Consider the following 288,358-nt stretch of genomic DNA (forward strand, 5'->3'; position numbering starts at 1 on the left):
CGGAACTTGTCTCACATTAAAGCAGCGTCTCCACTGCAGCTCCTGTCTCTACACTGTGGCCACAACACGTGTGAAGCAGCTCGTTGGAAACATTTGCAATTCAGCTCACACCTTCGATACAAATAAATAAGATGAAGGTTTCCCAGAGAGTCAGTGAATCAAATCCTGGGCCTCGTCTTCGTCCGTGGGACGACGGTGAACAGAGGGGACGGCGTGTCGGCCATGTTAATAACGTCCTCCAATCAATCACTTCAGGAGGTGTAGAGATGGCGGCTTGTGTGGCGTCACATGGGAGGAGATTAAACGTGCGCCGTGACCTTTCCTGGATTACAGGCAGACCCGGTAATCTGCTGAGACTGAGGGTGGGGGGGGGGGGGTGGGTGCTGCATCTTAAAACATTCCTGGGGCGTCTCTGCTCGACCAGAGAGACGGAGACATGAGATATTACACCGCTGACATTTATCAGCTCAGTCTGAACGAGGGCTCAGAGGCCCGTCGCCCAATTTCAGCTCCACTTTGTTTGTTGACAATTTTCATCAACTCAGAAAAAGACAAACGTGGACGAGCTGTAAATCGTCTGAGATGTTCGCTCCCTCTCTCTCTCCCTCTCTCCCTCTCTCTCTCCCTCTCTCTCTCAGGAAAGAGAGGAGAATTGTCTCCTTGTCTAGACAGGCTGAGACCTTGGAGGGACATTTGTCCTCTGGAGCGTGACACAGGCCCACCAGCTGTCAAACACTGCCCCCCTGTGGACAAAGGGCTCCATTGTGCAGCAGAATATTCTCTGTCAGGGGAAGTTTGTTCAGATGAAGGACAAATAAATGACATGAGTATAAATAAGTAAATGAAAAAATAACTATGAAATATATGGTAAATAAATAGATATTATTTGGTGATTTAAAAATACTATTTCTATATTTCTACAGTTATTTCTAAAGTTTGTTTATTTATTTATTTATGTCTGTATTTCTACAATCATCTATTTAATAGTTATATTTTCGTCCATGTATTTAGATATTTATTTAAAATAGATAATTCTACGTCTTTTATTACATATTTGTGTTAACATATTATTAACCTTGTTTATTTATGTATCTATCTATACATGTATTCGTTTATTTCTGTTATTCTCTATATTTCCATTTTAGCAATATTCTGCTTTCCATTAAAGAAGTTATTTGATGTTTAAAATAATGTGAAATATTCAAATGTTTTTTTGTTAACTAATGGATGAAACTGTCAGATGGATTATTGGGGATGTTTCACATATTTTTAAACACATTTCTCCAAATTTAATCTAAAATTTGAATGAATGAATAAAAAATGAATTTCTGTTTGTTTTGGAACATTTCAGTGGTAAAATGTGTGAAGCACCTGAAGACACCCATGTGATAGCATGTGCACTACACAACACATGTGCTCCATCTGTTGCAACATGTGGTTACATGTGAAAAACATGTGTCCACGTGTGACACTCATGTGAAATTCATGCGATTTCCATTTCGATTTGAAACTGAGTTCTGTGGTTTCTAACCATGTTGAGATGAACACGACTGATCGAGAAGATACAAACAGATTAAAAACAGATCATATGTGTTTTCGCTGCCACGAAACAAAAGAAAACAGATCCTGACAAAGTCTGGATTCAAGAGAAATGAAGTGAAATTCGGTTCCAGTTATGAATGAAGAGCAGAAATATCCCAAAGCAGCGTCAAAGCAACAGAACAACTGAACATACTGACAGCACAGTTGTGATCTGTGTTTAAAGCATGTGGTGATAATGTAACTGGATATATTTTAATTTAAAATGATTTAGTTTTTTTTTTACATATAATGTGAAGCAAAAGAACCTAAAGTGTTTATTGTACGTACATTTAATTGAGGATCATTTTGAATAGCAGAAAGATTTAACCTTGTATCAAATGTTACCACCAGGGGGCAATAACATGCAAAGTGAATTACCAGCAGCTACATTTTAAACTCCATCAGGAGAAGTGAGAGAATATCACTGTTTCTATTCTATCTTATTTTATTGAATGATTGAAGGAATGTATTAGAAACTGTTATATTACATTTAATCGTATCTTCTTTTTCTGTATTTTCTTTTTCCTCTTTATTTCTTTATTTGTTTTGGGATCAGCTCAAAGGATTTTATACATTTCTGTTATTATTTTTGTTCGTGTTACTGCTTCTGAGGCTTCTGTTAACAGTAATAATAATATATTGATAATGTATTTTATTTAAAGACACTTCAAAGGTTAAAAATGCAAATTAAATAAAAAGGAAATAACTAGAAATATAAAATCCACATAATTTCAGACCGTTAGTTAAATGTGTGTTTTCGTGTATGAAAAAATCACAACAATTTAAATTTTTTCGTTTATATAAGTGTTTGTGACTGAATTATGAATAAATTCTCAGCACTGGGTCGGTAATTTCTTTCCCTAAATTCATAAATGAACATTTTCCTTCTTTTACACAGCAGCACTTTCCCTGTTGTTCTACATTAAATAAAGATAAAATGAAATTAAACTCAGGATTTATTTCTGATGCTTCATTCTCTGTGAGAACTTGTGTTTGACGAGGACGGTTTCCTGAGCCTCATGGAGCCGTCAGTCACATGTTCTAACTCTGACAGGTGACCTTCCCTTTATGGATTAAACATCTTTCACTGTGCTGCAGACTGGAAAACCTTTATTTATAACTGTGGCGTTTTCCTCCTGTTAAATATCAGAGAAATGTTTCACCTGTAAAAACCTATTAAACCAAAAAACTTGTTTCTGTTGATCACGTTTCTGTAAAATCTAGTTTTAAGACCTTAAATGTTGAACACATTTCTTACTAAGTTGTGTTTTATAATCATTTACGAGTTGTGTCTTAATGTTTCACTGTGTGAAGTTATTCCATCACGGCAGTCATGCAAGACTGCACACACGGATTGTTTTTATTATATCTGTAGACCAGGCAATTATTTTATGTCGCTGATTAAAGTTGAAGCGAAGGGAAAAACAGGAATAAGAATAAAAGGGAAAAATGCTTATTTCCTAAAGTTGATTCAGATTTTTTTTTTTAAATCTGACCAACAAAACCCTGAAAGTTAATGATCATGGAAAACTGGAATCACATATATATATTTAGAAGTTATTTGGTTTAATTCGATTTCTATCCAAAGTGACTGCCGGTTGAGGGACGACACAAAGGTTCAGGTCAGTCGACGACACTGAGGTTAAACATTGAGGAGATCAGGTGAGGAAATGAAGAATCAACCAAATATTCACATTTGAGAAACTGAACCAGTTAAGTTTTGTGTTTTCTTTGCTTCAGATAATAGATGCTTGTGTCCCCTCACATCCTCTCTCCCCCTCTCTCCCCCTTTCTCCTCCCTCTCTTGGCTCCATCTTTATCCTCTCACCAGTCCTGAGTCTGGTTTATTGGAGGTTTCTTCCTGAGATGTTTTCTTTTCTCTACTCTTTTATTTCTTCCCGTCATATTGTCTCGTCTCCACGTCACCATGTAAATTCCCTTTACAAATAAAACTGAATTGAAATAAAACCATCTCACACAACTGGGGGTCACTAGAGGCTGAGGAATGTTTTAGTCTCCCAGGTCCAAACTGATGTGTGACATCTTCTCAGATCCAGTTTCTTTATATATGTTAAATCACTTAACATCATCAGTTTCCCTGTGTGGAGAGTTTCTCCTCATGTGAACTGCAGGTATGAGAACAGAGAGCGTTCAGACTGTGACGTCCTGTGCAACTAATCTAGGTCACATCAATAAAATTGACTTGACCTGATAACGTGACGACAGAGAACACGAGACACGGTGCAACGCTGCGTGTCTACCACTAGATGGTGAACAAGAGCCACACTTTTATAAAGCAGGTCAAAATGTCTTTGAATAAACATTCTTTTAAGATAATGAAAGTTTTTTTCCCAGACAAAATAAAACAATGCTCATCTATTTGAAGTGAGACTTGTGTATGGAGCTCAGGAGGTGGTGTGGTTTCAGGGCCTCAGAAGTGACACAGATGCCCCCCCCCCCCCCCCCCCCACCCTGTCCTCTCCGAGCCGCTGAGTCTCGCCTCCATGTTCTTCGCCCTCCTGCTGCTGGAGGCAGAGTCGGAGCTCGGGCCCTAAAACCCACCGAGAGTGTTTTTTTTCTTCGCTGAGAAACGGGGGAGAGATCCGCCCAACGCGATGTGGCATCTGTGGCTTGTGTAACTCAAGTGGAAGGGAATTAAGCAGAGAGAGTGGTGGAGGGACTCTAAAAGCAGTCACCCAGAGTTCACGTCTCTTTGTGTTGCAGCGAAGAAGAAAAACAATCTTCAACTTTGATGTGCCGCCACTTTTCCCTCTGACGACGTCACAGTATTTATCGTGAGGGGAAGCGGACATGTGGAGCACAAAATGGAGTCGTTTCGTTCTCCGTGGCCTGGGCAGGTTATTTCTGCACGTTAGTATCGTCTCACACGTGAATATTCATTTTAATCACGTTTCTCTCTGGACGTTTTTGTCAGCGAAAAAAAAAAAGAAGTAAAAACTTGGCCATTTCACGTCATTAACGAGAACAAGAAATACGTCCGTCCTTGAAAAAATGGCTCCCGTTTAAAAAGTTGCTTCGATTTTTTTTCCCAGCCCGAGCCAACAATGTGCGCAACGTGGAATCAAACGTGGCTTTTATTTACAGCCAAGGGCCCCGCGAGCTCCACATCAGGTCCCGGCCTCGCTCTCCGTACCTGCTGGGCCGTATTAACCGGAGCCTGAGTCCAGTTAGACTTGGATGTAATTCTCCCAAAACCTCCAGCCCATGTCCACATTTCTTGGACGCATTAATTCATCAATCCAGACAAAAGGTCTTTTAGCCGTCTGTGCTGCATTAGCCACTGTCTCGTAACTCTCCTCGAATCTGGCTCCCAGGGTCCAACTCCTGAGCTTCTTGCCAATTAAGGGCAGTTGTATGGTAAGCAGATCCATTCCTCCTGTGCCTGGAGGAGTCACTATGTCTTATTTCATTCTAACTCCGCTCTCCATCATGTGTCAGGACCGGGACATGACGGCAATGGCTTGTGACACTTCTGACCCATTTCGGGGGGTTCGAGTCGGTGAACTCTTCTTCACTCGCTCGCACCAGGACATAATGTCCTCGTGGGTTGTTTTTTTTTTGTCTCGTCTCACAGTCGCCATTATAAGGGAGATTTGCAGTGACCTCCCCGTGTCCCGGACTGTGAGACGGCCAGAGACGCAGCGGACAACCTGATGGACACAACCTGGAAAACAAGCTGGAGGCCCGACGTGCTTCATATGACCTGATGTGTAAAGGTTCAGTTTATGATCATATTTTAACGTTTTTATTAGTTTCTTCTTACGTCAGGAAACATTTCTAAAGACATATTTCATCGCCAGGTTACAATAAAAATATCTAACTTCTCTTCATCTGGAACCAAATCCATTCATTAACAACTTATTAACATTTGCATCCGCTGACTTGATGTTTTATTAGAGTGAAAAACCCTATAACTCGTCATTATTATTATTGAATTACTCATTTTCTCAGTTTGTTTGGTCCAGATTTAGCTCCAGCTGCTCTGCATCTGGTTTTCAGCCGCAGTAAAACTGGAAGTAAATGAGTGACTGGTTTACCATTAATTACTGCTACTTCACTTCAAACAATTTTTTATTACGGTGCTAAAGTATTTCAGAAAACTCAGTCTATACCAATTTAATGTGCTTTAAAAGATCTTGTCGCTGTTTATGCACAGACGGGAGGATTTTCCCACAGTCTTTGGGTTTTCACAAATCTCTTCAGAATAACTCAAAAAGAAGAGTTCGATTTTTTAAGAAATTTTAGTTGCGATTGCACACTGTAAAATTGTTTTATATTAAACCTTAAAACAAAAACAAAGAAATAATTAAATTGTCATTTATCTGGCGTCAATTCAACAGAAATGTCCTGATGGTGACATTTGATTTTTTAATGAAACTATACAATTCAACCATAAATGAATCTCTAGTTTATAGTGCATCAGAAAACATGCTACATTCATACATACGAGGATCTTTTCTCCAAATCCATATTATTCCAAGCAGCTGCAACTCAGTTAGTTTCCACTAAAGTGACCTAATCCATAAATAACCTCTGACGGTAACACCAGGGTCAGAGCGTGTTTACCACCGATTCTTCTTCCTGTATTTGTTTCAACACACATCAGGTTCGACGGGAGCTGAGACGGACACTCGGGACCATACAGCTGTGATTTATGGCTCATACGCAGAGGAGCGGTCGACACAGATCCCTCCGACGCTCGCTCCGGCGTCGCTCAGGCCCGTGAAGTGTTTGTCCACCTGCCTGCGACTCCGACATGTCGTGAAATAACGCGTTTCCAGCTCCGGTAGCTGCACAAACATCACCTGGAACTATGGCTACTGTTTGATATGTAATCAATCACATCACACTCTGTAATCGGCGCTCACACCCTACTCCCCTCCTCCCCCCCTCCCCCACGTCGTACATCATGACCCTCAGGCCTCCCTCTCTCTCCCCCTCTCTCTCTCTCTCAGGCTTTGTTCCCAGCCGTGGAGGCCCAGAGAGTCGAGAAGGTGTAAGAAGGTGCAGGGACTCGCGGGTGGTCGAGACAAGCAGCAGAAAAGGCTTTTGGCATACCAGCAGAGTCCCCCCCCCCACCCCACCCTATCCCACCCGCTGAACTCCTGAACCCCCTCCTCTCCTGTTGGCGGGTAAACCTTTTAACACACGCGCCATTCTCCGCCGGGTCAGTCTGGGGTCCCCAGCCTTTCACACGTCGGCCGCTAATGAGGTTTCAAAATCTCGGGGCAAGGTGAAGGGAGCCTGACCCCCCGCTCGAGAAGCCGGGTTGTCGGAGAGGCGGCGGCACCGTCGGTCAAATCACTTCTGACATAAACCCACAGAACAATGTGCAGCGGTCTGGCTCTGGGGAAACACTGAGAAGTGCCGTGAGCTCACAGTGTTTCTTTCCACCTCAGACGTCCACTACACACACGCTTTCTTTTTTTTTTTAACGGCGGCTCTTTGGTAAGTTCCAACGTGCTGATTTGAAATGTGGCTTTTGTGGATTCTGAGAAAAATTCTGCATTTTAATTACTTTCTCACGAAAAACATTTTCAACTAAAGCCAACTTTTTTAGCACTGGTCAGCTAAAGTGAAAATCAACACTGTGGTTGTTTTTGGTGCGAAATCCAAAGAGCTGCAGCATCTTCCAGTTGTTTTTTAATGATGTGTGTGAACAGTGGTTTGAACTTGAGTTTGTAAGTTGCAATCACAGACTGAAATGAATGTTTGTTAGAAAACACTGGAAACTTAAACTTTCTAAAACTCAAAACGTTCAAAACAATAAGAAGCTTTTTTTAAGTTTTGAGACTGGACAGATAGAAATGTTGTTTAACTGTTATTTTTATACTTTTAAAACGTGTGATTCTACTTGAAAATCACCACCATACTTGGTGTAGAAAATGTGGAATAAATAAATATTTATTTCAATACAACATATTAACATTTATTTGAGGAAAAAAACATCTTTGCTTGCTTCATATGAATATCAATTTAATACATTATAATATGCCGCACGAAGGAACGTTTACCTCATTAGAAAGCATAAATTCTAAAGCTAAGATGGAAGCTGAGCTAGTTAGTTTTAGCAGATTAGATTTAGCCATTAGCTTCATTCACTTACAAACTGAATTACTGACATGCCAGTTCAATAAGTTTTATTTAGACAAACGGAGGGGGAAGAGTTTAATTTAACAATTATTGAAAATCTGATAAACTTTTAATCACCAGCAGCATTTAAATTAAATTAAATAATTTAAAATATGTTGCAAAATGTAGCCTCTGTCTCATATTCTGACCAGTTCAGGTTTTGCTTTGTCAGCTTCCTTAAACAATTTAATATTAAAATATCAGGTCCTATAGTTGTTGGTTCACATGTTTTGATTCTTATCCAATCAACTTGAGAAATAAAAATAACACTAAGAATTAAAACACTGAGAATTAATATACAAATTAATATAATGTTTCAATTCCTAATAAAACACTAAATTAAATAAATAAACAATAAATAACTCTGCACTTGTTTTAATAACAGATCTTATTTTTATTGAGGAGAGTCAAGTTGGGCTTTCCATTTTTAGAAAATAAACCAATGACAATATTACAAATAATGAAATTGTTACATCATTCACAGGGTTACAGTCAATATACATTTATACAGAAATACAGGATGTCCCACATCAGTCACAGTGGTCTGAACCGGCACTGGTCTATAACGTGGGCTTCAACAAACCAGGGGGACGTGTGGAGCTCCCCCGCCTGCACTAACCAACGGCCGGAGTGGTGGTGGTGGGCTGGAGGCAGGGACGGGTAAACAGAGTGGGAACACTGGGACGTACGGGGGGGGGGGACACGTGGCAGTGGCAGGGTGCTGTAGTGGTACGAGTCTGTCTGAGCATGTGTCCCCAACACTGGAGCTCTGCCGGCTGCAGCACTCACAGACCACCTGGACCTGAGGTCGGGCCAACGTGCTACATGTGACCACCACAGCAGTAGAGGGCGCTCTGGTGCTTCGCGCAGCAGCCGTGGCACAGGGAGCCATTTTCTGTCTGCTACAACAGGAGGCCTCTTGCTCCGACCATGCTGTCGTTGGGTGGCGTTCAAACGAAGCCCAGTGGGTACGAGCTGGCACAGTTTCTGTTTACGCACACTATCATGTAGCCGTAACACTGAGACTTAACGGTTTTTCTCCGTCCTTCAAATATTGGCACGCGGCGAGGACAGGGCTGACTGGTTTTTACTTTTGCTTCACAGATGTAAGAGGAGAACGTACAGAATGTTTGGCTGAAAAGTTGCAGTATAGGCAGACGTTATGTGAAACCGTCACGAGTGTCAGAACCGTATTGCGTCTACTTCCATTTCCAGAGGAGAACTCTAAAAAAAAAAAGTCTTGAAACTAAAGAAACTGGAGTCTGAATGTGTAGATGACGTAGTTTTGGTGCTATAAAACTATGAAATTTTGCAATAAAACTACATCTGTAAAGTTAAATACATATTTTTTTTTCTTCTGGGAAGTGAAAAAGCTGTAAAGAAATGTTTTGGAAGGGAAACAAGCCACTGAACTAAAAAGGTGAAAACACCTTTCTGTACACAAAACATATTGATTTGAGATAAAGCAGATTTTAATCTGTCAGTGATCCAAAATTCATATACATATATATATTTATATATATATATGTGACTGCAGTTTTGCACTGTAAAAACATTTACAGTTATGGATAAAAATGTCCCTTGAATGAAATATTCAGTCTGATCTCAGGGAGGCGATTAAAGAATAATCACCACATCAAGTAAAAAACCCTTTGAGAGATTTGCCCACCATATTTTTTTAGGAATTGTACCAGATGAATTAGTTACTGGGTTTGTTTAACACCGGAGTTTTTCACAGCTTGGGCTTTGGTGTAAAATGAGTAGCCAGGGAAACCAGAATCTGTTGAAACATGAAGAGGACAGACGTGATTTCGTCTCCCTCTGATCACTGCTCAGCCCTGAGCTGCGACAATACGTCTCTTTTTGTGACATCAAAATAATACGATACATAAATACTTCATGCAGTGCTTCCAAAACACTCCACATTCAATTCAAGCTCCTTCAGATTCAACTGGAAACAACAAAGTAACCCTTCAGCCGGGACTGGAAGTCTCTTAGCTGCAAGAAAAGAAAGAAACATCTTCTTCAGCATTATTTTATGTCTGCCCACCCAGTTGAGGGTGGTTCCTTGAAGCACAGTTCAAGGATAATTGCTTGATTAATAACTCTGCGTCTTGGCAGTGTCCATGGACAAGCATCTGAATGAGCTGTAATAGGCCTGGAGCAGAAAATCTCTGGTCCTGCGCGGACTTCAGATTAATTTCTTGAACAACATTAAGTGTTTTTCCTGCAGACGGAATATTTGCTGCACCACGAGAAGACGTACAGCCTCAGCCTCGCTAAATAAAACTGATGAGCTGTTAAGTGTGGCGACATGGAAAAGGAAGACAGTCTGAAGCTCTGTAAAAAAAAAAAAAAAAAAATGCATGTTGGCATCAGTGGCATTTAGGTCACAGCATCACTTTTCTCCGGCTTCGCTGCTATGACTAACAGCTCATGATTCTCCTCCTCCACTTTTATACGTTATAAAAGCTTCCAGGAAAAGATTCCTTCGTATGTGTTGCACTGCATATGAAAATATAAAAAGGGAGGATTATGGGGCACAAAGAGAATTAAAAAAAAATTTCAGCCAGGGACCGTGGAAGGTGGGACGACAAGGCTGCAGCAACTGAGGTTTCTCTCTTTCTTTAACCGGGGCTTTGGTGCTCAAGCTGTCTGTAGTGAAACCAGAAGAAGTCGGTCCAGATCAGAGGATTTGGTGAGCCCGAACCTGGAAGCATTGTTTTATCAGGACAACACAAGATCCAACCGCCTCACTGATGGGCGTCAGCGACGATGCTCTCAAACTCGCACAGACACGACCAGACAACTGCCGAAAGCCGACAGCGAGGAGATCAGTGGGGGCGGCGGACAGGTGGTCCGACAAGCATGGATGTGATCAAGGGGGGAGAGAGAGAGAGGGAATCAGTGCCTGGACAGAGCGGCTGTGATCGGGGTGGGGCCGCCCCGCTGCGACCGGGCACATCTGACCGATGACTCACAGCTGGACGTCCGTGTCTGGCTGTCAGGTCTCAGAGCAGGGCCCAGTAGGAGCTCTGCTCGGCCGGTATCATTTACCGGCTGCATACATAACCCCCACCCCCACCCCCCTCCTGATTTAGCATCTCCGGGGAATCGTTGCATTGCTACGAACTCCATCTTTCACCCCCGTGACCCTTACACCAGGTTAGCGACGACAACACAAACAATAACTGACAGTTCTGTACTCGTGCGACAGCTTCGTTCACAGGAAACCAAACAATAAATGCATACACTGTCTCCGAAATGAAATCAAAACCTGTTACAGGGGGAAAAAAAGCTGTTTTATCTACACGTTTCTTTTTTTGTCTTTTTTTTGTGTGCACCAACATGATTCATTTTCCCAAAAAAATGAGTTCAAAAGCATTTGTGGAGGATCCAGAGTGTTTGTTCGGAGTCAAACAGGAGACTCAGTGCAGAAAAAAAAAAAAAATCTAAAAAGTCATAATAATAATAACAATAATAACAATCCAATAATATCCATACAGAAATTGCAATAAAATAACACGTTGCATTTTTTGTGTGTAATTCAACAAACGCCTGATTGTAAAAAGTCTACCTGTGACCGTGTGGGTAAAATAACCACGTGTGCTATTAAAACTTTAATACTTTAAAACATTAAAAAAAAAAGTCTTTTCAAAAAGGAAAAAAATTGGAAGAAGCAGAAAGAGTGAATATAATGCAGCCACACTGTATTCTGTAAAGTGTGTCAAATCCAAGCTCTTAACCAAACAGAGAGTTTTCTAGTAATTGAATCAAATCAAAGCACTGTGAAATTAACCACTCACTCAGCATGCGATCAAACACGAGTCCCGACTCTCCCGGAGCCACCGCTGCCTTGAGCACGTGGTGCGCATGTGCTGAAGCGTGTGCACAGACAACGCTGCAGATGAGGGAGGACGCTGGAACAGGACATCCTGTACGCACGTGGACGTCGATGTATTCATGTTTTGTTGTTTTGTTTTTTTTTCTCCTCACAAACTACTTTTTTTCACACAATCGGGACAGAAACCGACGATGACGGACATAAATCCTCCCGGCAGTCGGCTCGTCTGCTTCCTGTACTGATCAGCTCCAACGTCTCTGAGTCGTCACGTTCCGACAGGTTTCAAGTGCATCTGATATTTACAGTACAGGACCATGTTGGGGGGGGGGGGGGGGGGGCGGGGGTGGGGGTGCAAAGACAGGGAAGAGTTCTATTTGGCAGGCTGTGAATATTTCACCGTGAAAGAAAAACAAATGAAAACAAAAGAAACTCGTCTATCGTGAGAAGGAAGCATGGTGAGAGGGAAAATCTCCGTCACAAAATTTCACACAATATAGAAAAATTACTTGCAATGAGAGAAATTGTTTGTTTTTTTTAAGTGTTTTTTTCTTTTTTCATGATTGTTGATCAGTCTGAATGAAGGTTGTTTTGACATCAGTCTATGTCAAAAAGTTGTCCGTTTCTTTTTATTGTATTTTCTCTCCTGGGGAAACAGTTGGAAGTGCACGTTGGGTCCCTCGCTCTCCTCCGCGTCACAGAGAACTCCGTTTCCTCACGATGTCCCAAAAACTAAAAACGACAAAGACCGTCTCCTCGCCTCCTCGAGGACGTTTTCCTCAACTCTTCCTTGTTTCTTTTTTTTTTTTTTTTTTTTGCCCTTTTAAAGGGTAGCTTTCCTACTCAGTTCATCTAGTGTAACAACCTTATATCATCTATAAATGTAGATAAACTCCTTGTTGCCTTTTCATCAGTTTTTTTTTTCTTTAAAAAAAATTCTTTACAAAATTAGCAGGAAAAAACAAAAACAAAACCAAAACAATAAAATGTTCAACATCAAATGAAAATTGGTGGAAGATTGAAAAAAAAAAAAAAAAAAAAGAAAAAAGGTGGTGTAGCTGGTCACTTCTAACCTCCCGTGTTTCTGGCTCCAGAGGTGGGTCGGCCGTCTGACGCCTCATCACATGGAGTTCCAATTCCAAGGATGGAGGGAGAGTCAGGGTGAGGGGATAAGAGGAGGAGGAGGGAGGGAGGTGGAGAGGGGAACGAGGGATGAATGGTAGTCTGGTGGGAGGACCAGACGCACTGTCACGCGAAATAAAAAAAGAGAAAAAACATCCACTCCACCCTCTGCACCCAGAACCCTGCATCCCGACCGCCTTCTCCCTCCCTCCCCCCCCCCCCCCCCCCCCCCCCCCCACCGCCTCCACTCTGCTCGGAAGGGTCAAACCTCCACCGACTGGATCTGGTTCATCTGTGCCCGCATCATCTGGACGCTGTTGAGGATCTTCTTTTGATGGCCTGCTAATGTCACACCGACCCTCAGGATGTCCCTGTGATGAGAGACAGAAGCCAATGTTACCACACACTCTAAACAGTCCTCCATCCATCTATCATCTATCTGTCCGTCTTCATTCATATCAAAAGGTCTCTGGGGGGGGGGGGGGGGACGACCCAACAACTTAACACAACAATGAGAAAACAAAAAGATAATATGAGAGCAAAACATATGGAGGAGTGACAGGAGGTCCAGCAGAATAACATCACGGCAGAGATGACACGAGACGCTGCCATTTTGCTGAGAAACAGCTGCTGGGTTCCTCCATCTTTTGAAGCCAGGAAGCTTATATAACCAGAAAATATGACCGTGAATGATTGAATGTGAGTTTAGTGCGTTTTGAAGAGAGAAACGTCCTGACTGATGTGGTGAAAGCCCTCCAACATCGCTTTGACCCGAGTCGTTCATAAACACAACAGACAGATACCTTAATAAAAAGCAAGTTCCACTTTGCATCTGCTTCATCATCATCATCACAAACTCACTGTTTGTTGGACACTTTCTCCCTAAAGCTCCTGTTGCTCCAGATGAAACGTCCACAAACACCCACCAACATCTGGTTTTTCTCTTTACAGGTTCAACTGGCATTCAGCTGTAGTCACAGGTATTTATTGGTGCAGAAGCCAATTGGCAGTGGCACCTGGTTGGACACACTAGTTTTCCCTATTCCGCACTTAGACGTCTCTCTTTCTAACACTGTGACGCACCTGTCACCAGCTGCCCACGCTGCCGTTAAACCAGAAACTATATATTATTTTAATATAGTCTATGAGCTACACACAGGACCACAGATGCCTGAGTTGTGGTCACTGTTCGTCTGGTTGCTTGCACTGCGTGAGGCGCAGGTTGATCCGAGCTCTACTTTTCACATGGCGGCAGAGGCGACCACCAATCAAATCGTTTTTTAAAACAAACATCCAAGAGGAGGCAGAAGCAGCTGGTGAACCTGGTGAGTGCTACTGGTGTGTGACACTTCTCTTTAGTGTCGCGTTGACAGGTAACATGGCACGTTGTGTGTGTCCCGAGCATGAAACTGGGATCGTTGTCGTTATGGCAATGGCACCAGCACCAAGTGTGGGACATGCCCCCCCCTCCAGGCGTTATCGAAACTGATACGCGGGTCATGAGAGTTTGTTGCACTTTTTGCAAGAGTGAGGAGAGCCTCAAAACACATTTACTGACAAAAGCGTCTCACACGGATTCTCAGATATTATGTGCATTCTTATATATTTCGTTCCGTATATTTTACAGAGTTTCAGTGGAGTATGTTCTTATACTTTTTATATCGTGTCCGATACGTTAACAAGAATTCTCCCAGGCTGGGATCAATACATCGATCGATCCATTCATCAACTGATGGACGAGATGAGACTTTACCCATCTGTTCAGCAGCGAGCAGAAAACTCATCTGCACACAACTCATTCTGGTGTAAAAAGGTACGAGACAATACAATTCATTTCACCTGAATCTCAACAGTAATCGTGCTTATTGGATAAATCCATTACCATCTGTTTTGTTCAGAGAACAGAGGCTCAACATCTCTGTGGGTTCATCTCTGGCTCGTGATACTGTTTCATGGACAGGAAATGATTTTTATCTGTTTCTCCACAGGTGGCATTCTTAATACGATTACATCTTGTGTTTTTGAAGGAGTTTTCTGAACACATGGCACAGAAGAAAGGGCCACATTGATGACTTCCAGCTCTCGAGCCCACTGTTCAGCCTTGAAACGGAAATATTACGATCTGCTAATTACATGCAGAGCAGCTAGTGTGTTTTACAACGGGCCAGAGGCAGAGTCTGGTGCTCGTTCAGGTTTTTAAGAATAGAAGAGACGCAGCAAATCCACCTCTTCAGACTTCTGCACAGACACAGAACAGCAGGATTCATCAACACTTACTCCATGGTCATCTGAGACACCACATCAAATGTAGAGAAGTCTGCACTGGCGAAATTGTCTTTGTACTGGCCCATCTTGATGGCGTCCAGCCACTCGTCCACAGTGCTGAAGCTGGAGAAGTCGGGGATGCTGCGGTCCAGGAGAGGCAGATGAACACTGAGGGGGGGGGATACAAGCAGAAGTTATTAAGAGTCGTGATAATACAAAGTGGCAGGTCTAACATCACAGGCAATCCAGACCACCTGTGTATGATTCAGACCTTAATTATTACATTACAGTTTCAAAAGACGAGGCAGAACTCAGAGAATCCCGTGAACCATGAGCCAATGTTTTCCAAACTGATTCTTCATAAAAGTATATTTTCCAAATGAAGTGATAGGCTTCAGGGAGCCAATATATCCACTCAGCGTCTGTGGAAAATCTGGCCCTCGGTCCTGCACTCCACCACAAATGAAAGTACAGACGGGGGCATAATGGAAATCAGTAAACCCTGGCTCTCAAAGGAAACTAACACCCAGAGCAGAAATGCTTCAAACTGTTTTGTTTTGAAAATGGCAAAAACTGCTTCTATCCCGGATTCGCCCGAAGCGTTCGTGGGAAGGATTTGATCTATCAAACCAAAAGGCTTTAATTTACATAACCGCTCGGCGCCAGGAGAAACAAGAGACACAGTGTACGGCAAAAAGTGAACCGTGCCGTGGATGCCACTGTCGCAGGAGCATGAATTTCCTGTTGGGAAGAGGAAAGCCTTTGCGTCAGGAGAAATTCACATGCGTGATATTGCTGTAGATGTTATCCACATCAATGTGAAGTGATGCTAAAACCAGCAGCCCGTCCTGTGGGACGTCCACAGAGACGAGATGAAACACACATGCCAATACCGCACAGAGAGCGAGGAAAAGAGAAAAGAAAACACATTTAACAGTGGACAACGCCATGTGTAATGACGAGTGTTGCAGACGTAAGTAAATCCAATAAATCACAGTGAATCGAGAGTCTTCCTGCCGCTCACCCAGAAGATAGCGGAGTCATGGCCTTTAGCGTGTTGGGGTTGCGGATCATCTTGTCGAGGTTGTTGACGATCTGGCTGAACTTGGGCCGGTTGTTTCGGTCTTTCTGCCAACAGTCCAACATGAGCTGGTGGAGCGCGCTGGGACAGTCCATGGGCGGGGGCAGTCGGTAGTCCTGCTCTATGGCGTTGATTACCTGCAGGGGGAGACACAGATCTCTAAGGGTTGCTATGAGGCTCTACAAAGGAGAGGTGGAGTGATGGGGAAAGGGAGCGTACAATCCAGTGATGGAAGAAGTACTCAGATCCTTCAACTTAGGTAAATAAAACTGCAAAAATGCTTCATTACAAGTAAAAATGCTGCATTCAAAATCAAGAAGTGTTTGCAAAAGAAAATGTGACCTATCACATAAAAAAAAAATCTTTCTGCCCTTATAATATCATATTTTACTTTATTAATTACTTTGTTTTATATTTGTTTTGTAAAGTTTGTAATTTACCTCATGTCCGTTTATTTTTTTTGCTTAAACGAATCGTAATTTTTTGTTTGTCTTCTGCTTATTTGTCTCTATGTTTTGCTTTTACTTAATTGATGTTGTCTACATCATGATAACTGTTTAAAACATGTAGTTTGTTGTTTATTGTTAAATGATTTTGGACTATTTATAAGCACCAAAAATACAGCCTTTCATTGTCACAGCTGGTCGAGGCGGAGTTACTTAGGTGGAGCTATAATTTGAACCTTTATATACAGTTGTTCAGGTCACTCCAGAAGTTTGGGTTCCCTCTAAAGGATCATGGGATAAATCTGAAGGGGTCATATGAAGGTCTGGGATTTCTCAAAGTTCTTTATGAAATACCGAATTTTTTTAAAATAAAATCATGTGAAAGGTTTAGAGGGTAAATAACTTGACAGAACCGCTGTCAACTCATATAAATGTCAGAAACTTGACAAGTGGCCATGAGACACTGCTTTTTTTTTTCTTTCTGCATAGACTGAAGAGATTGGAAACCATTGGTTTAATCTTTCACAGGGTTCACTGACTGTGAACAGTAGCTGTTTCTCTGTGAAATGTTTTGGAGAAGATGGAAACACTCAAGTAAAGAACAAGTACCTTAAAACTGTATTTGAGTAAAAATTACTCTTCACCACAGATATGATCCAACTGGAAAACATCTGTATAAATATCATCAGCTTATAACAAATATTTTTTATGAGGGTTCGTGAATAAAATCCCTGATTCAAGTGACGTTCACAACAATCGTTATTCATCTCATGTGAAGTGAATGTCGGCGCCAACGCTTTTTCTTCTCATGAACACACAACAAGAGCATCTGTGCTTCTCACCATGAGTGAAAACAACTGCTGTGTTGCTGCAACAGTCAAAACTGTTAATGATAAAAACATGAATACATGAAATCATTATAAATAGATATAAACTAACATGTATTTGAGCAAACAACCACGGCATCGCTTCTGCACGTGAAGACTTGTTAAACACCAGTTAGGTCGTTAAGAACATAAATCGTATTCTGGCGACTTCACATTTCCACTTGAACTCCGCCAGCAGTGACCTCATCCGTGGCCCTTACATCGTATTTAACGCTCTCTCTCCACAAAGCCACATTAAAGATATTTCTGACTCGGGCCGGGGATGTTGCTGGTCAGGGGCCACACAGAGGTGGTGGGCGGTTAACAGAGCGAAACAACCTGGAGGACACTTGTGATGAGGACTCGAATCCCTTGCTCATTATCAGGGCCATTAAAGAAGCTCCATTCAGACCCGGATTAATTTCATTCATGAGACCTCCAAACGAGGACCCCGACGGAGCAGAAACACTATCTGAAGCTACTAATAAGATAACCGTTGAGGTCCTCTGTCCCTCTTAGCACATTAGCGTTCTCACTTTCAATTTGAAACTATTTTCATTATCTCTCTCCCCATAATGTGCTTTCTCCTCGGCTACCCAGAGGGAGATAGGAAATGGAGGCTCCAGTCAAGAGCAGAAATTGTCCACTGCGCACTGCTGTGCATTTCAAATGATCTGATTATGGCTCTGTGGTGAGAGCGGGGGAATTTTCATATGAAAGCCATGTGTAAAACCCGCTGTTTGACTAAGGGAAAGCAGATAAATGACAAAATGTATCTCTGAGGAGTTTGAAGCTTAGATGAAACTCTGAAGTAATAAATGTGTGCATGTGGTGAAGCATTGTTTAAAGAAATTGCTAATAAATTGGACCTTAGAATCAGCAGCAACTTTAAAAATGAGTACAGTCAGGTACGATACATACATCTTGATTGGTCATGTCCCAGTAAGGCCTCTCTCCGTAGGACATGACTTCCCACATGACGATCCCGTAGCTCCACACATCACTAGCGGAGGTGAACTTCCTGTACTGGATGGCTTCAGGTGCAGTCCATCGGATCGGGATCTTCCCACCCTGCGAACACAAAGGGCACAACCTGAGCAAAGAAAAGCCAGAACGAAACCCGACTGTCCCGACGTCTTGTCTCTGGAAGGAGACACCGTTCAGGGCAACTCTGCCGACGGTAACCCACACTGGGAAGTGGATATGACAAAACCCCTGGGAGTCAAGTATGGTACTTGAACTCCTGGAGAGGAGGGAGGGAAGAACACGTGAAGGAGTGATGTTTGTCTGGATGGGGAGAGCAGTGAGGGAGTGAAGTGCACTGTGCACATCAGACTGGATTAAATGAAACCGTCTGGCAGCAACGGATGAGTGAGATTATCAATCAGAGAAGTTCAGATAGTGCCAGACGCATATTAAACTGATCTTAGAAAAAAACAATTCAACCCAAGCTTAGAGAGTCTGTATCTTATTGTGAAGGGGATATTTCTTACCAAAGCACTGGTGTAGGTAGGGTCTGACGTATCGTCCTCCAGGAAGCGCGAGAGACCGAAGTCCGACACCTTGCACACAAGGTTGCTGTTGACCAGGATGTTTCGGGCAGCGAGGTCACGGTGCACGTAGTTCATGTCGGCGAGGTACTTCATGCCCGAGGCGATTCCGCGCAGCATACCAACGAGCTGGATCACAGTAAACTGACCGTCGTTTTGCTGAAAATAAAGATAAATATTGTTTTACATACCATACACAACTTCCCCCTGGGATCAATAAAGTATTTCTGATTCTCATACTGCACGGTGTGGTTCACGAGGGGGAGAAGCTACTGGGGATTCTGGGTCGTCTCATAACGATTGTATAAAGCACGGACCATCAGAATGAATTTTAATGTTCCTCTTTCATTTGAAGATACAAAAAGATAGTGAACCTGCACCAAACTCCAGTCAAAAAGATTTTTGTTAATATTTTATGTTTCAAATAAACCCTGCTCTGCCTTGACCTTCTTCTTCTGGCAGCATTTCTTATTAAGTTAGTGTGCTGCATATTATCCAGATGCAAAACAGACTGCTGCTGAAAATAAAGGGGCTTTATAATAATATCCAAAATATATTTTTTTGTTTCACTAAAGAAATTTGAAGGCAACTTTTTTCCTTTTATAATTTTGTAAACTTTTTTTTTTTAACATCTTGGCATCAATTTATTAATATTATTCAGTTGTCTTATTCTTTAGACTCTTATTTCATTTTACTTTCTATGTTTTATTTTATTTTGTTTTTATCTTCATTGTATATCTTCATTCAACATTTAGTATTATTAATTCCTCTCTTGTAATTATTCATTTGCAAATCATTATCTTTGCTCTCCGTGTTGACAAACCCTGCCATTAATATTACAAATCGGTTCCCACTTAAATCCTTTTAAATAAATAATAATGTTGACAGATCTGTAGGTGGCAAAAAGTTTTCTCGAAGTATTAAGTCAGGCCCTGCAGGACGCTGAAGGTTTGGGTTGGGCTCCGCCGGCCTCGTCACGGCTGGGCAGGACTAAGCCGAGGCTGGCTGGCTGTCTACAGCTGTTCCCCTCTATGGTTTGGTGAGGGCTTTACCCCATGCATGGGGAGCGTCTGGAGCGGCGCTGCAGCTGTGCCTCCAACTGCGCACACCTGCACTCTCCCCACCACCCACCACGACGCCTGGAGAACAGAGGATTTCAGAGGAGGGATCATGGGAGCTCAGGGCCGGGTGTGGACGGACGGAAAAGGCTAAGAGAGAGGAATTGGCGGGGCAGGCGGTGGGCAGGGCTGTGAGCAGGGCTGTGAGCACGGCCATATTAAGAGTCTGCATGACCGCTCCACTGGCCTATTTCCCTTTCAAACGTTTTGCTGCTCATTAGCCCAGCGGATGCTTCTTCTCACGTCTAGCTGCTCCTCTTCTTGTACCAGAGCAATTAAGCAGAATGCATTATTCATGAAGGCTTTCACACAAATACACATTGCCATCTAATCGGAGTGCTGTGTTTGCATTTACTTTAATTGGAAAGATTCCTCCAAAGTCTTTGGGGTCAGGTTAGCTGGGAGAAAATAACCACGTATTCGTACAACTGTGCAAACCAAGATGTAGTGCAATTTATTCATATTCATTTATTTATTTAAGATAATGTTTAATATGTAAGACCAGCTTTCATCTTTTGACTTCGTCAGCTCATGCTTGGCTATGGACAGCAGCCAGGCTCGGATCAATCCATCCTGCAGGGGGTTTTCTGCAGGAGGCGGCAGGGGAGACAATCCTTCAGCAGGCTCAGCAGCTCAGTATAGAACCAGTTTAGTAGAGAGCATTCTAAACAACGGCCCACCAATCACCTCAGAGCTAACACAGGCCGTGTTCAGAGGCTTTGACACTGTCAGCAGTTGTTGTCATAAACTGTCACGCTGAGGTGCTGCAGAGGTTCCCCCGTTGTTTTGAATAGAATGTGCTGTCAAATGTGTTTGGCAAACATCTACATATACACAGACACCCTTCACCGCTAGATCAAATTCCAAAAAGAGCTGATGCTTTGTGCCTCGGAGGTCGCAGGCGGAATGCAAATAGAGACTCTGACGCTGGTGTAAACGGCTGCTGACAGCCGCTTGCATGTGCGTTTCTGGAGGATGGTTCTCATGTCGTCTTGAGACGCTTAAACTGATGATCGGGGGGGGGGGGGGGGGGGGGGGGGTTTGGAGGAAACTGAACATAAAGCATTAGAGTGCGTTTCAAACTTAATCGAGCTGTCAGTTGCTGTAATTCAAATGAAACAACGTGGGTCTTATTGATGTTGTGCATAATTTACTGTATATTCTTCACATCTGTATCCACAAAATAACAGAAACATCTTTTGTTCAGTAAAGAAAATGATGGAGCTTATGGTAATTTAAAATGCAGCATTCCTACTGTACTTAATCTCTGTGTTGCATTAAAGAGAGAGCTCCCATTAAATTATTTGAAATTTAACCAAAAATGCTAATGTTTCTTGGCAAATATCATAAATCCACAATTTCTTTGGTGGATGAAAGCATATGAAAAAGTCACATCAGCCCCAAAGATTTGTCTCTCTTTCACTAACATCCCTCGACAGATGGGGAAGGGCTGTGTGACATCTCATAGCCGGCTTCATTTTAAAATTCTGACATCTCATTTTAAGCCTCGCAAAGTGTTTGAATTATTTATTCAGGTCGTAACTGGGAGAGCACGGCCGGTTCGCTGTAACATCCTTCTGTGGTGAGGAGGTTATGAAAGTTACAAAAAATCTCAAGAAGCGCTGCATATTTCTTATCATGACTCCTGTCCCTGTCTCCACAGACAGTGCTGCATGAACAGAAAAACCAAGACTCTAACGAGCAAGATCCCGGTGTTCGTCAACATAAACAGAGAAAATACTGGAGAGAAAACACATCAGGAATCGATACCGGAAGTAAACAGATAATCAGCGAGTCTTAATTGTGGAGCACGACTGCACAGAGACGAGAGCAGCTCTAAAGGGAAGCGGTGATTGACACTATTCTAGCAGGAGAGATTCTGTGAATAATAATATTTACTTGAAGATTGCGGCGCATGAGAGTATAAACCCTGTCAAATGATTGGACTAATGTGTGTGCGCATGCAAGAGAAGGTGAGTGTGTGTTACTGTGCAACAAGGATTTAAACCCTTGTCAGGTGTCTGAATAACTTAAGTGAAGTAATCCTGGGACCGAAGGATTAATCTGTTTTTATATAAAAATTGCAATTTGACAGAGTGCAATTTGCAAAATAGCAAGAGCCACGATCTCAAGTATAATCTACCGTAATTAACAGTCTAACATAATCTGTAGGTCAGAGTTTGCACTCTCAAGTGTTGAGTTCAACACAATGACAACTGACTTTACTCAGATGTAGTTAATTAATTCTGCGAGTTGGCGAAACGGAAGAATAATGATAATATTCTGCCTGCAGGGCAAAGGGTGAGAGCCTCCGGTTGCATTTTGACAGGTAGTTAGCAGGTGGCTCAGCAGCAACAGACACTGGTGGATGGAGTTGTCAGAAACTCCCGTTAAGCTTTTAAGGTCATCGCCTGATTTTTTTTTTTTCTCGAAAGCTTATCACAATAAAAGCCCTGAATTGAGACCTCCAGGATTGGAGGCGGTGAAGCAGCTTTGTCCTGTCAGCCTGTGAAACTCACATTAACCGAAGCTCAAGCAGTTACACTGCAGAGCTGTCAGCAGTTTCATTAGCTGCTGTCAGTCTGGTATCAAACACCGTCGGGTTGGATTTAGCAGTTTTTTCATTATTGCTATATGGCCAACTATGCAACTATTATCATTGAATAGAACACATCTTTACAATTTCACTAATATTTGCTTAAATATTGTTGAGCAAAGACCATATAACAGTCATTTGAATTCTTAATAAAAGAGCTAAATTGGTCTGTTTTCTATAGAAGTTTACTTAGAAGTGAACTTTCTCCGACTGGCTGGTTTAAGAGTCAGGCGAGGACAATTAAATTAATTAACACACAGTATCAGATTCCACTGAAGAAACCAAATACGTTTGGGATTCTAATTATAACCGTGACTGTTTAATACTGCTCAGACCACCAGCTGTGATTTTAAATTTGAAGAGAAGAAATTAAAATCACATTCACAGTATTTGTTGTTCCTCATATCTGGAACACAGATTCAACACAAACAACACAAACAATCAGGGTGTCTTACTCTGAGGAAGGAGTCCAGAGATCCGTTCTCCATGAACTCGGTGATGATCATGACGGGACTGCTCTTGGTGACCACTCCCTCCAGGTGGATGACGTTGGGATGGTCGAACTGGCCCATGATGCTGGCCTCGCTCAGGAAGTCCCGCCTTTGCTTTTCCGTGTAGCCCGACTTCAGTGTTTTAATGGCCACGAACATTTCCCTTTTACCCGGCAGCTTTAGATTTCCACTGCACACCTCCCCGAACTCTCCTGTGTGGAGGTAGGTTTATATTAATGTCAGGGAGCAAAATTAAGCACCGGCTTGTATTTAGAAATCATTTTACACGGGCAGTATTCCATCCACGTGTCAGTCAGATTTTTCCATTACCTGCACCAATGACTTGTTCAATCTTCACGCAGGATATATCAATCTCCTTGGCAAACTCCCTCACAGCCTCGTTGGGGTCCTCATATGTGAACGGATCAATATAAATCTTCATTCCTGGAGTCACTTGGAAAAAACGGAGGAGAGCTATAATATTCAAGTCTCGTGGTCATGCTTACACTCCTACAGGCTCTGACAGTCAAATGCATTCGGGGACATTAACGACCACTTCACCTTGCATTCACACACACTCCACGGCAATTATGCGATTTCTTGTTTTACATCCAGCCGCTGAAGGTTGACAGATGGGGGAGGTAGTGCAGGTACAAATGGTGGTTATGACTAGTGCCTGGTGGCTAATGCGTGGAGCTGTTCAGCCAGCAAGGACATGCTACCTCCAGTCCTCTTAGTTGTGATACGGTGGGTTAATATATATATAAATATCACCTCCTATGAGTCATAGTGCCATTAACGCTGAAGAGAGAAACCTGGGCCCTATATCAGCATCGCTCAGCTTTACTCCAAGAAATAAATTGGCTCTCCTAAGCCCTGATGCCAGGTAAATTGGCTTAAGGTGGCCTTTAAGTGTTCAGGGACTTAAGTGTCCCGAGTTTTAAATCCGATTATTCGTCTCTCTCACCTCCACATCAGGCCTGAGGCTATTTGAATGGATACTGAACTTACGCCTGGCTGCTGCAGTGCTAGAAGAGCATGCACACACACCACCTCCCAAAAACCTGGCGCACTGCTCTGAAGAAACGTGCTGCAGAGATGAACAGATGGAGAGGATCTTACCACGAGAACCCCCACCCCCCTCTTCTTGCTAAAGCCCTACAATCTCTTCTCAAGCTGAAGCTCTGTTCGACAGACCACCCTCCTACAAATGGCTGAGACCACCAAACAACAGGGGCATGAGCCTGAACTGTGACTGGGTTGGAGGACAGGAAGCACACGGGACACGTTCGCTTTGGCTGTAAATAGCCATGAAATATCAAAAGCTTTTCACTGGCACACTACACTCGATCACAAATTTGACTCTTTCACACAGCGCGATCAGATCAGCGACAGAAAAAGGATGAAGCCGTGTGTTTAGTTCCACAACAGAATATACAAATGAAGATCGGTGTCAGAAACGTGTGATGGAAATAGATCTGCGTTTTTTTTTTCAGTCAGGCCAGAGAATGATGGATTAGTTTTAACGTCTTAAGATGGAGCCACAGTGGAATTACTTCTCACCAGATTCATTTCAACATTATTGTCATTTAAAGCTCTTTGCTACTGTACAAAGACAGGAAATCATGGAGAAATTCCACTCATTCACCAAGTCCTTTGAATCTTTCCACAATGGCAAATGATCGTGTGGCATTAGCATGCAAATGGCCTTAATGTGGGTGAAGATTGACCTATTTCCACCACAATGGATTTGGTTAACAACGGAGTGTGATGATGCACACGCTCAAAACACTGGTTCTGATGTGGTTAAATCCGGGGCTCCGAGTGAGCAGTCGAACAACAGGCGGGATTATTTGCAAGTGGGGGGGGGGGAGGCAGACAAATGAAGTGGCGCTGTGCTGGTTTGTAGCCAAGGACGCCAGCATGCAAGGTGGTAGCCATGGAGACAGGTGTGTGAGGCAGCGGAGGGCTGAATGATAGCCATGGAGATGACTGTGTGAGGTGGTAGTCATGGAGACAGGTGTGGTCGGTGCCGACGGAGGAGCCAGCGGTGAACGCGGGCGGAGGGGAGGAGAGTTGGTTTACTCACTGTGGCCGCTGGTGTAGTGCTGCAGTTTGTCCGTGTACTCCGAATCGGCCCTGTCAAAGCCACGCCTCCTGGGGGAAAACACAAAGAACTCTAGCTCCGGTTCAAAGACAGAGAGAGGGCAGGGAGGGGCAGGTGCACAGATCAAACAGCCCCGGGTCTACCTGCACTGAGGAAACCACCGACTGAGATCTCATGAGGAGCCTGGACTCAGTAGATGGAAAAAGTATAGAGTACTGTAGACAGCCATGTTTTCCTATTGACAAATCCACACGAAGGATGTCCTTGATGAGCACGTAAACATCACCGAAACATGGATATGAGGGGGGGAGTTTTAAACTGGACAATAGAGCGAGATAAAAATGTCTCTATTTAATGAAAATAAGATCAAATATCAAGTGCATATTAGGGATGCACTTATCCCATCCGATCCTGTCTCAGGGCTCATATCGTCTTTATTAAACAGACTGGATACATTAAACACTGCTGCTTTGTCACTGTCTGTATGAAACTCAGTTTGTGCTGCAGTGCCTCATTAGGCCCTGACCTCATGTTATCGTCCATGAAATTGATCCCAAAGAGTTCCAATAATAACACAATCATATATAATCGTGACGTTTATCAGGAGAGAACAATACAGGTCAAAACCATGCAAACATATCAAATTAAACAAAGATTAATGAGTGATATACAGCACTTTATTATTGTATGGTTTTGGCCGTATGGCAATGCAGAAAAGAAGTGCATTTATGGGAAAATTGGTCGAAAAATCTAAGTTTTCGTGGATAAAGATTGATATTCTATGATGAGACAGGATTTTTTCAACACTAGCTTCACTATACTTTGTTTTATTTTACTTTGTGTTTTGCTTGCCAGTTTTCGTTGGCCAGCATCTTGACAAAGACATTAAAGTATCATTTTTAAGGTCTGCAGTAGGGCCACCACAGTGCATTTGAACCTATTTATTTCTTTGACTGTCTGACCACAGCCTCCCGTTCTGTGCTGGCGATGTTCCCAAACTAAACCACAAGGCAGCGCACAACCAATGTCATTAACCCGTCATAATCCATGATGGGAATATATTGTATGCAAAATGTTCTGTCCAAGATCCAAGATTAATGAGGGGGATCTAAAAGCAGAATGCAAACTCGGAAATTCTTGTTGTTCATTCTTGTGTGAATCAAAACATGGTCCTGCTACACTGTTAACCGAAGAGGCCCTGGTGGGAACTGAAATCCTAAACTTGATCCCCACAGAGGGTTTTGATGGCGACATTGACCTTTAAACATTATTTCTTCATTTGAAGGAGTGGAATTTACAAAGAATCTACATCTTTGCACTTGTATGTTATATATTTACAACTCACATTTATAAGGCCAAGAAACCTGATGCTACTTCATTGAGTAAAAAAAAAAAAAAAACACAACATGAAGAAAGTTAAAGCTGCCACTTTGTGAGCTTGTGCAGATGTCTTTTACAGGCAGCGAGCTTACAGGCGGTTTTATAAAGACTGCGACAGGACTGACTCACCGATTGCAGACGATGATGATGACGACCACAGCGATGAGGAAAACCAAACCAGCAGCTGCCGATCCAATGATGAGAGGAAGCTTCTCCTGAATGCTGGTGTTGTATTCCTCTATAGGAAGAAGGACAACATACATAAACACAGTGCTATGCATGCACACACTCACACTCACACATGCAGAGTCACATGCTGAAACATATGGGCAAGCATCTGAGCCCCTGCATACGGAGGGAGCAGTGGGTGACAGACAGACATACGGCTGGCTGAACCAATGAGCGTCTTGGCATCTTGACTGGCTGCGTGGCCCATTTTCCGAGGCACACTGAATGTGCTCAGATGCCGCGGATACGGACAAATCATCTGGCAGAAAGTGTGTGAAGTGAGGAGAGAGAGAGCATGTTTGGGTGAGACCCAGGCCCATCAGGCAGCCAAGAGCGGGGATCCAGCTACTGAATGGGCGAACTGAGGCAGAGCCAGATCCTTCTCTTGAGGCGCCGCGAACGACACATGACTTCACAGTTTTAGCCAAACGCACGAGTTAGGGAGTTCCCTGGAGCGCTTCCTAATTTTGGACAGCATGAATTTTACATTTTATATTGTAGAAGTTAACCTAGCTAACATTTTATTGCGACTCTACCTATTTGTTATTTATAGGCACTGTATAAACATTTAATAAATGGTTTATAATGCATTATAATGTTGTGTTTTTTTAAATAAAACTTTTATATCAGTCTCCACTAAAAGGTGCTCACAGTAGGAGTCATAGTTGTAGACAATCACATTATAAATGTTTAAATTAGAGCTTGATCTATTTATCTCCTGGCTGAAAAAAAATTGTTTGGTATGAGCCTTTCACCTATCTGACATATTATTATGATATTTTTTTTATGTTTGCCAATATGAAAACTTAGATTTTTACAAAATATAAATGTAAAAAAAATATTTTCTTAGTTCAAGTTTTATATCTTTGGTTATTTTGTGTTTTTTGTAATTTATAGTTATTTGTTTAATAAATTTATTGGTTAAACTGTAAAATATCGATCCTCAATTTCATTCCTTTCTCATAAGCGTTTAATAACAACATCTTGGAAATCCCATTTTTTTAAAGATAGTTTATTAAATATTTATATAGTGCTAAATCCTAACTGGAGGGGCGAGGGCTTGTTGGAAAAATTGGCTGTAAATCTAAAACAACTAAACTGTTACTCTCTGTTTACTTTTCACTTCACTTTCGATTACCAGAAGCATTTTAAGAGTTGTACTTATCACAAAGCTATTTTTTACTTTATGCTATAATGTTTCCTGCAGCAGAAAACAAAACTTTTCACTAAATGTAAAGGCTGATGAAATTCACTTAGAATGAATTATCAAGGATGTTTTTTTTATTGAAAAACTGTCAACAATGATCCCTACACATCCTTAGTTTACTCAATATTTACTGTTATGAGTCAGTTTGACGAACGTTAAGTGCTGGGATCCGTGCGTGTGGCAGCATCAGGGTTGTTTGTTTGAGAGTTCAGGCTAATGATGGCCCTGGGCACGGCAGGCTGAAGGAAATGAGATGTTCGGAGGGGAAAACCCAGGCCTTGGCTGGAACATTAACCTACATGACTGATGTTTACCGAATGTTCCTTCTTCTCTGAGTTGTGTCATTGTACAAAGATAAGACAACTCCGACCTCAACCTTGACTCGAAGGCTTGTGGTGGCAAATGGAAATAACACGACATCGGCAAAACATATTGTTTGAATAGAGATTTGTGTACCACATAAAAGAAAGGAACTTAAAAAAAAAAAAAAATGAATAATGGAATATTTATACTCGCATAATTTGAGGGATGTTTACGAATACTGTAAAAGTAGGAATATAGTTTCAAGCCACACTAATCTTAAGGCACTTGTGTTGTTTACTCCACAACATTCCCACAGCTGTCTGGATCCATCCTATGTTACGTGGCGGGTCCATAGGCCGAGCGTGAGAGGTGATAACAGCTCTTCGTGCTTTGGTGAACGACGGCGGAATTCTCACCCTCAGTCATGGTCTGGAAGTACAGTTTGCCGCTGTAGCGTCCAAACCCGGCCACGGTGCGGGCCCGGACCTGGAATACGTAGATGCTTCCTGGCTTGAGGCCACGGATGACCACTGTGTTGGTCTGGCTCCTGATAGTGGAAGAGTTATATTCTGACTGGTCCTAAGAGAGGAAAAACACCATGTTAAATGTGCGCACATTAGTAATTACAGCCCGATTGCAGAGGCGAACATGAAGAAATTACATACTCGGTTATGACCTTGGACAAATGATACGTCAGTGTCAGCAGACGCAGGACGGACTTTTAGTGCCGGGATTTTAAAACGTTAGAAGATGCAGAAATGAACTCAACGAAAGCTCGGAGGTTTTGATGTTGACGGAGATCTTCTGTCTCCGTATTCCACAAATCTCCGTCTATCTGTCTGTCCCTCACATATCTGGAGATCCACTAATCTTGACAATGCACGTGTTCACGACAACGGCAACGGATTCTCCACTTTCTGCTACTGACTCGAGCTTCACTGAACTTTTAATAAACAAGTGAACAGCTCTTTGTGCAGCAGCCGTGGCAAAGCTTCAGGATTCTGCAGTCTGAGTCCTGCAGATGGTTTTACCTCAATTACTGTCACTTTTTACAGTTTCAGAAAGAAAGCTGCAAATAGCCCATTCCAAACAGGCAGGTTTATAATGAGCACTAACTAATTGAAGACATTAAATGTGATGAATTTATAAGCACATTCCATTAGGATTGTCTTGTTAATAAGCACGAGATACATCAGACAGCAAAACCGTATCCTGAAAACCTTGTGTTGATTTATAGTCTTTGTGAGCAGAAATGTGAGGGAAAGAAAAAGCAGATCCCGACATTTATTTATACAGATATCTAACGTAAGCACAAAGGAACATATCTGAATAATTTGTGAGCCGAAAAAGGAAATTGTTTGATCGAGCAGCAGGACTCAGAGAGGCAGACATCCACCAGCTGCAGTGCAGTTAGGAAGGTACATTCAGTGGCAGTTTCAGGTCAGGCGGCTTTTCTGAGCCCTGCCTTCTGATGATCAGAGCTGTGTTCACTGGCACACAACGCTGACAGGTCTGAGAGCACAGACTGAGACTGTTTTAGCTTGCTCCCTTCAAGCTACTGCTCAGCACACACCTCTGAGCCACAGCAGGGGCTGAGACAATTGTTTTGACAGCTCTCTCCAGCAGTGTCAGTGATGGGAATTATATTTTTAAAAGTGCAATGGCTCAGCATGCAGATGAAGGCTTCAAAAAATGCTGTGCATTTTGTGTGTGTGCATTCGTGTACATGTGTGTGATTGTGCACATGCGTCTATGAATGCTTGTATGCATTTAAAGTGATCCCTGCGCTTGAGTCGACGCACTGGGAGTTTTCTTGTGAGAAAGTATGCAGATTCAGAGCAGCTCTCCCCTTGAATACTATTTTTACAGCAGGCACTGCACCATTGTTTCAACCACAAGTCTCTGCGCATCAATCCTCAGCGGCCCTACTGCAGGGCTGAGCGTGGTTTCCTTTCCCAGTGACTGACTGTGATTATAATTGAAAGAGAATGAGCATAAGTTCTGAGCAATGTTCAGGAGCTCCGTCTACATGCCTCCTAGGATGGGCTGTTATGCAAACGAGCATGAGGAGATATTCTGAATTTAAATATACAACTAAACCAAAGAGTCAGTTTCTGCCATTAGCACATGATTTATTTAGCTGGATGGGGGGAGGGAGGGAGGAAATGGAACTTATGTTTATATGGATCAGTGTAGGCTTGGAGGAAGAATGTGTCACTGCATCAACGGTACCTTTTCATAATACTGCAGCTCGTAGTCCAGGATGACGCCGTTGGGCTGGTCAGGCTGGGACCAGGAGAGGGTGATGCTGTCCACAGTGCGACTAACCTGGTGCATTATTGATACAGTAGATGGAGCTGTGAAGAAACAAAGACAAGGATGAGGCTAAAATCATTCACCACCCACTTCACACAGTCACGCACACAGAGTTTTACAGTGTCTTTAATCTCACAGCTAAACACCAGGTTCTACAAACGTGTAATGCCATAAAATTTACCTGATGCACTGCAGTGTCTTTTTAGAGTCTCGCAAACTGCACGTGCATCTGAGTTTGGCAAGTCACAACACATGGGAAAACCACAGAGGGAGGCAGCCTCATGGGACTTCCCAGCACGAACTGAGATTTTCACATAATTCATTTGCTCTTGTCATTCAACTAATAACAGCTTCTGCAAATGAATCACTGTCAAATCATCCGACCGGCACGTATTACTGTTCGTTTTGTCGACATCATAAACTTAACAAAGAAAAAGTGAGAATCACACGAGCCACAAAAATGATACAACATCCTTTTTTATGAAGGTACATCATTCTGATTTAATTGAGTTTAGGCAAGATGACAGCTCGAGTTACTTATGAATTATTATTATTTAATTATCAAGTTAACTATTGCCGGTGAGTTTTGCTGTATTTGTAGGCCAACACAAAGATTAATTCATAACTCTTATGTATTTCCGCAAATGACAATATCATGGACTTTTTCTTTTGTTGTGAAAACCTTTAAGGTTAGAGAGGCAACATGAACAGTAACAATTTTAATGCAGAACATGTGCAGTCAACTATTTAAGACATATTTGCTCATTTGCCTTCAAGGCTGAATTTAAAAAGCAAGATACTTTGCAGTATCTCATTATCATCATTTGAAGTTTGCCGCATCCTAAATGACATCCCTCGCTCTTACCAGCAACAGAAGTACCACATACTAATAATAATAATTAAACTTAAAACATTCATTACTTTATTCTGGTTGTACACTTTATTAAAACATGTGAAAATATCTTCTTTTTTAAAGTGTTCTTAAAACAGTCAAACAGTTTTTTGCCTAAATTAGAACTATTCTCGATTAGAATCAAAAAACTTCACTCCACTTTTAAGTAAACAACTTGTAGTGGATTTAATGACTCTTGACATCATGGGTGGCCCACTAGTTTTGCAAAGCCCAGTGACCTACAACTTTGCACATTCTTTTTAGCGCAGCCATGAGGTCAGAGGGGCGTGATCACCTCACGTCCTCCAACAACCATTACGATTAGTTCAGGGTGCCGTGGGTTAGTGTAAAGCTAAGAGAAGCTGAAGATAAAAAGCTCTGTCTGGGGAGCATGGCACAGCCTGCGGGCCTCCGAGCTGGAGCCTCTCTGTGTGAGTGTGAAAGGGTAGGCCGGGTAGGGGAGTCAGTGAAGGAGGGGTGCTGGCCAAGATTTATGGACACTGAGCCCCACGCTCATCCCCTACAGGGCCCATGCTACGCACACATGCAGCCCTCAGCCAGCAGCATAGTGGCTCTCTGGAGTGTGAGCAATAAAGACACATGTCTCTCCACCGGCACGCGTTCTCTATGGAAAACCAACTGACTGGAAAACTGCAACGCCTCTATTATCAAAGATTCTCAAGCTGCATGTGTGCTGCAGTGGAGGGACCATGCATGAGCTGCGATCCATCCAAAAGTTTACGTTTAAGTGTAAAACACAATTTTACAGTTGCTGTTCCTTTTTAAAGTAATAATTGCTTAGATTTCTGAGAGGCAGTAAACAGTCGGAGAAAGAGAATTTCGAAGGTGCGTGAAAACTGCAATTAATGCAAAAGGCGGGTACAAGCAGATGAAACTATGATGTTTGACCGTCTGCGTGAACGGTAAAAACTTTATAGACTCAAATGTGCGAGAGGAAAAGACAGAGAGAGCATGAGGCAATTGTGGCAACTACAACTAATCAACGGAGCAAAACACAAACTTAGAGAACTCCTATGTAATGATGAGAAGCCCCTCAGTTTACCTGCACTCCAGGCAAAGAAACTTGGCAGATAATATAGTGTCTGTAAGTGACCATGGTGACTCAGCCATCGATAAAAAAGTCCTGTTTATAACCCGACTCATTCTCATCAGCTAATCAGCTAAGCCTTGCGTGCCCTCCGACCCAAACAGAAGCATCCATCGGAGGCAACAAATTACGATGTCTCATATAAGCCGTGATGGTCAAGGGTCTGAGTACGTCCTCATGTGCTGCTGCCAGCGGATAATAAATGGATGTTCGGTATTTCATCTCAGCGAAGCACTTACACCGTGATGGCCTGTGACTCTGCAGCTCACATACATCACGCCTCTTTTCCCGGAGCCGGAGGTACAACTATGTATACAGTAAGCAGTCAGGCCACCCGTCTGAGGAATCTCCGCCATCGCACTGTACTCGCTAGTTTGTTTGCAGTCGCAGGACGACAGCCTAATAAGGCAAACAGTTACTCTAAGGGGAACTCACGAGTATCCCATTACGGATGTACATATATTCAAGACTGCCACATGGCCTGTTCCTGCATAGCATTTCCATTAAACACACAGCGCAGCCTTGCCTAGTAACCCGATACAGGGCCGGAGAAACAAAGGCAGTTCATGGATTCATGTACAGAGGATGGACACATGCCAGCATGGAAAAGCTGTTGGAGGAGAAACACTGTGGTGGACAACTTCCAGACAGTCGGGTGGCAGTCGCCATGTCTGAGCTGGAGATAACGTGTGGTGTGTGTAAGAAAAGACAAAGTGAAATCACGTTAAAGAGGAAGACATGACTTTAAGTTCTCGGTAATTAAAGTGTCGAAACCTTTGGCCAGAGGAGAAAAATAACAATTGAGCTGTGTTCTGCGTATTTCAAGTCAATTCAGTCCAACGAGTTTGACGTTCACCCAATTGACTGTGGAATGCGGTGGTATACACCGAGGGAACGTTTCATTGCAGTCAGGCCTACAGCACTGAACCACACATGAAAACCATTTTCGTACATCTAATTTATGAACCCCGAATCTACAAGTCTCCTTTGTGCTCCGAATCTTTAAGTGTACCTACATGTTCTTTTTGCTCCCTCAACTTAATCTATAATTTAAGGGGTTGAGTAAACACTTGGTTTTCACTGCGTCAACATCGTTCACCGAGTTATGCCACTAAATGCATGTTGTACTCGTTTCCAGCCTTTTGCTTTGTTGTTACAATAATTATTTTTAAATCATGTGGATTGCACCTCATTTAAGATGATTAGAAATTAAAAACAAAGATGTAAGGAGGTTTCCTGGTTGTTTATACAATGCGAGGCCAACTCAACTCACGCTCGCAATGTATGTCAAGACAGTTTTCACTTTCTCTAGATGTTTTATTTATAGGTTTTTCCCGATGAACGCTCTTATTCATGTTCTTAAAACTAATGAAGCGGTTGTAATGACAAAGACAGGGATTGTACGTTTGTGTAATTAGATTATATGGCTGAATTGGAAAGATAAATGGCCTTGATGAATATGTTTCTAACAGCAGTATTTATTGAGTTTCCCATATGGCACAGAGGAGTGTGAGAGCAGACAGAGAAGTCTCAACCATGAGGAGGGCTAATGATATTCACAGCAGATAAACTCTATCTACTAATTCCACAAACGTCTGTCTGTCTGTTTGTGAAACGCAGATCTCAAGGACCGTTCATCTAATCGGCTCCACACTTGGTCTGTGTGTTCTTAAGGGCCAAGGGAAGTGGAGTATTCAATTTGGTGCGATTTTGACAAGCGATACTTTAAATATTAATATTATTTGAATAAGCAGTCAGTGGGGGAGGAGCAGCGGTCCACAACTTGGTGATACTGGTCAAAATTCTGATAATTTTGATGATTCGATTATTTTTATTTCACACAGACATTGACAGGTGTCGCGGGTACTGATCTCTGTCATGGCAGCAACATTCAGTTATTTTGAAAAGTTGTGAACTTGGGTATGAAGGTTGTGTCAGTTGCTTAACCTCTGAAATAGTGACATGCAACGTTTGAAAAAATTAACACCAGTTAATAAATCATTTAAACTTATATAAAAGCCACAAATAATGAAATAATAAAAGCCAGAAAATTCTGTTAAATTTGATTAAAAACGTTGACTACAAAATCTAAATTTTAGATAAACCAGATAGGATGAACACAATTCTAAAAAGCTCTGCCCACAACGTCCAGCACGCAAACAATGAAAACGTGACAGTATATTATAGGTTTGTGTGAGAAGAAATAATTGTGAAGTGGGTCCAGGGCATTACCAGACCAAGCACACACACAGACATGTTTAGAACAGGCACTGCACAGGCACCTTTAATCACCAGAGCATCTCTCATGTCCAAACCAAAGCTTGAAAGGCATCAGTGACAATGATCATTAACGGTGAGGTCTTCAATTTCTCTGATGCAATTTGCCACGTTGGAATTTACTCTTTTTCTTTGCATCACTTCCAACAGTTGTGAACAGATTGGGGTTTTGAATGTTTTGATCTCAGATATATACCCGGGCCTGCACATCGCTCAAGGATAACCAGAGTGGCAATCAAATTAAATAGTGAATACGCTGGGCCCTTGGGGAGGAGTCCGCTTATAACTTTCAAGGTTGTATATCACATTGCTTAATTGTGTGAGGATGGGAGTCCCCAGCTGTTGTCAAAGAATTAGGTTTCAGATCCCATATTATTTCTAAGCCTGGGATCTGATATGAAAGACGGTGCTTTGGAGTCTATTCCAGCGTGAAGCTCTGGCCTTGGCCCAATAACGCAGAATACAAAGACTCAATATCTCTAATAGATGGTTTACGGCCATGTTTGAACACCTACTGACTTCCCTAATCAATTAAAGACGGACTTAACAAGGATATTTCCACTCATTTAAATCCAAGATGATTTAATGGGCCTCGCTTTTGCTAACACACACACACACACACACATATAAGTGAGGCTTTAATTCATCCCATCATTTTATATATGTGTTGTCTTTTATTATACTGCACTCAGGGGCTGCTCTACTCTCTCTTGAACCATTTACCTGCTATGAATGCTTGATTCCTGACGTTGCTCTCCATTACCGAGCTCAGGACATGATGGGTGTTTTTTTATTAAGCAAGGCTCGTGAATTGTGAATGGGTGGAAGCAGAGTGGGCTCAGAATCTTTATGTGCAAAAACACCCTCGTCGGACGGATGTCTCCGGGTCCCTGAGGAAACCCACAGTAAACGGTTTTCACACATGAGATGAAAGGGAAATTAAAAATTTTCCGAAACTGAGGCGAAAAAAGAAATGTGTGGAACACTCAGGTGCGTAGAGCACGCAGGAGGAGGCAGGACATGACGTACCGCTGCAGCAATCGTGATTTTATTTACAACGGCATTAACAACTCTTAAATGTCGTTAACTTTCCAAGTTGACATCTTTGACGTCTACTTCTACATGTGTGGCTCCTTTTTTTCCATCCTGAGAGGTTTGTATTTTTTGGGGGGCTTTTTTGTTTTCGCATCCGTTGGGTGTTAGAAACATCATCAACCCGCCCACTCGCTCGCTGTGAAATTTTCCTGCTGTTTTCTCACATGGCCTCCCCTCGTGTACTTTTTGTGTGTCCGGAATTCATCTTAAATGTTATATAGAGCCATTTTTGAAGAAGCAGAACCGGCAATGATTGAAAAAACCCAGAAAACCCTGTAACTTCTTACATCTCACTTCTTTTATTGAAAGCAAGAAATAATACCACCACCTGGTTTGAAACGTTTTGGTTTAGTTCTGCTTTGGTCAGTGCAGCTTAGAAAAAAGGAAAAAAGTCTCTCTGACATTTGCTGGCACATGAATCATGCTTCTGAGAAAGTATACGTTTAGTGCCTTTTTATCTGCATCTTTCTAACATCCCAATGTGTCTACAACCATGTGGCTCTGATCTGATTAGAAGTTCTGGTGCACAGAGCAGAGCTATGATTTGGGGGAGGATGGGGGAGGTAGCAAGAACAGGTCAGGGCTCGTAAATCCCTTTTCCTTTTCATTGTAAAAATCAGTTTCTCCACAGCACAATCTCTCCCAAAGGGCCCGAAACAGCTGGTCCTCTACTAGGCAGCCTCCCAAACAGGCTGCCACCGCTCCACTCTCTCAGTCTGCCGTCCATTTATGAGCGCCGCATCGAGCCGTCTTAAAGGAAGAGGCCCATATTTGCACGTACTTTCAGCCCGCTGGCAGTCTGCCCTGTTTCCCCAGCTGCAAAGGATTGTGGGTTTTACATCAATAAAGACTTTCCAGTGTAGTAAAGCAACGAAAGTGAGATTTCAGTTCATCAAGCTTTAAACCATCTGCACTGGAAAAGATTGGCGGACTATAATACACCCATATACACACCATAAGCTAATTCTAAAATAGGCACTTCGGGGGCTTGAGGAGTTTTCACTTGCTTGCAGGGGTTAGGCTTTAAATCTGAGCCAGTCCAGCAAATCTGCCGACAGGGAAGATACAAGCCAGATAAGTATGTGTAGAGACAGTGCTGCAGAGGAAATGAGAGACCTGTCTTTTGTAACCGCTGAGCAAACTGTCATACCATCGGAAAACAGAATGGTACTTCACAGATTCTCTGCTGGCGGGTGGTACTGACAACCCTCATTATCTGAACACTGGAGCCACATGAAGCTTTGAATGATATTTGAACAGTTCTACTTCTTCACTGCAGTTGTTAGAAATGTTAAGGATATTTGGACTTTGGTTTTCAGCGGTGTTTAATGATATTGCTTTGAATATCCTGAAATTAGCTGGTTGGTCCTGAAGCAGCCAAAGAACATCTTAACGACCCTTCTCCGTCTTGATAAAAGTTAACAATGAAAACAGCCGGGAGAACAATGAAAATGTGTCTAGATGTTTATCATCTTATCCAAAATCTCCTATTTTTAGTATTTGATTTTTAAAATGTAGTTTAAATTACAATGTCGATAAAATAAACCAAAAAACTGTCGTGAACAGTGTGGAACATGGTGACAAATTACAATCGTTCTTGAGAGGGTTCTTTAAATACACAAAACATAAATAATTTTACAAATCACAAACTCAAAAAAGCCATTTTTAAATGAATCCCTAACTTGTTTCCCCCCCAAAGCTAAAAATGGACTAAAGAAACATTTCTGGTTCCTCAAAATACATTTAATAAAGAATGTAACATTAAAGTTCAATTTAAAAACTCTGCGAAGACACGCAGCTCTTCCGCGGTCATTTATTCTCTGGAGACCGATTTGGGATAAACAGACAATGTTTGAGCTGTTGGCCACAAGGATGTGGAATGAGGGTTTTAACTCACACAGTTTTGGGGGGGGAAACTGGACTCTGTTTAATCAGCAAGCTGCTTTTCAGCATTTAAACAACTTCCAAACTGGCATCTGTGAGGAGAAAATTTCCACAAACCACAGAATGCATGTCAATATGCTACAATGCTGGAACAGCGAGTGTGGGCGGCAGTCTTCTTTTTCCCTGATTTGGTCGAATGCACACAAATATTTTGTTTTCTTGAGTTAAAAGGTTCGTTGGTAGTGCAACAACAGTAGAATGCTGACATGAGCTGAACAGAGCGGCGTTTTATTTTACCAACGTGGCCGTGTGTGTTAATGTGCCAAGAGCCATTGGCTACACAATTAACAGGAAAATAGGAAACTATAAGGCACATTTACATTAAACAGTTTATATACGGTGTACATTGTACCTCTGGCACAATCATCCCATTATTTAACTATTATTTTTAAGCATTCATGGTTATTCATATCCAACAAATATCCCTAATTCCTCTTACCTAACAGCTGCATCGGACATGTTTACAAGCTACATGATGTACAAATTGCATGCATCACATCCCCTCCGGTTCTATTCTGACACATGGCAATGACGTTTGGCTTAACATTGGAATCACGCTCATCTAAATAGGTACGAGGTTTGCCGCAATGAGTGGCACACAAAAGCAAGGATTATAAAAGATCATCTCTGCTTATAAAGTTCCTGACCCCAATTTACACGTAAAACCTTCGAGGGGATGAAGCTGGATGAAGATCGCATGATTGCAGTGATCTATGCGAGTGAATCGAGGCTACGTAAAAAAAAAAAAAAAAACGAGGCATTAGTGACATCCGAGTAGGAGCAGGAGGAAGGCAGCATGGTGGGTGCAAACCAGAAACTCCAGACAGTGGCAAGACGGTCGCTCAGACAATGACAACTCTGTTTTTCAGCTGCCTTAAAAGGAATAATAAATATTTAAGTCACCGCAGGAATTTGAAGTACGGAGGGTGTTTGGTATCATGTTTGGCAAAGAAGACGGGGGAGAAAAGACAGGCTGAAATATACATAAAGGGGTCGGGCCATTGTTTTATCACAGATCCATTTTCTTAATTAGCCAAGTTAACTCCATAAAGTTTATAGAAATAATAATAAATTCAGTTCTTATCGGCTCATGACCCCTTTTTGCGTCATCACCTTTATTTATGATCTTTTATTGCGTTATCCCCGTCGTCGTGATCTTGCATGTAAAGAGTAAATAAATGACTTCATTAAAGCACAGTAAATTATTCAAGCTCTCCAGTATATGCAGCTAATGCACTCAAAAATAATTAATTGTCTGTTCGCATGATGTTCTCTTTTACAGCCCACTGGGCCAAGAGATTATGGCCTTTTAACCTACATTCATATTCAGGTGACGTGCGTACACTCTATTCCCCCCCCCCTCCTCTGCACAGACTTAAAGCTGCACGTCTGAGATCCACAAAATGTCCGCAGACAAAAAAAAAAAAATCCAATGTTACTGAATGATTTATGGACAAAAATCAATTAGTTAACTAATTTTGACATTCCATATGCTTAAACCCCTCAGGGGGGGGTCATAAAAAAAAATTCATATTGCATGCATAGGTTATGTAAAGTCATCTGATGAAGCTCACTGTCACGGCTGAAAGCTACTTACAGCTCACTTTATCGCCAAGCTTTCTATGTCGCACTATATCTCACTCTGTCCCTGCATGTATTGCTCGTCTTGGTCGGTCTCTGTAAGCAGGCTGTGCCGTATCAACAGGAGCATGAACGCGGTGCACGCGTGTGGTTGGCTGGCTGTCGACCAGAGCAGCCCTCTCTCAAGGCTCTGTCAGTGCCGGGCTCCAGGTGCACGCTGAGGCCTCCTGTCTGTCTGCCCGGCTGACCTACACTGGCAACCACCATATGTGCCCTTCTTAACACCTTCTGTCACTGTCACGCCGCACGTCATGTACACTGGTGGTCCCTGTCTGACTCTCTGTCCGTCAGCCTCTTTCAGCCCACATCTCTTATCGCTCTAATGTAATAAGAGTTGTGCCGATAGTGTAGCAGGCGGAATTTTCCCCTGTGTAACTTTATTGGAAAAGAAATTCCAGTTAACATTGACACTCACACAATCTATTTTAGGTTTAGTCATTTTCAACATTATGATAACTTTGGCTGCCGGGCGTCACTATATCAAAACAATAACAGAAGACCTAGTTTGATGAGGTCGATGGGATCATGGGAGTTGTTTCCTTCACTACCATTTCTCTTCCTATATTCTTCTTGGTTCGCTTGTTTCCTCTGTGTGTTTGTGCTTTATACAAAGAGCTTCGGCGACAGAACATGCAGCAAACAGAAATGAATAACTGTGATTCATTGTGAGAGACAATACAAAACAGAAGAAGGAGAAAACAGCCGACTGGCTAACAGCGTGTTTTTTCATTTGCCCTGGAAGTTAAAGCAGTAGACACAGGTAAAGTGGATATGATGCAATCAAAAGGCGACCAAAACGAGCTTGAATGAAACTTGGTATTTCTCTGGATATGAAGATTATTGTAAACATTTTGGGGGATGCAAGTACGCAAATAAAAATTTGTATAATGTCTCTTTTTAGACATGTTAATGAATTATATTGTATAAACTTGCTATTGTATCTTTTAATGTAAGATTCAAGAAGTGGGTTTTCCTGTTCTATTATTTACCTCAACTGCACCTACATTTAATATCTACAGTTCTGTGAAACTGTACAAATAATTCTGCTGTTTGAATTAGGAGCACAATGCCATCCATTGTGTACGAACCGTCTCCAAACCAGTTCTGTTGCATAGATTAAAATGACTCTCGATGAGACAGGCAGATAATAAACCACCAAAGCCATGTCTTCGCCATGAATGAGTCACTGAATATGTTCTCCTTTTTTTTTTACTGGTGTCACTGTCCTAAAGTCAACAGTGTGGTAGTAGGCACGTTTGGCTGGCTGGTGTGTTGACACATTCTGGCAGTCCTACCTGGCGCTGCACCAGTGCTTTTCACACCACGGCCCAGTGGAGCAGCAGAGTCCCTGGTAGCCTGGTTACAGTAGACCCGGGGCAATTTGGACAATAATTAAGTCATAAATCTTCCCTCGACCATATGAAAAGGCTGCACCCGATTACACCCCCCCCCCCCCTCCAAGTAATGTGGTTCCCTGCCACAATCAGCTAGTTCACCTGATAAGAAACCAATCCAGGGCCTCTGCTTCTCCATGGCATTAGTCGCAGATGCCACGGCTCACCTTGAGTTAATGAAATGCCTAAACAAATATGTCCTCTGGAATCTACCAACCACTATGGAGTGCAATATAGCTTACACACACACACGCGGTATATGGAGATGAGTTTTATTTGTTGTGCAATGCTGGATTCTCTCAGAATACTGATGGCTTGCATTTAGCGAGGAGATAATCTCTCTTCTATGCACTAAAGTTGATGATGCAGCTGCTCCACAGTAAACTATAGAATAACTGACAGTCACATTACAAGTTAGCTTATTGGTTTGTGGCCTCATAATTTCAACCAACAGCCTCATCTGTATACAATAACTGTGCATTAGTTGTATGATAAAAAAGATTCTGCTGGCTTCATGCCACACGAGTGACATATGGTGATGACTATAATTTCCACCAAAGCCCTTGGTTAATCAGAACCATGCCATTTTAATATGAATGGCTGCTTCAGCACAGGCTTGAGGGGTCTCACCTGACATCAGACGCATGCTGACGTGTGTGCAATGTGTGGGTACATATGTACACTATGTGTGTGTTTGCAGTCTGTCGATCCAGACATGTCTCAGGCTGCGTGAAGACAAAATGGCAGAATGTAGTGCTGAGAATCTATTAAAAGAAAAAGCTGTGAGAAAACACTTGATTAAAACATTGTGGTGGGAATGTGGTTTGAGCAGCAGATGCTGAGCCGGTCCCAGACTCACACGTGGCTACCTCGAATGACAGTAACACAGAGAAGCCCTCATTTCCTGAATGAGAAGTCAGTCCCACTCCCTCTCTCAAACCAATTTCATAAACAAACACATTAAGAATAAGTATATGTCTTAAGTCCATATGTTTAAAATATTGGCCTCAAAAAAATAATGTTAATAATACTAATAATGTTTTTTCTATACCTTTCTACTGTTCTCATCACTTCTCAATGTCAAAACCAGAAGTTTAGTCGGTCTCTGAACACTTTCTCCCCTTCGCTGTCTGTGGCTCTCAGGGCCCAGGCCCCATTCACTCATACTGAAGGAGTAAATCTTCACAAGCAGGTCACAAACACAGAGTAATTTCCCCAGGAGCTTTCTAAAACAGTTGGGCACTGTAATTTTGGTGAATGTCAGCCAAACACAATTAGCTTGGGACTCTTTTCAGTGGCGAAAAAAAATAATCCACATCTCGTGCCCCATAATGAGTATTTACAGCAGCGGAATGATGTATGCGGAGGTGACTTAAAATAAACTACAGCACCTATGGTCGTGGCAATGAGTCAACATGTCAGAGTGAGGTGATGTATGTGCTTTTAATAGGTTTGGACAAAGATGGAGCTCTGTGGCACAGAGGAATGAGCTAATGAACGTCAGGCTTCTGGTTTACATTGAAAGCTTGTTAATTCACTGTTGGTTTGGGTCATTAAGTCACGCAGAGCATTACCATCCATCACCATCTTTACTTCAGCTGCTGCATTGGTAAATGCTTTCAAATCTTAAGGATGACTACAAATGCCACTTTGCTTGCATCTGTTTTTTTAAGAAGGTGACAATATAAGTACTGCAATACATATTATATTTGCCCCCCCCCCCCCCCTCTTGGTGTTACTGTATGTGAGACCTTTCACCACTCTCTCACCTGTCAGACCCAGTTAAATCACTGGATCACCAGACACACAATGGTTTCCACCATCAGTCCCCGACAGAAGGCGTCCAGCTTGCAACTCTCTGTCTTGCTCCCTCTGCTCATTTAATGTCGCACAGAGAGCAACACTTTATAGGCAAAGCAAAGCCAGAGTAGATTGCTTACTTGTGACTCATTATTATTAAAAAAAAGGGCTTGGAAGCGCATTTCAAGGCCTTTGAATATCCTACACAATACAAGTTTTGGGGGAATTAGTCATATGCTTATAAAATGAGCTTAAATGCCATTCAGCACGCCATCTCCTTTTGTGTGGCATTACAGTGTGTAATCAAGCGCCGCACTTTCCAGGGCAATCACGTCCTTTATCACAGAGGAACTGTCGCCAACCACCTACAGGGTGGGAGGATAAGCCCTGTGGGTAATAGAGTGTGGTGGGTGCTTGATTGGATATGGAGAGTGAGAAGTTTTGCTCCCATCTCACACCATTCTCTGCCTCTGCCCCCACCCTCCATACCAACAAGTCACAGCCGAGGATGGCAGCGCTCCACACAAGAAATGAAACACTTTCACGCCGCTCACTTCCAATTTACTTATTTATCTGTTGCTTTCATGGAAGGCCTCTGAGCCAGTGCGAGCTCACCCAGAGTGCTGATTGAGACACATATCTGTACACAAATATTTCAAACGCAGGTTTTTGTTCTTCTCCATCTCACGCTCTCATTCTCGGTGTAAGAGGGAGGCGCAGAGCTGCCTGAGGTAATTAGGGGTGACATGATGTTTATGTAACCTCCAAGCCTCACAAACCAGATGCAATTATGGGCTCCTGGTCCCTGTGACCCCGGCCCTGTTGCGTGGCACCGCAAAACTGCAATCCCATGTCCCAAGAGTGAGCCTGGTTTTCCAGGGTGACGGGTGGGGGTGGGAATGGGGGGAATGGGCCAAACAAGAGTTGAGTTCTTTTCACAGCTCCATCTGACAGGAGCTCTCGCCGCCTAATCCAATGTGACGGGCACTTCAGTCGAGAGGGCGCAGAGTCCCCCAATTTCCGCCAGGACCCCTCGGCAGGGGAAGCAGAGAAGCCAAAGGGTTGGGGTGGCGTACTTATTGTGGCCCAGTGAGAAAGAGTGGGGCAGGGGCCTCATTACAACGCTTAACTGCACTCACAGGCCCTCATTAACCCACCACACCAGTGACTCAAATCAAAACAGACAATAAAAAGGGGTCGCCGTTTGAATAAAGGCCTCCATTTTAGCGTGACTTGGAGTTCCAGCATTGTAACCACGGTCTTTATGGAACTTTTACACAAACAGAATTTCTGTAAACACAGACAATTGTTACAGTGGCTGAATTTAAGTGAATGAAACTCCTCTTAAATGTGTTCATCCAACTTTTACACACTTCCTGCTTCAATGCCGACATCTGGACATCTGGGAATTCCAGGGGAAAGTAATGAGAGAGTGAGAGGGTAGCTGAGAAAATACAATGTCCTCTGTAATAAAAGCACAGTTCTTTAGGTAGCTCTGTCACAGAAGACTGCCCTCAGGTGGAGTAGTCTACTTGGAGAGTTTTCAGGCTTAAAGTCATTTCGGGAGGGGGGAGGGTGGATGATGAGACGTGACAGGCACATACATATGTTGTGAATGGGATGCAAAGCCCGGTGCAGAGATAAAGCCAGGCCTGTATTCCCCGCCCCCCCCACTCATCAGTGCTCGGGGAGCAAAGCTTGGCACGCCAAATGATGCCTTTCATAAAGACAATTAAAGAGCAAATCAATGCTGCAGCCTCAGTGAAATAATTAGAGATGCGGCCGACTTCAACTGCAATCAAGTAGTGAAAAGAACGCAAAGCTCCAGTGGCTTCAGAGGAGAGAGGCTGAAGGAGATTCTTAAGTATATTTACAGAAAAGTCATGAAGGTTACAAGGGCACTTTTGTCATAACGCCTCCAAACACACAAGAATAGAGACCTAAAATCTTTAAAGCGAACATTTGAATTCACAAAGTATCTCACATAAACTATACACTCTGCCTAATACCTTGCTGTTTTCTAACTCTTCAAACGTAACACCACAACCAGGTGGGTGGAGGAGAATAGAGCCGTAACCACTGAACAGTGGATGAAGTGGAGAGACAGCAGCTAGCCTCAGCGAGCTCTCAGCTCCACAGTCTGAAAAACACAGTGATGAGGTCACACTGTAAAGACCAGCGGGCCATCACATTCTGTCTGTCGCATTGTCGACGGCACTCTCCGTCCCATTTTAGAGCCCTTAATCTGCATACATCACCACACAGGAGAGCGAGAGAGACGCCGAGTTAGTGCAGGTCTGTGCACCGTGCATTATGTGCTTGTAGAGGAGTGAGTGTGATGAAGAGGTACTGTACACGACAGAAATAGACGGAGGAGAGGAAAGAGGAGAGGAGAGAAGTGGAGAGGAGAGAAGAGAAAAGCACATGGGCAATATATAAAGTGGAGGGAAAGACAGATGGGCCCACTTACCAGCCTGGTTAGTGGTAATGTTGACAGAGGCATACTGGGGGGAGAGGGGGCTCTGATCTGACACCCCGTTGACAGCCTGCACCTCAAACGTGTACTGCGTGTGGGCCAGCAGGTCACTGATGTAGACCCGGGGTTCTGTCAGGCCCAGCTGACGGGGCAAAAACTGAACATTGTCCCCGCAGCGGGTGCAGCCTCCACGGCCTCCGCCGCAGCTCTTGCAGATGATGTTGAACACCACGTCCTCGCGGCCCCCGGAGTCCCTGGGAGGCATCCACTCCAGCATCACAGAGGTTTCATTGACAATGGAGATAACGGTCTGAGGAGATGAAGGGACAGCTGGAAAACACAAGAGAGATTTGCTAGTTAAAAGAGGAGCAAATTTGGATCTGATAGATTAAAACCTAAACCTAAACAAAAAAGAAGGAAAGACAAGTTAAGGCGGACTGGGTGTGGTCTTAGGTCCTAAATGTGTCTTGAAACCGCAAATTAGGAGCAAATAAAAATAAGTCAACCCCTCTCAGTGCATTTGTTTGGAGCCAAATGTGATTTGCAGCTAGAATGGCCCTCAATAGAGAGCATACCTCCACCAAGGCCCAACAGTCCCTTCAAATGCCTGATTCTTTTCATCAACATCCATTAATAATTCTCTGAAATCAAGATAAATTTTGAAAAATGCCAAATATCAACCAAAAGTATGATCTCTTTGGTGAAAGTGATGCAAATTTGAATTTGAGATTATATTAATTGTATTCCATAGCCTTTAATGTAATCTATACAGCACAAACACTCCTATGAGTCACAGTTTAAATGATGCAATACCTCTGCATGAACTACATAACATCGCATTGTTCTAATTTAATGATGGAAGCTGCGTCCTTGATAACTGAAATAACCTCTACACAGGGGGAGAGAAAATCCACAAGTTCACTCGCTTCTTTGAGGACTGAGCTGACTGCGATGTGAGCTGGCAGCGCCTCTTCCCTCGGGACGTCCATTTACACTCTCACTCTCTCTCTCTCGGTTTCCATGCTGGTGTCCACTTTGTCAAGTGTTTTCTTAACATGTATTCTCGACAATTTTCTCATGCAGCTTCGTATAGAGTTTCTGCAGCAGAGAGAAACCCACTGTTTCTCCTACCGAGGCATTCTGAGCAGCTCGGCCTTGAGGGGTGGAAACTTTCCACATGGTGCTGCACGGTGAGTGACAGGCCAAACAAACAAACAATGAGAGTTGTTTATCTTCATGTGCACCTAATTATGGAAGACGTATCCCTCCAGGAGTAATGAGATAAACAGTTCCACTCCGCCCACAACATCCTAAATTCCAATTGATAACTTCGTATTTAACCTCCTTTTAATTGGAAGCAATTAACACACATCCGGCTCTGGAAGGAAGCCCATTGGAGCGCCCTTCTTGGTGTCTCATACATTGGAAACATAACTCCTCCTTGGCATCTCCTTCATTGGAAGGAGGACTGATACACCCCCCACCATTAGCTGTCGGGAAGCTCTGATGGGCCCATTCCCTTGCTTTAATCAGGCCGGGCCCTGCTACGCTTAATACGGGTGACGTGACGCCGCCGCTTTCTCATTCACAACAGCTGCTCGACTCCCAGAGCCGGGCTTATGCAAATCTCCTTTGTTGGAAACCATCAAATCTTTTCCCTCCTCTCTCCCTTTCAACACGTAGAGAGAGAGAGGAGAGCGAGGGAAAAACACGAAGCGAAACGTTGAAAGGCGCTCCTTTTCTCACTCACCCCCCGTTTTGTTTTAGTAAGACCACACTCTATGCACCGACCCTCTCTCGCTTCACACACACACACACACACACACACACACACACAACGCCTCTCCCTCGCTCTCAAATTCCCTCTCCTTCATTTCCATCTATGTGTCTTTCTATCACACTTTACCCCTCCCGCGCTCACTTCTGCTTTAGCCTATCCTTCTGTCTCTCGCTCTCTGTCTCTCAACCTCGGTGTCAGCCTCAAATTCAAATTCTAATTCAAACAGCTTCATTGGCATGACAAGAGCGAGTCTCGCCCGGGCCCATTCTCCGTCCCTGCCGCATCACAAAGCGCCCGCGCCCCGGCCCAGTAACCTCTGCACTGGCCTGGAGTACGGGCTGTGTGATGTTGAGGAGGGGCGGCCGAGCCTTGTGTGTTGGGTCAGATCTGGGGACAACCACACTATGGGCATGTCAGCGTTGTGTTCATACGTGGGACGGCTCTGACAGGGTTTTTCTGTTTGGTATAACACAGACTACGACTGCACTTTGCTCCCAGGGTCTCATCTGCTGCGTTGTGTGAAATGCGTTTGTGTCAAAGTGTTCATATTTGAAATTAAAGACTTTCTGACAGGCACTGAACTCCAGACATTTTCATGAACTTTGCTAGAGGGGCTGTATGTGAGAAAACAAACACAATAGAGTCAGTTGCTTTGGATATTTTCTGGAACTTTTCCTGTTAGCACCCTATGAAAGGGTAGGGAAACTGAGCCCATGAGAATACAGCATGAAAATGTAAATTCACAGCGAGCGAGTGGGCGTGTTGGTTGCATTTCTAAATGCGACAGAAATGTAACTGGAAGAATACAAACATCTCAGGATGAAAAAGAGGTTCCATACAGGTTGGAGACTTGAAAAGACGAGAGAGCTTTTGGCGATAAAGGCCGACACCCTTTCAATACATGTTCATGTCTGAAAGCAACTTTTGTGAGTGTGTGTTCATGTCTGTGTCCTTGTGCGAAAGCTAGAAGTCTAATGTAACAAGCTTAGTACGATACATACTTGTGCACGGCATCTGGAGCGGGTCGGAGTCGGTGCGATAGTATCCGCTGCGGCAAACGCAGTTAGTGGCGCCTTCGCTGGTGGTGCGGCTGTTGATGGGACACTGCAAACAGGGCTCGTCTCCTTGAGTCGGCTTGAAGAAGTTTGACGGACAAGCTGAAAGATAGAGGATAAAAAAAATCGGGATGAATAAATAAACACAAAAAGAACAGTGAAGAAAAAATCTTTGCAGGAAAGACTTTCACGATTTAACAGCAGGAAAATTCAACCCTTAGGTAATACAATAAAGGGAATAAGGCTACAACTAACAACAATTTTGCTTGATTAATTACTTTTATTTGATTAATAACACATTTCAGTTATTAATCACTTTTATTTCCCTTTTGAGATGTGGTAACAAGAGAAGCAATCACGTGAGAATGAAAACAACACCAAAAACACAGCCGAGTCCAGCATGTAAATATATATCAGAGCAGCTAGACATATAAATACACGGCAGTAAAGCCTTGCATGTGAGGCAGCCCTCTCTGCAGATACGGCAACATGGAAACAAGTTGTAAGTTTGCTTTGAATTATTCAACACGCTCTAGTTGCCTGAGAAATCTCTGAAGTGCCCTGCTTTCTGTTAAGAGCCCTTTTAAGGGGGTTGTCTCTGGAAACCTGGGAGGAAAAGTAGCATTCACGATAAAGACAAAGATGAACACATGCCGCAGCTGCCATCAAAGTCTGTATATGTGCATCATCTGTGAGTTTGGGTGGATAACAGATTGTACATCAGTCGTTGTGGTGATGAACAAACTCACTTAGCTGTGTGTGAAATCCCCTTATGCTCTCCTGAGTCACATTCCACCTAAACTTTCACTGCTGAATTTTTATTTTACCCTTTTTCCAGCATTTGCTCCTGCACCACGTTTCAAGAGCTTTTTTTTCTATCTTGGGTCAAACCAGCTACAATTTTGCTTCAGGTAATCCAGCTCCCACCTGCTCCCTTGATACAAGGGGGAAATGCAGCTGTGTGGAGACAGAGGTGTTGGAAGCTGAGTAACATGAAAAATTCACACACGGGATGCACAGCGTCTCTGAAGCTCCAAACCCTCAGGTCTGTCTGCGCTGTTGTTTTTAGTAATGGTATAAAAAGCATCATAATCTTGTTGAGGCCGGTGAAAGACAAAAACAAAGCTTCTCCATCCATTTCTTGTTCTTGTATATTTTTTATTATGTTTGAATTTAATGTGGTGGCTTCATGGGAATGTTTTCTTTTATTAAATCCACTGTAAAAGCTGATTTGGATTATTATTACATCCTGTGCTTGTATTATTTAAAGCAACTCGTCTCACTCATTATTGGAACAGCCTCTCCCTAGGTTCCTAAAAACGTACTTATGACACAACTGCAGTTTTCCGCACTATAAAGCAATAAATACAATTAAAAAAAAAATTCAGCCATTATTGCACTCTGAGGCTGTTTCTGCAATTACAGCTCAGCATCTGGAATATGGAAACATCTGCAGCTGAGACTCCCATTTAAAAGAGGGCAAATCGCAAAGCAGAAATAATCCGCGTCCAGTCCCAGTGTTTATATTAGACAGACGCATCGCTGAACTCAGAGACCCCACAGGCCAGGGGCTAATGCTCTTTTCCTCTTGTAACTCAAAGTACATTACTCAGAGCGTTCACCTTCTAAATCTGCCCATTGAAGAATGATCCTGCAGTCGGGACGAAAAAAATACTGGATAAAAAAACGAGAGGCGACGCGTGCGCAGACGAGCGAGTAGGTTTAAGATGTGATGAAACATTGCTGTCCGAGGCAAAATGCCTATGACAATATAAAATATATTTAATGTCAATCACGACTGTGATACCTGGAAAAAGATGACTCAAGCTGTATCCCCTGTTAGAGAGGAAAGTTAAAGTGGTCAGCAAGAGTTAGAGAGTTGAGAGTGGGCATAAAAAAGTTTTCATTACAGGCATCACATATCAACTAGTTCTGACTCCAGCAAAAGGAGATAAACTATAACAGTAATTTCTATCTTATTTTTTATGCTAAAGTGTGTCAGAAGCGGTGCAAGTTTGCAAGGCAGCATAATTGTGTTTCTATAGTTTTATTTTCATCATCACAAATACCAGTGGCAATGAGGGTTACTGCAGGAAAGAAAAAAGGAATCTCATATATCTCCTCGCTAAGTATTCGCTTTGACATGTTTTTCTTTCTCCATGATTGATGCGGGAAAAGGTTCTGGGTACGGGGCGAAACATGAGGCCTGGACATTCACACTGCCAGTCAACAGCCTCTGTGAATGAGGCCCAGGCAACAGCTATGTGGGGAATTGGGATTGAACCTCTGCGGCACAGTGCGGTCTATGGGAGTGCGGCGCTCCGAGGAGCAACTCCAAAGGAGGCAGCATAAAGAGGGAGCGACGAGGGGGGGGGGGGAGAGAAGTGTAAAGATGGAAACAAAAGAGACGTGAGGGAGAGAGGTGGGGAATGGCTGCGATTGGGAGTTTTTCAGCGCGTTACTGTGCCCACAGTGAATGTACGTGCTGCAACAGTATGAGGACTGCGCATTAACAATCAGAACAATGGCTTCAAAGTCTGCATGGGGAGGAAAATAAAAAATAAAAGTTATTGATAAAGCTGCACGATGTCTCGGTGCCAGAGTGGTTGTACAATAATAATCAGATGTTGGATAGTCCACCGGTGGGTAATGCAAATTCCCCCGCCAAGTACCACAAACATCCACAGACACGTTTCTCTTGGCTACTGTAGATCTGCTCTACTCAGTGTGAAAATATTCAAGACACGTTTTAGCCAAAGTCTGTGTATAAAGATGGATGATGCGTTGCCACTTCCTCCTGAAATAAAGCAAAAATATCCCTGATACAAACGCTGCCATCTTGCGCAGTTGGAGCCAACGGAGCTCCATCCGCGAGGTCCCGTCTACACATGCACCCGAACAATCACGAGTCAGTCGCAGCTGTCAATCATAATGTGTATCCCTATTTTTAAAGCATCAAATAACTAATTGAAACCAAACTTGAAAAATGTTAAGTATGATAAGAACTTTACCTAAAATGACAGAAACTATATTTGAGAAAAATTGCACTTGTATAACCTGACCTGTAGCTAGATAATTAAAACTTACAGATGAGTTAAATAAAAACAAAATTCATTGCAAAAAGAAAAATCTAATCAAACCAATATTAAGGTATTTAACAGACGGGAATGGAAATCACTTCCTTTCTCTCTATAACAAAGCTGGCACCTGAAGAAACTTAATAAGTCCATGAAAAGAAGTATCCTCTCCCGTTCAAGAGGAAACAGTATTACAGTATAGGTCTTGGCTTGCCGCTGTGTCGTGCCACAGCCATTATTTTGGGGAAATATTTGGGGAATTTCCACTTCATACTCAGATGACAGATTTTAAGAGTTGCGAAGTCGTCTGGTGTCAGATGTAGGGAGGCAAAGACGTGGAAGGCTGTGATTAAAAAACAGATCAGAGCCTTAATTCCCTACCTCCCTGCCTGCCCAGATTGCTGCTGTTGAGCTGTTTGATCACCATCCTGGCAGGCTCGCACAACATACGAAAGCTAAAGGCTGTTTTTTTGGATGTTTCCTCCAACTTCAGATACCCTCCTGGCAAGAAGAGTTAATTAATGTAAGAATATTCATTGACAACAGCTCCTCTGTTGTTCCTGCTTCCTATACTCCAAAAAAATAAAAAATAACCCTGCCACTATTAATATCATTAACATCATCAAGCAGTCGTGCTGCGTTTCGCTATCAGATCTCTGGGGACGGCAGCCGCGGACTCTGGAAGTGGGACAAACAATGAAATGCAGTAAAAGTTAAGAACAAAAGCTGCACAGAAAAAGCTTTAAAGGGAATTTATAAACACTTCAAACTCAATTTAGTGGAAGCTGTGTCAAAAAGGTCCAGATCACCTCAAATTGGTTCCAGAGACACGAAAGGCATGCGCGCTCACTAAATCTTCCATTTGAGAAGAAAAAACTAAAAGTTAAAGACCAAGTATTAGATTAACCATTGCTGAATAATACCCCCTCAAACACACACACATACCAAACCTCCAACTGCTTGTGACTGTCTTGTTTATGACGTTTAATAACATATGCTGACATAAAGGCTTTAATTAGGGTTTTTTGCTCGACACGCGGCATAAAAACAGGACGGTATGAGATATGAGGGGTAAGTCTCTACGAGGGTGCTAGTCAGGGTTTTACAGCAGGTAATTTGCAGGTTGTTTCAAAGGTTTCCTGAATATTACAGCTCAGGAGATTTATGGCACACGGAAGGTGAGACCTGCAGCTAAAAACCACCTGAATCCGACAACGTCTGCGGCTCCGTGCGTGAGTGTTTATGTGTTTGAGAGAGTAAAGACAGATGCGCTGATAGAAAGAAAGACACAAGTAGAGAGAAAGACAGAGGAAGGCAGGGGGGTGGGGGGGATTGTTTTCAGAAGCAATGCCAGTGTGAGCATGCAGACGTACTGGAAATACTCCCTGTGAATCTGGCTCAGAATCAACACACGAGCACACAAACAGCACATAGAGAGCGGCCAAACAAAGAGCTGGGTTTGACATTTCCATCGTGGCTACCTGGGTGCTGCGCGATCACAGCCACACAATCAGGTAATCCAGCCAAAAGCCACACCTTTTGTGAAAAAAAAAACAACGACAACAACCGCACCACCTCTCTTTTTTTTCACCCACCACCACCTCTCATCCCCACCAGCCAACACAGAGACTCTTTGTCCAGTGCACCCCTCGTGTCCCCCCTCCACCCTGTTCCTCCTTTTCAGCATCCAGTCCACCCTCCCCCCCCCCCCCCGCCATCGCAAAACCTGCTTTATTTAATGAACACACCATTAAAGAACAAAGACCTGAGACAAAGAGAGGCAAGGTGTGTGCACGTGTGCGGTGGTCGGGTGTGAATGAGAAAAGGCTGCGGAGGTAAACGAGGGAGAAAAAAAAACTGAATCGGAGGTGAGGTGCGAGGTTTTGTGAGCACAGCAGGAAAAAGTGCTGAAAGCAGTGAAAATGGCCAGCGTCAGAGGGAGTGTGTGTGTGTGTGTGTGTGTGTGTGTGTGTGTGTGTGTGTGTGTGTGTGTGTGTGTGTGTTGGGTATTTCCTTGTATTCCATTGTGACCAAAGAGGCTGCTACAGTTAGGGCCTCTGTTTGCTTTGGTGCAGCCTGTAAAAACTATTCATATGAATCATTGCCGGGACAGATCAGAGCCTATCGTAAAGAGGTTCCTTTTTACAAGACAGACCGCTGTTTTCTCAGAGAGGAGAAAATTAGATTAAGACAAGCTGTGAACTTTTGCAGTAGTTTTCTCATAAAACCCACCGTCCTGCACCCACAACTACAGACCGTCACATCCAAGTGAAGCTTAACCTTGTGAAACGACACACCAGGCCACAGTTCAACCAGGGAGAGCAGCCACGAGTTGTCTGTCTGTTCCTGGTAGTGGGGACATGCCAGCCTGTCCCCCCCCCCCCCCGTCTGCCTCAGCACTTCCATAGGGAACACTAGCTAGCACTGTTTTGCAACACAGGGTCCCCGCAATTCAATTAGGAACACAGTCCTCCTCGCCGTCTAATTCAATCAGGCTTGTGTGAAAGCTATTAGACAACTGGCATTCGCTTCACCCCACACACACACACACACAAATGAGATATTCATTTCTCCCTCTGGGTTTCCATGTCTTGTGCAATTAACAGGTCTGGGACTCTGCGTGGCTCCTCACACTGTAAGCCAGGACAATGCCAGCATGTGAGGATGACCACTGATGAACTACAAGGTGTAAATCAGGCTCCTCTCAAACTCAAGGTCGTGGGAGTTTGAGCCCGTTTCTAAGAAACTCCTTTCTGATGGTAAGAAACACAACGCTTTCAGCTTTTGAGCAAACAGGGCTGTACCCCTGCATTACCGAGCCACTAAAAATAACTTTAAAAGGGACGCAGGAACTTTCATGGGCTCAGCCAATGAAAGAAAAAAATAAAACATTACAGCCACTCATTTTAATGATTAGGTGCCGCTTTTAACTCTATTAACTTTAGTAGTAAATCCCACCCTTCAAGCTTTGGAAGAAACCCAGTGACTTACGAAGTCAACATTTTCACAAATACGTGATATATACGCTGAAATGTCGCAAATACGTCAAACTAATGTCTGCTGATCCGAACATGGTACATACATGTAAAGCATGTGTCTCTGTGTGAGGACAGCCGGTTGATTGGGAGGTGATTTGTCCCCTCTCTGTCCCTGCAACAATTTTGCTCTAAGCTGCATCTCCTCTACAGTTGTCACAGAGATCATACCCCTCCACCACAATCACCACCGCGCCCCCCCACCCCCGCCCCCCAGCAGGCTCCTCTGAGACAGATTAGGAGCCAACGTGAGCAGCAGATTAGCTGGAAATGTGGGACACCTGGGGAATGAGCTCTGAGGGCACAGGCACCTCGGGAGGGCCCAGGCTCAAAGAACACACACAAACAACACATGTACTGTACACACTTAGGGGAAACATTAAAAAAAACGCAGACACAAACACACACATGCACACACACACACACACACACAGACCTCATTTAATTCCATTTTCTTCCAATGCACATGCATCAACACATAAATAAGAAAAGGCCATAAAGAGGAAGGCAGCTAATAAACCCCATCTGGCCACTGACCAGAGGACAATTTCAGCTCGCACTGCAGAGGCTTAACCTCATATATGTGGCACATATACAAGGCTCACCATCACACGGTTTGGTATTTACAAGGACAAAAAGAAGTGTGGAGCCCTGGCCAGAATGTCAGTGGCAGCTAAAAATACTCCATAGGGGAAATATTAGACACGTAGCAACTGGTGTAAATGAATTTCCCACAAACTGACCTTATTTCTCATTATCTCCTTAATGTAGGCCATGAATAAAACATGGGTGTGACATGGCATAGATATACTGAGAAATGTATTTGCACATTTTCCACTTCACTGTCAATTAATCAGATTAGAGATGTTCCAATATAATTATTTCCTTCCCAGTACAGATTCTGGATTCTGTACACACCCAACCCAGCATTTTCAGCAGTATCGGGCACATTTCCAATGGTATCAGAACATCTCTCAATCTGATAATGTCAGTAAAAGGTGATAAATCAATCGCTTCAGTCATATTTCAACACTGTGGTGTGTTACAGAAGAGCGCGCACACACCCATGATACCACCTCAGCTCCCAAACCGTACAAACTTTCTACAGTTAGTGCGTCATTCCCATGTGGTAAACGTTAGTTTCTTGATTCAAACAACGCTGGCAGAGGGACTCTGTTTAAGACCACAATGCTCTCATGGTGATCATCAGGTCATAAATACCAAAGGAGCAAAAAAAAAAAAAAAAAAATCAGTGAAAACTATCTTAACCACAGTATTTCCATACTGTCTGATAACTACCATCTGTCAATAGAGGAGGAAGCTGAGATGAAAGGGGAGTATCACTGGAGCCATGAATGCAGCACAGTAATAACGTCTGGAATTTTCACTGCTCCCCCCATTTTCTTTCTTCTTCTTTTTTCCCCCTTTTCCTTCAGCACGGGGGGAAGAAAAGAGGAACAAATGCAGAATGGTGAAATTACAAGCATCTGAGCCAGCACATATACGCTTTGGGGCAAGAATATGAACGACGCTGGAGGGTGGGCGGTTGTGGGGAATAAAGCGGAAAGGGTCATTTCATGCAGGCAGATCACTTGACAGCTTGCTCTGCAGAGGATGCAGGGGTCCAATCGGGCTGCTGGTGGACCCCTTCGGTACACTGGACTGCAGATGGCCGGGGTGTGGCAGGAGGCAGGCCCCTTTGTCGGCATTAATCTCCATTTAAGACGGCTCGTCAACCTTCGGGGTCCACATCGCGCTGGAACCGGCTACCTCGTGTTCCATTATTAATAATGACAGATCATTACCCGACCTGGAAAAATGTCACTCAAGGCAGATAACAGCAGATAATGTGAAATTATGGTGTGGTGCTCCACCAATTGAGCCTCTGTGCTCAAATGGGGGTAATTAATTCAGTCAAAGTCTGTGGCTTATTGCATATGGAGGGGAATTAGCAAATGTATTGTTCAGTGGTTACAAAATAGTCTAATTCAAATTAATTCAGCTCAATAATTTTGTACAACGATTAGGAATTAATTGCTTTGCAGCCCTAATTTAGCTTGGCATGGTTAGAGCCCATCATAACACATTTGTGTTTTAATTTTTCTTTTTTTTTTTGGATCTATTTGCACAACAGCGGACTTGGCTTGTCTTGACCTATCACCATCCAGCCCAACCCAGAGATGTCTCTTATTGTTGTAAGTTAATACCGTTGCATAAAGTTCTCTCCCAAACAAAAGCAGTCTGGCCTTACTTAACATGGCATGCAAGCTGAAAGTGGAGACGCAGAACTTTCACTGTCATGTGACACCGAGGGTAAGTTACTGTGCTTCTAGTGCTACCATATTCCTGATGGTGAAAAGATGAAGAAAAGTGGGTGGACACTGTTTCAAATTTGAGACAGGTAGAAAAATGAGGAGACTTAGAGGCGCTCAGATGTCAGATTGTTAAACTGTCATTGTCGAGGCAAACAAAAGAATGTGGGCCGCTTCCACCCGCCCCTTTTCCTCATGGGAACAGATCACCTGCTGCACCACAGGATGCACTGAATAGCGCCGCATCCCCTGGAAACAACCGTCTCTGACAGGACTGTACAGTGGGTGCATTGATGAGAAAAACATCCCTTTTCCCCTGTGGACAGTCACTCACAGATTCCACACCATTCACGCTCTATACCACAGCTCAATACGCAGACGATTCATATATCCATTGTTCGGCTGTTTCGGCAGCGGACTGTGTTTACTGTACACACAGATCAATGTGTCGGAACTCTATATGTGATTTGATTGGGTGTGTCGGCGTCTCGGCCTCCCAAACCCCCCAAACGCGCCCTTTGCTCAAGGACAGCTAGTTGCTAGGGTAACAGGAGCCATTTCCATGTAAGGCAGCTTCTTCGCTCCGTTCCACAGGCTGCACCCGGACCTTACAGCCCCGTTCACAGCCTCAGACTGCTGATGACAGAGGCACTGGATGGAGGAAGCAGAGTGAGTGGAGGTAGAGGAAGGAGAGAAGCGGGATGAATGTCGGATGAACAACCTCAGTGACCTGCCGGAGACTTATGGCAGGCTGTCCTAGAATTCACATTAATGTCTTGGCAGAGATAAGAAGCAATATAGAATGAATTTACGCTGACCGGTCCGTGAAATAAACAACCCAATAAAGTTGCCGCACTATTCTGGAGCTTGGAGGAGTTGGTAAGATATCCCCAGGTTCATGGGGATCTCAATCTATCCTATCTGGTTCAACAGCCCGTTTCTTCGGCATCCTGGACAATATAGGTGAGAGGCAAGAAGAGAGAGGGGGCGGTGGTGGTGGCAGTAGCTGCTGTGATGGTGTCCTTTGTGCCTGGAGGCAGATGTAGGAAATAGCTGACAGAGGCAATCACTAGTCTGTATATGCGTGTCTATCTGTGTGTCTGTGTTTGAAAAGGACAGCGCAGAGAGCAAAAGCAAGCAAGACAGAGTGTGAGAGAAAGCGTGAGGAGAGACTGGGGTGACGAGGGAGGGGGAGACTTCACCAGAATCCAAACAAAGGCAGCGAGCAGCAGATCCGAGCTCGGTGACAGAGGCTCCCCAAGGTGCAGTCTCAGTGATGGACAGGTGGCATAAAGGGGCTGCATGTTGTCCAGTCAGTGGGGACAAGGAGAAGGGGGTGTCACAGGGTGGGAGGAGGGTGGGGGTAAGACGGACGGGAGAGAGAAGGGAGGGCGGGTGGTTCGGTGGGTGGGGGTAGCATTGTAAGGAGCAGCTGGTGCCGAGTCCTGTCACTGTCCCAGTGTAACCCTCTAATGCACACATACAAACACGCAGAGAACACACACATTCAACACACAAACACACTTCAAACAAATCACAGAAGACAAACAGTGCCCTGAGCCGCTCTGCAAGTATCATGTTCAGAGTCTGGATTTCATATCTCCAGCCATCTCTCCCCGGAGTGTATTTATTAAAGATTATATCAATTCTTCTGACCACAAGCATTTAGCGAGGCAGCAGGGAGTCTGAGTGAGTTCTTATCCATCTCATCTACAAGAGCAAAAAAAACAGCAGCGGTAATGTGACTATTTGACATGCATGGCTGTATCCATGTATGTAAGTATGAATCGTCTTCAGAAGCACAGAACTCTGGAATATGAAAATCCAAGGGGCTATATGTGAGAATGCAAATGTCCAAATCAGTTGCTCATTTCACAGAACTTTTACTGCCTGCCCTCCAGAGTAAAATGTCCAGAAAAATGTCAGACTGAGCCCATGTGGGAATACAGCAGGGAACTGTCTGGGAAATTTAGAGCAAACAAATGGGCGCTATGATGACATTTCTGCCACATGACAGAAGCAAAACTGGAATAATGAAAAGATCACAGGATGAAAAAGAGGAGTCATACACAAGGAAGACGCTGACAAAAAACCCTTGATTTACTCTGCGGCATTTATACATCATGTCCTGCCTCCCACATGCTCTACCCAGGGGCCAGCCCTAACCCTAACCCTGAATGTTCCGGACATTTTGCTGTTGTCGTGAACCTTCTTCTGCTGCGGTCTTCATAAGGCAAACAAAGAGGGATCATACAAAATCTCCAAAACAACCAATTTTACTTTAAAAAATACTTACTTTAAAAGTCAGTAAGTAGAAAGAATTTTTTTTTTATAAATTTTTATATTTTACCTCACCGCAAACTTAAGTTTTTCATTCTTTCATTTCAATTTCATGGTGTGAATGAAAAAAGCTGGTATTGTTGGGAGGAGATTCATTTAAAAGCTTTAATGGCAGCTCTTTAGGGGTGGAACACATTAAATAGCCGCAGAGTGAGGTGGTGGCCCCAGCAAATGTATACAGAGTGAATAGATCGACTAATTAGCCTTTAAATATGTCATTGATTCATCTAAGACAAGGTATCCCTGAGCTATTCATCTGCCTGCTCGGAGTCTTCTCCCCCTCTATGACTACATCCTTAACCCTGATAAAGGAGGGGCTTGGCTGGATGGTCTCCCTCTCATTTGTCCTAATCAATGGAGGCTGTTCAGCACAGATCCAGGGGGTCAGTAAAATTAAGTACCCAGCTCACACAGAGGGGGATCGGGCCAATGCTGGGTAGGGGGCTGGTGGGGGTGGTCAAGTCCTCTGTTTCCTTGGCAACTTTGCCGCTGATGAGTTCCTCCCCACTTTATTCCTTTATCGAACTCCTCTCCCCTTGTTAGGGTTTGCACCAAAATGGCTGCTCTTCATAAGTAGCTGTACGAAACTGTGAGAATACAAATATCTCGGGATGAAAAAGAGATGTCATACTTTCGGTGATGATACACGATATTTTGGTTTGAGATTTTGATTAAAGGGCTGAGGCCGTTGTAAGTGTGCAGTAAAGAAATATTCTGTGCTTTCAGCAGCAGAGCGTTTACATCATATCCTGGCTCCCGCATGCTCTACCCAGGCACCACCCCTCGTCTGAATGGTCCTGAAATTCTCTCCTTCTGCATTTTTCATATATGGAAGAAACTGTGGGTAGAATTTTCATGTTTTTTTTAAACCATAAACATGTTTTTATACTTATGACATGCAACCACTTTGTATTTAGAGATTTGTATGTTCATGGTAAAAAAATTGGCCCAAATGAACATCATCAGAAAAGGCATTAAAAACAATGCAAACATGTCTGCACCTGCTTTGTGTGCAGTGCAGTCATTTCTCACTACAGACACTCCCTTACAACGAAATGAAAAAAAAATATCAGACTATTGATTTAGATATACACAGCGCTGAGGTGAGTGATGAATGATTCTACGCTGCTGCGGATTCTTCAGTGTTGCTCTATAGACTCACAATTAAATCGTTTTTCATTCAGCTTCTAACTTGTAACTGTATTTTCACAGAATAACAAAACAAGAGAAGCGAGAGGGTGAGTGCTTAGTTATACTTTTCAAACAATAATGTAAAGGTGAATAAGTTGTGTTACATGTTTTCTCATCACCAAGCTAAAGGGAACTACCCAAGGAAAAACACCATGCATTCATTAATTCGGCATGTCTGTTGGTTATGTAATATGTCCTTATGCCTACTAAATTTTGGATCTGTTGGATCTTTATTTAGAATTTATTCAAGTGCATTTTCAGTTTTTTTCTGATTTCTAGTAGTTGGTTTCTTCAGGTTCCACTCTCTCTCTCTCAGGAATGTTCCATCACTCGACCAGGTGCTGGCAATCTGCACCTCGACGACTGGGATTTGAGGAAGGGAGGAAGCAGTGGTTTCTTTGAATGTGTGTTTTGGATTTTGTTTTTCCTGCATGGCTCATAAAACGATTAACTTGTGATGCTGTGAAGTTGTTCCACAGCGAAAAAGCACAAATGCATAACTTCATGTAGTTAACCGCCTTGACAGTTTTATGGGTGGGCGTTCTGATGGTTTTATATTGTGATCGCTCCTGGAGACGTCCACAATCTACTTTCCCAGAGAATCGTTTCTATCATTGTACCAAGTGGATACTGTCTACATTAATAACGTGTATCAACATCAAATTTCCAAACCAATGGAATGATTGCCTAGTTGATGGCTGTGCTGATGGCCAAATTATACCGTGCATGTCTATCATGTCCCTTTCACACATGACGTAATTCAAACATATCTGTAAATTTGCTCTGCACAGTATTCAGAAGTTTCAAGGTAAAACAATATATCTCTTCAGTAACTTGTCAAGAGTGTTCCAGTCAGGTCAGTACAACCCCATTCATCTGTATCTCACAAGGTCTCGAAACATATACAGTCACTGACTGATGCATTGGAAAAAAAGTAATTAAAAGCAGCAAATGATGAAAAGAGGTAACAGCTAGAGATGGTTTATATAAATACGGATTATTAAAGCTGAATCTAGTAAAGGACATGTCGTTCAAAGTTGTGGATAACTGCACTGATGCACTGAAGCACTTGACCCTTTTGAAAACCGCATCTTTAATGGCATATTCTGTTGAAAATGGTGCAAACAGGTAATTGACTTGAAAAGATAGAACTTACAAAGGATTTTTTGGTAAGGTCGTCCACCCTTACCTTTAATTCTTTGTTTTGATCATAATAAATCTAAAGCTCCTGTTTCATTTACAGTTGTAAAGAAGCTTCTCTTAATCTATTGATGGCTCACATCCTTCCCTATTGCAATTTAGGATGCAGACCTCACCCATTGTGGAGAGTCTCCGGTGGGGCGTACATGTCAGTCATCCTCAGTCAGGCTAGATTAGCCGTATAATTAAAATTCAGGAGTCATACACTTCACACACATACGCATATAACCTCAACGCAACCAACCTAGCCCGGAGGCGCACAGCTTTCCCCTCGGCACGGCACGGCACATTCCAGCACCGCGTATCTGACATAGTCATACAGGCCGGCACATATCATCCTTGACGTTAATGCTAAGGTGCTGAGAAGGTCATTGTAAAAACATATTGGTTGAGTAGATGCTTCTACCTTCTGGCAGAAAGCTACTGTATTTACTCATAAGATGACAGTCATGTGAGTCATCAAAACTACATCTGTTTGTGCCTCTGTAGACCAGCAACATACAACAGAGGAGGACGGATGTGAACTATTCAATACACAGATCTGTGTATCGATACTGTGAATACACACAAAATGGCGTTTTGTGACCGAGGTGGTCACCAAATGTTAGCAAAGGTGTTAGAGAAGTCGAGGCGGCTTGGAATTAGTGAGGTCCTGCAAAAAGGGAGACTGGCAGATTAGTCTTGGGTTCCTAGAGGCAGCCGGATTATCCTAGTGGGGGTCATGTCAGTTGCACTCAGACTAAAATCCCCATCCATAGCAGACATGCATGAAATGCCATGCGTAAGAAATTCTTTACACATGTTTTAAACTGGCTGGAATACCAGACACCCAAAGAGTGCCAGAAAGGGCTCAAACTAATTTGTGTAACATGTGTGGGTTAATAGCTGAGGTTTCCTAAACCCTGATCACCTCCTGTTTAAAATACTTTAAAAACAAATGAGGTGAAAATCATGTGCAAGAACAATTTCAGCACGTCTGGCAGAGAGAGTAAGAAAAGAGGAGCGGCTCGGTCTCACTGTGCTACATAAAGGTTTGATGAGGGCATCCATCCAAGACCGTTGATTTGTGGACTTCGTCGACTTCCTTAGGCAGAAGCATAAGCAATAGATTGAAGACTATAAGGAATGTCTTTCACCAGCTTCTGGGTGGTGATTTTTATGATGTCTTTCTTTAGAATTTATCAACAGCCTTTTATAAGTTCATCAGAAGGCCGATGTCTGATCCACTGGTATGATAATCTGCCTTACCCGTCACTTGCATTCAGTGTCACTGTGGTTACTGTACATGGGAAGAACGTTTAACTCGTATTCCCATTGCTGCAACTGCATTGACATTATACAAATCAAGGATAGAAAGGTATTTTGTTTTTGGGTAATACGCTTTGGCTGAATCCACGGGGCACCACCAGGGGCCTCTCCTAAGAGGTCAAATACCTTCTTATCAGCACACTAACAGGTTCTGGCTGGACAAGCTCAATTAGCCAGCACTTAGTGCAGTGTATGAGGAGACCACGCTCTCAGCACGAGGCCCATATCAACAGAACCAGGGAGATGACAGACAAGGTGGGCCGACAAAAGCCCGATTGTGGTCGCTACTGGAAGGTCGCTGCATGGCTAAAGAGGGAGGAAGGACTTATGTTCTCAGGGGTTTTGTGATGTGGCCGATAACAATCTTGCATCTGAATGACAATGCCACTGTAGAAAGTCTCCTGGATAAATTACATCCACTGCGGTCAAAATCCCTTAATGAGCATAATAGACGAGAGAGAGTGCCGATAAATGAGTTTTAAATGAAAGATTGCTCCGCTGAAATTGAGCCTGTGGTGCATCTAATACATTGTTTCCTTTCGCATACTTTAGCATTAACTGGCAAGGCCAAACAGCTTGCCGCACATCTTTGACAGGACACCTGTGTTTTCTGGAAGATTACTAAGATAAATATTGAGATGTTTGGGCATGTCATCGAACTGTTTTGATAAAACAATGGCAGCGTTTCTGGATCTGAACCACCTCCAACAGCAAAACAGCGATCCTGTTGATGCCCATCCCTATGGCAGCTCTATTCTGACAGATAACGAAGCCATGACGTGAGCCATGATTTAAATCATAGACTGTCATTCAGTAATGGGAAGTCTGCCTGCTGGCATGGTGTACACGCAGATGGAATTTAAGCCATCATTTGCCAAGCTTTCATTGGCCCCTTTCCCCATTGCCACACTTTAAACACTGTGAATGATCCATACTTAATCAGGCTGCTTACAGGCCCAGTAGATTCCCATAATCTCACAACTTTGCACCGTGTCGTGATAAAACAAGCCCTGATGGCCTTGAAACCATACATAAACATTCGATGCCCACATAAAAATTTCATAAAATCTACGCTTTAATATGCAGTCTTACAGTGTTACTGCATAGAAGATACACATGTACTCGTGTTTCCGAGAAGCCATCATGAATACATGATGGCTCCTTGACCTACTGGATGAAACAGAACCGAGACACGTTTTGTCAGCCTCTGCTCAGAACACCTAGCCGAGTCCTCTTCCTCCTGCAGCCCAGAGACAAAGAGTGCTAAGGGAAAAAAAAAACCTTAACCACAAGCAATCTGTTGAAATAGGTCATTATGTTGGAGGCATACTGTGAATGCACCACATCCCCAAATCAATACATGAATTGCTATACTTAGTAAGAAGGTCGAAAGGAGGAGTTTTAAAGACTCTGCAAGGAATGAGTGACATCAATATATCAGCGCCTAGTTTGAGGGGGGGCCTGCTTCTTTTAGATGGAAATGGCTCAGAAAATGTCTTCTCCAGTGCGGCTTTCTCTCTGTGGAGAATTGAGATATTAATCACGATGGCTGAAAATGTCACATGCAACTCTGTGTTAATGCCATAATGTTAACCTTCACAGTGCTACTGGGAGATTATGTACTGACATATCTGTGTTTTGTGCACAATTATTGTTATTATCCTGCTGCACAACAGCACCGTCGCATGAGCAAGGTATTGTTTTCACTCCTGTCTGGGGCTTTTGTAAAATAACCCTCCAATGCATGGACAGGTTTTCCTCAAACTTGGTGGGAATATTGCTTGGGGGGGTATTTACAGTTCGACAAAAATGTGATCTGTCAATCATGTCACATAGAAGTCAGGAAGTGGCGTGACGACGGTTCGAGAATTCATTTTGTAAGGTATCTCGGCATCCTATCAGAGTACATACATGGCATTATTACAATAAGAAGAAGTAAGTGTTGCCCATTTGGGGAATGCATGGCACGGACATACATACCACTCCTCATTGTAACTGATTTAATGGTATAGTTAAAAGCATTAATTAAATGAGTATAAGAGGCGTATACTCTCAAAGATTTACGACAAATAGCTCTCAGTAACGTTCTGTACTTCAGCACTGACAAATGAAATCCATAATGTGAAGTAACACAAGTCATTTACAGCCCTAAACTGCAGCAATTCATTCTTAATGTAGGGGAGAGGAATCCCCTTCCTTGCCAAGTGCATAACATCATGTAGTGTGGTTAGCACAGACATGGTATGGGTCTATATTGTATCTTGATTTTTCCTCCTTTCCTTTCACTTCTTTCCATTGAACAGCTTCTCTGTCCCCCTGCGTGCCGACAAGGTCTGTCTTCTTGTTTCAGCCCAAATCCTCAGCATCTTCATGACTTTGCTCGGTGGAGGAAAAAAAAAAAAAACTAAGACAAGGGGGGGAGCAGATTCAAAACAACCTCATTAATAACTATGACTAATGTATTCCAGACGGCTCTTTAAGCCTGTTACTTCACAGAGAAGAGACGCCCGCATTGTGAGGGGAGGCAGTGGTGGTCCTGGTGTGTGTCGAGACGGTGCCACACTGAGGCATTTGGCAGCGTGGAATGAAAACACCCCGCATATGAAAATGCGGCGATCCCCCCCCCCCCCCCCCCCCCCCCCACCCCCCCACCCCCCCACCCCACCTAAACCACCAGAAAATAAATTCTGTAGAGACCACACAGCCTTGAGATGACCATAATAAAGCAGAACACTGGTCCCAGCACAAAGTGAGCATTTCCCAGGCATCAGTGCACTTAGAGGCCAATCAAGGCTTTGTAGTAAATACTGCTGGGCGGTTAATGTCCGATGGAGAGGAATTGGGTATAAGATTTTTCGGTTTGGCCTCAACGTTTTAGTGCCTGTCTTTCTCCACTCAGCTTCCCTTTGAATCACATACATTTAATGTACAGAGCTTTGCAGCTCAGTGAGTCCATGTTTTTAGAAAATAGGAAATCAAATCCTGACCTAAAGTACCTCATATTTCCTTTTTAATGCCAATACTTAAAACCCAATTGAGGAAATGGATCTTCCACAACCTATGTCATCAGTTTTGTAGGGATCTATAATCTGAACTTGAATAAAGAAATATAAAAAAAAAAATACTGTGTAGATAGGTAGAGCAATTATCCTATTGAAAAAATAATTAAAGATACTGATCTATTTCTTGTAGTAGCCATGTCCTCTCTTGGAAATAATTATATTTTTTGCTCATGACCAATTCAATTCTTATTCATCAATACCATAAATTTCAGTGCCTAGAATTAGCAAAACCATATGTAGAAAAGAATAGCATGGCAATAGTACAGCCTAATAAAACTAAATTAAACTGTAATTACTGTCTAATTTTCAAACATGATGGGGACATAAAAACATTATGATATCCCGGCACTGTGCTTTCACTCGTGCTTTGAGGTGCACAGGAAGCGATTGTTATTTTTTCCACACAAGGCAAAACAGAGCGGGCTTCTCATTAGGTTGTTGTTTACAGTTTCACCTCCTCCTCCATATAAATTCAGTATAAACAGAAAATCCCTAAGGTTTTACAGAATAAACGGTGGGAAAATAGCACTAATCACAACGCAAAGACCTAGAGGTGGTGCAGAAGAAGAAGAGGGAGGAGAGGGGGAACATGGGGAGATTATTCTCACCCACAGACAATTGGTACAGGGTATAATGTACTGGTAGGAATATTTTAACTAGATAAGGATTAGCCTGGCAGATTATGCTATGGCTTTCATCTTCCAAAGCATGGCTGTAAAAAAAAAAAAAAAAAAGGTATCCTCTCCATGAACCCGGTTCTTTACAAGACTTATAAGAATGAAAAAAAAAAATAACAGCGTGTCGAACGGTACCTTTTGGCTGAAAGCTCGGGAATTCCACAGGAGAGGGCGAACAGCTCATTATATTGAAGTAATTTATTTGCTTAGCAGCTGCCCATGGGGAAGTAAAAAAGTTTTAACATCCAGAAAATTCTGTAAGTAGTCCATTTACAAAGCTGAGCTGTCCCCCGCAGCAACGGAAGACTATCCCCCTTCAACAGGGCTGCAACAATTAAACCAGGCCAATGACGCCGAGGTTGTTTTCCTGCTCAGCCTCAAGTACACTCGTCCCGCGCAATTACAGGCTTAATTGAGAGGTGTGACAAACAAGCAAACGTAGGGAGGGGACATATTAAATACCACAAACAATTACAGTGTGCGACAGAAAAAGCAGAAAAGTATCCATGGAAAATTTAATTGAACAGCATCAGGAAAATGGAGCACTCAAAGTATTGTTGTTTACCAGATGTTGTTTATGTTGACAACTGCTCCAGGCTTTGTCAACGTATATATTGGCATCAAAACACGACGGGTCTAAAGAATTTGTACCATTTGTCATGATTGCTATGGTTGTCGATTACGTTCGTACAGCGTTATTGGTCACGATAATCCCGCCCCCCCAACCACTGACGTAAGCAGCTCTTTCTTCCAGACCAGCCGTTTTGTGCCGGAAGTCAGCAAACTAACTAAAATAACTTTGTCTGTTTAAATTATTTTGTGGTCGTTGTGCGAGTGTTACTGTTTTATCAATATATCTTGGGTCTTGACACTTGATATAGTGACGGACATCGGCCGTCTATCTTCTGAACAAAATGTTACTCACCTGGATTCACTCAGCACTAACCTGGCAAAGAAAACAAAGTGCAATCCTGCAGGGGTGGCACTTGAGAGCTTAACTCAACATTGACGGGGCTTTAGTGGCATGTGTTCAATTTCAAACTCAATAACCACTCGGAAACCTCCCAAGAAGGGTGACGGCAGGATCCTTGGCTACGCCGCTCCGACTTTCTGAGTTGACATTAGCCGGTGGATTTCTAAACATTTTGGAATTAAATCCCATAGTAAAATAAATCTCAATATAAACTGCTTGATTTTGTTGTTGATTTTACTCAAACAGTGCAGAGGCCCCAGTGGCTAGATAAGACGTGTGCAGACACAACCACCTCCAAGGATTCACAGAGTTTAACAGAGATTTTTGTCCTTTAATCCAGAGATTCGTTCTGTGTCTGTTGGTTTTTCTTATTTGGTCTCCAGCACTGGAGTGAGCTGTTAATTAAACACAGCCTTTTTTGTTTTCCATCGGGAGCAGCATGGTGTACTGTCTGAATCTAAATCACTTTGATTGCCAAGTAATTAAATGCACAGGAATTTGTCTTAATGACAGTGACAGAGAGACATATCAACGACGAGGGAGATTTACAGAGTACGCTGACTCATTGTACAAAGCAAAGTGGACATTGCAGTCTCTCATTAGAGACTTTGGATTTATACATCTTAACTGTGTATTCGCTCAAAAGTTTTCCACTGTGTGTCATTATTTACAAGTGGAAGATGAAATACAGACTTTTGTTTCAAAAAGGTCGAAAAATGTTTCCTTGTTTCTAGGTTGACATCCACAAACAAGGATGCAGAATTCATATAGTGATTCAAAAGGAACCGTGTCCAGAAATCTTCTCAGTGCAGACAACCAAGTAATCCCTGAGCTGAAGTCAAAACATCACTCACAACACACTGCAAGTTTATAGCCTGGATATTCTCTCCCTGTGATATCTTCCTTCTCCGACGCTCAAAGGGGAGATCTCTCGCGGTTGTTACTGCAGTATGTTGATGAGTGGGGTGAGAATTAAAACACATAGGAGGAGAAGAAGAGGCAGTACCCTTGTTAATATTTCTCTCCCCCCTTTTCCTTTCCATTCTGATCCATCTCTACCCTCTCATCTCCCGGCCTCACCCGTGTAGCCGTTTAATCTTTAATCACCTGAAGTTTAACAGGGGAGACGTCTTTGTTGGTGGTTGATGTTACTTATTTTAGAATCCATTATAGTTCTGGAGCGTATCCTCCGTACAGGATGAAATGCCGTCTTTACTGTACTAGGACTAAGTGAAAGTCAAAGTGAGGGCCATTACAGACTGCAGTCAAACAGTTACATAAGTCGCTGTCGTCGATGTTCTTCTCAAAAGGAACCAACAGTCGAGCAATTCAAATAAACTGAAGAGCAAAACAAAGACTGGCTGGTGAAATATATAATAAACAGATGCTTCTGTAATTCCACTCAACATCGCGGGGCACATGTTTAAGCTGAGCACACGTCACAACATCAAGCACCTTTGTGTGCAGGGTAACACTATCTTGCTGCATCTGTGTGATGTTCCGCGGGATTGAATGACCATCCTGTGTGAAGCAGAATATAGACTCAACAGTTCCAAGTGCATTAATGAGTGACCAAGAGGTTAACTGTGTGAGAGCAACTGTACTCATCTCTTGGATACGACAAAATACAGATGGCCTGTAGATGTCATCGGAATGGATAAACTTTCTCTCCACTCTCACTTTTCGAACAGCTCTTATGTAGGTCAGCGGCATGCAACACAAGACGCCGCAATCTTCTCTCAATGTTGCCCGAGTTCTAATACATCATTGGAAAACAAGGTCACCTATACTCAAGAGGGATTTCTGTCTTTAACAGTGAGCGCGATTGCTTCTCATCTTTTTATCCAGACAGATGCTTGATCCATCAGTCTACCGTAGCCGAGAGAGCAACTTGAATCCTCTAACAGGACACGAGGCGAGGACATCTGAGCGAGAGCACATGGGGATGTTTTGACAAAGCCGTGGCCTTGTCCCTGATGAGAAAACAGAGGCACATATGGAAGGATCACTATATAGTACACAGATCTCATTTCCACTGTGTCAGTACAGCCTGTCCAAAACAAAATTTAAAAAAAGAAGAAATATAAAGGTCTCAGGGTTGTCACCCAACTCCACTTTCATGGAGAAACACCAGAGAACTGTCTGTGGTCATCAGGGACTCTGGTATCTCTGGACTCAGGGAAAAGACAGGAAGAGGTGTCGGAGGCAAGAAGCAGATCTGCCGCAAGCCTCTACAGTCCATGAGATGACCAAATATTGTAAACAGAAAAGGAGAGGCACTGGGATTATGAAAGGTCAGACTGTCTGAATGTGCGATTCAAAAGATGATGTGGGATAATAAGGAGGTTGACGGAGGGGCATATGGAGCAGAGGCTGACATGCGCAAAAACATATGGAAAACGTTTACAGGCTTAGCAGGCCATGATCTTTGAGTTCAGGGAGATTCGCAGGGATCGGAGGTCACGTTATCACATCCACATATGATGAATGGGCTGTGAACAAAGGCTGATAAAGTGCTTGTGTGTGGCTGTGTGTTCCTAAGGGTACACATGACTGCCTACTGTAAATTGATTTGTGCACTCACTATGCGGTAATGTATATTGGAAGGGCTGTATGTGTGTTTAATATCGAGTTTTCTCTCATTAGAACTCTGTTCCTCATTAAAGGCTCCCCTGCACTTTTTTTTTGCTTTCTCCCCTGCTGTATGGATGTGTGCAGCGTGCAGAACACAGAGAAAAAAGAAGACTGGCTGACAGAAAAAAAGCACCTGGCCATACTGAAACCCCATCTCAGTGGGTAAGAGGGAATAAAGGCTTCTGGATGTTCCCTGGGGCCTCTGCGGACAGAATGACACGTCTTGGAGCTCTGCCTGTTCCCCTCCTGCTGTTAGAACATCCGACACTGTGTACAGACCAAAGAAGCTACATCTATCGAATATACATCACAGACTCTTTATTGGGACTAAATGAAAAGATCAGTAATGGAAATTAAGTCATGTTGTCTAAGATGCCATTTAACAGGCAAATGCCGCAGTAATGAACATCTGTTCAGGCGCTAATTTGTAGTCCTTGTGCTTAACTAAACAGCTCGTATCAGCAAACGAAGCAGCCATGAATCTGAGAGAAGAAGTGCGGCTTTCATATCAACATCATTTTGCATGAATGCAGATTGTGTAGGCAGACTGTTGACATTTTGGTCCCTCTCTCCATTTCTTATTCTTTCCCCCCCTCTCCTCGTTGGCTCTCTTCACTGCGGCCCAATGCAAACCTCCCTTCATCTTTGTTTGCACAATGCACAATGCAGCAAGAGCCTTGAGGGGGTGTGTTTGTTTTGTTTTGCTTTGTGCCTTGTTCCAGCGCAGAGGACAGTCAAACAGTCATCGGCGTGGCTGTTCCCCCACGTGCGCTGTTAGTCAATTAGAGCTGCCATTAAAGACAGAGGCACCCAGGGAAATAAAAAGGCAGCAGCGTGGATTTGTCTGTGCTACGCTGATTTCCAACCCTTAAACCCTCTCCAGACGAAGAGGCTGCAATAATTGGGATTCTGACAGTGGGTTAGGGGGACTCATTTCCTGCTTTCACCTCCTCCCCTCCGCTTTTCCATGCAATCATGTCTATCCAATCATGTCTGCCCGGCACCTACCTTTGCACTCGATCCCCCTAACTCTCTTTATCTACAACCACATTTAGCTGGAGAATTACCGAAGCCTTTCCCTCCTTAATCTAATTCCAAGCAGCTACTAGCCACTACTGATGCCGACCTCACGAAGACACTGACATTAAAACAGGTCCTAGCGTGGTTGCGAATTCTGCACACAGCTACTTCAAATGCTTATCATTCATGTGACTTAGTGACTCTCCAAGGAGTCTGTCGTGCATGTGCAGCAGAATTTGCTATGCCCTTTATAAAGTACATCTGAATCTTGGAAGGGAGCCACTTCCTGTGAGTTAAGAGGTATGTTTGCGTGTGCATCAGTAAAACAGATGGAGGTCTGGCTGTTGTTAATTATAAACAATGTCACTATCTATTTTTAGGATTTTACTCTACAGGCTGGAATGTATTTTTGAAACCCTACAAGGACAAAATTGTCGAAAAAATTACCATATGCAAAATATGTGATATATTCAAATGTCTCTCACTTCTTTCCACTATCCAAGAATTCAAAGAATTTCTCTTTCTCAGACAACAGACTTGGTTTGGGCATCAAAATCATTTCTTACACCGTTGGTTTCACTACATGAGTGGACAAGCAGAATATGAAACACTTGCACTCCTCTGTCACATTGTGTGATGTGATACGTTGACTTTTCTAGCTTCAAATCTGGGCCACTGGGCCACACAATCTGCGCTGCTTGATTTATGATGGGGTTTTTTGTCTTCCTAAATACAGTAATTTACAAAAACATAACCAGGGCACGAATCATGCTGTTGTTATTGCTGTGACAGATTGTCTCCATGTGAATCTTCGCTGCTCCATAACACGAGCCACACTCCCACAGTCGAGACCCTTGAACTCCCAATAGCATGGGGTTAGATGATCAGATTATAGTGGAAAAACACACATGGGCATTGTTGAGGGAGTTTGCAATTCCACCCATGAACATGGCTTTCTTTGTGCCCCACTGAAGGGAATTCTTTTCATTCTGAAGTGAACAGCAAGGGCAAACAGGACCTCATGTGTCTGTGTGGTGCACCATCTCCTCAAGGCTCTGAAGGGAAATCAGATCTCTCTTTTCAGGGCCGTCTCTGCTGAAAGGCCCCGGTGTGGTTCCTTCACTCCCATCACTTCTTAGAGAAGAAACTTAATCTCACTTGTAAGACAATCGCAGAGGAAAGGGCCTCCGCAATTTGATGTAAGCACCCCCTTATACCGTCAATATTTTGACAGATTTCATGACAGCATAATTATTTGCCGGGATCCCTGCCAAGGATTTAATTGTTACATGCGTAATTACACGTTTAGTTGCGGAGATGTTGGAACAAAGCATTGGTTGTGTTATTAATATTCCAGTACAAATCGTCTCTTTCATTTTGGTAGCTTTATACTGTCTGTGGCTCCATAATCTAGCTATGAAAGGGGATATCTTACAAACCCACTGAGGGCACCTCTCCCTAATCAATTCATTACCCAATAATATCAGCAGGCAAAGGCGCATCTTTTATAGATCAATTCCATATCCCTCTACTGGCACTTGAAATGAAGAGACTGACCACAGTTCCAAGCACCGATATCAGCTTTCGCTGTTCAGGAAGATGAGTCGAGTGCAGACCAACTGGTGGCAGCTTTCCATCAAGAGGGGCTTCCGAACAATGGAGGGACCGCAGACTAATATCTCCTTTATCTAATGGTTTTACTTTCTTTCCTTTGTTTGCACTGGAGCAACTATTGGAGCCTTTTGCATTTTGCTAAATTCCAAAGTTGCATTCTCAGACAATGGCTCCTTCTCGCAAAGCTTTTATATTCAGACACTCAATCACATGAGAAGGGAGGGGAGATGCTGCGTCTGTTCAAGGGCTGCATGCTTCCAAAGCTGCACTTGAGGATGGATTGCATCACAGCGGCGTGACTAGGACGTTCCCATTTCCAATGCTCCTTCGAACGCAGGCACCAAATGCATCCTTCCATTCCCGGTAAATGTAGTGGCTCAAAGTAGCTAATAATGCACCATTAAGGGAGGGAGGGGGAAACCTGGTGACGCAAAAAGGAAATCCTCCAAGGACCGGGCGGTCTCATTTCAATTCAGCCTTTACGGGCCCTGAAGACCTCATCCTCTGAAGGAGGTGGCCTCTGAATTAATGCACATCTACAGTGATGGTAAGAATGTTGGAAATCGACCTCCACATATGTGCTTCTGTCAGGAACCCTTCAGTCTGTCTGTGAACTCTGCAGTGCTCTGACCTACAGTCTTCACGACAGCAGTAGAGCTGATGAAGAGCATGGGCTGAGTGAAGATAGTTAGAAAGCCTGTGCTCTGCAGGTAAGGAAAAGTGAACAGGCAGCATGTTCCCGAAATGGTAGCTACATATTTTTCCAGGCTGAAAAAGTCCCATGCCCAGCTCTGCAAGGAGATAAAATGGCTCAACATGATTTCCCCGTTGAGCGGCTAGCATGTAATGTATAATCCCGTTTAGCACAAAAGAAACACCATGACTGAGGACACCCCTGAGATGTTCATATCCAGCACCAGCAGTGAATTACATGTAGGTCAGAAAACAAGCAGATTTGTGTAATTATGCATGGATGTGGATTCAGAGTGGTTTGCTCCAGCAGGGTAGCTGTCGTCATGTGCCCCTCATTGGTCTGTATACCTTCAGAAGGAGCCTGGTGCTTGTCCTCATTAGCAGTCACTGAAGGGCCTGGCAGTGTATTTGTTTGTGAATGTGTGTGTAAGAGAGAGAGAGAGAGAGAGGCGGCACCCATCCCATTTCCCCTCCCAGAACACAGTGACTGGGGGGATGCTTGTGATTTGTGGCTGGACACCTGGGATGAGGTTTTTATGGGAGCTCAGAAGAACATAACTGAACATGCTCTGTAGACAAATCCAATAAAAAACCTTTGGTTTGCCAAATTTCACTGTGTATGTCTGTTGAAAAACAGCAGGAGGTCATGTTCATTTTCATGGAAATATGTTGATGGCTTCAGTTTATACCTCGTACATTATTTGACCATTATTTGATCATCAACTGATTTGGAATGAAGAGCTCCCTGGAGCAGCGTACAGTGGAGAGTGCACTACCTAACATAAATGTATGGATTGTATCATTAGCAGATATGATGAAAATGTATTTAAGAAAACAAAACATACCTCGACAAACTGTCCCGTTCTCCACAGCTTCGTTCCCAGACTTGCACATGCAGCGCCCGATGGGCACCATCCACTCTCCATCTCCGTTGCAGTACAGTTTAATTGGCACATCCACCTCCTCTGCGTTAGGGATACAAACACCTCTTGCAGCAACAAGGGAGGTGCTCTCTGCCCCCGAGAGTGTCTCCCCGAACAACGCCCCGTTCGTGATGATTCGGGGACATTTCCGGTAGAAGACACGCACAGCGATGAGGGACATGCAGCCACCATAGTCCTGAAAGGCCAGGTAGAAGCCATTTCGTGACACCGGGCCGAAGCTCCGGACCTCTGTGTTGATCTTCATCACTCTGCCTCCCAGGTCCACCTGGGAGAAGCTCTCATCTGCTGCAATGGTGTCCACCTTGATCCAGGGGTTCTCCATCCAAGCTGGTGAAGTCCGGGTGGCCGTGTCGGAATCAGATTCATAGTAATAGAGATTAAAGGTCTCTTTGCAGGAGCCTGGCACGTTGGGGATGCTACTGCAGTCCCTGACAGAGAACTTCATCTCTACGTGGATCCGCTGTGCGCCCCGACGCCGGATATACTTTGTCCGTACCCAATTGTTCTGATTGTTGTCAAAAACATTGCAGACCTGGTACGTCCGGATGGTGTTCATGTTTTCATCGTAACCACTCACCTCCTCCCACTGTTGGAAGAAAACAGACAAAAACAGTGAATTAATAGTTTTTCCTTCTCATTCCTCTGCAAAAGACATTTAAGGATTAACAATGTGGCAACTGAGGCTTATAGTTAAACTGATTCATTCAATTAAGTGCAATTCAGCTGTCAAGCATTAAATGCTCCTTATGTTTCCGATTAATATAAAGTGTCGTAAAATGCCCAGAGATTCTTATTTAACCACAATAAAAAGACTGTTTTCACATCCATGTAATTCTTTGATCTCTGTAACGATTAAGGCACAACTTTAATTAAACTGATTACATAGTGCAAATGCGAGACAACCTTTCACGCATGTCATCCATTTTCTTGAGGTAATATAGGTTAATCAAATTTAGTTAAGTAAATTAAATGGTTTCACATAACAATAGCCCAAGGTTTGAATTATATTAGAAAGAAACAACACATTAGAGTTTCATTACTATTTTTGGGTGAGTGTTAAATAACCAAGATATCCTAGAGATGCATCTTTTATGTTTATGTGAAAAGCTGCTGAGTTTCAGTTTTAGGGCACTGACAGTGTAGCAGCCGGATGTCATCTGTTACCTGGCGCTTAGATAAACAGCTAACTAATCATTCCTGTCACTGAATGTAAGAGATTTTAAACATTAACTAGAACGACAGTCAGTAGAGTGCATACCTCCAGTGAGGGCCAACACATTGACCTCATAAAACCATATTTAAATTTGACTAGAAATTCACTAAATTGCACAAACTGAGAAATATCAGTCGACTAAACATGCCTGATTTTTTAATCGTGATCCATGAATTATTCTCTGAGAAATCTCTCCATCTTCAGTAGTTTGTGCGTAATCCAGATAACAAGCAAACAAGCAAATACAGACAAAAACGTGCTTCCTTGGCAAATAAAGTGACCAACAACTCTCTAAAAAAAAATATATACATATATATAATCTTCAGATCAATTTACTTTCATTTGATCTTATCAAAATGACAAAGTGCAATTAATGATTTTACATATAATTTGTATTTAACTATTCTAAAAACTCAAAGGAGGTTCAGGCAGCAGGAACTATTTGAATTTTGGAAAGTGTTAAATATGTAAGCTCTACTTTGTAGAGGCAGAGAGCTTTGATGTTCTCTCTCCTTTCCTGTCCTGCATTGAAATAATCATTCACATGCTGTAATGCTTAAAAAGAAACTGGAGACGTGACGTTAAGTCACTTGAACAGTGCAGAGAGGCTCTGGTTTATATGACGGCGTGTCCCATTTTTTTATTGTACTGTATCTTAATAGGACACATTCATAGCACATACCTTAATAGGTTATTGACATTGTAGTGAAAGGTTCTTTCACTACAGTGAAGCATTGAGGAAACATGACATTAAATTTCCACAATCAAAGTCACACTGAACTGGCATAATCATATTACACAGGTAATCATAGAAAGAATAATCAAGGGGTAAATTTCACCGCAGGTTTTCTGGGTATGCTGCTCTACTTCAAAGCTCACACACACTGCACAGCCATTCAAGTCCTGGCTCTGACTGTACAGACTCCAGATGCAACCTCTGTGGTTTCCTTCCCATTGGCCAAGGATCAAACACGCTTTTAAACACCATGCACCCTAACTACTGAGCAGGTCCTGACCTTGACCTCAGCATCTCAGCCAAGAAAAAAAAACAAAAAACTGTTCTCAAACCCCAAGAGCCACTTTGCATCAGCTGCACCCTCTGCTGCTTCTGCTCTGCCCTAACCCTGCCTCCCCCCCCTTCACTCTTCACTTCACAGCTGATATAATTTCTCAAATTAGAGCCCTCTTAGTGAGGATTTTGACAGATTTTGATGGGGTTGGGAGAAGAAAGTCAACCCTCTTGTTGTAAAAGCAGCATTTTATCAAACATCCTCCGACTAATTAGAAGAGCTTTGGTTCTTAATTCTCGTGTCCTAATTAAACACAGCGAGTGTGAGGCTTAGCTCAGCCCAAACCATCAACACGAGCCAATCCAATAGAGGAGTGATGTGCGGCCAAAAATATGAAATCCCTTTCCCAAACTTGAGCAATGAGTAAAATCAAAGTACACCTCATGATACACAAATGTGGTTCAGTGTGGTCAGTTTTCTCTGTACTAACTTCAAACAAAGCAATTGTGGCTTGTGTTGTTATACAAGCTACCGGTTGTTGGCGGGTTAAGGATACATCTGTCTCTTGGCCCGTGCTGACAGACATCATGGTCCCAGGTCATGAGCAGCCATTGACCTTCCCACTTGTTGATTGGCAGTGGGGAGGCTGTGGGCCAATTAAACAAGAGCGGACAGGCCGCAGAGAGCAGAGGATTGGACAAACACAGTTTAATAAAATTCATGTGGAAACAGGTGGGGGTTGCTGCTAATGAGCGACGCGGACAGGGGATACTGCAGGGGATAGTGATGCGGGGGGAAGGGTTAAGCCAGGCTAAAAAAGACCCCAAACAAAATGTGTTTTGATGGAGGGCCCCTTTTTGTCCTGTCATGGCCTCTTTGGCCCTCTTTCATCACAGCCAGTGGAGGGAAGCAAATGAGGCATAATAAGAGCCTAACGATCAAGCGCCGAGTGTGAAATTAGAAGAAACGTCTTCATTTTCACAGCTTTTCCCCCTGGCCCTTTACCGAGAGTGCTGTAAAAGGGTGGTCATGTGTTTTAAGTACAGAAGGTGGAGGTAACACTGGTGCTGCATGTCAGGACGGATTAGTTAGAGGGGATGAGCTGCCCTCATATGACGATGGAAACAAAAACTCCAGCTTATTCTAACGTTTGGCAAAATGTTGTTTTTCTGGTTTCCCCGAGTGTGCAAGTCAACAGCCAGAGGGCTAACTGCACTGAACAGTTCTTTATTATATCATATAAAGCTGCTTAAGACCAAAATTATTTGCTTAACAACCAAAGGCATAAAACATCTTTGAGACCTCATTTATTATATTCTGGGCATTTATCAATGTTATTAAATGTAATGCTATTAACTTCAAGGTAAACAGGAAGCGGGTGTTGATGTTTTATTGTTGTACACTGGATGTGCTTCCCTCCTCTAAGAAAGCCCTCACACAAAAAAACACACCCATAGTGATGAAAAAGCATTGGTGTGAAACAGAACGCACGACTGGCTCCAAACAAAAGCACAATGTTTTATGTTTTAATTGCTCTCGTCTGGCTCTAATAATTCCGGGACGAACAGTGTCTGTAAACAAGTTTCAGTGTTTGGTTTAACCTGCTGGGTGTTACCCATCCATTACTCCAAGCAGACTAAAACAAACGCCAGGAATCCTCCCGTGCGATATTTGAAGCTTTGAGTATATAAAGTAATTTTCACTGAACTGTCAACAGACCCCGAAAACATTCTGTTGTATTATCACGTGAATGTGTGTTGTTTGAAAGTCATTATAAAGTCTTTGTCACTACCAGCATTTATTACATACTTACTATTAAAAGAACAGAATGCTGCATTTGCACTTTTACATTCACATTTTACAGTCACATGCACACAGCCTCTTCCTGCACTGGAGCTGGGCATTATGGACAAAATCATATTCATACTAAACAATTCAGTAAATAGTGATAATTATCATGATTCATGAGTCATATTCTTTTTTTATTTTTATTTAGACAAAAGACTCAATTGTTGCTCCCAAATAAAGGTTGTGGTTTTTTGCTCTTCATTTATGAGCAGAGAATGACAAACTCTTGACAAACAGTAAAACAATAAACTAATTTAAGGTGAATCAAGTATGTGTTTCACCTCCTAACTGTGCTTCTCTTGATCTATCACTTTCAGTTTTCTCAGGGAATAATTCATGGATCTTGATAAAAAGAATAAGACACATTTAGGAAATAGATGTGTAGGAGTGTGTATAGTTTGGTGCAAATTGATTTAGAGAGACTGTCGGCTCTCTGCAGAGGTACGTTTTATGCTCCAGCTCTGTCCATCAACTGTTTCAGAAGTGTTCACATCATCTTTATTTTGTTCAGAAAACTTTTTTCCCAAAACAGGTTTGGGTTCATGAACTGGTAACCTGTAGAGGCTGTAACTTTTCACAATGCTAGCAGCAATATTGAGAGACCGACGCCGTGCACAGAAAACTTATGTGAGGAGTAAATATACAGCAGACAGTGGTGGTTAGGCTGTGGCAGGTCTACTCTGTGTCAGCCGCTCCTCTGTTCCTCTGGAGTTATATGAGCTGTTACAGTCCAGTGACGTTCGGCGAGAATGAGGCTGAGAATCAATATCTCTGCCACTCGAAGAGTGAGAGGAGAGAGAGAAAAGTTCAGCTGACCTGCAATCCATACGTCTCCATGACAGTAGGTCGCTGCTTTATCTGTAAAGCCAAGCGGAAAGACCAGTCAAGGCTGAATTATAGACTGGAGTTACCACTACAGCTGAGACGATTCAACGAAGAGAGCTCTTTGCTTCGCTCAACAACCCAAACGATAACATTAGTCCAGGGTCTCGTAACTCCTCAGACCTCTTTGTAGCAGCTAATTACCAAACCCTTCTGCAAACACACATAATGCAGGAGCTGCTGCACACTGCTGCGGATTTATATTTGCTTCTGACGTTTTAAACAAACCTGGTTTGCAGTGACCGAGCGTTGAAGGGTTCAGTGTAGCACTCAAGGCAAAACACGTCAGGTGTTTGTATAAAGACCTTAATCACGGCCACAGCCTCGAAGGGATTAACAACAGTCACAAAAGATAACTTCCAAATGTTAATCCTAAATGAAAAACAGAGGAAGAATCAAGCATCAGCAGCCAACAGCCTGCAGGGAGACTCATGGTTGTCAATGTGTCGCTCCTTATATTACCCTGCTGGGACTATATACTCTACTCTTATGCATTCATACCGAAAGCAACACAGTCAGGTTGTCAGATTTCTCAATTTCCTGTACATCTGTGCTACGGGGAAAACATGCCAGCACACACACGGTCAACAAGTTTGTTGGCTGCAAGGAGATGACCACAGCTACACTCCTCACGAACTAGTTGTCAACAGCAAGTCAGAAAATTGTGATAAATACATAGATCTGTCTGGCAAGTGCAAGTGGAGGAGTCGTTGATCGTCGGTGCAGACACTCAAAGCTGTCTGACGGACTGTAAAACTGTTATTTGGAGGACTAAAGGAAGAATGGACCCATTACTGCACATACCACAAGTGCCAATTGAAATTTAAGATGTTATTTTGTAGCTTATTTCCGCTTCTTCAGTAACTAAAGGACAGTGACAACGCAGCCGTGTATACCTGCAAAAGGCAACAACACTAAGAAACAGCCTGTTGTACAAGCTACAGCTGGTCAGAATAAAGTGTCACATCAGTCACGTTGCAGTGTGAACGAACTGTCAAAATATTGAATGGATTCAGTGTTTTGACATAACGTGAACAGCGTATTTATCACATCCTGTCATTCCAGCGTTTGAATTAACCTGAACTAGCTTCTCCGTCCACAGGCACATTACATATCACTGCTCTATCACTGACAGAAGTAAATAAATTATTCACACAAAAGCAGGGAGAGAGACGGAGAGAGAAGGAGCCGGTGGAAAACTCCCGGGGAACAGTCGCCCTATTTGCAGTGGTGGGAAATCTGTCAGAGCAGGAGTGGCTTCCCTAGAGGGACAGCGGACAAATGACACCCACTCTCTGCATTCAATTACTACGAGAGGCCATGGGAGCCAAATCTTGCAGGAGACTGGGCTTCATAGAGCGCACACACACACACACACACACACACACACACACACACACACACACACACACACACACACACACACACACACACACACACACACACACTTAAGTAGAACTGTCTGCTGCAGTCAACTCCAATTACCACTGTCCACTACGTAATGCACAACATGTGAAGCTGGAGGAACAATTCCACCTTTTACCCCCTTACTCCTGCTTTATTCTTAAAACATAATTTCACAGACTTTAATTGTGAATCACAGCAAATTAGTGGTCACTTTAAAGATCCAGCAACTCCAATACAGTGAAACAACTTCAACAAATTGCTTATAAAGAAAAAGAAAGGCTATGTGGAAACAGAAATATGCCATGTTGGTCTGCCACACATGCCCACAATTAAATGTAAACAGTCTAAATCTTATTCCAGAGGAATTCTAATACAATATGCAGCATCTTTGATGACTCACAAGGAAATTATTTGTTATACAAACATTCTGCAGCATGCGCTGCTCCTTGCCGTCCTGCAAACCTCTCCCTGCTGTGTCCCCGGGTGACACCGGACATATCCCGGTACGGGGACATTATGACACATCCATAATGATAACCTAAGCCACGCACACTACCTCATTATGTTCTCCGCCAATGCAGGAGACATCAGTTTTCCTTCCACAGTCGCCCTGTGTGCTCCCCGCAGCCGGACGTCTATTTCTAAATGTCAGTAGTTCGGCAGAGTGGTGGCCAGCAGGTCAGGAGATCTGACCTGATGTTCGCACATCTCTCAGCTCCACTCCAGAAAAGAAAACAGTGACCACTTAACCCTGCTCCGCTGGTCGGCTATACATTACCTCAATGTCACGGCAGATTCTCAGAGGGTCAAGATCTCGGAGCAAGTTTACAAAGAGAGTAGTTGATGGAGTTTGAGTGAGAAGCAGTTCATTGTATTCTGATGGTCTATACATACACATACACACACACATATATATATATATATAAATAAATGTAAAGTTGCTGTTAAGCTGTGCCAGATATTTATATGCATTGCCATTGTTATATCATAATCGTGTTATGACATTCTGTGTATGTGTGCACTTGGGGTTAAGTCTTCACAAAGTTCCCCGGCTCAGACACATATCGACATGATATTCCAACTGTACAGACGGCCCCAGTGTGGGCGGAGTGACTGTTGTATTGATATAATCTCAGAACATAAGTTAGAGGACACCAAACTTCCTAAATTGCTCCAGGATAAAGTCTGGTTTGGTAAATACTGCACTAGTTCTGAATGTTTTTGGTTTTGCTATGAATAATGAAGACGTCATGCTTGTCTGGCTCAGGGACAGCACAAGTTTGGCTGTCACTTTACATAATTAAAAGGAGGGACTGCCAAGCCATGCACAGAGAGGGTTATAATATTTGGCTTACATAAATCTCAAGTGTTTGTTTTCCTCAAATCGCTTTTAAAAAACCTCACGGAGGAAGTTGATTTTATTGCTGTAATTCAAGACATTTCTTATACTAATAATTTGACAGGAGTTATTCAGATATCCCGTAAAATAAATGCGTGGAACCACACCAACTGCGATAACATTTCTGACTTAATATCACACTGTTACTTGTTTGCGTTTCCTTTGTGTGGCAAAGTATCACGTGTCAAGTTAGGATATATTTCATGAAGCCGCATAGAGTAGTGAAAGCCAACTGCTGGTGCGGCGCTCTGCTGGATGTTACTGATCCACCGACTAAGCCCGTGAAGCCATGCATATATGTGTGTAAGACAATAGCTTCTGTAAAGCACCTCTCGCTGTTATACGGAGCGGGACAGCCAGCTCTGTTTCCACACCTGTTGCCCTGGGCCATAAGGGACAAGCTATCTTCATCGCCCTCGCTCTTCACTTTCCAGTGGACTGTGCGTTTGACAAGCTCAGCCATATCATCATTAAACTTCAGTGCCCACGCTGATAAGGCCAACCTATACCTGACTAAAGCCCGGGGGCTTAGGGAGTTGTTCGCATTTCACTGCACTCCGAGAGAGGGATATATCATAATTGCGTGTGGAGGTTTCCGGAAAGGAGCACGGGGACTATCTGAAGTTTAAAGCAGAGAATGAGTGCACACAGATAAGCGCTTCAGGAAGTCTAACTGTGAAGATATTTGATTTGGACGACAACACTACCACAAAAATCAGGCAGTACACCACATGTTTCTGCACCAGAGATGATGCTTGAAGAGTTTGGACGGCTTTTGTCGTATGTTTGGACGCTAATTTTACTTCAGTTTGACCCGTATGACACAACAGTTAAAGTTTTCAGGTCTGAAGTTTAAAGCAGAAAATAAGTGCACACGTAGATAAGTGTTCCAGGACGACTAAATGTGAAGATATTTGATTTGGATGACAAAGCCACCACAGAATCAGGGGTTTCATCACATGTTACTGGACCAGAGGTGATTCTTGAAGAATTTAGAGGTCTTTAGTTTTTATGTTGAGACTCTAATTAGACCTATCTACTTATCAGAAATGCCTGTGGTTTATGAGGCCCCTCAGATCCTCTGGTTATTCTCTCTGAGCTGTTCCACTAAACAGAACCAAAACGTTTGGGGATGCTGCTTTCAGCCATTTACACTCAGAGTCGCTTTAACAACCTTCCAGAGGAGCTGAAGATGTTGAAAATTCGAAATGTAATTGAAAATCTACTGTTAATTACATATTTTATGCTCACTGTAGTCTTTTCTATTATTGATTTAGCTTTTGAAAACAAAACTCCACTAAAATCAGACAGTAAGCCACAAGTTACCGCACCACAGATGATTACTTTATAGCGTAGAGTTCTTTAGTTGGATGTTCAGACACTAAATTCACCTCATTTTGGCCGGCACAACACAGATGAGTTCCCAACAGTGACCTTTTTCTTCAAGTCTGAAGTTTCCACTTCGTATTAAACCTGATTACGAAATATGGGTCGAGTGAATGTTTTGCTGAATCTACCAGTTTGCAAAGATGAAAGCGAGATGTGAAGTAAACTGTCTTTGGAGCTGGTATGCATGTGCGTAAGCACGCTCTAAGAAGATTGGATCCAGAGCTGGCGAGGGAAAAAGAAAGCAGGCGTCTTTCTGCTTTGCTATTGATTGTAGGAATTAGCAGGGAGGAGACAACGTGCCCTCAGGTTGAGAGAGATGAAGTTGTACTAAATTATTGCTGAAGAACTTTGAAGTTGTATCATGGAACTCTTGAAGGCCAGCTCGCTCCATGCAGCCATATTTTGCTTATTTTATAGTGCAAAAAGACACAGCATGATAATTCAAACCATCTTTAATACAAACCACAGAAGCATAAATAATTGAATAAAATCGGCAGTGGTTTTTAGAAATGCACCAGCAAATAAGTCTACAACATTTTTTTCTCTCTCTTGGACCCAGTCTGAGAAGTTTAAATCTTGTGGTGGGGAAAGAAGTGCAGGAGACTGAGACTCTGTTTTTGGCTGGCTTTAAGTGGGCCTGGCTTGCATGTGGCTGGGAGAAAACCAATGCCTTGGCAAACCATGTGGAAATACTGTGCATCAAACACCAACAGGGCCGTTATAACACAGCCCCTTCTAGTCTGGCACACGAGTACACATATTTAGGTTAAAGTCTGATTGTTCATTCATACAGTGCTTGTCATGATTCAGTGAATTCAGATCATGTACAAAATCTGGATCATTTATGGACGGATAACTCAATAGAAAGTGTGTGTGTGGGGGGGGTTGAAAATTCAAACATAGGAGAAAAACACGGATGAGTCTAAAGGTTTCTTTTTCAAACGTCTACATATGGTGCCAAATATCACGTTGCATGGTTTTTTTTCTCGGGGGAATGATTTAACTCACTCTGAGAGGCAGGCGAGCTCATTAATTGATCTCTGACCTTAAAGTGAGAAACCAAAACACGGGCTACCAGCAGAACAGAGCAATTTTAGATATTAGAAGAAGGTCACTAACCATACACCTCTGTCTCAAGGAAAATGCCCTAAAAATAACATTCAATTATATGATTGCTTAAATAATATAATTTAATTAAACCTTTATTATTGGAAGTAAAACATATTATGACGAAGGGCATGTGACTTACGCTGTTGTCACTCGACCCTGACACGGGATAGACCGTCCAGCCGAGCTCTGCTGTGGCAGTGGTGGAGTCCATGAGTGTCTCTGTGGAGAGAATCAAAGAAAGGAGGAGGTCAGATCATCTCATAACAACCAGCAGGAAATGGTATGATAGTATAAAAGAGTATTAGAAATGCATTGAGAGGCAAAATAGTCTAAACAATGTCATTAAATAGTGGACAAATGTCCATTGAAAGTTCCCAAAAAGTTTGGCCTTCATCAAAACCTAAAAACTCTAAATAATATTTAAAAAAAGCAACAAAGAAATACATTTTTTGGAAAAGCAGAATATAAGTGGAAAGGCGAACATGTAACTGAATATTATGAATAGGATATTTACAGGCTATTTAAAGTCTAATTAGTGAATGTATGTAAAGGTTATTATCTGCATTGTCCTCATAGTGAATAAGACAATTAACTGGTCACTGGATAATGACATTATTTACTATTCATTATTATTTAAAATAATCCGATTCATTGTGAGAAGTTGCTCCTCATCATTAGCTGTATAGGCCCTGCTATGGAGACCCACACACCACATGTGTTAAGATACAGAGATTCCCAGTAGTTTCACAACAGCTCAGACACATTCTGGGAGAACTATGCCATCATCCATACAACTCTGAAGAGTAAACAGGAGGCTGGGAAAGCAAATCTCCGTGGAAAGGAGCACCTCTGGTAATTGGGGTCAAAGAGAAGGTGCCTCTTGTCTGTCATGAGATCCTCACCAGCGCAGCCTCCACCAGCCTGACCCGCGTGTCCGTCATATGCTCACTGACCCACTCACAATGTCACCTTCGTTCCCTCTTTTCTTTTTTTTTTCATACTCTCTGTGCCCGTAGCCCTCGTGCCCTCTTTTTTCCATCCCCGACATCTTCTGATCTACGTAACCGAGGGGCAGGTCTAATGAATTTCCCCTGCTGATTAGGCCTGTGTCAGTCTTGTGCTCTAGTGTTGAGCTGCAGCAGATGGAGAGAGCATTCATTAGGTTGGAGGCGTCAGCTGCCACCCCAACATGCCACAGAGGGATTTAGAAACCCCCTCTCTACAAACATGGCTACTAAGCTTAGCATTTAAGTCCCAGCGAGCGACTGTAAAACAGGTCTGGTGAACAACTGCATGCTGCAGAGGCTCGTCATTGATATTGTGCTATGAGCTGATTGAATTAGCGTTAATATTGTGAGTTAATTTAAAGTAAATCCCAGTGAAGATATAAAACTGAGCCCCTGAAATCAGATAAAGATCTTCCTACAGGTAATAACTGAATGGAGGAAATCAAAGACGGAGGATCTGAAGTTACATCTCACTGGATTGTATTTAACGCTCGCTGCGCACTGCAGCTCCGCACCATCGTGCAGGATATTTCAGAGACTTCCAGTTGTTTCGTCTGATTTATATTCCAGCCAAAGCCACAGCTTTTAATTAACAGGCTCCACACGCATCGGTTTATTTCAGGCCCTTCTGCTGACTTTCTGCGTCTCCGCTGCACACACAAGGCATAATGCTAGATTTCACTTCCTATTTAGTTATCACAAAGCCCAAATCGTATAATTAGGCAGATGAGACTGCAATTGAGCAGCTATTGATAACCTTGTGTGTGACTCAGAGCCGAGTAGCCTACATGGGTGTTAGGCAGTGAAATGGTAATTATCTCCAATAATGATAACGATAATTAGTGGAGGAGTAAAGTGAGAATAATGAACCCCCTGCGTGGTTGGCGTAGGGAGTGTTGTGGGGGAACAGGGAGCAAATTTCCCCAGGACTCGGGGACTCCCCCACTCCTTCCAGCATCCTCTGCAGACACACATTTATCCTGCTTCAACCCACTTCCACTCACTGATTCTCTCTTCACTCCTTCTCCCGTCTCTCTCTCCTCCTCACTTCTTCTTCTTCTTCCCCTCTCTTTCATGCTCTGTCTCTCTCTCCGGCCCGCACGCCGTACAAGAAGTCCCTCACCCACAAAAAAAGACTGATCACTTGTCTTCCTCCTGCTGTCTACACTTCAGTCCTGGCAGCCGCACCGATTCATTACCTCCCGTGTAGCAGAGCAGCACATAGCTCACCACTGTCAGCCCCTGCCTTGTTCTGAGTCTGAGCCCCAGCCGTGGCAGAGCGTGGCTGCTCAGCAAGACCAGTCGGCTATTAATCAGGAGGAGGACAGGGTGCAGAGATTCTCGTCTGAATACAACCACAGGAATCACTTTTTTTCTTCTTTTCTTTTCTTGTGGTCACTTGTTTACGAGGCGATCATATGAATCTTGCCGCTCGTTGGACAGGCAGTGATGTCCCCTGTGAGAGACGGTTTGAGTGTAAAGACAAGCTGTCCCACTGCTCTCCTCTACATTGTTTATGGGTTGGTCACAATCATCACCACTATGTGGAAAAAAAAAAGATTTGCAGCCCTAAGAGGACTGTCAACAGGACGGTACTCGCCAAAAAAAAGATCACGGAAAAGCAAACATTCTTCAGGAACACTCAGACAGAGGGAGGAGGAGAAACGTAATATTTAAAACTTTTAATAGGTTGAGGAATATAATGATTTAAAGGTTTGGACCTCACAAGATCTCCATCAGGGCAGAAACAGCAAAAACAGATTTATTACACCTGGTGGTGTTTATGTATAAATTGGTATTCAAAGTAGAAAACCAGGTGTAATCCATGTTTCAACCAGATCATTTAAGACAAGTTCCACATCACCTGAAGGTGAACTTTCATGGTGTGTCAAACTGATTACTTTCTTCTAAGGAGCCATTATTTTAAGTGTTTAATAGAAAAAAATAATACAGCAAAAAACTGTTCATTATAAATTAAACTGAAAATCACTTTAAAGACCTAAACATACAATATGTAACTTTGGCAGATGAAGAATTATTTTATATTAATCCAACAGTGTAAAGTCTAATACTGGATGCTGTACCAAATTATACTTGCACCAAATTATACTGTAGTATAATGGATTTTGTCGCCATTACAATGTAACGTCCGGGGGGGGGGACACATCCCGTGCTCTCAGATCTGGTGACAAATTGGAGCCTCTCAATTTCCCCACTTAAAGTCCTAGTGTTTTTGCATTATTTGTGTGGCAATGAAGAGGGATGCATAAGTGTTTGAACAGTTTAACTGAGCTCATGGGAAAATGACCTCAACCGTAGCAGCCAAAGTCATCAGCAACACTTCACTGACAACAAAGAAATGTATAAAAACATCGAGTGGAAAACCTTTATATTTCTTTCACATACAAACAGATAATATTTAAAAATATAACCGTAAAAAATTGAAGCGTGGACGTGTTTTTGTTTTTTCTTTCTTCTGTCTTTTTTAAAACTTGATACCCTCGACTGTAGAGGGGGCTATGAATATGCAATGAGACCTAGGAGTCTAAGAAAAGCCTGCTAGGCGGAGAGTGCTTCTTCCAACACTTCCTGAGACTAAGGAGAGAGTTTAGTGCTGATCTGAGAGAGAGCTCTCCAGTGAGAGGCTTTCTGAAGTGACAGGCGGGGGGAGAGAGGAGTGGAGAGAAGAGGAGAGAGAAGGGGGAGGACGCAGTACAACGACAGCACTCCTCTTCTCTAAGAGGGGTCAATGCCGCATTCTAAAGAAAGCAAGAGAATTTTCAATGAGAGAAACAGAAGCAAACTGTTCACAGAAAAGACGCTTCAGCTCAAACAAGCACAGCGAGTAAGAAAACATATACACATGCAAACACAAAGACTCCAGAGTCAAAGTTATCTACAAGCTATTGTGGTTCAGCATTAATAAATGAGAGCCACTATATAATATTAAAATGCGGTGCACGCTGGATTTCACATCACTCACCGAGTAAAGAGTATTCACCCATTTACTTCCTCTACACCCGGCACTGTTTTCTCTAGGTTATTTTTTATTTATTTATTTTTCTGCAGCAGCTCAACCTTTGCCGTTGGTTTATGATGGTGACTGACCAGTCATGCTTTGTCCAAAGGGCAAGGAAATCCGGGGTTGACAGATGGATGGCCAATTAGTTACAGGGAACAGACAGATTCCTGCAGTCTGAGTGATGGATGGAAACTTCTCTCTGCTGCCACGAGTAATCCCTCAACTAAAGTACACCTTCCAACTCTCAGTGCTTTTCCCCCGGGCGGAGAAAACACAAGTGCAGCTTTCCAAGCAAATTGACATTTCTCGTCTTTCTAACACAAGTACATACATGTTGATACATGCCTGCGCGTAAGTATATTGTTACATGGCCGACTCCAGATATTTCTCCTTGTCTCTCTGTTTTTCTCAGCATGAAGAGCCCAATTTGACAAATTGCTTTGCAACGTATTGCATCACCGCTGCAGAAAACCCTGCATATAAATGACTTTGGAAGAATCAAAAGGAAAAAAATATAGTGATTTTCTAACAAAGTAGCATACATTTAGGGCCTACGGTTTAATGGGGTTATTTTGAAGAAGCAATTGACCTCCAAAAGAGTGTGAAGCAGCTTGGAGGCAAGGCTTCTTTTTATCTTTTTCTCGCCTGCAGAACTACAGCCTCTCCTCTCCACGGAAACAAATCTCTCAACATCGATATAAACCACATATGGTGCTTTCTGTTGCTGTGATAATTTCTGCCAGCAGGGTTAAAAAGCAGCTAAACATCCTCACCATAAAAGCCATGCTATTTAGTTATGTATAACCACTGCTGAAGGGCTGCATTTACTTGTATTTCTCTAAACACCTGAAACCACAGTATTCGATGGCAAATGTGGGAAGATTGTGGTATGCACTGCAGTTGCAGAGTAACATGAGCAAGCTGCTCATTGTGCTAAAAACAGAACCCTATATAGTGGACCTAGCACGGAAATCTGCCCAGATTAAGGGGCAGAGCAATGATATACCCCTGAGGGAGCCCATGCAACTGCAGAGACGTGATTCATAGCTTTAATGATGGACAGGGCTACTGTATGGCTTGTTGGAAAGAATAACAGTCTGTTTCATTTAGAGCTAAGAAGTGGACAGAGCCCCTGGTCCGGAGAAACTCAGCTCAACTTATCTGTCAGCACAAGCTGGGCGCATTAGGTACAGTAGAGCTCCCAGCACTGTCACATAACAGCATATCCCAGTGTGTTAAATGAATTTTTAATCCCACTTTTACAATGAAACAGGGGCTTTGTGGACCATGTGGCACAGGTCCAAACCTCAGAAACACAGCTCAGAGTTGGACTGGCACGCAGCCCTGGGTATGCAGGGCCCTTCCTGGTGTGTCACTCGTGAGACATCGCTCTGTCAGGGAGATTTATCTTATGTGGAGGTGACTGTTGAAGAGGCAGGTTTGGAGTTTGGGCGATGATGAAGGTGTTTTTGGGGAAAACGATGAGGTGGGGCTCAAAGTTCAGCCCCACCTCATCAGAGTGCTGCTGCTGGGGTGGTGAGTAATCCATGGCAAGGAAAGATGAGGGAGGAAGCCGGGAAGTTGATTTTGGCAGAGGACAGTGAAGTCTGAAATACGGTACCACACACAGGGAGCGTAGGACTCTCAGAGCACCAACTGATGACAGAATGATACAGCATGGTGTTCCCAGGGGCCTCGAGCAGAATGTTCAACAGTAATCCCGACACAGCCGTGCTGGGTTATCAGACAGTGTAACTTAACTCGTCTGCAAGGCCAAGGGGCATTCACCAAAAAACAAATGTAGAGTAGCAAAAAGTTTTTTGACGGATGACTGAATACCTGTCAGGTCTTCATTTTAGATTGTGAGGTGTGTTTATGTATTTCAAGGATTTACTTTATTTTTCTGATGATTCAATACAGTGAAATAAAATGGCATATAGGGCAATTTTAGGTAAAAGAAAATTACTGGGGAAATTCTGAGATTAAAATCACAAATCTACTAAAAAAAGACTTGTTTCTGACACTAAACCACCTGCAGTGTTTGACCAAATCAAATAAGTCAACTTTGCAATCAGATTTAGCAAATCAGGAAATTATCTTGGGGGTTTTTGGGGGGTTAGGATTCCAACAGGCAAAGGCTGAGGGCAAGGAGGGATTGGCAGTTTCCAGGACAAAGCCAAAGAAGGTTGAGCTGTGATTAATCAGTTGGCAGGGGACTGAGCTTGGGAGCTGAGCGACAATCAGTTGAGAAGAGTGTAGAGTGAAGTGGAGACCAGTGGAGATGAGCTGGTAGGGAGAGGTATGTTGCGTGCTCGAGTAGATAAAGGTTACACACAGCAAATTGCAAATCCTACTTGAACTGTCCGTAGATGTAACAACTGGTAGACTAGCATTTGTCCATTTGTTGTATTTCCCGATGAGATCTCATAAATCTATAAATTGATAACTTAAAGTTCTGTAGAATACAACAATTAAATGTCAACAATCTGCTATTCTGTGGAAGACAACAATCCCATTGTATGAGTATATCTTTTCTTTCCCTGTATTAAGATGTTTTTGCTATCAACTACACCTGTAGGGGGCATCATTAGTGTAGTTTCTCCATTAAAACCTCTGAGTGACACCTTATTTCATGGTAGAGAGACATCAATCTAAGCAATAAATTGAGAGTGGGAACAGTCACCTGGCCAATCACGAGCCGTGTGAAAGAAACCTGGCAAATAACACCAGCCGGAGGATTTATAAGTACGCTTTCTATATTTCCCAAATCCCTCACAACCCATAGAGACCTGTTAAACAAATCATTACATTTTAAATTCTGCAGCGGAAAAATTCTGTAAAAGTGGGTCCCTCATTTTTATATGCAGCCACTGAAGTGAACGAGCATATGATTAAAAAAAAAAGAGGCCATACAATTGACATTCAACCATCCATCCAATCATTTTAAGTGCTGTATGAGCACTGTGATGTTCATCTACGAGTGCGGCGGAAATACCTGCAGCAAAGTTGGACAGGGACGGACAAATCACTTTTCATCACAGTGACAGCTTTTCAGACACCACTACTAATTGACTTGATGGAAGTAATCATCACCGACCCTCCCACGCCTTGCCTACGAGCCATTAGTTAAAAGTGGAAGATTAAAAACTGTACATAGCTCATGTAAGAGCGTGAAGGAATCCTTTATTTCACGGATGTGCGGTCTCGGGCTTCACGTGAGGGATTTCATTGTCTCTATCGTTTTCCTTTTTTGGAGTCTCTTTCTCTCCCTCTCCCTGTTTTTTGATTAGGTTTGGTAATAATGGAGCTAGGGGCCCTGCAGGAGCAGTATGACCATGATACGCTTGTATTAGTCCAAAGACAAGACATTCCCCCCAGCTTAAAATATACTCAACTGGAGAAGTGGGAGCAAAGGGACCAATTTCCCCTCCTAATTTGTCCTACATGAGATGATGTCTGCGGTAGTCAAGGGAGCAGCTATCTCCATGCCAACAGTTTTGATTGGCAGCTGGGGCAAAATGTGGGTTATATAGTAAAGGTGGTGGGGGACACCGATTGAAAAGTGTGACGGAGATACGATGCAAGATAGAGATCTTCTGAGTGGCGAGTGATAGGTATCTCAGCGTCCTGAGAGTTCAGCTGTAGTTTAACAAGAAAGCGTAAACAGTGTGCAGTGGTACGTGTGTGCATGTTAGTGTGACAAGATGGGAGCTCGTTTTACTGTGATGGCCTGTCCTTGTTTGGCTGATAAGAAATTCACCCTCTATTTGATATTTACTCAAACTGCATCCTCCTACATAATGTGCCAAGGCAAGTCATTAAAGTCAATTTTATGACCTAGTCTATATCCTTTTAAAGAGCCTTTCATCCTCGGGAAGAGCCTTTAAAACGCTGCAGTAAATTCCTGTGCAGAGGCTCTGTGTCCTTATCACGTGAACTTTGGTGATAGGGTTGAACTGTTGACCTGTCCTAGGTAGACACTAAATCACAAAATGTCCCTCTGTGTTTAAGTTAGACAGAGAATCCCCACCTGCTCATGTCAACAGGACCTAAAACAATAAAGGGATAGAACAGGGCTGTGCGTCGTGTACTGTTTTAGACAGTAGATCTTGACATGCAGCATTTTGAATCATCAGCTAGGAAAGAACTGTAGCCCATCAAGTGAGTTTGTCAATGTGGTTTCGATATTTTACAAAGAAAAATCACAAATACAAATTGAAGATAGTTACAACCAGAAATAGCCAAGATATACTGTGTTTTTTTCTTCTTTTAAATCAAAAGGTCTGGTAAATGGTGAATTGGGAATGTCGAACAATTTTTATTGAAACACGCAATGTGACCAGCCAGCCTTCAAAGAGACATTTGTGAAGCCCAATGTGTCCAGACGAATCAGTGGTCCCGTAAACTGCACCAGTTGGGCTCCTTCAAAAAGACAATAAACTTTCAAAAAAAAAAAAAAAATTGTTTTACAGCGTCCAGCTCCAACGTCCCACAGCTGTCTGCTTGACCGAGGAAATCCACCAGACGGAAATGACAAGACAGCTTTTTCCACTTTGGTTATCATGTTAGTCACAGGGAAATGTTTTCTTTCCATTACCAATTCAATGTCTCTAAAATGTAGTGCATCAAAAATTAAAATACCAAAAGTAGTAGAAGAGCAAAAATCATCTGCCAAGGTTACTGATACACTCAAAGATATTAGTCCCCTAAATATGCCAGATTTTTTTTTCCATCAAGATCCATGAATTTTTCCATGAGTTCTATAGAACAAAATGAATGGGTACCTCCAAGGCTCATGTCCCATCCTAGTGGAGCTGTCTCACAATAACGTAGCTGTATTTAAACCCTTATCTTAAAAGTTGAACTTTCTGTTACTCTACTTGAACGAGACTTATACATTTAGCTGTGTTAAAGCCATTAAAGCTTGAATGTCGGTGCTCTATTCGAGACATATCAACACTGCTCCAAGATTTACCAACACCCCGCTGCTGCAACTGACAACTGACGCCTGCTGTTTGAGCTTGACAAATTAGTTTTGCATGTCATCATATATCAAACGAATCTGCCTCAAAAATGACTTACGCACTTGGCTTTCCTTTTTTCCTCGGGTTTGGTTTCTGGGTCAAGTATAGGGGAGAGAGTAAAGAGATCCTTGTGTGCAATGATAAATGCGACTCATCTGGAGCTGTAAATGTTTCACGCAATCAAAACAAATGAGTTGGCGCTGCTTGTTGCAAAAGCCGTGTGTGTTTGTCACAGGCTAAGTTATGATTACAAGCAATCACGAGTACAAACAAGGGACCTTTGCAGAACATTTTGTTCTAAAATAATCAGCTTTCAGAAAATCCATCCGTAATAAAATGTAAAACAACTTCTGTTATATAGTGAGAGAAAAATGCCAAAACTTTCTAACTGCATCAGTAAAACATCAGGTTTCTTGTCTGTCCTTTTTGATAGCTCATTTATCGTGTGCTACGTAATTAATGAACCAATTTGTTCAATCTTTAGAATATATTTTTGGGCGTCTTGGTTTTATTGGACAGTCACAGCGAGACGTGCAATTTGGATCCTGCTTGCTGCTTATGGCATGTGGTATGCATCCTAACCACTCAGCCATCGGGTCGCCCTGACCAACTGCTTGTTGACCATGCTCCATACAAATAGACACTCGTTTCATCACCACGATGATGGTATGACTTTGGTGTATTGGCAGGCAATAACAAAGTGCATATTTTAAACTGTGTGAAAAGGCAAGCCAGTTTGTGTTTCAAGCACCAATCAGGAACAAGGCAATTCAAAGTGCTTTGCAGAGACATAAAATACATAAAATAAAAAAGGCATTCAAAAGACATGCTTTTGGAAAAAAGACATGGAAATAGACTTGACTATGTCTATGTGTTGTCTGCAAACTAAATTTACTTGGTTCTTAGTGTTTGCCCAGAAGCAAAAATAAAAAATACAATATTGTTTACCAGTGATTTTATTTTGGTCCAGAGAATAGTAGAATATCGAACACACCATATGTGGTTTTTGTTGTGGACCTGGGAATGAATGAATGATGAATAAACTGTGTGATACAATATGTTGTGGAAGAAATTGTTGTACCTGCTGCATCACTTCTGTCAACACCACAGACGGAGGAAGATTGAAAGCAGTTATTGGCTTAAGATGACTTATTTCTATGTGGGTTGTTTTGTGGCTTATGGTTGGAGTGTAAAAATTTACTGCACTTCAAACTGCAGATGTGCTCCTTTATAGTAACATGCCAATTTTAAATTTTATCTCAGTTATGATAAAGGCATATAGTATGATTAACTGAAGTCTTGTGATTGTAATTTGTGATGCCTGCAAATGTGGAAAACATATTCTCAGTTTCTTTTCCTTTCAGGAGGAAGAAAAACAATTATCTGCATTTGCAATCATATGCCTTTATCGTAACTGAGATAAAATTGAAAATTGACAAGTTACTATAAAGGAGCACATCTGCAGTTTGAAGTGGCAGTAACTGTCCTTATCTGTTCCAAGATCTCCTCATTACTGTCATGTGAGCTAAGAAAAACAACCTTGGAATGCATTCTGTTAAATTAAACTGGCAACGTTCGATTGGTAATGCCTCCACAAAAACACTCGCTGGAATCGACACAGAAATCAAATGGACTCCCAAGTTGAGGAACTGACAACCCGTAAAATAATTTAAATTATATTTGACCGTAGTTGCCGATAAGTCTCTTTTATAATGAGTAGTTTACTGCTCTATTTTCAGGTGCAACACATCCTGCCTGTTTGTCAAGCAGAGGAATTTGAACAGCGTTATTGATGTGTGAGAGCATCACAGGGTCAAGCTAGGGGAGCTGATCTCTTGCCAGTCGATACAGCACGTCTGCCAAGAAAGTCAGCAGATCAGAGTTGTTTCTCTGTCTGGGCTGATATGGCAGCCCCCCGCCCCTCCTTCTCACTCACACACTCACACAATCCAGGCATCCACCTTCCAGACCACCTGCTAGTTAATCAATGGCGAGGTGTACTTAGCCAACATATTTTCTCACTTCTTTCGTCGCTTGATGTTAGGGGCAGAGTAATACTAAAGACAAGAGGCTTTAAATTATGCATGCGCATTACAAAGCAATGAGGTGGGCACAGAAAAGGGAAGATGCTCTACGCGGTTGAGCAACTAGCAGTAAAATTGTGTCGTTACAGATGATACGGTACTCTTATCTGAAGGGAGGGAGGCTAGATGTAAGGGTATAATAATGTGTATTAATGGGTATCTTTACGTGTGTTTTACAACGCCTGAAGTCATGTAGGAATACTAAAAAAGAATTTGTGATTTATTCTCTGTCAGCACCATGCCAAAGACACTGGACTCCTCTTCTACTCTCCTCTGTTCTCTCCCAAACCTGCCTCTCCTCTCCATTCTTCCCTCTCTCCTGCCTCTCTCTTACCTCCATGACGCCGTTTTATTACATCAACAAGGCTCTCAATTTTCAGCTCTCATCCCCAGTGCTCTTTGACCCGCGGAGGAGGCGAGTGTACCTCCAAACAACCATGACTATTTAACTATCACTACCACTGTCCGTTCCCACTATGTCTCGCCTAATGGGGACCACACATTCTATGGCAGAACACGGTGATGGTGGTTCTAGGAATCACATGGGAGGTAATGCACATTGGTGGATTCCAGGCCTGTGAGCAAGCTCCTCTCCCTCTGGATTTGGAAGAATTATGGTGGGGTCACGACCCCCTAGAGGTCTATAAAGCAGAGAATGGGAGGCAGTGGAAGGCAGTACTCTCAGCCATATGCCTGCCTGGCTGCTGAACTGCTGGGACCATTACTGCATCCAATCACACAGACATGCAGCAACAACAGGCCTCAGAGTAACCCAAATATCACTTACAGTACAGGCACCCCTAAAGCCCCGGTAATCAACATCCTCTTAATCACTGCCTGCACAACACAATGGAAATTGTGTTGGCCAACCATTAAGGCACCTTAAGGACCCTGTGTTAGTCAAACTAACATTCACTGGGAGATATTGGATACCAGTGGAGCAAAAACACAGAGCTAATGGTTTCATGGTGGTCAACTGAGAGAGTGGAGGAGAAAATGGGGTGGAGAGTGGAGAGAAATGATAGAAGGGAGAGCTTTGCCTCGCACTCATCGCCGTGACCCGCGTCTGTCCTCACAGAGTTACAGGCTGTAACCTTCAACTCATATCAGGTCTAGAGCACATTGTTCAAAGTTGGTTTTTAAAGTAAAAGTCTCCAAGGACAAAATGAGGTCATTTAATATTTTATAAAAGTGACAACTTAAATTACGGCCTGCAAAGAACACAATGTTACATTTCATGAATGGTTTTAAATTATAATAATTAACTTGAGTACTTGGTTAACAAAATCCTAACATCTTTCCAAGCAGACTCGTATTATATTGTATTTTATGGATTGGGCACTCTGAGACTTTTAGAGTATATCAGACACAAATCTAGGTTTCCTTCGTTTGGGGTTAGAGCACAGATTGACAACAGCTCCCCAAAAGTGAGGCAGAATCATCTTGATCGACCCCTGGTGGCTGGCTGCACTATAGATCATGAACTATCCATGTTAGTGGCTGGGACATGGACCAAACAAAAAAAGGTGGTTTATTTAATTCTAGGTAGTGCTTGTTATACAGATATGTTTACTTTTCCAGTATGGTTGGTTTGAATTTATTATTTGATGCTATAAAAACTTAATACCAAGAATGACTCGTGATTGGTCGAGCACATTTACCTGTGGGGTCTCAGTAACACGGGTCCACACCACGAGAATGAGGAAGACACACAGCAAAGGACCAGGTCGGAAACAAACCCATAGCTACAGACTCCACCCTCCGTATGTCCATATCTGGGACATTTTAGCTTCATTTTTGTCCAACAGGAGGAAGTGGAGTTGCGTCGTCCATCTTTATATATGGTCTACCGTTCAGCAGCAGCAGTCCGAGTGGTAATGAGCTTCAGTGTGCTTGTCAAACTTTAGTACCTTGTCTAAATGTAAGGTCAACGTGGACTCAGAATCAGACATTGGGAGGAAAGTGAATAAGAACTGAAGGATTCTTGGTTCTAGCCGTTAGGTCTTGAAAGCAAAATATAATCTTACACAATAAATGTCTGAGCTAGGCCAGCTCCCAGTAAATTAAAGACAAAAACATGTATTTCCCCTCTTAGGCTGCTGACCTGTGCAGTAGGGGGTACAACAAGTTACCTTATGGTCTATCCATCATGTGGCATTAGGTCGGAAACAGAAAGGTGTAGACCAGACTTCTTTCTCCCATAAACTCAGAAAAATGTTTGCATTGCAACCTGCAAGGTAAACAAACAGTGTCTGGCTCAAGTTAAGTCCAGAGATGCTTTGTGGTTCTCTGTGGAATGCAAAGTCCTTCTTTGCTCTGAAGCAGCAAGCCCACGGTCTGTTTGCTTTGTAGCCATTACGACCACTTAGCCTGACAGAGCACTTTGTTTCCCTTATCTAGCGCGCAGCTAAAACGTATAAGCGTTTTCAGCGTCTGTGCGACCTTGGGTTTAACTCCCATCACAGTGTTTACTGGTGACACAGATCAAAGACAGATTGCTTTAGAGCAAGCAGTCGTGAAAGAGATGGCAAAACTTGTGTCTGAGAGCGACTTTATGGTTTCATTCCAGAAGGGAAAAGACAAAAGGCTCATTTCAGCACACGCTCTGACAGGTGACCACAGGAGTAAGATGTCCAAAACAGAGCGAGCGGTGAGTAATAGCAGCAGAAAAAATGCTGCCAAGGAGAGGGAGGAGGGATAGGAGTATTTGTCTGTTTGAGTGATTTGCCTGCGTGGCGTGGCTCAAAGTCAAGAAGCAAAAAACCCTGTCAACGTCCCGGAGCAGCTGTTTGCTGCTATGGTAACTGGTCAGCAGCGTGCTACGGTGATACGGGCAGCATGTCATTAACGACCAGGAATGATTCCATGACTCCCCAAGTCAAGATAACGTTGTCCTGTAGGAGCAAGGAGGGAGCCATAAAGGAGCTGGTTATCAGACAGGAGATAAAGCTTTTGAGCTGCATGGTCACAAACGATGCTGTCTCACCATCCAGGTATTCAAGGCTCCGTTACGCCGCAGTAAACTTGCATTTCTCTTCTAAACAATCCCATCTGGGTTGCATTGCAGCAGAAAGCCTGGTTTTGTTTTGGCTGTAGTGATAAAAATAAAATAAAATCTCATTCAGCTGTTCAAAATCAAAAAAAAATCCTCAAACTGACTCTATTCTTTTCCTAAAGCAAGGATAGTTTATTGAACCTCATCTGACAAACTTGTTTTGCTCTTGGTCACAAGAAACTAATTGTATCTGAAAACGGCTTATTTCATCTATTTAGCCAATAAAGTTATTCTATAACAGTTTCACATAAAAACACATTTTTATGAAATGACGACACATTATCGAGTGGATTTCTGTGAGGCCTATGAATCTGATGAAACTCAGATGGTGTCAAGTCAGTACATCAGCTATCAATAGAAGTTCGTTTTCAAGGCCTTTAAAGGTAAAGAGATCTTAAAAGGTTGGCACTGCCTCCACGCCAGACATACCCGTTAATGTAGTGGATGACACAGGTATGAGCAAAGTGGTGTGTTACTAAGCTTCAAGGTTATTATAAACTAGCTGTTTAAACCATAGAATGGACAGAAAGATGGACGACGCTAAGTTAATTAGGGACGGAAACATGATTGTTTAAACTTATCGACAAACAATTGTGTTTGATACTGTGGGTCTGCAGAGACAGTTACTTTGTGGCTCTTGAATGGAGTTTTGAATGCCATTTGTGTGTAAAGAGCAAGGGACAGGATGTGTGTACGCACCCATGTCTTTTCACTCTGAAATCTTCTTTGATGGGATCTAACAAAGCCGCCTGATAGAAAGGCATCAACAGGTGGCAGAGAGGAACACTGAGGACAGGCACAAAAGTGAAACAATAATGCTGCCAGGGCAAGTCTTGAAAACCCCAAAAGAACGAGTGCAGACATGGGAACTGAGGAAAAAAAAAAAAAAGAAGATAGATAAACAGACAGACAGATAGACAGAGTGAAGGATTGAGCCAGCTGAGGCACAGAGGGACCGATTCACAGGCATGGTGAGCGGTTGGCATGCTAATCAAGCCTGTATGTGGTCGCAGGCAGGGTGAGAAGCGGGTGCATGAAGGGGCTTCACAGGCAGTCATTTGCCAGCATTCAGCTCCCATCAATATCAGGACCGATTAATGAGGGACTAGAGGGGAGAGCAGGGAGAGGGCAGAGAGGACGGGGGGGTGGAGGGGGGGCAATAGCCAGGTGTCGGAGGAGGCACAGAATGGGAATAAAGAGGGCGCGGGCAGTGATCCGCGAGGAATTCCAGCCGAGCGGCAACAAGAGTGGTGGGGGGTAGCTGCTCGTCCGGCACTGCTAAAAAAAAAATGGTCATTAAAAAGTTGCGCTTGGTTCTTTTTTTTTTCTTTTTTTTATCTATAACTGTCATCTTATCAGCTCTAATCACAAAGGGAAGCTTTAACACAAAAAAAGCACACCAAGACATTAATTGAGACAACAAAGAGCTTACTCTCCTGAATACAATGTTATGTTATGCATGTACAGATTTACAATGAACCTTCCTTCTGCTTAACAGTGGTGAGTGAGACGTCATCGGATAAAAGAAATCACAGACTCGCTGGGTTGGCTGGATTATTTCACTCTGACGTCATGTTACATGATAGCTGGGGATTGAAGTTGGAATAGTGGAAGACCGTGAGCCTGTTTTAACAAGTCAATTAACAGGGAACTTTCACATTTTTATAGTGCTTGAAAAATAAATATTGAAGCATATTTTTGTAACAACATACATGTTTTACATGTTTGTGTATTTTCATAATCTCTACCGCAGAATTCTTTGGATGAAATGAAAACTCAAGAGCGAGTTTTTCCACTTGTTCTACAAAACATATAGATTTCTTGACTTTTTTTGGTGCAGTGTGTAAGATAAAAAGGCAAACGGAATATAAAAGAGGGGGAAGTGAGGCTCAACGTGCAGGTTGGTCTGTGTGAGGCCCTTACGTTTCGCGTTTAGTGCTCCTCCCCCGAGGAAAAGGTCCCAGTATGGATGACAAAGGGTCGTGTTCTTTTGGGCATATGTCGGCCCAGGGTTGTGTTTTATTGTCGGTCATGCCTGTTGTGCATGTGGGTGGCCATGCATGTAAGTGTGCGCTTGGAGTTATGGGTGGAGTGTCTATACGTGTTTACACGTATGGGTGTATGCATGAGTGAGTGTGTATGTAGGTTCAGTGCATCGGTACATGTGTGTGTTTGTGCCTGAGTAGACTTGTATGTGTGTTGGCACAACAGTCAGGCATTAGCACAAAGTGGTTTAGCATGTGTGTGTATGTGAGTGCGTGCGTGTGTGTGAGAGAGAACTGTGGGCCCATGAGAGCAGGGATTTCGGGGGGAACACAAGAGGGGGGGGCAGACAGGACATGTGACCACTGGTTCTCACAGGGGACGCTGGGCAGTCGGAAACAAGAGGGCAGCGTGTTAGGGCCGATGCCTGTTTTCATTGTTTGTGTGGGGTGCCTCTCTGCTGAATACAGACAAATCAATCCTGAAACATCAGCATCAACCCACAAACACAAACCGGGCTGGACGAGTGGCAGGACAGAGGCAGCACTGTGCCGGCTTGTCTCTGGGAACTGAGTCAATGGCAGCGGAGAGTATTTCCTCCTCGTTTATCTGTCTCTATGCCTCCTCTGTCCCTGTCTCTTCATTTGTCTGTTTTCTCATGGCAGAGGGAGAGAAAGTAAAGTATGTCTCCCTCTTTCTCTCTCGGTGTTTTTTCAACACTTCTGCATTTGCTCAGAGCAGGTTGTAAATCCAGCGTCTAAAAAAGGTACCACAGCAGATGTAAAAATGTGGTGGTAGGAATCCTAAGTGCTAATTTGATATCTTCCAGTGACATCTCTGGTCTGACGCCCAGCACTTGCATTACTTCTATGACAAAGTGCAAGAAAGTCAGAGAGTAGTATATCAACGCATGCGGTATTGCCACGGGTAGCATAAAAACTGTGTGATATGTTATTTAAGGTAAATGTTAACCAAGCAAACTGACTGGCTAAACAGTCTGATTTAAAAGCCACCAGCCAGGAGAGCAGCAATCCTCAGAGTTTGTTAGCTATGACCAAATTGGCAAACGGAGGAAAGTGTGTCTACTGGCTTTTACTATGTTTCAGAATAATTATAAAATGAAGAGACACGCTCAACCAGGCAAGTCGATGACAGAAAAGTCTTTGGATATTTTCAAAAACCACGATGATACACATTAATCTAGATTGGCCTTGCAAGTCCCCGAAGCTGACTTCTGATTTCTCCCGAGAGTCGCCACGTTCTGTTGGTGGTTATCACAAGGTCAGCTTCAACCGGCAGCTAAATTAAACAAAATAAATTGGGGTGGGGGGGGATTCTGGCACAACTCCTTTGGAAGTAAATGCCTTCGCAGCTGTGAGAAAACCGCAAGACACAAAGGTCGCCTTGATTTCCAGACAGCTCAGTGATTCCCAAGGGTGGGGACTGGGCCTGGTGAGGACAGTGTCGGAGGTGTGGGAGTGATGGGAGGGACTGACTGACTGTGCGTCCTCTGACAAGTCTTCTGTGGCACCCGGTGCTTCTCTCTCTCTCTCTCCCCGGTGACCTGAGAAAGTGTCAGGGCCTGCACAGAATAACCGGCCCCATTCTGCACGTTTAGATGAGGGCTAAAAGGTTAATTGAACCTCTGTGCTGTGCCTTCCTCTGTGTAATTTACTGTGATTAATGCTTGGAGGTTACTGTCAGACTCATTTACTAATTGTCCAAAGCAGTAAGTAATTAACCACATCTGCAAAAGTGTGTCTGAAACAGTAGAGGCTCGGCAGAACACCGAGGTTGTGTCCGGACGGCAATGTGACATCGGCTCGGTCAGAACACAACTATTTCAAAACATCAGCTTTCTCCTTGCACTGTCAGCGCGACAGAAGAAACTAATAACTGATGAGCTCCTCGGTAAAAATCTGCCGTAGCGTATTTATTCTTTCAAACTGCTTTACTTGAAATTTTTTTTTTAGGGCAAAGGATCTTTTTTAGCAACGAATGAAGAATCAGTACTTCAGAGAATTAACACCTCATCACTCCCAGGCCTTCTCATACAAGTTCCCTCCTGAAACTACTGACACGCAAAACTTTTCATCGGGAGAACAAGAGAAGTCAAAGGGATCACAGTGTACTCTTTTAACGTGTTCCTGTCTAACAATGTGATATCCAGGGTAAACTTTTCAAGTTTTCTCCCCCCCCACCCTGTCAAACTCAGCCCGTCTGGCTCTGTTCCCTGTGTCAATTATTTCTGGAAATCCTTTTAGTCAGACTGCCAGACACCTCTTGTATGCAAAGTATGCAACTCTCTAAAGTCAGAGTGCCATGTAAGTGCTGCTTGCAAGGAAAGTTAAAGAGAGCATTTTTTGGGGGGGGACTGCTTTCCTTGAGATAGCTGCAAATACAGTAAATACCAGAAATTACAAATATAACAGCATAGTCTATAAGCTGCAGCTCTTGAGGGGCTTAAAATTTAATGGAGCCTTCTTTTTTGGATGATATGGATGGTCAAATTCCCCTGACGCCGTCCTGCCACAGCTCATCTCTTAGAGAGTGTGTGTGTGTGTGCATTAATTTCCGTGTGTATTCTTTGTGCTGGGGTGTGCGCCTGCATACGTTGAGCACATTCTGCCAGCCCAGTGCTGTGACCTCGTGTCCCCGTGTGTGTGACTGTGTGTGTACTCAGCACTCGGGGTGCCTGGCCTATTCTCTCGCTCTTTCTTGATAATAGGTGTATATACATTTTAATCTTGGATTACTTGGCCAACTCAGCGGAGAGCTTGCTGTCAGCCTGGTGCATGCAGACGGCCGTTACAATGCCCCGAAGCCAAGTAACAGAATCATTATTGTATGCTTTCGTTGATTAACTTAAGTCACCAACAAGTACAAAACCAGCAGAACAGAACTAAGGGGTAAGAGATATATTTTATCCTCTCTGTGCACAAAACCCATATAGAAAATAAGGTTTTCAACCTAATTCACAGTGGTTCCTTTGCATAGTGAATGACATGCTGCCTCTCATTCCCTCAAACACCATCCAATTTTCCCTGATGAGTTCACAAGCTGACAATGGCCACATTTACATCAATTAAATCCCACTTTCCCCTCTTAAGCTTTAATAAGATTTCCAATGTCACGTTTGAACAACAGACTCCATATTTTCTAAGGGCACTGTTTAGAACTAATTACAGCAAAGTCAAACTCGCCTGCCATTAATTGTTATTTATGAGTGTGAATACATTTTCAGAAAGAAGCTGTGGCTACTTTGAAATGTACTCTGACCTTGGCAGAAGGACACCACACAGTAATGCATTCACACCTTTGGCAGATTTTATGCAAACGAAACAGCAAACTGAATATTTGATCAGGTTTTTTCCTCACCAAGGTTACATGGATGAAGGTTTTCCCTGGATTTTTTTATTCCGTCTTCTTTCCTACTGCGCAGTATGACCAATCAAGACTGAGTCACTGCCTCTATATAGCGAAATGTATCGTATAACATTTTAAATGTTCTGTAACTAGCCAAAGTCTTAACACTGAAGCTGTTTTCCATGTTCATGCTTGTCGCTGACATCCAGCCCGTTTGAATGAAAGTGCAAATGTGGTCAGCTCCTGGGGGAGTACAGAGGGGAATGAGGGATTGTGGGTTGTAATTAATTTACTGCAAGATTACACTGGATAATGCCCGTATCATTACAAAATTAGGTTGGCAGTGCTATTGGTGTAGATAGTGTCAGGCACATGTCAATAGACACAGGAATGTGTGTCTGTGTGTTTGTGGCGGATACTGTGGCCCCTGAGACGTCCCTACGTGAGAAATGGTGTTTAATTATACACAAGCAGATGTACACATGGGCAAATAGCCTGCATAACTCACTGAGACACAACAGCTTGAGCGTAATGCTGCAGACCTGTTGTCGGAGTGCAAGCGAGTCAAGTAAGAATTATGAGCGCCACCAGCATGAAAATTAAACTCGTGAAAAAGTTCATTGTAAGTTTTGAGGTTTACAGAACACTGCCCGATTGTTGCAAATTCTGAATCAATTATTCACCCCTTGTAACCTGGAATGCTGGACAAATATATTTGTGTTTGTATAAATGTACGGTCAGTGGAGACAAGTCATTTTGGATAAAATGAGTGGAGACCTGAAAACAAAAACATAATTTTTTGGTTATCAAAGATTTGTCTGACAACTAGTACAACATTTAGAAAAGCAACTTCTCTTCAGGCTCAATGTGACCTGAACAAAAAAAAGAAATATTTCATTTTTAATCTAAATTCAGTCTGTTTTAAACTTCTGAAAGTTTGCAGTCGAGCAGGAAAGAATAACCAGGCTTTCTATCATTATGGCAGTTTGAACTGTTTTTCCATTTTTTTTTATAGGCACAATGAAGCGGAAACATGCTCTGATGGATTCATCCTTCAGGAACATTTGCACATTGCTTGGTCTGCAACATCACAGCTCGTCCATTCTGACAGAAAAGGTTTCAAACAAAAAAAAAAACATCGCCATTCTGTTCTTTTGATTTGCACTTGCACAAAGGCGGTCAAAATGCAAAAATGCTTGACCATTCCACAGGCGTTCTCCCTCTGCATAAACTTCTCGGTTGCCCCTTTGTCTGATTAATACCTTCATGTCTTTCAGGCTTCCCCTCACCCCCCCCCAGTCCCCAGCCCCAACCCCACATCACCATCCCAGACAAGCCTTAGTCCTCATTATACACAGCTTCCACTCTAGTTCCCAAGATTAGGCAAATGAGGTCCAAAGCGCAGTCTATACGCAGCACCGGACCCCACTCCCCTTTCAATCCTGACATTCACCGGGAAAAAAAATAAGCGCTTAGTACTATTTTACTTTTTTTTTTATACAACCTAAATCTGTAGTTCAACAGAATATGAGCGGCTTTCACGGCAAGTAGCTATGAAAATATGGTTCTTTTCTCTTTTATATTTCAAATCCACCATGATTCATTCAGGAAGAGCATCCCCGTCCACAACAATAGCACATTCTTGAGCAGTGGGGCAAATCTCTTCACAGAGCACCAGATGAAGCCTCTTGAACAAAACCCATCACATGCAACACAAACATAATTCAGCACCAATTGAATCACTTCCTGTCATTTCAAAAGCGACGCGCAGCAATACATTACTGCTCACTTATTCCTGAATGAACTCCAGCACTTACTGTAGGAAAGAGGCAGTGCATTGACAGAAAATTACAGAGGGAGACGGGAGAGGTTTTTCACTGTTGATCTATTAACAATTTCATGCTGTGACGAAGGCTGTACTTAGGGTAGTTTGTGTATAAAAATGTCTGAAACATTACCATGGGTTCGCAACAATCGTATTTTCGTCGCCCTACTCTTAGGACCATATTCTCTAAGGACCATATTTTCTTTTCCTGTCACTATCCGTGAATGAATACCTATACAGATCCCATTTTGTAACAATACTTACAAATAGAACACTGTGAATGAAAAGAAACTAGACATGACTGTTTTGAATGACTACTGCAGTTGGCAGCGGTCGAAAGAAAAGAAGAGAAATATGATACGATTGACCACATTTCAAATTGTGATTTAATTTACTGTGGTGGAGGTTGTGAGCACACTATTTCCAATTTACTTCCTGAGCACAATAAATACATTTGCTGGGAAAGTCCAATCTTTACTTATCAGATAATGAAATCTCATATTGGGGAGTCCCATATCCCAGCTTGGACTGTATCCCACATATGAGCATTTTCCACCAAACTACAACACAACAGAGGAGGACGCTGTATGGTATTGAGTGATTCGGAGCCGATAATAGCTTCCCACCTCCTACTGCTCTCTGGGTCATCAAACGGTCTTTACCCTCTTCCAACTTCCATTCCCACCAGTCATGACGAGAGGGACCAGGGTTAGGCCAAGAGAGGGTAAACACATCAGAACCGAAACCAGAGTACATCAATCGGAATGGAGATGACTGGGACTCGTCCAATTTGATTTTGTTCCATTAAGGTCACAATTTGATTCAAAATCAATAGCTTCGACCACTCATTTATGCAACTGTGTTTATGTGTTGTGGGTTGAGGGGGTTACCATTTGCCTTCAGAGCTGTACTGTTCAAATTAGTGGAGGGCTTTCTGCCATTCATTTTCCAATGAGTATATTGGTTGAAAAAGAAAAAAACAAACATTGCCTGAACACAATGTTCCTAAAAGCAGCAGATTTTATGAATTATGTCAGGTTATGATTTTATCCATTTTCTTGGAAAGTCAAGAAGTGCATCAGACCATTGGAAGTACTTTGCTTTGTAAACCAAGGGGAGGTTCCTCACAATTTACATATATTTGAACAAATTGTCTAATTTGTTTAAACTTTATTTTTGGTTAACTGATTAATGACTCTGTTGTCTTTGCTATCAGCATGTTGTGTCGTTAAGCTCTGCATTTTACAATATTACAACTGCTTCCATGAGGCTAGCTCGTTCTGCAACTGCAAAAGGGATTAAAAACTGATATGGAGCCAAAACGTTAGGGTGGACGTTGATTGTAAACGTTTTAAAATGAAAACGTAGTTTTAATATTGCTTTAGATATTAAGAAGGACAATTCAGTACATCACTCCTTGCAAGGACATAAAAAATGCAGTCCTGAAGTTGATAAAACAACCATCTTCCTCTTTAAGCTTCTGCTTGTGTGAGCTAATCTGTAAAAAAAAAGGGGGGAAGGAATTCACCGTCTTGCTGGACATTACTTTTCTAAAGGCGTGCATTAAAAGAGAGATGGAGGCTTGGGGAAGTAAGGATGGGATGTGTATACTCTGTCCATTAAATCCACAGCTCGAGCACCATTTGTTTGGTTTATATTTGTCTGGTTTCATCCCTGTAGACTAAGACATGAAATATAGTTGGCAGGTAAAACTTTACTTAAATCCGCTTCACTGCTGCTTAATGCAGGAAGATACTGCAGCCCTTTCAAACTTGGAGAGAAGTGTGAATCCTAAGCAGCCAGCCAAGATAATAACAATTCATCATACCTAGCTATTGGTCCCGATCTAAGCTGGACGACGGCCAAAACAGCACTTTCAAGAGAGAAAAGACACCTTTGCCTTTTAAAGCAGCCATAAATCCCATTGATTGGAGTTAAATGCTTTCATTCTGTGGATACTGGCTATTACACAGAGCAGCGTGTAAAAGGGGGGAGAGATCATTCAGAAACAGCAAGGTACTCAACTAATGTTCATTTTAGATGAAGTCAATATTAGACTAAATGTGTAGAACAGTACTGCAGGTCAGATGGTTTAAGAAACCTCTGGAAACATGACTGTGCATATTTTTACTGAGCCGCAGGCATCTCGGGGGAAACTGATCTTAAAAGACGAAGCCCAAAACATGGCGTCACCTCTGCTCTCCCTAGTCACACTGGTTAGTCTGATCAAGTCACTCCCAATTTGAAACACACTGGGGCAGAAACACTGCTCCTAACCTGGCATAGTACACTTTGCATCAGCTTTACAGTGAGGAATTTAAAGTGGCTGGCAAATGTCAGCATGTGGGAACATAAACACCAGCCTTGTCCTTGCATCTGCTACCTGCGCTGTGGTTCCTAATAGGGAAAGGAAGAACAAAGAAGTTGACGGAGCATGTTGCATCCAAGGTTCTCTCCCTGGAGGGAAACAAAATTTCTTGGCTGAACCACTGAGGCTATTTTTATCCGACTTCTTGCAGGACTCCATCACAGCTTTAACCCAAAATGTTTTTTTGCAAAGCTCTTGACACAAAGACTCATCAAACCCTTGATTGCGACGTCTTTACTGTCAGAAAACTCTGAGTCACTGAGCTAACAGTGATTTGTGGTACAGGCGGCGATGATCATTAACTCACCACTAGCATCAAACTTTTAATTATAATTACTTTGATAATTAACAGCAGAAAATGTGCAGGAATTAGTATTGCAATGCAGATGCCAAGGCATATTAGCTCCAGCTCTCCATGACCCCTTCCCCAGGACACTGAGAACAACTCTCTTTATTGTGTATACATTGCTTTGCACATTAGGTAGCTTGTGTTTCAAGTGTGCCACTAAGCCAAATCACACTCTGAACAATCCCTGTTTATTAACTGGTGCTAGTTTTCCTGTAGCATTTGAGTAACAATCAGACTTGAGTGGGGTCAGAACACCACTTCCCACAGGTCTCTTTTAGGGTCTGTGTTTATTTCACAATACAGACATAATGTAATCAAGGAGTTTAGCAGTCGCTGAAACCAGGTTTAATGGGCAAATTGTCTGTAAAAGCATGACTGCCCTCAATTAGATGGATACCAGCAATTCACATTCATTTCGGTCAGTCATTTAATAGGAAAAAGGGGACTATTACTGAGCTGTGATAGGATGGGATAAAATAAATGTCTGTAACAGATTTTTTTTGCTCTTTGCATGAATGGACATTTAATAAAAATTTTGCAGATGTGTAATTATAACCATTAGTCCCTGACCGGATCATTCACCTTTTGGAAAATAGGTACGTTGATATTGCTGATTAATTATATGGTTGTTAGCCATTTTTTTGCCAGAGAGCCGAGTTGCTGTTTATCAGAATAACTTGTCTCCTGACTTCAGCCATTACAGATGATCTCTCCCATCCCCGAACAGTATGAAAATCATCTCTGCCCTCACTAGGAACAAGATATCGGCCTTTTCCGTGGATGCTGTGGCTTATAGATTCAATCTCTGCAGTAATCTGTACATTTATTTCAGGGAATCATAAATGTGTCCGTCTGAAGTGTGCATATCTGCTCCGAGAAGTGCATGATGCGAGGCAATGATTAAGCAGAGCTGGCCAAATCCCTCTGCCGATCTCCTCGTAGCTGACATGAAAGCAGCTCTGCGCTAGAAAAACAGGGGCAGAGTTCCTTACGTTAACGCGAGCAGACACTACACTTACTGTACTAAACAGAAAGAACAAAAGAAGAAAAAAAATAATGTTGAGGAGAATTTATAGAGCTGCAGCTTCCCTTGTGGTTTCTGTGCTATTGCCGAGGGATATTACACCACTGAATGCTAATCTACCCCTTTGTCTTTCTCCATCTATCTATATCAATCTAATGTGGATCAGCTCAAAGTGGAGCAATCAAAAAAATAACAACTCTTCCACATATAGTCTTAAAGGCCAGACAGGCTTTACGGGCTCAAGAATGAAGCTACCCTCACAACCACTTTTTCCCCCTCTGGCCTAAAACGTAAGCCGCCCCATACACTTACATCGCCAAGGCAAATAAAAATGCAAATTACTACTACTTAGTTATTCTCCATTGAGGGTGCTGAATGTTTAAACTTGCTCAGCTGTGTAATACTTGGAGATAATCTGCTTACGCCTCACAAATAATTGAAGGAGAGGAGGAGATGATGTGCTGATCATGACAAAGTGTGATGAGCACACATGTAAGAAATGCACACGCACATCTGCTTCCATGTGTCCACAAAACAACCTATAGGCTCACCCAGCTGAGCCCCGTCTCCTGATTAGGTAACAAAGGAAGCACACACACACACATAATGACAGAAAATTACATGCTGACTTCTGCATTCTTAATTAGGAGATTAGGTACGATTTTCCTCGCTACGGTTCTTGTACAAAACTTCATCATGTCTGGATAATGTATTGCCCCGGACTCCATCCTGCCAGGCCTGGCTTCAATAATCAGCACATTAAATACTGCTGCTGACAAGGAAAAGGCAGTTGGTCGCAGTCAATTCAGAATCTCGCAGTCCAACAAAAATATGTGATTATTGTTTGCAGTAAGTCCCTCAGCAATCCCAGACCCTAGTCAAGTATATCCAATCTGCTTGAGTCTACTGGCCAGGGAGCTAAAAGGAACTAATGACTCATTCTCTACTGATAGATCCTCTGTGTGTGTGTGTGTGTGTGTGCGTGTGTGTGTGTTTTAAGGAGGACAAGGGAGGGTGGGGGGGCTTTAAGAGTTAACCCCTCACTGTCAGATAGTCCAGACCAAGATGGAGGATAACAGGGAGCTTGTCACGGCAGGTTAATTCACTCAGGGAACAAGCGTGTTTACCAGCCCAGTTATCTACATACTGGGGCATATGCTGCTTGCACGAGCGAGAGATCCTCTGTGCAGATGGTCTTCGTAGAAAATCACATGCGACTCTTACTCAGCCGTGTAAACTCCGGTTGGCATGGACTAAGGGGCTGTAAAGCCTCATCAGTAGGGGGACAGAAATGAGCAACAGTGTCACTGCTCTTTCCGTCGACTGAATTAAAAAAAGAAACACCAAGTGAAGGTTCATAAAAAATAAAATAAAAAACATGTGCTGTGGTCGCTTCCTTGCAAGTATGACCCCCTTATGCTCCACTAAGACAAACTACTGCTGGCAGAGGTGCTGCTCTAAAAGCATGAGTGCAGAATAAAGTACCTCTGGCCAGTTAAATCATGTTTATTCCAACTTACTTATGATATATTATGAAATCGTAATAAAATAACGTAATATCAGATGATAACTAAATGGCACTCAGTAGAGCACATACCTCCACCGAGGGTCCTATCTCGCAATGTCAAAGACGGTGATGTAATATTCCTGGATCTGCCCCTTTATCCTGATCTGCACCTAAATACATCAGCTGAAAAAAGGCTTCCAATGAAAATAGATTTAAATCTGCTAGATCCAGACTTTTTGTTGGATCTGCACTAAATTGCACACATTCATAGATCAGTATCCCAAAATATGTCATCAAGATCCATGAATTTCTTCCTGGGAAAATAAATAAATAAATTGAAACATACCATCTCCCAAAGTTAAAGAAGGTGATTTGCACATTAATCTGTGTTACCACCAAAATGTATCACTGTACAGCCGCTGAAAATAGTCGACCCCCTTTGAAACCACATTCAAATCTGCTAGATTTACACACTTATACGTATCAGCCTTATAAGTATGTCAGATTTTCAAGATCTATGCATTATTCCTTCGGAAAAAAATGTCAAATAACACCCACGCAATGTTAAAGAAAGTGATTTATAAAAGATTCCTGGATGTGTGCCAAAATATAATGGGTTGTTTCTTGGCCCACGTCCCATCCTTCCACCAAGTTTCATAAAAATATGTTCATTTCTTTTTTGTGTTATCTTGCTGAAAAAGAAACAAAAAAACCTAACCTGGTTGGGCGCGATAATACAATTTATTTTTAAAAAAGGAGCAGAGCGAATAGTCAAGCCTTAAATCAGATTAATTTGTAATTTAGTAAAATACAGAAGAGAGGAATAAACATGGAGGGGGTAGTGACAACAGGAGCTCTGGCTGCAGTCAATCTGTATAAATGAGATGAAAAGTGAGGGGAGTGGATGATGGAGAAAAAGCCTCTTGGTGGGGGGTGCTATTTTCAGTCTGAATGGTGATCACAACATGTGAGCCTGTACGATGAATACCATGAATGGCAAAAAAAAGAGTCACATCACTTACTGCCCCTCCTCCTCAGTAACAGCCACCTGACTGGAAAAATAAGTCAAAGAAAGAATGATATGACCTTGGCTGTAAGAGAATGAAAAAAAATCCTCTAGGAACTCGTTTCAGAGTTTATATAATTATTGAAATTGGAACTCACTTAAAAAGAAAAAGCAGATCATTCATCTAGTGTATGTGGCTTTTTCCACTGAGACTATATGAATGAACGCTCACTGAAATCCACCCCCTTTGCAAGAGGCTTTTTAGCTGAATCAAACCGCCGCCTATAAGAACTCTGCCAACGGCCCGGCTCTCATTTGAAACTGATCATAGAGTTCAAAAACTAAATCTAAAAAAAAAACCTGTTATCTGGTAACAAGAGCTCATATCGTCTGCAGTGCCGTCTGAGAGCCGGACGCCGCGGCAGAAACAGTCTCGCCAGAGTGTTGAGAGTTTTAATTGCGACTGGGTGATTGGGGCTCAAAGCAAAAAAACTTGATTAATGCCACCTACCCTTTTAGTGTTTAATCATCATTCGCTCAACCCACCTACTGTGCCTGGTGTCTGCGGAAAGATCCTCGTGACATTTTAGACAGGGGTACTTGAAGGGCAATGATATGAATTACTATGAATTTAAAAATGTCTACTTAAAAGTGCTCTCTCTCTCTACGTACTCCAACAAAGGCTGCTGGTACAAGCTGTAACAGAGCTTGTGTTTGGACATGTAACTTTATTTTTTTATTGTAAATGAATGAATTATTTTGGCACTACACAAGTGGTGTGGTAGTATTTTGTAAATTAACTTTGTTATTCTCTCTTTTCCCCATCACAAAACTGACTTAAACCAATTCCAATGCAATTCATTTTATTTATCTCTCTTTTTCCAAGTCTATATTTTCTAAGTCTACATATTTAGCCATGATTTGCACTGAGTAAAATTGCCCTATGGACCTCCACGTTGGCGCCAGCCACGGTTGCTTGGAATGTGCGATGCAGCTGCATAAACTCGTTATAATGGATGTCTTCAGTAAATCCAGCCACACTTTGCTTCTGACACAACCTTGCACCTTCTCCAGAGTACATCCCACAAGAACAATTCATTGTGTCAGTGATGTTGAATCCGTCCACCACCCACCGACACGCCCATTCCACAGCTCCCCAGCCTCTCCTGAACTCCTGCACTGGTCAGCGGTAGACGCATTACTAGAAAAACTGGTTGGGATATATGAACAATGAACGCTTTTCTCTTCTGTCTCCGCTGAGATGCCCTTAAGCAAAACGCAGATGCCCGACCATTCCACAAGGAGCTGCACACCTCCATCATTGCGAGTTCCCAGTAAAACAGCTTGTGAACTGAAATGTTCACGGTGCATAAAGCCTTCATGTCAAGTATGTTTTTTTGAGTTGAGCAGGGAGCTGAGCTGTGGCTGCAGAGGGAGGAACAGAGATAGAGCTGGGGAGGAAGGTCGAGACTACACTAGGAATACAGCCAGACGGAGAGGAATGGGGCTTGGGAGGGATGTGGTTTGAACAGGAGTGGACTAAGGCTGAGAAAACAACAAAACTTTTTTAGTCAAAACACATGAGATAAGTACTTTAATTTAGTTTGAAATGCAGGTTTACTCATTTTTCTACTGAAAAAATGGAGCAAGAAAAATTATGAATTTGTCAGGATCATACCGCGAGATTACAGAAACTATAGACACAAAAAATCTGTTCACTTGTTTCTGTGTAATCTAGCGTACGAAAAAAACTAAAACATAAAACATAAACTCATGGTGGAGATAATTAGACTGGTAAGTACATCACCACTTCTGCCTGGAAGTTGCATAAAGAAAAACAACAATGAAGTTCAGAGCAGAGCAGGTTTTTTAGGGAGGAAAGCAAAACAAAGCTGCAGCCAACCGAGAGCTCCATAAATATCCAGGGCTAAAGACTCAAGTGAGGCATTATTCATCAAGCAGTGTTTGCATCTTCAAAAGTCCCGTCTTAGCCCATAGAATAGTGTTTGAATAAGAGCCATTTTATCAGATTGAGCTCAGTGATAAAGAGCTTCTCCACGTGGGACGTCAGGCAGAATGATGGCCTCAGACAGCCCATTAACCACTTCAATTACACCTGCTGGTTCTCACCTCCTCCTCGCACCATGTGAAATGGACTTAACCCTTCCTCCTTGCAGCTGTACACGGCATCTGACACACTGCAGTGAGAAAAAAAAAACTAAAACGCAGCACCATTCACTGCACACATCTGGTGCTGCCTGCCTGACACCCTCGACAAAAAAACAAAAAAAACACAGCACATATGTTTTTTTTATAGCCACAGGCACAATCATGCCCCTCCTGACAACCTAGCAAAAAGCCCTTAAATCATTTGGCACCGGTAACGTCCTAATCCAGAGACAGAATGACGGGTAATGTATTTCTACGCAGCGGTATATTTCTATTCAGGCTCTTGGGCTGTTAATGTTTCACATTAGCACAGGGATGACAGGCGGCGGATGGTTGGAGAGAAAAAAGGAAAACGATAAGGGTGACGCCGTTTTTTTTGTTTTGTTTTTTTTTAAACAGGAACAGCCTGGAGCAGGACAAAGGAGGTAAAAGATGGCAGCAAATGTAGTGTTTTGAGATGGGTCATCCACAGCTGTATGAGTGAGCTGTTGAGAAGAGCCCTCCAGCCACCTAACATGAGTGGAAGCGACGACAAGTGAGTGTTTAGCACACTTCTTTTGTCAGCTCAAGGATTAGTTGCTGTAAATTGGTCCCGACACCTTGAAAGGCAGAAACCTTGAGAATCAACGGTTTTTCCTTTTGTCTCGTTTGGTGCTGCAGTAATCGCCTTCGAAAATCTAAATCCAGCCTCCTTAAAAATGATAATTTTGGTGATGGAAAGCTGGAATTATCTCTGCCATTTTATCAAAAGAGTAGGGCCATCTGTTTACATCTGTAAAGTCACTCAATGTCCTTGTGCTTCGAGGGCTGTGGCATCAAAATGTTGACTCTGTTGTATGTGTTCATCAGGACTCCAGAGTCCTGGCTGTTTACTCATTCTTAGTCATTTGGAACTACATCATGTACTTAAGCTAGGGCTGTCACTTTTTATTTGAACGTGGGGTGTTTGAACTGAAAATATACAGCACATCAAACCTTCTAAAGTAGTTTACCTTGTGATCCAGCAGAGGGCACTGACTATCAGCTTGACCTATTGCATGACCTTTTGACCTTCAAGTAAAGCAACCCAATAATGTTACGTTGTTTGGCAACAAATATGGACGACCCGAGCAAACAGCTGACGCCTACGCATCCGGAAAGCGGAGCGTGGAAGTGTTCCTCACTACAGACACCAAAGTGCTCTTCATTCTCATTTGCAAAATATTGAATGGGTATTTTGGGCTGCACCTGCCTAGTTTACAATTTAAATACCATCTAATTTCTTCACTTCAATACATACTAATGTTTCCTAGACCATCATTGATATTTCAAACTGTTTTTTTAATCTTTGTAGTACATGTGCAGAAACCTATGGATCTCAGCTTTAAAAGCCCCCAAAAAATTATAATTGTAAAACATCTGTTTCCCAAAAAGCCTAAAGTTGTAATTATTCAACGGTCAAAGCAGATCCAGGCTGATCTCTACAAAGCTATATCCTAGCCGGGCTTTGGTGGGGTTTGGAACAGACGGCTCACTAACTTCAGCACTTAGGTTAAAAAGAAATTCCCACTTTGTTTCCAGCAAGATAGTTTAAGAGGCTGCCAACTGCAATAATCTTTACTCAACCAAAGGGAGGATTCAGGCTCCTCAAAAGTTCAGCCTCAGGCATATATACGAGAATATGATGCATGTAAATCTGTCGTGGGAATCAAAACAAGAGAGAGAAAAAAATCTAAACAGCAAAATGAACGTTATTATTCCGTTAGGCAGGATGTTTTTCTATCAACATGTATCAAGTACTGTGAAAACATACAGGGGAGAACGTATGACGACAAAATATTGGCTGAAACGCCATCTTTGCCCTGACCTTGTGTTCACACCTCCTCGCGACTAATCCAGCTTCAAGCCTCTGGTTTCCATGTTAATGCCATAATTCCCCCAAAAAAGCCTGACAGGCAAACCCTGCAGGTGTTGAGTTAGAAATGGTGTGGACAGAAGCGTTCATATGTTTGTGTGTGTGTGTGAGAGACAAGGAACCGGAGAGACAGAAACAGAGCATGCTAGTATCTGTGAAATACAGATTAGTTCACGCTCAAGCCCCAAAAACTGCCCGTGAAGAGGAAAACCCCTAAATTATATTATTGGTCTCCATTGCTATTTTACAAAAATAGGACATATCACTGTAGGCACTACGATCAAAGGGAAATCATTTTTGCGTAAAGTGCTGTTTCACCGGTTCTCATGGTGGGAGGTATAGTTAAGTCACATTGTAAAATGACCCAAAGCCTATCAATTTTGCTCAGTGAAGCAAAATAAAGTTCAGTCAGAGCAACAAGCGCTTTTTTTCCTTTGTGTGTTAAAATGGTTGAACGCTGCGTGCCCACAGGACGTCAGGAGCAAGGTTTTAAATTATCCGTCTTCATATATTCCTGTTAACTGGCAGCATGAATATACTGAGCCAGGGAATGTGTTCGTGTATGTGTGTGCGGGCATTCGGTGATGTGAAGGATTTGTGTGTCAGCACAGTCGGGGGAGAACTGAGGTCCAGCTCTACCTATTCCATCACTCAGCACGGTGGCAGGCCCAGAGAGCCATGCAACCCCCTGACACACACCCCTGCCAGAGCGTCACACAGATGAGGACAGACGGCAAATCCCAAACATGCTTTTTCAATCCCTCAAACAGGCAGTCTCCCTGACAGCAGGCCCATCGACTCGCGCAGGCACTGTGTGCATGCAGTGTGCATGCAGTGTGCCTCTCTGACCACTACAAACTATTTTTAAGGGAAAGCAGACTGTGAAGTCCTCAGAGGAGGTGTGATAGACGGGCAGGCTGGGGCGGGACCACAGTGAATCTCAATGTATGAGTAACTGTTCCCGGTTTTGGTTTTGCCATAAAAGTATTTGTTTTTGCCATAAAAGTATTTGTTTTTGTGATGAGCACTTTAATTTACCAAAGTTGTGTTTTAGGACATTTAAGGCTTAGAGGGTTTTGCTCAGTACAGATGGATTTTATAACAGACACATTTCCAAAAACAAGTTACATCATGGACATAGAGACAATAGCTGTTAACAAACATGAACATTGGAAAAACGTCTTCCATAGTTTGCCTTTCACATATGGAGAATGCAGCAGGAGATTGTTCAGGTGAAGGGTGACGCCCGGGTAAAGCAGGACATGATGTAAATTCAGCTGCAGAAACACACTGATCAACATATGATCAACACCAGTGTCTGCCCTTATCCCACAAAACTCTCAATTCACATTGTCTCTCAGAGTTGACATTGTCGTGTGTGCCAGTTTCGCCTCGGTTGCTTGTTATTTAACGTCATCAAACGTCATGTCCACTGACTCACTGTGGATTTTCCAGACATGTTCCTGCTGTATTCTCACATGGGCTCACTCCATTTTACTGAGGGGCTGGCAGGAAAATGTCCAGACTTCAGTGCATGTTTGAAAGCTGCCAATTAGTCAATCAATGGATAAGTTGAGAAAATAATTGCAAGATTAAATAGTAATGAAATAAATTGTCTGCAGCCTCCATATAATATACACAGTATACAGATTGTTTAAATTGCACATGAATTCTTGATTAATAGTGGTTTACAAAAGTCCAGCAATACCAGAGCTGATACAGGTTTCTATCTGAGAGCCCCTACCCTGATTTCTACTGACCATCTGCTGCTTTGTCATATTTGGTAATAAACTACAATGAACACTGACCAAACACAGTAAATCCTCGTTTAATAGGTCATTCTCACTTGCCCAATCTTGGTCTCTCCGTCCACAAGCTAAAAATAGGTCAGAAGCGTGATGGACTGTTTCTATGTACAGTGAGTGTATGAAACACAAGACACATTCTGTGGTGCCTTTATGGACGTCCACGCCTGCTTGCATTATCTGCAGATGAAAAACCAATTTGGACCGAATGAATAATAATATTCTACATGTTTAACCCTATCATATGACATCCATTTCGTTTAAATGGTCTCAGCTGGATCTCTATTGATGGATTTCACAGGCACAGCGGGTCTCTGGAGGATCTCTATAGATTTTCCAGCTGCCCTCCCAAAAGATCCATTGTGATTCCTACCCAAAGGGCTTTGCCAGAGGGAAGCATGGAAAACAGTCATCATTTCACCATCTCCTTATATACCTGGCTCCCGTTCTGTAAGCCACGTTACCTCATGGCTGTATTGTCATTCCAGACATCGTTTTTTATTGACCCCTAAAGACGTGTATTGGTCTTGCTTTGGCAGCTCTAGAACTCTAGGCATGCGTTTTCAGAGTAGTGTTTCCTGCTGGAAATCTTTAACAGGTTTTAAATTAGAGTAAAATAACAATGAAATGTTAGTCGGAACCAGAGAGGGGCGAGATGTATTGCATTAACGGGAGCTTTTACAAGTGTGAGTGTGTCCAGACGCAGCTGATTGCTCCCAACACTAGATCCACTTTCGGACAAGTGATTATGTAAATTCACGTTAGCTTTCTCTGCCCCAAAGGTACATTTATCATCGGCTTTGCTGCATATGAAACGACGGCAATGAAGTGTCAATTAATAGGACTCCATAAACACAATGATAAGGGTCTGTTCTTTGCTGAGTCCAGATTATTGATTTTGGAGCCGTGAGCCGAGGTAGACTGATTAGAGTGGTCTGAGGTCAGGGGGAAAAAAATAAAACAAATGCTAAGTCCTGCCTTTAATCAATTAAAATTATGGCTCAGTTTGAAATTAAATAAATCCTCACAATAAAACTACCACGAGGTTCACTGTGTGCTCCATCCGCCACCCACTGGTAACTATAACTGTTGTTCTGTCATTTTAAGAAGAGCCATATCTACTCTAATTATTTGTCCACCTCAGTTAACTCCAGCAAGTGTGACAATCTTACACCATGAATGAACGAAATACAAAAACATTGATTTGTTTGACATGTTATAACCTTTACAGAAGCTAATTTGCTAACTGACATTGTCCAGAACCTCCAGGCTTTTTGAGACATTATTCCGTAAACACACAAACACACACACAGTTTGTCACGGATGATTATACGACACTCATCTCACCACAAACCATGCACATTTCATCTAACTCACCAGAAAGGGTGGTGATGTACGCGTTTGTGGTTTAATGTTGTTAGTGGGAAATTGCTGGTAGGTGAAACTAGCAGGAAACTATGATGATTGGCCAAATTTGCTGCAAAGTTGCAATGATAGGACAAATTATGCGGAATCCACAGGGACTAGTTTAGGGCTTGAACAACATGCCTACGCGGTCAATTCTATTATGTAAATACGTAGTTTTGCAGGGAAACCATTGATGTGTTGCATCATGCATAAAATAAGTAAAATAACTTCATCCCAATGAGCCAAAACCCAGTCCTCAGAAATGTGGTAATTCTTTAAACAGACTTCAAATCAAATTGCGCTCCATATTAGTGATGGGCAATCTTCGCCAAATTATTTGTGTGTCTCTCTGGGATCAGGGGGAGGTGCATAGAAACAGCTGTGTATGGCTTGCAGCTCTCTCTCCCTCTCTTTCTTTCTTTAACTGCCCATTCCCTTCAAATTACGGCTTAAAGTTTTATTCACAACCACAAAAAAACAAGAAGACTAAGAAACATGTTGTGTCCATCTGTCAACAGGGCAACCACACACAATAACCAAATCAGTCCCCAGTTGCATTGGTCAGAGTGCGTGTCCGTGTGTGTGTAGATACACACCATCTACGTAAAACACAGTTATATTGATCCACTCTGATACTGAACACAAAAGAAAGAGCTGACCAAAGGGGATATGAGAAAACTGACAGTGAAACAAAAGCTTTAACTTTGGTTTTACTTTCATATCTCAGACAATCCACACCACTGATAACACTGTGCTCAAACAACACTATTACGTTCTGATAGGTCGTAGTGCTTTGTTCACCCCATTCATATCGGTGAGAGCAGGCTCGCTCTGCATAATGAAACGTAGTTTAACACAAACTAATGTTCGGTTGATGCAGTTGAATCAACACCTCTCAAAAATGTACTTTCAACAAAAACGGAACATTACAACCTTCACGAGGGGAGGATTTATTGAAGGACTGCTGCATTAGACTGGATTAGTTTTTGCCGTGTGTACCCAATAAATTGGCAACTGAGTGCATATTAGCCCTTAAAAAGTCGTAATGTTTTCCAGATCTCGTAAATTTTCCTCATAAAATATGCTTTTATTCATGAATTGGTCGCACATTTGAATCCACAATCTCCTTGATTCCACATAAGCATTTTAACCATCGTAAAAATAAGAATACTGAGCCCACTCGTCGATGCCAACCACTTATAACAATTGTATGTCAAAGAACATGGCTTTTTGTGACTGTATGTTCCTTTTTCAATACGTTTAGTTCACATGAAGAACACCAAGATATTATTGTCGTGTCTTCATCAGTTCCCAGTAGATCCCTCCCCCGAAAGCTGAAATGAAATTACACGCTTAATGTTGACAATTAGCTGTCGTGGCCTAACACTCCTCAATAATTGACTACAGGTGATTAAGCACTAAGAAATGCATTAAACCCTGCTCTTGCAATGACCCTCCCCCCCTTTGGGATTCCACATCTCTGAACCCTGCGTCATACATTTTTTTCCCCTGCCAAGGACGTTATGTTTTCAGCTGCATTCGTTCATTATTCGTTTGATTGTCTGTTAGTCAGCAGCATTACGTACTGGTAAGATTACGACGAAACTTGAAAGAATGGTGCGGTATGAGTCAGAGTTAAAAAAAAATTGACTTTAACATTGTGAGAATGATTAGGCCTTAGCAGGGGTATGCACTCTTCCTAGTTTCCATTCGATTTATTATGGCTTCTTCAGAATGAACCATGCAGCAGTGCTTGTTTTCTGCTATGCATGTATATCATGTTCTCCCAATGTAAGGTTAATTAGCTTTTACATCTAATCGAATGTGATTTCTAGCTTCAACTGTGACAACACACGCTCCAGCTTTGTAAAAATCACAGTCAAAGGCCAAATCACTTAATTGCTTTGTGATGACTCCCAATTCTCCAAGCTAATGCAATTACTTGCCAACAGAAACAAAAAGTAATTTTCTCCCTTTCCATCCCTCCCTTTGCTTTTCATATCAACGTTAATCTATTGAATCTATTCATAAAGCTTCGTACATGGAAGATTAAAAAAAAAAAAACTGTGTACAGTTCAGCTTCCCTTATCATTCCTGAGATAGTCCCAACATCTTTGTTCCCCCTCGAAAAAATGAAAATTTTATTAAGAGTAGCGCACATTCAGGTCATAAAATATGAAAGTAAGAGGGGAACTTGTGTTTGATGATGATGATAAAGCTCTGCAAAACATAAAAGCCAACGTAAAGCTTATCATAAACTCGTCTGTACATCAGCATAAGATGATAATCCGAAGACGGGAGCTTGATCCATCTCTGTTATGGCTGCTGGAACTGGCTGGGTCACCAACATAAGATAACAGTCATCAGTTATACAAGAGCAGAGGCTGCCTGCGCGGTACACTAATCAGATAAAACGGGTCTGCTTGCTGGCAGCACCTCAGCTGGGTCGTCCTCTCTGTGCGAGAGAGACCGATAGACCTGTTAGGGTCTGACAGCGGGAGACGCAGCTTTTTGTCTGATGTGTCTGCATGTTGGCGGAGCTGAGATACAGCGATCCCGCCAGAGCCAGAGGGGGGAGAGAGGAAAGACAGCGAATGTGTTAGTGGCTCTTTGTAGCGAGAGGAGATGATGCACACAGCACTGAGCACATATCTACCGGCAAAAACATAAAACAGCCAGTGCTGGTGCAGACTAAGAAGGTAGTTTCCAGGGAGGGGGAGGGGGTTGCGCTGTTGATGAGCCATGGTGGACAGACGGTGTGGGCCAGAGAGACAAAATAGGAGAGGGGGAGACAGAGATGGACAAAAAAAACAAAAGGCAGATGTCACGTGGGTCCAGAGTCGCTGATAGATGTGATGTGCAGCGTGGCGCAAAGGCAACGGTTCAGGTAGAAAAGGCTTCCCTTTGTGATGCAGATGACGACGCAATCAGCCCCGCTTTGTCTCGGCCGATGGGCTCTGCTCCCGGGGACATTGAGAGCCAGACACTAATCCGGTGGGTTTGTGTTCTCTGGGCGCACTCATAAAGCCGGTGTCACAGTACCTGGGGTGTGTGTGGTTGGGGCTCTCTGAAATGAGGTCTGACCTCTCTCAGGGTACACTCTCCCTCCTCCTCCTCCTGTCTCCCTCTGTCTCCCTCTGTCTCCCATTCTCACTGCGTCCTAGCTCAGTAGCTGACTTCGCTGCGTTGAATAATATAAGCGCCATATTGTTAATGTGAATGACTCAACATTCACATGAAGGATGTGACAGGAGCGAGGGGGTGGGGGTCACATTGATCAGTCCATCTCCGCTGTGCAAGCAAACTCAATTATCGTTTTGAGAATAATGAATAAACAGTTTTACTGCCTGGATGAAAGAGTGGAAATAAACAGTGACAAAGACGTAAAAAACATTGATTCCACATAATGACCGAGACTTCAGACAAATTAAGGAGCAGCATAAAGAATTCACACTGCAAATTAAGCCTAGATGTTGTGGGGCCATTTTGATTGTGAGTGCTTACACGTTTCCTGTTATGAATAATGTCTGGAAATACATTTCACTGCCCCATAATGATTTCTATTCCCAACGGGTTAGGATGAATCAGGATCTCCTTTAATAAATACGACTCAACAAGAGACTGCACATTGCCAATTAACATGTGCTAATTAAGATAGCAGGATATAAGAACATCCTTGATCTAGATTCCTGTGTGAAATACCAGAGGTTACATGGAGGTAAAGCTTAGTTTATTCCTTAACCATGCATTTATCCCATCTGATCTCTTTCAGTAGCAAGAAAATATCACATTCAAACTTTATTGAATCGAACTTTGTTCCACACGGGTTGAGGCAGGCCTGACGGACACAAACTTTAATTGAGTTGCAGAGTGAAGCTGCCTGAATTAATTTATAGCATCTGTCTGCAAACTTGTTAGGGTACATGAGAGGTTTCTTAAAATTCTAAGAAGAGCTGCAGAGCACTACATCTTGCGTTGTCATAGCCCTCGTATCCAAATCCTCAAAGCACGGCAAGAAAAACAAAACTGTAGACCCATAAAACACCGGATCCTGACTAAATAAAGCACATCTACGTGATGAATCTTAGCCATTGATATAAACACCTCAAAATGTAGGGAAAATCCAGACAAAGTTTTTAAAATATATTTTGTGTATGTTTTATTTACTGGCAATTACCTTAAAGGTAGACATTTTAAGAAGGATGCATCAAATCCTAAGAGTTAAGTGAACCTATTAATTAAACAACACATGAATTAGGCATTAACAACCCTACGTGAAAGTGGGTGGGTACAGCTTTTTATCTTTATGTGTTTAAGATACGATGACACTGTAGATTAAGAAATCCTTTCAGACTTCCCTCGCCAACTCAAACATGTATGCACTTGTGATTTCCGAATTGTTGGGAACCATAATCCACAATCATTCCTGTGCCCATGCAAGTAGAAACTGCAGCCGTGAAATATCTTAGTTCTTTAAGAAATTAACAGATGTGAACAAAATCAGCAACATTTCTAAAGTAATTTCCCGTCATAATTTGTAGTACCTGATGTAATTAATTGATGAGGTAAAGGCTTCTGTTTGATTAACTGGTGACTGAAACAAATAAATTACACACACGTACACCCTTTAGATATCCAAGTACAGTGTGATTCCTCTCCTCCCTTGGTCCTTTGCATTAATCTATCACTTATTTCCAAAAGCTAATAACTCGCAGTCGCAGCACAAAATCTAATCATAATAAGGCACATTTTACAGCACATACTGCATAATAGCAAAAAGCTTCACGGCAAAATAATCAGTGGTAATTTAAGACTGAGTGTGCTTTAAATCAGAACCATGCGCCTGACAAGGGTGATACATGGAATACATCAGGAATTGCACCGGCTGAACACAGTGATGTAGTTGCTATTTTTGTGCCAATTTTTTAAAGCTTAAAAAGCACCTAGGGAGACTAATGCACGTCGTATTTATTTTTTTGAAAGGAGCCAAGTCTGTTCAGTTGCTAGAGACAGTTAAACACTGTCAGCATTACGCTGCATATCGAAGGACTTGAAACACCTGTCGACGTAAAACTATTTTCATTTTCTAAAAGTATCAAGTAACAGCCGTATCTGACCAAACATCAAATAGGTCTGATTACATCTAAAAGAGAAGAAATAATTATACAAAACTGGGGAAAAGTCACTGACAAATAGTGCACCAAAGATACCTCACTACGTTCAGTGTGTGAAGGTTGTGCATTGTGATTTAGTTGGATTCAGAGTTTGGCCTCTAAAGTTGTAATTCAGCAGGTTATATTGTGTTTTTAATTTACAATGTATGTATAATGTGCTACCCAGTGTGGTAGTTAAATCCAGAACTCAAGTAAGCTGATCCCTAGACGTTTCCTCTCCTAAGTCTGCGGTATGTAGTGAACGCAAGCAAATTTCACTTAAATGTGATTCATTATACAAGCTCGTAGATCTGTGGGAGTAGTGCCACAGCAACAGCCACAACCAAAGTCATGTGCCGAGTAGATGTGTACATTTATTTCTGGGACATGAGTGTGTTGTGTCAGCCTACCAAGCAATGCCGTTAGAGCATGACCAATATAACGCTAGACGATTTTTATTGGCCAACCTTATCTTATCAGACATATATTGTATATCTTGACCAACATGCACACGTTTTTTACAGAACATAAGGCAAAACAATTTATTTAGGGTGATGTACAAATGGTGTCTGTGATATATCCTGTGTATACATGCATATTTGTAGTCTGGGAATGTGACGGTTACAATAAAACCTATCATCTTCAACTCAAATGGACCAACAACCCACAGCAATGTATAAACAGTGAGAACAGAATCAATTTCGGGAAAATTTTACCAAAATAGTTATCGGTATTGGCGCCAAAAATCCGTCACACTCTAGCTGCCATCCACCCATTTACAGTACCACTCATAAGATTCCCCACAAGATTTCCATTTTAGTCAAATATGTCATTACTCGCACCTTACTCAGTTTCACTGTGTTACGCTGTCAGGTTACAACATGGCCCATTTATTGCCTTTCTACTATGACACAAGCTTTTCCAGGTCAACAGAAGTGATATCCTGACGCCATATTAATATGGCTTAAGTACTGTTTTGAATCCACAATTTAATTTCTTGATTTCTTTCATCAAATATGTTCCTCTAGCTAAAATGCCTTTTTAGTGTAGAGGGCAAATATGTCTGGGTTGGAGCGGTTACAGGCAGGAGAGTATGAGGAGCTGGCTCGTGTCAGTGAACCGCAGCAGTGTCAAACAGCTGAAAGTATGGAAACAGTGTCAAACAGTCCATCATGTCCTGAATCAAGTCCGTAGTTAAACTGGTCGAACCAACTGCAGCCAGGAGCAACATACGCGACTATTTAGCATGTAGAGCCAGCTGGGTAAAAAACATTCAATTTCAAAATAGTGTGTAAAGGTTTTAACAAAGGAAATATGCCTTAATAATTTATGTCAAGTTTAACTTTTACATTATAACTTTGTGATTGAGGTCAGGGGCTCATACATACTGTACTGTACAAAAAAGCCACAATGAAGAAAGGCTGCCTGGTACCAATGTCAGTAACCCTATGCCTGGCAGAGAGCGCTAAATGTTCGTAAGCAGAGCAGTGATACTTCTGCCCCAATCTCACCCAAAGGTAGACACAGAAGTCTCTGAAATGTGACACTCCCCTTCAAGTGAAACAACTGGTACCAGCACTAATTGAAATTTTGCATGCAAAGTGACAATGCCCAGGCCCTCGGCAGCATGGATTAGGGCTTGAATAGAGACAGATTCTTTGTGAAAGCCTACTGTGGCGGTTGGCGTGCCGGCGAGCTCCCTGCATCTGCTCATTGGGTGGACTGAGAAAACACTGGATTGTATACGGTCACTCATTTTACCTTTTATCTAATCCCATTTCTGAGCCCGCCTCTGTGCCGTCTTTTGTTACCCTTCCACTAAACACAATGCTTCCATGTTACACTCACATGCCTGTGCCTTACAAAACAATTCCGGTTAAAAACAGTTACCGATTTTGCATATGAAAGCATCTTTACCAAACTTTTCTAAGCATTACCAATCGTACAGTAAGTATCCGGCTGCCGTGTTTTGTGCATGAAAGGGTAAAGTAAGGGTTAAGCAGAACACAAATGTAATATATGTAATTTTGTAAATTAAATCAAATTTATTTTTAAATGAAAAAATGTGAAAACATTAACTTGGTCAGTGTTTGCCAACTTTCAATTGCTCCAGTGCTCAACGGAGCACTGAAGGAATGCAGCACATATTGAAATGCAATCATATCTGCGAGACATTTTTTAAAGACTGCATGCTGTGATCTCATTCTAACCCACTTCAGCATCTTCTGCTGTGGTTTCTGTCCCATTATGTTCCCTTCAAAGCAAAAAGAAAGAAAAAATGTCATATCAAAGTGATCTATCATCCTGTTAACCCCAACAAAAACTTGCATACAAGTCTGGAGGAGGTTGTCGTTGCATCATAGCAACACCAATCCTCCCGGAAAGCGTTTTTTTCTGTGTTTGCACAGTACAAACTGTAATACCACAACAGAAGGGGGGGGCACAACACAGAAAAGCCAAATGATACGTCTTGTAAAATTCATCTCCTCAGAACAATGGAGGCTACTGCAGTTTTACAGCCGTGGATGAATCTGAAAATTTCCACTCAACAAAATTATATGAGTGCTGTTGTTGGTATGGCTGGCGACAATTAATGGGTGAGATAATGAAGAGATAAATCCACAGTGTGTTTTCATAGATATGTTTGACATGGCTAGGCTAATTTCCTTGGCAGCTCTACCTCCATTAATTTTCTAAAAGAGCCCCGTCTCTTCCTGTTAACCGAACCAATAGGACATGGCATCAATGGCAGCTTACATTAACACTAATCAACAATTTAGAGTTGTTTCACATTCCACCGGGTGAATTAAATGCCTCTGAAAAACAAGTTGAATGCCTCTAATGACTGAATGGATTCCATTTATATTTATCTAACACGGCAATTCAGACTCGACGGAGGGAAATATAGTGGAATAGACTAAAATGAGATACGATGCGGAGGGAAAAGGTCACGAGCTCAAACGCAAACATTAGCATTGGGCTAATTGACAGTACGTCAGACTTAGCGTGGTTTGGATTGTTGACATACTATTTGCTAAATGGTCACTCGGGCACAGCCAAGATTTTCTTAAATTTGGCCCCTGTTTTAATCCCCTAATCCGTTCCAGTGTGGTCCATGCCTGATTCATTGATTATTTGTATAACAAGTAGCCCTTTCATACGTTTGCTCTCCAGAAAACAGTTCCAGGAACTCGCAGGAATGTGGGAGTTGTGATTTCATGAATACTCTACTCGATTTATATGGTATAATTTTCACGGTACACAGAGTTCTACTGCGATCAGTGAAAAATAAAAATTCAACAGTGCGATGTTAGTTAGTGCACATTTAGTGAAAAATGTCCGTGGGGAAGAAACAGAAGAAATCGAAGATGTCACTCTACATTAAACAAATATAACAATAGGAGAAAAGTAGTGTCCCGGCACTAAACGTGTCAAAACGATCCACCGAAGGGTCCTTTTCTGTTGCATGCTGGGAAGTGTTTTTTTTTTCTGGATTAGATCCGCAGTGACCTCTTTTTCAACCCCTTTATTTTTCATACGTAAGCCATCCCTGAAACTTCATTGGACGGTCGGCTTCAGTGAGTCACTGGGTAAAATGGAGGGGGGCTGAGCAGCGTCGACGCCGGCACTAGCTGGTTTCCGAATCACAAAGTGAAGCAGTACGGGCCCGAAATGTATGGCAACGTGTATCATGCCGCGTTCCTTAAGTAACGTTAAACATCAACACGACCTTTATCCATCAAGCAATAGGTGTATTTCAACACAGTGAAATAACTGAGGAGCCGCACCGAGTGGCATTTGAGGCACTGTATGCTCTCAGCTTACAGATACGCTTCCCAGTACATGCAGACAAACTGTAACCATGTTTGCATTATAATAGAGAACAAGACAACACGGGGAAGTAGAAAACTGTGAAGCGTTATTATTTTTGGCCATTTTCACATCCTGTGTTTCCCTTCCTCCTGGTCAGCAAGGATAGAAAGTATTATGGTTTGAGTAATTAAAGAAAACAAATCATATTGAAAATTGAGTACACACATGTGACAATATGCAGCAGTGCATATTTTTGCAGGACACATTTTCATGAAAATCAAATGTAAATTCAGTCTATGTTGATATTAAATATACGATTTACATATATGGTGATGCGGAACATGACATTATGAAATGATGGTAGTTTTAGAACACACCTAATTTATTTTGAATCATCATTGCAAATTGTATGAATTTTAAAAATATATCTTAAATAATATACATCCTAATTTATGCAACTTAAAAAGTACAATTCGTGAAATGTGTTCCATGTATTTGTTTTGTGTTGTTTTACTGCCAAGACTGGACTTCATGTAAATTTTCCCTCAAATTATTGTTGTTAAGACAACAACTAGTGATCAATTCTTAAATAATATTATTAAGCTTTGACTCAAATGTAAAAGTTATGACGTTAAAGCTTCCATGAGTAATGTAATGTAGACTTTGGTTGTGTAACTACATTCAAACCCTAAACAGAAGCAGTCGGTGGTAGTCTGCATAACTACACATGACATTTGTCAGAGTCTGTGCCAGACCCACATGAAACTGACAGGTCCTCCGACGTTTCCGCTCAAATTTGGGACATTTGTATAAAAATGTTCAACTTTAAAAAACGCAACTAAGTATTTATTCCTGTGTTTTCTTTTTGTTGTTGTTGACGTTTCATGCTGTGGCTGCACTTGGTTGAGTCTTTCCTGTAGTTTCTCAGCTGCGCCTGTAATTATGAGGTTTACTTACACTGACCAGAGGAAGAGGACACGTTTTGCTTTCTGACAGCATCCTCAAAATAACCTGAATGATGACCCAGTATGACACTTTCCATCCTCCGACGTGCCAGAGCCTCTTGTCACAGGGAAACACTCGAGTCCAGCTACACGAACTCCCATATTGTACACAGACAACGTGACGAGGGCATAAGCCGATACGCGTTGGTGTGTTTTAGAGCTTCAAGCCCAGTGAAATAAAGGCCGTTTACATTTTTCAAACCCCTTTAAAGTGCCTGGACCTGGATTCTTCACGCCACTATTTTTTGGACACAAGTTCTCCTCGAATTTCTTCACATGTTGTACTACTAAGTAAAGAGTGATCGGCTCTGAAATAAAAGGGAACAATGAAATTTGGGTTGTGTACCAAAGCAAATAATACTTTTCAGAGGATTGAAGGTCAAACATCATAGTGAAAGTGTCTCACACCTTAGCAACTAGTATGTTTAGACCACAACACTGTTATTTGGTAGTGTCCCTAGCAAAGTATAGAGATTAATCCCACCATGTTTCATTGTGCTGAGCCACAGCTTAGAAAAAGCTTCACGTCCTTGTACACAACACAACAACCCGAACACCTAAAGTTACACTACAGGACGGGTGGTGTGTGTGTGTGTGTGTGTGTATTGATAGTTAAGGCTCAGAAACGTGGCAACCTTTACGTGTGTAACCCCTCCAGTGTGTTTGACAGCCGTGACACACCTGCACACACCTGACGGACCTGCCCTGAGACGTGCACGTCCCCCTGACCCGCTGTGGCTGCTGCAGCTAGCTAACGTGACACGGAAACACCCCCCGCAAATTAATTAGCGCCGTTAACCGCATCCGTTCACCTGCGGGGTGGATGCGGGTTGGATGCGGGAGCACGTTTTTTTTGTAATTTTTTTTTAAAAACGTGCCCCACCATCCCCATCACCTGCCTGATTCTAAAACAGCGGGAACGCAAACGTAGAAATAAACGCAAGGAGCGGAGCACTTGATGTATTTAAGCCGTTAGCGGGGTTTTTTTTTATTTATTTTTTTTATTCCCCACCATTCACGCGCTTTGTCTGTAACCCTAACCGCCGGGGTGACAGCGTTAGCTTACCTTCCACTGCTATGACGGCCGGTAAGCTCCATAATATCCACAGAATATCCATTATCGGTCACTTTGAAGGGGCCCGGGCATTCACATAAAATAGGTCCAGAGAGCCATTGACAGCGGAGGCAGCGAGCGGACCGGCTCCTTCACCTCCAGCGCAGCGACGCCTGAGAGCGGAGAGAACTCAAATCTCAACCAAGTTTGGGCGAGACCAAAAAACCCACAGACGGAGGGGAGCGCGGCGCGGCGGGGAGACGCAGCCCCGCGTCGCAGCGATGGGTTGACCCCGTCGGTTTGATAAAGACGAACAACAAAATGTGTGGTTGTTGTTGTGATTAATGGTGGAAGGTGTAAAATAGGCGATTTGTCAACGCACCTGCGTGCACACGGGAGCCGTCACCCCCTCCCCCGCCACTTCCACTCGCCCCGCTGTCAATCAGAGGAGTCCGCACTGTCCTCACCCAGCGAAGAAGAAGTGTGGTGAGGACCATGTGGGACATTTTTTTTTTAAAAGATGGAGACACTTGTCCCCGCTGCCTCGACGCCTCCACTCGGACATGCTGGTTCTCCTGTGCTGGGACGAGGCTCGGCCGGGAGAGTGCGGGCTCCTCCGTGGAGCTGTCCCCGGTCAGAGAGGAGCCTCAGCGGCTGTAACAGGTGACGAGCACCGGGGAAACAGCCAAAGTGAGTTTCACTCGGGTCTCAATGAAGTTTAATGAGACACAACTTTTCACTTCTCACTTCTCCACCTGCCCTGCTGCTGTTGTTTGTTTGTTTTCTATCCATCTATCTAAATATATAAAAAAGATGACTGTACCCAAAACAATGGTAAAGATTATATCTTAGTAAGTAAGATGGTATAAACTACATCTGATAGAACACTGCTGTTGTTATGTTGATTATATTAAAGGTTATGAATTGACAGATTCACATGTGCTATTCATTTATATTCATGTGGTCAACACATGTTCCCTCTGTAGCACACATCATAACAAAAGCATGAATTCTTTATTATATTATCTATCTATCTATCTATCTATCTATCTGTCTATCTATCTATTTATCTCCTTTTCTTTTTATATTGCATATTGCTATTTTTTACATTAGCACAACATAATTTAACATTGTGTATATATTAATTCAATATATGTATGTGTTTTAGTTGCTATCATAAGTTAAGTTGGTAAGAGTTAGTGTGTGTGTGTGTGTGTCTTGTTACAGAATCACTATGTTGGCTATGATTTCATATGTAGTTCTGAATAAAACCATTTTCTTTCCTGTCAGCTCTGTGTATTTACACAGATGAAAAAAACATAAATGTCAAATAATAATAGATTGAAAGCAAAAGTTATATTTGATTTGAATTTATAGCTTTTATTCATAAATTATTATTTCCCCCCTTTTTCCACTTGGTAATGATCAACTCAGAGCTCAACTTGTGTCCTGGTCCCATAAAGAGAGGAGCATGAAACTTCAGGTTATTATGACAAACTATGGATCACTTTTCACAGGCAAATCTAAAATGTCTTCAAATATGAGAAGCAGTTGCAATTCATTTTGAATAAGATATTATAATCTGCGTGTTTGCTGAGTTTACATTTAGTTTTTCAAGAGCATTGTGATGTGGACTTAATCACTAATAGTTTATTTATGAGGGTGATGTCATTTCATAACATAAAAAACAAACTGAAACTAAATATTGACTGAACTGGTTCTTGTTTGTACAGTAAACAATGCTGTCATAGACATCTGGATGATGAGTGTCACATTAGTTGGACCAGTAAAGCAGGAGGTATTTCAGAAATCTATTCAGTTAACCTGATTTATTTAGTTTGCTGTATGAGGCCGACGTGCATCACACGCGAGACGTCATGTGGTTGAACAGATAGATGGACCTCTAACAGTTGTTGTTTTCCAATAACAGAGCCAAAGAACCAAACCCAAAGTGAAATGTAACTTTCTCCAGGAGGCAGAAAACGTTCCCTCCTGTTCATGAATCATCACAAAACCATAACCGGCTGATTTGAGTCTGACTCATCGTTCATCTAAACTTCAAAACACGTCACAATTAACTTTTGAAAATTGACTTGTGTTTGCACTAAACTGATTTAAGATGACACAACAGCATCTGGCAGTAACATTATTGGCAATAATTTCCCAACAAACAATAAAAGGGCTTCACGTAAAATAAGTGTGCATATTAATAATCATAGCACATTTTACTGTTATGAGTTTTCTGCATCCTTAATGGTATTACTCTCCTCCAGGTCCAAGTTGACAGTGTCAATTGTCATAAAATGACAAATTAATCATTGTGCATCTTGCAAGCTGACAACATATTTTTAAAATTAGTTCAGAGTAGTATTTCCCACACAAGAGGCTGGGAGTAAAATTCCAGTGTCTTTGGGTAAAGAATAAAACACAGGCTGGTTTTTATATTACATGACGACAGAGACAGATGCCATAGGAATATGCTGAAACAGCCGCAGAAATTATAGATATGCCAAAACTTTACTCCTTTGTTTCAAATGCAAAGGGATGACATGCATGGAAAGATACCCGCGGAGGATAGAACATTTCCAATATACATAAACATGTCATATTGCTTTTGGTACAAAGAAAGTGATGGATGTCAAAGTACAGACAAAGAATGTGCTGGCTCGAAGGTGTGCTCATGGGGACTTGGTACTCAAAGAAGTAAACACGGGGAGTGACACTTCATGGTATCGAGTCACTGGAAAAAGAAGAATTTAGAATGAGTTATTTGTCACCAAACATGTCGTTCTTATTAGACGCTGCACGGCCGTAGCTCTGCAGCAGGACTCCTATGGGTTAAATGAGCCAGGCTGATTTATTTGCCTCCACTGAGTTTGACTGTATTTATTCTAGGTCACTTGACTGGCTGAGTTCAGATCATGTGCAGGTGACTACAACACAGATGGAACAAAACAGCGAGGCACCGAGAAAGCAGCTCGCTATAATGAGTTCCATACACAAGCCCAATATTGACTCGAGCCAGAAGAGAAGTGAAAGATGTCGAAGAAATGATATTAATACTCCTCCTCTAATATTGCCCACAGAGATCGCTCAGTCACGCAATCTCATAATGGCCGCACGGTAATAAAATATACGTAATGCGAAGCAGAGATGTCTGAATGTGGCATAAATCTTCCAATGTTCTCCTGTGACTCCACGATCCATAAAAAGTACAGTACTGTACATTCTGTAACAGCAGAATCAAATCACCAGAGTTTGACAGGCTGCAGTAATCTGTTATAAACACAAAGTAGCTCAGATTACACCCAACAAATTACTTGTTGGGTTACTTCCTAATATTCCACACAAGGTGCAGCAAGGAGAAATTAGTTTGACTCCACACGTGCTTGAAGAATGTCAGCATTCAGCTTATAAGATAATCACCCGTTAGACTGTCCAGCTGCATGCTGAGAAGCAGAGCCACGTAACAGCAGCAACACGGAGCTACGTGTGTGTTGGAAATTATTCACCATGTTGGCATCTTTACAATTACCACATCCTTTGTGTTTCCTTGTTTCAATTATATTTTCACATAACACATCAATATAAATGTTAGAAAGAGAAATAGTTTAACATATTTATAGGAAATATTTGTTATTGAATTTACAGCAATAATTCAAAACAATACTGAAAATTAATTCCTCCTTCTTTGAATATATAGTTTGTTATTCACTACAAATTTGTCGCAAAATAAATGCATTTTATTTTGATATAATCAGACACAAACTAAATAGGATTTTTCTACAATAGTGCAATATATTGTTTATATTTTTATATATTAATAAATAAACTTAATTTCTTTAAACGTCATTGAGATCATCAAAACTTTAATTCGAAAATACTCAGTGATCTCCATAGCATCCAAATGATTATTATCACCCCATTTTATATTATTTACAATTTCTAGTCCCTCTCATGTGTTTCTTTTACACGTATCTCAAACTTGTAACTGGAAAAACAGTTCCTATTCTTAATGTTTTTAATTATTTATTACGTTTTGGCAATGATTGAATTAATCAGATTACCAGAAATGTTTTTTTTTAATCAAAATCAAATCCAAACAAATAATGGAAATGGAAATAAACAAATATAAACTATTTATTGATGATGAATAGAAATATTTATTAGAATTGCCATGTTTATAGTGAAGATTATGGAAATGTTTAGACTTAGGTCTTGTTTAGACACTTTACTATTTGAAGTCTGATATTCCTTAAACACAGTTAAAGCAAATCCTCAGTGCAGAATAATAAAATACAAAAATAATTGTTAAAATGTATTATATTTTGAAAAGAATGAAATATTTAAGCTAAATAAGTGATGTAAATTTCCACCAGTAAAACAGAAACATAATTAAAGTACTTAAATGTTTGTATCAGAGGTGGATTTTCTTCATGAGCTGCGTACTGAGTCATTGCATCAACACTGCCCCCCAGAGTTTAACAGATGAACAGTCACAGGTATCTATTGAAGACACTGAAATGTTTCTACAAAGATTCACAGCAGCTCACATTTTAGTTTACACTCGATTACAAGTTCAGTATTTTTATGCTGCAAATGGAAAAAGATCAAGAAATGAGAGTTGGATATAAAATTTTGAAAATGACTGAATACTTAAAATACAAAAAATAAGCCCTTTTTCAAGAATTAGAAATGCATTTTAAAATAAATAATTATAAATTCAAAATAATATTTATTATCCTGTATTATAATATCTTTTTTTTATGTTTTCTGTGAAGCAATTTGATTTATCTGCTCTTGTGAGGTGCTAGAAAAATACAGTACTGACTTATTTTTTATTACTAAGAGTATTTTTGTGATCTATTCATAATCTTGGTTTAAGTTAAGTAAAAAGTAGTTGATTACTTTTGTAATTAGGCTTTAGGATAACGTTACATAAAGGTAACAAATAGTAAGAGTAATTTATATATATATATATACGTGAATGTTTATGGGCATTGAATTTTAAAGTCACATTTAAATCAATAGTAATGATGTAGGTTTGGTGTCATATGAGACATAAATATTATTATTATTATTACAGCATCTCTATTTTCCAGCAATTATTTACTTAAATGGTTTTAAACTTATCTAAAACAAAAACAATTGACCCCAGCCCATTATCTTTTAAGACGTGCTATTATTTGTCCAGAAGGATGAAACGAAGTTGACGAGGGTGAGAATGAGTTCCTGCAGTTCATAAACTATCACTTATCCTCTGGAATATTAAGCCCATTCAAAACGGCCACTCACGGCCTGGAGTCAATTTCACCTCGAGCCTCTGAGGGCTTACGGTGAAGTATTGCACACGGTGGGCATCAGCAGCTGGATAAAGAGCGAGGGAAATAAAACGACCTGCTCTCAGCGAAAGTTGCGGCGTGATCCCTGACCCTGGGCTGTGAAAGAGCGATGGACTCCTCTAATCTAGAGGGACCTTTTTGCACGTGGATTAACCTCAGCCGAGACCACGTTTTTCACAGGCATGCGGAGGAGAGTCGGCCAAATGAATTCTGACAAGCAGAGGAGCTGAGGCCAACTTAGATAATCCAGGTTTTCAAACGTTTTATTTGTTTTAACAGATTCGGCAAATCTTGTCCCTCTTCCTCCCTTTTCTTCCTCTACATGAAGTGCCACCGCCACACAGGACACATCCCTCATTGTTTTTGAAAAGAAAATATTTCTCCAAAAGAGCTGAGAAAAGAAAAGATGGTCTCACTGCTTATCTTTCATGAATAGTCCACCCCACCCCTCCGCACTCCACCCACCCACCACCACCTTCCCAACGTATTGGTTTACTCCTGCCAAAAAATTTAATTCAATCCCACTAAGTTGTCCCAGCTTTAATTAAATCGACCAAAAGCCTTGGCAGGATTTCATCGACGTTCTCGTTAAAGTGAACTTTTTTACGCAACTTTCACTAGTGCACTGCTAAGATCTGAGAGGACACCTTCTCTTTCACCTCTTCAGAATAAAGTCAAACCCTTTCCACAAACTAATTAAAGTTTTCTCAGACAAATGAGTCCAGGTGACGACAGAAAATGTGTCTTCTTCAGTTTACGTCGGGCCGCCACCTTTCCTGGGAGTTAAAAAACGAAATGTGTTTATGGTGTTTCGCCCGTCACGAGGCAGACACCACTTTTTTATCATCATAATAAATCTGAGCACTGTTGCCATAAAATATGGGCCCAGTAAAAAAGTGATTGGGCTGACAGTCATGATGAAATGAATGCCTTGATAAAAATGGCAGTCATCAATCAAGCCTTTGGTTTTGGATGCTAACATCCCCCTCGCAGCTCTCTGCTAATTGATACGAACCATTCACATAAATCAGCCGTGTGTTGTTGCTGTGTGCTGTTGTCGCTGCGGTTTGCGTTTCAGAACCACAGATACATTTTCCCATAACACAAACTGAGCCGTGGCCTCAGTCAGTCTCCTGTGTTGTGGATAGTTTGGTTGTGTTAATACGGTTCGGAAACCGATTCCTCTTATAATCTTTCACTGATGTCATCAGGGCTATAATGAATTGCTCATGGGACAAAACTCTGGTTCTTAGATAGGTTCAAACACGTTGAAATGATACTCAGCAGTTTTTTTAAATGACTTTAGACAGAACGAAGCGGCAACTTAAACTACTTTCTCTTCTACTGTAGCACAATCGCACGGAGCACAGGGACATTTGTGGAGTTTCCTCACGTGGAAGTGCTCGTCGTCAAATTAAAAAATAATTAGAACATCTTGACTAATGATTTGCAGCTTAATTAATCTTTCTGCTGCTCTTATACCAGGAGTATTATTAATGGATTCACTATATGTCCTTTAATTTTAGTTTTAGTTTTTAATTTGACGACGAGCACCAGGAAGTTCCCATTGAGATAATAACAGTCACATATTTTGTAAAGAGATTTATTTTTATGCTTTTCTTTCAGCCTCTTTGACCAATGATTCAGATTCCCTTTTTTTTTTATTCCCTGCAAAATTATCAATCTTAGAGCTGAAATGTCAAGTGGTAAATCAACTCAGTCAATCAACATGAACTCAATCGACAACAATTTTTAATAATTAATTTGACGTTTGAGGCATTTTCCAGTCTGTCAAGTGTGAAACTCTGTTTTTCTCTTTGTCCTCTACAACAGCAAAATTAACACTATTGGATTTTGGACTGAAACAAGTCAGAAATCCAATGTTTCCCTCGCGCTCATGGGTATTTGTGATGGTAATGCATTTTATAGACAAATCGATTCGCTGCAGCCCTGATTAATAATTCATCCTTTAGTTAAATAAACCTCATATTGTTTATCAACACAAATATGTGCTTTACTTTAATCTAACTCATAAAAAAGCCACATCTACACATACACAGGAGACGTTTAACTGGTTTTGAATGTTATGAATTCATCTCTTTTAGGGAAACTGATATTTCTGTTCATGTTGCTCCTCCCTATCTATTTCCCTCTCCATGTAGACCGTCGACCATCACAGAGCAACAGATGGAAGTGCACACCAGGATATGACTACTAAGAGGATTCCTCTTTCTTTGCCCGTGACTTTTTTTTTTTGGTTTTATGTGGAGACAGACTCTTTCATCGTGAACCAGCTCGACTGGCTTCCTGGAACTGGTGTCGGGTTGTCGGTTAAGCCCCTCTGAAACCCGCCACTACCCACACGGACCTGCTTGGCAGACTGAGATCCCTGATCACAAGTCAGCTGTAAATAACATTAACTTGAGTAACCAGGTGGGATCAGAAAGTCCTCGTAGCGTCGTGAGTCTCTGAACTCTGACCTTTCACTCAGAAGTCTGAGGTATGTGCTAGCTCGGTGTGTGTGAGTGGCTCAGTGTCAGGTTCACTCACCTGTAGTTCACTCTCAGAGGAGGCCGTGTGTGCTTGGTATCGGCAGGAAGCTGTTAGGGTTTTATTACCAGGGATTAAATGATGATAAAAGCACAGTAGATATTCTGTTACATACAAAGAACTTGATGTTGTTTCATTTTTATACTGATATGGGCCTATGTGTCTCCAATAAAGCTAAATAATTATAATGCTAATCTGATAAATGCTACTTTATTATGTTAGCATTGATAGCATTACAACACTTTTCTGGTTTCTTGGACATATGTCTGGATCAGGGGGTTTGATTTTTTTTTTTTATTACTTTCCTTAACATTAGGGATATAAGGCACTTTGTCACACTTTGATCGTGAGAAAAAATCAGGCACATTTAATAAAACTGATATCAATGAGTGTGTGAAATTTGGTGCAGCCTGATTGAATTTAAGGGGACTGCTGATGTCTGTTCTCCACTGAGTACCATTCTAGTTTTATGTCATTTTTGTACTGATATGGACCTATGAATATGAAATAAAGCTATAATTCAAGTGCAAATCTGACGAGTGCTGTGTCGTTATTACAACATCTTCAGCATTTTAGTTTTTTGACACACACATCATGTCATATCCAGAGGTGAGAGGTGTTTTCCAACACAACTGGAGTTTAATCTTCATGGACTGAAGATCGTAATAACTCCAGCTTCAGTTGTCGAGGACTTTCCCTTTTATACTGTAGACGTCCTCAGACCTTAATTAATTCAAGGTTTTCAGAGAAAGCCAAAGAGGCTCAGGGCAGCAACTTGATTCCCTCCGTGTACTTTGTTGTGCCAACGCCTTTCAGAGAACTGCCTCGCTCACTGGCGGGCACACAAAGCGTGTGCAGACCCTTCTACTCGTGTGTGTCCTCATTCCAAGGCTGAAAGACGAACTGTTTTTCTCCCATCGTAGAAAAACAGGTGAAGCTGTTTACATGACTGAGGATACACGACACAGAAGGTTTGCAAGTCTGGTTCGTTCTTTGTGTGCGGAATCCTTTGACACAACATAATAAACGTTATTGAAAGACTCAGGTTGACATACATCACATTCTTATTGATCTTGAGGTTAAAGTCACGCCGAGAATCATTTTTTATCGTATGTATTAGAGGGTTTGATTTGATGTGGGTTGTAATATGTTGTCGTGGTTGTGTTAGGAGTTGTGAGTCTTTTGGGCTGTTTTCAGACGTGAACTTCTGAAAATGTCAGGACAATTGGGTCCGGACATTTTCAGGAAGGCAGAACGCAGCAGGAGATTGTCTGGGTCGGACATGTTCGCTAACACAGAGAACTGTCTGGAGTGTTCAGGTGGCGTCTGGGCAGAGCAGCGGGAGGCAGGACATGGCTTTTAAATTCCACCGCAGAAATCACAAGTTTTTGTTTACAGCGCATCGACACCGGCATCGGCCTTCATCACCAAAAGCTCTTGAATCTCATCGTCTTTCCAAGTTGACATTTTCCTTGACTCCTCTTTTTCATCCTGAGACACTACTTTTCTTTCTGCTTGTTTTGGGTTTTTTTTCAATGTTGTGCAGGAAAAACTCTGGAGAATGTCCCGAGCAAGTGACTCGAACGTTTGTGTTCCCACAGACGGCCCCTCCGGATAATTTCAGGAGATTATCTGGAGTTCAGTGCGCTGTCTGAGAACAGCTGATGTATCTTCTGTCTTCTTCTGCAATGCTGCAACTTTAAACAGGGCAGGGATTAGCCAACAGGAATCAGCTGCACTGATCGACCCCCCCCTGCACTCCCTCACCCTCACCCTCCCATCGTCTAAAACTACTTAAACGTTTATGTAATCTAAAAACAATTGCATACAGTCACTGAATGGTGGTTATAATGTATATTTTTATAGAATGTGTTTTATATTCATTATTATTATTAATAATAATTTGTGCCTGATCTAATCAGAGCTGGAAGGTAACACGCCTGTAGACTACGATACATTTACTTTTAATACTTTAACTACATTTAAAAGAAAGTATTTACTTACTTTTACTGAAGTATAACAGTTCTGCTTTTACTTTTACTCAACTACATGTTTGTCTATTTACTTGAGTAAAATACTTGAGTACTTCACTACTGGGTTACCATGATTTCCTGTGTAATTGTGAGGTTTATGAACAATAATTTAGATTCTCTGATACTCCTGCATTAACTTATGTGTATTTTTGTCAGTATTTTTCAAGCCGTATTAAGCAGGTAATTTATACAAGAGCTGGCTTTTACAGGTATAAACTACTGTGAAGGCATTTCACACTTGCACACTTCAGTAAAGATCCAATAAAAACCCTGTGGACTTCATGGGATCTCGATGTAGATACCTTTCACTTTAGGAAAGCATAAAAATGGTTAATTTAACGTGGTTGCTGCACTGAGGGATATTACCTCTTTATTGTATTTCCTTTGTATTTAACCTCAAACCCGAGAGGAAGAGGGAGAGGAATTGGAGATCTCCAGGGGGATTCAATTATATTTTCTCCCGTGTTCACTGCACTATAATGACTTTGCAACAAGACCTCTCTCTGCTCTCGGAGCTTCTTTTTTTCCTACAGATTTTATCTCAATAGACTTAGTAAGAGAACTTATTTATCTTAAGGAGCCTTTACCTGACCTCCATATTTCTTATCCTGCAACCATCTCACATTTTCACCCTAATGAACAATATAACAGGCTAAGAAGTACTTTCCTGTCGCCTGTAGGCTTAGTGCTCACGGTGAGTCATCGCACTTAACTCAAAGCTACATTGAAAACAATTGGTTGCTGTGTATTAAATGTTTGCCTGGTGCAAGTTAAAATTCAGAGACGTATATATTTCCCTGTAAATCGCGGATAACGCTGACTCCCGCCGTGACGTCACGAGCAGACATGGTAACTTTTCCAAGGCCAAAAGCTTGTGGCGAGAGTTTTTTTCTCCTTGCTGGCGAGCACAAATTTGTCAGCACTGACCAGAGTTTGTCTGGAGGCTTAAAGATCTTCAGATGACGCTCAGCTTGAGAGGACTCGCCAAAACGTGTTAGAAATGGCATATGGTTATAGAAAATATTTCAAACAGCATGAAAAGATATAAGAATGTCCTTTGGCTGAAACATCCTGGTTTGATCAAGAGGAACATGCGTGCAAAGAGTGATGCATGCGTGTGTGTGCGTTTGTAGAGTATATATGTGTGCGTTGCGGGGGGGGGGGGGGGGGGGTGTTTTGTGCGTTTGCGGCTATGCATACACATGTATGTGTCAGCATGCATGCGAGTGTCCAAATGCCACTGCCTGTAAACGTCTGTGTGTGCGGAGAGGAAACAGAGGGGAGAGCTGAAACTGTTACAAAAGAGAGTGGGGAAATAGAGCAGAAGAATATGGGCCTGACATAAAGAAAATCCTGGATAATTCTGCCCTAAGATGTGCGAGGACTGCAAAGAGCAGAGTGGAGCATCCAGAGGTCGTTCCCATGGCAACCTTTGCCCAAGGAGATCACTGACCCCCCCGCCCCCGCCCCCGCAGGACAAGCGGAGCACAGATTGTAGGTCACATATGGCACCAGCGATCCAATCAGGCCTAATCTGGCTTGACTTGTGGGTCATAAATTATACTGGAAAGCTGGTTTACACCGTGGCTTATCTCGGCGTTCGCCTCAACTGTAGGATAATGGCAGTGTTTATGGTAACATGATGAACTGACCTATTAAACGTATATGTCAACAAATTGATGTTGTGTCTATAGGTGGAGAACTAAAGTAGTTCAGGGGCGAGTGATATCCTGCTGAGTATTAAAGCACCATTATGAAGATTTGAGGGTTGAAATTAATCCTGTGTACTGTATTTGTTCAAATTACAAACATGACTCACCTCAATTTCTCTAATCGTGGCATTTTTCAAAACGTTTGATATTTTTCTCCATAGTTGTTAAATCTCTGACATTATGTCAATTTAATAACAAATATATATTTTAATTATTTCACTTCTGAATCATATTGCAGTTATAAAAACAATGTATATGAGTTTTTACTCTAATTCTTTACCCTGAATCTAGATTCCAGTATAGTTAAGAAGAAATGGATATATTTATTTTTTGTATTGTCTTAACATTGGCTCATTGTTTAGGGTCCTCAGATCCACCTGTTGTATGTGGACTTAATTATATATATATATATATATATATATATATATATATATATATACTAACTGCAATTTCAATCTTTTTTCATCCAATATTTTACATATTTGATTGTGTATAGCTAAAATATCAAAATGCGTATGTGACAAAACACAAAAATGATCATAAAGAACTGTAAGTATAAACAAAAAGGCTTCAAAAATACAGTATAGTATCCTATTTATTGATATTACTCACAATATCTTTGAGTCAGTTAGACACCAGGGAAATCTCACTACTTCTTAATTCTCTAATGAACTACTTGTTTAAAAGTAATAGAATAAAAAATGTATTAAAGTGTATAGATATATAAAATACTAACAGAAATCTGATTGAGATTTGGGAGGAGAGTGCTGAGTACTATAAGAATTATTAATACACAACAGATATTGAAAATTATTGAAAATCCATTGTTTTTACACCTGTGTCACAGCTGGAGTTTTTAAGACCTAAGACACAAGATAATGTCCCAGACTTATAAACACGTCTTCAGTTCAAACTCAGGTTTGTGAGCCATTCTTATGAAATCAGTTATCAGATATCAAGCTGATAAAACTATCTCAAGTATGTGAGCTGTTAAAGAGGAGCCTGTGTCTCCAGGAGCCCAAACACAACATTAACGTTGAAGGATCTCCTCATATGTTAAGTATTAGGGTTCTGTGTGTGTTTTATCTGGCTCTTTAGTGAAAAAATATATTTTTTGACATCTTAAAAAAAGAACCGACCTGTGTTTCGTACTGAACGTCTCGAGATGTAACTTGATAAATCCAACCTCACACAGAGTCATCAGTGCGAAACACTCGGGGAAGCACTCTATCCAGGATGCGAGACTCGGAGCCGGCGGCCATGCGGCAGAAACACAGATATGATTTGAATGATTTATACGCCATGTTTCTGGAGTATTGGAATAGTGCGGCGAGCCAGCCTCAGAGGGGCCTTAGAGTTTTATGTGACTTTGGTTAAGGGTTTCCAGATACGCTCCCATACTGCAAAGTGGAAGCTTAATGCAAACTCCTACTTTCTGAGGTTCAGAGAGCTGTTAAATCATATTTAAGTCAAGTCAGCTTCATGGTCTGGATCATCTAAATTCTTAACACTCACTTGTGCATTAATAAAAGTTTGATTTGTATATGGGAAGACATTCATTTTCTGCAGGCGTGGCTGCAGAGGATTCCTTTTTCACCTATATGTGCAACTCTCACAAATACTCCTGATTCAGCTTTGTTGTGCTGATACAAACCCTGAATCTAATCTGGATGTAATAAACACAGCGCTGCAGGAAATGGAAGTGTCTGAAAAAGCTTCTCGGCGAGAGTATAAATATTTCATGTGTGTGAATTTAAATTAAGACAGTATTGGCTGCGGATGACTGCCTGGGCATATTTTCTTTTCAAACTGTGGACAATGAAAATATATATATTTTTTCTCTCCTGGTGTGTGTCAGATGGCGAAGCTAAGCAGAGCAGCGTGTGCGTACGAGTTCAGCCTCGGCCTGATCTCTGACGGACGCTCCTTGCTCCATCACTGCCCCGTGGTTGGCAATTTCATGAGTGAGCTGGTAATAATCACGGGTGACTGGATTCTCACCTTTTTTGCCGGGATCTATAAGAGAGAGGGCAGCAACACTTGTCGGGCCCTTCGGAGCCATATGTGGATGCTTGAGGTCTGAAGTCAGAGGAATCTCACATCTGCTTTTCATCGCTTTATCTGCTTCATATTCGCTTCCAAGTTGAAGGAATAACAGATTGTGTTAGGGAGGATTGCTACGGCTATTTAAAAACAAAAAGTGAATGTGTCTTATCGAAGCTGTTTGGATTATGAAGACGTTACATATTGTGAGAGAATAAGCTTTTAAATGGTGAGACCAAATATTAATGCTTGTAATTTTACTCATCTTGAAATATGTGAGAAAAGTATTTGCAGGTGTTAGTAAAAATTATTACAGTGTGGAACGAAGAATTCCTTCCCTTGAATTTAATCTTTCTCTTTTCTGGAGGCAAAATATTTCACATGCAACAGAAAAATGTGTTGCAGTCAAATTTAAGTGACGTTTTAAATGGAATATTTTAGAAGTACTTCAGTGTACCTGGTGGATAATCATTTTATGCAGAATTAAACTCATCATGCCACGATTTTTTTTGCAGTGTTGGCGCCTGCACATAATGCATCATGCAAACCGTGCACTGCCCCCCCTGCAGACACGGCCTCGCTCTTTCTTCCAGCTGAAGCGACGATCTTCACCAGTGTTGACATCTGCCTACACAAGAATAACTGCACACCGCCCAGTCTGCACAGAGAAAAAAACCAAAGCAACCGAACTGTCTCGTTGTCTTTATCGTCAAACTCTCTTACACTCCAGTCCTTTTTCGTTTGGAGGATATTCTGTGTATCTAGTTTAAATATATTTTCATAAATGACTAGTGACTATTCAGATGTACTGCATGGTGTCTTCAAAAACAATTTACCCATTTAAAAGTGGTTTTAAATTGAATTATACTAATTTCTCAATCAAACTGTTTCAGAAACAGAGATTTGAAATATTTTAACTCCATCTACAGGCATTTTAAACTCTTAAAATATATCATATGATATTTATGAACATGATAAGTTGTTTCAAATATTCAGCTCCAGTGGAAAATCTGTGTTTTTTTCACTAACTCACTCTTTAAATTGTATATAAAGATTTTATATATTTTCAAAATTCAAATTCGATTTATCTGATTATATCCAGATAAACATGCTTCCATGAAACTAGTTTATCTTTATGTTACGATTGTTGGCAAACTGTTGAAATTAGGTTTGATTATTTTTTTGGTGTAAAACATAAAAAAACCGAGGATGATGTGGAATGCCCGGGAGCCATCAGGCTCGGTCATAACACATCAGTCTAGACAGTTCCCAGCTCCCACGTTGCCCTTCTGAACTCTGCGGCTGAATCTTTAAAATGTCTTCAAAGTTCACTGAGCTTGATGGAACTTTCTGGTCCAGTCAACTGCACGCGGCGTGAGTGACCGGGCCTCCTCTCGTTACTGAATCATGCAATGTTCAACCTCTCAGACTGCTTGTTTTTCGGGACTGAGTCCTCCCCACCTGAACGCAGGAAAGAGGTATGTGACGGCGCAGAGGAGGAAAAAAGGTGACAAGAGCAGAACGGTGACGCTAATGCAATCTGAAATGGCCTCTAATGCCTCGTTTCTAAATTGGAAAAATTGACCTTCCTGCGGAGAGGTGATACAAGCCTGCACTTGGAGACGTTTCAGGGGCTAAGTGGAGGTACTCGGAGCAGAGCCTGGAGGCCAAGCAAATATTTTATGAGTAATTTAATATCTGGAACAGGAGAGCGCACTCCATTCCGGATGCTGGCCCGGATATAGACAGTGATCTGGGAAGAAGGAGGGAGAGAAAGGCGAAAGGGCAAACCAATGAGTAGTTAATGCCGTACAACAACTTTCCTCCGGGGCTGCTCAGGGGATGAAGTACGACCGCTACCTTCAATAAATCTGGTTCTGTGCCTGGGAACCAGTCTGCAAGCCCCCTGTTGGAAGGGACGTTTCAAAATTGCAAGAAATATTTGAAGGAATTGTTCACAATCTGCCCCGATACTTTTGTTTCTGCAGCCTGCAACATTCATTGTACTCAGCCTATAAATCCCCTGACATTTAAAAGCATTCGACTTTATTTTAATGGGTTTTTTTTCTACCAGCAAAACTTCAGAGCAACAAGGAAAAAGCAGTGAAGACGCAGTAAACATGCCAAGTTTTCAATAGGTCTCCTCACTGAGCAGGGAAAGTAAATGTTTTCTTCTTGCCAGCGTGAAACCATCTTGCTTCGCCTTCCACTCATGGATGGATTACTGGATGTGCTGGGTGAGCAGCTTTCACTGCAGTGGACGGGCACCGGGTTTTATGAACTGGATCCAGTGTCGAGTTCATAAAATACCTTGCATCCATGGTTTCACGGGACAGCGCTGCAACGTGGCAGAGAGAGAGCGACTCCTCTGAGCTTCTGTTACTGTTCGACTGAAAACAAGTTTTAGAGGAAAGTTCCCAGAGTGAAAAGTGGAAGAAGCTACGATGCTGGGAAGCGCTGAGTGGAGGCAGACATGTTTGATTTGAGATACGTGAGCAGCTAATCACATTAATGATCCTGTAGCTCCTCTCCTCCATCGGTGGAGCTGCTGCATGTGAATGGAATGTTATCAGTGTTACGAAAACACCTGAGGCTTCTTCCCGCTCACAGAAATAAAATCAGCTCTGAATTAAGACTTGGGACACATTTAAAAACTTTGATATTTATATTAACATTTATTTTTAATCAAGTCAAATAAACTGCTCTAATAATAATAATAATAACTATGTATGAAGCACCTTTAAAGACGGGGTCGACAAAATGCATCCACGCTAATAAAGACAATTAATAAATAAAAGCAATACGAGGACGGTATCACGTAAAAGCAGTAAATACAAATACGAAGAAAAGGAGCTTTAAAAAGAAGAAGACAATAAAAACCAAATAAATACAAATAAGAGCAATAAAACAAACAAAGATCAAAAGATGACATCAACTGTACAAATCTATCCAACATCCATCTGTCTATTTCTATTGATTCATCCATCCATAAATAATAAAACTTTATTTATATAGCACTTTTCAAAAACAAGTTTACAAAGTGCTTCACAAACTCGAGATCCTTTCTATCTATCTATCTATCTATCTATCTATTTATCTATCTATCTATCTATCTATCTATCTATCTATCTATTATCTATCTATCTATCTATCTATCTATTATCTATCTATCTATCTATCTATCTATCTATCTATCTATCTATCTATCTATTATCTATCTATCTATCTATCTATCTATCTATTATCTATCTATCTATCTATCTATCTATCTATCTATCTATCTATCTATCTATCCATCCATCCATCCATCCATCCATCCATCCATCCATCTGTCATACAGCTGAACTGTAACCTACCATGACTGTGACAGATTTCATTCACGATAAAGTTTGCCTTGTAAACACAAAGTCAGCAGATGGAGATAAAGACCTGAGGCAGAAGAAAATGTTCATGTCCTTCATGTGTGAAGTGACAAAATCACTCCTGAGTCATTTCACTCAGCAGAGAAACGTTTAGACTTCCAGGAGCAGGGAGTCACAGGCGGAGTCACATGGGGTCAGTGATGGGAGGCTCAGGTAACACTGGGAGGTTCACACTGTTCCCATTGCACTGAAGTGCGATGAAAAACCTGAGGCATCATCTGTTTTTGCTGCAGTCAGAGCCATGTATTATTGAGAGTAACAGCTCTCAGCATACAGCGAGGGAGCATGTTGACGTGTTGTTCAGAGCAGAGATGTGCTGTAACACAATACCAGGCTCTGATACACAGGTAAACTCACATCGGCCACAACACTAAAACCTATTGTCCCCCACATGTCTCCAGAATCGATCCAGGCTTGGTCTCTGCACGGACTCTGGAGGTTCCCGTGTTATCGGATCCTTTAAGATCCGACCCTGCAGTAACTTCATTACTTTTAAATCGATGCTTAAGACCACAGCCTTTTATCAAATCAAATAATTACTCATTTCTTACACTGTTACTCTGAATTATTCGTTTTTTCTATGCTGCTCTTACGTTTTTACACAATTTTATATCTATTTATATTTAAAGCATTTTATTAGCATTGCTGTTTGACAATTCCCTGCTCTGCCTTGTGTCCAGCAGGTTGGATTGGACTTTCCAGCAAATCCCAGAGACTCTTGATCGAGCTCTTCTCCATGTTCCTCAAACTGTTCCTGACGATCTCCAGTAGGAACAAGATGTCAGTCCAACAGGGTTCGGTTCTTCACTTTATCTGGTTCCCTTTTACCTTGTAAAAGCAAAGTATAAAGTTTTAGAATATGATAATAGAGGATGATGTATAATACAGTAGCCCTACTTTTCTTTTTGTCTTGAACATGTAGCTTAAATTGTCGTCTTTTAGCATTTACCAGTTATTATTTATATTTATTTACGGAGCACTCACGTGTATTCGAAAAGAATCAGCTGGAAATTATACAACCAACTTGTAGCACAAGCACAGAAATGGGGGTTAGCAAATTGATTTTATCCATATTTTTTCTTTGTAGATTACCAAAAATCAAAATATGATTTAATAAATCAAATAAGATTCTGTCATCATGTGGCACAAATAAAAAAAAATCAATCACATTCCAGGACGCTAGAAGAAGGGGTACTGCTGGGGCTGCAGCATCACCTACTGGCCAGGGGTGTAACTGCAAGGTAATAGACTTATAATTACATTTTTTTAGAGTAGCATAGTAGCATGTCATGTAATGTTTGATTCTATTTTTACAACATTTTGCATATTTTGATGCATTTAATTAGAACATGATGCAGGGCGGGTTCTGCGTAACGTCTGTGTGAACTTCAGCTGAATATGAAAATGTGGTTTCTTGTCTGTTGTTGTGTAAAATGTTGTTGATCTCTTTAATTGACGCTACATTTAATATGGTGTCATTATTTCGACTTTCTCTCCACAGCCCATCTCTGACTGGCCTCCAGCGTCCCTGATTACCTCACTTATATTTCTTGCCCAGCTCAATCTCTGACATCTTCCCTGATAACAGCTGCACAGAGTCTCCTGAACGGGCCCTTTGTCACCATGTGATCTCCAGCCCTCCTCTGTCGTGACTAAGTGCCTCGTCAGTCGATGACCAACAATGTCTTCTCCTACCTCAGGAGGATGCCGTGAAGCTGCTGACGTGAAAATCGATCGCTGTCAACACGCTGCCATTCCGGATGCCACCAGGGACGTTGATGGCCGAGGCCGGGTGTGAAGGCCTGCAGCCGAGGACACGTGTCCCTGATGGGCCGGAGAGGACTGGGGGGGGGGGGGCACAGTGCAGGAGAATGGGCAGGTTTTAATGTGTCACTTCCCAGTCTCAGGTTTTTCTTGATGTGACTTCACGGACACAGCTGGTTCAGGGGCTCATGGGATCCATGACCTTTGTAAAGCTGCAGGTGTAATAGGTTTGAACACCTTTAAAATTTCAATGTGATTTGATTGTGTTAGACTTTTTATAAGGAAGGAATTTTCTCTTATTTAAATTTTACATGGGAAGAAAATAATACCTACTTGGGGATTTTAGCTCTTTTAGCTTTCTTGTTCTCTCCTTATAATATTAATATAATTTTCAAAATTTTATTTGAAAGTATACAGAAATTATTATATTTATAAGATACTTTCAACTTTTTATACGTGTATTTTTTATTTGTTAATTTTATTAAATATATTTTTTAGCAGTAGCATTGTTTTGTATTGTAATCCCTTGTAGGATGTAGAAATAAAAAATTAAAACAACTTCAGTAAACATAATTATTATTGTTGTTGTTTTTATATAATTGAGAAATATTGTTGTTTATAAGAATTGCAGTAAATCAAAATAAATATTTTCAGAATCTCAGTGGCTAAATTTCATATTGAGATATTATATCAATGTTGTGTTGTTCTTAATAATTCATCCAAATGCTTCACAACTGTTTGTTGGATGTTAAGTTTTTTTAATGTGGTTTGTGTGCGTGTGTGAGTGCATCTTCGTGTGTGTGTGTGTGTGTGTGTGTGTGTGTGTGTGTGTGTGTGTGTGTGTGTGTGTGTGTGTGTGTGAGTGTGTGTGTGCATGTGTGTGTGTGTGTGGCTACGAGGCAGAGTGCTCATCCTTCCCCGGCTTCGAGCGTCACCATAAGCCCCTCGCTGGCTGGAATCAGAGTGTCACACTGGGGTCATCGGGAGTTTGCTTCCATGAACCCTTCGATGTTAGCTGGAGCATGGAAGCATGGAAGCATCGATGCCCCTGGAGGCACTGCTGCCCGCTAAATCTGTGTCAAACTACATGAACCCGATACACCTCCTCTGCACCGCAAAATCATCAGAGACCTCAGCTGTTGGCCTGTGTTGGTGGAGCCGGATCAATGGGCCGCCCATGGTTATCGAGCGGTGTAAATGACAAGTGACAGAGTCAGTGAAACTACAGGGTCAGATTGGGGCGGCAAAAGGCATTAATATGTATATTGAATGACCTTTTTCTTGTTATCCTTAGGTTTAGACAGTTTATTTTGATACTAACACTAAATGAAATGATTTCCAGTTATGAAAAAAGAGTTCTTATCACTTACAGTGACGCTGAGAATCATCACCAATGGTTTCAACTCTGTGCAATACTGTCAAGTTTACATCTTTTACTTCTAAGTGCTCGGAAATGGTTGAGTTTTTAAAACAGTGGTAAGAAATGACGAGTGGCTGCTTTTCACACACGCTGGTTTTATGCAGTGTGAAATGTCAGATGAAGGGAGGAGATGTGATATTTCTCTCAAGAGCTGAAGGATTAAATCAAAGCTGAACTCTGACGAACGCACGCGTGGAGAGAAGAGGGGATTTCTTTTTTTTTTTTGCCCCATGATTTCAGCTTGAAATGTAAAATTGTTCAACATCCAGTACTAACGTGTATGCCAAGATTTGTTGTATGGAGTTTGTTTTGAGTTCTTTGTTAAGGATTTTAAGCAGAATCCAGTTAAATAAAATAATTAACGTCATGAAATGCATTTTACAAACATTTCATCATGCAAACCATATGAACGGCTGAACAAGCGTGAAGCATAAAGAATCATTGGCAACAGATGGACTTTTCCCCCAGTGCAGTGGCATCCTGTGAAATGCACATCAACCCTGCAATTAGTTGGCTGCACACTCACAAACACACACACTCACAAACAAACACACACACGCACACAGTCGTGCATTCTTGATCTGTTTATGGTTTGCAAGTGACACTGAGGGCCATCCGCTGACCTACATAGAGCGCCGTGTTTGTGTGGCTCGCACGGGGAACGCGGCGTCCAGATGCCCTGTTCTCTGTTCTGGAGTGAAAATAGGTCAGAGGTCAGGAGGAAAAACCGGAGAACGAGGAGAACGAGCACACGAGCAGGGACAAGGACACAAAGCCTCGGCTGCTTGTTTGTGCCATGTTTGCAGCAGGATCAGCTCGTCTGGACGCACACATCAGACACCACAGGCGTGAACCTGTGTGTGTGTGTGTGCGTGCGTGCGTGCGTGCGTGCGTGCGTGCGTGCGTGCGTGCGTGTGTGTGTGTGTGTGTGTGTGTGTGCCACCAGGGGGCGATCCAGACGATTTTTGCTTAAGCCAAACCAGCATTGATTAACATTAGACAGAAGTGGGATTTATATGGACGTCATGAAAGAATGAAACTTTCAGGCAGATTCAATTCACCTGGTCTGACTGTACACAACTTCACCTGGTTTCTATAATTTTGGTTTGGTTTTAATTCATCACCTCCACCAAGGAGGTTATAATAATAATTATTATTATTATTTTAATTATAATAACAACAACAACAACAATACCCTGTTTGTTTGTTGGTTTGTTCCTAAGCAAGATTGCGCAGAAAAAAAATGACGAAACTGATTTTCACGAAACTTGGTGGAAGGATGTCGAAAGAAGAAGGAATCCGTTAATTTGGGGATTTTCTTCTTTCACTTTCTCTAACATTGCAAATCAGGGCGTTTTCAACATTCTTAACATTTTCCAAGGGAGTGATTGATGAAAGAAATCAGGCCCAGCGAGGTTGGTGATGAATTTGTGACATTCGGTGCAGCTTGATTGAATTTAAAGGAACATTCTAGTTCTCTCCTTTAATTAGGTGAAATAATAACAGTGACAGTAATTTGTGGTTTCACTGTTCTTCCTGGAGCTTGTTTGTGAGAGTAAGTGGAAAAAGTGATGTTAAAAGTGAGAGGATGGAAAGAAGCAGATAACAGGGGGAGAACAAAATCCACTCAGCTGCCTTTTGGTCCAGAGGCTCCTCTGTTATTATAATTGCTTCTATTTGACTCATTTTAGTGGATTTCTCTCCGTCTGCTCTTTGTTCGTCAAAAGAAATTCTTTAGAAGGAAGAGGAGCCTTTTAAATAACAGTTCGGGGGCTTTCCCCCCCCCCCCCCCTCCACTTTTAATAAAAGTCTCGAAACTCCCTGTAATTTCCTGAATGATCATACGTGACCTTCAGTGCGGTGCGTGGATGCTCTCGTAGCTCTTGTGCTGTTCCAAAATGAAGTTAGAGAAACACACTGAGGATCTGTGTGATAGTGTAATTGAGTGTCACATGTTGGTGCATTAGCTGGAATGTTCCTAATCCAATACCATGCTCACCACTTCTCCCATGAGCTGCCGTCACGTGATCGTTCTGGCAATTGGTACCGGTTCATTTTCCACTGCCCCCCCACCACCACCACCACCACCCTCCTCTCTTAAAGCTCCCGGCTCGACATGCTGACTGGCAGCCGGCTCCACCGAGACCTCGTCGCCATCCACACAACATCGCAAAACACGAGAACCCCAACTTTCTTCCCCCCGCGGACCTGACTCGACTTGATTGCAATTTTCTATCAGGCATGGAAAAGTCCTGTGGGTTTTCTTTGCGTTGGTGGCGACAGTTGGCAGCAACTGCAGAGACCTGGCACACAGACATCCAATAAAAGACCAGGGTGGGAGGCCAAGATGCAACACAAGCCACTGCAGCTATTTACTGCAGTTATTGTTCTCCTCTATGCTGGAAAACAGATGGAGGCTCACAGGGTACAATGGGAGTTTAGCTGTGTATTGGTGAGTTATTCTGCCACACAGGGTTTTGTTATTTAAGACCCGTCACCTCCAAGGTATGTGGTCACTCAGGAATCTTCACATGTGATCTGTGCTTCAGTTGAGGGTCATTTTAAAAAACCTGAGTGGAGCGTGAGCGGCATCTAGTGGCGAGGACATGCCACTACACATCAGTATTTCATTCATGAAGTGGTTCTCTCTCTCTCTCTCTCTCTCTCTCTCTCTCTCTCTCTCTCTCTCTCTCTCTCTCTCTCTCTCTCTCTCTCTCTCAAACATTCATGGTTCATGTTGTCGCAGCTGTATTCAACTTTTTCTTACTGCAAACATTTGAACTTTGAGTAAAAAAGGTTGAATTCTGTTCAGTCGTACAAAACAAATAAAGAAACAGGGGTGAAAACAAAACTACTTTGGCAGAGGTAAAAATGTAAAAGCACCGATTTCATGAAAAACAGTTTCCAGGTAAAAAACCCTGCTGTTAAACAGGGAGAACATATTTGTAAAGCTAAGTTGTGAAATAAAGGTTTTGATGTGTTTAGATATCAAAATAGATAAAATAGACCTCAGAGCTGAAGCAGCTAAAGGTAATTCCACCATTATTAATTTAATTATTTACACCTCTGCTCTTCTTCTGTTTAAAATCGTCCATTGTTCTTTCTGTAGTTTTCAGTAAAGACAGCTTCTGGGACTTGCTGCCGTTGCCGTGGGCAACCGGGTGGCTTTTTGATGTCAGCTCTCATTACACTTAACAACATGTGCGTGTGTCAAAACATGTCAGTCATCTGCCACTCATCTTACTCGACTGTGAGGATGATGATGGTGATGATGATGATGTGGACCTTGACCTGATTTGACTAAGATTATAAAACCTCTGAAAACCTGAAAGCAGAACTAAGAAGTATTAGTTTGGTGAATCTACACCTTCCTTTAAATGAATTTGAAAAAGATGATGTCAGTGTCCCCACAGCAGAGAAATTATGTTTCATTTCTATGAGGTGTTAATATTTTATCTATTTTATCTCAAATGTTTACTCCTGATTTTATTGTATTTATTGCACTCATCTGTGTTTCTCTTTTGATGTTTTACAAACTGAATAAACCGTCTTTGTCGTGTGCATTTTAACCCATTTTATCACCCAGTGGAATTTAAAGAATTTGATTCTATTTCATTCACATTTTCAAATGGGATTTTTGTGATTCAGCCTGATAAACGCGTCATGGAACCACTGGTCTGGACCAACAGTCTAACATTTACTGATTAAATTTCCAGTCTTGTGATGATTGAACAGAAACAGAGCAGAAACGAGACAGGAGCATCCACCTGCTCAGCAACTATTTAAATCATATCCAGTTTTTACTGAGCCCCACAAATGACCTTGTGTTGACGATTTGAATTTGTTTACTTCATATGAAAGCTCAGCTGGTGTCCACAGACCTCAAAGACACAAAGAGAAGTCGTGCAGAAGCCAATCAGCTTTCAAACAGATTCCTTCTCACTGGGACTTTAGCTTTGAAGTCGCCACAGGGATCAGATCATCAAAGCGTCCTCACATCATCTTTTCTCACCTTTAAGGAAGAAAGAAATTAAAATATCAGACGATGCTGTTGTTTATATTTCAGACTCAAATCCTGGGATACAACTAAAGAGTCTGATGGTGACACACATATTAACACCCATTAACCACTAGAGGCCGCTATAAGCTGTTCAATGCAGTCTGAACAAATCTGTTGATACTGGAAACATTCGTACTCTTCCACTTCCATAATTCTAATAAACTTCAGCCCTAAATGTGTTTGTAGGTGCACGGCTGTGAAGGGACGTAAATACACTTCAGATAAAGGTTGAAATCTAAGACCTGACCTGTGGTATTTTCAGTGGAGGCAGTAGTTACATGTTGGAAACACCAGAAACACAATAAATTAAGTAAAAGTGAAGTTATTTCTTCTTCTTCTTCATCAAGATCCATGAGTTATTTCCTTGGAAATCATTGAAAATGTCATAAAAAAGTGAAAAGACTAAAATCCTGGATCGGCCCCTTTTGACCAGATCCACGCCAACGTTTAATGGGTTCTGTCTTGGCCCATGTCCCCCCCCCCCCACTGAGTTTCATGTAAATCTGTTCACTAGATTTTCTGTAATCCTACTGAGAAACAAACATTTAAAAAAAACATAATCCCCTCGGTGGAGGTATTTAAAATAGTCTGAGGGAAGCAGTGAAATACATCACATCCACTTTTACTGGTGTAAGAGTTGATATACAATGTTCATTAAAATAACAAATAGTTCCTCACGACCTCAAACAGCTACTTGAAGCAGAGTAATAGGAACAGATTCTCATTTTGATTTCCCCGAACACTTAATTTAAAATGTGCAGAGACTGTCATCACTCTGCTCTTGTCGAGAACTTTTAAAGCGACTCTCAAGGACCTTGTTGACTTTAGATTTATTTCTATGAAACTTTGTGTCGGACAAATTTTCATATTCAGTTTCATAGACTTTGGCCTTGTTGTTGTTTTCCTTGCGTTTGGTATTTATATCTCACTTTTCTCCACTTTGAGTTCATTATTTCCAGTTTTACTCTGAAAAGTTTACTCCTTGTGTGTCTGTTTTATTTTACTTCCTGGCTTTTGTCTGATTTCCCTGCTCCCGTGATTGTCTGCAGCTGCTCTGATGTGTCACAATCATCCTCCATCCTCCGGCCTCATTTTGTGGAAACTAGTCTCTTTGCTCCTTTCTCTGCTTTCTCACTTCATCTCTTATTGTCCGGGGACTTTCCTGGTGCTCAGGTAAAGACTTTCAATCTGCCTGCCTGCTTCCTTAAACTCTTGCTGTTTGTTCTGCCACAAACTCAAAGCGTGACACAGACATTCGCTGTGATTTGCTAGAACTTTTCAATACATCATAACAATGAGCCAGAATCTGGGGGGGTTACTTCTGTTAAGTGGTGTTTTGACCACTCACCAGGCCGCTCACTGGGAATCAGGCTGTGTTGGAGTAAACCTGCTGGGACGTGGTTCTTGATTCCAGACCTGATCAAGCTTTAAGCCGTATTTAACTCCGACTCTCGACCCTAAGAGCTGATACTTGGCAGCCTGACCAGGGCCTTGGGTTTACCTGTTATCTGTTTAGGCTGCGGCTGCTTCCACTGGCGTGACAGTCAGGTGTCGTCTTACCCATCTGACCCAGTGCACCTTGAAAGCTTAGCCAGGTTAAATCCTCACCTCAGCCAGACACTTGCCAGCAGGACCCCAGGGAGCCAAACAAAGACGGACGACGCGTCTCAGCTTCCTCCCACTTTTCAGAAATGAAGCCAAAATATACCGAACGTCGCCATCTTGCACATTTTAAACCAGAATCTGGACCAGAATCGATTGGGGATAATCGTGGGGGGGAAACTGTTGATACACGCGTTCTACTAATCGTAAACCCGTTCTGACCACAGACATTGAGAGTAATTTATACCCTGATTGTCTCATTTGCTGTTGTAGGAAATAAAGAGGAATCAATATTAAAATGAAACTGTTTCATTCCCAGTTGTAAAACTTCTTAAACAATCTATGCACATGTGTTAAATATAGACAATGTATCATATGAAATATATATTTAGTAATTGTGAGAGTTAAATAACAATCACCTTGTTCACACACCGTGCAACTATTCAGCGACACTACAAACCAATAGAATCATGGCAGGTTTTAAACAATCGTCTTTTTTCCTCCTTGCTGATTGTACTGTGAATCCCCCCCCCCCCCCCCCGCTCTACCACATAATCCTGTTTTCATCACAAAATCCATTATGTGAACAAGAAATTAAAAAAATGCAAAGACTTAGAACTGAAACCTTTTGTTCATGAGTATTATAATGAAACTGCAAATTAAATTAAAAAAGTTGTTCTATTCTTGTTTACAGCTCGAAAATCAACAAATGAATCATTTTACTAATGCACAAGAGCACTGTCTCTGATTAGTGATGAAAAAACAAAGGATTGTATTTTCCATTTCTGTAAATGCAGAAGTCTGAGGATTACTGATGTCAGCCTCACTAATGATGGATGGTGATCACACATCATACCTCTGCATTTAATGAATGCAGAAGTAATTAAATGGAGTGGAGATCAGAGACAAATACACTTGCCAAGGGGATAAAAATGGATTTTTATATTGTATTCAAATGCGAGAATTTATCGTTTTTAAAAAGGTCAAAATGGTGAATGTCTCTATTTTTGCATCCGTAACAACTGGGTGTATATAAATGAATATTAATATCGAGGATGTTGCTTGGAAACACAAATTGTGTTTTCCAGAGCCTGTTAGCGATTCCCACAAAGCTTGTTTGTGCTTTTTTAAAATGTATGAGCTCAAACTGTGCATAAAACACATTAAGACACACTCCACCAAATATTGCTCTCCCATGGTTTGTTCAATACCTAATCATTTCCTCCAGGCCTGTGTGAGGTAACCAGAGTAAAGAGGGGTTTGATTAACACTCATCCTGCAGTGACCATGCAACACAGCAGCCTCTCTCTCATATTACCAGTGATTGTGTGCATAATCAAAGTGCCAGTGGACGCAGCAACACGCCTGCAACTTCGTGCCACAAGCTACGTGCACTTAATGAGAGCTGCCCCCCCCCCCCTGCCCTTTCTGCTCTCATTGCCCCGGAGAGCATTTCATTACTTTTTTTATTTTTTTTTAAATCCAAAGTGTCACGCTCCCTCGTGCTCGCAGGCAGGCAACGACTAACCGTGCAGCCGACGTTACAGCGTGTCACCGATCTTACCTTTCACGTTGCTGTTGTTAGGGACAACAGGCCCCGGCCTCAGCACTTATCTGTGATCATCAGTTTGTATTAAAATGCATCTGACCCCCCCCCCCCCCCCCCCCCCCCCCCTTCCTCCATGTTCCTACTCAACATGAAACGAGAACATTGGAGATAATTAGGTCAGACGTCGTCTATACATCATAAAAAAAACCAGAACCCGAGGCAGGGGACGGAGTTTGGACGTCTTTAGATTCTCGGCGCCCGCCTGCTGGTTTTTCTGTGTGTGTTCCAAGAAACATCATGAGGTGAAGGAAAGTGCTTTGTGTGAGCCAACAATACAGCTCTCAGCAAGGGCGTGATGGACTTGTTTGGTAAGCAGGCTGCTAAACAACCCCCCCCCCCCCCCCCCCCCCCAACATGACAGAGCCCTGGAAAAAGGGATGTTTTATTTCTATCATGTATTATTCTGGAAGGTGTTTGCACGGATCCGATGTGCTCCCTCCGTCTCTGTATCCAAATCTGGCCTGGGGACACGTTTTAGTTTTTTTTATCCACTGGCCTTTTTGACTCACTAATCTTTCAATCTGTTGTCAGATAACTGTGTATTTGTCCCTTGTTTTTTCGTTACGCTTCTCTTTACTCACTTGCTAATATTCCAACGTCCTTTTTTACAGCACTTTGCGCAGCTTTAAAGTGCTTTAGAATACAACTTTACTCACTTTTCTATGGGAGGATGTTCTCTATATAAAACTAATAACATCTAAACTGTGTAATCTTTCCCCATCTGTAAAAAAATAATAATAATTCAGCCCAGTGAAAAGCACCAATGGCTTTTTTGGCTCTTTGCTCAATTGAATGACCTTGTCCTTCAAAATCCAAAGGCTATGCAAAGCAAAAAAAAAAAAAAAAAAGGACTCACAAATACACACACACACACACACACAACGAATAGGAATCCATTTTTGTGCCGTGGCAGATGTGGCCATTGGCTGTATTGGTTAATCCAGAACGCTGGGTCCGCTACAAGCAGGATTTAGCCATAACCATGATACTAACATCTGTCAGGATCCCGTCCTGAGCTCCCAAACCCACACGGAAAACAAAAGCGGAATGTTTTTGTCTCACCATCTTGATAGAGAAGAGGGGAAAGGCGGTTAATAGATTCATAACCTGAGGTAAGTGAACCAGGAATTTAATCAACGAAGAACGTTTCCCGGACGAGAGAAGAGGGTTTTTGATTCATTACAACTTATGTAACATGTTGTGTGTTTTTTCCCCCACAGTCTGGCTCTAGATGCTCGGTGCGTGTGACGCATCGCTTTATTTACAACTGCTCTGCATTTTTCAAAAGTTGAATCCATAGGGAAAAAAAGCTTCAGTTACTATGACAGCAGTTTAGTGTTGATGCTTATTGTCATGAATACAACAAATATATTACATATAAATTGATCTGACAGCTACAATTACGCAGAATTTTAATATACGCGTGTCACTGCTTTGTTTCTGTCAGTGTGTGAATCATTTTACTAACAAGTTACTTTATATTTAGAATTTATTTTATTGGTAGGAGGTTATTTGAGGTGATGAACTAATCAGGGGATTTGTTTTAAAGCTCTCGCTCTCAGTTGATGTTAGTTTTACTCTGTGTTTATTCCAACCCACTCAGAAAAGTATCTGCTTTTATGATCATCTCATGTAGAGTTTGAAGTGTGAATGTTTATCTCACACTGCAAATCATGCCGTGCACAATTCTATAGATCGTGAAATTAAAATCCTCACCACTAAGTCACGTGACAGCTGATATTATAACCGTCGTTAATTCTTAACAGAAGACAGGTTTTATCATTCGGCTCCAGAGTTATACCCTCGTTGGATAAAGGTCACGCCTGTTCTGTCACAATATGAGAAATGTCTTTTTATTATAAATATGACGACAGTGAGAGCAGCAGGGGACATTCTAATCTTTCTAACGATTCTAACGATCATTACTTATCATTGGGTCATTGCAGCAGCAGACAGATGAATGAGCATTAATATTAAGCCAGTGTCCGAGAATAATCAATTTAATGCATCAATCAAAAACAACATGATGGGCCTGTTGGTGGGATAAATGTAAAACTATTAACCTGCTGATCCTCTTATTTTCATCTTGTGTCATTTATCTGAAACTTTAGTTTATGACCAAATTAATAAACTAAGCAAATTCTCATCAGCCTTAATTTGTTTCATGCTCCCAAGCTAAAATAAGACGCTGAACATGATGAACATTATATCTATGTTAGCACTTTCATTCTAACATGTTGCACTGGTGTAAACGTTTAGCTCAAAGCGCAGCAGTGCATTGAAACAGCCTCACAGAGCGGCTGGACTCATTTACACCATCACCTATTCTTGTCTCGAGCTGCATCTCTCTGCAGGCGGTGAATGAACTTGATGTCAGACTTCAATATAAACACGTGCATCCGAAAATACAGCCGCACGACCATCACTTCCAACCGCGAGCTAATGACATTGATGAAGTGATGCAGCTGAGTCAGCACACTGGGAATGTGCTCAGTAAGAGTATGGGCTAAAACGCCAGGTCAGGTTTTAGCTTGATGCTGAATATCTGATGGACTTTTAATTGGTTTGGAGGCAAAGAAATGTAGGTCAGACTTGTTTTTATATTCCGCTTCTTGTATAAGGATTAAAGATGAACATGCATAATCCAGTTTGACTATTTTTAACTGTTTTAAACATGAGAAATTTTGTTATTTGTGAGTCTGAATATCAGAAATCAAAGTGATGCATTTTCTTTCCAATTGGCTCAATTATCAGATGATGCCTGGATTAGAAGAGAATAAAAGAAATAACCAGGTTGTTGTATTTCATCATTTTATGACTGATCTGATTTTATTGTGCTTTTCCTGCTTTTGAACAAAAATTGAAAATCCTTCATCGTCACCACTCGTCTTAAAAGGTCAAATTATTTAATCAATTAAAGAAATGTTCATCTCCGTTTTAACTGCTGTTTGTCTGAGTGTCGGCAGGATTACACTCAAACTAAAAGCTTGGGCCAAAGACGAAACCATTAACTCCTGGAGCGGATGTCCCAGTAGAGACTAACCAGCTAATTTAACTGGTTTAACTCTGTCTGAACTCCCTATACAACCTCTATATTAACCAGCTACTCAGCTGAGAGTTGCCACTCTTTTCATGCACAGGTCAGGTATTCGCTTGGGACAAAAAACATAGTTTAAATACATGAACTCCCTGCGAAGGGCTTTATTTGAGATTGTACCAGAAACTGGACAAACTAAACATCTTTTGACAGCAGCATGCAACTTCACCACTAGGTGTCACTTAATTCTACTCACTGAACCTTTAAGGTAAAGAATCCCAGACACGTGGGCCGCCATCTTCCACTTTAGAGTTCATTTAGAATCAGAGTCTGTGCCGTCGTCTCCGACCAATCACGAGTCAATTAACTAATTGAAAACAAACTTTATTGACAAATGAACACTTGAACAAACTTCAGTAAATGGTCTTGTTGGTTTACTTTATTCAAAGTATTCACAAATCACAGATCGTCTCATAGGGCTTTAACAAGGTGTGACATCCTCTGCCTTCAACCCTCAACAAGAGGAAGGTAATATCAGCATGCTAATACGCTGTAATGACTATGCTAACATTCAGATGTTAAAAGTCTTAGTTTCTCATGATAGCATGCTAACATGCTAACATGCTAATAATTGCTGGACGACTGACAGAATCAGAGAGTCGACTGAAGGTACTGATGAGTCTTGGCTCCCACCTTCATGTGCAGACTTTTACATTTAAATATTATATTACCGGCTTTTCAGTCGCAGCCGGCGGCCGCTTCTGACCTTTTTATTTTCTGCAATTGACCATTGTCCGACCAATGTTTGCTTTGTCGTCCCAATTCGTGTGATTCATCATGGCTCGCCCCCTTTGTGACAGAAAGCCAGTCTGCCAGGCCTGAGCTGAAAGTGGTCAGACAACAACACGCTGCTCACACTGCTTCATTTCAAGCATAATCTGACCCCAGGGCAAAGTGTGGGGGAGGATCCTGTCGGCCATTCCACCGTGCAGACGTGTTGCAGAATAGAGTCTGTGTGATCTCTTGGGCAAACTGAGCCCACCTCTGCCTCCCCTGGGTCTTGTTTAGAGAGGACATGGTCAGAGTGAGCAGGAGATCAGCGGCTGCACCGTGTGTTTCCTGTTTCTCCACTGGAGGCTGCCAGCAGACGTGCATCTGGCTGCCTCCCTGCAGGTCTCTGTCTCTTTTCCCACCGCTCCACTGTCTGGCTGTCAGCTCCTGCCCCACACTGAACAACACTGGGTGGATGTAGTGCTCCTGCTGCAGTTGTTGATGGTCAGAGAGCAGCTCTCCATCAGGCCCTGTGCCTTTTAATTTACTGGGAAAGGGGGAGAGCACTTTCTTCTTCTTGCTCATTATGAGTCATTCGGTGCTTGGTGGTCCATTATGTCGCCTTGTTATTTGTTAGAGTGATAAGTAAATGTGCGGCAGAAATGTTCTCGCCTGCTCTCGCCTCGTAGTACTCTGATTTAATATCTGTGGATATCATGTGCACAGGGAATGCATTGTCATTCTGTTCTAATTATTTCTATTTAAAACATTCCATTATGCAGTGTGAAAAAGAAAAGTAAGGACGACCGCTTTTCTGCGGAAGCCACAACTGACTTGTTGTTTTTTCCGTGTAACAGCTGGTGAAGTGGAGCCATGGGCAAGGCAGGGAGTAAAGTCCTGAAGGAGACGTCGGTGGACGGGGTGCAAGCGCCGGTACACACACACACACACACACACACACACACACACACACACACACACACACACACACACACACACACACACACTCACGCAAGATGTACAAACTCCTTCCTGCACAAGTACAAACTCTACACATGCAGGAATTGAGCCGGTAAAGATAGAAGCAAAGGTGTATTAAACTAAAAAACGTGTGTGTGCCCTGGCCAGCTGCTGTGCTCTGCAGCCACAGGTTACGTAACCAGGATCAGAAGCAGCTTGCTTTCACACATTCCCACATTGCATCATCATCGTATCTATAATCATGCAAACACGTCAGTGAGCTTTGGACAAACCATTAATATACGATTCAGCTAAAGGAAAGATGGTCACTGGATGTTCTCGGGGGAATAAATTATATATTTAGAGTGTATTTTTATTTATATAAGCCACCCACCAGAAGTAGATTGATCAAATTTCTTGCTTTCATGGCCGCAATGACTGAAACAAGATAACTGTGTATGTTACCAGCTGTTGGGTGGAATTGAATGATACTGTGTCCGCATCAGAAGTTTTGGTCTCGTCACTTATCTCTTTGAAAAACATTAAGTCACCGGCACACAGTGAATCCTGGGAAAGGTTAGCCGGAGAAGGAAGGTCGCCCCTTTGTGGGACACCTCCAGATATTGGACAACCTGTTTTGCACCCAAAGACCTTGAAGAGTTTTTCAACTTGGCGAGCACAAGACCATCTTCAGCACTTCTTCTGGTAAATCCAATAATTCCACAAAGAGTTTCTTTATGCTCATTTTATATCTGCGTTTAACAAGTTGGGTCCAATATGCAACAAAAGCTGCATTCAGACATGCATTGAACTCCTGAGATTTAGATAGGGGATGCATGTGCGAACGCAAATCTCGGAGTGAGAGCCTGATTATCTGCAGAAAATCCGGAAAATCCGGTGTGAGAACACAGCAGGAGGTTCACTGCTGGATTCATAGCAACCGATGTGCAAGAAAATCACGTGATCCCTGCAACAGAATGAACACGTCACTTCCTGTCTCTGTCTGCTGCAGCCGGCTGCTCCACCTCGCGCCTCAATAATACAGAGGATTTGTCGCTGTTGTGAAGCTCCTGCTGCGCTGGACCCAATTCTGCAGAAATCCTTTGCAGGACATGGATGAAAATGGCTTAAGACACACACACACACATGTTATTGAAATAAAACCAAGAATCAACTTCTAAATCATGTGGAGTTCTGGTCTGAGTTCCAGCCAAGAAGATCCACAGCCCAGCAGCACTCATTCGATTCTGCTATTAATGACTGGGTTTGGGTTATTACCAGAATATTACAAACCACTCCCATTGTTTCATTCCCTCCTCAGAAAGTTACCACACTTTATATCATCTTCCACCATCACCCAAATGATCACCTTTCAATTTCTTTGAATCCAGATGTTCCATTCGTTCCATTTTGCATATTCCCTGAGTTATAATCATTTTAAATATCGTTGAAGTAAGAAGATATTAGTCAGGAAATCTCATATTTTTGGACTCAAGACTCATCTTGCAAAACAGGAGTTGTACTATTGAAATACAGCAGTACTGTGATACTACATGGTACAAGTACTGCTCTACAAAATTAAATTCAGCGACTTGAAGTATTTCCTGGAATGACCGGTGGTGAAGGATAAACACTTTGGTATAAACCGTAAATCTCATCATCTCATGGTATCATCATCATCATCATCATCATATCATCCTAACCTACCGTCCACTTCTGGTTAAGAAGATAAGATGAGCAGGCTTAGCAACCGCAGACATCATTATTCACCACCAAATACTAAGAGATTATCATTTATTTAACGAGTAAATTTCACTGGTTTATGGATTTTTCATCAATCGAGCAAAAAAACTAGACTCTAAAAGCAAATAGATAAAAGAAGAAGAATCTAAGCGACCTCAATTGGGTCATCGCTCTGTTACTGCTCGGGCCCTGATGAAAAGGAGTCAGTGAATTAGCCAATATTAGTTTATCACTATATTTTTACCCAATTTTGTTAATGACCTATTTCTTCCACCAGAGAAACTTCCAAAGATTATTTGTCAACTCTTTAATATTTTTTCTCAGTACATATATTAATATTATTAATATTACAAAAATGAAGTATATTTTATTCTCTTGAACATTAAAAGTAAAATATTCCTTGATTTCTCAAAGAATAATTCATGGATCTCGATGTTTAGGGGACTGATCTTTATGAGTAATTTGGTCCAGATCCAAATATAAATCTGAATCTATATGGTGAATTTAAATTTGGTTGCATTAGGAGACTGTTGGGCCCTTTTGGTGTTCTGAGTGTTAATCTAATTAATCCTGTATATTTGATAAAAGATTGATTGATGGACGTGTTATTACATGATACTTGAAACTGTTAGATATTTGTGCTGTCCAGAAGAACCCAGTGGTCAGTGCTCATCGTCTCAACCCTGCTCATCGTCTGAACTCCCCTCGACGTCCCAAAGCGTCTCATTCCCTCACAGAGTTGATCCATATTCCGTGCACGTCTTTGTACTTTGCAGCTCACGCTCACGCTCTGCTCCCAAAAAGGCCCACCCTATCACCCCCATCCCAATTTGTTTTGGCTGAGTGGGTTCCATCTTTGTCGGCTCGTGCGGCTCGGCGGTGGGCTCCACAAGGCGAGGCTGGACTGAAGTGAATTGATTCACTGGGATTAAGGATTAAGATTTCCCCCGGCCGCTCTGGTGGAGTAAATCTGGGGGATTATGATGTCAACAGCCTGTGGCTGCTGGAGAGGAAATTGAATTGTGAGGGACGGCAGCGCCGATGGCCCAGAATTACAGCAGAGTCAGTGGGAAATTGAAGCTGGGAGTCCATGTCTGTGCCTTTCTCCTGCTCGGGGAAACCTCCCTGGGACACCGCACACGGCCTTCAGGGCGTAGGAGTCACTTACACAGCAGAACTAACTCTGAGTAAATGTCTGGGATGTTGATTGAGTGATAAGAGGATTTCTGTCGCTGGTAATCCGCCCTGCTCGGGCCTGTGAAGCATCAAGTGGTGAGTCCGACTAAGTGCAGCAGAGATCACTTGTATAGTGAACAAGGTGACAGGGATTTCTTCTCTCGCGGCCGGAGTCCACAGATAACGTGTAGGACATCATGGAGAGGAAACGGCTCTACACATTCAGTGCTAACCTAGTATGTGCTGCGTGTGTGTGTGTTCTTTAAGGCGCCTCCTGCTGCTGAGGCTGCTCCTGCTGCCACCGTTAAGTTTGAGGGACTCACAAAAAGCAGCAGGATGAAGGTGAAGTGGACTCAGCTGGGGTTGGTCTTCTTCCTCGTTCTGTCCCTGGTGATGACCGGATGCTTCTTCTGGCAGTACCAGCTGCCCAAGGTCCTGCAGGGTGAGTACCAGCACACTGTCTCACAACAGGTGATGCATCAGGTTGCATGGGATGAGATTTCCTCTCAGATATTGTTGCTTCATGGGAAATAGCTCAGGCCACATTATCCACATCACTGAAACATGAAATCTGCAAACAACAAGATTTTAAAATGTTTTTTTTTAAATTTTGACAGTGATTTATTTGTCTTAATATTTCACCTTTCTTGAGACTTGAAAGTCTGCAAATTGTTTAAAATGTTCTTCCCATGACGCCTATTGCAGGTTCATCTTTATTTAATACCCTTAACATTGAGACGTAGCTTCAAGCTAAAACTCTGGAGGCTCCTTATCTCTCTGCAACAACAACACAACCTCCGTCTCTACTGATAATCACTACCTCACTTTTTCCCCCTATTAAAAGATACAGATCCTAATTGTGCAGCTTTTATCCTGTAATTATAAGGTGGAGTCCTAACTTGACAGTATATCAGCCGGCAGGTGTTGTGCTGGCTGAGGGTTTGTAATTGGCCGCATTAAGATCTCATTAAGGCAGCGTTGATTAAAACTGAGTTAACAATCACAACACGGCAGTAGGTTGATCATTTTAATTCTTAAAATCGAATCATTAAAGGCGACATTCATATTAGAAATGTGAAGTGTTCTCAGTCGTGGTAAAATCAGTGTTGGTGCGTCATCCCTCCATCTGTACAAATGAGGCTCTTTGCCGCCCCTTGACATCTGATATTTCTTTAAGCAGAGCACACAAACAACTTCATATCCAGGTCTTGACTCTGTGTGAATGTCCTTCACGGGGACATCAGGTGATATCATTACTCGGGGGGGAAGCAGCAGCCCCCTGCAGGCTCTGATTCATATTTCCCTATATGCACTAATGCATCTTTTTATATTCCAAAAAACGAATTTCTTCATGTATGGCCGTCCTTTAGAATGGAAATGCAGATCGTGGCCTGAGGCTGAAGTGAAACATATTGTAATATCATTCCCAGTTCACAATGGGAGCGGGGCCGCGTCTCTTTTGATCAGCGGCTTGTAAACAGTACGTCCTGTCAAATGCTCTCCTGTATGATCAACAGGGTTCATCAGCCAGCAGGGAGAACTGATGAAGCCCCCAGCCAGCCAATTATATTACACCACATTACTTTTGTGCCATTGAGGCATTCTTCTATGAAATACGGATTGAGAATTACAATACCCCCGTCCCCTCTTTGTACTTCCTTTAATTTCCCCTGCTTTTCTGTCTCTTTTCTCATTTTCTTTCCAGACGAGGGGATGGGTCGCAGCGCCAAGGCAGAGATGACATGTCCTCGCTTCCCGGAGCCCCTCCCGCTGGAGCATCCCCTGCCCAGTCTGAAAGAGGCCCTGGAAAAGGTGAGAGGAGTCGACCCTTCGAGCCGCTGATCTAAAACACGCCCTCGGCCAAGTGTGAGGAAATGTACAGGCTATCCGTGCTGTAATCCTTCACACCTAAAGCCGCTGCAGTTGACAGAAGGAGATTAAAAGATACAGTGGATGAAAAAGTGTCTGAGGAAAGGGTTTGTGTTGAGCTGCTTTCAGACATGCGCTCGACTCCGGAGATCCAGACATTCTCCGGAGGGGCTGTATACGTGTGAACGCAAATGTCCGACTGAGAGCTTCCGGACTTTCCGCGGAGTTTCTCCTAGTATGTGTGCAGATTGTCTGAAGGAACCGATGTGCGAACACGGCAAGAGATCCTCCGCAGGTTCCACCACGAGCGAGGGAACATGCATATGTCATGAACATGCTAACGAGAGCTCTTGGTGACAATGGCCGACACCTGTGTCGACATGCTGTAGACAAAAACGTAATCAGCAGCAGAATAAATACGTTAAATCAACCTGGAGATTTCTGTGCCGTTGTCAATGCATCTGAGTGAAGAATCTCCTGCTGGGTTGTACATGTGTGAAAGGCAAAGTCCAGAGAAAGTCCAGAGAAAGTTTGGACCCAATTCTCCTCATCTTTCTGGAGTTCATGTCTAAAAATTATTTTTTTCTCTGTGCACTCTGAGCAGCAGTGGTCCCACATGGTCAATGACATTTAAATTTTAAAAAAATGATGAATATCAACATAGAAATTTCATTATTGGAGCCAGTTTAATTTGAGTTTGCAAACCTTTCATCTGGGCACTGACCAAACACTTGAAGCCAGAGTGATAATGAAAATCAAATACATGAAACTGTTTGATGTTCATTAAAGTGAAAAGGTTCGTGGGCAACTTGAAATCAAATAAAAACTTGTTTCAATTCAATTTGAAGAGTGATGTTGTTTTACCTGGAGAGTTTGCTTTGGAAAAACAAAAGGCTCCAGTTCCTCCCAATAAAAAAACAGACTGTTCTCATTTAATTAATATCGTTGGGAGAGAGGGACTTCAAAGTAACTTCTCTGGGATTTCATGTTGCCGTTTAATAAGGGATGACAAAGTACAAACACACAACACAAATTGAAAAGATATTCTGTAAATATATTTGAGGTGTTTTGCTCATTTTAATAAACCAATGCCTGTAAACAGTGTGGTTCCTTGGGTAAAAAGAAATTCCAATTCATTTTCCGTATACAGATTTTAATCATCAGCCATAATATTTTTACCATCCGAGGCAGGGATATATGCTCCTTATGTCCTTATCCATCAACTGGGTTTTAATAAAAACGGGTTTTATCCACGATGCCGTGACCATGGAAATGTTTACCACAACCGCAAAAATCACGTTGGCTGCTGTCGGATGGTTCAGTGTTACGTTCTGGTTTACCTGTGATTTCCTTGTCAGTCATACGTCAATATGATGCTCATGCATTGATGCATTAACATCAGCAATAACATCTACTAATGTCATAAGAAACAACCCAACACAGCTCAAATATAGTATTTACCACTTTTATTCCACAAGTGGCTCCAAAACCCAGCATCCTGTTAGCTTAGCTTGAAGACTGGTATAGGGAGACAAGAGGCATTTCATTGTAAACCCGCTCACTTCCTGCTCCGTCTCTTTCCAGGTGGACGCTTTGCTTCGGCAGAGCGTCAACCCGATCAGCCTTCCCGCTCTGTCGGCCATTGTGATTTTAAACGACACCGTTTTATGGACCGGCAACTTCGGCAAGAGGAACAGCAGCGACCCTCTCTCAGGTTCCCCCAATGAGTACACCATCTACAGGTGAGTGCTGGACCACAGCCCCCATCACAAATGTCCCAGTTAATTCACTTAACCATCACGAACCTCCTTGACTAGAGAGGACCACTAGACTCTTATCAAACTAGAAACTCTTACTAAACCTGCAGAGGCACCAGATATAACCTCAGTGTCGTCATTTTTGATTTGCTGTCAGGAGAAGTTCATGTCGTCTCCTCGTTGTCTTTTCATCCTCAGTGTTCATCCTCATCCTCAACACCAGTTTTTGCTCTGCTGATTTTGTGGCAGCAATCAGCCACATGAAACCCATTTGTTGCTATGCTACAGGGAAAGTGTTTTGTTGAGATGAGAATTTTTACACCATTAAGATTCCGTCTAATGGGAAAAAAGGTGATTCCACCGCTGCACGACTACGCGGTGGCTCCTGACTTTATAGGGTAATTGATGCTGTGTGATGACAATGCTGCTGCTCGTGAAATGACAACGATAAAGGAGCAAAGGATCTGCTCGATGCGTCTCTGCAGGGAAAAGCAAGCTTCATAAAAACTGAAATTCGCAGTTAAAGTAATTTTTGGCAGGGACATTTTTTTTTTTTTTTTTTATCAAATTCAATTTAAGTTCATAAATTGCTGTATAAAAAAATCACAGAAATGGGGGAAGAAAATGGGCCAATAAAGATTTAGAGTAGTTGTTACAAAAAGGGGATTTTGAGTTTATTCACGTTTCGTTTATGGCGATGATGATGTGACGATGTGAGGTTTCTGAGCGAGGACTTGATGAGTCTTCTCTATAGCAACAGGAGACATGAGGCAGCCATGTTAATAGGCTGAGACGGAGCCTACAACTCAGTCTGTGTTGTTCATGTGTGAAATTGGTGAAATGCTCGATGGTTACATCAGTCATTTGTGAGCTTTAACAAGAAAGTGTTAAATCAGTTACGAATCTATATTCAAATATTCCAGCAGTTGTTTGTCTCACATTATTTGACGAGAACACATACGTCAAGGTACCAACGCACGATCGACAGTAAATGGCTCCAATTACTCAGTAAATTGAATTCTTTAAAAGATTCTCTGACATATTAGCAGCTGCTCCTGAAAGGATTCATGTTCCATTGAAGTCAATTTTCCACAATTGAATATATTTATATTTGTCTTATGATTTATTCACTGTAAGACTCCTGCACATATTGTTTTGGCTGCCACTCATCTCTGAGAAGTGGGATTTTGTTTGTATATGTTGTTTTTTACGGCGGATGTTAAATGTACATTTTATTCAGATGTTCTTAGATGGATTTGAGTGGTTTCAAATTTAATTAAAAGATTGTTTTGCTTTGCTTTATATGTGGAAAACAATCATTGTGATTTCTACATAGCTTCAGCACTGTTTCCATATTGGACCAGTCTGTGTTTAGAAAGGCAGCATTTAACCTCAGGAGACACAGACCATAGAAGGTTTTAACCACAGACTGTATTGATGACAGATTGACAACATGACAGCTCCACAAAAGGGAAGCCAAAGCGTCTTGATCGCCCCCTGGTGGCTGGCTGCAGTATAGGTCATAAAACACACCTCCTTCCTGTTTGTGGACAGGACATGGGTCAAACTAAAAAGTCAAAATACGTGTGAATAATCATTTTTCTGGGATGTTTTACTTTAAGCAGTTATTTGATGCTTTAAAACCGAGGTGAAAATAGGTGTCATCCATCTTTATACACGGCCTATGCCTGATCTTAACTGCTGCCGTGTGTATTGATATGAAAATACATTTTGCACCAAATCACAAACTTCACAGATAAAAAGAGTTGTGTCTCAAAAATAATACCCACTTCGCTGTGGAAAAAGAAATGTCTTGCCCTTGTTTGGTTTGGTTTAACCTGATCGTATCCAGACGCAGCAGATTGCTTGTTACACAGAACCATCTGTGAAGGCTTCATTTGAAACCGGAAAAAATCACGTTGAAAGTGTGAGAGCGTTGAAGCAACATTTGGCAGGTGAGCGAACGAACCATCTGTTCGACCCATTCATCACGGCCGTCAAAGGGAAGAGAGTGAAAACAAGTCGTCCACGAAGAGAAACTTTCAGTGTTCTTTGTCCTTCTTCTCTCAGTGGCAGCATTTAGGTCATAAACCCTGAGCCCACTATTTATGCTTCCATTGACGTAACCGTCTCTGCGTCATCCTTCCATGTGTTGGTTGTTAAGCAATACATCCACTAGAGGGCAGCACAGTTTATCTGTCAACAACAAACATGGCAGTGATGGAGGTTGTGACAATGTGCCACTTAAGAAAGAAACAAAAGAACCCACATTGTAAAGTCTTTCTTGAAAGAAAATTCCGACATTGTCAAAATTTCTTCCTCGTTTCCTATGGTCGTCTCGCTTGGACTATCAGCCACACTGCCCCCTATGATTTCCAGTGGAACTGCACCATTTTGTCTATATCCTTAAGCTTTGAGAAGACGTGCACAAATATAGATGAAATGCATAAAAGAGCTTTTAATGGGGAATTGATGGAAACAAACAAACAAGCACATAAAGAAAAAGTCAAGATGCAAATGTGAGAAGATGCTTTAATAAACACTGCATCAGTGGAAACACAAAGATTCTCTCCAAAGGTGTTTTTTTTGTTGCTGTTGTTGTCAGATAAAAAAAAAACAATCCCATTTAATCCGTCTCTCAGAATTGCCAGCTTATCCAAAATCTTCCCGACGCTGATGCTGTACAAACTGTGGGAGGACGGGAAGATCGGCTCCCTAGATGACCCCCTGGAGAAGTACGTGGAGAACTTCACCATCAAGAACCCTCTGGGGAAGTCACGCGACTCGGAGCTGAAATATGTGACAGATGGTCTGATATTTCTGGACAGTGGGGAGGTTCAGATCCGCTCGTCCTCCGTCACCCTGCGCAGGATGGCCAGCCAGCTCTCAGGTACTGAGACACAATGGGTTATAATGAACTAACGGAATTTATACAAACTCCATTCCTAGTGTGGGCACACATGCATATACAGTCAATCGTACATATACACGGCAAATGAAGCTGATTCTGATTCTTTGAGCACAGTTTTTCTGTTCATCAGATCAAAAGACAACTTGGTCTCAGGAAACTACAATGAACATAATTGATTCAAATTATTTGACTTAGTTTGGTTGACTTCCCTCTTTGGTGCCATTTAAAGTCACTGACATGCAAACATATCTTCTTCAAACATGTTTATTGTTGTTAAAGGTTACAAATATATATACATTTTGTCACAAAAGTAAACTATAAAAATGAAAAATTAATATTCTAGTCCTGTTTGTATTTAGAAGATTACAGACATACCTGCAGTAGAGACACTGAACACTTTAGATTCCTGCCGTCACGTTTGTTTTTCAGCAGCTACTTCTACATAATCCGCTCAACAGAAGACTTGAATGTGTAATACTTTACTATGTGTAATGAATTCAAATGAAAGATGAAAGAGATTCCTGAGAGACGAAGGATCATAAATCTTTAAATCCCTGTCTCAGGTTATCATCGAGGTATCGGGTCGTCAATCGAGTCTGAAGAATTCTGAATCTTTCACGTACCAATAATGTATTTTCACAAGTTCAAGAAACTATTCAGATTGAAATAAAAAGCTGAGGAGGAAATGTCTCCTTTGTTTGTGTTGTTTAATTTATAATTCTTAGTTTTTAAATAAATAATGTTTTACTGTTTTCTGTTGTTGTTCTTTTTTTACCCCGGGCTGATCCAGGCCTGCCCAGGAGACTCCGGGCAACAAACCTGCTTTGGAAGGGAAAAACACAATCTGCAATCAATCTGCTGCAAGACGATGTCCTCGTCGCAGACCCAGGCACCAAGTAAGAGTCCTTCCACTTCGTTAATATATACAGTACTTCACTGAAAACTCAAACCAACACATTCACAGACAGTGAAGTTCATTCAACCTCTTAACCAACACACAAACAAACAGCACAACTCTTGGGATTTTACTCTTATTTTACACTTTTAAGACTTTTATGGTACTTTTAGAGGCTACATCATATCCTTTTGAAGACAAATATAACCGAGCTAAGGCTTAAGACAAATTTATCAAACACAACAAAAAGGAAGGAGGAGGAAGTTCTTCTTCTACGACTATTGCTTCAAAGTGTGATGCGGTCAACAACACGCACTCTGACTGGTTGGATGTGTCCATGTCAGAAGTGAAACCTTGGAAAAATTGACCGTAAAGATAAAGGGCTGCAATATTGCTCATTGAAATTCTAGTACTTCTGTGAAAGTTTGCTTTGACTTGATACAGATTCGAAAATGGTCTTTTCACAGCATTACACTGTTAGAGACATGACACAGACCCAAACTCATGTGATTTTACTCAGAAATTACCAAATTGATGATCATAAAAGTCTGACGTGTAAATTCCTAACTTGTTTTTCACACTTGTTTTGAAGAGGTGTTGGAAAAAGATTTAGTTACATTTGGACTCCTCCAGGCTTTGTGCTAAGCTAACTGAATGCTTGCTGTTTTTTAAATGTTCTAACTGAGGCACCTTCAATTTTAAGATGTTCTTCATTTCCATATCCTTCTTCCATCTAGATGTCACTACAGCAACCTCGCCTTCTCTCTGCTTGCTCACGTGATGGCCGAGCGGGTGGCCGGCGTCGACTACCAGCGCTGGATCACAGACAACATCCTGGACCGGCTGGGAATGGAGGACACCGGCTTCGACATCACCCCTGGGCTGCAGAGTCAAATGGCTGTAGGCGTGTACACCAACGGGAAGCCAGCTCCGCTCTACGACCTGGGCTGGTACCGGCCTTCGGGCCAGATGTTCTCCACGGCGGCGGACTTGGCCAAACTTGCCATGATGCTGCTGGGCGCGTATCACCGCAAGCTGCTGGAGCCAGACTCTCTGAAGATCATGTTGATGCCACTCCTCAGGTGCGATAAGGACTACTTCGCCAACCGCACCGGGACACCGTGGGAGGTGAACGAGCTGATGGGCTACGAGATGGTGCGCAAAGATGGCGATCTGGACGGGTACTCTGCCACCTTCTCCCTGGTTCCCAGACTGAAGCTGGGTCTCGTGGTGCTCATGGCTGGCGGCAGGTCTCAGAACCAGGATGTGGTCACCAAAGCCTACAGACACATCATCCCAGCCATAGAAAAAGCCTTCAGGGAGGCAAAGAAGATCCTCTTTGCTCCGCCAAACCCAGACCCTTACATCGGCTTCTTCACCTACGGCAACATCACTTTCTACGAAATCAAAGCGGGGTCAGACGGAGTCCTCATCATGCAGCAGTTTGGGCCTCAGATTGAAGAGCTGATCCCTGAAAAGTTCAGGACAATAAAGCTCAACTACCTGGTGGACCGGGTCTTCAGAGTGGTGTTTGAGAAAGAGTACCCTTGTGTTCTGCAGGTCGGCTCGGCCTCGGTGTCCCTGGAAGCCCAGGATGGTCAATTATTTAACTTCTACACGTTTGACAAGCGTGGTCTTTCCACTGGTTTCGATGCTCCGGGACTGAATACGTATAATGTGGTCAGAATAGCCCGCAAGCCGTCTTTCTCAAGCTGAACTGCTGCAACGACTGTGGCCTAAAGACAAAGGGTATGACACTGTGTGAGGTCTGTGAACATTGAGAGACCAAATGAAAATGTTTGCGGTCAGAGGAAGGACTGAGCGCAAACGGGGACAGTGTTGCGTTCGCCCTGCTCTGTAATGTCTCACACAGAAAATGATTTATCTTCTGAATGATGTGTAATGTGACTGTTCTTTGTCCTTCATTATGTCTCCTGATTGAACACTCACATGATGGTGATACAGTGCTTGTGCTTTTCCTGCCTTTGTTCAAACTGCTATTAGTCGCCGCCGTCCTTAAGTTTTCACGAGTGAGAACAGAAGAACGGACTTGCAGCATTTATTGTGCTAATTGTGCACATTTACATTTCACTCTTCATTCTTGGGACCATATTTGCAGCTCAACAAAAATCATGGTCTCATACATATTTATCTTCCGTCTATGGTGAGAAAACAAACCAGTTACATTTCTCTGTGGTGCTGTTTCTGTGGCGGGTAAAATTGGAAAATTTTCATGACAAATGTGTTTTAACAAAATTGTGAGCTGCGGATTTTATGTCGACAGTCATGCACTTAGATGGGAATGAATGCAAAATATTTTTGGCTCCCAAAATAGCAGTGATTAAGGATAGAGAGGCTTTCGGTTGCCTGTGTGATACTTTCCTTTTTAATCCCTGAAAATGGAGTCCTGATTCATCCTGACCTCTCACACCAACATGAATAATACACTGCACTGGCTGCTGCTGCTGCTGGATGACGGATTCAAGTGGACAAAAGAAAACGCTGCGCACAAGGCAGAAGCTGATCTCCTGTGATAGATTGACTGTCTGGGGATGTGATGGAAACAGAGATTGAAAATGTTGCTTCGTGCTAAAGCATCAGGTGGAAACGAGCGGAATCGAGGAACTGTGAATGCCTAAAAAAAAATTTCAAAATAAATGTGCTGTGTCCACTTTGTCCGACTATGTGTGAAATAATGAGGCTCAGCTGTGCAATCCAACATTTCCACGGCCTGCAGAATGAGGCTTATTCTGATTAATAGTGGGAAGGAAAATAACCACTTGGGTCATGCAGTATTCAACAAAACTGCAAAAATTACACCCTACACTGACGGAACATCGTCGGAAAACAGGCATTAACAGAGGTGAAAGGGAAGAAACAGCCATGTGTGGGTAGCTTAGACATTTATTGTGAAGCTTTTCACATTAGGCACTGCACAATAGCCATAATCACTTTTCATTTTTGCAATCACGGTGTACAAGAGCTTACCAGTCATTCAAATCATGTACTGGAGGGCAGGCCATTCAACAAGAGACAAAACCAGAGCAGAAGCCCACGATAAAGCATTACATTCATTTGGTTGTTTGACACACACGATGATTTGACCGGTTTTTCGCCGCCTAGCAACACAACGTCAATGTTCCAAAAGAAGAAAGACAAGATGATTCAAGTACAACATTATGATTCAGGTCAGATATCACACCGTCCTATAAGGCAAACAGCAGTTATGGTATTAGACAGCAGGTGGAATGCGCAGGCACTGTTGAACAAGAGCATCCGTTGTCAATCCGGGCGTTCGCTGTGCGAGTTGAGCCCGATTTTGTTGCTGAATACATTTAGCGTCCGACTGATTTCCAGCCTCGTCGTGCAGTGTCGGGGGGGGAACCACAGTGTCACAAAGGAACCAAACCAAAGTTTACGTACAAGCTTTGCAATGACAGGCAGTAAAGTTAAAGGAATAGTTTAACATTTTGTGTTATTCTCCTTTTTTGTAAGAAGAGAAAGGTGTGAGTGTAAATATTAGCATAAAGACTGGAATCCAGGGGACACATCTGGCCAGGCTCTGTCCGTGAGCACAAAACAGGGCAACAAACTTTAATAGTTTAAAACTGAAGTGGTGGCAAGGACAGCAGGGGGGCTGAGGGGGCTGCAGCACCCCCTGCTGACAAGGAGTGCAAGGCAAAGGCAAAGGGTTATTTTATTGAGTAATAGTAATATTTCAAAAGTAGCACGGTAGCCTTGTTTTTCTAATATTTCATTTCATTTTTAGAAAGTTTAGTGTATTTTCTGTGTAGCCTGTAATATTTCGACTTTCTCTCAGGAACTCTGGCTGACCTCCAGCATCCCTGAGTGACGGATTGGTGGAGCAGTGGTTAGCACTGTTAGTACAAGTGGGTTTGGAACTTGATGGTGGACCATGGCCCCATGTTGTCGTGGTTTCCTTCCAGAGTCCAGAGACACGTAGATAAGGCTGGTTGGAGACTCTACAATGTCCTTAGGTGTGAATGTGAATGATTGTTTGTTATATGTTGGCCCGGTGATACTGTGGCGACCTGTCCCCGTGGTGAACAGCATATATCACATTAGATTCATCAGACATTAATGTAAATACATTGACCACAACAAAAACAAGTGTTGTTCCTTGTTACATTATTGAAGATTTAAATTGGTTTGGTTCTTTTTTTTGTCAGGAACATTTTGCAACCTTTATATTTTTCCTTCCAGTAAAATAGTCAGACTTTACATTCCCAACAGTAACAGACAAGTGGGAAGTCCCTGTGAACTGATTCTGTCTGTATCTCTGTCAGGTTTTCCGTATTGGGAGATACCAAGAGATACCAGGAGACTCTCTCGAGTTTGGCCTTTTACAAAGGATGTTGCTTCATTTTTGAAAACTTTTAGTGTTCCCTGACTTTGTTCTTCTGAATATCTCTGTATTACATATAAACTTTAAAAGTCCCTGGATTGGATCCAGTCGAAATCAATGAGAAAAAGATGATTATTAGCAGGTGAGCCTTTGCAACATCCAAGTAATTAGCATCAAGAGCAGGTTGCATTTATGTATAATAAGGTTAATGCATAACAATGTACATAAATACCTGTATACACATAAAGTTGCAGTTTTAAGGGTTATTTGCGGGACATTTTGAGTTTTTTACAAATTAAATACACAATAACAAATAAATAAGTGAACGTTTTGATGTGTCAACAGAACCAGGGCAGCTTTTACTTCCAGTCTTTATGCATCTCTCTGCTAAACCAAGCTGCAGCTTCTAGCTTCAAACTAACTTTGTATCCATCTGCTCATCGAACTCTCAGCAAGAAACTAAACAAGCTAATTTCCCCAAATGTCTTTTAAAGTGGATGAGTTGCTCGTTAGTTTATTCAAATCGAAATCTCCGTTAGAACACAGAGGTCTGGCAGGTCATCTCTTTGCATGCACACGTAAGGATGGCGGTGTCCATGCTCAGCGTCATGTTGGTGGACAGCAGGGGGATAAAACCATTCGAGTCATTACCCTTCGCCTGAGCTCTGGAGCCTGAGACGGAGGGACCCAGGAGGATTTTGGGGAATGGCGGCGAGTCTCTGACAGAGCTGTTGTCCTCCGTCTGGGAGCACACGAGCTCTCGGAAACTCTCCCTGAAGCGCGTCGAGAGCAGGCTGTAGATGATGGGATTGACCGCGGAGCTGAGGTAGAAGAGGACGCCCGACAGGATGTGGACGTACTGATAAATATTGTGCATCAAGTCGGTCCACTGGCTGATGGAGCTCCACAGGAGCCGCTCGATGTGAAAGGGCGCCCAGCACACTCCGAACACAGCCACCACGATCGCTAGAGGATGAGAGAGAAAACAGGCTGTTACAGATTCATAGATTTTCTTTCTCATCGCTCTTTTTTAATGTTATTTATTATTCCAATGTACTTTTGATGACATTTTCCCTTTAATTAAATGAGACAGAGTTATAAAAGTTATTCACATGAAAGGAGAAGGTGTAACATGCTAAGAAAAACAGGACAGGATACATGACGATCCAGGGATTGAAAGCTTAGTGCAGTTTCTTTTTACTACATTTATTTCAAAGCTGTACTTACATCTGTTGTTTGTCTTTGTCTGTTGGATGTTTTCGCCCAATGTCAGCTGTGAGCAAATCCCAGCTGACATTGGGCGAAAACATCCAACAGACAAAGACAAACAACCGTTCACACCTACGGGATATTTAGCGTCTCCAATTAACCTAACCTTGGACTGTGGGAGGAAGCCAGAGTGCTCAGAGAAAACCCACGCAGACAACGTGCAAACTCCGATTATAGAGGCACTCATCTGAAGATTTCTCCTCCACACAATGAACCATCTCATAACCCAATAGACTTATCTTGTCACTCTTTAAAAGGGCATTACTCCTCAGTTGGGAACCACTAAAATTAACTAACTTTATATTAAGTATTTTTAGAGTAATTGAATGCATATTAAATATCTCATTATCCTGTGACTCTTTACAAAAGACAAAACCCACAGAGCCCCCAAAACCTCCAAATCTAAACGATTAAAAATGACCACAAAGTAATGCAGGTCTAAAGAGTCTATTTGAACATCTGATCAACAAGAGCAACATGAAGGAATACTGGACTTTCACTCATCAAAAGTGGAACCACATCAATCTAAAAATGTCTCTGTGTCTGTTGGTAACATAAGCTGCTCATGCACTGAACTCCAGGAACCTCCGGACATTCTCCGGAGGGGAAGCACTTTCAAAGATGTCAAGAGAGTTTTTGGTGATATGAGCTGACGCCAGTGTCGATGTACTATTTAAAAAACAACATGTTTCTGCAGACTAATGAAAAGTCTGCAGAAAATCCCAAGGAGCCGATGTGAGAACACAGATCTTCTGCAGAATTCACTGCGAGATGTGTTGATGACGTTTCTAATATGTGAAAAACAAAAAATAAAACAATTCACAGGATGATAAAGTGGTGCCATACACGTAGAAGACACTGACAAAGATGTTAAGAGAGTTCTTGATGATATGAGCCGACGCCAGTGTCGCAAATTCCCTGCTGCATTGTTCAGGTGTGAGGAGCGACCTCCGGACAAAGTAATTGTGACGACATTCTCCGGATCCATGTCTGAAAAAGCGGCTGTATAGTCACCATATTAACTTTATAAGTTATGAAAGTGACCGAAAGGTATTTCTCCTTAGAATAACATTATATTATAGTTATTGTATGATAGTTGAAACCTCATTACCTCAAAATCGAGTTTCATCAGGATCAGCAGCAGTGACGATGTGAGCAATGAACTGTGGTTTTCCCCGTCATCAGAATCTAATCACATTTTTCAAATTCTTTATTCTCCTCACATGTGTTTTTTTTTTCTCTCAACAGAGCGCTGCCCACTTCAAACTAGTGAGAAGAGCAGAGAGAGGAGCACAGAGGGTGGATGGATCGTTTCTAACCTTGGAAGATTACATTGTTTTCATGTTGGTTTCAATCAGTAAAAGCCTTGTTAAGAAAACCCGGGCTTTGGAGACGAATCCGACAAGACTTCACTTTCAGACATTTTGTTCCCTGTCGTTAAAGTGTTGTGTGTAAAGAGGTGGAGGCTTTACACCGAGTGCTTGATGCACTGTCGAGTGTAAGAACTATACTAACACTGTACATTAAATCTCATCAAGCTCCAGAGCTCAGCGGATGTGATATGACGGTAGAGGCCCCTTCAGAATACAAATCGTCCTTACAGAAAAGCCTCTGTCTTTCCACACTCTGTGTTTAGCTCAGCTTCTGTCTTGGGAACTTGTCTTGGCACTGACAACACGGATTAAAGGGGGATCTGCTCTGGAATCACAGCTTGTCATGTCAACTGTTGTGTTTCCTGCATAAGGAGGGAATGAGGAAAAACTCACAGAGCATCTTGATGACCTGTCTCCTGCGGCCGCTCTCCGCGCTGATCTGCCTCCGAGTGCTGCTGCTGCAGTTCTTTCCCAGGTTGCCGCAGGGCTGCCGCGTCTCCCTGCCCAGGTGAAGCCCCATCACCAGGTACAGGACGCTGATCACCATCATGGGCACGAAGTAGAAGCACACGGTGGTGATCTGCATGACCATGTTGTAGATCCACAGGGGCTTCAGCACGGTGCATATGGCCGACTCCTCCCTTCTCTCCGGCAGGTAGAAGATGCCGTGCAGTGAGGTGTTGGGGATGGCGCAGATCATCGACGCCGCCCACACGATGGTGATGACCTGCTTGGCGTGCTGATTCGTCGACAGGTATCGCGTTTTCAGGGGATGCACCACGGCGATGTACCGCTCCACGCTCAGCGCCGTCACGTTGAGGACCGAGGCGAAGCAGACCGTCTCGAACAGGAAGGTCTTGAAGTAGCAGCCGCCCTCGCCAAAGGGGAATGGGTAGTTCTGCCACAGGTCGTAAATCTCCAGGGGCATCCCGAACAGCAGCACCAGCAGGTCCGACATGGCCAGGCTCACCAGGTACAGGTTGGTGGGGTTACGCATCTTCTTGTGCTTCGCTATCACCACACACGTGAGCAGATTTCCCGACAGGCCCGTGAGGAAGATGAGGAGGTAAACGCTGGTCACCTGGAGAAAGAAGGGGGATCGTTTCGGACCCAGGATTTCCAGGAGGTTGATGTCGGCGAACTGGTCATTGGTGTAGTTCCCAGTTTCATTTAGTAGCATGCTGGTGTTGAGGAACGTTTTGGAAAGGTTTGAAGCGGAGCCCTGCAGAGAGATCTCCATTTCAGAGAGGAGAGCTGGAGAATCAGCGGGAGAATCAGCGGGAGACGTCAGCACATCCTGTGCAGATATGAGGGTTCACTCAACACCAGGGACCTGCGAGAAACAAAATACCATCAGGAGAGGATTTGATGAATTCCACCTCCTACTGGGGGTCAAAATTCAGTTCAACAATTTATTTTTGTTTCATAAAATCAATTGTCAACTGAAACTCAGGGATTTGCATAGTTCCAGGATAATCTTTACAAACATTATTTTCAGTTTCAGATGTTTTGAACTAAGAGATTCATTGTTGGGCAGCGGCAAGGACAGCAAGAAGGTTCTTGGTTCGAATCTGCGACCTTCTGACGATAGCCAGAAGTTATGAGTCAGAAATGAGTCACAGAAAAGTTGAAGGCTAGCAATTTAAAAAATGTGACATCTTCAAATTCTTTGTTTTAAAGAACCTCAAACAAACGCCAACTGTTGTTAAGTTTAAAATCACATACGACTCAGAAAACCAGCAAATCCTCACGATTAAGAAGCTGTTAAAATGAAAAAAGTTTAAAAATAAAAATGATTATGGGAACACTTGACTAGTGAGCGGATTACTTACTAAACCGTGAACCCACTTTGTGGAGAACCATGTCAAACAACAACGTTTTTTCGGGGGAATAATCACCTGCAGGCAGAACACGAAGCCAAACATTTTTTTACAGCAAAATCATATTATCCAGATAAGATCGGGACCACCTGCTGCAGAATGCATCAGTCCAAACAATCAAAACCACACTCCGACTGTGTGTTTACCCTGTGTGCATTTATTCATCCATATCTTTAGGTAGGAGGAGAGAAATTACTTTTACTTGTCTGTATTTGAAAACGCAACTATTGCTTGTGATTCAAATCTGCAGTTACACGTGTATAGCTCAGCAATAAGGAAAAACCTGCTCTTCACCTTATTATGCTGCAGATCATCAGTGACTCATGGGGGCAAGATATTTTCATGGCCGTTTAAGAAACAATTCCGTGGAACAAAAAAGTAATTTGTCTCGCCCTGGAATGGTCAGATTGCGTCTGCGGGTTGAGGGGCTGTTGTGGTTCAGGTCATTTCTCACCTACACACACACACACACACACACACACACACACACACACACACACACACACACACACACACACACACACACACACACAAGCTTGGCGACTTCCCCGAGAAGGTCAATTGTTTTGGCAAATCTCGTGCGTCACGCTGCACATCCAAGGTTATGCGCATAATACAAAGTATGAGGGAGATGCTGCTTTAATGCGTGTGAGCTGCGCGTCATCTAACAGTGACATCTGATGGCACTTAGACCGGGGATTTAAGCTCTTAGTCCATTAAGCCAAAGAAAATTGTACTTTCTTTGTATTTTTTTCAGAAATGACGGCTCACCGTTCAGTTTGGCTTCTCCACACACTTGCATGCGCCAGTCAGAAAGAATATTAAAACAAAACATCTTCATCTTCATCTTCATAAAACGCGAGCAGCCGATAACTTATAACAGGCAAATATATTTAAATATAATTTAAATCCTCACCTTGGTGCTGCAGCCGATTCCTAGCGCGCGCTCTGTGTGGCCATGGTGGGGGGGTGAGATCAAGCCCCGCGCGAGTAAGATCAATTAAAACATAGAGATGGGATTTGGCTGTAGATTGGACAAAAGTTGATGAACAAGAGGAGAGGAGGCAGATGGAGGCAGCAGAGGAGGCGCGTTACAGCCACGTCCAGTTCCCACTGCTACTTAAAGGGTGAGATGCAAAGGAGAGAGGGAGAGAGAGAGGCAAGAGAGAGGGAGAGAGAGAGAGAGACATGAGAGGGGAGAGAGAGAGAGACACGAGAGAAGGAGAGAGAGGGAGAGAGAGAGGGAGAGAGAGAGAGACATGAGAGGGGGGAGAGAGAGAGACATGAGAGAAGGAGAGGGAGGGAGAGAGAGAGGGAGAGAGAGAGGGAGAGAGAGAGACATGAGAGGGGGGAGAGAGAGAGACACGAGAGAAGGAGAGAGAGGGAGAGAGAGAGGGAGAGAGAGAGGGAGAGAGAGAGAGACATGAGAGGGGAGAGGGAGGGAGAGGGAGAGAGAGAGAGACACGAGAGAAGGAGAGAGAGGGAGAGAGAGAGAGAGACATGAGAGGGGGGAGAGAGAGAGACACGAGAGAAGGAGAGAGAGGGAGAGAGAGAGGGAGAGAGAGAGAGACATGAGAGGGGAGAGGGAGGGAGAGGGAGAGAGAGAGAGACATGAGAGGGGGGAGAGAGAGAGACACGAGAGAAGGAGAGAGAGGGAGAGAGAGAGGGAGAGAGAGAGAGAGACATGAGAGGGGGGAGAGAGAGAGACGAGAGAAGGAGAGAGAGGGAGAGAGAGAGGGAGAGAGAGAGAGAGACATGAGAGGGGAGAGAGAGAGAGACATGAGAGGGGGGAGAGAGGGCGAGAGAGAGGGAGAGAGAGAGGGAGAGAGAGATGCAAGAGAGAGAGAGAGGGATGAGGTAGAGAAGGAGAGAGAGATGCAGAGAGAGAGAGAGAGGGGTGAGAGAGAGATAGAGACATGAGAGGGGAGAGAGAGAGAGACACGAGAGAAGAAGAGAGAGGGAGAGAGAGATGCAAGAGAGAGACACGAGAGAAGGAGAGAGAGGGAGAGAGAGAGAGACATGAGAGGGGAGAGAGAGAGAGACATGAGAGAAGGAGAGAGAGGGAGAGAGAGAGGGAGAGAGAGAGAGAGACATGAGAGGGGGGAGAGAGAGAGACGAGAGAAGGAGAGAGAGGGAGAGAGAGAGGGAGAGAGAGAGAGAGACATGAGAGGGGAGAGAGAGAGAGACATGAGAGGGGGGAGAGAGGGCGAGAGAGAGGGAGAGAGAGAGGGAGAGAGAGATGCAAGAGAGAGAGAGAGGGATGAGGTAGAGAAGGAGAGAGAGATGCAGAGAGAGAGAGAGAGGGGTGAGAGAGAGATAGAGACATGAGAGGGGAGAGAGAGAGAGACACGAGAGAAGAAGAGAGAGGGAGAGAGAGATGCAAGAGAGAGACACGAGAGAAGGAGAGAGAGGGAGAGAGAGAGAGACATGAGAGGGGAGAGAGAGAGAGACATGAGAGGGGAGAGAGAGAGAGACACGAGAGAAGGAGAGAGAGGGAGAGAGAGAGGGAGAGAGAGAGAGACATGAGAGGGGAGAGAGAGAGAGACACGAGAGAAGGAGAGAGAGGGAGAGAGAGAGGGAGAGAGAGAGGGAGAGAGAGATGCAAGAGAGAGAGAGAGAGGGATGAGGTAGAGAAGGAGAGAGAGATGCAGAGAGAGAGAGAGAGGGGTGAGAGAGAGATAGAGACATGAGAGGGGAGAGAGAGACACGAGAGAAGAAGAGAGAGGGAGAGAGAGATGCAAGAGAGAGACACGAGAGAGGGAGAAAGAGAGACAGAGAGAGAGAGAGGGATGAGGTAGAGAAGGAGAGAGAGAGAGGGAGGGGTGAGAGAGAGATAGAGACATGAGAGAGAGAGAGACATGAGAGAGGGAGAGAGAAAGAGAGACAGATAGAGAGGGAGAAAAAGAAAGAGAGAGAAGGAGATAAAGAGGGAGGAGGGGCCCATGAGACCACACATTTGCTTTCTTTATGTAGGGCAGTGTGCGTGAGCTTTCATACACTGTAAAATAAAATCGACATTAATCACGTTACACACATGAGAGGCTGCAGCTAATTGAGCAGTTGTATGATTCACTTTATAAAATATCACTTCATTAACGACTCAATATCACAACTGGAAAGAGACAATTTGTCAGGAACTTAAATGATACATTGGGTGCCATGGGACCAAGTGGTGCAGTGGCTACAGCACTGTTGCCTCAAGGTTCCCGGTTTGAATCCCAGTGTTTAGCCACAAAGTTTTTCTCCTCATGTTGGTGTGAGTTTGGCTTCCTCCCACAGTCCAAAGTTGGGTTTGTTCGGTTAACTGGAGATTCCAACTTGACTGTAGGTGTGAATGATTGCTAGTGATTCACTGGTGTCCCCTGCCCTCGCCCAGTGTCTGCTGGGATTTACTCCAGCTCCCCCCCCCATGGTTATTATTCCCAATTCAGCCTGCCTATAGAGGGCAGTAAAAACTTTATCAATTCTTTTTAAACCCATGTGTATTTAGCTTCATATTACTGAGGTCTGGACCTCACATGGTAGCTGTAGAAAGTTTCATGACTCCGCCCCCTGTGTTCTGTTGTCCACTTTTTTGTGAATCTTGTGTTTGTAACGACTTCAGCCTTTGGATTGTGGATTTATTACTTCCTGTTTTATTTTGTACTTACCTGTGTTTCTTTTTTCAGAGCACTTCATTTCCTGCCATTGTGTCTGTTGTCCCCGCCCCCTGTCGATTGCTTACACCCCCCCCCCGGTTACTTTCACCTGTGTCTGTGTATTCAATCCCCGTGTTTCCCTCGTAGTCAGTTTCCCAGTCAGCATTTTCCTCCTGTTAGCTCTAAGTTTGAGGTTTTTTGTCCTTTGCCTTTCCGTGTAACGGACCTGCAAGTCTGAAGATCATTATCTGGGTCTTTCATCGAGTGAAGTCTGCATCTGAGTCCCCACCTGCTCCAAGTGTAACAGTCAGTATCTTCTAATGATTGCATTTAATATAATTTGGTGTTTTAAGGTCAGAAAAGGCGAATGTGCAGCACACATCTTGTAAATATATCTACAAAGCTCCGTTAGTGGAACAAAACAAATTAAGTGTTATTGTTATTGTAGAGAATACATAGAGCTAATTTATTCTGGGAAATTCAAAGCACAGTGTGATGCCGTACGTTCACAGTGTGGATGATCTGGATTTGACCTTCTGGCCTCAACAGGCTGCTGAGACACTTCCTGTCGGCCACGGACGTTCAAACTAGAACGGCAAAGCAGAACGCATTACAAAAGCAGAATCTCCACTTAATCTGTTCTCTTAACATTTTATCATCTATTAAAAAAAAAAAAAAGACAAGGCACAGAAGTACGTGCGTGATGATCCATTCAGCACCACTGACGAGTGAGTGGCCTGATTAGATACTTCACAACCAATCTCTCCAAAAAAGACTGGTTTTAAGTGATAGACACAAAGATGTGATTCTCATTGGTATTCACCGCTGCTTGGCCTTTTCCCATTTGACTCTACGTTTCTCAGAGTGCACCCCATTAAAAATGCTTGACTTTGTTTCATTTCTAATCCTTACCCCTGCGCGGCATTTTTATTAATTGGTTTTGCTGCTGTCAGAAATCTCACTCGAGGAAATTTGTCTTCTTATAGATTTAATGTGGCTCCACGTGGTATATTTTATTCTATAGTCCTTGAAACCTACTTAATAGAGAGGAAAATATATGCTGCATGTATTTATGCCAGTTGCTGGATAAACCATAAATAATCCATAATCCTGATTGGAAATGTATATATGGGAGTAGGAGGAAATGCCAAATTACATTAATGGTGTATTTTGGCAGATGCTCCCATCGACTCGCGCTCCACTTCAGAATACATGATTACATTTCATTGACACAATCAAATCAAATGATGATTGACATTTGCCAGCGCTCAGACTGTAGATGAATATTGACGATGCAGCTCTACTCTCTCCCATCGTGTAAAAAAATATTCCAGACACGGACACTGCCGTCTTGTGGCGCCGCCGTATCAAGGTCCTTCTAAAGCACGAGCTTGACCAAAGGTGAGTCGGTGTCAGCTGTCAGTCAGGATGTTTCACCTTGTTTTCATAACATCAAATAACTAACGACAACCAAACTTATCAGAAAACTTTACAGTTGAACATCAGTGTGGTAAGAACTATCTAATATGAAAGAAAACATCTTTGATCATGTATTTAACTTGTACTTTGTCTTTTTAGTTTGCTCCACTTCCCATCCACTAACATGGAGGAGGCTGGGTTTATAACCTATACGGCCACCAGGGGGCAATTAAGAAGATTTGGCTTCACTTTTCGGGAGCTGTCATCTCGTCCATCTTTTTATACAGTCTATGGTATGAACCTTTTCTCTACAGTATATTTCCATTTAGAAGAACAACACTTTCCTGGCATGAAAATGCAAAAGAAAATACTACGTGTCATTTTGTGGAGAATAATCTTTATTTCAAGAAATGTAAGAAAATGCAGCTCAAAGTGCTTTTTATAGAATATAGATAAAAATCAAAACATGTCATAACGTAATTCAAATGAGAAGAGAACAGATGTAAAAAAAAGGAGAAGACATCAAATTAAATTTAAGAATGTGCATAAAAACTGAAAATAAAGAATGTTATAAAAAGAATAAAAGAGTGCAGGCAAGTGAAAGATCCAATTCAAGGCTGAAGCAGAGAGAAATGTCAAACTCAAACATCCTTGTATTTAAAGATCCAGGTCATACAGTTGTTTTTCATTTATTTGTGCCTCTGTTGACTCCTGAGGGAAATATGACAGAACACCAAAAACACACAGGTCCAGAGATATAGGATGAACCTGCATGAACAAGCCACACTCGTCACCCTGTGACAACGACAAATAGTCAGCGATGCTCATAGCAAGAATTATACACAACTCTAAAGCTACTACCAGCAATGGCTGGTAATGGCAGCTACGGCATCAATACAACCTTTAAATAAATAAAAAATACTTTTCAGTCACTTTTCTTGAGATGATCTAGGCTGTGACTTTGTCTCTTCTCTTCGCGATGTCATTTACCATATATAATTTAAATGTGGAATCATTGTCTCGTCAATGTAAGTTTTACCTTGTCTCTGTTCTCCTGTTATTTGCAGAGATGTGAGTTGGAAAATGTGCTTTTCTGATCATATTTCTGTTCAACCTTGAACAATCAGCTCTCTCCAAAATAACAGTCCCTCAAAACATGGTGAACACACACACACACACACTCAGACAGGGTTGAAAACAGTATTCATCTTCTGCACAGAGGAGAAAGCACAATGGAAAAAGGAAAAAAAGATAAATGGCACAACAAAAGACGAGAGTTACTCACTTTCCACCTGATAAAACACTGAGTCACTCCTGGTTTTGTGTTGAGCTGAAAAGTTGTGCTCTGAAGACAAACATCACTTAAAGAACTTTAAAAAGACACAGCCCTTCTTGTTCAGTCACATCATTTCCTTTAACTCTGTACAAACTGGAGCCATGTTTTTCAGCTTTGTAAAAAGATATTGACAAACTCTTGTTTAATAAACTCTCCACCACTTCACTTTAATTCCCTTCATTGAAATCAGGCTGTTTCCCCTCTTTGTCTCAAACCTAAAGTTTCCAGCTCACACACACACACACAACTGCAGAAGCTGCTCAGGTTTTCTTACCACATGCTGCCCCTGCCAACAGGGGGCGCAGTCAGTTCAGCTTGTGATTGCTGTGTGTTGATAAAGCACCAGTTCAAGGTAGTGTTAGTAACCAACAACTGGGATAATAATGTATATACACTACCGTTCAAAAGTTTGGGGTCACCCAGACAATTTCGTGTTTTCCATGAAAACTCACACTTTTATTTATCAAATGAGTTGCAAAATGAATAGAAAATATAGTCAAGACATTGACAAGGTTAGAAATAATGATTTTTATTTGAAATATTAATTTTGTTCTTCAAACTTTGCTTTCGTCAAAGAATGCTCCATTTGCAGCAATTACAGCATTGCAGACCTTTGGCATTCTAGCTGTTAATTTGTTGAGGTAATCTGTAGAAATTTCACCCCACGCTTCCTGAAGCCCCTCCCACAAGTTGGATTGGCTTGATGGGCACTTCTTGCGTACCATACGGTCAAGCTGCTCCCACAACAGCTCAATGGGGTTGAGATCTGGTGACTGCGCTGGCCACTCCATTACAGACAGCATACCAGCTGCCTGCTTCTTCCCTAAATAGTTCTTGCATAATTTGGAGGTGTGCTTTGGGTCATTGTCCTGTTGTAGGAGGAAATTGGCTCCAATCAAGCGCTGTCCACAGGGTATGGCATGGCGTTGCAAAATGGAGTGATAGCCTTCCTTATTTAAAATCCCTTTTACCTTGTACAAATCTCCCACTTTACCAGCACCAAAGCAGCCCCAGACCATCACATTACCTCCACCATGCTTGACAGATGGCGTCAGGCACTCTTCCAGCATCTTCTCACCTGTTCTGCGTCTCACAAATGTTCTTCTGTGTGATCCAAACACCTCAAACTTTGATTCGTCTGTCCATAACACTTTTTTCCAATCTTCCTCTGTCCAATGTCTGTGTTCTTTTTCCCATATCAATCTTTTCTTTTTATTGGCCAGTCTCAGATATGGCTTTTTCTTTGCCACTCTGCCTAGAAGGCCAGCATCCCGGAGTCGCCTCTTCACTGTAGACGTTGACACTGGCGTTTTGCGGGTACCATTTAAAGAAGCTGCCAGTTGAGGACCTGTGAGGCGTCTATTTCTCAAACTAGAGACTCTAATATACTTGTCTTCTTGCTGAGTTGTGCACCGGGGCCTCCCACTTCTCTTTCTACTCTGGTTAGAGCCCGTTTGTGCTGTTCTCTGAAGGGAGTAGTACACACCGTTGTAGGAAATTTTCAGTTTCTTCGCAATTTCTCGCATGGAATAGCCTTCATTTCTAAGAACAAGAATAGACTGGCGAGTTTCACATGAAAGTTCTCTTTTTCTGGCCATTTTGAGAGTATAATCGAACCCACAAATGTGATGCTCCAGATACTCAACTAGCTCAAAGGAAGGCCAGTTTTATAGCTTCTCTCACCAGCAAAACAGTTTTCAGCTGTGCTAACATAATTGCACAAGGGTTTTCAAGGGTTTTCTAATCATCCATTAGTCTTCTAAGGCGATTAGCAAACACAATGTACCATTAGAACACTGGAGTGATAGTTGCTGGAAATGGGCCTCTATACACCTATGTAGATATTTCATTAAAAACCAGACGTTTCCACCTAGAATAGTCATTTACCACATTAACAATGTATAGAGTGTATTTCTGATTAATTTAATGTTATCTTCATTGAAAAAAACAGTGCTTTTCTTTGAAAAATAAGGACATTTCTAAGTGACCCCAAACTTTTGAACGGTAGTGTACATGCAAATGTACACTACTCTTTGATAGATGGTGAGAGAGAAATAGATGAAAAGAGATAGAAATAGATTGATAGATGGAGGAAATATTGCATGTATGTATGAGGACTTGTCTGCAGTGATGAAGACCTTGAGATTATCACCCAACTCTTCAGCTCCAGGAACCGTCAGCACCTATTTAAACTCCTTATTTTTGGTTTTCTGGTTTGTGTCGCTCTCCACCAGCAGCAGGTGTTTCAGCTAAAAGCTTAAATAAGTCTCCTGTACCAAGCGGCAGCAGCAGGACACAGCCACTAGCTGCTGAATACAGCGGAGCATTTAGCAGCTTAAGAGCCTGGTATTTCCCTCAGGAGTCAGTGGGGAGAGAACAGAGCAGGAGGAGTGAATATGTTGGACTTGTATTGATTATTGGGCACAAACATGACTCCTAATCAATGCTAATGTCGCCATGGACCTTAATGGCATCTGCTCGCTAACACGCTTGTTGAGTTGCCCTCTAGTGGCATCTTGCACAGCATAGGATTTTTTTTTTTGGCTCACACATTAATACTAACAACTTGTGGAGGAAGCCTCTCTGCTTCAACCAAACAAAACCCCCATGTATGTGAGGTTCATGAAGAAAAGAGTCTCCCAGTTTGATGTGGAGCCACTTGACTGGGCCGCACAGAGTCCTGACCCTCAACCCCATCCATCATGTTTGAGACGGGATGAAACGCCCACTGGGACGCGAACCCTCATCACCTCTCAACGTCCGTGGCTGACCCCATTAATGCTCCTTTGTCTTGAATGGAAGCAAATCCCAGAAGAGTGGAGGAGGATGTAAAAGTGTGTGTGTCCATGCTGTGTATGAACTTATATTGATGCTACCTAGCATGAACAAATGTGGTCTGACCATAGAGCGTATAAAACATTTTTTTACGTCGACTCCAGGTCTGGAAAGTGAAGCAAATGCAGGAGTACCTGAAACCTGTATTCTGTCAAATGGCCAGCAGAGGGAGACTCCACTAGTTGTTAAAAATAAATACATTTCTATAGAAGTCTATGAATGACAAACTTCTTACTTTATTTATTTCTAAACACTTTCAAACTGGATTTAGCATGAGCCTGACGTTCTTTTGGTAAATTACAGTCCCATTCACAGTAAAATGGACGATAAAGCTTGGTATGTGTATGCATATGATTGACAGCTATACTGTCCAGTGGGTGCAGGTGTAGGTGGACGTGCAGTGTACTCACACTCTGTCAGGCTCCACCCCCACTTCTCCAAATATGGTTATTTGTGGTCTCACAATGTCAAACTCGAGGCTTCAATACAACAAACTAATGGGTGACGTCATGTCGGGTTGACACAGGCCTGACACACCTTGATGAATAACATATAAAATCCTAAAGAAGGAAATCCAACCTACTAAATGCAGCCAGATAATTTGTATCCTGATGTAACTGGTGCCATAAACATCTGTATGTGTTGAGACATCTGTTTAGTGATTCACGTTAAAGCCTCAAAGTTTTTGAAGCTCTCCCGATATGTTTTTTTTTCATTTGCATGCCCGCAGATTCCAGCAAAGTGAATAAAACTCTCTCATATACATCTATCCTTCCTATATCCTTCACATTGGCTTCTCATAACGATCATAAAAATCACTCTCTCCAGATTGGGGTTGCTTCCTCAAGAGGATTTTAAGTATGTCAGGCTGCTGTGGTGAAGAGGGAGCTCAGCTGTAACTCATCAACTTTACCGGTCAATCTACAAATGTCAGGAGCTCTGAAATAATGAGATTGTGGGTATAAATGGCTGAAGTGAGGAGTTTGGACACGTGGAGGGAGCTCAGAGTGGCGGAGCTGCTCCTTCACGTCAAAAGGAGATGTCAAGATTCCCTGGGAGGTTTACCAGGCTCACCCAATGGAGGAGGAGATTCTGAGGTACACTCAGAACGTGCTGGAGGGACGACATAAGCCATCTGACCTGGGAACGCCCTGAGATCCCCCATGATCTCGGGGCTGATCTGAATTCTTTGTCTCTTTCTTTAACGTTGCGAGAGTTTTTTTTTGTATTTTCAATGTTTTCCCAGGGAATAATTAATGTATCTCGATGAAAAGACTCATCAGGGGCATTTACGGAACTGATGTGTGTGTGTGTGTGTGTGTGTGTAATTTGGTTAACTGTTGGACGATAGTGTCCTCAAACTGCAATTTGTCTTTTACTGTCTACTTCTCCAAATGTGTTTTATTGACTGGATCTTTGTACTTTTGTCAAACACTTCATGAAAGATGCTCTTTACTTAACTTTTCACTTCTTCTCCTCAGTGATTGACAAACAGTCGATGTCAAAGTAAGTGGTGCGACATATAAAATGTACCGAAACGTCAAGTATAAACAACTTACTTGCAGCAAAAGAGTAATAAATGTAAAAGACCTGATTTAACATAATGCACCGAAGATACATCAGGGTTATTTATCTTTCATAAAGTATCTGTCGCTGGCCCCTTTGCAGCACTTCCTCTTGTCTTTATCATATGAAAATATTTGTTCTCTTGAAAAGACGGAAATAAACGGACATCAATCAAAATGACATGCGCTCTTTGCTTTGAGTTGATGATTTACAGAGGAACAGTCGGTAGTGTCTGCCTGAAAATAAAAATAAGATGCGTGCGCAGATGTAAACAGCATATAGGGTTTTGTTCCCTCAATAAAACTGGGCTGATTGTACGAGGAGAGCGCTGCACAGTTTCCTGCAGAGCGCTGCAGCCGCTGCATCGGCTCCTATGTCACCTTGACCTCGACATCAGAGCTTGTGTCATTTCTTATTTTTTAAAGGCTCAACAATCTCAGAAACGTTTGTCCGTGTACCTGTCATTTTATTGTGTGTGTGCGGTCGGTAACCACGGCAATAAAGGAAACATTGCTTCACCGACTGAATAGTATCACTGGTGTCACACCAGGGGCCTTTTTTTATGAGCTAATTTACCTTAACTTAACCTAGATTTAGAACATATGAACATCCAGACAGAGAAAAGACAAGGAAACAAATCAGAATAACAATGAATTGCCTGTAAATCAACAATAAATATGAAATAATTGACATAATGTAAATGTCTTTATTCATTCAGAAATCATTGAGAGTCCCTCGGCCACAGTATTGATCTGTTGTGTTACGTTTGTAAAAGAGGGACCGACCCCCTGCTGAGGGCTGTGATTGTAGCTGCATGCATCCAGTTACTGCTACGAGCAGGATATGTGACAACAAGGGAAAGGACCTTGTGAAGGAGAGGAGCGACAGCTGACCACAGGGAACAGACAGGGGTTAGCAGACATCCGCCTAAAGCTACAACGAAATGTCCTCTGTTCTAACATCTAAAAGATATGTTGTTCAATATGTTCCTTAAATACAGAGTGAGACTGTGACTCGATCCAGACCCGGCACAGTTTGTTCAGAAGTCAGTATCTCAGGAAATGTTTCTCCCACAACAGTTTCTGAAACGTTCTGATTAATGGTGCTGATATTTACACTTTGCTCTTGTTTCAGCTGTGTCTTCAGTGTATATTATCATGTTGTTATTGCGTTTTACAACTTGTTTTGGTTGCTCACTTTAATCAGCGCTGGGCCGATAAGATTGACTTTGAACTGACTGATAATTAGAGACAATAAATGAATAATAATAATCAACGTGTATCTGCAAAGCTGTAACATTTTACGTCCATTTCTTCCAGCTGCTCCGTCCGGTGAGTGATCCCCCTCCTCTGGCTCCTTATTACATAAAACTGTGATTTGATGAAGAAACTGTAGAAATGAGCAGGTGGTTTAAGATGCAGAGGGGGGGGGGGGGGGGGGGGGGGGGGGGGGGGGGGGGGGGGGGGGGGGGGGGGGGGGGGCACTGAAGCAAAATCCTGCCCCAGGCCACAAAAACTCTACCCATGGCCCTGATTATCCTATTATATAATATTAGACCAAGACTGTTCCTGCACATAAAGGTCATAAAAACAAATGCAGTCTGTGAATCGGTCGACTGTGGAGCTTCCTCTGAGCAGCATGTCTAATCAATGCAGTGAGATAATCAGTGACTTCACTCAGATAAAGAACTGTCTGATTGTTTTGTGCAAGGCAAACACTGGCACTGCTCTGCATTAATTCCCTGACAGATAACAAGTACACTTTTCCTGTCCAGTTTGGATATTGGATATTATATTTTCCATGTATCTAAAAGTGATGGAGCACTGCTTCCCATTCCCGGATATTTGGCAAATAGAAAACCTTTAAACCCCTTTTAATGCAAGTCTGATTAAATTAAATTATCTGTTTTTCTACTTTTATTTCATGTTCATCATCTCCTACTCTTCAGATTTGTCTCTTGGGAGATCACTGAACATACAACAATTAATTTGTACATTTATTTATAACTATATGAAGGCAGCATACACTCCTGGAGTAACTTTATATCTCATTTATATATTTCATAGATTATATTTCCCAGCGTTTTTAAGAAGAAGGTACAATCAGACCTCTACTGATGTCGTCTCTACTCACATGTGTTTCTATGGCGATAAAAGGGCGCATCAAAGTGATGGGAACAGACACAACACGAACACTATCTAGTCTGCAATGCAAATAACCCTACGCTGATTTATTGGTGAGAATTAAATCAGTAAATCCAACACCCTCTGTAAATCTCCACTTTATGACTTCGTAGTAAAGCCACTGTTCCGCTCCCAAGTCTCATAAATGGTGTGAAAAACGAAAGCGTGAGTGTGAAGAGTGTGAGACCATCAGCGATGAAATCCTCCGTAACACAAGACTTTTAAAGTAATGTATCGATAGAATAAGTTTTGTTGACACCTATGCAGGCAGCCACCAAGAGATATAACTTGTATTGTGTCTCACGGTGGCTGAGAGAGCTCAACGCACTGCAAATTAGGAAAACTCAATGTGACGACACGTGTGCTGCAAAAGGTCACAACTCGAGCAAACTCAGAAAACAGGATGAAGTTGTTTTCTTAACTTTCACGTGTTGTTCTTCTATTTGCATGTGTTTTCTTAATTTGAGCTCTTTAGGCCACCGTAGTATCTACTCGTCGGATAAAACATAATCTGGTTTACACAATTAGAATTGAATGCTGACAAGGCCGTGTTTCTTCTTCTGTACGTTTTGCAGCTCCTGCTCACTTCAACTGATTTCAAACATTCGGGGTCATGGCTGCTCTCGTTCTTCTTTCATCAACTCCTCCAAACTTTTTGAAATATTTAGCTTTTAATGCAATTCTTAGATTTCATTGGTGTCTATGGGAGGCTTCTGGAGTGGCGACATCATGCAAGGGCCTGGTGATGTCATCACATGTGTTTGCCGTGTGACATCGTCATGTATATTCTGCTTGATTCAGCAAAGCGTCTCAGCAACTCTGCCTTTTCTGGTCTAGTTTATATTGCACCTCTATTTATGACAGTAATAAACTCGGGAAAATGTCCCATTCATTTACAAAAAGATAAAATACTAGACATTTATTGTCTTTTACCCAAAGATCACTGATGAAATGAGTCTTTTCTCATAATCACAGATTCATTTTGTCTCTATTTACTTGACATTTTCCATCTCTTTTCTATAATGAAGCCAAAGGATAAAAATGCACTTTTAGGTGTTCTGCCATGTCACTGTGAAGATGTTTGAGAATCATTATCTCTTTACTGTCTGTGCTGTGACGTAACATGGCATCGACAGGGATGATTTGTCCAGTTTACACCTTCAGATACGACCCAGCGTTAGATAAGAAGAGGTCACACTCACCATAACTGTGACACCTGAACCTGATGTACGTACCTGTGGTTTATGTGTCTGCCACTCAGTGGGTTTACTCTTCGAATCGTGTAATAAGTCCTCAGGGAAATTCTGCTTCTCTTAAATGTCAGTTTTCCAGTTAAAATGTTTTTAAAGCGCTTTTTTTTTTTTATATTGTGTGATTTATGTCATAAGTATAGATGACTCTCATGTACCATAAACAGCTGGTTAGCATAGCTTAGCATAATGACTGGAAACCAGAGGAAACTGTTTTTTCTCTGTCTCGAGGTAACTCAACACTTCCAAAGCTTTCAGGTTTCTTTGTATAATTGTTTTGAAGTTGTTCATTATTTTCTCCGTCAGGTTTCCAAGCTCAGCACCAAGGAAACTGGAACTACTAAAAAAGTTTACAGTCACTTCTACCAGTTTCAATCTTCTCCCTAATCAGTGAGGGCACAGACTTGGCCTTTGTGTGTGACAGCATGTGCACGGTGTGGAAAACATTAATAACCTCACAGCAGAATAGAGTTTATTACTCTTCTTAATGGAAGCAACAGAAAAAAAAACTTATTTTAAGAACCGAGGTTGATTATATCTGAGGTCAGTTATTTCTCTGCTTCAGTCACTCCCACTCTGATGAGTAACTTTTATCCTCCCGGGAAGTGAGCTGCTCATTTCTGGCTTTGTCACAAGAGATGTGTGATTCAGTCAGGTTTTGTCTTCCTGTATCGTAGCCGCGTGGATCAAATGATGGCCACCAAAAGATTTTATTATCGTTGATAAAATACTCAATCAATCAATAATCAAGTTTTATTTTTATGGCCCATATTCACATATCACGATTTGCCTCAAGGAAAAAACTACCAAAACAAACCTGCCTTCTATGTGAATTTATCACTTGTGATGGCGTTTCAGTTTTTCCAATTTTCACATGTGATAAAAACTTTTATTTTAACTTCAGCAAGCATCTCTTTGGCCAAATAATGACTATTATGCAGACTATAATAATTTGAATTTTTTTTTGCAAAATCAGCCTCTTATCATGTTACAAATATGGCAAGACTTAAAGGCTACATGTCTAAACATGATCTAGAAAAAAACTAATTATCACTTTCATTTCCATTTGGTTAGAGAATAATTCTAATAATAAAACACTCAAACCTGTGGCAGCTCTAACTCGTATTGAATCCTGCTGCTAGACTTCGTAACGTATTACACCAGTTGTCAGATCTCTGCATTGAATATCTTCACGTACTATCTTCAAAAATACTGTCACATACGTCTCTGACCACACAACGAACCCCCCCCCCAACTACTTCTCGGTTATCAGAGACCAACCTGCTCAGAGTTTGATAATTCAAACAGAACAGTGTGAAGCTGCATTTCACTTATCATGCTCGTCACAGCTGGACTCAACCACCAGAGGATTTCAGATGTGCTGCGAATGTGGATACTTTTAAAATACAGGCTAAAAACTTTTACGTGCATGTCTATGTACTTTTTTGTATTTGCTCTTCACTTTTTCAAAATCTTTTTATTATACAAATCACTTTGACTTGCATCTGTGTATGAAATGTGCTCCATACATAAATTAGCCGTGTGGTGGCTTTTGGTGGCACCTTGTCAACAATGATCTACGGCTTAAGATGAAAAAAAATTAATCATCAGGCTTTTCAATCCCTTTCTCACTGACATGCTTTTAGGTTATTGCCTCATTTTCCCCCAATTTTGGAAAACGGAGCTCCCACTATCTCTTTAGCACAAGATGAATGATTTATCCAGGTCGCACACATCTGTACGACTCACAGCTCCACGTAACGACACATTAAAGTGGTTTTCTCACAGTAGCTGATAACAAATAATGTTTTGATTCTATTTAAACTCTATTTCAATATGAGGCAGACTCACAAAGTTAACAATGAGTTCAACATATTGACGCATTCAGCAGCTTGAGGGCCAAACATTCCCTCAGGAGCGGGTGGAGACCAAAACCGAGCTAGAGAGTAAATATTAGACCAGAAAAACAGGACTAGTCATGAATCCTCTGTATCTGCTGAACGTGTCGAGTGTTAGAGAACATCTTTAATGGATGTTAATACGCTGGGATTATTCCTTCTTTTGCTGCCTAATGTGAATTAATGATTGTAGGTTTAAAGAGTTTCGATCATCTTTTCCTCGGGTCACAGGTTCAGGTTCAGACGTTAAAAGAGCTTGATGGAGCGTCGCTAAAGAGAGAAACACTGCTTGCTCGCCCACTTGACTGTAAACAGTCTGTGGGGAGAGGAGGTCAGATAAATACTCGTTTTCTATTCACTCCCAGGCTGATGATTTACCTCCCTCCGGCCTGAGTGGTCGTCATTAGTCTTACCTGTCTGAATCACTGCCCTTTCCATTGACTCGGAGCTCGGCACTAAAGCATCATACCTGCAGACTAGAAAAACTACAGACACTAGGAGCAGGGTGCTGTTTGCTGTTTTAAGTTTCTAAGGATTCGTTTTGTTTGCATTTTAGTCCTGTTTTGGATCTATTTATATTTTTCGATTTAAACAGCATCCACTCGTTACGTTAATTATTTTGTTAATTATTTATCTAACCTCCCTTATAAATAACTTTTATTTTTAAAGACAAATCCCGAATTTATGTTGCTCCCCTTTACCTCTCACAGGCCACAACGGAGTATAAGTTCCACCTCAAAGGAAGAAAAATATCAGATATTTCGAGAATGAAGAAGTAATATTACGAGAAAAAGTCATAAATACACGAGAATGAAGTCATAGTACTATGAAAATAAAGTTGTAATTTTCAAGAATAAAGTCTAATAAATTGAGCCAGAAAAAAAAGTCATCTTATTACAAGAATGGAGTCGGAATTTAACCCCAAAAGTCATAATATGACCAAATTTCACTCCATCTGAACCAATCTGAGTTTCTATGAAATCCTTTATAATATGTGTCGCCAACAATAACCTCACAGTCGACCACTATCAAACATTTCCTTCTCCACTTAAGAGGCAATTTCCTCCAGGTCTGTGTGATTCATTCTTCAGAATCTTCTAAAACGATCAAAGTCCTGATACTTAATGAAATATTACGGCTAAATTCTCAGAGAATCAAGAAACCGACTCAACACCAATATTAAGTCAATTAGCTTCATGTTTTGATAACAGGTTGAGGTTTATCAGGAGGTTACTAAAGTGCAGTGAAACATCAGAACTCCCTCTCACGCTTTCACCTTCATGCCCAACATTTCTTCACATCACATCAGGGCGTGAAAATGCAGAGTTTTGAATATTTCAACAACAGTGAAATATTAACATGATTTCCTGGCTGCTGTGCGTCACACTCCATCACCCACACAGTTCCGCCCTGCTCTCATGGCAGCCCGTGGGCCACACCTGATTGGATGGAGCCCTACCTGCCTGGAATGAAGATTATTGATTAACAACAGCAATCTCAGCCTCATACACTCCTCCCACATGTCTGCATGCACTGTGTGATGCATACAGTGTAATTAATGGTGACTAACGCGGGCTCTAACACTGCAGCTTTTATCAATCCATCATGAGAAACTGCTCTTCCTGCGTGGGGTCACCGGGGGCAGCAGCCAACCCCGTCACACCCGTGACGTGGGTGAGAGGTCAATAGTTTGCTGATGCAGACGTGACACATGCAGCACACCCAGTATGGATGTGATTAGACTGTGGCCACCCAGGCTCCAGTGTGCATCCTGCATCTGTGAGGCAGACGCTCACATCCTTCATGCTCTGCGTAAAGAATTGAGTTTAATGAGCTCATCACAAACCTCGACCACGTGTCACCGGCTCGTCACGCGCCCGCACTGCTGTGTGTGTGCATGAACGCTCGGTGCCACTCGCAAGCCGAATCGATTGATTTTTCTTTTTTCTTTGAGAGGCGTAGCGATTAGGTCGCTTGTGCCGTTGCTGGAAGGTCACAGGTTTGATTCCTGCATCATGCCAACGAGTCTATCTCAGCTGGAAATGCTGTTGACCTTTTTCGCCGGACCTCTGTCCACAGAAATGATGAATCTTTAGCTCCTAAGGAAATGCAACTGGATGTATTGATGGAGTTTCTAAATCTTGTCATTCAGCTGACAGCACATCTCCCATAACCTTTTACGAATGTTGTTTTACATGCGCAGCGTCTCGTTGGCCTAAGAACCTCCTGCAAAGTAACACATCCTACATATGTTTCCAAAAATTCATTCAGATCTGCTCGGAGCCAGAGGCCGACGAAAATAAATTGAACTTAATGTTTTATGCAGCAGACGCAGAGAGTCTTGCAGCAGTAGAAAAATAAATACTGAACATTCCACTTTCGGGCTAATGAGAACACTGAGGCAGGAAACGATAATATTTGCATGTAAATTTAGCACTGTCGCCTCACAGCAAGAAGGTTCCAGGTTCAAATCCCAGCTTTCTGCATGGAGTCTCCATGTTCTCCCCACCTGTGCCTGGGTTTTCTCTGGCTTCTCCCACAGTGAACCCCGCCTCTCACCTAATATCAAGTGGGATTGCCTGCCGCTCCTCCGGGAACCCAGGATAAGCTGTGTAGATAATGAATGGATGGCTGGCCTTGTTAGGTGCAAACGGGTGCGTCCACATCCTCTTAAGATGATAAGAAAGGCAAAGATATGACAGGAGAGTATTTGACATTTAATTGTGGTGATGCCGGTTGCAGCTTTTCTTTTTGAAACCGTAAAAGTGACCTGCAGTAAGTGAGTCACTGCGAGTTAAGACCGGCTGCAGGACCCTGAAGCTGTGGCACCGCTGTCCAAATCACACCAAATTCAACGCTGCCCTTCTTTGGGCCCTCACTTCTTCTAAATATGATTTTGAAGCAGGTCTGGCAGATCTTTTCAAACATATAAAACAAAGTTTAAATAATGTGCACAGGTATGAAACCGTGCTTTCTAACAATGGGCTGGTGCGGGTGCAGCAGTGGAGCTCATGGTAACTCTTTCACTGTCCAGCGGTGGGATGAATCCTGCGGAACAGAGCAGGACATGTGTGCCGGGGATCCACTAAAACAATCAGGCAGGTGCTGAGGTCAAAGTAGATTTATGAATTCCTCTTTACAACCCCCGTCGCCACTCATTAACCCATGAGAACGACAGCTCCGGTCACATGACTCTGTGGGGCCGCGGGGCCGACGTGTTTAAAAGGGAAGCTTGGAGGGAACACAGACACACCGAGCTGAGCACCTGTTGAGCGAATACACAGCAACAGACAAACAAGACAAACTGCTGTCAAGATGAAGGCCACACTCGCCACACTCGCCACCGTCGCTCTCCTGGTCCTGGCTCTCGGCTGGACTTCTGAGGCCGTGCAGATCGAGGTGAGTGCATCATTTAGCGTTTCAGACGCCTGATGTCTTTGTGATGAGGTTGTCTGGACTGGAGAGTGACCTTTTCTGCTCAGTGGGAGGAAGACCGTGTCCTCGAATGCTGCAGATCACGTTGCAGAGCAGAGACAACACGGCTACAAATTGTTAAATGTGCAAACCAAGATCTATTATCTCATTGCTGTAATAACAGTGTGTGCCTTTTAGTTTGGTTTCAGTTGTCTGACACAAAAACCTGCCTCTTCTTCTAGGAGAATGGGTTGTCGTTCTCACTGGAGGCCGTCAAGAGGCTTCAGGAGCTGACGGTGACCCGGGCATCACCAGGCCAGCTGAACCCTCGGTTCAGGGCGAGCACCATGTCCCTCTGCGCCGACCCCATGCTGCCACAGGAGTTCCTGCCGCTCTGCAAGCAGAGAGGAGCGTCAGCATCTCTCGCCAGACTCGGTGAGACCATTGTAAATCGAAAAGCTCCCGTCTTTGTGATGGAATTTCAAGTGAACATGTCAGATTGTGAATATTAGAGCGCTTGCGTCTGATTTCTGTGGCTCACCTGTCGTGTCTCCTTTATTTCAGGCCTGGTTCCCCTGGACGTCTGTGAGATCTGTGCTTTTGCCGCCTGCACCGGCTGCTAAACAACCGCAGCAAACCACCAACATCTTGCCGAGCTTCAGACTTGTGATTTTTTTCCTTCTCCTTTAAAGCTATTTCAGGGAATTTGTCATTATTTTGGCCCCCAATGATAAAACGTTATTTTTCCTCAATACTGAGGTTGTGACCCCAGCCCACATCGTAACTTTATAAATTTAAAAGTTGTGTTTTATTTTGTATGTTTTGCTTTTGCAAACTGTTACTTCGTAGCATAGTTACTATTTTATTTTTCTCCTGGAAGTTCTCTCTCTCATGAATTTTTATCTTTGCAATAACACTGTTTGTTACATCTAACCAAGCTTTATGTATGTATTTAAAGGAGGTTCTTGTTGAATTCTTCTCCTTTTTTATTTTCATAGTTTTGAATAAAAAGCCTTCACTGATAGATTGTGTGTACTTTGTGTGAACTTCAAGCTGCATGCATTGATCTTTAGCCATTAGGGGGCAGAAAAGACTCAAAACAAACTGACAGACACCAACACTATGTCGACATCCACACTAAATACATTTTAGTTTTAAAACCCTGAGTCAACGCTACTCTACTCCGTACCTTTCAAGCCTCTGAAATGGTGATGGCCTTGTTTTATTTAGAAATTCCCGGTTTGTGTTGCTCGAGGTGAATCCTGCAGAGTATCTCCTGCTGTGTTCTCACAGGCCGGAGAGACTCAGCAGAATGTCACTCAGACATCTCCACTCCGCAGAATGTCCCAGAGTTCAGTGCGTGTCTGAAAGCAGCTTGTGCAATGTTTATTTCCAAGCTTCTAAACAAGCTATTGCCCCATTATTATTAACACAACTTACAACATCTGCTCGACCCTGCACTGCCTTCGATTCTGCCTCAAACACGTCTTTGTTTAAGACTATGAATAATGTATTTTATGCATCCTATCTGACACGGCTCATTCTGCAGATATACCGTCAGCTCTCTGAATAAACCTGCAATGCAAAGGCACATAGTTAATGTTATGACATTTACGCTTACATATGAAATCATAAAAACAAGCTATGCAGCATTTTTTCTTGCTTTCTAAGGAAAAAAACATTATTGCAGTTTCCCTTTCCCCTTTATTATTGGGTTTAAGACACACACAGAAATACAGCACTGAAAAATAAGACTCACTCTACAAACTAAAACCACCATGTCCTCTGGATTATCTGGAAACTGGGGGATTTGAACAAACAAATACTCGCTTGGCTGATTCCAGCTGATCGTTAGAATATCTATTTAAAAAGTAAATGGAGATGTACAGTATCTCAGCATCTGTGTGTGGAAATATTTGAAACAGCACTTAGGGAAATAGGATTAATAAGGATTATATCTAAACAGGTAAACTAATTGATATGATTTGAGGGAAAAAGCTGAACATTTTTGTTGTGACTGTTCCAAAAACGTCTTTGCGTGGTGAAACAGAAGCAGTTTCCCTGATGTGTAGTTTAAGATCAACTAACGTTCCCTCCAAAACGTATTTTATGAATCCCTGTTCACCATTTTATTACCAACTTGCCAGTTTGATTACTTGTATTGTTTTAAAGCATTTATTTATTTCGTATTCTATTCTCTGATCGTATTTGCTCCAGTCCTGAAATGTTTCATCCTGTTTCAACCATGTGAAACGCTGTGTTTTGAGAAGTGTTGTATAAATAATAGAAAACGTTATTTCAGATGTAAAGTTCATCTCATCATTTTCAAGAAAACTGAATGTTTCTCCGAGTGCAGTCAGAAAAAGCATCAAGCGTCGTAACGAGACTTGCTCTCACGGGGACCACCGCACGAAGGGAAGACCAAGAGTTACCGTCTCTGCAGAGTTTGTTTAAGTCTCAATTAACAGCAGAGTTCAAGCAGCAGACACATCTCAACAGCAACAGTTCAAAGAAAACTGTTTAAATCAGGTCTTCCTGAAAGAGCTGCTGCAAAGACGCCACTTCTGAGGAGAAGAATCGCTGTGGAAGAATCTGTAGTTTAGTTTGATGAGTTTAAGATTTCTGTGTCTGAGATGTAGAGAAAGTGAAAGAAAAGAGTATGACCTTTTTACATAAAAAATAAAAAGTCTACTTCTACTATGTACTACTACTATGTACTACTACTATGTACTACTTGTAGTACACGTTTATCAAGTTCCTGCAGCCTGTTACAATGTTCCTCTGCATTGTCCCTGTCAAATAAACAAATACATAAATAAATAAATGGTGTTTGTGTTCCTGGTTCCCACAGCGACAGGAGGAGGAGGAGGAGGTGTGATGGTGTGTGGGTGTTTTCATGGTGATTTTATTTAGAATCAAACTTGATTATCGTGGCCACAGAAAACGGAACCCCCTCTGGTTTGCACTCATTAGCTTTTCAACAGGACATCGACCGAACATTTTCCTCCTTGCAAAATCAATCACAGAGAAAAATCTCAAAGACAAAATGAGACTTAATGTTCTGTAAATTCTGCTTTTTAAAATATATTGGATTTTAAATATCTCCCATTAGCTTAGATTTTGCAGCTGGGTTTTGATAACAGAGGCCTTAACTTACTGTATATAGCTGAACAATTAAATTAGTTAGAGTTGTTTTTCTGTGATTATTATTAACTTTGTTTATATAACACATGCTTTTTGAAGCACTAAGAACAAAAATGATTCGGCAAGAAGAAATAAACACAACAGCATATAGTGAAAGAAGTTTTTATATATTAGATTCAATGAAATTCAATCAAATAAAACAATAAAGGAACAGTTTTTTCAATGAAAGTTATGTTTTCTTATTTGAATCTGTCCAAAGGAGATTGCATGTCACCTCTTCAAATTACATTGCAGAGAATATTGTGTTTAAATCTCCACCAGGAACAGATGCACTGTACACTCTGACTTATATAATGTACATTCAATGAAAACCTTTGGAAATCAATGAACATTTCTCACAGTATTCATTGATTTCCCAAACAACACCTGTCAGTACCAGTCAGTTTAGCTTTTTCAATAAGAGCTGTGTGTGTGTGTGTGTGTGTGTGTGTGTGTGTGTGTGTGTGTGTGTGTGTGTGTGTGTGTGTGTGTGTGTGTGTGTGTGTGTGTGTGTGAGAGAGAGATATCACATTGTAGAGTTTCAATTTATATTCTTATTGAGTGGAAATTGAAACTACACAATTTACTCTATAGCATCCATTTGTCAAAATAAAGGATTTCAAACACTCACAAATACAAACAAATCAAAGCGTTAAAAAAATAAAATGAACTCCTGTAACTCAGCAGGAGAAAAAGCTGAGAGAAACTTTGAGTCTAATGTGAACTCAAGGACTTTGAGTTCACACGCTCTGACCACAAAGTGCTGCCGACTGACTCATTGTGACATCACAGATGTGACATCATAAACTATGGGAGGGATGGGCCCCCTCAGACCAAAGTCGCACTAGATGAACAATAGTTGTCTTATCTAATATTCTCTGTTATAGTTTGAAATAAGGGAGTAAAGTGTCTCTTAAAGTTAAGTGTTTTTTCCTGTATTTTAAACTCACGTAGGAGCTCAAATTTTAAGGTGCACGTTTGTCCGTGTGAGCAAACTAAAGGATTTACCATTTGGGTCAGGAAAACGTCAATATCACAACTATTCAAACAAGAGACCTACATGGCTCAGCTCTGCAGGTATACAGCCCCTCGCTTATCAGGCCGCTGTGTGACGACTTTCTGTGGGAGCGAGACGAGAGATGACATTTATTAAGGGGCAAATAGTGAAATATCGCACTGACGGAGGAAGCAACAGCGATAGAGGTTATAAACAAATTTCGAGAATAGTGGTTATAAACTCAAAAAGAGGATCCACAGCCCTCAGAGTACAGTGAGGTTATCTTTGACCCCCCCTACCTTTACTCTCCTCCACCCACCAGCTGCCCTTGTTAATAAATCACTCGCTAATCTGTCCAGACACCTTATAAGAGGCAGCGGAGATACAGGGAGAGAGCACAGAAGAAACACTCCTCTGCACTGACAAGGCAACTTGCATCGTCTAAACATGAGATCTCTCAGTGTGGTTGTCGTTGGGGTTGTGTTGCTGTGTGTGTGCACTGGAGCTCTGGGTGTGCAGGTTAAGGTGAGTGTCCACTGTTCTCGGAAATGCTGATAGTGTTCTTTAAGCTTTAAAGTGACCATCCTCATCCCTCTGAACCGAATCTGAACCTTCTCTTTCCTCTTGTTCCTGGTCCTCTCCAGGTCGGAGACAGGAGCTTCCCCCTGGAGGCAGTGAAGCAGCTGAAGGAGCTGATGGATTTAAATGGAGACCTCAACCCTCGCCTCGCCGAGACAAGTGTCGCGGCCGCTTGTGAAAACCCTCTCCTGCCCCAGGTCTTCCAGCCAGTTTGCCAGGGGAGGGGCACTGGCACTGTTTTCTCCAGACTAGGTAAGACCGGACTGGGCCCAGGGTAAATGAAGAAATAACAAATATGGACATGTTACCGGATATCAGATTTATTTGGGCATAAATGTAAAAAGAACACCGTGTTCCTCCTTCTAATGGGTTTAAACAGTACATTACTGAGGGTGGAGAAGTTGACATTTATTCATAAAGAGGATTGATTTTTTTCATTTCTCAGTATTTGCTGCTTCCCCCACATGTCTATGACACTCAGACGTGAACCCATTCATTTCCATTGGAGATGGAATCATAAAAAAATGAGTGACAAACGTAGAGTTTAGTTGTTTTGTAAATGATGACAACAATGGAGCTCTGAGGAACAGAGGAGAATAACATGTGTCAGGGTTTCAGCTACACTGACAGTACCTGATTCAATTAATTGTTGGTTTTGCTCTTTTGGTGGAATCAAATTATATTAACTTTTATTTGTACAGCCCATTGCAGCTGGTTTGCCTTTTACTGCAGCGGTAACATTTGCTAACAAATTAATTAGACAGCTCTATCCACTTAATCCTGCCAGTTCCCTCCCAGCAGGGAAGCAAATAAACACATCAGTCGTTAAAACCTTAACTGGTTTAAAAACCCAAGCTCCAGCTGCTTTATACTTATTAAAGGAGCATCAGGGACATTTGTCAAATTCGTGTCACACACGGACTCTTCCAGTTCCATTATCACTCAGGCACATGTTGTTCTGGAGGTTTCCTGGAAGCTGGTGAAAGGAGAACTCAGGCAGCAGCTGATGTCTTATGCAGAAGGTTTTAACGTAGACCTCAAGGAGACCAGAAGGTGGAACAATATACAAACACTGACAGAGTTACATGAGCAATTGTCCCCCCCCCCCCCCAGCATCCACATATGTCTTCCTCTACTTGCGTCACCAATTCTAACAGCACATCTATAAATGGCTAGAACTGCCGTCACTCTCTATGTTACATGTAGGTGTTTGCATCCTAAATCACATTGTGTCCTTACGTCTTGCCACCGGTGAAAGAGTTAGAGTTGGTGCCTCTCTGTCTGCGGCATCTGAGTTAGATACGAAAGTCCCTGAGCGTAGACACTACAATGTACTGTTGGTTTGGCCCTTTATCTATAACCTGACCTTGCTTGGAGAGAGCAGGGAGTATGTGTGGAACTAAACAGGCCCCACCCTCCCATTGGTGGATAGATATAGTGTAACACACACTATATACATAATAAATAGTGACATGTACAGTAATGTGTGAGGACAGTCAAAACCCCCTCAACACGTGTTGTCCCTCAGACTTGAGCTTAAGGACACAAACAACAGGCACAAGCTTCAGTTACTTCACCTTTAATGAATTCCTCGAGTTCACTGTTTACACATTACGCACATCCTGTAACTACTGCACCGTAAAGCAGCTCTGGAATGATAATGTCCGACCAGAGGCCAATGAAAAGCAATGTAAATAGACTTTGGGAACCATAAAAAGCTCATAGACGGCGTCTTTGTCGCTGCTCTGAGACGGATATGGATCCTGAAAGCTTGGGTGTAACAGGTCACATGAATATTTTTGTCCTGTTTCATTTTGTTTCTCTCCAGTTTATATCATCACGCCTTCAGATCCCTGTGAAATATGTGCCAACCCCTCCTGCTTCGGGTGTCTGAACTGAGGTGGCCATCTGCAAAACACGCAGACACATCGACCGAGAGCCACTGAGGGCGTCAACACCTTCCACAGGTTTTAAGTGTTTCATGGAATAACACTTCCAACTGGGCAAATATCACCCGGCAACCAAACCCAATAGGTCTCAAGGATCTGTGTTCAACATACTGGGATTTTAAAAGTTTCGTTAAAAATGTTTTGGTAGATTGGTTTCCTGTAAGGTGTCAAACAGCTGTTCTATTACTCTGGAGTTTTCAAATTGCTTTCATATTGAATTTTTTATTTATTGAGTCTGTTGCAGCCTCTTCACAATAAAAAATATATCTATTCTTTGCACAATTGAAAGTATTTGTTTTTGTCTCTAAAATAAACACACACATACACACACAAACACACACAAAGGGAGGATGCTGCTTCATATTGAATGGGGAAACAATGAACAAAGAACTTTCGCTGGTTCCTGTAATCAAATCGAAGTTTGTCTATGAGTCACTAATTGGTTCACATACTGGGCTGCAAAACCACTCATCACTCTCCCACTGACCAGTTCCACTTTGTGTTGCTACGTGACTGATTTTGACGCAGTGAAGCCAACTAGAGCAGCTAATTTATGTGAAGTCGATCAGGAAAATGCTTTGCTGACGTCAGGCGTCAAAATATACATGGCATCATCGACCGGCTTTTCCAACCACAGAGGTTCATGATGACCGTGTGTCACAAGACATCAGATACAGGGACTCCTCACTACAATCATTATTCAAAGCTGCACTGTTGAATGTATCGTGTTCAATTTGCATCGGCTGATCAATAAACAGTAATTATGTGAGTTTAATCGATAGGATGATGAACTGGTCCAATGAAAGTGATCAACCTCAACAACTGCTGTGTTTCATCCTGGACAGCTGATGTGTTTCCCTCTGTCCTGTGCAGTCAATTAATTTGAAATAAAGCCGACATTTCTTTACTAGAGGTCCTGACTCACAGATTTGATCAATTAATTCACATGGTATGGGTTTGGTTCTTATCCTGCTTCAGTCATATTTGGAGTCGTCCAGGTTTCTCAAACCAGGATAAAATGTTTACATGTGCCAAAGATAACCTGGATTCTCTTTCTGAACAGTTTTTGGCCCATCGAACACAATAGATTAATTTAAATAGTGTTGTTTATTAACTGCATAAACTGAGGCACCTTTATAAAGGACTGACAATAAAGAGAAACTACAGAGGGCAATTTAAATAAAAAAAATTAAATGTGCATATTAAAGAATTCAGATCGGTCTTTATTTGCTCTGTTTTTTGGATGTTATATGGAGTAAGTTACATAAACTTGATAAATAACATCAGCTCAAACTCTGGTGCTGATATATCATTAATCACATGATTGTAATTGAATCTCTTCTCACCATTAGCTGACATCGTGACGTGACTGTAAAACAAAGGACCAACGTGATCTCTGTTGTTAATTCAACGTCGAGCTGCGTCTTAAAATGAGTTAAATTAAAGTTAAATTCAAAGATACAGTTTCAGGAGAAACAGGAAACTCTTCAGCTCGATGTTGGTGAACCCGGGTGAGTAAACTGAGAATTAATAACTGTAACTGTAAACCAGCATTTTATCCCGCGCCTTACTTTCCATTTAGTCGTTTTTCCATTTACGTCTTGTACCATAGTACGTGCTTCGTGTCGTCACGTGGCTCGTTGGTCTAGGGGTATGATTCTCGCTTAGGGTGCGAGAGGTCCCGGGTTCAAATCCCGGACGAGCCCTCCCCCTTTTTATCTGCAGGAGAAAATGTCTTTTCCTTTAATCCTGCACATACTTGAGATTTAGTTTATTAACATATCATCAATTCAACTGGATTCATGTTCCTACACACGTGTCACTTATACATGTGTTTCTGCTCTCATCTGCATGGGCATGAGTTTGAAAATTGCATCCAGGTAAAATGATAATTCAAACCAATGAATAATGTTAAAACAGAACAGATGGTTGATTAATATATTGTATAGATATTCTTTTAGTTTTTGTATTTGTGTATTTTTTTTCCGTCTTCAAATGTAAATTTGGAGGCTGAAGAGTATTTGTTCAATAGAATGCAAAAACCTTAATTACCATAATACACTTCATTAGCGCTGTATAAATACAGACCATTTACCATAAATAAAAAACCACGACCACAACATAATCATGGGTGGGGCAGTGTTGACACTCTTAGGGACACTTGAAGATTAAGACGTTTATTTGGGTGGTTAAGTTAAAAAATACTGTTAAAAAATGAATTTAAGTGGTTTGACATGTTGTTTTGAGCTCAAACATGTGTTGCACATCTTTTAAAAATACCTTTTCAGAAGCTTTACTCATCATTGACCCAGATTCAGTCAACAATTGTTGTCTATTTTGTCTCATAAAAACAGTCCCAGCCGAAGGATCTGGACACATGTTGGTGGACAGCATGAAGAGGCAGTGCAGGGCGCAGAGCCTTGGAGAGAAATATTTAAATAGTGAAATAAATAAGCAGCTTTATATGTTAAAAACATCTGCTCTGATGTGTTAATGTCTCTATTTGCTGTAGTCAGTGTCCCGTGTGCTGATTCCTCTCGATATCCAGGAGAGGGCACAATTCACTAAACTATTTTCTCTACACACTGCAGACTTCTGTGTTGGTGACATTTGCGTATACCCTCTGCTTCCATTCATTCCTACAACTGATGATTTGCATGCTGCCATGAGAATAGAAGATTTAACTATATAAAATAAAGTTTTAAATTAGTCGACAGCGGCAGAGTAACACACTTGATTGTATTTTACCTTTCACCATACTAGTAATAATAAGAATATAATAGAAAGTAAACAATAAATTTGATTTAACAAATACATATTAATGTGTCCACACCTCATTTTCCTCCCGTATGTTTGCTACACGATCACCTGGCTCCTTTTAATGATCAACAACATCAAATGTCCCTGACGCTACATGCCTGTGAAGTTCGGACCTGTTTCCTGTCTCAAACAGCCATGAGAATGAGTGAGATTCGCTGGCACACATCGAACGTTATGTAACATCTCTGGAATTGGGTTTTTTTTTCATTTTCACAACTTGATTCCTATGGTTAACGGGAACTGTGCATCAGTTCCTCCTTTGGCTTTTCCCCTCATCCCGTTCAGGGTTCAGCCGCTGGAGCCTGTCACAGTGCGGAATTAGCATTTTTGACATTTGTGTCAAGGCCAAAACACACATGTAAACACACTAACAATCGAATTCACACGGAAGATTGAGAGTTTTCTGTTCGGCTAATGTTTGTCTTTAGACTGTGAGAGAACAAGCAGTGTCAACATGGAAAGGCCCCGGCCAGCAGATGAAATTTAAACCCACAGACTTGTTGTTGCAAGGCGATATATGGGAAACCATGTGAAAAGGGATATTTCAAAGCCTTAGCAGCGTTGAAAGAGTTTTGTTTTTCTGTTTGAGTCATATCCCAGGTATTTTGTCATAAACTGAAGATACCAATTTCCACAGCTTTACAAATCTTTGAATTTTTATTTCAGCATGTTGCGGTTGCATCACATGATCAAACCTCCTGCACTTCCCCCCTTTTCGTGCCATAAAAAGACAAACTTTATAAATTTCATCTTGTAACTGGAAGTACCCGTAGATTTGTCAGTTGCCTGTTTGCCAAACTCTGCCTCCGGCAGTTACTGTTGCTACAACTTTCATTGCTTTGCAGTTTGCAATGATTATGCTGCCACTTGAAGTTATTGTGTATCATTTAAATACAGTATTCCCGTATTCAGCAAGAAGGTGACCCCTTGTTTAGTGAAACTGTAGAAAACAGAGACTGACTATCGCCCAAGATGTTCTGTTTAATGTAAGAAAAGCCAGCAAAGAGTTGCACGCTATCTCACCAAGTTAAAGATTGGGACATCTGGATCTTCTCCAGAACGGATTGGGTTCTTCCTCGGGTTATGTCGGTTTAAATAGTTTTTCAGTAATCCTGCAGTCAGACAAACAAATAGCAATGAAACCATAGATTTGCGGAGGTCAAAATGCTAATCAAGCTCCACAACAAACAACACATTCTTTTGGAAACAGCTGTGACATCCGGGATTATTTGCAATTAGAGCAGGGGAAGTGAGATCTGATCATAAATGTTCATTCTAATGCCTGTTGTGAACCGACATATTTAGAGCTCTCCACTTGTGATCACACAAAATGCATATTAATGCCAGGTATCAACTCGCTCAGCGTAGCTAAGCTGGGACTTGACACTGGCTGTTTGGGGGAAGGATTTAGTAAATGTCAATATGGTCAATACGCCGGTCCCTGCCTGCCACATCTGTCTCCTGCTTTGGTAAAGGACAAGCTGCACATACCTGTGAATGTGTACCGTCCTCTTTCATTCTTCACGTGAAAGAATCCTGCATTTCACCAGAGTCGCTCTGTATTCCAGACACAACTGGTGCACACTGCCCTTCACCTTGGAGGGACACACGTGAGCAAATTAACACTTCAGTTTGTCCGTCTCTCTGCCTCATTCGTCAACACTCTCTCTTGTCTTGGCGAATCTTCGTCCATCGCTCTCATTGTGGTCATGATTGTATTATCCTGACTGGCTTGATTTTCAGGAGGATGTGCAATCGATGCTCAACAGTTATCTCCTTCAGTCTTAAATGAAAACTAGAATGGCAGTAGAGCCCATACCTCCGCCAACTCCGTCTCCCTTTTAAAACCACATTTAAATCAACTACATCTACATTTATTTGGCTCTGCACCAAGTGGCAGCATCACCCATTGGTGAAGCCATTTTGAAGCCTCGAGTTTTGCATTTTTTGTCCAGCACCATCTTGGTTTTTTGAAATCAGACGTAAACATAGTAGGAGTAGGAGTAGGGAGGTGGAGCCTGACTCAGAGCTCGAGGACACTGCATGTTTACACCTGCGATCTGCACCCATTGGATGGTATTAGCCAAGAATCACACAGTATCTACAAGCCAATGCACGTGGTGCTGTATTTAAGTGGCACCTTTTACTTTTACGACATAAATGTCATGTCAGGTCATTTCTCGTAGACTTCTACGGAAACTGACTTCTTGAGAGCACACAGGTTTCAGGCACTTGCCATTGGCTTCCCTTTCTTGACATGGAGTCTACATCCATTTTAATGAACAGTCTATGATCCGCACCAAGTCACATATACTCTCATAGATATCGTTCCACTAAATATGCCAGATTTTTTCCAATCAAGATCCATGAATTATTCCCCTGACAATTCTGCAAAAATATAAAAAATGCATCGTGCAATGTTAAAGCAAATGATACAAATTCCTGGATCTGCACCAAACTTTAAAGGCCCACATCCCATCCTTCCATCAAGTTTCATGGAACTCTGTTCTGTACCTAAACCCTCCTGGATGAGTGCACCACTTTTTGATTCACTTTGAGGTTTGAATTATATGCTTCACTTAAATTTCTTAATCACACTTTATGTCTTCAACAACTAGTCTTAAAAGTTGGCAGCGTGGGTTTATGGGGTTGAAGTTGCAGTGACACTGATCATCATCTCAATGCTCAACACGTAGTTCCCTCATTTATACAGCATGTGTCTGACCGAGCTTCATTCAAGTCACTGGATGTTTTCCGGACTAAAATCTTTGATCCAAAACCCTGAGCACACAGAACATGTAGCCTCTGCAGCTGTGAGGATAAAGTCCCGGCTTGAATTCTTCCCTCAGCATCACAAGTCTGACTCAAACACAAATTACACAGCTCAAACTATATGATATTTTCCCCGACATGACAGTGTGCAATAAGTCAATGGATTACAGAGCGTCTGGAGTGGAGCTGTTATTACTGCTGATATTTAGTTGTAATGTCACATAAAGCAAACAAAACCATTTCAGTATACAGGGGTTCTCTGGTCCTCTGGTGTTCTCTGGTTGTTATTGCCAATAGGATGAATTTGAAACACTCTTTAATGTATTTTTCAATCTAAAAATAATTAGAATACTTAATTTTGGCTTGTTGAAACATTGTCGAAGTTGTTTTTTCTTGCTATCAGATCTTTTAGGACTGTCGGGGTTTCCCAGAGGCCTGAACCTGGCCTGATTCCCAGTGTTCCAAAGCTAACGTCATTGATTCAAACTTGATGTTGTCCTTCCAGTTTTTCTAATTTCTCACTACAGTGGTTTCCGCATAACTTGAGGGGGACGGTATCACTGTGAAATAATGGTTCCTAGCCTCAGCTTCCAGGTTGATGTTGGCAGGGCTTTAACTAAGGGTTATTTCAATACTGATAAATTAACAGATTATTTTGTTAATTGCTTGGTCTGTAGGACATCTGTAAAAATAGTAATCCGACGTATTTATTGTATATCCCGACATCCCAAGCAACAAACCGTAGAAACTTTACTTGAATTAACTGAGCCTTCCAGTTTCTTAAAGGTGACCAACTCATCCTTGCGTAAAATACACCCTTAAAATGCAGGGGTTGAAAATAATGTGCTTTACCTCCTTAGAGCCATCCCTTTTAGACATACCACAAAACATGTGAACAGTTAAATTCCATAGCTGTACTCACACATGCAATACCAGTGCAATTTTAGGGTCTTGACTTTCTATGTAAAGTGTCTTGAGACAATGTATATTATATTAAACAATAACCGTTTGTTTTTCAAAAATCCTTCCAATTGTGCGGTTGATGGTTTCCTCTTCAGTCACTGAGAACCCAAAGGAGAAGACCGGGGGGGTTGATGCAATGGGTCGCTAGATATGTGAATTTCAAGGAGGGGCGGACGTGTCTATGATGAGTTGTGCAGCTGCAGGGTTACACAAAAACTACCCAACTCCCTATAAATAACCCAGAAAAATGGCCCAAAACACTCAACCCCACATCAGGGTAGATATAATAACCCAGCATCTTCGTGTGTGTAGCGCTGACAGCTGGTTATTATGGGAAACTTGTAGAAAAACAACACTTTTGGTAAAAACTCTTGTAATAGATTTAATGTGAGTCAAATTGAAAGTAAAAGGAAAACTGGAATGCAAGCTAGCTGGCTAATCCTTTCATTTTCAGCTATAAATAAAAATTCAGTATCCAATTAATCTTAACTTTACATTAGGGAGTGACAAGTCAAGCAATGACCAAGTCTACAGTCAACAGTGAAGTTGTCCCTCCCTGCCCTCTGGGAAATACCTCATCCTCAACAGTTTGTTCAATGGGATGTGCTGCTGTTGAATCACCGACCCAGTCTAGAAGAGGATATTTGTCTGTGAATCATCTGAGCTGTGTGACGTGTGCTGCTGTTTGATCCATGTTTAACTGTTTTGAAAGAGTCAACATGGTGTAGAATTAGTTTTTAAAACAACTTGTTTTGGGAGAACTATACTTTTGAATTAACTATGATAATAATTCTTAGACCATCTTTTTCTTTTCCTGTATCGTGTCTTATTTTCTGAAGTAGATTTTCCTGAAGTAGAGACTTGAGAAATAAAAAACAAATATTTTGTTAAATATCTTGTAGTGTTTGGCTCCCCAGTTCCCCAGTTTGTATTGCAAAACGTAAACAGACTAGAAACATGTTTTGGAGACACTTAATTAAGTTAGAAAATGAGTCGTCATTCATACAAACAAAGAATAGCCTGTCAATTTCTGTCATGAGCGACCATTTGATCTTCATTTCGTTTGGCTGGACGAGACGTTCCACCACACAAGTTATTTGGAAAGGAAACATAATCATCTGTGCTGTGTGCTCCGGAATTTCCGCCATTGCAAACAAACCCCCTTCTTCTCTCCTCCAGATGTTCTGAAGAAGAAAAGATCTTAACCCAGAACACAAACTTAAAAGTCTCATGAGCGTTTCAAAGTTTGAACAAATTCTGTATCTGCACGCCAGAGCAGTAAACTTTGAAAACTGAGCGGATCTGAACTAAAAAAAAAACATTTTTCTCATAGACCTCCATTATGTAATCATGATTTTCAAAAAAGAAATATTAAATGTAATCTGCTACAAATACAAACGGTGAGTGCAACAGTCTCTTGATGTTCACATCATGTTTACAGCATATTCTATGCTTGACCATGCTGTGTTATATAAGTTTCCTAGCATAACTAAAATGGCACTATAGTACGTACCTCCGCCGAATCAGTCCCCTTATGAAACCAGATTTAAATCCGCTTGATCCAGATTTCTATTTGGATCTGCACCAATTTCCACATACTTATAGAAATCCGTCCCCCAAATATGTCAGATTTGCTTTTTTTATCAACATCCATGAACGCTGTTAAATAAAGTGATACAAATTTTTATCTGGATCTGCTCCTAGATTTAATGAGTTCTTTCTGGGACCAACATGTTTCGTGCAAATCTGTTTTGCATAATCTTGCTAACAAACAAACAACCTATCAACAAGCAAACAAACGGACAAGTGAAAACATTGCCTAGGAGGCAATAATCAAAATGTGCAACCAGCAGAATTTATCTTGTTTGTGCTGGGACAGCCACAAATTGTTGCCAGAACCTAAAAATGGTTCTCATCATTGATAACAATGATGAGAACCATAGAAACAGAAACAACTACAAAACAACTACAAAACAGAAATCAATCACTTCTAAACAGTCTCTCTTCTTCTTTCTTTGTTCGCTCTATATGCGATGAATCTCACTGTGTTTGACTCCGTTTCCCTCCCCCTCCATTTTTCAACAGTAATCAGTGGTTAATCCCAATTTATGGCCAGATGGACAGATATGGTCTGGGTTTCAGAAGCATGGGATTACCTTCTGATTACTGTCTACTTATCAGCATGGTTTGTAACTCATATTTTATAATGGTCTTTCACTTTCCAGTACACTCATGCGTATACTGGAGTTAAATTAGATAAAAGAAACTTTTTTTCGCAAATGGGGACGATGACAGAAACAAAGACTTGATGAAGAATGTAAACCCACGATGTTGCAGCGTCCACAGCGAGCTACAGGGTCAAATACAAGCAGATGTCTACAAGAGCTATTAACTGTATATTATGGCTCCAGTCAGTTGAAAGGAATGAAGAATGTGTACATGTATACAATGGTTAGCCCCCAATGTTTGTTTGCTAATGCCTTGACCCAAAAGTCACTCATTACCACATGACCCCATCAAAGAGGCCCTTGTTTCTGCAGAATTTCAAGCAGCCATTCATAGGCTGACATCTTGAATGAGCGAATAGAACCTACAACATTCACACTAGTAACAGGAGCTAATATTAATTACCATGTAACAAGGCAAAGGCCCCGAATGTGGTGTTTAAATTGGGGGCATTATCAACAGGAGCAGCCTGTGGATGAAGGGATTTGGGTTCAGCCGTCGGGTTAATTGGATATTAAATGAACTTGGCAAGTTGTTCTCTGCTGTGATCATCAGATGAATACAGCAGTTGTGGGACCTCAGCCAAAGTGTGACGCTCAGCTGACGCCGCTGAAGCTCAGCTGAAGCACAAACATCTCGAAGCCATCGATCCAGGTTGTGACGTGTGGTAATTCAAGAGGAAAACACAGATGCCGAGGGAGTTCTGGATGATTGGTTTTCTGGTCCTGCCAGTGGGAATTGTGTTTTATCCCTTCATAGAACAGATTTATGGGGAGTCGTGATGAAAAACTGGTCGTTCTGTGACTTCATCATTGTGGAAACCACCTTCCTGACTTTGGCTCTCCAGCTACAGCCAGATCTGATGGTCCCATCTCCCAGTCGCCACACAAAATGTCATGTAAAAGATTAAAAAAGATGTTGAGTTGATCCTCCTCTCCACAGGATTGTTAAAGCAAAGCTGGAAGATGCCAAAGGTCACAGATAAATCCACTAAGCCACAACCTATGGTCAGTTCATACAATTGATGTTTTGTCAAACAAGGGCTGAAGAAAAGAAGAAAGAACATGAATTTTGTATTTCCCGTATTGACTTAACCACAGAGCGTGTCAGCTTGGTATAGACACTGTTGTACATTTTAATTTAACATTTCTATTTGGTAGTTTAAACTTTATAGATTGCAAAAGTAATGAAGCTCTGCATTTTTGTATGATATGTATTTTGCATGGTATTCTATGGACGTGACCAAAATCTTGTATCCCAATAATGGTCTTTTCAGATAGATGTGTGTAGAATGGGGCCATGTCTTTACGGTAACTATATCTCCCTCCATCTTTGTGATTCTTTGCCGTATGGTACGTCACAAACAAAAGCTTCTAGCAACCATTTAACTGACTGTCAGGATTACATCGCTCTGTGTCACATTCACTGTCCTCAATGTTTTCTTGTGTTGCCTTCATGCAAATGTCCGACCTGTATCTGTGTTTTGTGGAAGAACACAAAGCGCCGTACACAGGATAGTAATAATCCCGGTGAATTCTGTGAATTTATTTGGGGTTTTTTTTTATCTTCACCTGACATCAGACAAACGATGCTGGGAACTCCAACAAGTCTCATTAACTCTCTGTCTGTCTTGTTTAATCTATTGCCAACACTGCTTCCTGGCGTAAAAAGCTCATTAAAGGTTGACTTGGCGTCCTCTCTCCCACTGGGTTTTCCACGGAAACAAGAGGGCGATGGTACTACGTTCACTATGTGGATCCGGTATGTATGCAGCTGTGGAATACAGTCAAGACGCTGGGTGGGGGAGGTGAGGAAGGAGAGGAGAGGGCAGGGGGTTGTGTGGGAGCCAGGAGACTACAAAAGAGGTCGGCTCCTCATTTCAAAGCTCTGCTCTCAGGAAACGTACGAGTAGAGAAAGCTGCTGCGGACATGAAGCATTCAACCACACGACAGACACAATCCATCAAAACTGTCTCATCCAAAAACCATAGACTTCAAGTTGATCAGTTTATTTAAGGTTTGTTTTCAAAAAGTCCCACGAAAGGACCCTCGTCTCGTTTGAATCGTATAAATCTTGACTCAGATGATGTTTGGATTGAATACTGAATTTTCTGAGGTGACTCAAATCTTCTCCGGCATCTTTACAGGTATTTCAGCGGCTTAAGATAACTGTTGACTCCACTTCATTAAAACTGTGGTAGTCTTGTTACAGCTCGGGTTTTCTCACACATCCTGCATTCATCCCTTTGGTCCGTTTCGTTGTAGTTTCCATATGTTTGTATCTTCGTCTCCAGGACACATTTCATTGTTATTTCTCATTAGACGTGAATCACTTAAGCTCTGCTGTCGGTAAGATTGTCACACACAAAGTCACACTCTCTCTCTCTCTATCTGTATTTCTCTCACCCCACCCTCCCCTCACTCTCCCAGCCTCACCCTCACTGTGCAGCCTCGTCGGCCCATCTCTGTAACACTGGGAGGCCGTGGCTGTCTGAGCGCTGAAACAGTGGTGTCTCGGCTGCCTGAAGAGTCAGTCTCCCTGGGAAAAGGTATTGAACAAACTTTGCTGGACTCAGAAATCAGTTGTTTGTCCAGTAACCTGTGCAGAAGTAGCTTTTAACGGTGGAGTAAGTGATCATAATTCAATACACTTAATTACAATTACAGCAGCTAACTTCTCATGGTCTCCTCGATGTCCGTTCTGTGTATGTGCTGAACAAAAATCTGGTATTTCCACACATGCCTAGAATACTTATATATAGATACATGATAAATGCAAGCGATGGTCTGGCACATGCTAATGGTTAGTGCAATTAAAGGATTACCAGGGAAAGGACAAGGGGCAGTCCACCCGTCCTTCAACAGCAGACCATGTGGAGTTTTGAATGGGATCGTTATCGGCCTCATGGTGTTGAAGCCTGTGCGAGCTGGATGGTTTCAAGATGGCTTTCTCTCCTCCTCCTGGAAGGCTCCCAGCTGGGTTTGGTTTGGATTGTGTTTCATTGAGACCTTGGTTCATAGTTCAGGTAATTTAGGTTAACACCACCATGGTCTATCAATATTAGTGACCTAATACGTCAATCTGCCAATGGTGAAGTTAGTCAATTTGGACTTGGCAGTTAAAAGGAGCGCTCCTTAAACTCCCCTGTGGTTGTGTAGTATGTGGCTCAACATGGCCTTTCCTGTTCTTTTGGATGTGCTTAATATATTTAACTTTCTTTGCGAAAATTTTAATCATGGATTCTGAGAATAGTTAATACTTTGGTACTTTACTGGATTTGGCAACATATTTGGCAGCAGCACTACCCAAAAACTGCCAAGATACAAAAAAGGCTGAGTCAAGGGGAATTGTTCAGGGTGGAGCTGTATCTGCCAAGTTTTTAGAGGAAGTTCAACTTGCAGGGGCTCTAGTAGTGACATAACTTTTTTTGTGGGACTTAAGCAGACAGCATTGCTCGGGTTGTTGTGGCCTAAAACTTTAGAGACCGTTAATTCAATGCATTGTACAGAGTTGCAGGTCATCTCGATGTGAATAAAAAATCTATTACACGGCCCTCCACCATTTCTAGTGGCCACATCTAAAAAGGGATGTATAAATGTACTGCAGAACTTGCAATTCACCGGTCAGTTAACCGGAAAGTCCCACCAACAGATTAAGGCAGCTCCTTTGTACCCAATTCTAGTGGCTGAGAAGCAGTTTGAACATCTTTTACCTGTATTTCGTGGTTCCACATCCAAAGTACCACTGGACCTAAGTACTACTGTTTTTCTGCTGCATATTTCCTGTGCCACTGCTTACAAAAATCTTATAGAGAAAACAAAAAAACACCAAAACCAATCGCTTGAGTCAAGGCATTAATTTTCAGCTTAGTTGTCTAACGTCAGGTTCACCATTCCAGGCAACATTTAGTGCTCCACACAGTCAAGAGCTATATCTCATCTCATTGTCATTGATAACTTCACAGCTAACCAAACAACTTGTCTAAGGCTGCTTTAGATTTAGACACAGCCCTGGCCTCACCGGCGCACCCCCCCATGCCCTTCTTTTAAAAGAGAGCTGATCTGAACCCCTTGAGATGATTCGACCTTGAAAGTTTCCAAACTGCAATTATAAAATGGAGACCTGCGCATTTACTCTACTAACTGTTCTACAAATCGACCCCAATACCAGTACGTAGCAGTAAACGCCATCTGGTAGACTGATCTGAAAGAGACGACCACACAGTCACTTAACTCACCTGGAATATTGTGGGTCTGAAGGTGACTGTTGAAAAAAACCCACACTTTTCATTTTCATTCCCTCGTTCCATGTGTTTTCAATACGCACCAGCGTGTTGCTGAGTCGAAAGCTGTTCTTAATCAGCGACGCCAACGATCAGCTCTCTCTGAAGCTGTTCCACTCTGAAGCAAATGGGAGGCTGACTTTGCGCATCCTGTGCGACAGTGCGATAACAGATTACCTTATCAATGGCCAACAGTTGGCGAATGCAGCCGGCGAAAATGAGTTTGGTTGAGTGGCAGACAACACAAAGGAGGAGACTCAGGCAGAAGTCACTCTTAACAATTAGTGGGGAGAAATCTGCGGCATAATCACTCACACAGCAGCTGCCTTGATTATTTGCTTCCCAACAAGCTGAAGAATTGAGGCTTTGTTTCACAAAATGCATCGACGGAGTAACTACCCACCAACTGAAGACACCTGTGTTTGTCTCTCACTGTATATTTAACCAAATGTGTTTTTTAGTTATTTTATTGCTACTTTGACAGGAATTGCTTTTTGTTGAGTGTTGCAGTGATTGTGGATGATGCAGGATCTTGTGTTAAGTTAAATAAAAGTTTGATTTAATTCCTCAAATAATTGGACACTATAGCTGCTTTCAGACATTCACCGAACTCCGGACTTTCTCCATCTGACCTCTTAGTCCAAAGTCCGTAGAAATCCAGGAGAGAGGGGGGGGGGGGGGTTGACGATGCTTCTAACGCGCGACAGACGCAAACAATTTAAAAACCAAAAGAAAACAACTAACTACAGGTGAAAAATCAGTGACACACACGTTGACGACGGAGAAGAAGATGTCAAGAGAGTTTCTGGTGAAAAGAGCTGACACCGGTGTTAGGGGGGTGTGGCCATGATCACTTGAGCTCCGCAACAGAGTTAATACATCACTTCCTGTCTCTGTCTGCTGCGCCCGGCTGCTCCACCTCTCGCCTGAAAAACGTGGAGGATTTGATACTGTAGTGAACGCGTCTGTGCAGAGAACCCCCCCCCACCACTGTGTTGTGCATGTGTGAAAGGCAAACTTATTCTCCGGATTTTACCCGCAGGTCATGTCTGAAAACAGCTTATGGCTGGTCTCATTCTCAGACTCATTCAGCTCCTATAGACTTAAGCCCCTGCACATTTCCTCGGGGCACTTTCAGTTATTATATTCATGATTTTTAGGGCTGCACGGAGAAGACTTTGAGAAGCCAAATGGAAATATGTGCTGAAGTCAGGGCCATGTCTTGATTCTCTCTGCCCTCACTGTCTGCAGAGGGATTAACCCTCGTGCTAGCTGCCCCCAGAGGGGTGAGGGGAGCTGGGGGGTGTAGAACAAGGCGATTAGGACGGATGTTTAAATCTTCCCAGCTGGAAACAATAAGAGATTATAGAGATTATGAACAGGTTCAGAAGTATGCAAGGGGAATGACAAGATAACTCAACATTGAATCCAAAGAATTAGAAAGTATAATAGCTGGAGGTAAACTTAGTAAAATCCATTTGAATATAAAACATTTAATCCAAATTACATTGAGATATGAGGTTATTTCATTTAAAATACTAAATAAGAAACCTAAGTAAATATAGTGACTCGTGTTGTGGATCAGTGGTTAAAGTTCCTTGCCTGTTACTGATTAAACCCTGAAAAGTCATCCTCAATATCACATATTTCAAAGTTATATTTCTTTCCTTCAAGGTTTTAAAACGGCTTGGATATAATTCTACACCTACGTATGTAAATTACCCCACCTCTACCCCCCCCCCCCTCCAGCGTCTCACCTGCAGCTCCAGCTCCGCTCAGCAAACACACAAACCTGTTTGTTTTCTGTTGTGAACGCGAAGAAGAGCAAATTGTATGAGGTCTTGTACACATCAGTGTATCAGAGTACAATTTATAATTTATATTTTGCTCTCTGCAGCGTTAGAAATGTATGTATGGGCAACATGAACCTTTGGAAACCTTGGTCCAGATTGCACATGAAATATCTTGTGTCATTAAAACTGCCATACAGTCATGGTATCGAGGTTAAACGTGTGCATGCTGATCACCCAAGCGAAGGGGGTCAATGACTCCATTTCTGCCCAGGGAAGGATCTCTGCTTTGAAAAGGGGAGAATTAGCATCTTCTTGCAGCCTCAGTGCTCCTTTTATACAGCAGAATCACAGCTGTCAGCCCCACGTTGCTTTCTTAGTTTGATCTGTCTCAGGCTCTGTAATCTCAACACACTTCTTTTCTTTTTCAATTATTCAGCCACAGCGACTCAAAGGGTTGCAGATCATGACACAGATTCGAGAGTGGGTCCTTAATATAGAGACGGATAGATTGGTTGATATAAAATCCCTCCGAGTAAAAGTGGCCAAATCGAAGCGAAGGGGGGGAGAGAGAGAGAGAGGGTGAAATGGAAATGACTGAGCTGCTGGTCAGAGAGATTGAGGTGATGTGTTAGATTAGAAACTCGAGAGATGATTTGATGACACAGTCAGAACTTTTTGTGGGTCAATCAAGATCTGAATTTTTTGGCAAAAGCATTTTTTCCCCCTTCACATTCAAGCAGTGAACGCTCTGTCCCAGATGAGCAACTGATACGTATGTGTAGCAAATTATGTATCTTGAAGTTTAGCATGGAGAGAGATAATACTGCTCTACGTATATTAAAAGATTATGTTATCTAATATAATATTTCTAGTTCACAAATAATCAGTTCAGCAAAATACAACTTCATGGATTTAAAGAAGAATATTTCCCCTCTTAAGTATCTGTAAGTTGGAAAACTGGTCTTAGTTCAACAGTTCAATATGCAATTTGTCTATGGAGAACATACCACCACCTATTAATCTCTGATTGGTTGATTGTTTCTTCTTCACCAGTGATTGTTTGCCTTTAATTACTTTACCTTGTCATTGATGAATTTAAAAACAACAACAAACAAAGTCTTTCTCTAGTTTCATCAGATCTTTCGTCATTTTAGAAAAACAAAACGGTTTTCATTATTCTGAGATTTTCATGACTCATGAGTCATGTAGAAATATACCTGAGAAGGAAGATGAAGTTGGGAGTTGAAAGCCCACTTGAATATTCATGCTCCCACAACCTGATACCCATCATCGCATATCTCTAAATATAGAATACAAAAGATAACACCGGATTACAGGGTGAGGATTTGTATAGCTGCCAGGAAGCATAAGAAAAATCGGGAAAGCAAGTTCACAAAGTGGCCCCTGAGGCTTTTGGTGGATTCCAAGCAGCCATTATGTGCGGTGATACTGAGGGTATAGTGGAGACTGCATGAGAAGTTCATTTCATACACATTGAGCACTAAACCTCCCCTTTTCATGCTTCAGCCAACAGGATTCCTCTGTTTTCCCAGTGAGCACGTGATGACACAGAATGAGTGGCTTCAGTCCATTCACATTCCACACAGGCCACAACAGAGCGGATGGAAGAGTACAACATACAACATGTGTGACATTAAAAAAAAAAAAAAAGATATTCACTGTTACATCAGGTGATTTCGCTGCAGATGTGTGTTGAATGGTGAATTTGTGACATTTACAGGGAAAGAAAAAACACAAAAGTAGGATTTTGACCTTGTGTTGCCTGCAGAGCGATTTCCCTTTTTCTATTCACAGTTCTTGCGAGTTTTTGCTTTTTAAAAACTGTTAAATGTCGACAAATTTGACTCAACTGTTGTAACTGCAGTAACAATTACACCTAATCATGACAATTTAGGAGAACGTGTATTTAGGAAATCAGAAAATAAAAATTTCAAGCATTAATGCTGCAACAAAACTGACACGATTATCAGAAAACAAATTTTTATTGGTCAAGAGAGTTTACAACTTCCATTACTGGACACAACGGTATGTGAGGTTTTCAGTGCTTTCTCTATGCACAGGGTTAGACACATCCTTAATTTTTTTTTACTGTTCCGCTAACTATACATTCAGTTGCTTCTGGATTCAGTGTCAAATTTGTCCTTCAAAATGTGTCGCTGTCAGAGGTGAGTCAGCAGAGAAGTCGGGCAGCTGTGAGAAGGGCTGCGATGCTTGAGAGGGCGGGGTGTAAAAGGGGCGCAGTCCCGCTGGATGACTTACAGTGGTCCCTGTTCTGGCCGATGCAGGCCGCGTAAGCCATCACGTGGGGGATGTAGTTCTGCTCGTGGACCCCGTGGAGCAGGTGAGCGAGGGGACCTTTGGCAAACACCGCAACATCCTCTCCTCCGTGAGTCTCCATGCTTAGAGGTACAGCTGCCTGGGCCTGGTAGTTGTTATCATCTGTAAGGGCACAACACGGAGACAGATGTTAATATTTATTCTTGATGGAAAAACGAGGGATGGATAAAAGCAGCTGTGGAGGTTCGGGCCTCTACTCTAATTTGCTGCGTTAGCGTCGATATAAACATCTGTCCTGAGGAATCCGATCACAAGTGGCAGCTCACACCTCAGTTCACCTCACAATCGGTTCACACCAGGCATTTGAATTCTTCCCTACGTGTGTCTCCAGTGACCACTCGTGATTGGATCCCCCCCCCCACACTCTATATGCAAATAAACGTACACTTTAATGCCCGCAAAGACCAAATGATTTAGCTAGCTTGAATATAGACATGGCTGTATTGTCAATATGTTTGTGAGTGTGTTTGTGTGTCAGTGAAAGAGAGAGATCTCTGTCCTCCATGTGTCTAGGTTGTGTTTTCACCTGTACTTAGAGGGCTGTCCACTTGTGATCAGATCGCCTGAGACAGATGGCAAATGGTCTGTATTTAACTCGTCTTTTCTAGTCCTGATGACCACTCAAAGCGCTTCACAGTACAGTACAATTTCATACAGTGCATGTATGTGCAGCACTTTCTCTACGAGAAGGCTCAGTTTGGGGTTTGATATCTTGCCCAAGGACAAGTTGGCATACGGACTAGGGAAGACTGTGATTGGACTGCCGACCTTCTGGTTAGAGGACAACCGCTCTAACCCCTGAGACACAGCCACCCCCAAACCGTCCATGGTTCGCGATACGCAAAGACGGAACCACTCCCTGTGCAACCCCATGCACATCCACAGCAGCAGGTTCAGCCTGTTGCGTGTGCGCATGTGTGTCCAGTCACAACCCTGTGTAATCTGAACCAGTGCAGAAGTGTCTTTTAAATATATTATGTTTCCTAAAAGTTATACACCGATCTGGTGGCTACATGATTTTACTTACGGTAATCAATAGTGGACACGTTCTCCCTCGCAGCACTGACAAGTTTGTAACCTGGTCCGTTCCCATATAAAATGGAGGTAAAGGGCTTCTGGTCCACATCACTCAGCATGGGGGCCAGACCTGCGGACGGAGACGGGGCATTCAGCATTTTCACTAGGCCATAATTTGGCATTACTACAAGTCATATGGTACAACAATGTAAAATAAATAGAAATAAATAGCACTGAATCATGATTACATACCAAATATTGTGTTTCCTCTGACTGTGTAGCCCCCGAAGTTGAACATATGCGAATGGTCCGCAGTAACTATGGTCATTGTGTTGTGGATGCTTGTCATGAGGTCTGCCTGGCCGATGGCCCGGTCCATTTCCACAGCTTCATGCAGAGCTAGCTTGGCCTTTCCCTCATGGTGTCCATGGTCAATACGGCCCCCTGGAAGAGGAGGAAACACCTGAAGTCATTGTATGCTTTTAAATTAACTTCAGTTGTCTTAAGCTGTTTGACCAAGAGAGGCTCAGTGCAACAATCCGTCCAATGGGTCTAGAAGTGTGAGACGGCCAAAGTGGTTGTGTGAAGAATGAAAAGTAATGGACGCTCAAAGAGACGCTGTTATGTTCTCATCCCCACAAAACATGCTAATCACTGGGTGAGTAGGCATCAATATTAGACTGACGGTTTTACAAAGCTACAGAAACCGGAGTCCTACAATCAAAAAGGTGTTGGAGTTTCAAACAACACCATATTATAGACAAACTGACGTCTTAAGCCTGTAGCCGAACTCTTGCAGTCATACTTGCAGGTTTTTGCTAAGTACAGAGGCTTATCAACCGCAAAATACATCTTACTACTATATCTGCAGTAGAAATAAAAACTATATTTATACCACAAACTATCACATTTACTTGTTTGCATAGTTGATAGATTCTGTTTTCTATTCTGTACCTACAACATTGTTTTCATCTCCCGTCCTGCCGCTTTCTCTTGGCCCCACATGCGTCTTGTGATACGCAAATATACACGTTCATCATTTCTGTTCACAAAGATTAACTTATGTTGTTTTTACCCAGTCTGAGTACACAAGTGTGTCTGATGTGTGTGTCTCTGTTTGAGGGAAGATTTTACCAATTTAAGGAAAGTATCGATCATTATGTGGTGATCAGTGTTGATATCGTGGCAGGGGGTCTCAAACAAATCAACGAGAGGAGAGAAAATCTGTTCGACTCGTAGTGAAACTGCAGCGGCTCAGAGGACGTCAGCTGAGTAGGAGATGCTTCATATGGGGCCCAGGAAGGATTTGGGTTCACACGCGGGGCCCTGTTTGTCTTACTTTGTTTTATTACCTTTCCCTTTATTTGCATCGTTTTCCCTTGACCTGAGTTACATATTATCTCTGCAAGAATGCACTCTGACGTTTTTGCTGAGAAATTTTGGGTGACTTAGTCAATGTGGTCGATAAAGGTGGCTCATAGACTGCGGTTGCAAGGCCAACTGACAGGAACTATCTGTAAAGAATTTCCTGTTTGTGCCACCAACTTGTTTGTGCCACTTTGAGCTGCTGCACTTAGCTTCATCACCATCAAGCAATCAAACCTGTGATAGGTTGACCCGAGGAGGATCCACTCACTGGATAATTTTTTTGCAAATATTTTTAGTAAATATTCTTAGTTGGAATGAGCCTTTTGAAATGGTATGGCCTTGGTGTGCACCATCACCAAGGCCGCCATCACTCTTCAGCATCCAAAGGATGTGGTCCCTGAATTGAGACACAGCTTCTATTTTCTGACAATCTAATGAGCCTGCCCACTTTATGCTGCGACTTGCAAGGTGTGGAAGTAAACAATTGTCCTCAAGCTCTCTTTGTTTCATTCTTCACACAACTACCTCCATTGCTTTTTGTGCGTACAACCAAGTCCAGCACCATGGATGCCTTTTGATCTTAACAGGCAGTTCTCCCCATTTGTAGGGTTGGTTTAAGTCCAGAGAGAAAGGCGTGAAGCATATAACCCAGTATAGACAAACTTTGAAACAGTACATCAAAAACTCTTTTCAGTACAACACAGGTAAAAAATTCACCTTCTACAAGCAGGTAAAATCCACTGGGGTTCCTCCTCAGGATCTTGATGGCCACCTCCACCATCTCTGTCAGTGAAGGATCAGTCTCTTTGTTCCTCTCCAAGTCAAAGGGCAGATCCGAAGGTTCAAAGAGACCTGGGATAACAGTTCAAGGAGAAGTAGGATATTACTAGCAGAAAATAAGCCCCCAGCAAATTCATGCACGTACAGCATGGCTCTTCATTTACACTTCAATGAGAGTTTCATAATGACACTAAGGCTGAAAACTCACCCAATAAGTAATCCACGTTGATAGGGTTCAGTGATAAGAGCTGCCTCTTGTTCCATACATAATGGCCTCTCTGCATATTAAAAAAGAAAAGACAAATGCACAGCACAGTGTGAGCAGTAACGCCACAGTCACTTTGAACTCCAAAATATGCAAATGTAATTGGGAAGATAAAAGAGGGAGCAGAGAGAAGAGAGGAGCAAACAGAGGGATGAGGAGGAGAAATTTACTTTATCCTTCGTTCTGTCGATCCACTCCTGGACCAGGTTTCTGCCGTCTTTGCGTGTGCCGCTGTGCTTCGCAATGCCGGGGTACTCCACGTCTGACGTGTTTTGGGGGAACATGTACTTCCTGCCTCCACCCATAATAACCTGAAAAGCAGCAGAATAGAAGACAAAATTCAAATTAAATGACCACATGCACAGAGAATGACAGCTACAAAAAAAGAAAGAAATTGAAAATTGCTGTTTTCCAGGTACACCATTTGGTTTGTTTCAGTACAAAAGCATCTGACGATTAAATGTTCAAGTTTGTTTTAGCCCACTTGGGTTCCTTTAAGTTAAATGGAACCCACATAATCCTAATGCCACCTAAAATTCAGAGAGCTATTCAGTTCACTTGCCAATTACTTTCTTGATTATTATATTAATTGCTTTGTCCATAAAATGCCCAAAATATAGAAAAAAGCCTCACAGTTGTGTAGTATCAACTTTCTTGTTTTGTAAGACCAACACTTAAAAAGCTTTAGCCGAACAACTAACACCATGATCAGGATTTTTCGGGCTATTTAGACACAGAAGTACTTCCAGCAAAATGCACATTCACCATCTTACGTAAGAATGCTAGTATGTAAACAACTGATAAACACGATGTCCAGCTGAGACCAAAGGGCATGTCATCCATTTTGCAAGAAATTGATCAAAAACCAAAGTTAGACAATTAACATTATGACCTGATGGAGGCTCTGGAGGAAGTTTATTCTGAGGGGACCGTGATTTAATGTCTATCCATTCAACCGTTTTTTGCATGAATGTTAGTTGCTAATGCCGGTGGTGCTAGAGGAAAAATCAGGGGATCACTAGAGTCATTGGGTTTAATTCTTTGGATGTTTGGATGAATGCCTGTGAAAATTTCAATCCATTGCAATCCATCCAATACTTATTTTAATCTGAGTGATAGACCCAAATAGCCATAAAGCTAATTTAGTCATCAACGAATTGTTTCAGCTCTGGTCAGAATCATTGCTTTTCACTCACATCAATGTTGGGAATGTTTTCGAAGAGCTGCCTGGCGATATCCTTGCAGCCGGACTGCAGCGCTTCACCTGGCATTTCGTTGTCCGAGTACCAGTCTCTGTCCACACTGTGGGCGTAAGCTGCACTGGGAGTTGCATGGTTGACACGCGTCGTAGTCACAATTCCCACTGACTTGCCTGCGTTTGACACAATCACATGCGGCCGTCATTTTCTGACAAAAGCAGAGGTTCTAAAAATTCACAATTCCAAACACAAAATTCCATTTCTGGGAATCACTTCACAGGCAGATATAGGAGTCGATTATCATCTCGACATAGTCAGCACTTTAATCACGTAGAGGCCGTCGTAAAACATGAAAAACATCTCAGAAAGTTCAACTCAACTACTTACTTATTTTTAATTAAAAACCCACATTACATTACAAGTTGGTTTTGAATAGGTCCCCCAAGTATTGCTTATATCAATCAACCTTAGCCATAAAGACAATGTTATGTTGACTAGGGCTCTGCAATTAACTGAAAATGTATTGAATATCGCATAAAAAAACAATTAATTAACCATAATCGAGGTGTATTATGAAATAATAGTGATAGTGATTTGAAGACATATCACCCGGCCCTAATGTCCACCAATGATCAATGCTTGGAGGTATGTTGCTGGCATAAAAATGATTTAGGCCAAACTCTAGTTAATCTTCCGGGTGTAAAAGGTTAAAAAACAAACGACTGGTAAAGCAAAAGCGGGACAGTCTCGTAAAATGACCCGATGAAAAAACACATTTCTATTTGCTTTGTGCAGGAGGTCATCATGCTGCCTGCCATGTCCCCTGAGGAATGATTGGATTTCTTATTATCTGTGACCTCTGATCCCACACACACGCACGCTCTTTCCCTGTCACTCTTTCACACACACACACACACACACACACACACACACACACACACACACACACACACACACACTGTGACCCTCACCCACCCCCAAGTAATCATTACCGCTGCTCTCTAAAAAAATCCAAGGTTCAAATTCCTTTCACATCTTGTTTCCTCCTCTGTGGTGCCTTTCTCCTTTGGTCTTTAAAGCGTTCAACAGACGACATAACACTGATGCATCCTTGAAAGGTAAATGCTCGTACTCAGACAAAATCTAATGTCCTCTCTCTAATAAACTCTAATAAAATGGGCCATGTTTGTGGCTTTTGACTGAAACACTTTGTGTGAGATGTTGCTCTATGTTTTGGTCTGGCACTATGGATACAGCATTTAACTTCTCATTGAAACTGAAGTCACTCAAACCCATGTGTGAAAACCTTATGAAACTTCATAGAAATGATGGGTAGACTAGTCGAAAATCCCCTTTTTGGTCGAATAAATGTCACAAACAGCTCTAAAATAAGTTTGGTTAGAAGGATGAACAGCTGAGAAGGTGAATAAGGTAGAATTCTGCCTCTAATCCACAGATCTTGAGACAAGGAAGGTGAAAAAGGCCTGTTTTAAATCACATTACCTGCATCTTTAGCCCATTTGAGGATGGAGGTGACCTCGTTCCCCTTTGCAGTCTTACACTGGGATCGGACAGCAGCTGCACTCACGCCCACTGTGCCCTCGTTGGCCTTCACCCCGCAGAGGTAAGCTGTGGCTGTGCCAGCGCTGTCTGGCACCTGTGCATTCGTGTTATATGTCTGCAGGGACACAGGGCGTTGGCATGGGATCAGATCGGTTTGTTTACAGTCATTCTGATGTAATTTGTGTAAACATGACAGGTGCTATTCCTTCAATAACAGCCACTGGCTAAAACACGATGACTAGCCAATAAACTGATCTATTACTGATTGTTAAATTGCTGCTCTTCAATGTTCAATCATTGTAAATTGAATATCTATACATCATATCTCCTTTGGTTTAACATTAACTGGTAAATGGAAAATGTTGTCCGGCATCTCAGCTCCTTCTTTACCACAACAGTCTGGTACAGAGCCTGCCTTATATCTGCCACTACCCAAATCTGCCCTTCAATCTCCTGCTCTATTCTACCTTCAGTCGTTAACAAGACCAAGATACAGGATCTCCAGATAAAGCTAAACAGAACCACAGGAAATTCCGAGGCCCCCACATTATTATACAACCCAAGCCTCCCTGACCGCGCCTTGAAATCCTGGCAATGAAAATACTGGTGGCAAGGGAATAACTTGGCAGAGACCTGTGCCCTTAGAAAACGTGTTTGACTTCCCAGGAGGACAAACAAGTTTACACAAGGACAGGTGGCTCATAACAGCGGAACCTCATATTCCCACAATATTCCCCACATGATCACCAAAGAGACCAGTCATAGTTCTTTTCTAAATTCATAAAACATCTGTAGACTGGATGGACAAACTCAAGCAACCCGGCAAGGGGTTGGTCCACTGTGTCGCTCTACTGTTTCATCCACGTTGTTTCAAAGGAATTTGAGGTTCGTCAGTGCACCCTGGCATTCCTTTGGTGGCCGAACAGTGAAAAAGGAAATCCCCCCCCCCCCCACGCCTGAGCTTTCTTGAGGGCAGCTGAATGTCTTTCTCCATGGCCTCCTTGAACTCCTCCTACACAAAAGGTTACCATGGTCCTCTCGGGTTCCCCAGTTTTCCTAATCCGGGCAAGATGACGCAGTCTCAAAGTCCCTGTTAATGTGAACCACTGTTGGTCTGGCCTCTCCCCTGGGACAAAATTTGCCTTGGGAGACCCTACCAGGGGCTAAGGCTCCTGACGATCCTGCTCTCCGGATCACTGAGACACACGAATCCCTCCACCATGTTAAGGCAGCAATTTTCTGAGAGGTACGGGGTAACACCACAATAAAATGCCAGGACTTTCAACGAAAACATCTTTCACGAGTTGTACAATATAGTTTTCATGTTTATACAGTGACATAATGTTTACATTTTTTGTTCGAATAAAATCTAGCAAACTCTGTTTCCTCCAATCCAAATAGAGTTGTATTATCAAAAGGTTTGTATAAGTAGTCAGACTTTTTCTCTCACAGTATTTACAGTCAAGGCTATGTTGTGCACTTGTGAGTGTACTCTATTGAGACCAAATGAATGCAAGCCAATTCAATTTTAGTTTCAGTTCTTGTCTAGGATGCCACCGATACACTACAGCTGGCACTGAATGCTCGCGCAATGAAGGAACATGTCACCCAGTGTAATGTGCAGCTCAGTTATGTGTTTTCAATTAGGTTTGGACAACAATTAAGCTCCATAGCACAGAGAAGCTACATCAGGCTTTGGTCACACAGATATTACTCATTCGTAAGATAAAGTAATTTTTACAAAACAAGATTTGTGTTTAACCAGGTAACTTCAGGTTTAACCCTGGGTTTTCTGGCACAAAGTGTGTTGACCTCCTACTGGGGTTAACCACAGTGGTAACTTAAGGCTGATTCATGCTTCTGAGTCAAAGCTACGCCGTAGCACGTAGCCTATATGCACAGGGAGAGCATTCATAGTTGTGCGTAGGTGTGTGTGAGGCCTGTACATTGCACCTCTAACTTGCTTGTAGCCAGACAGGAAAAGTATGAGGGATTAGCCAATGTTAGGTTTAGTGAAGCCAGATTAGGAAAGGACATCCTTTTTATTGAACGTACTTTGTAGTACCGGCCCCTGGTCTTTTTCACGAGAGTTGTTGACAGTGAGAAAATATAGAATATTGCCAAACTTGTTCTTAAAAAATACATATAGATACACAGGTGTAAATAATGAAACTACTCTACAATGTCTGTCTGTCTAATATCAAATCTGTATCATAACACACAGCCCGAATGACATAACCCACTAAATGACCTTGTTAACGGTCACAGACCTTTGTCAGGAAACCATCAATGGCCAAAGCAAGATCAATACATTGCCCTATACTGTGTGATATATAATGACCAAATCAGACCTTAGCCAGAGACACAAAAGGGAACTTGTCCATCTCCAGCTGCGTCTCCTCTCCGCTCTGTCCGTTCAGCTGACCCTTCAGGATTCGAGCAGCCGTTACCGTGGGAACGCCCATCCCTAAACACCAAAGGTAGACTGTTAGTTGGTATTATCTTTTTTCCTCAGGGTGAGAGATAAAGACAAACATTGAACTTTTTTTCACTGCTGTGCTCATTTTGCAATGTGTAACTGACTGTTTCTTTTTTGCCACTTTAGTGAGATAAGATTACTGCTGTGAGACAAAACATTTACTTAGAAAGAAACCACTTTTAAAACAGATACTTTTGATGGGACAGGAAGAAAAGACCTTGTGTAGTTCATCTGTAACCTGCTCGATTCATCTTTCCATGATTGTTTTGTTGTTCGGTTGTCTAGAATGAATATCTGAAAGTCCCACCCACAAACTCATTGTGTCTTATACCATTTTAGGTCACAAGAAGTGAGGATATCTTTGGAAATCTGACCTGGCAGAGCTGGGTGAATTCAAAAGTTCTCCACGGCCTTGTATTGCATGCAGGAAGAAAAACAAACGGATAAAACTCACATATATGTGAAAGTCACACAATTAAATCTAAGGCTCAAAGCAACAATGGGTCAACGTGCAGCTGAGATTCATTACTTTCCCCCGAGCCAGTGATTTTCTTGGGAAATGTCTGAGAAACACTTTCCAGTTGGACAATCATCTCCCGTTGCGTGCTGCCAACTTTTTTCTCAACACCATAAGATGCTGCCTGTTATTCTGTAACTATACTAACATGAGCACGTATGCTGCAGTGCACAAGAATGTCTCTCTGTGCATGTTGTCCAAACAGAGAGAGCAGAGGCCCGATGGAGGATAAAAGTTATTATGCAACCAATGAGCGTCCCGGCACAAACAGAAGCCCAGTGATGTGGTGGCGGCGCAGTTTAGTTCACTGTTAACCATTAGAAAACACATCTTGTTTATTTTCCACTGGGTCATTTCAATTTACATAAAACTATTAACTTGACTGGGTTGTTTAGAATGAATCACATCTATAAAATGTAATGTGGTCTAGACTGAAGAGAATCTGACATCTAGGGTGTTTTCTGATGAGATTACTGAAAACATTTCCTCCTTTAAGTGGTTTTACACAGGGTTTGGGGGGGGGGCTTCACTAATTTGAGTCTCTTTCCAAAATCAGTACAGAAAAAGAGTTGATGTCTTGACTTACCATCTCCTAGGAAGAGGATGAGGTTGTTTGCTTGGTTTGTATTGAGTTTTTGCAGATCCAGGGCGCTTTTCAGGGTCCGCTGGGCCCACGCATTCCAAAACTTAGGCTGCTTTTCTTGCTCTGTGCATCGCAATAAACAATAAATAAGACTGGTTGGCTGTGGATGGTTACAGGATTCAACGCGTACATTTTTATTGCAGTAAATGTGGATCAGATTAGTCCGAATATAGGAATGTGTTATACTTAAAACAAGGGAAAATATATTTAAGGTAATAGTCACAAACTGTAAATACAATTATGACTTATTACCACTTTTTACCACAACATGTACAACAACTGAGATTAAAATGAATTTGGTTATTCAATTAATTGAATTTGAAAATAAAAGTATTAGATATTAATTTTACAGTTTAAGTTGATTTTTAAGGAAGACAAGAAATTATATCTTTTTTTTTTATTTATTATTTCTTAGTAATCTATAGATGTCGTCTTAGGTTCTGGAAAAATTTGAATATATTTCACAGTTTTGTGATATTTCAGAAACCAAATTATTCATCGATTACTTGGGAAAATAGTCAGCAGATTAGTTGATAATTAAGATACGTGTCAGTCGCTGCTCTAACTATAATCATGGTAGAGTCAAATTGTCGAAAAGGGTTGTACATTAGCATTTGACATGTTCAGAATCTGTGCTCGTAACAGTGGATACGCTTTTTTAAACAATTGACAAGAAAAGGTCTTTCAGGATGAACTCCTCTCCACAGAAAAACTTGCTTTAAGACTTTCTAACATCCTCCTGCAAACTGAAACAACCTTGTGTGCTCTAAACATCTCTTTTCCAGTTACACAAGTTACTCAGTTGTTGTTTGTGCGGCGTCTGCTGACTAACAACACAGTAACTTACCTGGGAATTGCGGCTTCCCCAGACTCCCCAAGATCAGACAGGAGCAGATGATGAGCACGGCTGTCACCTTCATGTTTTCGTCTCCGCGTGGCTGACGTGTTTCTCTAGACGGCCATAACATGCCACTTGGAGAAGCTGAGGGAGCCCGTCTGCTGCACAGCCTCACAGCTTTGGGAGAGAAGCGACACACAGTAGTGGTTAAGTTTGTGTCATCTTGTCACACCATGACTCTTACGTACCGGTTTAATATTTATTTTAGGGTTAGGGTTAGACACACCTACTGCTAACAGCACTTTTAGCTCACACTGTTGCCCTGAAGGTCGAGTTCTACCACAGGCTCATGTTGCAGAGTGTGTTGAGTTAAGGGATTTTAAGCACACAAAATATTGACATGACGTAGGCAGTCAGGTAAAGTGAAGGTAATTTAATCTGAATAAACAAGTTTACACTTGCTCTGCACTCCAGGCTATGCAGAGACACATGAGCTGAGCAGATGCGCAAGGAGACATCAATGGGAAGATGAACAGATGAAGGAGGCAGGCATGATCCAGACAGGGGAAACACACAAACTAGACACAGACACACAAGCGAAAAGAAGAAATAAAAGTCCTAAGAGTCCTTAAAGAGGGGCAGATCAGGACCACGCAACAACTGGAGCATTAGTTCTTTGCTCAGTGTGACCTTAAAATAAATAGTGGAGAGACGTGGTGGTATTACTCATCCCCTCGCAGTCTCACATAGGCTTTCTGAATAAAACAAGGAAAAAACTGTGAAGGCAAAAAGCACAAGGACACAAGCAGCAGTTTGTTTCATGTCACCTAAGCAATATCTCATGTCTTCATATTTCCTTATGCATTCGTGGCCTCGCTTGTTAAAAAGCACAGTTTGCAGCCCACCACTGGGCCTCGCAGCAGAAACAAAAGCAACGCTTGGTAAAGTGAAGCTTTGGGCCTTGCTGTGAATGCAAGTAGTCACAACAGGGGCCCTTGTGGGTCCTGGCCAGTAATGCTTTCATTTATAATTATCCACACCCTCCTCCTTTCTTCCCCATGCTTATAGTCAAGGTCATTTTAATGGGATTGAGCTCCATAGCACCGAGAGGTTTACGGGGCCATAACAAAGCCGATTAACACCAGATGATTGACTGGACACATCCGGCCCTGAGAGAGAAACTCAGCCCAGTTATACTTTTATCTCAAAATTACCTGTGCAGTGGTGGCACAAGGTTTCTGCTTATTTTTTGTTGAACTGCAGCGTAAGTTCAATTACTTTGATGTAGTTAACACACTTAACACTCTGATTCCACCTGAAGTCTCGACCTGATGTCGACAACTCTACATGCAGCTTGATTTTGAACTGCACTCTTCCATACTGACTAGAAGATGTTTGTGCCACGTCTGTACCAGGATCGAATCTGAACCAGGACCTGTTAAACAGAAGTCCTGCACCAAGCAGACACAAGTCAGTGGATTTAATAACAACATACAGATGATATTCAGTAGAGCTCATACCTTACATTCAAGATCCATGAATTACACCCTGGGAAATCAGTGAATATGTAAAAAAAATCCTTATGTGGAAAATAAATTCCTGGATCAACCCCTTTGTCTTGATTTGTGCCAATCATCCCTCGTCCCATCCTTCCACCAAGTTTCATGGCAATCGTTATTGTAGTTTATGTGTAATCCTGCTGACAGCCAAGCCAACGAACAAACACATGGACAGAGGCCATAACTTAACCTCCTTGGCAGCGTTGAGGTCCTGTTTACCATTCCTCAGATGCAGCAGACCAGAGTGACCTCAAACGGTGCCAGGTCCACCCAGAGGCAGTGCACCGGCCAGTCTGCAGGTGAAAAAGCAAAGCAGAGCCACCATAGCCACCAGCAGGATGCCACACAGGACAGTGGTCAGAATCACGTGAAATCCCACTTCAATCATCGTGTCCCCGAGAGTCCCGCTGCTCCGAGGTGTCCACAACCCACAGCCTGTGTCACGTATGGTGAGATTTTCCCATCAGTGACTCTACCTCCCCTCAGCTCCATGCTGAGCTGCTACTGAAGCCCTGGAGCCAGTCACTGCCCCAGCAGGTAGCAGCTTCAAAGCATGGCTTAGGCTTTTATTTCTACTCACGAGTGTGGAGCTGACCTCCATAAACATTCTATCACACCATTTATCACTGCTTCACTTAAAGAAAAGCAAAGCCGATGAGTGCTTTGTGTGGCTCGCAGACACATTATCCTGCCTGTCTCTGCTCACTCTCACTGGCGAGGACACTTATCACAGTTGCCAGTTTTTAAATAGGCAACTTGGTTTGCTCCTCACACCAAAGTCTGCATCACCCAGAGTCTTGTATGCACACAGAATAACTAACATTTAGAGAGGAGCTCTCTCTGAGGGGACCATCTTACTTATTCCTGCCTTCTTATTCGGCTAAATATCTCATCTCTCACCGTGTATGAATATGTATCAGCTTAAAAAAAAAATAAAGATAATAAAACAGATTTGTATAATATATCTGAAACTGTGTAAGGAATTAAATGAGTTGTAGCAGTTTAGAGCATCCCAAACTTTGTCATACCCTCAAACCGCTCAATTGTGTCTGCAGAAGTCTACACCACATATGGAAATCAGTTTTTTCAAAAAAAAATAACCCACCACTGGGCATTGAGTTGCATGCAGCCTCTTATATGAAAGGGGTTGGGGGGTTGGGGAACAGAAGGGGGTGCAGGGAAACCCACCACATGCACTTTTACAATCTCCAATCGTCTAAATCACTTTTAGGATGTCAAAATGATGTGGTCAAATCTGTTATCACTTAAATGAGTACAAAACTAAATTAACTAGGAGAGGAAAAAACCAGCAAGTGTCTGTGCAACAGGCAACAAGAACCTCTTTAAATAAAAATAAATCCAGATTGAATGATTTGACTCTGCAGAGCAAACTCACAGGAATGAATGAATCAAGGAGGAAGACGCAAAGATGCAAAGACATAAATCTGAGGAAAAACAACCTGTGAGCATATTTATGTCTCTATCCCCCAAACGCAACCTGTTTTAATCTATACAAGAAACCAAAACTTAGCTTTACTTACTGCAACTGCTTGTCCAGGAGGAAATCTACATGCAGCTCATTCACTCTCCTCTGGATTAAATGAGCACCGCTGCTTCCACGTCCCTTTTATAAGGCCACGATTGTTCCACACTGCTCCTCTGGAGGTCTGAGAATAGCGGTCTGTATCCCACGAGGGGGAAAAGACAAAAAAGAAAAAACCCTTAGAAATAACGGAGCTGCTGCTGCTGCTGCTGCTGCTGAGGGAGAAGATGGACCGAGAGCGCCGCCTGTCGGACGACCCAAGAGTTGCGTCAAGGACAGAGCACCCACACAGGACTGTCAGTGGTGGAAGAATTCAGATACTACAATGTACAAATACTCCATTGTGAGCAAACGTTTGGTAACAGTACAGAGGTATTGTCATACATATAAATATTAGATCCAAAGTCCTCATGCAGGAGAATGGCTCTTTCTGTGTTAGTGATATATATGAGTGAGCTAGTTTGAAGTACTCACTCCTCCGACTACTCTTAAACTGGCCTTTAAAATACTAAACAGCACAATAAGGCCATGAAGTACTTAGAAAATAGCACATAACAGAAAGGAAATCGAGCAAATTCAAAAAACATAAACATAAAACGAACAACAAAATACATGCAAAACAGCACATATGCTTTGTATTTAAAATCCTCAGCCTTCAAGTCAATAAAGTACAGTAAAAAGTACACATTTCCCTCTGAAATAGGTAGATTAAAAGTATACAAAAAACATGAAATATCTATCAAACTATTTATTTGTGTAGCCCATCTTTACAAAACCCAATTTAAATCGTGGGGCTTATGCAACATCCTCCATCTTTGTCCCCGGACAAGGGTACGAAAAGTTTAATTTTAATAGGGGAAAAAAACGCAGAAACTTGAGGTACTTCTCTTGTTTTTCAAGAAATATCTGAAACAAAAGTCAGTTTGCCTGTATACATGTGAGTTGTGATGATTGTATTCTATATTTATGTGCTGTATTTAGCTTTTTACTTAATTTTTATCTTTATATTGATGGACCTAAGATAAAACAATATAAGATAAGATAAGTTATAGATAAGAAAAAATAAGATAGACTTTATTAATCCTGAAGGAAATTCTTGTGCAAGCTTAGAAATAACAATAGAAATGAAAGTGAGTCTAAAATAAAGCTGAAAACTAAATCGCTGTTAAAGGTCCAGTGTGTAAGATTTAGGTGAAATAGATCTATTGCCAGAAATTGAATATAAATAATCCTAGTGATGTTTTGACCAGTGTGTTTCATCTAAATTGTACAAATTGTGGTTTTCTTTACCCTAGAATGAGCCCTTTGTATTTAAATACTTTATATATATATATATATATATATATATATATATCAGGAGTGGGATCTCTCTACGGAGGCCGCCATGTTTTGTACAGTAGCCCAAACTGGACAAACTAAACTGAAGATACCACAGGTTCATGTTTGGAAGGGGAGGGTGAGATGAGGGGTATTCAGCTGCAACATGACACTTCACCACTAGATGTCACTAGATGTCACTAAAGTCTACACAGTGACCCTTTAATTTAAAAGGACCAACAAATGTGCTCCAACTCATATTAAATGGACCAATGCTCCCACAATGTGCTGAAAACAAACATTTACAGTCAAGTAGGTTGTTTATTAGCTTTATTTAACCATTAATTAAACAAAAAGATGTCCCCCGCTGTGACACACGCTGTCTCACCCACACAGGGAGACAGGGTTTCGGGTTAAAGAGACGTTTCGCGCGGACATGACTTCCGGGTTGTGGGCGGAGGGCGTGTTTTCAGTGAACCATCTTGACGGAGCAGCCGCAGCCTCTTTGGTTCGCTTTCACCGCGGCTCACGCACTGTTCCCGGTCAGAAGATCACCGGAGTCACGGCAGCGGCGGCACCGGAGCCTCCTGCAGCAGCAGCAGGGTAAGACCCCCGGGCTCCTCTCACTGAGAACCCCCCCCCCCCACACACACACACACACACACATGGGCGACTAATGGCGATAAAGAAACCCAACATGAAATTAGCGCAGATCCACGCGGGGACTCATCACTCGTGGCGTGTTGTTTACAGTGAATTCAACGTGTTGCTTCCTTAAATCCTAAACGTGTGTTATTCTGTAACAGTCCAGGTTACACACAGTGTTAAACAGTCGCGTGAAGTGTGTGTTTTCACCTCTTCTCTATTGGGACATTAAATTCTCCTTTATAAAATATCTATATGCAATATTCCCCCCCTCCTCAGGCAGATATAGATATACACACATCTGCATTTTTCCTCACAGATGCTCAGACCGCTTCCACTGACTTTTATAGTCCACATGAAATGACCAGAATCATTTCCAGTGGCCTGTGCATCATAAAACTGGTGCATGTCTGTGTTTAGTATTTAATGGCTGCAGAAGCATTAAAAATTGATTAATTTTCTTATTGGGTAGCGGAGGGGAGATAGAGTGGGCAGTTGCATGAATTAGAAAATGTCTCCAAGTGGCAAATGTGACAGGTTTTTGTTTGAGCTGTTTCTCTGAATTTAACTGTCAATGCTTGGCAACGCGTACCCAGCAAAAAATCATACACAAACGAGGGTTCATTTTATTAATCGTGTAAGGTAATGGGGGGGGGGACATGCCAGCTAACTTTATTTATATAGTTCTTAGAAGCTGAAGTTACACAGGGAACAGAAACTAAAGCAACTTAAATGGAAATGTATGTGAGCTGATTCTTGATATTGGTAAAAGGATTTTTCCCAGGATCTGGATTACGTTGCTTGCATGTCGGCTTCCTGTGTGCCGTTGCATTTCCTTTTTTATTCGAAGACCAGTTCTCCTTTATGTGTTGTTCCAAAGCAATTAAATTGTTGTTCATGCTACAATTAAAGCTTTAAAAAATCCCAGTGCCACTAATTCAAAACAGGTTGGCAGAATCCTGTTAAACAGCTTGCTTCAGTCTTTTTTATTTATTGATTGGTTCAATAACATTACACGGCTCTGGGTTTGTTGCCCTTCGAGGGAGATTGGTTTACTCTGCAGTTATTCATTACCTCGGTGTGATGGCGAGTGCGCGGCAGGACGCCATAACAACAGAGGGAACAGGTAATCTCCTGTTATCTGTCTGTACCTGAGTCTGAAACCACTCATTGTAAACAAGCTTCCGTGTGCCGCTCATATTAATGCTCACCTCATGCTGGAAGAAAGTCCAAGGAGGAGCTCTTCAAATTACATTTAGGAGATAAAACAACATCAGATTTAATCAACTATATTATAGATTAGACTGAGAGATAGAAGACCTGGTTGGGGGAGATTTGTTTATTGCTCATAAACGTCGGAGCACCTGAAACGTGCCCATGTTCTGTAGATCCAAGAATCCGAAGAATTCCAGAGCTGCAGCCTGCATATTAATAACCATGTGAGGGGAAACGCAAGCTCTTTATTTCATTTAAAATAAAGCACTCACCACTAAAAATACACCAAACTTGTTATGATTCTGGTTAAACTCCCTCAGCTTAATCTAACAATCCCACTCAAAGCTGATTTCCTGGGAAAGTAGCTTTGTTTTTTCGTGGTTTCTTAATACTTGCCGTTATTATCAGGGTGTTTTCCCCAAAGGAAACATCCCTGAGCTGCGAAAAGAAAGAAAATTCCAGTGGTGGCTTGACGTCAGAGGTCAGGAGCTGAAGCCTGGGACAACTCGGTCTTTATCTGTGGCCTCCAGGCAGAAACACCAGGGGGGTGACTGGACCCAAAAGATAAAGAGCTGCAGTGATTGTATGTATTTATGAATGTGTTGAGCGATCGTCTGAATGTTTGTTTTGCTTCGGTCGATGCGTGAACGCGCAGACGAAAAGCACAAACAGTACGCGGCCCTGACCTCGCGTGGGTGGGCAGCATGTCTGTTTGGTAAACAACCTCATACGTGGTTGAAGTTGCGGCGCTGTGCGGTCGCTGCACGTGCACTTTACCTTCAGCCGACCAAAGCGCTGACTCGTGCAAAAGCTCTTTGAACCCTTCCTGTCTTGTTGTCGTTGGAGGCGTCTCAATGTGGTTATGTTTACGTATGACACGGTGGTATTTCTGGAATGTTTTCCCAGCCTCACTCTTCCTCTGGGATTCACGAAAAAAGAAACGCGTGTGTAGTTTTACACCTGCAGATGAAGTTGTCTTAGGTCATTGTCGTCTGTGGGCGGCGTCTGTGAGGTTATGAGCACAACATACATCAAAAACGTATTTGAGCGGAGACATGCCTTCAGTCACAGAGGTCAAGTAACTTGTCGCGCTGAATGTGAGGCTCAGATTGTTTCACGCGTGCAGCCTTTAATTACTGATCTTCTGTGGTCTGAAGCCACATCTGTAGAATCGGCATCTGCCTGGATTACCACAGTGGTGTAATGAGCCGCCTTTCTTTGGAGGCAAAATGTGTTTACTGCCAGCTTGCGTCAAACACACCCCATAAATCATCTGCAGGAGGAGTCTCCTTCCTCCTCCTCCTCCTCCTCCTCCTCCTCCTCGGCCTCTTCTATAGATTCTTGTCCTCAGAAATGAACTGTACACTACACGTATACACGCTGCAGCCAATCCCAAACACAAACATACTCCAGTTATTCCTGGAGGAATGCCCCCCCCCCCCGCGCTACAAATAATCGTCTGGTTTGAAGGATCGGTGACGCACGTTTGTGGTTCACGGCCTCACTCAAAGGTCGCAGGCCACACGTCGCTTCCAGGAACCGCGGCATACTGACCCCCTCATACCAGGGGCTCTTCTGTGCGAAGACACCCTCACGCCCTGTAAGACACAATAGGAGGTTCCAGCACCGACCTTGACCACAGGCTCTTAAGTGTGAGAACTGCATCGTGCTGTATTTTCAAATGGCTCCCAGGTGTCACCACCAGCGACTTCCAGCAACTAAAAGGGCATCAACAGGAACTCCTCAGTATCAGTCTCAGTTTTTGCAGATGTTACTTGATAAATCATTCACGTCGCTTCTATTGCAGTGGGCTGTGGCGTAGATGTGTGTTTTAGAATTACGCAGATTACGAATCACTTGCGGAGATCGTGACTCATTTCATCATACATTAAAGTTCATGGGGCGTAATTTCCCAAGAAACGGCTGATATTAGTCATTGAATATCGCCAACAGGAAAGGGAAGGCAGCGTTGGCCTGTGCAATCACATCTGCTCCCCAATACCAAGGAAGTGTTGGGAAAAAGTGAGTGTGTGTGTGTGTGTGTGTGACGAGGACAACAACATGTTCTGTGCTGTTAGATACTGATATCTGTTGCTCTGCTTTGTGACTGCAACAGTCTCTATTCGGTTGTGTCAGCCGGTCTTTGTTGTCTCAGCTGCAACTGGTGCAAAAACACTGCAGCTCTGTTTTTGTTAACGGGCACAAGCAAGCGAGACCTCATTTCATCTGTTCTGGCTTCCATACAACGGCTCCCGGTTCATTTAAGGATTTCATTGAACGGTTCAGTGCCTCAGTACCTCTATGATTGTTTAACTTTGCACTCACGTGATCATTTGAGGTCTGATCTCTGGGTTCCAAGGTCCAGATTGAAGAATAAAGTAAATCGGGCCTTTGCAGTTGCCTCCTAACTGTGGAACAGTTAAACATCAGGACCTCACCAGCTTTTAAAACTCAACTCAAACCCATTTGTACTCTCTGGCTTTAAAATGGGTCGAGACTTGTGGTTTCATCTCATTTCGCAGTTTTATTTATTCAACAATTGATGAGGGTCATGTTGAAGAAAATAATTAATTGAAGTTTGACACCTTTTTGATGTTAATTCAGTTTGAATACATTATGTTTTGCTAAATGGAACAGCAGTGTGTGTGTGTGTGTGTGTGTGTGTGTGTGTGTGTGTGTGTGTGTGTGTGTGTGTGTGTGTGTGTGTGTGTGTGTGTGTGTGTGTGTGTGTGTGTGTGTGTGTGTGTGTGTGTGTGTGTGTGTGTGTCGAGAACAAGTCAAACATCAATATCAGGCCTTTTGCTTTCGGCTGCAGATCGTTTAAAACCATTTGTGTTCCTGAACGTGGCCTAAAAACAATCGGTGTCCTCTCACGTCTCCCCCTCCCGCTCCGTCTCTGTCTCTCTCTGCATCTTTCATCACTTCACTCGTCCATAAGCTGATAAAAACACACCAGCACAGACAGGGTTCGGATGCTTGGGTAATGTTTATTCGTTGTTGTGGTGTCGGGTTCCCTCCTGGGCCCTGATTTGTGGCATCTTGTCCTGATAGAAAACAAGATTTAACAGGAGTCAGTCTCCCGCTTTGCCCAGAGTTCTCTGGAATGTTTGTGTTGGGGAACGTGATTTTTCTCCTCCGAGGGATGTTTATGTGAAACAAGTGGGAAACAAAATAAAGTGCGGATCATGCGACTGGACTGGGCTCGCGGTTGTGTTTATGAGAAACTCTCATCCGTCTCCATTAAGTCAACATCTGTGTTCAGTCCCTGGTTTGTCTTGTGTTGGGATGGATGATAAGATGGAGGCCGGAGGAGAAGAAGAAGAACAGAGCCTGAGATTGTGCTGATAAAACAAAGACAGTCCTCGTGTGCTCTTTTAGAATCTGGCTACACATGTGATGTAGATGTAAAACTCGTACTAAATAGAATCTGGATTGTTTCCCCTTGGACTTACCTCTGCATCAGATGCAGAACCACTGCCTCTCTTGTTATGCAGTGTGTTGAGCAACCACCCTGGGGTGAGATATATTTCTGTCTGGCTGACAGGCAGCTGACGTTAATTATTGCCCTCCTCTCAGCGCTGGCAGCGTAGTGTGAGAATCAGATTTAAAGCTGCTGGACCTTTGGTTTAAGGTGGAGCAGTCTGTTTAGTGTTCAGTGTTCAGACAATAAAATGCTGTGTGTGTGTCTAAAAGGATTGTTGCTACGCCAAGGAGGTTCGGTTTTTATCTGTGTTCGTCTGTTAGTTGACAGGATTACACAAAAACGACTGCATTTATCACCATGGAACTGATTGGAAAGATGTGGTGTGGGTCAGGGAACAACCTAATAAATGTTGTTGCGCATCCAGGATTTTTTTCCACTTACTTCAAGTTGTGATTTCAGCATTTTTACTGATCTCTCAGAGAGTAATTCATTGATTTTGATGGAAAAAAATCACACCTGTTTAGGGGAGTGAATGCAATTTGGTTCAGATCCAAGTAAACATCTGGATCTGGTGAATTAAAACATGGTTTCATAAGGAGACTGCTGGGCCTTGGTAGAGGTACAGTATGTCCATTCTAGTTTTCCTTATCGATGAATCTACCAATTATATTCTCAATTTAGCTATAATTTGTTAAGGCTATGAGCTGTGGTATGTTGGCGGCAGTGGCTCAGAATACAGAGTGGGATGTCTGCTAACCAAAAGGTTGGCGGCCTCCCCCAGCCAGTGTGTCAGAGTGTCCTTAGGCAAGAGCCTGAGCCCTGAATTGCCCCTGACGGCTGTGGCAGTGATGTGTGATAGAGAAAGTGCTGCACATAGATGCACTGTAAATCACTCTGAGTGGTCATAAAGACTAGAGAAGTGTTATATAAATACAGACCATTAAGAGAACAAATGGGATTGTGTGTTGTTAAACTATATAAACTATAAATGGTGAATAAAAGCAGCATAGTCTCACATTTGAGAAACTAAAATGAGAAAACTTGTTATTTTTGAAGCGGATAATGCCAATTTTTGACATTTGCTTTCAATCGTGCAGTCATGAACAAAATCAGGAATGCAGTATGCCTGTGGTCTGCCCTACATATTCTCAATCAATTATACATTTAGAAATTCTACTCATCGCTTTTAAAACCAGTCTTTAAAACTACATCACAGACTTGTTAACCTGCTGTGGGTTAATTCACATTCACTTAAACCTGTGAACGGAGCTCTGCTGGTTATTAACAGATCACAGTTGGTGACAAAGCGTGACTGGGCCCGGAAACTGTGGAGGGGTTAACCTACTGAGATCAGACAGGCAACATCCTTAACTGCATTTTAAATCTTCTTAAAACATTTTTATCATAAAACATTTATGAACGTTTGATATATATGTAACTTAATTTCAGTCCCGTCTGTTTTATTAGCTGATTATCTTCCTCTTGTTTTGATTATCTGTTGTTTTTCTTTCAGTGAAGCACTTTACCCTTTTGTCAAAGGGCTACATGAATAAAGTTTATTATTGCATTTATTATAAATAAGGTACATATCAATTTAGCTGAGCTTGTTTACTATATTTTAGCTGTTAAGTTGTAAATTCCTGTGGCGCACACTTTCTTTTAAATCAGGAGAGTTGAACTGACGGACTCCTCCTGCCTTTAATGAGGAGTAAACGCAGGGCCTGGGTGACGTGCGAGACGGCCCTGTGGGTGAGGGGTTAAACAGGACAAGAAGTGACTGTCATGCCTATCAGGTAACCGTTACCAGGGGCAGCCACTCCAAGCATTTTAGTGGGAGGAGGTGTATTTCTCCACGCTCCTCCCACGGCCCTAGTTATGACCTATAGAAACGACACTGGGTGTCAACTACAACTGTTAGGTTCCCTCCCATAATATAACCGAAACCACAATGGGGAATGTACACACTAGCACACACACGCACACAAAAACACAATCACTCCCACACTCTCGGTCTCAGTCATGCAAGTCGCTGTAGTCAGTGCTACTTCCTGTTTTTCACTAGTTCCGTCTTCTCCCGTGCCGTCTTTGCACAGACCGGGCTGAGGAGGAAGTCCTGAAAAAAGTTTGCCTGTAAGAACCACGAAACGGGCAGAGAGAGGAGCCACACAGCGTTTTTCAGAGGAGGACGTTCAGGATGAGGTTGTTGTCCGTGCTGTGACATTTAACCCCCCCCCCCCCCCAGGGCTATCTGCCATTAGCCATGAGGGATTTCAGAGATGGTGTTGAGGCGAGCAGGGAGAAACATACCTTTGAAAGGAGAGGAGCGACGCGGTCTGTGTAAGCAAACTGCAAAGTGTATGAGGGGAAGAGCTCCAACCAGACAAACCAGATTCCTCCCCATGGATATTGGAGGGAAGCCCTGCCCTGAAGCCTCAGAGACTGTCGACGAGTAGCCGTCAAACTCCAAACACACTCTCGCTCTCTCTCAAACAAACACACACACCAGGTGGGGGAGAGTGAGGAGAGGAGAGGGGTTGAAGGATGGACGCACTGAGAGAGTCTTTTCTCCATTTGACTTTTCAGATGTCATCGTACAAAAGAGCCACGTTGGACGAGGAAGACCTGGTGGACTCCACAGCCGACGACATCTATCCTTCATCTCCCCTGCAGGTAAACATGCACAAAACACCTTGTGCTAAGAATGCACAGAACTTGTAATTCCACATTACTTAGGAAAGAATTGTAGACGCTTTCACACCATACGTGTGCCAATGTAAAAATCTACTTTTGAAAGATGGTTTTACTGCAGATGATCATCTTTTAATGGGGTTTCGTCTGTTGTCTGATGCTTCTGATGCGATGCTCACTCGTCCCTCTGTCTCCTGTCTGGAAGACGACGACATATTTCTTTGGAGGCCTGAATTTCAAACACAAGTTCATGTGCTAAGCAGATGCTTCAGGTTGCACTGATGTGAGGATGCTGTATATTCTGTGTTGACACAATGTACATTATGGGATACGAGATGTAAATGATCATTTTACATTCAGAAAACCTCCCTGAGTTTGAGATCTCTTTTAAAGGACTGGCCTGACAACCAATTAAATGTCCACGTCATCATAACGAGATAGATCAGTCACACCGAGCTGCCTTTACGCAGACAGACACTGATTAAATCCTGTTAATCTTAAACCCGTGTGTCGGTTACGATTAATGAGGATTTAATTAAATTTTAATCCTGAGATTGTAGATTATTTGCTAAAATGGATCATGAGGATTTTGGAACTGAATCCCTTATGTCAAACAGCGCAATGTTCACACAGGCCTGTGAACACAAAGCATATTGTATCATAAGTATTGAGTCACTCCTGGATTTTCTGTTTCTTACTTCTGGGTTTAAAGATGACATGACTAAGCAGTGTTCTCTTTAAAATCTCTTTTAAAGGATTGAAAGGTCTTTTATAGACAACAAGGGGCCTTAAAGTTTTAGGAGGTTGAATGAAGGAGATGTTTAATTGAAGTCAGATTCATTCCTCCGATGATTTATTGGATCAGAGCTCAGAGAAAGTGCTTGAATTCGAGACACTGCCACGATTCTGCCTTCATCATATCTCAACCATGCATTGGTTAATGGTAGTTGCAGGTTTCTAGCTCTATTTGAAAACGTGTAGCAGCTGAAAGAAAATCTGCTTCCCATCTTTGACATTTTACCAAATCCCCTAAAAGATTCCTGCATCCACAGCAAAATGTAGTGGGTTCTTTCTTGGCCTAAGTTGCATCCTTCAAAGTTTGGTGAAAATCCTGCTGAAAAACAAATAAACAAATAGACAGGGGTGAAAACTTGGCCAGTGAGGATTCACTAAATTCAAAACGTTTAGCTCCAAACCAACCGAACACACCAAGCTCAAGAGATTAAGAAGCCACTGTGGCTCATAGCAGTAAATCTGATCCTTTATACATACACTCCTCAAGGATTAATAGACCCCCACAAGATATATGTGAGGTTCGATCTGGCCTTTATTTACACTTTAAGTGCTAAGTGGTGCCCTGTGACGGATTTGTGAGCGGCACGCTGGACTAATTCCTTTAGGAAATAAATTACCTTGGCGGCTTTCGCCGAAAGAGAAACCTTCACCAGAAAACATGGAGGAGCAGCGTTTGCTGTTGTGAGGTCAGCTGCACCAATCATTCCATCAACAACAAAAAAGTCCATTCATTTACCACAAAGACAGGAAGTTCCTCCAACTTCTAAATTCTTCTTCTGGGGAATGTTTCTTTAAAACCTTTTTCTCTGGAGTCGACTGGTGGTTTGGTTTGTTCTCCTCATTTGACTCTGTCGCTCGACTTCCTTCTCACTTTATAGGTCAACCACAAAATCATCAGACACGGTTCAGCAGGATTATTGTGTCGATTTCTCAATCGGGGGCAGAGGGAAACTTCTCTTTATGACTTTGTGGTGAACTAGAGGAGAGGGAACAATAGGAAAATGCCTCTCGGTGTAGGAGGGTTGAAAAGGTCGCTGAGCTTTGAAACCAAATCTGTCATCAGATCCTGAAAGAAGCTGTTTGAACGCCACACAGTATTTTCCACACTGCATTAGTCCAGCATGGTGACATTATTAAGTGTCTATGTTTTTGTATCTTAAAGTAGATTTCTAAGTCATTTTATGCCTGTTAATATATTTTAAATTGTCATATTTGACTTTTTAAATGAAGCGCTTCAAGGTTTTTTTTATTCTCTATTTGTTTGTGCAGGTGAATCTGCTGAATGGCCGCGGCCCCATGTGTTGTCAGGACCGGACCAAGAGCGAGAAGCGGGTGCTGTGTCTCGTGTGCGTCGTGACCCTGGGCCTTTTCATATCTCTCATCACAACTGGGGTCTTCTACAAACAGAGTGAGTCTGAGGTTCTATTCAAACTCTGTGGTGCTGTGGAATACACTGTGAAGTGGGCTGACCAGGTGACTCTAGATTGAACTCCAGCTCGACCAATTACAAGCTCAACCAAATACACAATTACCTGATTATTTAAGTTGTATTAATATTGAATGTATCACGGTTCCAAATTGCTTCCTTGGGCCGATAACATGTGAAAATTCTAAGCCGGAAAGTTGAGCAGTTCAGCCGGAATATCGCAATCGGCAACGGCCATACCGTATCGGTCGGGCTGCAGATCAAACTGCTTTTGTGCTATTTATTGGGATTTCTTTCTATTTATTGAATATGTTGTCGACCACCTTCCCAAAAACAAGAACAATTGACAATAAAAAAAACTCCCACACACTAAACGGAGGAGGGCTTAAAGAAAGGAGTTCAGCAGTTCCCGAAATATGAGCTTTTGTTTTTTTCTTGCTCAGAGTCGGATAAGAAAATTGATACCAGTCCCATATATGAAGCTGCAGCCAGGAGAGGCTTAGCTTAGCTTAGCAGAAGTTAGCCTCGGCTTTTCCCCACTGTTTTACAAGAGGTGTGTGCTGGACAATTTAATTGCCAGTGAACTGCTCTTTGTAGACTTTCTTGTTTGTGCAGATGAAACAAACAGGATGTCCCTTATTAATCAGTGAGCATTAGAGGTGTTGATTTTATGAACAGCCAGACTCTTTGTGCCAAGATAATCTGGTGGTGGCTTCATATTTATCTTGCAAATATGAGAGAGATGTTGATCGACTCATCTAAACTGCCTGCGAGAAAAGGAATAAGGATATTTCCTACAATGTCAAAGGTGACCTTTTAATTTTTAGAACTGTTTCCATCATCAAAACTGGTTTTGTAGTGATAAAAGTGCTAAAATGTTCCACAAGCATCTGAAAATAACCAAGTTTCTGTGTGTTCTGGTTTGTAATTGTTTTATAAATTAATATGTTATAAATCAGGTAAAAATATCAACAAGTAATGAAGCTGATTTGATCAAAACAAGTGTAGTTCGAGCTGAAAGACAAAAGACAAGTTTAAAAAAGATCTGGAAGCTCTGAGAGGCTTTTAAGTACAAACAGGACTGAGACGATTAATACAGTATATGCACTGTATTATTTCTTTTAAAGCCACACCTTTAGCTAAGCCTGTGAAAAACAACTCTAAATCGCTCCCCTGAGCTTCTTCATTATGGAAAAAAGTACTTGTGGATTTACCATCAACGGTTGGGCTTCCTCAGATTCACCATGGGAAACCCAATGCCACTTCCTCCCATTCAGAGCCGCATGTCAGGATCACACTTTGAAATAATAAAAGGAACAAGGATGAGGTCTCCTCCGGGTACTAATCTCATCGCTGCTTGTTTCTGTGTCTCCGTCTTTGTCTCATCGCCTTATATGGGCAGGAGGTGAAAGTCTTTACAGTGAGTCAAATATTAATCGTGAGCTGTTCTGCTCCGTGACGAGCAGCACTTACACTTCTCTAAACACTGACATTTTTCTAAAGCTCTTCTTGTTCTTTAGCTTTTGTGTTTAGACTTTAAAGTATAACAGAGCAGCCAGAAGGCCTCTGGTCGTCTCCCCTGAAAATGATTCTAGAGAGCAAACAAAATATCTACAAAATATCTCGGAAAATGTGTTTTTGGAAGTCGCATGCAGGCGCAGACACAAGCAGAGGAGCAATGACGTTTATCTGCGAGCCAGGTCAGATGAAAGTGATTAACCTGAAGTCTTCCAGGGCTCCTTCACCCTCATCTGTTCGTGTGTTCTCTATTTATTTATCAGTCGGCAACCTTCAATTTTCTACATGGAGAAATATTCCCTGCAGGTTGTATATCTTGGCTTTTAACGCCTCTGAAGTAATAATTTGTGGATGGTCTGAAAACCTGCATGAATACTTGGACGTCCAAAATGAAATTATTATTCACAGTTGTTTTGGTGCTGGAGCAAAGCTGCGGGGCCTTAAAACCATGAACTTCACTCACTGACTGATGAAGTTAAAGTCCAACAAAATGTGTCAGATCCTTTTAGAGACTTTTTCAGAAAAGCACCGTGTATCACTTTCCATGAATAAAGAAAAAGTCTCTTATTGTCCCTGCAATAAATGTGATTTCTCTCTGCAGGTACACCACTCTGTGTTGACTGACATGGATGTTAATGACTTGTTCATTGGGTTGCTTGGTGGTGGTTAGTGGTAAATTTTCTTTAAATCTACTTCTGTACAGCTCACCCTGGCTTGTGCCTAACAGAGCCGTGCGTTACTGTGGCCAGTACAGTGATGGGAGCCCTGGATCGATCCGTGGACCCCTGCCATGACTTCTACAACTTTGCCTGTGGGGGCTGGATGAAGAACAACCCCCTCCCCGAGGGCAGGTCCCGCTGGGGACCTTTCAGCAACCTCTGGGAGCACAACATGCTTGTAATGAAGCAATTATTGGGTAAAGGCCCTCGTCTGAATTCTGCTCCGTGTCCTCAGCTGCCTTTGGACAGTTGCCTGGGGAAATGCCTTGTTTTTCATTCACACCCAATTTATTTTCTATCTTTATTTAATCAGAAAACACGACGATGAAAAGTGTGAGTCAGGCTGAGGGAAAGGCCCAGCGATATTATCAGGCCTGCATGAATGAGGCCAAGATCGAGGAATTGGGAGCTAAACCACTACAGGAGCTAATCAGCCAGGTATGCTTAGTTCCCAAAGCTGTCGCAGTCATCATTTCAATCCCTTTTCATTTTATTCTGAATCATGAATTTCCTTGCATGCGGGTGACTTGAGTGTCTGATTAATCCCCGTCTGTCTTAGATTGGGGGCTGGGCCCTGACAGAACCCTGGGACAAGAACAACTTCGATGAAGTTTTGCAAATGGTGTCAGGCAATTACCGGACGTCACCTTTCTTCACTGTGTTTGTCAGCACCGACTCGAAAAACTCCAACAGTAACATCATCCAGGTGAGCGGGTCAACCGGGGGCATGTTTTATCTTTGCTGAGACCCTATAGCCTGCAAGCCTGGAAACACAGGGATGAAGCCAGAGGCTGTGTGTGAGCTAAAAGTCATTGGATGTTTCTCTTGACTCCAGGTGGATCAGTCCAGCCTGGGACTTCCTTCACGGGATTACTACCTCAACAAAACGGCAAATGAAAAGGTACTGTGCACAAATTGTTTACAGTGTTACACTAGAAGTTAGACTGACGTTAGACTGAGTTGGACAGAGTTCGAGAGCTAATCCAGATGTTCTCTGTAATGAAAATCATATCCAGTGGCTCATTGCTCATTTAGAGAAAGTCTGGAAATATTAAAAGTGAAATATTTCAGCTTCAGGCGAAAAATGAAAACAAAAAGACTCTGCATAGTTGCGCTTGTATTTGCATAGTTTAGGATTACTGACTTAATTTAATTTTATAAACCACTGAAACAACCCTCGTCTTCCCAACCTCCCCCATCTCCGCCTCGCTTCCTTTGCAGTATCTGACAGCATACCTCAACTTCTTAGTGGAGTTAGGGGTTCTTCTGGGAGGCACCAAGGAAACGTCTCAGGCAGTGATGACGGAGATTGTGGACTTTGAAACATCTCTGGCCAACATCACGGTCCCTCAGGAGGAGAGGCGTGATGAAGAGCTCATCTACCACAAGATGGAGGCCAAGGACCTGTCGGTGAGTTTCTTAATGAATCAACAGACGTGGCACACAGTTTTTAAGAAAATGATTTTCTACAAATCATGACTCTTAAACCGTTTTCAGACATGAACTCTGGGTATTTTATCGGAGTTTGCTGATATATCGATATTGGAACATATGAAGAACGCAGCAGTTGATTGTCTGGGTCAGACGCGTTCAAAACAACAAAACTGTACATGTTTGTGTTCAGACCTTTTCCAACATGTCTCTGTGTTTGTTTTTTTGTGTGTGTGTTTTGTGTATGTCTGTAGACCCTGGCTCCTGCAGTGAACTGGATGCCGTACCTCAGAGAAGTGTTTTCTCCAGTGCCGCTCAACGACTCGGAGCCCGTGGTTGTTTACGCCAAGGAGTACCTCCAGAAAGTCTCTAAGCTCATAGAGAAAACAAATAAAAGGTCAGACGATCAGCCATGCCTCAGAGTTTTTCCATTGACGTGCGAAAAACAGCGAAGCTACCAAATGTGTGTTTACTCTGATTTATAATGACGTAGTTAAACTGGAATGAAGGAGCTACACTTTACACTGTAAACTGTGTATGTACAAGTACAAACCCTTCTAGAAGCATTCAGGCAGTATTGAAGTAACTAACGAAAAAAAATCTATGTGCTATTTTCTTTGCAGCCTCCTCAACAATTACATGATCATGAAGGTGGTGAGGAAGATGGTTTCCATTTTGGACCAAAAGTTCCAGGATGCTGAGCAGCGCTTCCTCGAGGTCATGTACGGAACCAAAAAGGTAAAAGATGAAGATTCAGGCCCCAACACTGTGACCCAACGTGACACACGTGGATTAAAGGGATGGGATTAAGCGGTGATAAAAGTAATCCTCTGTACATGTTTGACCTGCAGGCAGATTCTCATCCTGATAATGTATTTTTAGTTTCCGTTTGCGAACTGATTGCGAGTATCTCAGTCGCTGCTTTGTCGTTGTTTTACGATCGTCGGTTAATGTTTATTGGAGTTGCTACACAGCAGAGAAAATGAGGTGAATTACTCTAAAAAGTCCTTTTGAACCCTGGTACAAGTGGGTCCAGTACTGTCGGAGGAAGTGGGCCAGAGCCCAACAGCTGGGTTTTGCACAGCTTTTCTCCTGAACTCTTGTTCTTTTGTGTGATACTCGGCAGAGGATTCATTTCAGGTGCGAGCAGATAAATGAAAACTGGCACAAAAAGCGAAGTGGAGACTTTTTCCCTCCCACTGTGACGAGATTTCACAAGAACTGTAAATCATCGGCCAGCGTTTTATGTCGGTTTTCAACTTCGTGTGAGCAAAACCACCTGGTTTTCTGAATTGGGTCCAGAGGTTTCAAAGAGAATGTGATTCACAGAGCTACAATTCAGTCAGAGAAAACTAATTTATTGGTGTATTGATATTAATTAATCCAAAGACTCAGCACAGTGACAGCAACTATATGAAAGAATGGAGGGAAACATTACAAACTGAAAAGTAATTTAATTAATTCAAAAGAATTTGTACAGATCCTTTCCTCGCACTGTGATTTAAAAAAAAAAAGGTAATTTTTTTAATTAAATAATGGTGATATTGGACGGTATAAATTTTCACCGACATATCGGGATCTGCATATTTGCAGAAAACCGTCTTTTACACAATTAACAATGCAGAAAAGATTTATATTTCATGTTTAAATGATTGTTTATTTTCCTAAATGATTAAAACAAGTCTTTATTAGTTTTATATAATTGGTTGTGTTTTCTTTTTATTATTTATAATAAAGTTTAAGGTTAAACTATAAAACATCAATAAATAGTGTGTTAGTGAGTAATTACCTCTCATTGTATCCAACCCTGCGGATAATATAGACCTTACATACTCGGGTTTAGTGATTTTGGCAAATACTCCAACAAATAGCTTGCAATGGAATTTCATTTTCTGGCATTCAAGATATAAAAGAAAACGTAGGAACGTCTTTCCAGGAACGGTGACCTGTTTTCTTTAGATAACTCACCGACCTCTCTGTGAACAGCTCTAATTGGAACGACTCCTCGTAAGACCAGAGTGTTTTTGGACAGAGATGTTACTGTTGAATTTTTTTCCAGTGCGGTGAGCACCACTAACAAAACTCAGTTCAGCTGGGCTGTATTGGAGGCAGATGTCTCAAATCCACAGTAAATCAAAACCGTGTGTGCTGCCGGTCGCCACCACATTACAGGTTGTGTAGCGGAGTTTGTACATTTGGTGAAATTACCCTTTAATTAGCAAACAAGGTTGTTTGTCCACTAAAACCTGTGAGAAGGGAGAAATGTGTTGACTGCAGCAAGAAAAACTGATTTATTTCTTTGACTGTGGAGGCTCCAGTGACTACAGCTCTTATCTGAGCAAGATCCTGTTTCCTCTGCCTTGTTTTCCACTGGGTTCAAGCTGTAATAACAAGTCCCTAACTTGCTGTGCGTCTCTTTTGTGTATCTGTTCAACGCGAGAGTGCGAAACTGTCTCTTTTTCCATCTGTGCCTAATGTGTCCGAGCACAATTACAACTTTGCCTGCTCAGAATACTCCTCGTTTCCTCACGGCGACCTTGTTCCTTTTTGACTGCGTTTACACGCAGCTCTATTTGTCCTTGTCCTTCCCTTCACCTGATAATGACTTTGCCATATAGGGACTTTTACATCCCCACAGAAAGTGACAGAGTGGGTTGAACGTGAGGTTTTGATTCCGTCAAAGATGTGAAATCGTTGTTTTAGGATGGAGTCATGTTTGTGTACGTGTTAACTGTATGTTTATCTTTCTACATTTGAGATTACAAGAAAAGGCTCATGAAAACATACAAAACTTTATGTCCAGAATGATTTATTTGATCACAAAAATCACATAACACCATAATTTCCTCACATTTATAATCAAATCAAAGTGCTTTGCTAGTCTTGTTTGGTCTTTGAGGCTCAAGGCTGTCACAGAAGAGCTCGATAATAAATTACAGCCCTTCACAAATTAGGATTTTATCTCTTTTTCCCACTGAAATCTCTCCTGTGCCATTCGTCTCCTCTTGTCTTCTGTCCTGGTGGCCGTCCCGGTCGCCTCGCTTCAGTTTTGAGTGTAAATTGACCAGGAGTTGGCCTGTGGCTTGTCCTGTTGTTGCTTTTTCGTCTACCAAAAAAACACAGCACTTGTTCCTTTCGGCAGGAACACTGTGTCTCTCAGGCGGCTGAGGGATAACAGCTCACTGTTGCTTCACAGAGGTCATGAATTTCTCAAGATCGCAACTGTTTTCTTTGTTACTTGAATCCTCCGAACAAAGGATCACTGGGATTTCTCAGTCTTCATTGGATTAAGGCCTATTAAAATATCATACTTTAACAGAGGCAGTTCAATGTATTGTATAAATCACAAAAGCCAAAATCGGACAAAAGACCAGTAAATGCAAACTAATAAATACTCTGAAATAGAGGAGTGGTTTCACAGAATGGACATAGTTTGTTCTTGTCAAACACAAATGTCGTAGGTTCGTATTTGCATATAGGGCAGGAAGTGAGATCAGATCACATGTGGTCACAGGAGACACATTCAGGAGGCATTTTAACTTCCGGTATGAACAGACGAACTCAGAGCTGTGCACCTGTGATGTGACCGCTCAGGACAGACGTGGATACCAGGTCCACAGCTCAGTGCAACAAGTCCTGTCAAGTTCATCGGACTTGATGTCACGATCTTTGTGGGAAATCTAGGAAGCGACTAATTGGCGCAGACAACAGGGGTTGAACAAAGTGTGACACGCTGAAAAAAAAACACATTTTAATGTGTGTTTTTTACATGAGGATGTATTCATGTCTTTCATTCTGATGTTGCAGAGCTGCACTCCTCGTTGGAAGCTGTGCGTCAGCGACACCGACATCGCCCTGGGCTTCGCTCTCGGAGCCATGTTCGTCAAAGACACCTTTGCTGAAGAGAGTAAAGCCATTGTAAGTCCCTCTCTCACATCGGCCGCCTGCTGTGTGAGATGATGCGCTTTTCTGACTTTCCTCTGTGTCCTCTGTGCTTCAGGCTGAGGACATGGTCGCAGACATTAAATGGGCGTTTGAGGACAGCCTGAAGGATGTGGGCTGGATGGACCCGGAAACAAAAAAAGCAGCCAAAGAAAAGGTGGGTGAAAGATCCTGCAGTGTGTCTTCTGTGTGATTCACACCTAAGACCTGAGCGTTGGAGAGACAGGGACGCACTCTGAGAGCAGCAACACCAGAAATGACCTCCTAACAATACTTCAACTTTTGATGAAGGAGCTGAAGAAAAAACACTTAATTGTAGAAAATACTGGTTAAGGGACGTCTCTAAACCTGAATATTTCTAATCGTTAGAAAGAAAGCTACAGACCAAAGCTAGCTGACAGCATGGAACTGTTTTAATAGACCCCTCTAAATAACTGGAACAAGTGTGACGGAGGATTACCAGTCTGTGGGTCAGGACGACACAGAGAGCAGAGGGAGGAGCCTCAGGAGGCAGCTACAATTCCTGAGACCTCCTAATTCCCCCTGCGCTCCTGTTCTCAGCCCACATCCCACAGACTGATCCCTCAACCACACCCCGGCCTCTTACCCCTCAGCCTCTGGTTGGGAAAGCGACTGTGGGAAAGTTTGTTGGCTCATCTCATGCAGAGATCTCCTCCCTGCTGGCCAGGATGACTCCACCTCCACACCTCCACCCACTGTACCAGCCAAGCCAGAGGCGTAGGTGGTGTTTCTGATGGAAGTTTGCAGAGACGTGTTCAAGCACTGGACATTTGTTAGAGCTGCTTCAATGAGACTTTATTGGCCGTATTGAACCTGCACCAAGACACAAACCCCAGAAGACTGCGCTGGTAGCCGAGTCATGACTTATGAGAACCAATCAGGATGAGAGAGAAAGCGTTTCTGTTTTTGTCCCAACTATACCAAACAGTTTTCTGGGGCCACAGGGCCACCAGCTTTTCCAAACTTTTATGTTTCAGGCACTCAAAAGCTCCAAAACAGTGTGGACGGCATTTTTTTTATTATTTAGCATTCATCTTCATTATTATTTGTATTAGTTTTTAAGCAAAGAAAACATGGGCCTGATGGAAGACTAATCAAAATGCTGAAAGGCAGCACAGTGGGTTATTCTAAAATTATTCCATGCGTGAGTTGTGCAATTTAAATGATCAATATCAATTCCTGACATTGTTAATGGCTGTGACAGATCATAGAGACAAGGAAAGAGAAAACCTTCTTAGAAAGAAAATAGACTCAACCAAGACCTGCATGCAGAATTTACACAGCCAGTGAGGAATACAAGTACAATACAGCACTGCCACCTGGTGTGAAAATGTGTATTTTACAGCTTTTCAAATGTTATCCTTCACAGGCCGACGCAATATACAACATGGTGGGATATCCAGACTTCATCATGAACGCCACGAAGCTGGACAAAGTGTTCAATGATGTAGGTAAACGTGGAACCGTTTGGTCCGTCACTTTTATTTGATCTCATAATATAACGCTGAGTATTTCTATCCGCTCTCTTTCAGTTTGAGGTGGTGTCAGAGCTCTACTTCCAAAATGTCATGCAGTACTACAACTTCTCAGCCAGAGTGACGGCCGACCAGCTGAGGAAAACCCCCAACAGAAACCAGTGAGTGGCTCGTCCTGCCAGAAAGGAGGTCGCACGCTCGGCCTGGGAGACACATTCCCATTATACTGACTCAGCAGAGCGCCGCTTCCATCCACAAATGTTCCCAGGCAACCAACTTCTGTCTGCTGAACTGATCCTGGTCTCTAATTAGGCTGCGGGGGAGGGAGTGGGCAGATCAGGGCCGCCCCGCCCCTCCATGCCCTCCAAACTGATCTGTTGTCAGCCTGGCACAATCAATATTCTTAATTTGTAGTGACCTTGTTGTCCGCCTCATGTTGTGGCTCTATCCGTGTCTGCAGGTGGAGCATGACCCCGCCGACTGTGAATGCATATTACAACCCGACCAAGAACGAGATGGTTCTGCCTGCAGGAATTCTTCGGGCTCCGTTCTACAGCCCATCATGGCCCAAGTAGGTCTCATACATTGTACTTTTTTAGAACTGGAGAGACCAAAACTTAATAGTCCACCAGAAAACTGTCATAAGAGATTGTGCCCATGTAGATAAATAGCTGCTTTCAGACATGAACTTCGTAAAATGTCCGGATCAGACACGTTCACAACAACAGGAAAATGTCTGGAACACTGGAGCCTGTGGAGAACATGCAGGAGGCAGGACATGATGAGTTTGTGATGGAAATTCATCTTGAGATTTGAAATAATGAAATTCTCAGACTGGAGTTGCCTTTGAGTCTTTATAATAGTAAACTCTGCAGAGGTTACACAACAAGCACGGGTGCTCAAAATGGAACTGGCCGCAAGTTCACAAAAGCCAGAACTTATACAAAGAGGCGTTACATAGAACATAATATGAAAAAAAGACATGAAAGACATGAGATCATCATCTGTGCCTGTCCGTCCGCTGTAGCAGTTGGAAGAAAAACATCACCAAATAAGGGCATGCACCCTGTTGATCAAGGTCATAGCAGTGAGACACCACCAAGTAAGGGTTCCATCCTGTCAGGTAGACAGTATCACAGCAGTGAGACACCTGGTCAGGGGGATTTCCAATACCTTAGACACTGGTCAGTTGAATTTTCCACTACATATTAATTCTCAGTTTTGCATGCATCACGTGTTAAAAGCATCATCGACACGCCCACTCGTTCGCTTTGGATTTTATGGACATTTTCCTGCTGTATTTTCACATGGGCTCATTCAGACATCTTCAGGACATTTTACTATGAGGCTGGCAGAAAAACTTCATTTGCGTTCTCACCCTCCAGAAAATCTCATAATGTTTGGTGCATGTCTGAAAGCAGCTGATGTGAGATTCAGATGTGCTGGGTGCTTCCAGTTAAAGTAACTTGCTGCAGCTTCATATTGACTGGACAGAGTCTCAGTCTGTATCAGTTATCATATCTCACTCATCTGCTTTTACAAACTTGCAGTCTATACTCACAGATGTCTCTTTTGTTATCCAGGGCTCTTAACTTTGGTGGAATAGGCGTAGTCATGGGACATGAGCTCACGCATGCTTTTGATGACCAAGGTTGGTACATTTAAATATTATTCTAAAATAAATGTAATGATATTAAATAGTCTTGAAACACAAGCTTGGCAGAGAACACAGTTACATGTCACTGTTCCATTCAAACAGGGAGGGAATACGACAAGGATGGAAACCTGCGTCCCTGGTGGAAGAACTCCTCCGTGGAGGCGTTCAAGAAGCAGACTCAGTGCATGGTGGAGCAGTACGGAAACTACACCATCAACAAGGAGCCTCTGAATGGAAAACAAACCCTGGGAGAGAACATCGCTGACAACGGTGGACTCAAAGCTGCCTACAAGGTCTGATGGCGAGGAAGTAGAATTCACCTCAAATGTTTTCTGTGTTACATACGGAAAATATGGCTTTTTGTCACTGATGTGAAAAAACAACTAAATGCTAGTGCACGAGAGCATTTTGATATGTATGGACATTTTATATCGTTACCTCTTTGTCACCTAAGGCAACTTTGTCTGATTTTTACGAGGTCACGAAACTATCGCGGCGATCTCAGATTAATCCCCCGCTCCGGTTTATTTGTCTTGGCTGTTGTGTGTCGCATCCATGAATCTGTATTGGAAAAAGCAGGTTGTCTGGTTTACAGTGAAGCCTGGAAATGCAACAGGTGGTTATGAGTGGCCTTGTCAGCCTCTGGTTACTTCTTCACATGCACACATTCTTTCCGTGTATTGAAAGGTCATGGGCTAGAAAGCAGATGAGCAAATCATATGGAAGTAAAAGCGTTGCACGTTAAATGGTGCATGTAAATCTGTAGAGGACCTAAAGTGATTTATGTATTCTTTGGTTTATGTGACTGTGCAGTTTTCCATGTGCAGAGCAAAAGATTGATGGCATGTGTGTAACATGATCGTTTGTTTCTTGGAAGGCGTATGTGAACTGGATCGAAAAGAACGGAGAGGAGCCCACGCTGCCCGCCCTGGGAATGACCAACCATCAGCTGTTTTTTGTAGGATTTGCACAGGTTTGTACCAATCACAGTATTCTCTTTTCACTTTATTCTACTTAGACATGCTCATATTACAACTGTACTTACAATATCTCTAATGCTCCTCTAGACATGACAACATTTTTGCTATAATATCTGATGTGCAACAAAAATTAAGAATTTGAATTACACCCCCTCAGCTTCGCTCACTGACAAAAAAAACATTAATCTATGAATATGCAGATATATTTCTTTTTGGGGAATTTAACTGCTGGACAGAAAATGTCTCCTCCTTCATTATAAAGTCCATTCTCTGTGTATTTGTGCTGAATGCTTGTGCAAGACGCACACAGGACTGTGAATGACTCTAAACTAACTGTTGTTTGCAAAATCCTCATGCTCCTGTGCACACATATTAAACTGTGGATTTAAGGTCGACAAGCGAGTGTGAAAGCAGCGTTCTAGTGTCAAAACGTTGCGCATAAATCAGTCTGCACATTGAGGCGCAAACATCACAGTCAAGAAAAAAGGGGAAAAACATATTTTTGTAAAAGAGGGTGAAATTAAGTTTATCTTCCAGGAAATTTTCAAAATACAAATGTCCGAAATCAGGCCAGTTTCTCAACTCTCTCTATAATTCTCAATAGAAATCAACAGAAAAATAATCTTTCATGTGTTTATTCGTTGTCACGTTGCAGGTATGGTGCTCCGTCAGGACACCGGAGAGCTCACACGAGGGCGTGATCACCGATCCGCACAGTCCGTCAAGATTCCGAGTCATCGGCACCGTCTCCAATTCACACGAGTTCTCAAAGCACTTTGGCTGCAAAGCCAATGCTCCCATGAACCCTAAACACAAGTGTGAGCTCTGGTGATACCTCACCGCTTGCTGCTGTTTATCACCGAGGAGTGAACAGACGTTTGTAGGGGAGAACAGCTATTTTAATAGCTTGATACTGACAAAGTCTCTCTGGACAAGGAGCACGAGAACCACTGAAACTCCTGGTGTTGTTGCCACTATGAGGCTCCTTATCTGCACAAACTGTGCCTGCTCTGTACGGAGGATTTCAATCTTCGATGCTTGTCCTCAAGCACTGCTTGTATAGCAAACCGCTCTCCATGACTTCTGAAATCTGATCTGGATATAAATGTGCTTTTAGAACACTGGAAACCCAATAGATAGTCGCAGAAAGCAGGGGAACCACTGTCCAACAGCTTGTTTGTCACATAGTGATGAATGAGCAAGGTGACGTTTCTTTCTCTTGTTACTTGTCACTACGCTCGGATCTGCTACGGTTTTATTGTTATTGTATTTTTGTTAATGCCGATATTCTTTACGTGACAGAGAACCAGGAAGCTGCAAGATTTTAAAATGTGGTGGAAGATGAAAATCTGGTTCACACCCGTTTTTTAAAGATTTAAAGCCGTTCATTAAGAATTGTTTTTTAAATACATTTTAACAGTGCATCAACAGTTTGTCTTTGAATCTTTGTAATATTTCATGTTGTACAATCTGGTCAAATTTTATAGAGATTAATTCAGAACTTGGTCATGTAGACTAAGCCATAGCCATGTTTTTATGAGTAAAACATTATTTTGTATAATAAAACCTGTCGTAAAACATCTTTGTCTCGTGTCTACATTTTGTTCAATTGTTTGAAATCTCCTTCTGACGCACAAACATAGTTTTGCTTCACTTGACGTCTGTGAATAACTAATAACCCAGTATATATAGAACATGGGATTGGACTGTACTTCACCGGAGAGCAAACAATAGGTCAGGAGCAAATGCCCCTGCCTCCAGGATCCAGAGTTTTATTCAGACCATCGGTTTTGGAGTTTCAGATCAGAGCTGTGGGCCAACGTTTACAAAAATCCCATGATTCACAAGCTAATAAATGTGTGGGCAAATCTCTGAATGGTGGGTGCTGCGAACTCTGCTCTGAGGTAACAGGAGAGTGCAATGGTGTATGTCCGCAAAGGGACCGGGAGAAACGGCTCCGAACCACGGCCACTAATCACGCACTACATTCCACGCCATCACGTGCAGCGCTGTCAGTATCACTACGCACAGACTGATCTGTTCAGGTCAAAAACAAAAAATCTCCATGTTGTTGAGATGACGTCATTTAAAGTTGATATGATCGAACGTTAAACATTATTAAAAAAAAATGGAAAAAAAACTGATATATAAAAAATCCACTAAAGCCTAAATGGTGGGCTTCCTGTTTGGTCTAGCATATCTATCCAAGAGACTTATTTGTTTGTTATGAAAAGACATGTCCCCATCGATTTTTGTACATGTCGGCCAATCGTGGTGTCGGGGCTGCCCTTTAGGGGGCGCTAGTCAGTTATTTTTGCCACGCCCATTGGCAAAATAACTTAATAATTCCTTAAAACCATATGAATATTTTCAGGGGGGGGGGGGTCTGTTGATACACAAATGTAGTTTGAGGGAGGTTGAACCTCGAACACTGAAGTTACAGCAATTTCGTGTGTCACAGCGAGTTGATGAACTTTGACGCCACGCCACTATTATGGCGTTTGACGAAAAGTCACAGTAATCTTATGCCTTCATTATCAATGTCTTGAGACCCGTTTGACACAGTTTGATATGGTTGCAGTAAGTGGATGAGGAGGAATACATCCAAGTGGAAGACATGCAAAAAACAAGACATTTCCTGTTTCCACCAGGGGGCGCTGTGATTTTAAGTCATGATTTCTGTGTAGATGTCATCAGGCCGGGACTCTTGTCTTACATGTCTAGTTTGGACTCGATTGGACCATGTATATCCGAGATACAGAACCTCGTGTTTTGATGGCGTGTAATCAAACTTTGACGCCACGCCACGGTCTCACCGTGTGACGAAAAGTTGATCTTTGAGGTAGTTTTTATCTCCGTCTTGTTGTGATGACACTCATCTCCATATGAAGTTGATCAGATAAAAGCCCTGGGACAAGTTCGTCAAAGTAAAAATGTGGAATATGGCCAAAATGGCGGGCTTCCTGTTGCGTTTTTCATAATGCCCCTTGAGACTTTTTTGTTTGTCTGGTCACGATACACCTGGGCTACGATTTTTGTGAAGATCGATCAAAGGGAAACCTAGGGGCGCTGTTGAGCCATTTTGCCACGCCCATTTCAAATTACTCCAGAATAGTACATTTAAACCACTTTCTAATTTTCTGCAAAGTTTGGTAAGAAGTTGAGCATGTTAAAGCCCTCAAAAAGCCAATTCATTTGGGTCACTATAATAAGAATAATCCTTACAATTTCAAGAGGGCCTCCCACCGTCGGTGCTCGGGCCCTAATAATCTACCTGGAAAAACAAACTGCTGCCCTGGGAGAACAGTGACAAATCTGAAACTGTGGAAATGTGCTGGAGAAACATAATAAAAAAAAAAACTGCTGGCAGAGATTTGAATTTTTTAAAAACATTATGCAAGGCTTCAAAACTAAATTTCAATAATGCAAAACTTTTTCATGAGATTTGAACATTTCAAAGCCTCCTTCCTGCAGCTGTTAGACTGTACACGCAGCTCTGCTCCCAGTAAAACTACATGCGCCCATTATGGACTTTAACTCTCGTTTAACTATCTAAACTGTGCAATATTAATTCAGGTTCATGTGCAATGTACATATCCTCACACTGCATATATTTCTCTTGTTTGTACACTGTATATATACGTTTTTATCCCATTTATATTTCCTTACACTTAAGTATTGCATGTTACTTATTACTTACTGATGCCTATTTTTTGACTCTTGCGGCTGTAATATTGCAAATTTCCCCATAGTGGGATTAATAAAGGATCATTTTATCTTGTCATATCTTATCTCATTGGGGAGAAGCGTCTTGACTAGATTCTGATAATTACCGGTCTCAAAGGATCAATTAACCAAATCAGGGGTCCTCCTGCAAACTTGCAACTGCAAAGCAACCAAGCAGACAGTAGGTGGCGCAGTGCACACAGGTCCATGGTCCAATAGTTTGCTGCAGAGAATCAGACATTAACCAAACCTCTCGGAAATAACTGAATACAACGTGTAAAAGCCCCTGAACATATGATAATTACATATCAATATTTAGTTATTTACTGATATTTTTCTTTGATTCTCGCTTCATAAAGTTATTGTGTGTATTATTATTTATTATTTTAAACCTTCCGCCTGGACTTGTTCATTCTTTTAATTACGTTGTGGACTAAAATGCAACCCAAAAAAAGAAAAATATTTAAAAAATGGATTTTGCGCGTGAACCCGGTTTTTGAATCTCCGCGGTGGATTCGATTGGATCGAGCCCACCGAGCCGCGCTGTTGGCTGATTAGCCGAGCGATTCCGGAGCTGGCCGAGGATTCCCGAGTCGTCCTGTCCTGCCCGGACTGCTGGAAGCGGCCGCAACGCCATGTTGGCGAAGTCTCTCATCTGTGCGAGAAGGAAAATGATGGAGAACAGACCCGTCGAGAAGAGAAGGTAGATCGCCGACGGAGGCTGAAGACCGCGGCGATTATTGCGCCCCCCCGACCCGTGAGAGAAACGAACCGAGCCGGATCCGCGGAGGTTCCGGACGGACGAAGGGAGGCGAAACCTCCCACCGTCCCCATGAGCAGCACCGCTGACCCGAGCCGCGACTTTCCATGAGAAAAGAGACGTTTGTGTTGCTATCCGAGCTTCGCTGTCCCGCTTCGTTAAAGGGATCCGCGGCCTGCTTCGACACACCGCTACGCTTGCCCCATGCCTGCAGGCTAGCCGCCGCTCCTATCAGTATTTATTGAGCTATTGTTTTTATTTGTTTTCATATTTTTTTTGTTGCAATGAGTTTGCCACCGAAAGTGGTCCCCAAACAAGCCGCTGTCGCAGTGAGCGGACCTGGAAGTGGCCCCTCTCCGTCGAGCCAACTGCGGGCTACCCTGACCTCCGTGTCTCTGCCGCCGGGAGCCCCACAAGCTCCGCAGCCCGGCGCCGTGCCGCCGCCTCAGTATCCATTCACGCGGCCATGGCTTGTGCTTTCAAACATCTCCCCCCATGTGAGTATCCCCACTTTGCTAGTTTTTTTTTTTTTTATTAGCGGGGGGATCTGAGCGGTTGGATGCGGGGGATGATGGTTTCGTTCGGGGGGCAGCTGGGAGGGGAGGGGAGGGGACAATTAGCTAGCTAAGTGTGCTAGCATTAGCTTACCGAGCCGGGTGTCAAAGCTAACGGAAATGTCAGCCTGGCTGTCGGTAGTTGTCGCGACACTTCTCCCCCGGTAGTTTTATTTGTAATTTAAACGCGAGTGCCCCTGGAGCCTAACGAGAAAACAAGCCTTTATCACAGGTTAGCTCCATCCCCGGGAAGCTAAGTGGCTCTCCACACCGGCTGCCGGCTTTGTTCACTTACCGCTGTGGGCTAGCAAGGTACATTAGCCTCTCCGGTGCTAACATTTGTGCGGCTAGCAAGTGCACAAGTCACCACCGCAGAGCTGGAAGGCTCCCAGTCCGTTTCAGGGTGATGACCTGGCCCTTGTTAATGGGGGCTAATGGTCGCCCGTACAAGGCCCAGCTTGTGGGAATCGCCCATTTCACACAACATTAGCTCGTTGGAGGGATGGTGGGGGTGGAGGGGGGGTGTTCCCGTGCACCTTGACGGGCCTGTCAGTCCCTGGGCCGGGGAGAGTCTCTCTGGCCCGCATAGCTTAACGTAGAGGCGCAATTAGAAAGTACCGGGGTAGTTTAATAAGCTTTAGTTATGTTTGCTTTAGTATAAAGCGTGCAGGAAACCATCATCCGCTCATAAACGTGTTAAAAATGCCTCCTGATGCATCATAACTGTTTTATCATCTCCCCACACACACACACATACACACATGCAGTGAATGACTACATCAGCGTTTCTTCCCAGGGCTTCGTGCTGCCCACTGCCCCCGGAATATTCATTCACCTTTCGAGTTGACTCAGAGATGGACTCGGCGTGTCTCTCTCTAGCCTACTTTCGGTGGAATGAAGTCACTGGTTATGTCACCTCAGCTCCTGTTTTATTTACAGCGTGGTGGCGGCGGCAGCAGCAGCAGCAGTGTGAGGGAGAGGATTAGGTCCACGTCTCCTGTCTGTCAGTGGCACAGAGATGTGTCTGACAGCTTCCGCGGTGGCTTAGCTTTTTTGGGGGGGTGTGATGTCTCAACCTGATTTCCTGCCACACATGATCACAGTCCACCCCGTCTTCCCTGACGCCTGTGCAGGGAAGCAAGCTGCAGGTTATGGCAGGGGGGGGGGAGTATGAAAGCCCTCCCTCGCTCTTTAGACGAGTAAATCAAACAACACAGGAGATAATGGTCTCTGTATTTGTTGTGCCTTGTCCTCCTCTGACTCCTTCAGCCTTTTTGAAATGACTGTTTGAATTTGCTTAACCTACTTTTAGCTCTGTGATCTAAAGAAAGTTCCTACCAGTTGAGTGCATAACAGCATCCTCTCCGTTTATCAGACGAACGTCTCGTTAAAGGCATTGATGTGTAACGATTAAACAGACTAATGGTAAATAAGTATTTCTGTTTGTAAGGAGGAGAAATCGTAGCCCTTTGCTTTTTGGTTTGCTGTGAACGCTCTTGCTTAATTAAAACAATTTACTGAAGTGATCGGTCTGACCATGTTGCACCTGTAGCACACAGCCATCACATCTATGTTGCACAGTAGTAAGTCAATTTATAAGAATATTTCTACCTCCACCATTTTCTGCATTTGTTTGTTAGTTAGCGGGAATATGCAGAAACTACTCAACCAATTTATGACATTTTGTAGAGGGTGTGGCATGAATCAAGGAAGAACCCATTGGGTTTTGGTGCATATCCAGGAATTTTATTTTTACTCCGTTTAACATTGGTGATCTCTATGGGAAAAAAATCAGGCATACTCAGGGGACTGATCAAAATCAAAAAATCCTGATCAGGTGAATTTAAATGTGGGGGGGCTTTAGGGCCTTGGCGGAGGTATGCGCTCTTTGAATGTCATTTTAGTTACTATAGCCTTTAAATGCCATTGATAGACAGGATTTAGCCTGACTTGTCCATCGTAGTTTGACAGAATCTAGATAATATCATGAAGACTATTAAATTCAATCCAGAATACCTGATTTCTCTGTTTGGTTGATATGATATCTCCTGCTGTACGCACCGGGTGGAGCCGACAAAACACGCCATACTGGTTACACCTGTCAAATGTACCTTTAATTCAATCCAGCAAAGTGACCCTGCAATAAATCCTCATTCTATGAAATCAATCATTATTAGTGTTGGCAAATGTGTTGAAAAGGTAAAGTTTGAGTTATGTGGCATATCTGGTGTCTCTGCTTGCTTTGCTGTGCTATTTCAGCTGATTATATTGTATGTGGAATGTCTTTCAGTATAATTAAGTGTGATTTATACGCGCATTATATCATCTGTTCAGTAGGTGGGGAGTTAACAGGAGAATAAATTATACTAACATCAAATGATTGAATATGTATGAACATTTTAAACTAGTCTGTTTCGTCCTGGGAATATTCTTGTAAGATCACCCTGATGCACTCAGTTATATTTACCTCAGCAGTTGACTAGACAATATTTGATTTTCATTTCTGTATGAAAACAGGCCGTCTGAGTGTCACCACTTGTCTGACCTCTCACTGCGTAGACCTCAGAGGTCAGGAGTGTGGGAGAATGTGACTCTGTCTGGCCACGGCTTCTGGTGCATGGGGATTCCCATTGGAGGATGTCGTCTTGAGATGCACAGGGGTTGTGAGGGATGCGTGTGTGTGTGTGCAGTGCAGTGCACAGGAGGGGGGGGGGGGGTCGCAGTTTGTTTCTGTTCCTGGTTGCCAGAGAAACGCCCAGCGCATGCGTCTGCTGCTGCACTTGCCAGACAATGGCAGCACTGCTTAACATTCAGAGTGAGAGGCCAAGGTGGCGCTTCCCACCATCTGCCAACAAAGGCCCAGGTCACTCAGCCGGCTTTGGCCCTCCCTTATTTCCTTCCATCCCCCCATAGCTCACCTCATCCCACTGCTGGCCCAGCTGAGAAAACTGAGGCTTTCTCCCCACTTTCCCCTGCTCCTCTCTGTGTGCCCCCCCTCCTCCAACCCATCAGCTTTCATGATACAGTACTTTCATCACTCTTTGAATAGACTTCTTTTTCTGTCCCTCAACCTTGCAAATGTTTCCCCCTTCTTTCCCCCCATGATTTGTGTTTCTGCTTAGACAAAAAGAACGACAGCATGTGCCTGTAAAGAGAAGAGAAATCCAATGTTAGCCAGGAAAGCATCGTCAGCCAGAGCTAGTTCTGAGGCGTTGCAACGTCATGTGTGGACCCAGCTGGGAGGTCACACTGCGCAGTAGTTGTATATTCCAGGACAGGTGTGTGCAGCCTGCATGAGAAGATATTCTCATGAGTATACTCTCTGTGGGATGTTATAAATAAACTGCTGAGTTGTTGTGAGCCAGCATGCAGGACCGTTCTTTACAGAGAGGGAGTGGCTTGTTGAAGAAGACATCCTGCACACTGTCAGTGGTTTTATCTGAAGTGATGTTAATACACACGACTGTGGATATATTACTTCAGTCTAGAATTACTTGTATGTATTCACTCTCGAAATTTTTTTCAAATCAACTTAGTAAATGAGGATATTGGACATTTTAACTTCAACGGCTCTTACAGGACCGAGTATTTGTGTAGTTCGACACTTGACAGCATCTAGTGTTACAACTTTCGCCAAAACTTGTGTCAGAGCAAGAATTTTTGCTTTGCTTTAAAAATGTACCCATACAAGTTTGCATGTAGCCTGCAGTGAGAATATACTGCAGAGAAGAATAGTTTCGTTCAAGGGCAGTTGCAAGTGTGGTAGATCTGCCAAGTCACAACTGTTGACAGCTAGCCATGCAAGTCATTTTAGGCATTCATCATTCAGGCAGTTAACCATGTGCAGGTCCTTGTTACCTCCTCCAAGAGGTCATGTTTTCACCCCTGTCCATTTGTTTGTTTTCATTGAATTTAAGTGGACTGTTGGGCCTTGGTGGAGGTGTGTGCTCTACTGAGTCCCACTGTAGTTGGTTATTTATTTTTGTCTTAATGCTACTATCATAGGTGTTTGTTGTACATGCTAATGATAATACATTAGGTACTATAATGGGTATTTCATGGTGAAACCTGGTATTTGTTAGTAATTGAATACTTTTTTATAGGCATTGTTGGCAAGTGTTTTTTGTCAGCTGGATCATATTTTTTATTGCCCTGCCTTGTGGTGCTGTTTGTTGAGTTCATTGCCGCTGCTGCTTTAACCATGACCCAGTAACCTAGTGATAATTTATGTTTAATTTCTCTGGCAGTGTAATTTTGGCTCCTAATAAAATTATCACCTGTGTCTAACACCCACAAACAGTTCAACAGCACAATCCAACCACTTCAGATTTCCACCGGCAGTTGTGTCGACAGAGTTTCCCAGAAGATAACTGCCACTGCAAAAAAAAAAAATTCCACCATGGTTGGTTACTAAATGATAGGAAGCAAAGATTGTAGTTTACATTTTTTTTTTCATGCATCTTGCGAAATGATTGCTAATGTAACACATGTGAACACATGCTGTTGAAAGTCTCTTGTAAAAGAAAATAATGTTATGGTCTCTCTGAGTTCAGTTGGAGGAGACTCGACTTTATCACATTATAAACTTGTGTTTAACAGGTGAAGCCCCTTCTGTGCGGCCACATTCAATTCTTTTAAGTATTTAAGAAAAAATATTTTCTTCATGTAATCATCTCTTCATTGTGATTTAAGTGATTTTAGTCCCTGAAGTCTATTAAGTGATACATTTAATAAGGATTTTACCTTGTCATTCTCATTGACGGACGGACGGACGACAAGGAAGTGGAGCTTAATCATCTTGATTGCCCCCTGGTGGTTGGCTATAGTAAAGGTCATAAACCCCCCCCCCTCCTCCATGTGAGCAGTTGGGACATTGACCAAACCAAAAAAGTCAATGTCCATATCAAATAAATGTGACTGTCATTTTAGGTAGTTGTTATCACACTGATGTTTGTTTAAGTGTTAATTTTTCTGGTAAGTTTGTTTTTAATTGTGTTTGATGCTATGTAAACAGGGTGAAACATCATGATTTACTTCTAAGAATCTCATTTGGTCAAGCGTGTGTATCGGCTGGTCCTCGATATTGCACCTCAATCAATTATTCATCACACAGGAAGTGTAGACGTGTTCATAGTGGTAATGATATTATTTGGTATTTATTTACTTTGTTGCATTTATATCCTCAGACGTGCAAGTTTTCTGTCCCTTTTTTTAATTTAACACCAAAAGCAAATACAGTCGAAGCTGCAAAGATCCAGAACTATTGTTGCCTAAGATTTGGTTTGGAAGAATTGAAACCATCAACCTACCAACTAATGGTGATTACTATGGTGAAAGAGCAGTCCCTGCAGCAGCAGGCGGCCAGTGAGTCAGTAAGGGGAGTGAGTGGCCAGCAGGCCAGCAGGGGGAAGGAGGGATTGTGTCTGCACCATCTGGGTCGTCTCCACTCACTTCCTGTGCCTCAACTCTGAACCCTCTGCAGTGACATTTCCAGGTAGACGGCATCATTTAAATGAGACATGGCGCGTTCCTTCATTATTATTATTATTATTATTATTATTATTATTATCTTTTTGATGCTGCAAAGAAATAACCTGTGTGTAATGTGGGTGACATTTGTCTACAGAGCAGCTAAATCAGCTCACCTCATCTCACAGGGATGAGGTTATTAACCACACAGCTGTGCTCCATTACTTTTTTCAGTATTTAGTTAGTTTATTGAGCTGTATCATCCTCCTGATCCCACCCTGCTCCTTGTAAGGCTGCAGCTCCTCTCCAGTCTTCCCCTTTCTCTCCCCCTCTCCCCCTCAGAACTTAAGTGGCTTTACAGTAAGCTAATGATGAAGCAGGAGCCGCAGCAGCTTTTTCCTCCTAAATGTGGCTTACAGGTCAGGAAGGGGACGGGGGACAGGGAGGAGTGGCCCGAAGCTACTTTATGATATCCTCAGGGAAGAAGGGTCAGAGCTGGACTCGTTTCATTAGACGTTACATTGTTAACAGTAAACAGTGTGTGTTTTCCTTGATTTCTCAGAGAATAATTCATGGATCTTGATCAAAATATATCAGACATTTTGAGGGAACTGATATGAGTGTGTTCAATTTGTTGCAGATCGAGTGAATTTTAATGTGGTTTCATAAGGGGACTGTTGGACTTTGTTGGTGGTATGTGCCATTCTTGTTGGATTAGGATTATACACCCATTAATTTCCCATTATCTAAACATTGCATTTCCTCTCAGAGCTTCAACCACTCGTGTAGTTCTGTCCAGTTGGATGTTGCAGATACGGCCGCGCTGACAGCAGTGTCCCTGTCGTAAATCTTTCAGTTGACATTGTGCCTACCCTCTCTCCTCAAGCAGAAAATTAACGGAGATCAAACTAATGACTAATTTATAATTAGTGCGGTCAGCCACTTTCATGGTTGCGCCTGATGCAAGAATTTTGACTGCAGTGTCAGCAACCATCTGGTCACCTGGCCACCCACACGGACGGCCTGACGTAGATTACGTTTTACCTCAGGAATTGTGTTGACTCAGCGTGATCACCTGGATGTGACGCTGGAGTGGAGCTGTTATCAGATACCAGCAATATCTTTACTGCCACCGCCGCCAGCCGTCAATCCTGCACTGCCAAAACTAATCATAGATATTTATGACGCATCGCATCAATCACTTTTTGTGTCTTTGAGGTGTATTTATGCTAGCTAACTATGATGAACCCTCAAAGGATTTATGTAGCCAAAAATGAAAAAAGCTTTTAATATCAAAGCAACACCTTTTCATGTAGAACGATTTAGCTTTGACTCAATCAGTTATGCAGTTAAATAGGTCTATTGCTGTGCCTTGTTTATGTCAATATGGAGTAAAAAAGATTTTCTTCTCCGTCTCATTGATTGAGTTTCAAAACAGGATTCTCCAAAATATATATATTCTGCAATTACTACATGTCTTCTGAGATGACAGAAATCAACATACTGCTTTTGAGCCTTTTTAATTAATCTCAGGTTTTTACAATTTGGCTGCAGTCATAACAAGGGTAGCTAAACTCCTTAAGTCTCTCATTGTAACTGATCGTTTGCTTTTCCTGCCCTTGATGCTGTTGATGATGACCCCTGAACTCCACATGGAAGCGAACCTGTTGCTCTGGCAGGTTAAACCCCAGGTTCACCTGTGCACGTCCTGTTCCCTTCTCTCTGTTTATCAGTCCTCCACACAGTTGCCCATGCCAACTATCAGTCACGTAGAGCAGACGGATCAAGTTGCCTAACTGCCGCACGCTCTCCTCTCTCTTTCTCTGTCACCCACCAGATGTGGCTGGGTTGTGAAATATATGCAAATAACTATTACTGTCAACTTCTTTTCTTTTCATTTGTGCTTTGTGGCTTGGATAAGCAGCATTGTGGCTTTCAGACCATGACAGGTAATCTGTGAATCATGGGCAAACGCCGCCTTTCTGACGAGTCACATTATGTGTGGAAATCTCCTCTCTTAGTTTCTCATAACATGGCAAAATGAAAGTAAAAGTTGTAAACACTATGTTCCTCTTGGCTCACTGTTATTGTGCCCCTTCTCCCCTCGACTTCCATGTGAGAGTCTGAGTCTCTAATTACTCCTAATTCCAGTGTACAACATTTACTGTGTGGGGATAGGCGTGTTGTTTTTCCAAATTCCCTGGCGATGAAACCGATAATGTTTCCTGCTGTGCTTCTGCTTTTTTTTTTGAATCACGGCCCTCTTTTTAAATGATTCTTTTCACTCTTTATCCCCCCCCCCTCTCTCCCTCTTGTGTTGTCGGTTACAAGTAGAGGTGCTGGCAGGGGGCCAAGGGAGATGACGGCCCCGCAGGCGAGAGCAGAGTAAAAGAAGAGGACTTAGGGGAAAGGGAGGCCTGATTTGGATGAAAGGAAGAAAGCCAGACGTTCGGTTTCCCTTAAAACATATGACCAGCAGTGTGCGAGTCTGTCTGTCACAGACAACTGCTCCGGCAGGTTATTAACCACAGGGCCTCCTTATTTATGTCACATTCCATCTTTGGACAACATCTGATTTATGTGAGACTCATTATTAAATGTTTCTGAAGACTCAAAGAAAACTGTCTTTAGTTTTAAGACTTAATGAAACCTGGAGTGTTACAGGTTTATTCAGTGTTGTGACAGGAGAGTTATATTTGACCTATTATTGTTTACAACCTAAAGGGAATTAGTATGGAAAGTTTGTTCTTCCCATGTAAGGCGTGAGCAGTTGTCTAATCTGCACTCTGTGTCCCCCTGCCTGAAGCAGTCCAGAAATCCATTTCTGCTTTTCCCTTTAACTCTTGCAAAATGGTGAAGGTACATAGTGTACTCTCCGAGATGGGGCATTTTGGGCGGGGTGGTGGTGGGGTGGGGGTCGGGGGGGGATCCATGAAACCCAACTAGCTGTGCTATTGGGGTTTCTAGGAAAGCCCTCTGGATCAGCTAACGCATTGATCAAAAACACTAATGTAAAATCGGACAATCAGCAGAGTTACATCAGCGTTTGCTGAACGGAAAACTTTCAAACATACCAGGTGAACTCTTCTCACAATGGTTTAGTCAGCAACATGTAGATTAATCAGTGCCTCTGACATGACTGTGTAGAATCGTACCTGTCAAGCCTTCAGACTAATCTGTAGAATGAAACTTGTTTTCGTTTTTTCTAGTTACTTTGAGAGTTTTCCTTAATGTAACCTTTTCAGAATCCCACGGGTTCAGCCGTCACTGGACGATCGAATCTTCCCCACACAGCCTGGAGTCGCTGCAGTCTACAGCGTGAGTCACTGCATGCAGCCAAACACGCTCAAATACTGTGTATATCCACCTGTAAGGATACCGCATTAGACGCATATGACTCATATCTACACTATGCATACAACTTTTAAAAGCTGTTTTCATCCTTACCGACACACCTGAAAGTGCACATCAAATGACCATTAATGCACAATGGTCATGCACATAAACGGGATGCAGCAAATGGTTGCTTAGTTGCAAATAATACTATGAATGAGAAACAACAGTGGTTAGAATTAGGATGAGGGATTTTTTTTCATAGACCAACGACAAGGTGGAACTGTTACTGACAGTAAGTGTTAGCAACACTCTGCCCTCACCGCTGGTGGTTGAGTTACTGGTGAGACCCAATCAGGGTTCAAATGAGTCATCGTATCCAAACTCCTCTGTTTCTGCCCATCAAGACTAAAACACAGCACCTGAGATTCAAACAAAAGCAGAGCCGGCGGCATTTCCAAATTTCTCTGAAAATTCGGTAGTAGTGTGGACGGGAGCTGTAAATGTAGAAATAGTGATGCGTTTTAAAATGTAAACGCATTTATATGGAAGAGTTTGGTAGCGTCCAAGATAAATCTACACTCTCCCTTTTTAAAATGTTTTCAGAATGTATAATTTCGATAGTGTCACAGTATTTGTAATTAAGATTTTTGATAGAGCAATTCTTCATTTTGGTTGAGTAGCTTTCACAGGCACTGTAAACACTAGTGACAAGGAGAAGACATGATGTTGTGATCTGAACGCTGGAGGCCTGTTGTGCAAATTCAGCACTTCAGGGGACCGCTGCCATTCACTGACTCCTTCAGGAGTCAATTAACATTTCCTGTATCAGATAATTATCAAATTCCAATAGCTTCTTATATTTTATTTGAACCTGCTCGGGGCATCAACATGTGAGTTAAAGGCTTCAGGCGGACAGATTTATAATGTCCTTGTCTGAACTTTGCTCTCCTACACTGCTCTGGGTTTCTCCGTTGAGCAGTACAGTATATATATATATATACCTGGGGGGCAGTAATTTGATTGACTGATTGTGACAGTCCCGACGTTAAAGGCACAGATGCCTCTATGTTCATTGTTGCACATCTTGTAAATAAATGTTTAATATGGAAAAAGGAAGAAAAGAATATTGATTTCCACTCTCACTGCACATTGTATTGATTTCTGTTACATCCCAAAACTGGAACTGGAAAAAATAAATTCAATATGGACATTGTCGGAAATATTGGCTTATATGTTTTTGTTACCCCTATGGTGGTACAACCTAAATTATTTGACTCCATATTCCTGTGTCAGGCAACATTAGGAAGCTGCACAATGTGAACTTTGCACAAATAAAGTCACTGTTTATTCAGCTTTGAGCTTATTTATCTACTGTAACACAACAATAGTGCAAACATTTTATGATTTTATTTTTTTCCATCTCATTTTTGGGGGTTAAGGCTGCAACAATGATGCCCCTGCTGGAAATAAACTGATCCTGTGGCATGAAACAGTTTTTTTTGTGCAGTGGATGCTGGGTTTAGCACTTTGCTCCCCCCCCCTCTCTGCCCCTCATGCATAGCCTCTATACCGCTGCTTGCCTCCCCTCCCCCATCCCATCACTCTGTATGTCCTCAGAATCAGTCACTTGCCTGAAGCAGAGCAGGCTCCTCCCCTGGCAACAGCAGCTAGATTAGTTGCTTTATCCCAGGTCATCTGAGGGAAGTGGGCCACACAGAGAAGATGGAGAAATGCAGAGCGGCTTGGTACTATAGAGGCTGTACAGAATGTTCCCTTCAGTACCAGGTAGATGTGAATGCTCTACGTTTGGAATGCGTTTTAAAATCCCAGTGTTGTTCTTTAAGGGGCTTTAAAGCTCTAATGGCCAGGTTCTGTAAGAGGGGAAAAGGGCTGTGGGAGGAGAAGAGGGTTGCCAAGCTTTCCATAGTGTCTCAGTGCCTCCTACCTTTTCTTCCTGCAGTATCCTCTCTCATTCCCTGTGGTGTCAGGCCTGCTGCAGCAGCAAGCTACACCTGCAGTGGTGCCAGCCCGCAGCTGCAGCAGCCAAAGTCCATCTTGACACACTGCGGGCAAAGCCAACATCCACACTGATGCCTTCTAGTTTCTAAATGCATCACTTCTGCTACGTTCACGTCTGTCATCCACGCTACTCCAGAGTTTGTGATCCCTTAAAACGGGGAAGTTAAGGCCCTGTTATAGTTTGAGAACTCTGGGGTTGTGTTTTAGTCTGGACGGGCAGAACCAGCAATAGAGTGCAACGGTGACCACCCACTTTTAGAATGGCTCTGGCTGCAGAAATTAATTTCCCATTAATTTTCCTGACATTTCAGAAAATCTTTAATAAAGAGTTTCAAGCCTTGTTCCAGGCCTGAGTAGTAGCACTTCTCATTGACATTGCAAATTAAACAATTATGTAAACGCAGTTGATATCATATGAAGCTTTGGCTTCTACAGGACCATAAAACATTGTTCTACAATCTTGTAGCTTGTGGTAAAGTCTAAATGGTTGGATAGTTTACAATTGTATGCCTGATAATCAAAATCTCTTTCAGAAAATGGTTGTAATTTTTTTTTTTTTGTACTTCCCATAACCAGACTGATTTCTATGACGTAAAAACGATAAAATTCGAGTAAGGAAGTCAAAACGTAGTTGTAAGGTAGCAAAGCGTTGGCAAACCTTACTTCAGCAATATTTCCACCTTGTCAGCGATCCAAGAAAATCTAAATCTTCAGTCTTACTTTTCACCAGTTCTGTTCCATGTTAGTAGTATTTTCCGCAACTCGGCAACCAGATGACAATCGGCTTCCTCCTTACACCTGCTTACACGACCAGTACACATGAGTGGTAATGTAATACGTTTGTTTCAGGAGAGTTGGTTTGTCTGACACAGAGCTGCGTTCGTCAGACCTGGATGGTTTTACTTTTAAAATGGCTTTTTAATGTCAACGTAACACAAGAGCGGAGTCAAATCCTATATTTTTATAGTGCTCTCTGGGAAGGCACCACCCTCCACCCTCCTTTGGCACATCGACAAGGCTTGTTTAACACGACTCAGTTGTACCAGGTGCACTCTCTCTATCACAAATGAGTGGGAATGTAATATAATTTACTTGACCCAGTTTTGCCATATGAGGCCCAGACATCCTTGCACAACATGTTTTGGCACAGTGGGCTGCAGGAGAGGCCAGATCCCCGTCGTTAGCCAACCGCAGCAGGCTTCAACACCCACAGATCCAGGTCCTTACCTCGGCACACACACCGGGCTAATCCTGGAGCTTGAGTGCTTATTTTACATTCCTCGGCAGGAGGCAGTAATAATGACCTGCGGAATCCTGCCATTGCTGTTCTTCCTTTTCATCAGTGTTTTTTCATCAATCTGACTGAAGTCACATTTGTCATGTGTATAATTTGACTGTGTATGTGATGCAGGTACCCAGGCATGCTGGTCCTCCTTACGCTGCTCACGACATCACAAAGGGACACCCTAATTTGGCGGGCACCCCGCCTGGTCATGCCCACTCCCCAGCGCTCTCTCAGGTAATCAATACCCACAGCTTTCCCCATATCGCTACCCTAAGGGCTGGGAGACAGGCGGAGGGGTGAGTTTATCGCTGTGTCCGCCGTCATCTTCTCTGCATATTCATCCTCTATCTGTCAATTTGTCTCCTTTTGTTTGTTTGACCTGTGTTAGGTCTGGGCGACAGTTCATTACTGTAACTTATTGTTTCCTAATAGACTCACATCATATATTGTTTCACTTGTTTACATATCGGAATGTAAGATAACTTGTATTTAACCAAAACTTGACAGTGTAAAAATTTGGACCCTTTTTCTGTTCAAAATTATAGTATTTTTGCTTGAATTTTAAATAATGATTTGAAACGCATAAAAATGAATCGCACACATCGCCTACACCTAACCTGAATTATCTGTCTTTATTACATCAGCGTTTTATTTTCCTGTTTGTCATTCTCTCTTCTAATATTTCTAAATGGCAATAATCTGTCTACATGACTGTTGTTTTATTAAATTCAGGTTACATTATTAAAAATTGGATCAAATTCTAGAACAATTTGTGATCACTGCTGCATCAACATACATCTACTGTATGTTCTGTTCTATACGACAGCTATTTCACCATGAGGTCATGATGTATCTCAACCTCAAATCAGATCACATTGGTCTGTTAAACACACTGTGTAAGGCTTCAAAGGGAAAGAGGTTTGAAACAAAAGCGTCAACATTAATAACTTAACATTTTTAAGCATTGCCGCTTTATGGTTAGACCTAAACTCTTTGTGTTGAAGCTCTTTAAAAGTAGAAAGTTGTAAATAAAAGATGTGGGTGTGAAATCCTGGATCCCATCAGGGTTAAGAGCAGAAGCTCTTGGTTGAATTTGAATTTAAAGATCTCAAATCCGTATAAATCTAATTGATTTGAGATGGTAGAGGTTTGGTTAGTTTAAAGGCAACTGTCTTCTCTGCTTGTAACCACAATGGCATCCTACATATGTGATGCGGAATAACACAATTCAGAGGACCAGCTGGTAAATCGAGGCTAGCCATTATGGGAAAGGTTTACATCCTTCATTAGTTGGGAAAAATCCCTAAACCAATGGACATGGACCATCATTAAGATTTTTGCTGCCGTGAAACTGGCAACCGTGCTCTCATCAAACAGGCATGTTGACTCCATGACTCAGCATCTCTGGAAGTATGCGACTACGCTCGCAAGGAATCTAGAAGTTCCTCTTACTGTTACAGCCTAATGGCCCACTGCCTCCCCCCGAAAAGCAGCTCTAGTCCTCTCACCAAGCCCTTCTATAAATAGTCCTGTCAGCCAGCACGCACTGAATGATCACAACCGTACCAGCCGCAGCAGCTCGAGGAAGAGTCAGAATATCTGTTTAAACCCACCTCAGCCGGGCACCACTGCTCACGAGATAAAGGATAAAGGGACACGGGATTTACAGTCCTTCAGGCTACCATTATTTACTCCTGGTGCATAAACCCCAACACATCGAAAAAAAATTCTCCTAGCAACATCTAAAGTAGTGAACTGTTGTGATGTCGGGTGGTTTTGTTAAGCTATGTTACAGTTAGTCATTTTAACCCTAACATCAGACGTATTTAAACATATTTAAACCCTTGTCATGGGTCATTTCTTCCATAAGAAAGTCTTAGCTACCATAGATGCAATGTGTTCAACGCACCACGGTTTACAGTTGAACATTATGAACTTGAATATGTGCATAATGTCTCCTTTTAAAGTGTGACCTGTACAGAATAATGACAAGTGACAGATTGCAGCACAGCTCCTGGTTTGTGTTTAACAAGCCGTCTCCCTCTGTCCATCTCTCCATCTCTTCTCTTCACAGTCTCCATACAAACCCTGACAAAATGCTGGCTCCGCCTCTCTAGTGTACTCTCCCCAGACACAGCCAATAAATGCACAGCCACAGAGTCGCCCGGTGAGTGTCCCTCCGGTGTTTCATTTACAGCTCCCCTACCTCAGAGCAAACAAACTGTTGGGATTTATGATTACCATTGTTGAGAGTTTGGGAGTTTGTCCGTAATGGAGGTTTCTGTGCTGGCTGTAGATATTTTACTGTGAGAAATGTTTGTGTAATGTCAATCTCATATAGTATGATCAGTGAAGTCTACATTAAATGATTAGTAACACATTAAGACCTTTTGTGAAAAAATCTCCCAAAGCAACAAGCCTAGTAAGAAGTATCCAAATATGATATTTACAACATTCTATGTATAATTACACTTAATATTGATTGGTTCCTTCCCATCAAGAGAGCAAGACTAACCAGACCTGAGTCAGAGTGTAGTCACTCATGCAGGAAGTCTTGTTTTAAAACCTGTTATGTTTGTCACTTATTGACAATTTGGAATTATAAACATTGTCCAAGGGCTGGGTGATATATCAGTCGATATCAAGAATTATCACGTTAAATGTCACATTATTTTTTCTAATAAGTTTAAAGACAGATTTTTGCTCCTGAGTGATGAATGTGGTTTTAAACTCTTTGTTGACAGAGAATCACAAACACTTTATAGAGCTGAGGTAGATGAGTTATTATACCTCCTCTCTGTGCTTGCACAATAATAAGTATTACATCAATATAAATTGGACTTTAGTTATTTGGCTATTGATGATAATTATATTACGATAATTATCATTATATCGTTTTATTGCCTAGCTCCCTGTAAATCTAGTTTCACTGCTGCTTAAAACAAGATAACATTTACAAGCTACTATTTGCAAACACAAACTTTGACTTTGATCTGTGCGTCACGTGCCACGTGTCCTTTGAAGCTTTGTTGCTCTGTGATTTTGTTCTGTATTTTCAAGCATCTGCGAAACTAGCTCCCTGTAAATGTAGTTTCACTGCTGCTTAAAACAAGTTTAAAATGTACAAGCTACTATTTGCAAACACAAACTTTGACTTTGATCCTTGCGTCATGTGCCCCGTGTCCTTTGAAGCTTTGTTGCTCTGTGATTTTGTTCTGTATTTTCAAGCATCTGCCTCCATCACTCATTTATCTCTGTGTCTCTCTTATGTTCTTTCTCCCCCTCGCCCTGCTTTGCCATCACTGCTTCTCTCATCCTTGCTGGACCTCTCCTCACTCCCCACCAGTTTGCTACGGGCCCTCGACCGACCCATCATCAGGTAATTTACCCCACTGTACGTCCCCTCCTGCTTACCTTCTCGCACCATCATCATCATATCAGTTTGCTGGTACCTGCATGCAAAAAGGCTCCAAATGGGGCATATAGTCTCAGATTTGAAAGCCTACAAATATCATGAACACAGATTAACATGTTTTAATTGTCATGTTGTTTTTCCTGAGTGTGCTGCTACTTAATCATGAGAGCCAGGCGGGTGCACAGAGCAGTTTCTTGATGGGTGTGATTTTGCTCTTTTTCAGGCTATTTTTATGGTGACATTTGTCTGACTCACCAGATGTAGACTGTGGGTATCAGCTTGACATTGGCAGTGAGTCTCTTACAGAATACTGTTAACCGTCTGCTTCAGGCTTGTTACTGTTTAAAACCCCATCTTCTACCTCAGAGCTAGCAACCTGTACGCTGAAAATGAGTTTTGATGGCGATTTGGATCGTAAACTGGCACAGTTGACATTTATTTTGCTGTGTTTTGGGGGGGGGGGTAATCAACCATTTTAATGACAAGTTTCCCCAACATTATTTTTGATTCTTCATCCTGGCGTTAGCACCACCCACGATGACTTGGTTTACAAACAATTGTTCTACTCCCTCGTAGCAGAATGATAATAAGTGCAGCCAGACCTTTCTCCAGTGCTGACACAGTACTGTGGAGATGGGCCTGGCTGTGAGAGACTATGATGAGACTGAAATTGGTTAATTCCAAATAAAAGTGAATTGGTATTACATAGTCTTTACAGGTTTAATTGTAATGAGGCCTGTGTGTGTCCTGGGCGCCAAGTGGAACAAATAACTGCAGAGTCTCTCAGCTTTCTTACAGATGATATATTTTTGTGAGTGTTTATAAGTCAGTTTCACATGATAGAACCTTGTCCTTGATTGGATTTAACACACACACACACACACACACACACACACACACACACACACACACACACACACACACACACACACACACAGTCTGCAGCCAGACACAAGCTGATTAAAGTTGTATATTCTCTGCTTGAGTAAAGGAACCTCATTAGTCTGCATTTGTAAACCCAAAAAATTTGAATTTATTTTCCTGCATGGTTTGAATTCACAAAGAGAGTGTGTCTGAAAGCAACAGCCTTGTGAGCCCATTGTATTATATTTTCGGAGTCTGGGAGCTGACTTGCTGTCGCATCTCGACACCATTCAACACACTCTATTAGCTGATTAGGCCATCGAATAAAGCCTGACTAGTGCCAATTGTGCTTTACACAATGAAAGGCCCTTATGTGCAGCAGAAAATTGGGGCTAAATATCAGTTCTTGTGCTCCTCGCCAACCAAAGTTTGTTTTCCCCTTTATTTTTAGTTTCATTAATACATAGAAGAGACTTTATCTCCCGTCAGCACTGGTCTTCCAGGGTATTTGCTGAATCGTTTAACGCCTGAAAATAGAAAAGGGGGACATTTGTTATTTTTGTGCAGCCATTGCTAAGACTTTCCAATTTATTGCAGTGACAATGCGATCATGACACCATGGTTCATGGTTTCCAGTAATTACATTAATGCGCTGCAATCAATTTGGCTGTTTTATTGTTTTGTTGAACCTTATTGTTCTTTGTGGAACTAAACTTAACACACTCACCTTAAAATGACTGATCCATGAATTATTCCCTAGTTATTGGTGAATATGTAAAAAAAAAAAAAAAAGTCCATCTCACATATCAAAAGAAAGTGACAAAAAAACCTCCCTGGATCCGCCCCTTTGTCCGTGTAACCAAATCTTTTCCCAGTGTAAGAAGACAAAGATATGAGGGGTGGCCGGTGGTCATCAGGTTCGCTGTCGACAAGTAAAAGGGCTGGAACAGCTGTGTGGCCCCAGTGTTTGTGTTCAAGACTGACATTTGTGTAAATGACACTGATGAATCCTGTTGGACAGTTGACACTCTGTGAACCAAGGTCATTAGATTATGAGGGCCACGTATTATCTCACGGACGCTAAGAGTCTCGGACATTTCAAGGTGCTGACATTCAGTCCATGTGACTTCCTGTTCTTGTTGTGTTCGTTGATTCATGTTGTAGTGATTAACACAATTGCCCACTCCAAAGACTGATGTGTTGTTCACACCCCTGTACTGAAAGATGTGCCCTGACTAAGTTGTTGTCTAACATCCTCACCTTCTTGATGCTTCTGTGTGGGTAAATTTTAACAGACTATTAATAGTATGGTGTCAAAGTGTGTCGGATGTGTTTACTGCCATTGGTGTAACACACACACACACACACACACACACACACACACACACACACACACACACACACACACACAGCATGCCCTGGCTGTCACAAACTGGCGCTGGGATCTCTTGTGCCACCACGGAAGTGGAGTTGGAAAGCAGATGTAGCTGAACAGTAGCCTTTTATACCAATGGAGAAAACAGCATTGATCCCCCTGAAACACACTTGATGCACAGTGAAAGGGTGCAGAGGGATCAGAAAATTAAATTAATTGGGCCAAAATGTAAGTGTCTTCAAACAAGCATATCTTATTTCCTTTCATCCCCACTTATGGGTGTAACGGACCTATTTAGATTTCAGACACAGCTCTGAGTGTGACTTTTTTTAATGTTTGTGAACCAAAAGGTCAAAGTCAGAGGAGATAAAACATAAAAACAAAAAGCGCTTCACAGTGTAAATTACTCTATTAATCTGAATTTGATCCGGCGAATTTGTCGTATTTGTTGGCCTTTGAATAGTGGAAATGTCACACGATGTCAAAACCAGACTGTGAATAAAGATGGACACACGTCTCCAGTTCCTCCCGTTGTACAAAAACTAACTAAATATATACCAGGTACCAGTGATACCATCTTGCACGATTTATGCCGTTTGGAGACAGAGCAGCAAATTAGTGATTGGTGATGTGGAGCAGCTGTAACAAGGTTGAAACAGGGTGCTTGAGCAATTGTAAGTCGTCTCAGCTGTCAATCATGACTGAAAAATTATCACCTCACAAATATTTGAGAAAAATGTATTTTATCCCATCCATTAACATGGAGGAGACGGGCTTTATGACCTTAACTGCAGCCAGCCAAGGAAGTATCAGGGAAACTTTCGGGGACCTGTCATGTCGCTCATCTTTATATACAATCTATATTTTTAAGTGACAGGAATAATTGCATCACTAGTTTGGCAGCTGCATCAATCATGAGTTCAGTGTGTTACTCCTCTGCTATGCAGCAAAAACAATCAGGAACAAAAGGTTTGAACTCTATTGTCTTTGTCATAAATATTGTACCGGACTACCAGGGTAATGAGGTGAACACCTATCAGCTACTTAATATTGAAAGATGCCTGTAGATCAAATCACACTTGGCTCACAGCCCTCAACATCATATCTGTTGCTAAGTCAGCTCTGCAGGTGACAGCCAAGTCCCGTCGGGACCTGAAAACTGCAATCTGGCGAAACGAGAGGCCGACTGGGACGTAGGCTCAGGCTGCACAATGTGACAATTGCTCCGGACCACTCACTGTGTCAAGTGGATGAAAAATTACGTCTGCTAGTTTCCTGCCTTCATGTGTGTGGGTGAATGATGCTTGTTGTTTGTACTGAGGCTTCAGTCTCACCAGTGCAGTCTCCCATTGGCTTTTCTCTCTTTCCTGCTTTCAATACTCAAGGGAGGATTCAGGCCCATCCAGGTAACATTTAACTGTTTAAAAGTCTCTTGAGACCTGCATGGCATGATGAGGATCGTCCTTAAATGATCCCACCCCTCCTAACTTCTAACCCTGTACATCCCCCTTCATTCTCACTGCAGTGAATGCTCAGATGAGAGGTCCTTCCTTTTTTATCATCGTTATATCTATATGTCCTGTCCTTAATCCTGTAGTAGATCATTACTAAACTTCTCAGTTCATATTCTTTGCTCCATTTCATGATTCATCTTTTATGAGCTTGCACAATTTAATGAACAGCATGTGGGATGAGAGTATTATGCAGAATATTACTCCTTGAAATAAGTGTTTTTAGTTCCTTTTTATGTCCATGTGATGAAGTGTGTACTACTTGTTGGAAATGTATATAATGTTATTTAATAGATGCCCATCAGAAGTTTGCCTTTCACATATGAAGAACGCAGCAGGAGGTTGTCCGGGTCTGACACCTTCACAACAACAGTCAGGCAGTCTGAGTAGAGCATGTTGGAGGCAGGACATGATGTAAAGATTCTGCTCCAGAAATCGCATGTTTTTTGTTATTAACACATCAGCACAGGCTTTGGCCCTTGATTTCTTTGTTGGCGTCTTCCACGTCTATTACATCTCTTTTGCATCCTGACATATATATATTTTGTTCTCACTTTTGCGTCCATTGCATGTTAGAAACGTCATCAACACACCCACTCGCTCACTGTGAATTTTCTGCACATTTTCCCTCAGGAACCGGTTGGAAAGGTTCCAGACAATGTCTGTAGCAACTGACTCGGACATTTCAGTTCTCATGTACATGTCTGAAAGCAGCTAGACTTGCATATGGTGTCAGTGTCATTGGCTACACTAAATGTTTCAATGATTATTTCAAGCCTGACTTACCAAACACTTTTAGTTGACAGCGCTGAAAACTTCCTCCTTACTGTTGACTCACATTTCTTGTCGCACCATTGACTTTACCGAGGCCCTCTTAGGGTAGCTGATAATGAACGGTTTCCTGGTCATTTCCCAGACTTCCACAGGGCTATTTACAGTAAAGTAAGCCATTGAAGCTGATTTATTATGTTGAAGGTGATTTCCCTCCTGGGTATTTTTAGACGGTTTTACAGCATTGTTTATTCTGCTCTCCCTCACCGGAGCACGCTCACTGCAGGCGGGTGTCCCCAACCTGGGCCTTAGTTGTTTGGAACACCGCCGTCCGTTGTGCTCTTCTTTCTGACTGGCACTCAAGAGATTCCTGCATTAAATTTTATGCGCTGCCCAACAAACACAAAGCTCGTCATTAAACTTAATTAAACATTAGAGTCTCAACTGATTGAAACATGTTCTACAGAAGCCATTGTAGCTGCAGTCTTTACAGCAGCTACAGTTTTATCTTCTACATCGTGAGTGCTCTGTGATCCACGAGAAAAAGGCCACATTACTGCTTGATGAACACAGCCGTGTCACACTTTTAGTACAACTGAAAGGTTGGCTGAGCAGCTCGGGCACAGAAAGAGGTTTTTGCAGCCATTCACGAGCTTTTATTTTTTAACGGCTGTGGAGTCTGGTGCAGCATTTGTTGAGCTTATCAGAAAATCATCTGATTTTCTCTGAATTAAAGGCTGAAACATCAATGGCCATAAAAACCAAAGCACCAAAGTATCTGAACAGGGTTGTGCTCCCTACTTTGTAGATGGTATTTATCTGATTCATGTTTTTTTAATTCAAATATTACATC

The 288,358-nt window shown here is 42.2% G+C and overlaps 8 protein-coding genes, 1 long non-coding RNA gene and 1 other non-coding gene across 18 annotated transcripts in view; 6 read left to right on the forward strand and 4 right to left on the reverse strand.

Moving 5' to 3' along the window:
* Positions 1–12,115: 12,115 nt before the first annotated feature.
* ephb2b (eph receptor B2b) lies at positions 12,116–130,518 on the reverse strand. Of its 5 annotated transcripts, none has more exons than XM_034585285.1 (17): positions 130,383–130,518; positions 84,591–84,670; positions 74,095–74,779; positions 48,060–48,215; positions 45,273–45,608; positions 30,568–30,692; positions 28,752–28,914; positions 26,727–26,835; positions 25,200–25,264; positions 23,441–23,554; positions 23,075–23,322; positions 18,849–19,064; positions 18,277–18,426; positions 15,987–16,180; positions 14,975–15,130; positions 12,940–13,068; positions 12,116–12,901 (listed from the first exon to the last, which is right to left on the reverse strand). In XM_034585285.1, exons 1-16 carry the CDS (start codon positions 130,432–130,434, stop codon positions 12,960–12,962), a joined length of 2,958 nt encoding a protein of 985 aa, XP_034441176.1. In that variant the 5' UTR covers positions 130,435–130,518; the 3' UTR covers positions 12,116–12,901; positions 12,940–12,959. The 5 variants fall into 5 exon arrangements, with proteins under 5 accessions (XP_034441176.1, XP_034441173.1, XP_034441174.1 ...); XM_034585282.1 differs by having other exon boundaries at positions 23,441–23,563; XM_034585283.1 differs by having other exon boundaries at positions 25,200–25,267.
* A 28,355-nt stretch (positions 130,519–158,873) lies between these two features.
* On the forward strand, positions 158,874–175,710 carry lactbl1b (lactamase, beta-like 1b). Its single transcript, XM_034586544.1, has 8 exons — positions 158,874–159,039; positions 162,593–162,668; positions 165,882–166,056; positions 167,320–167,426; positions 169,068–169,225; positions 171,883–172,130; positions 172,942–173,047; positions 173,784–175,710. The coding sequence occupies exons 2-8, from the start codon at positions 162,609–162,611 to the stop codon at positions 174,760–174,762; spliced, it is 1,833 nt and encodes a 610-aa protein (XP_034442435.1). The 5' UTR covers positions 158,874–159,039; positions 162,593–162,608; the 3' UTR covers positions 174,763–175,710.
* A 1,495-nt stretch (positions 175,711–177,205) lies between these two features.
* Positions 177,206–183,115, reverse strand: nmur3 (neuromedin U receptor 3). The gene is made up of 3 exons (XM_034586504.1): positions 182,851–183,115; positions 180,448–181,387; positions 177,206–178,378 (listed from the first exon to the last, which is right to left on the reverse strand). Exons 2-3 carry the CDS (start codon positions 181,292–181,294, stop codon positions 177,948–177,950), a joined length of 1,278 nt encoding a protein of 425 aa, XP_034442395.1. The 5' UTR covers positions 181,295–181,387; positions 182,851–183,115; the 3' UTR covers positions 177,206–177,947.
* An 18,132-nt stretch (positions 183,116–201,247) lies between these two features.
* Positions 201,248–202,447, forward strand: si:ch211-220m17.5 (guanylin family protein). Its single transcript, XM_034585407.1, has 3 exons — positions 201,248–201,458; positions 201,716–201,908; positions 202,038–202,447. Exons 1-3 carry the CDS (start codon positions 201,375–201,377, stop codon positions 202,094–202,096), a joined length of 336 nt encoding a protein of 111 aa, XP_034441298.1. The 5' UTR covers positions 201,248–201,374; the 3' UTR covers positions 202,097–202,447.
* Positions 202,448–206,057: 3,610 nt separating this feature from the next.
* On the forward strand, positions 206,058–208,296 carry LOC117761471 (guanylin-like). Of its 2 annotated transcripts, XM_034585394.1 has the most exons (4): positions 206,058–206,178; positions 206,298–206,484; positions 208,061–208,140; positions 208,200–208,296. In XM_034585394.1, the coding sequence occupies exons 1-3, from the start codon at positions 206,101–206,103 to the stop codon at positions 208,129–208,131; spliced, it is 336 nt and encodes a 111-aa protein (XP_034441285.1). In that variant the 5' UTR covers positions 206,058–206,100; the 3' UTR covers positions 208,132–208,140; positions 208,200–208,296. The 2 variants fall into 2 exon arrangements, with proteins under 2 accessions (XP_034441285.1, XP_034441284.1); XM_034585393.1 differs by lacking the exon at positions 208,200–208,296 and having other exon boundaries at positions 208,061–208,184.
* Positions 208,297–209,815: 1,519 nt separating this feature from the next.
* Positions 209,816–209,887, forward strand: trnap-agg. Its single transcript has one exon. It is a non-coding gene; the product is annotated as a tRNA-Pro (tRNA).
* Positions 209,888–225,022: 15,135 nt separating this feature from the next.
* Positions 225,023–239,308, reverse strand: alpl (alkaline phosphatase, biomineralization associated). Its single transcript, XM_034586287.1, has 12 exons — positions 239,166–239,308; positions 236,075–236,242; positions 235,171–235,290; positions 233,940–234,055; positions 231,529–231,703; positions 230,023–230,198; positions 228,997–229,137; positions 228,770–228,839; positions 228,499–228,633; positions 226,666–226,857; positions 226,424–226,543; positions 225,023–225,498 (listed from the first exon to the last, which is right to left on the reverse strand). Exons 2-12 carry the CDS (start codon positions 236,193–236,195, stop codon positions 225,230–225,232), a joined length of 1,635 nt encoding a protein of 544 aa, XP_034442178.1. The 5' UTR covers positions 236,196–236,242; positions 239,166–239,308; the 3' UTR covers positions 225,023–225,229.
* A 1,601-nt stretch (positions 239,309–240,909) lies between these two features.
* Positions 240,910–264,000, forward strand: ece1 (endothelin converting enzyme 1). 4 transcript variants are annotated; one of them, XM_034586280.1, is made up of 19 exons: positions 240,910–241,087; positions 248,352–248,438; positions 250,521–250,659; positions 252,899–253,111; positions 253,228–253,352; positions 253,474–253,620; positions 253,750–253,815; positions 254,136–254,324; positions 254,600–254,742; positions 254,969–255,083; positions 258,153–258,263; positions 258,346–258,444; positions 259,678–259,755; positions 259,841–259,944; positions 260,244–260,354; positions 261,367–261,434; positions 261,543–261,733; positions 262,318–262,413; positions 263,076–263,994. In XM_034586280.1, the coding sequence occupies exons 2-19, from the start codon at positions 248,352–248,354 to the stop codon at positions 263,250–263,252; spliced, it is 2,259 nt and encodes a 752-aa protein (XP_034442171.1). In that variant the 5' UTR covers positions 240,910–241,087; the 3' UTR covers positions 263,253–263,994. The 4 variants fall into 4 exon arrangements, with proteins under 4 accessions (XP_034442171.1, XP_034442173.1, XP_034442170.1 ...); XM_034586282.1 differs by having other exon boundaries at positions 241,023–241,087; positions 252,923–253,111; XM_034586279.1 differs by lacking the exon at positions 240,910–241,087 and having other exon boundaries at positions 247,810–248,438; positions 252,923–253,111; positions 263,076–264,000.
* LOC117761929 lies at positions 262,443–262,904 on the reverse strand. Its single transcript, XR_004613901.1, has 2 exons — positions 262,588–262,904; positions 262,443–262,503 (listed from the first exon to the last, which is right to left on the reverse strand). It is a non-coding gene; the product is annotated as an uncharacterized LOC117761929 (long non-coding RNA).
* Positions 264,001–267,190: 3,190 nt separating the features above from the next.
* eif4g3a (eukaryotic translation initiation factor 4 gamma, 3a) overlaps positions 267,191–288,358 on the forward strand; it is a 45,679-nt gene continuing 24,511 nt past the window's right edge. Inside the window, 7 exon segments of the mRNA XM_034586288.1 lie at positions 267,191–267,354; positions 276,175–276,247; positions 279,696–279,806; positions 279,809–279,865; positions 281,644–281,736; positions 282,916–282,948; positions 286,609–286,629. Coding sequence (XP_034442179.1) covers positions 267,191–267,354; positions 276,175–276,247; positions 279,696–279,806; positions 279,809–279,865; positions 281,644–281,736; positions 282,916–282,948; positions 286,609–286,629 — 552 coding nt within the window.

This window comes from Hippoglossus hippoglossus, chromosome 5 (assembly GCF_009819705.1).
Source record: "Hippoglossus hippoglossus isolate fHipHip1 chromosome 5, fHipHip1.pri, whole genome shotgun sequence".
In the NCBI taxonomy this organism is placed as follows: Eukaryota; Metazoa; Chordata; class Actinopteri; order Pleuronectiformes; family Pleuronectidae; genus Hippoglossus; species Hippoglossus hippoglossus.

What these genes read in the sequence shown, in the direction of transcription:
- ephb2b (XM_034585280.1), bottom strand. Translation starts at nt 130,434, where the DNA reads ATGGATATTCTGTGGATATTATGGAGCTTACCGGCCGTCATAGCAGTG. An exon ending in CAGGGTCGAGTGACAACAGC is followed by an intron (nt 74,780 to 84,590) that starts GTAAGTCACATG and finishes TTCTTCCAACAG; the next exon opens with TGGGAGGAGGTGAGTGGTTA. An exon ending in GCACTACACCAGCGGCCACA is followed by an intron (nt 23,564 to 25,199) that starts GTGAGTAAACCA and finishes GTTTTTTCCAAG; the next exon opens with TGACTCCAGGAATGAAGATT.
- lactbl1b (XM_034586544.1), top strand. Translation starts at nt 162,609, where the DNA reads ATGGGCAAGGCAGGGAGTAAAGTCCTGAAGGAGACGTCGGTGGACGGG. An exon ending in TGGACGGGGTGCAAGCGCCG is followed by an intron (nt 162,669 to 165,881) that starts GTACACACACAC and finishes GTGTTCTTTAAG; the next exon opens with GCGCCTCCTGCTGCTGAGGC. An exon ending in TGAAAGAGGCCCTGGAAAAG is followed by an intron (nt 167,427 to 169,067) that starts GTGAGAGGAGTC and finishes GTCTCTTTCCAG; the next exon opens with GTGGACGCTTTGCTTCGGCA.
- nmur3 (XM_034586504.1), bottom strand. Translation starts at nt 181,294, where the DNA reads ATGGAGATCTCTCTGCAGGGCTCCGCTTCAAACCTTTCCAAAACGTTC. An exon ending in ACAGGTCATCAAGATGCTCT is followed by an intron (nt 178,379 to 180,447) that starts GTGAGTTTTTCC and finishes CTCATCCTCTAG; the next exon opens with CGATCGTGGTGGCTGTGTTC.
- si:ch211-220m17.5 (XM_034585407.1), top strand. Translation starts at nt 201,375, where the DNA reads ATGAAGGCCACACTCGCCACACTCGCCACCGTCGCTCTCCTGGTCCTG. An exon ending in CTGAGGCCGTGCAGATCGAG is followed by an intron (nt 201,459 to 201,715) that starts GTGAGTGCATCA and finishes CTCTTCTTCTAG; the next exon opens with GAGAATGGGTTGTCGTTCTC. An exon ending in AGCATCTCTCGCCAGACTCG is followed by an intron (nt 201,909 to 202,037) that starts GTGAGACCATTG and finishes CCTTTATTTCAG; the next exon opens with GCCTGGTTCCCCTGGACGTC.
- LOC117761471 (XM_034585394.1), top strand. Translation starts at nt 206,101, where the DNA reads ATGAGATCTCTCAGTGTGGTTGTCGTTGGGGTTGTGTTGCTGTGTGTG. An exon ending in CTCTGGGTGTGCAGGTTAAG is followed by an intron (nt 206,179 to 206,297) that starts GTGAGTGTCCAC and finishes GGTCCTCTCCAG; the next exon opens with GTCGGAGACAGGAGCTTCCC. An exon ending in CACTGTTTTCTCCAGACTAG is followed by an intron (nt 206,485 to 208,060) that starts GTAAGACCGGAC and finishes GTTTCTCTCCAG; the next exon opens with TTTATATCATCACGCCTTCA.
- alpl (XM_034586287.1), bottom strand. Translation starts at nt 236,195, where the DNA reads ATGTTATGGCCGTCTAGAGAAACACGTCAGCCACGCGGAGACGAAAAC. An exon ending in ATTTTACCTGCTTGTAGAAG is followed by an intron (nt 226,858 to 228,498) that starts GTGAATTTTTTA and finishes CTCCTCTTCCAG; the next exon opens with GGGGCCGTATTGACCATGGA. An exon ending in CAGAGGAAACACAATATTTG is followed by an intron (nt 226,544 to 226,665) that starts GTATGTAATCAT and finishes CTCCGTCCGCAG; the next exon opens with GTCTGGCCCCCATGCTGAGT.
- ece1 (XM_034586278.1), top strand. Translation starts at nt 248,310, where the DNA reads ATGGACGCACTGAGAGAGTCTTTTCTCCATTTGACTTTTCAGATGTCA. An exon ending in ATCCTTCATCTCCCCTGCAG is followed by an intron (nt 248,439 to 250,520) that starts GTAAACATGCAC and finishes TTGTTTGTGCAG; the next exon opens with GTGAATCTGCTGAATGGCCG. An exon ending in ATAGAGAAAACAAATAAAAG is followed by an intron (nt 254,743 to 254,968) that starts GTCAGACGATCA and finishes TTTTCTTTGCAG; the next exon opens with CCTCCTCAACAATTACATGA.